Here is a 218,746-nt window from a genome sequence, read left to right as displayed (position 1 = left end):
TGTCTTATGATGGTAACTGCATTAAATAAGTGCACTTACCCTAACGAGAAGAGCGGCATGTAGCATCGCGCTACTAATAATTACAGACACTGAGTGTAGTTCAACTGGAGCTTTATTCTTCACATCCAGTGCCAACCCTGTCCCTACACTAACTGCCCTCATCCTGTCCTAACTCCTCCTCTTCCCCTCAACCCGAATAGCTCCGCCCCCCCAACTACTAGACTGTCAACTATATTACATCTCCCCCTTTCTTAATAAAACAGAACAAACAGTGCTTCAGTCCATCTCTTCAATGAGCCTCTTTGGTGGTTGGATATCACGACGTGGCCACAAGGACATGGCCCCAGTGGAATCACTCAGTAAGGGTCCGTTCTGCTGACCTCGGCCTTCTGTATCACCATGGACGGGTTCTTCAAGTGCGAGAGTGCCAGGCAGGCTCACCAAGGGTCCTTTCATGTCTCGAGGACACTTCTTGAAGTGAGAGACGTTCCTGGTGATCCGACGCTGGTCAGGTTCCGCAGTCAGCATGGTGCCTTTCTGTTGGGTAACTAGCAGTGGCTCATCACGGAATCGGCAATCAGTCTTTCTCTGTTGATCCTGTTTGACGAGGACATAGTCTCCTTCATGCAAGGGTGGAGACCTCGCTCTCCTTTTGGCATCGGCGTATGATTTCATTTTGTCCTTGTTATGTTTGTCAGTCACAGCAATCTCTTGGTGATTGTGAGTTGGCGACACGGCCTGCAAGGCCCCTTCCCACGTTGGGATGCGATTTCTCATTGGTCGCCCTAGCATGAGGGTCGCTGGGCATTGTCCGGTAGTTGAGTGTGGGGTGGTCCTGTAGGCTCTGAGGACTTCATTCAGTGCGGCCTGCAGCTCCTTCTTCTCAGCCGTGGCTTGCTGAAATGTCTTTTTGATCGTAGCCATAAACCTTTCGATGGTGCCATTTGCTTGTGGCCAGAGTGGTGTAACTTTCCTGTGCTTGAAGTCCATGTGTTTTGCAAATGCACTAAATTCGTGTCCATTGAATGGGGGCCCATTGTCCATCTTGACTTCTTTGGGGACACCCCATGTCGCAAAAACTTCATCTAGCACCTTGAGAGTGCAGGAGGCACTCGTGGACGATATTATTTGTGCGATGGGGAATCTTGAATATTCGTCAATAATGGCAACCACATATTTTCCAGACTGCAGCGGTCCGTAGAAGTCCATGGCAATCTCTTGCCACACTCCGCTGGGCAGGGTGGTCATTTGTAGTGGTGCCGGTGGGTTGCTTTTGTTGGTCAACTGGCAGAGGTGGCAATCCTTCAGGATGGACTCTACCATCTGGTCAAGGAAAGGAAACCAGACGCGTTCCCGGAGAGCTCGCTTCGTAGATACTACTCCTCTGTGACCTTCATGGGCCAAGTTGACAACCCCTTGCCGTAGTTGACTAGGGATCACAAGTCGTTGACCTCGTAGAATGACTCCATCGGGGGTGACCGACAATTCCTCGCAGACATGCTGGAATGCTTGTATCTCTTGCCGGACTGTGGGGTCTATGTCTCCTTCTTGAGGGTCATTTCTCTACCGATTGGTTTGAATCCGGCGGAGTACGATCTGCAAGACGGCGTCTTGGGCGGTGGCTTCCCGGATGACAATCATGGGAATGGCAGGTGGCAGTGCTTGATCAGCTACAAAGTGGATATATTCCTCAGCAATCGATGGTTTGGATTCCGATGATGGCTGAGGATGATGGGACATGTAGTCAGCCGGGTTCTCCGCCTTCTCCGGTTTGTGAATAATGGTGAATGTGTACTCTTGCAGTCTGAGACCCCCATCTCTCAATTCTCGGAGGCATCTTGGACCTTGGGTTGCCGTAGATGGTGACCAGCGCCTGATGATCAGTGATCAGGGTAAAGTGCTTGCCATACACAAAAACATGAAAATGTTCACATGCCCATACGACTGCAAGACTTTCCTTTTCCGGCTGCGAATATTTCTTCTCGGGATCAGACAGGCTGCGACTGGCATAGGCAACAATCTGTCTCTGGTCAGAGTCGTTCTCATATTGCGCCAAGATGGCTCCCAAGCCAACGGGGCTGGCGTCTACAGTGATCTCGGTTTTCCGTTGAGGGTTGAAGTATGAGAGGCTGTCAGCCGACCCCACAGCACGCTTAATGTCTTTGAACGCTTGCTCGCACTGAGGGGTCCAGTCGAATGGTTGACCCAGCTTGGTGAGGATCCGAAGGGGGTGACTGATGGTCGCATAGTCACGGATGTAGCGGGCACAGTAGCTGGCCATCCCCAAGAATGATCTCAAATCGGCAACATCCTGCGGGCTCTTGGTATTGTTCAGGGTTGCAATCTTGTCCGGATCAGGCTTCATGCCCTCATCTGAGAAAATATGGCCAAAGAATTTTAGAGTAGCCTGGTGAAATTCACATTTCTCCTTGTTCAGCGTCAGATTTGCATCCAATAGGGCATGACAAACACGATCAAGAGCGATGTCGTGCTCACGAACATCGGCCCCATAAACTAGGATGTCGTCGCTGTAGTTCAAGGTGTTTGGGATGTGTTGAATAAGTTGCCTGATTGCCTCCTGAAAAATTTCTGCGGCGGAGGAGACACCAAAGCTCAGCCTTTTGTACCTAAAAAGGCCAAGGTGGGTTGCAAACGTCGTGATGTAGCGAGATCTGGTGTCTAATTCAAGCTGGTGATAGCCCTTGTTTAAGTCCAGCTTCGAGAAAACCCTTGCGCCATTCAGTGCAGCGATCATGTCGCTTAGATGTGGTCCAGGGTGGCGCTCCCTTTCAATCGCAGTGTTGGGTAGGCGCATGTCAACGCACAGTCTCACCTTGTTGGGAGTCCCTTTCTTAGGCACGATGACTACTGGCGACACCCATGAGGTTGGGCCATCCGTGCGTTCTATGATGTGTGCAGACAGGAGTTCCTGAAGTTCGTCTTACACGGCACTTTGAAGATGGAACGGGACACGTCGTGGGTGCTGAGCAACTGGTTTGATCCGTTCGTTAATGTGCAGGTGGATTTGGCACCCTTTCAATTTGCCCAGGCCCTGAAATAGCTTGGGGAACTTGCTAACACAGTTCTGGTTGTCATTGACTTTAAATAAAATAGCTACCAGACGAAGACGCTCTGCTGTTGTCATTGACTTTAAATAAAATAGCTACCAGACGAAGACGCTCTGCTGTGGGGAGACTGAGCAGGCAGTCGGCCTCAGGTCCTTTGATGACATGGATGACCGCTGGTATTGTAATGTCGTCATGAGTGAGTGTCGTGTGGAATTTACCCAGACAAGGGAGTGGCTTTTTTTACATCCACGTGAAGACACGGACTGGTGCAAAAGTCAATGGGGGCTTCGGGGTCATTTTCTCGTACTCCGTAACAGGAATGTAGTTTAGCGAAGCCCCGCTGTCCATTACAAATTTGGTGTCATGATTACCCACTTTAATGTCCAGGCGTGGATACTTTTGTTGGTCAGGATCTGCAATCATGTTTAGGTATTCAACGTTGTATGCCGATTCCCTGGACGATGAAGATCTCGAGTCCCGAGACGGGGATCTGCGCTCCCATCGGGACCTGCGTGATTCTCGGCTGGAATGTGATGAGCCTGGGGACCGCATGGACTCACCTCGAACAGCTCGTATGTGATGCTTTCTTGTGTCCGAGCGAGATGATCTCGTTGTCTCACTTCGCCTCTCCTTGTGATAGTCTCCACACATTGCTTCAAAGTGGTTCGACCGCCCACATTTCCTGCATTGCTGACCCATGGCAGGACAGGTGTCTGCATGGGGATAGTCATGTCCACATCGGTAACATCGTTTGGTTCCTTCTGGCTTCCGGTCCCTTCGCCCGGGTTCTCTCCTCCTGTATTCGGGGCGTCTTTGGCGCGATGACGGTCTCTGTTTCCATTGCTTCTCTTGCGAGTACTTTCGTCTGCTCCTAGGTTTTTCTTGAACACGGTGCGCCTGCTCATGACTTATACTGTGTCCTGTTTCAATGGTGGCGGCGTGTTCTTCAGCTTGGTCATAGACACGAGTCATTTCTTCGATCTCTTCTAGTTCATGTGGTTTCCTCAGCAGCCGCCTTCTGAGTGTTTCCGAGTGGCAACCGGTTATGATTTGCGGCTTGATGGCAGCATCAGTCGAGAAGGTTTCGAATTCACAATGTCTCGACAGCCTCCGCAGCCGGGTGATGAATGCACTCATAGCTTCCTCTTTTCCTTGACGCGCTTGATGGAATGCATGGCGTTCATAGTCCACATTCCTTTTGTGGAGGAATTTCTTGTTTAACGCCTCACGCACCTTGTCATAGGTTCCAGCATCTGCAGGCGGGAGGTCCTTGATTATTTTGCTTATTTCTCGGCCTGCTAGGTTGTGGAGGGCAATTAACTTTTCTTTGTCCACCGTCACTTTGGACCCCTCAATATAATCTTCGAAGTCTTCTAGCCATTCTTGCCACTTGGGGCCCATGCTCCCTCCCGTGGTCACGGTCAGGGGTTCTGGGGTCCGCAGATGCGATCCTCCCGCGATGATGGGCTTTGCTTCATTCCGCTGTGGTGAAGTATTGGGGGTCACCATTGCGCCGCTGTTTTCCTCTCACTCTTTCCATTGCCTGTGCTTGTTTTCTCACTACACTGCTACTTTATTTGCTCTTGTCAATGTTTGTTTATTTGTTTCTGTCAATGCTTGTTTATTCTTACTCGCCAATGCTTGTTTATTTGTTCCTGCCACTGCTTGTTTATTTGTCTCTGTCAATGCTTGTTTATTCTTACTCGCCAATGCTTGTTTATTGCTCTATGCCTGACTTCAAAATGGCCAATCTATAATGACCAAGGGGTCTGTCTTGAAAGTTGCCTGACTCCAAGATGGCCGCCGTCACTGCATGCACACGAGGCTTTCTCTCTCTCTTCACTCGGTCCCAGTTCACTTAGGACTCACTGGAAGGCGACTTCAGGGGCAGCATACATCAGCATCCACTTCTCTCTTGCCACTGCTACCACCAGGTGAGGTTGGGGTGGGCTCCCGCCTTACTTTGCAGGGTCCCGCGCTTTCTTCGGCGACAGCTTGACGACACTCACGCATTGGGTGTGAGATTTTCCGACGTCGACGGGCACTCGAGCCCCGACTTCACCGCGCTCGGTGGCGCTTGCCAGCGGGCCTTTGGGGGCAGCGTCCCTCACACTTGGGCACCTCTTCTTTGCTCTTGGGCGCTAGGCAGGGTCGGAGTGGGCTCCCGACTTCTGCGCTTCCAGCGCTCACCTGAGGCACACACTTCCAGCGTGAGTCGCGCTTCGGCGCGATCGGCTTCTTTTCCTCGAGCGGTCTCTGGAGGGGCAGGGTCACCTGTTGCTGGCCACTCTGCTCGGGCAGCAGCTCAGCTTCACTCGGTAGCGTTCTCCTCGACGCTACCCGGGACAGGGCGCTCTCGTGGGGGTCTGTGTACAGTGGGCTTGGTCATCCCACCCTCGTCGCCAGTTGTAGCATTGCGCTACTAATAATTACAGACACTGAGTGTAGTTCAACTGGAGCTTTATTCTTCACATCCAGTGCCAACCCTGTCCCTACACTAACTGCCCTCATCCTGTCCTAACTCCTCCTCTTCCCCTCAACCCGACTAGCTCCGCCCCCCCAACTACTAGACTGTCAACTACATTACACGGCATCCCCAACATTTAAATTGCAGTGACGTAATGGGCCTTCTGGGTTGCAGGATCAAATCGGTATACTAACTTTGTTCAAACAGGGCAGTCCTAAATATTACTTTACGTTGCGCTGTCAAGTTCTGTCATGCTAGTTGAGGCTTGCCAAAACTTTAAAATGGGTGCTGTTCTAATTTCAAAAATTTACTATTTTCCTTCTGCAAAGAAGTGAAGTTTTATTGGTTGAATGTCAGCACAATGACACTGACAGTAGCTCCGTGCAGTGCTTCTGCTCACTCTGACCCCATGTATTTTATTGTAGGGCAAGGTATTTTTGTCAATGGTGGGTGGTGAGGCTGGACTAAGAATGGCGCTGACTTTAACCCACTGTATATGCTTTAGAACTCGTGTATCCACATTTTTGAAACTCAAGATGGTTGTAATGGCACCTGCATGTGGAGAGTAGAACAAATGTACATGACAAGGCTTGTTGCTTCCCTGCAGGTACACAAGGTCTGTCAGGGTGGCTTAATTTGTTTCTGAGCATCCGTTTATGCCACTGCAGCTCAAGGCATCGATTTTTCTTTGCACCCTTCCATACTTGCATGCTTTTGACTTTTTTGCTACAATTTACTCTATCTGGATTCCTTGCTAGAGCTGGCTCAAATAAGGTGTTATATCAATAACAATGAAAAAATAATAAAACGTGCCTTGCTTATTATAAATTTGTTGTTGTATGCCCCACATACACACACATCCCAGGTGCAATTATTCATACATACTTCCCTGCTGTTTTACAAATGCCTCAAATGTGTTTGAAGCCACCTGATTCATATTGGGACGTTTGGGTGAGTGAGCCGGTACTTTTATTTTGCAAGATGCTGGAGAAACCACATGTCCTTTCATTGTGCGGGTCATTAGACTGCGAACTCTGGGGCGCTAACCAACTACTGTGCATCTTGAATTTGTTAAAGTTAGACCTCTTGGCATTCAAAATGACAATATTTGTTACTTTAGTTTTTTATACTAATGGCAATAGCGACATGCAAATATAATTACTCCAAAGCAAATAAAAAAAATACATAAGAAACATTGCCATTTTCAACGCCAACATCTCTAACTTTAACAGATGCGAGCCTCGCGCAGTGCAAATGCTTGTTTCTTTTAGTGGTGCCCATACCAGTGTACTTTGTCAGAACACTTAACGTCACACACACACATTACACAAAGACAATGAATCACACAAGTGGAAATCGATTGTATTTCGATACTTTGCATACCATTACTATATATGATTTTAGTGCAATGTTTTTACTTAGCATAAACCATTACTTTGCTAGTTTTAACTGCGCATGCATTTATAAAGCAAATGTTTATAAATGTACTATGGTTTATGCTAATTAAAAACATCACACTAAAATCATGCTTACACTACACTACCTTATACTACTTAAACACCACTACTACCCTAAACCCTAATACACTACCCCTACATGACCTTCACCCTTCCCCCTTCCTGAACCCCACACTCTAACACTACACTTCATGACCCTGACACTACTCTAAATCCTAAAACACTTCCCTACACTACACAAATACCACACCACTACCCTAAACCCTAAAGCACTACCCCCTGCACAACCCTCACCCTTCCCTCAGTCCGCTCCCTGCACTACAACACTACCCTGCACGACACTCCAACACTACCCTAAACCCTAAAACTCTACCCTACACTACTCAAACACCACATTACTACCCTAAATCCTAAAACACTACACCCTGCACAAACCTCCCCAACCCCCAGTCCTGTCCCTTCACCCAAACACTACCCTGCACGACACCCCAACACTACCCTGAACCCTAAAACACTACCCTACACCACACTAACACCACTACACTACCCTAAACCCTAAAACACTACCCCCAGCACGACCCTACCCCTACCCCCAGTCCGGTCCCTACACTGAAACACTACCCTGCATGACCCCGACACTTCCCCAATTGCTAAAACACTACCCTACACTACTCAAACACCACATCACTACTCCCCAACACTACCGTTCACAACTTCGACACTACCCTAAACTCAAATACACTACTCTACACTACTCAAACACAACCCTACAACCTAAAAGACTACCCCTGCACGACCCAAAAAACTACACTTACCTCTCTCTCCTCCGTGGTTCCTCTCTTCTCCGGCTTCCAGTGGCTTCCAGCAACGTCAGATCTTCACGTCGTTGTTTGGAAACGTAAGCGCCTTCTAAACAACGATGTGGATAGCACATGCCACTACAATGCATGCGTTGTAACAACGCTTGCGATGTAAAAACGTGCGTACTAATGATACGCGTTGTAATATCGCAAGCTAATGGTATGCGCACTAGCAGCCATGCACTAAATGTCATTTACCTTGGAAATCAGTCTATAGGAAATGCTACATAACATAATTAGGGTTACAAGGCGTAAAAATCTCGTCATCGATATTCGTAGACCGTAAATTTTAAGGATGTTTAGTCTGTAGAAGCACAAACTCAGGAATTATAATGTACCACAGTGGTTGGAGGTAGCATTACTAATAATAATGTATTTCTACCCAAGCAAACCCTATTCAATGAAACTATGATATTGAATAACTAGGGAAAACATAGCGTTCTAACCTGTAATATGCACTTTGCATACATCTCTTTGATAAGAGTTCATGTGTCACTTTTCTGTATCAGGATTTAATGTATGAACTGCAAGTAACATAAGGATCTCTGTGACCCCACAGAGCGTTCTGAATTGAATACAGTCCTGTCATCTTCATGGGGCACATTCTTTGCAGCAGGCATATTAGCCCTCAGTGCTACTTTATGATGAGTCAAAACTGCCACTCGACAAAACTCTGATCTCTCTCTCTCTAGTAGGAACCTTAATCACAAGAGTCATCTTGCTGGACACACAAGAAACTCTGCTGCAGGTACTTTTAAACCAGGAGGGCTCATGCAGGTTAGAGCGGTGGAGTAGAGTGGGTAGGGATTCGACAGCTGGCGATGAGGGAAAATTAAATAAATAATTCATTTTCCCTTGTCTGGTGAATCCCGACCCTGCCCCACCACCCCACTACTCTGACATGCACGAGCCACTCCTGTCTAAACCCATGAGTTAATTTCTAAACACAGCGTGCCCTGAGCTTAGTGCCTGGTGCAACTGCACCACTTGCACTGCCATAAAGTCAGTCCTGCTCACAATTTTGGGTCTCACAATTGTTTAGCTGTTTCCAGAGTGAGGCCGGGGCCTGATCTCTCTAATGTGGGTAGACTCTAATGTGGGTAGACTGCTACTGGTCTAAGCAATCCACTAGTAAAAATAACACAGAAAGAAGACTTATAGGAACTGGAAGTCCCCGACTTAAAACAGAAGGAACCAAACCGAATTAACAATTCAACAAGTTATTATGATTTCTGACGAACATTTCCATGAGTGAAGATAAGGCTGGGGACAGTGTAATCACTCGTTTGCCAAGTCACATTCTGTGATCAATCATTAGACACTGTGGAATTTTAACAATGTATGGCAAATACGACTGGACAGCTCCGGCAATTGATTTAATGTCAAGGCAAATGTGTATAGCGCAAAATACACTACCAACTGGCCTCTTGGCGCTACAAAATGAAATGCATATTTTGATAAATATGCTGGTGCTAAAGATAAAAGACACGACGAGTAAGTAGGAAAACAACCGCTAACAGAATAAATATGACTTTCGGGGTTCATGGCTGCTCATGAGCCTTTATTTTGTATAAGTGGACAGGAATCTTGTTCCAGAGGTTAGGATCAGAAGTACTGAAGGCGTGACCTCCACAACAGCCGCTCTTGAATTGGGGTGCACGGTGTACCTGGCTGGCCAAACAGTCAGCGTGAGTACCACAGAAGTCTTTAGATTGTAGAAGCAACAGGCAGCTAATGTAGTTATTTCAGAGCCCATGAGACGTGGAGAACTTTCATACATTGAACACCCCTCGAACCGCATAATTCTAAAACCAGCTGGTGTGAAGGGCACGCAGCCTGCGGGTCTCACCTAAAGCGCATGTAGAAAAGTTACTCTAAGTCAGATGGTAGCTGCTCCTACAAGATGTTCTCTTTTACTAGAGCCTCAGAAAGCTAGATCTGGTCTCAATGGAGAAGTGAGGTGAGCAGGGAATGGGTGCAGGCACAAAGGACAGTGCAAGGTACCCCAGGAGACAGATATACTGGCCCAGGTAAGGTATGCAGAGAGCAATGACCTGACACTGATCAGCAAGAAGATGCCACTGGCAAAGAAGCAAGGCGTGAAGGAACCTCTGCATGGATGCAGTTATTTGAGAGTGAACTGCTGAGGCAGTCCAATGACCCAGTGACAAGAGTCACGGACTCTCTGAATAGATGCAGCCACCGAGAACTGATCCAAGGGGATCTGACAACCTGCTACAAGTTAACACAGTTTAATGGTGGCTTTATCTTATCTGCAACAGGATATGAGTGGAAATTCACAGAAATAGGAATACTAATTGCCCTTAAACCGGGCAAAACTTTGTATTGCATTCCAATTGTAATAAACAAGAAAAATTAATCATTATGTCCATGCATTTTCAATATTGAGACTGAAAGAAGTGACAGGGTGACAAGACAGGCAGTGCTGTCAGTTTTTTAAGGTACCAGGAATCCTTTATTTTATTTAGATCCATGAAATGGTTCAAATACATGAAAATGTCATGTATGAATGCTTTCATATCCTAAAACAGCACTAGTTACAATTCAGCATGCTACAATGCCTGATAAGTAAATACATCACTAGAATCATGCGCCAGGGCTTGAATAATATTTATTTATTTAGTCAGTTAGTTATTGGATTTATTGAGTATGACCCTAACCGCATGTGCATTGCAGCAATTTACATTAAACATGTTCGATGCAGCATTACATCAGATAACAGACAAACATATTTTTTAATTCACCTACAACTTATCGATTGGTTGACGTTCTGTGGGAGATGAGTTTTCATCATGTCTTAAAAATCTGTCGTAGAGTGTTTACAAATGTGGCTAGGTAAAAATAAAATGTAAACACAAACGTGTTTAAAGTGAAAGTATGATGGAGTGAATCTAAATGATTTCAGAAACCCAAACATTTATAGAAGTTACACCATGTTGGTGACCTAATGATGACTCTAACCTGAAAGTACAGAAGTGTCATCAATGTTTTGGTTTTAGCAAATACGCCACATGGCCTTCTTCAGGACTTGCAATGTGCCATTGTGGTAGATATTAGTTTGACAATAGAAATGGCCTGGAAAGGCGCACCAGTTTGGACAGTAATCAATCGCTCTTTGATCGCTCAGCCACAACAAAATATAGGCTAAATGCCCTGCTGATCTACAGTCATAGATTATACTGTGAGGCACGTGCCAACATACGTTCAACTTTAATAAGAAAACGAGTATGTCTTTTGACAAGTAATGGGTCCCTCGATGCACTGATGGAACCACACGCGGTCTGTTAGAGGCCACCCATGTAACTCTGATGCCTTTGGGTTTGGTGCTCAAGGATTCCCTTCTAAGCTGGTAAGTCTCCTCAGACTCGCAGTATTGACAAGTGTGCCAGGCGCCTTCAAGCCCACAGTTAAGGTTCCCTATGAATTTAACATGACCTCAGTTGTGGATGGAACACACTTTGCTGGATGGCAGAACAGAAATCTAAATTGACACCAAAAATTGATGGAAGGACCTTTTGTCATCTATCAGGATTCAGCTGTTGCTGCTGTATGACCAGTACCAGAATCGAGATTCCTTAAACCTCTTGCCAACTATGTGAAAAAAATCTTGAAATGCATAGAAGAATCTATCATGGAAATATTTGGGACTCCTTACCGGTTGTAACAGTGGGTCATTCAGTGGCAATACGTAGTGAGCTCTTCAAAGGGTGGTATGGATCCTTAGCAGAGAAATAGGGATGGATATAAGAAGATGACCTTCTCACCAGTAATGGAAGCCTCTGTTGGCCCTGGTCAGGAGAGATCTTTTATTCTAAGTTCCTCACCCCCCCCCCCCCCACCCTGTGCATCGGCAGCTGATTGCACTGACATCTTGTCATGTTCCCTTGACAGCCCCTCCTATTTCTAGACCCTAACGACTTGATCTCTCCTCATAATTGTTAGGTAATTGTTGGACAAAATACAAAGTAACAATTATTATTAAATTGCAGTCTTTGAAGAACTGTTTTGCACATGACAGATGCGCAGTGATTTGCTTAAGATATCTATAGGTTGTGGCATCACTTCTTCTAAACCATATTTTCTACTTTCAAGCTACCCAATACCTTAATTAACCCATGCTGGCTCCACACCATTTCATTGAGATATTTATCATTAATTATCCAATACTATAAATGCATCACTTTCTTCTGAGTAGAACTCTGCATGTTCTTTTCTTAGACTGTGCTATAATAAGACTAGCCACATATCGCAAGATTATGCGGGATTAGTGACTAACAGTAAAGCATATGGATACTTGCAGGTCACTGTGATGTCACTGTGCCAGCTGTGTTCATCTCATGCCTCTCTCTAGCAGTGAGTCAATGCGTATTTTCTGAGTTACCTCTTTACATCTTGCTGCTCTGATGTGCTTTGTCTCCTCATCCACAATATCAGCAAATGACACAATCTAAATGGTTTCTTCGAGTGTCAATCCCATTGTTTCTGCTCTGTATCTATCTGCGTAATTCATACATTATCCCAGTGGCTGCCAATAATTTAGTGCTCTCCAGATGTTGCTGCCATCTTAATTCCTTCTTGCCCTGGGCTATGCAGACATTTCTAGCACTGTTGCAGTCGAATAAAATTCCTTATAATGTGGCCACCAAGGAATACTTTGAGGATATATATTAAAACTAATTTCTGGGTCTCCGTAGGAGGTGTTAATATTCAAGCCATTTAGAGGACATGATCAATCCCGTGCAAATTTCTGTGACAGTTTGCCCAAGTCAAAGACTAACAGCTATCAGCATTTAAGACCTAATTCCGACTACGGTGGTCCTGCAATGGTTCAGTCCATCCACATTGTATCGGGGAGTGGGACCGTCCACCTACAAGACGGAGGTCCTACAGGGGCAATTACGATGCAACCACCACCACGGTAGTTGCAATGCCTACATTTTACATTGCGGTGGGTGCTGCTTTCTGCAGCACCCGCCGCAATGTAAAAACAGGACATTTTACATATCCATGCACTACCTGGCAGGCCCAAGCAGTGCCTGCAACATGGTACAAGGATATGTAGGTGGGCATGATAGGTGCCCCCCAACACCCACAACCAAGGGCCAGGGGGACCCGCTATGGGCCCCCAATATTCCTTTACTCCAGCCGTTTCATGGCGGGTAACCTGCATAAAACAACTGTTGGAAAGTGACATTGTAATCCCTATGGCGGTGCCTGGTAGGCACCAAGGGGATTATTGGGACTATGAGCCCGTTGAATGCATGGCGATCGATCTTTATGATTGCCACATGTCCGCCTGCCATCATAATATGATGAACGGTAAAGTTAGTTACGATGGCGGGGAGACCCCCAATGACAGCCTGTCAGGGGTGGTCTCCCCGGCATTGTACTCAGCCCCTTAGTGTATTGGGACAGGGTGTGGGCGCTTGCCAGTGCCATTGAGACTGCTTGAAGGGCACATTTGGTGCCCTCCTTGCATACTCCAGTTCAGGAGCTGATGGCCCCCACTCTGGCACGAAGCCGGACAAGGACATGGGAGAATCCTCCCCTCTGTCCAGCTCCTCCTGTGGGAGGGGCCCCATAATCATCCCAACCCTTGCCTTGGGGTACTTAAGGACTACCTGTGGGTGGTTCCCTAGATTTGTTGTGGGACAAGATTCAGATCTGAACTCACTTCATCCTCGACCATCTGGGCACTCTGGACTTCACTAGACTTCACTCTGGACACCAAGACTGCAACTGGGAAGATTCCTGCTGCTCCTGGTCTCGTTGCCCTGCCAGGCTTTCTGCAATGTCTGTTCTCCATACAGGCTCCTCACAAGGCCAGTGACTTGAATTGAGTATGCAGTCTTGTTCTCACACTGCACACAACCTCTGTGGGGTTCCTAGAGTCTCACCTTGGGTGGTTCCTTGGGTCTCCGACTCTTCTACGTCTTCTGGTTCCACTCTGACTTGAGTTGTGGTTCTCATCCACTATTTTAGTTATACGGTTTGGTCTCCCCCTGGGGGACCCCTGTTTATTTGCGCTTCACACTTATTCTATTGACAAAGTATTGTGTGTATTGTGCAAATATCTCCAGGTAGGAGATATTGTATTGTTAATGAGTGTTAAACATAAATACATCTTTTTTATAACTACACTGCATGGTTCTTTTTCACCTAACCAATACCTTAAGATTACGTGTCGGTAAAACAAGCTGCTGTACACTCCTTCTGGACTAAGCTTCAAGGATGCTCTTCACAGCTACCACTTAGAGAACTTTCTAAGGTTGTCACCATAAGGGTTGTCTGGATTAGTGAAGGGTGCTACATTTACATAAGTGAGCACCATATACTAAGCCAGCCTCTACAGTGTCCATTCTCACAAACCAAGATATTGCAGACACACTCAAGGCTGTTTCTCTTGTGGGTCATGGTCCCAAAGTAGCCTGTGGCAATAAATACTTTTTTCTCTCTGTTCATCTCATATTCCATTAAGGTCTTTGGTGACACTCCCTCTTAGGATGGTGTAAGCAAATCCCTAGTATACCAGCTTCAGTAGAGAATGAAATTTGGCAGTTTACATTGCTGTTCATAACTATCCCTAACATGGATCAGTAACTTCCAGGTCATAAGACAGAAACACAAATTAAGCTGTGAGTGTAAAACAGAAGATTCCATAAAGCATAATGGGTTAAAGGGCAGGGCCAAGTGTGCCAGAGAAGCCTAACCCAAACACAGTGACAGAGGGAAAGACCAATGGAAAAAAGCAAGGACGAAATTATTTAAAGAATGTAATTATGAACGACATATGACTTTAATAAAAATGGTTAGTAGGAGGGAATGTATGAAAGAATGGACTGAAGGAAAGAAAGATGGAACAACGCAATGCATGGAAATGCAAATAAGGAATGGTAAGAAACTAAAATATTAAAGGTGATGGAAAGAAAGGAAAACAAGTTATGGATAGAAGGAAAAGAAAATCATGAATGAAAAGATGAAAAGAAGAGAGAAGTCTGAAGGATGACAAGAAGGAAGCAAGTAAGTAGGGTAGAAGAAGAGAACAAAAAAGGAAAGAAAGATAAAAAAGAAAGAAGGGCTGAAAAAATATGAAAGATGAAATACATTAAATAAACAGACAGAGGGAAATAAAAGAATGAATTATATTAATGAAGAAAGATTGAAGAGAAAACAATTAAATCTGTAAAAAACTAACGAAGAAAGAACATGGTTGAAAGATGAGATGCGGAGATGGGACTAGGGAAGATGTAGGAAGAAGAGCAAAGCAGGAAAATGTGGAAAAGAAAGCCAGTAGAAAAGACACAATAAGCGCAAAGAAAAACAACAAAGTCAGAAGAAAGGAAGTGAGGCTATTGGAGAATTGAAAAGAAAGAACATTTCAGCATATTAAGGAGTTACAAATGTATGAGTAAAAAAGAAAAAATGTGTGGGTTTTGAGGATGTTGGAATGGTAGATGGAGTCAAGAAATAGAGTACCAAACAAGGAAAATGGAAAAAAGACGAGCACTGGCATGTGAGAGAGGAAGAGAAAGAATAAAAAAATTAAGGAAAATGAAAAAGGATAATTATTATGCAATGAGAAAGGGGGAGAAATTAAAAATGAGGAAGGCAAGTTAAAATAAGGGAGGGGTGTAAAATGATATTATGGTGCATGCTACAAAGCATCTCCTCTTATGCAGAAGCCTCCTCACAAACTAAGATCCTTGTACTTAGTAAAGGTGTCTACCATTTTATTTCCTTAAACATGATGTTCACATTATTGCGGCAGCTACATTTTACTCTCCTTGATATGCAAAAAACAACAGGTGGCTGGCATTCTGTGAGAAACTAGGTTTTTGGTTAACTGAGGGGTGAGCCCGGGTAGAGCAACAGCCATAATCCCTTGAAGGGTGAACTACAAAAAGTCACAAAATTAACCTGTGCTGAATCCTGGGTAGCTTAGCACAAAAAGCAGTCAGGCTTTAATTATGGGAAATGTGTTAATTACTTTTGCAGCACACTAACAGTAATAAAGTGAAAACACAACACAAGCAAATTACCAGACCAATTTAGAATAATAGAGTAAATTTTTTATAAATTATTTAACAGCAAAACAACAAAACTATAATCAGTAGTTTTAAAGTTTCAGGTTCAAAATTGCACCTAAATGATAAAAGCTCCAACCATTGACATCTGGTCAAGCAAGACAAAAGTTAAGGTTGAACGTGATGGAGCATAGTTTGGATACAAAAAGTAGATTGGGCCCTGTCAGCGCTTACCTTTAGACTTAGACATTTTAGAAGTAGAATGACTTAGAAGGTAAAAGTTATATGGGGCAAAGCAGCAGGAGCATTCAATGGGGGAGCATTGTCGTCAGATGACTGTGGAGCAGAGCCGCAGTGCCTCATGGGAACAGTCTAGCCCGAACTGCAAAGCCACGTCTTCCCTGGACCGGAAACAAGCATCCTGGGACCAGGTTCGGGCTAACAGCCCTCATCAGCCAGGCTAGCTTGAATCCAGTGGCAAAGTGAGCAAGGGACCCACGTCTGGGCATACCCTGCCAGCTTAGGGCAAACAAAGCAAATACAAGGAGATGATGGACGGAACGCTGAAACTTTTCAGACACTCACCCCAAGTCACAGATCTGGGTTGACTCCATCATCATTCTTTATCTCACATCGCCCCCCCCCCTCAGTTCAGACACAGCTATATGCAAATCAGTCTTGACCCTGTGCCTCATGGGAACAGTCCAGACCGAACTGCCAGGCCATATCTTCCCTGGACCGGAAACAAGCATCCTGTCAGTTACACCCAGGCATGTGACTGAAGATAGGCTGCAGGCACTGAGGGCAAGAACTGCCAACATTCCAAAAGTGCCATTTTCAGAATTGTAATGAAAAATCTGACTTTACCATCAAACCAGGTTTATCATTACAATTCCATAGGTACCACACATGACATATCTACCGTCTTTCAATTTGGAATTACAGCCTATTAAAGGTAATACAGAGTCCCTGATGTCACCATAAGGGAGAGTAGGCCTCACAGTAGTGAATAACGAATATAGGAGTTTTTCACTGCTAGGGCATGTAAAACTTAAAAGTCCCTGTCCAACCTTTTTTTCCCCTCAAATTTCTTTTTATAAGATTTTTAAAGGAAAGGATCCAGCAACATCAGATACAAATACATACCATCTCTTCCCAATACATTCACAGTTTTCAGGTAGTACAGTTGCTTGATGTACACAAGATAGTGTTGACTTTTTTTAGTCTGAGCTGGCACTTGCTGGCTCCCCACTTTCATATGAAATCAAAACTTTTACCCTTCTCCCCCATCCCCCCTCTCCTACTTTGGCACTGCCTTAAACCTAAGGTAAGTGTTGGATGGATTAGGATTGTATAGTCATTACGTGTGTACTCTTACTGTCAATTAGAGGCAGGAATTTCAAGTCTGGCACTTATAGGCTGATACCAAGGTTCTTCGGGCTGTAGTGCTCATTTCCTAAAACTGGAATAACTGTAGTGATCTGGTGGTTGGTGGACATACTGTTAATGGTAGGCCCCTCAATAGATACTCCACTAGAGGACCCCATGAGTATTCAACATTTTTAAAATTATCTCTAAAGATATCTGCTATTCTTTCCATTGTAAGAGCTCTCCAGAGGATAGCATGCCACTGAGTAAGGTAGGGTGCTTCTTTCTTCTTCCATGTTGTCACTATCACGCATTTGGCCGCCCCCAAGCAAATCCACATAACGACTTTGTCCCACTTTGTCTGGTACTGCAGGGAATCTGATCATAGACCCAGGAGTGAGAATTCTGGATTGTTTGAAATTGAATATCCCAGGATTTCCTTGAGCAGTGCCAGGATTTTCTGCCCAAAAACGACAAATCGTCAGGCATTCCCACCAAATGTGACCCACATCCCCTCCAGCTCCTATCAGAGGTCCATGGGAATATTCATTTCAGTTTTGTAGGGTATAGGTACCAGTCTTAGAGCATCTTGTAATGAGCCTCTCTCATACCTCTGGAGTGATTATTTTTGGCAATATATTTCCAAATGGTTTTCCATTGTCTTTCAGTAATTTCAGTCAACAAAACACATTCCCAAAACTCCATAAAGCGAGGTCTAGCTGTGTGTAGAGTCAACAGCAAAATGCATATAGGAAAGAGATTACTCCCTGCAATGATCCCACTGTCATAACAAACTTTTCAATGGGTGTTAATTCTCAAGTTACTGCTTCACTGATTTCTGGGCTCAATGCCCATTGCTTGAGCTGGAAATAATGATAGTGTTCAGCGGTTGGGAGGTTAAAATTGTGTGAGTAGTGTTTTAAAGTTAGTATGTCGTAATTATGGAAGAGATCTGACCGTGTAAGACATACCCCTTCCCTCCAGGCATCAAAAGGACCTGGCTGCATAGCCGTTGACAATGCAGGATTGAAATGGATCAGGCGGTATGGGGAGGGGAAGGTTGTCAGTTGAGCTGCCTTTTTGTAACCTCATCCCACGCCTTAAGTGTAGTCTGGGTCCTCCTTTGTTTTCCAGAGCATGTCCCAGATCGTTTTCCCCACTATCGCCCTATTCATGTGAAACCAGTAATTATCTTATTCTCTTATTGATCATTTTGCTCTTACTCTAAGCTGCACTGCTTTATAGTATAGGTCAAAGTCTGGGAGGGCCACTTCACCTCCATCCCTAGCCCTTCTAAGAAGTTTGAAGGTAATCTTTGCTTGTCCGTTTTGCCACACATAACGTGTGGTCATTGTGCGTAATGTAGAGAAAAATCATGGTCTGGGGTAATTGGTAGTGCCTGGAATAGATAGAGTAAGTTTAAAATCATTCTGTAGGTGTTTCAGGACGGGTGGAAAATTTGCCCTATATAATCCCCCTATAGTAGCTGTAATCCTCAGCCCCAAATATGTAATGTTGTGTTTAGCCCAGTGAGAAGGAAAATCCCTTAACAGGGACTTCATCTCTCCTTCTGAGAGAGTAAGATTTAAAATAAATGACTTAGAGAGGTTACCCCGGAATCCAGCTGTTTTTTCAATGGGTTGGAGTTCTTCCTACTCAGGGCAAACAGTAAGGGTGATAAGGGACACCCTGTCTTGTGCCCCTATCCAAACTGAAAGTGTCAGAGCTGACTTCGTTGACTACTACTTTGGACTGTGTTTGCATATAAATGGCTTTAATCATATTAACAAACGTCGTGCAGAACCCAGATTGCTTTAACGTCTGGAAGAGAAAAGGCCATGCCACTCTATCAAGTGCCTTTTTGGCATCAATTCCCAGCAAAATTGCCAGGATCAATGAACACTGGCTAATTGGGGTGTATCAGTTCGGGCAACAGGTCTTCCAGTCTGGTCGCCAGTATTTTGGAATACAGCTTGGCATCTAAATTTAAAAGCGCTATTGGCCTATATGCTGCTTTGGTAGGAACGTTATCAGTGCCTCGCTCATAGAGGGTGTGATCATTGAACTTGATGCTATATGATTAAATAGAAAGGACAGATGATGCACCAGTTCTAATGTATATATTTTATAGAAATTAATTGTTGGACCGCCTAGTTCTGGTGACTTGATTGGTTTTAAATGCCCTGATAGCTAATTGTACCCCTTCCTCAGTTATGGGGGCACTTAAAAGTTAATTCTGAGAGGCTGTGAACTGGGGGAGATTGATTGAATTCAGCTATGCCACTTGGGCCAGGGGGGTCTGTTTCATCAGCCTGATATAGAGACTCATAGTACACCCTGAAAATCTGTGCTTTCCCTATCTCTATGTTTTCTAGTTTACCTTGTGTGTCTTGTATGTATTCTCATTCGCTTTTGACTCTAAGTTGTCGCGCCAAATGGGGCCAAAAATATTTCCCTGTTCGTATGAGGTATATGCTACAAACAACAACCACAACCCGCAAACAATCATTAGGGACTTGAGCAAGCAATGATACAATTTTAAAAATCTACCCACAGACAGCAGTTCAAAGACACTATACCATTTTACCAAAGCATTTAAAGACACTTCTGAAAATCTACTCTAAGTGAAAATAGGCAGCAAACACCTAATTCACTTTTGAAAGAATTAAATGAATAGTCCTTGCATGTGTACACGTCACAGAAGTAGCTTATAACTACATCCTCCAACCACAGGCCCCTAATGGACCATTTTGAAGTCACTTGAATTGTTAGACCGCACCATTCTGGCCAGAGATGACAACCTAAATTTCAAATACCACGATGTAACGTATATGGCAGCATCCTGGCTCAACAAGACACAACTATCAATGCAGTTGAAGAAAGGTATAAAGTCTTCCAAGACACATGAGGCCAAAGCCACCCTATCCTCTACCAATTTGATGAAATCCTACAAAAAGAACAACATTTCCAAGAACTTAGGAGGGAGTCTATAGCCTAAATTAAAACTAAAATATTGAAAAAGACCAACAGAATGTATAAAATTTGGCAATGTAAAGAAAAACTCTTTATAAATAACAGAACTACACTAATTAGAAAGCATGGCATAAACAATACTATATACTACCACGCAATCCAACATGCACTAATGTCCAGCAGGAACCATGAAGTACACTAAAATATATTTCTTTACTATGATTATTTTAATTAATTTTATTATTCAGCCTCACCCATATAATTAGCAACAATATCAATACGTCTGATAAATAAATATAATTTCAGCCAAAACTGATAAATAAATACATCAACCCCCAATAACACAACATTATGTAACTTAAAACCAAAAAGGTGTAACTCAGCAAATGGACATGGGAAGGATGAGTCAAATTCCCTTTTTTTTAGTTCACAAAATTCCTTCTGTGTCTGTATCATAAGTTCAGTTTTGGACAGATTCAATTAAAAGAAAATGTTAGACATCTATTGAAACAAAGTTTCAAGTAAAGTGATAGTTGGGTGAATGTGTCAGTGACAACATTAACTATCTGAATTAAACAAACTACAGAAGTTCATCAGTTATAGTTAGCAGAGCTGATTATGGCTTGCGTTCCTACCATGCACTACCTATGACCTCATATATTACTTCCCTCATGACATCATTTATGGCCTCATTGATGACATCTCAAATGACATCATTGATGTAATCACTATAACATTAATATAACACACACTAACCTTAACTCACACCCCCACTTATTTATCCATACAACCACTTACATATCCACTCACCCATACAGCTTCTCCAGAGAGCCATTCTGTCACTTATACAACCACTTAAAAACCCACTCATTCAGCCACTTGGTCACCGATAAAGCTGCTCGCATGTCCACTCACAGACCCATACAACCACTCATGCAGACACTCACCCGTAAAGGCCCTCATATACCCATACACTCACACACTAAATATCCCATCCATAGAGCAACTCACACACCCACTCACCCATTTAGCCTTCCACACAGCCACTCACTCACCCATACAGCCACTCACATAGCCGCTCACTCACCAATACAGCCAATCAGACAGCCATGGACTTTGATACCAGAGAGCAGAAAAGGGATAGACAGGGGCACCAAACTGATTTTATAGGGCAGACGTCAGGGGTTGCGGTAGAACAAAACACCACACAGAGCAAACGGGACGGTAGTGCAGCACAGAGGACCATGGAATGCAATAGGGAGGAGACAGGGCCATGCACATGGACAACAAAGAGCAGAGGGGAATAGAGTCAAGGGCAGCAAGTTGACCATACCAGAAAGACAGGAGGGAGAGATACAACATAACAGACCATAAAGGGAAGGAGGGAGAGCACAACAACAGACCAGACAAGCCAGGAAGGAGGAGATTGTGGTCTCCAAAGGGAAAAGGAAGGGCATGAAGCAGGGGCAAGGGGCAGGACAGGAGTGGCAATATGGCAATATGACCATGGAGGGCTGGAAGGATGGGCACTGGAAGCACAACAAATCAGTGAGGGTAACAGTGACACTATAAACCACACTATAGACAACATAAGGGAAGGTATGAGGGGGTCAGGAGCAGAAAGCTGACCACACAGAGCAGGTGGGAGAGGCAATACAGAAGAGCATTTATTGCAAGCTGAAGAGTTAATGGAAGCACAACAACCATGGTGGGCAAGGAGGAAGAGGCAGGGGCATGCACTAAGGACCATGGAGAACAGAAGGGAGGCATAGGGGCTGGACAAAGGTAAGAAAGAGCTGGGGATGGGCTTCACAACACACCATGTAGGACAGGAAGGAGGAGCAGTTGCAGTACAACAAAGCATGGAGGGCAGAAGGAAGTGGCAGCAAAATATACCATGGAGGACAGGAGGAAGGGGATAGAGGCATGGAACTTTGACAGGCAGGACAGAGGTGGGAGAGATAGTTCACAGCCATCTGACCATGCTGGGACAGTGGCAGAGGCAGTGGCAGATCACCAGAACACTCAGAGTAGATAGGATGAGCAGTGGCAGCTCCATGATACATGGTGGGCAAAGAGGGCGGAGCAGGGGCATGCACACTATAGGAAGCTGGCTTTCTGTTTAGTGTACTAAAAAGAAGTACAATGTGCAGAGAGTCCAGTGAGTCCCAGATTGGTATACAGAGGCAAAAGTAGATAATACTAACTCTCTATTTGTGGTAGGGTTGGAGAGCAGTTAGGTTTTTCAGAGGGTAGGGTTAAGCATTTGCTGTACTCACAGAGGCAATAAACACAGTCAAGAATAAATTGGAGATCAATTTGCAAAAATAATACTTCATTTTATATATATTTTCAAACCAAGAGCTTCCTTCACAGGTAAACACTTATTTTCCTATGAATTATCAAAGTTCGAAAAATTGTTCATTATTCTGTGCAACTACACACATTGAATTCCTTTCTGACCGTTAGGGTAGTAGCAGGCCAAGGTCCAATGTTCCACCAGCAGGTTTTTGGGAGCGTCCTGGATTCAGCTGGAAGCAGGGTGCTGAAGGTGTTGGTAGCTGGTATGCTATGAAGAAGGGAGAGGACAAAAAAACAGATTGCTCCTTAATGAGGGCTCAGATCGCAAGGGCTACTGAAGCATGGGAGTACACCTGGCTTGTCAGTGCGGAAGCCTGGTGGGCTTTGTGCAGAGCAGGTTTGGGGGCCAGGCTCTGATTGTTATGATGTTCGTCATGGTCACGGGTAAGCAGGTGTCAGGGGCAATATAATGACAGCTGGTCCACTCACAAAGTGGGTTTCAGGAGTACAATACCTCTTGAAGGGTGCTTGTTTTCTGGACAGTTGGGAGTCCGGAGTCCATTCTTTCGTCTGTGTTGGTTGTAGGTGGTCTGGTACCCCAAGGATTGGTACGGCACAGCTCTGTTAGATCCTGGTGTCTACATGGTGGGGAAATAGATCTGACCTCCAAGAGTAAGAGTTCCAGTTCCTGGGCAGCTGCAGCATCAGTCAGACCTGCAAGTCTATAAGCTGAATTCTGTTGACTCAATGCCTGCGGTCTGCAGTGGAGTGGCTCCGATACTCCAAGGTAGTTCTTGGTGATATTCAAAGGACTGAAGGTCCTCTTGGGTTCTCAGAGTCCTCACAGTGGCAACATGGGACATCTCACCACGCTGGATGAGTCTTGCAGCAGTAGGCAGGTTTTTATGCAGGCACTCGGTTCTCAGTATTTACCAGCCTATCTTTGTCCATTTTCTTCTTAGGTCCATAAAATCTGAAGTTCAGGGTTGAGGGGTGCCACCTAAATACTGAATTTAGAAGGAGTGGTTGGTAGTAGCCAATGGGCTACTTAACTTTAGGGTGACTACACCCTCATATGACCACTCCGTTTTGCAGCGAGCGTTACCTTGTCCCTGGTTGGCTTATTCTCTCTAAGACAAAATGGAGGAATTTGAAAAGAAGGGTCGACATGACCTGCTAAACCTTAGGGGGGTGCTGGTTGAATGTAGGCCCACATCCTGGCCTGGAGACTGGCCTTCTATCGACCGGTCCGCTCCCTGCGTTCGGAATCCCTCTATAAAGCGGTGGTACCGCGGGTGAGGAAGGCCCGTGTGGGAGGGCGTTCTTTTAGCTGCAGAGCTCCCCAGCTGTGGAATTCGCTCCCTCTTTCGCTTCGTAGCACTGCCAGTCTGCTCCAGTTCAGGAAAAGCCTGAAGACCTGGCTTTTTAATTTGTAGTTTGTTTTTACTGCTTATTCTTTTTATTGCTCTCCTTCTTTGTTTTTTTTTCTTATTTTTGCTGTGTTGTGTTATTTTTACTCTGAGCTGCAGGTGGAAAGCGCCGGGACACTCATATCGAGTAGCCGTGCGCTATATAAAAGGCACATAACATAACATAACATAACATAACATCCTAATCTAATTAATGTTCTCACCTGTCCTCCCACCAAAAGTGGAGCAGGACAGGGAGGCTAGCATCCTCCACTAGCTGGAAATGACTGGGTTACATTTCAAAGGAGGCATCGCCTTTGACTCTTCCCATCTTGGAATGCCATTCAGGCCTGGATGAGGTGTGAAGCATTGCTCCTGGCCTCTGAGAGTGAAGGCTCTCATATCATGTTCCAGGCAAAACATGAGTGCTTACCATGTCAAAAGAGTCACTTTCCTATAAACAGACATACCCAGTCACACACTACCACAGACACTCAAACACCCACTGACAAACCCACTTAGACACTCATATACCCACTCATGGACCTACTCAGACACTCCCACTCCCATACCTGCTAAGACAATCAAACCCACTCACAGACCTACTCAAACACTCTCACACCTACTGACATACCCACTCAGACACTCAAGCATCCGCTGACAGACCCAGTCAGACAGTCTCACAGACCCACTTAGAAACGTAATCAGAGACCCACTCATACACTTACAGATCTACTCAGACAGTCAAATACCCACTTACAAACCCACTCAGGCACTCACACACCCATTCACAGATCCTGTCAGACTCACATACCCAGTGCAGACCCACTCAGACACTCACCCACCGACTAATAGACCCAATCAGATGCTCACAGACCCACTGACAGACGCATTCACACACTGACACACCAACACACAGACCCACTCAGACACTCACACACCCATTCACATATCCAATCTGACACGCATATGCCCACTCAAGGACCAACTCTGACACACATTCACAGACCCACTCAGATATTCTCACACCCACTCACAGACCCACTCAGGTACTCACACAACCAATGATAGACCCTCTCAGATAGGTTCTCTACCTATTTGTATTCTACCTCTGAATCTGTTTTAGACTGAAGAACACATATAAAGGTCGATTAGGATGGCGGACGGAAACGTGTACCGTCCGCCGCGGAAGGTGGCTAGATACTCCGGACCTGTCCGCGGAAAATCCGCAACAGCAATTAGGATAAAACATGCAAAAAACGCCGACCGCGGCGTACGGAGCACACCAATCCCCGTCCGCGGCGGTCGGAGTACACCTGAGTCCGCGGCAGGCGGACGGAACAGTAAAAACACCGACCGCCGCGTACGCACATGACCGCGAATACATCCACCACCCCCGCGATACCTGCGCAATGTCCGTGTCCGCTATTAGGATAACTCCGCAAGTACCCCGGTAGTCACCGCCATCCACGTCCGCAGCGGTACAAATGCACCGAGAATCCGTGCACCACAGCGGAACGACAACACAAACAACATCCCTACTGTCAAACCAATGCCATACATTGGCACGGAAGTTAATCACCAAACACACGAAAAAAAACGCCCACCCACCGCAAACATCCAAACCAATCACAACACACAATGATCCACCGCCAAGCACCACACAATCCACACCTGGCAACACTCCCACCTAGCACCTGACTGCCAATACCCATTCAGACACGGTCTAGACACACACCATAAAAGAACTCCCACCCACTCCACAACTCCTCTGCATCACAGCATAGCTGCTAGCAGGACACACCACTGAACTGAGACCAAAGAGAAATAGCATTCACACAACCCACACCCAAACACACCCACCACACAAACTTCCACCACACCATTCTTACACACCACACACCTGCACCTCCCCATCCACGCAAACCCACACCCCGAGCACCACACACCATGGCACCAAAAAAAAACCCCAAATTCACTGACACCGAGTTGAAGGTTATGGTAGATGAGATCATCCGTGTGGAACCCCACTTATTCGGGGCCCTAGTGCAGCAGACCAGCATAGCCAGGAGAAACAGCATGTGGGACCGGATAGTCACCAGGGTGAATGCCTCCGGGAGCGTCCCGAGGACGAAGCAGGACATCCAGAGGCGGTGGCACGATCTAAAGACCCGAGTCAAAGCCATACGAGCCAAGAACCATCTCCGGGCTAATCACACCGGCGGTGGAACCCCTCCGGAGCCCTTACCCTACACCGAGTGGGAGGACAAGGTGATGACCATCATCCACCCTGAGAGCCTTGATGGACTTCCTGAGGGAGAAGAGGCTGGTAAGTACAAACCAAGCACCACGAGCACTACTACATGGTGTGCCTCACACAACTGTGAAGACACATCTCCCAGACCCCAACCCATGCATGCAGTCCACATACTCACCAACGTCGAAATCACTCCAACAGGCCCCCATGTCCATAGGGATGGCGGTGGTGGTGGGTGTGAGGGGATGGAACTACAACTCCCAACAGGCCCCCATGTCCATAGGGATGGCGGTGGTGGTGGTGGTGGTGGGTGGTGGTGGGTGTGAGGGGACGGAACTACAACTCCCAACAGGCCCCCATGTCCATAGGGATGGCGGTGGTGGTGGGTGTGAGGGGATGGAACTACAACTCCCAACAGGCCCCCATGTCCATAGGGATGGCGGTGGTGGTGGGTGTGAGGGGATGGAACTACAACTCCCAACAGGCCCCCATGTCCATAGGGATGGCGGTGGTGGTGGTGGTGGTGGGTGGTGGTGGGTGTGAGGGGACGGAACTACAACTCCCAACAGGCCCCCATGTCCATAGGGATGGCGGTGGTGGTGGTGGTGGTGGGTGGTGGTGGGTGTGAGGGGACGGAACTACAACTCCCAACAGGCCCCCATGTCCATAGGGATGGCGGTGGTGGTGGGTGTGAGGGGATGGAACTACAACTCCCAACAGGCCCCCATGTCCATAGGGATGGCGGTGGTGGTGGGTGTGAGGGGATGGAACTACAACTCCCAACAGGCCCCCATGTCCATAGGGATGGCGGTGGTGGTGGTGGTGGTGGGTGGTGGTGGGTGTGAGGGGACGGAACTACAACTCCCAACAGGCCCCCATGTCCATAGGGATGGCGGTGGTGGTGGTGGGTGGGGTGAGTACCAGTGCAGACAGAATCGGCAAAAAAAGTGAAAACAACCTGTCAAGTCCACATTACTCATCCTCACATTTTTGTTTTGCAGGTCATCCTAATCTGACAGCTGGAAGCAACACCCGCCCTCCAGACTCGCCAATCACAGACGTCTCAGGGGACGATTGGCCAGCCACCTCCGGGGCAGAGGATGATCCCGGCACAAGCAGCCAGCCAGGGCCATCTGGCTCCCAGGTCACCCCTGCACCAACAACTACGGCCTCTGCCATTGTGACAACACCGGCCACTGTGACCTGCACAGCCACCACCAGCACCACCTCCACCACCACCACTACTACTACCACCACTCCTGCCCCTGCCACCCTGCCCAACCCAACGGCCAACGCCGTGCCAGCGCCATGCCAGCCACGCAGGGAGAGTGTGAGGCAAGGCAGAGATGCAAGGCCAGATCCGGCAGGCAGGAGCATACGCCAAAGAAGACGGGAGGATACCAACACACCCAATCCAGTGCAACAGTCATTGGAGGCACTGGGCAGGGTGGAGGTGAGCTACCAACGTGGTCAGGCACAGGCAGACCGGGCCCACCAGGACTTTGTAGATAACACTGCAATGTTGGGGGCCATTGAGAGGCGGCTTGGCCAACTAGTGGACATCTTCACCAGGACAATCAGGCCACAAACAACGCCACCGCCACCGCCACCTGCGGCGGATGTGGTACCCGATGCCCCAGCGCAACCAGCTGACTCCGTACCGGCACAAAGACGGAGGGGCCGTCCGAGGCAGGAAGTGGGCGACAGCAGTGTGGAAGCAGCTGCCACACGCTCCAAGAGGAACAGAAAATGACTGTACCAGTACCTGCGCATGCCATTCACCCTGGCAACTATCCGGTCCCACCTGCCACAGGCCTGCTGTACTAGGCAGACACCACCCTATGTGGTGTCCGCACGGAATTTTCATCTGCCATAACCTTCTACTCTCACTCCCCCACCCCTTCACTCATTTGTAAATATGCACCTACACCCATGCACAATTTGTAAATAAAAGCCACTTACTCACTCAATCATGTGTTGCCTCCATGTTTATTCACATGAATGCATCAGAAACAGATGTTACTAGGTACAGGTATCCAACTGGTACAGAATCATGGCGCTGCGGGAGTGACCTAGGGAAAATAGAAACCGCAAAGACACGTCAGGAAACATGATCACACTCATCAGAACACACTGCAGTGCAACATATAACAACCCACACGCATCACAACAGTAATGGATGAGACGACACACATCATGGAGACGTGCATTGGCCACAATTTAGCACACACACACACATGCATGCATCACATAGCAGAACACAGAGATGAAGCACACCACTATGCCACAACACCAGCACACATTCACAGGGCATACCCAAGCAGCACAAGAGGAGCACACTCACAATCAAGGGAAGTAGCGATCAATGATCTGGCGCCTCTGGTCCACACCTTCCTCCTCACCACTATCCTCATCAGTTGACATGGCTGGGTCGGGAGGGCGAGGAACTTGCAGTTCATCAGGGTCCAAGAGCAGTTCAATGTTATAGCGCACAGCCAGGTTGTGAAGCATGCAGCACGCTATCACGATCTTGCATACTTTGCCTGGTGAGTAAGGCAGGGCCCCTCCAGTCTTATCCAGGCACCGAAACCTAGACTTCAGCAGGCCAAATGTCCGTTCTACCACTCGACGTGTCCTACCATGGGCATCATTGTATCTCATTTCTCCAGCTGTAGTGGGATTGCGTAAGGGACTGAGCAGCCAAGGCCTGTTTGGGTACGCCGAGTCGCCTGTGTTGGTGGAAGAGAGAGAGAGAGAAACATCACAACCTGCATTGTGGGTCACACCATGCCACACAGATATCACTCCTGTCACCACAGCATACTCACCAACAAGCCACGCTTGTGCCGGACGCAGATTAGCCATCAGTTGGGGGACCATGCTGCTCCGCATGATGTGGGCGTCATGTGCAGAGCCAGGGAATCTTGCACACACATGTGAGATGATGTTGTCGGCCTGGCACACCACCTGCACGTTCAGGGAATGGAAGTGTTTCCGATTCCTATACACCTGCTCACGTGCCCGTGGTGCAATGAGAGCGATATGCGTGCCATCAATGGAACCCACAACGTGTGGTATACGACCCAGGGCATAGAAGTCAGCTTTGACCGCTGCCAAGTCCGCCGCCTGAGGGAAATGTATATAGTCATGCTTGTACAGCATCATGGCTGTCAGTACATCCCGGAGTACCGTGCTGAACATGGCCTGTGACATTCCCCCGGCATCTCCAACTGTGTACTGGAATGTGCCTGTTGCAAAGAAATGGAGTGCCGCCATCACCTTTTGCGTGGGTGTCATGGAACCTGGATAGTTTCTTCGCGGCTGCAGGTGAGGAGACAATAGGGTCACAAGTTCCAACAATCGACGGCGATCCAGCCTGAATTTCCGGATCACCTCCTCGTCCACCATATCCTCCAGCACAGTGTATGGGCGATGGACATTTGGAGCCCTCCTGTGTGGGAGTAGATGGAATGGAAGTCAAATCACATACAACGCATGTGTGTGCACCTCAATCACATGTCAACGCCCTCTACCAACATGTAGTATCCAGTGTATGCTTGTCATATGTGTGACTCCTCTGATTGTCAGGACAACATGGATCGACGTGGCAACAATGTGCATCCACTAGCAACATGATGTTTAGCAACATGTGCAATGCACACTGTCTCACCTCAACATCACTGCCAACCAGACATGTGACATGACCCACATGTGTAGGCCCAACATCACATGCACACATGTAAGTACATGCACACATACTAAATTAAACACCCCCCCACCCCCCCATATCATGATGCACCAATGGCAACACCAGGAATGGTGGGCATACAGACATCACATGCATGGGGACACAATAGGCAACACACATGTACAGTACACAACAGAACCCCCACCATAGTCATCATCTGACACATACCACTCACTGACAACTGATTCACAGGTGCCCATACATACGGGATCTACTGTGTACATGTGAGGTACGACAAAATTGTGTAGGGTACTACCCGATGTGGACATGCACACGTGATGGACACTTGTGGCTCACCGATGCCCATGGTATGGACACACATGGGATGGAGCATGACATGTGTAGCCACGCAATCACGCACACAACCGTGAGCAGGCAGCTGCAGACAATGGTACAAGGTGCATCATCGGCTAAGATGCAAACATTGACCACGCCATGGCGGTGCACTGCATCCGCTGTTTACGTCTGGGCATACGCGGGCCGCCTTCGACATTCACATTTTCTGCACGTGCACAGACCGTCACGCCCACACACCGGCAAGTGCATGTGCAAGGATCCGGGACGGATGGTCGATTTGCAACAATGTTGTATCACTGGCGCCTCCATGGCGGTGCACGTACACAGCGGGGGAGGTGCAGGCCTATACACCCTGTAGATGTACTCAATGGACATGCCAGTTCATGACCCCCCTTACAGTCACCTTGCATCATCCACCGTACACCGGCCGGAGCGGCCGGCCCTTCCACTACCGCCGTGCCAGGCCCTGCCCAGGACCGCCGTGCCGGCCATGGCAACAACCGCCATTGCACGGACCGCCAGGGAACGCCGGTAGTGGAAGGGCCGTGCTATGGCGGTGGTTGCCATGGCCGGCACGGCGGTCCTGGGCAGGGCCTGGCACGGCGGTAGTGGAAGGGCCGTGCAATGGCGGTGGTTGGCATGGCCGGCACGGCGGTCCTGGGCAGGGCCTGGCACGGCGGTAGTGGAAGGGCCGTGCAATGGCGGTGGTTGGCATGGCCGGCACGGCGGTCCTGGGCAGGGCCTGGCACGGCGGTAGTGGAAGGGCCGTGCAATGGCGGTGGTTGGCATGGCCGGCACGGCGGTCCTGGGCAGGGCCTGGCACGGCGGTAGTGGAAGGGCCGGCCGCTCCGGCCGGTGTACGGTGGATGATGCAAGGTGACTGTAAGGGGGGTCATGAACTGGCATGTCCATTGAGTACATCTACAGGGTGTATAGGCCTGCACCTCCCCCGCTGTGTACGTGCACCGCCATGGAGGCGCCAGTGATAGTACATTGTTGCAACTGAAGCATCCGTGCCTGAGGCTTGCACGTGCGGTTGCCGATGTGGGCCCGTGACGGTCCCTGCACATGCAGCCAATGGGAAGAGGGACGCTGGCCGCATACGGCCAATCGCAAGTAGCGGAAGCTGTGCACCGCAACAACAGGGCCAGTCATTGGCCCATTTCACGATCACGCTTCCAGGGCTGACCAATTGCTGGCGACGTATGCCACTGACACGTGCTGAGGGCCCTATATATGTGTCTTGGCCAAAATGAAACTTCCTACCCTGGGGACCATTGCTGCCTGTGACCATCACCTCGACCTGCTGCTGCTGCTGAGCTGACCACCGACTGCTGCTCTAGTGCCATCACCTCGACCTGCTGCTGCTGCTGAGCTGACCACCGACTGCTGCTCTAGTGCCATCACCTCGACCTGCTGCTGCTGCTGAGCTGACCACCGACTGCTGCTCTAGTGCCATCACCTCGACCTGCTGCTGCTGCTGAGCTGACCACCGACTGCTGCTCTAGTGCCATCACCTCGACCTGCTGCTGCTGCTGAGCTGACCACCGACTGCTGCTCTAGTGCCATACTCCGTGATCTTGCCATGTCGAGAGGCAAAGAGATCCGGTCTCGACCCTTCACCGCCGCGGAGCTTGATGTCCTCGTGGACGGTGTACTCCGCAACTATGGACGCCTCTACGGCGCACCGGGACGGGTGGTAAGTGCAGTGTGGGACATGTTGGTGTGCATGAGGGGGCCAAATGATCAGGCCTATTTCTATCTTAGCTGTGTAGTGTGGGCTAGACATATGTTCCTGATTGTGCATGGCTGCTGACAGTAACGTCTTGCCCCTATGTGTGTGACAGGCCACCTGTCCACTGACTTACACCCTTTTGTCTCCCATCATGGTAGGTCAAGCTGCACCTTCGCAAGGACCTGTGGAGGAGCATAGCACGGGAAGTACGGGCATTGGGGGTGTGCAACAGACGACATACACACTGCCACAAACGCTGGGACGACATTTCCAGGCTGAGCAAGAATGTAGCGGAAGTAACACTGGGCCTGATTCCAAGGACGCCCCGTCTGTCCCGACGCTCCATGACCCCTCTCATGCACCGTATCATTGCAGTGACGCATCCTGAACTGGCCGAACGTCTGAGTGCCGATCAACAGCAAACTAGCGGTGAGCATACTGTCTGTGTAGGAAACTTGTGAGTGCTATGCATGTATTGGTGCACAGACACACTATTGAGTTCCGTGTTGCGTATGTATGCCTGTGAAGCCATTTTGGTCCCATTGGGTGGTACTCATTTGACATCCAGGTCCGCCATGTTGACACGCCACTTGCTTAGTAGTTGAGTGTAAAAGCACATCCCCTAGTGGTCCATGGCCCCATGGCAGAAAATGTGAGGATGACTGGTAGGGGTGGGCCATGTGCAGGATGAGGGCTCCTAAACCTTTGTCTGCTATGTGATTTGGCTATCCTGTTCCTTCTGTACGTGAGTGTGCCCATGACTCACACATCTTTTCTGTGCATTTCAGCTTTGACAGAGGACACTCAGCCACAGACGGTGGAGAGTAGCCGAGGAAATGAGTCCGGCTCAGACTTCGCACACACGCAGACTGACACGGAGGAGGCCAGCGCCGGAGAGGGGGACAGGACCGTCCCTGAGGACTCGCATGTGGAGACACCATCGTCCTCCTCGTCGGACACTCGTGGTGAGCCTGCACTGTTGACACAGACTGGGAGTGGGCACTCATCACCTTCTGTCGTAAGACAGCACACAGGGCCCACACTTCCGCCAACTGCACCATGTACTGTTCGTGGCCGGAGGAGTAGGGGGAGCAGAGTGGCGTTCGGTGCAGGCACCGCTGCCCCTGCCACGGTGAGCCAAAATGCACTGTGTGCTGAGGCCGTTGATCTGCTGCGACAGCTGTGTGTGGGGCAGACCAATATGACAAATGCTTTCCAGGACCATGATAGGAAGTTGGGGCAGGTGGTGGCATTCATGGAAGGGATGCATGGCGATCTTGCAGGTCTACACAGGACAGTGCAGTCATTGGCAAGCAGTGTGTCGTCTGCAATAGTACAGTCGAACGAACAGGGTGCTACTTCTGTTTCACCATCTACACCGCTGGATGTCTCAGGGGGTAGTGATTATTCTGAGCAGGACTCAAATACAGGTTATTGCACTAGAAGCAGCGTCAGACAGCACGTCAGGGCACGCAGGGCACAGACCCCATCCCCTAGATCAGCTAACTCTGTTCACGTAGACGACGTCAGATGCACTGGAGTACACACACAGGATCCACAAGTGTTGTTGGGGGACATGCCTTCCGGAGCTACACAGGCATTCAACACGAAAGGTACTCCCAAGGCAAGGGATACTCACATGTCCATGGACTGTTCCTTGGACAAGGCCAGTCAGAAGACAAAAGCACCTACTAAGAGCAGGGAGACTCCCAAGAGCAGGCCCACAGCAGAGGTAAGGGACACTCCCAAGGACAGTGAGAAGACTAAGGCACCTACTAAGAGCAGGGAGACTCCCAAGAGCAGGCCCACAGCAGAGGTAAGGGACACTCCCAAGGACAGTGAGAAGACTAAGGCACCTACTAAGAGCAGGGAGACTCCCAAGAGCAGGCCCACAGCAGAGGTAAGGGACACTCCCAAGGACAGTGAGAAGACTAAGGCACCTACTAAGAGCAGGGAGACTCCCAAGAGCAGGCCCACAGCAGAGGTAAGGGACACTCCCAAGGACAGTGAGAAGACTAAGGCACCTACTAAGAGCAGGGAGACTCCCAAGAGCAGGCCCACAGCAGAGGTAAGGGACACTCCCAAGGACAGTGAGAAGACTAAGGCACCTACTAAGAGCAGGGAGACTCCCAAGAGCAGGCCCACAGCAGTGGATAGGACCACTCCCAAGGGCAGGGACACACACAGAGAGCAGGTGTCTGCTGGAGACAGGTGCACCACAGACGACAAGTCTGCTGGCAGGAACAGGGCGGCGAGCAGGGCACAGGCTACATCCAGAGACAACACTCCACCTAAGGATAAGGCACATCCTACGGACAAGGCATCTCGCATGGACAATGGCGCTATCAAGGACAGGCATACATCACTGAGGCTGATGTTTTCTACTAAACGCCAAACTGATGTCTCCGCGGCGGAGTCCCCCCATACCTCCACTCCCATCCAGGCCAGTCAGAAGCAGAGGAGGGTGTCCCCTGTTGTTGCATCCCCCATTACACATCATTCCGAGTCCAGGCGGCAGGCACAGAGCAAACGGCAGGCAGGCTCCAGCACGTCCCCCGAAACAAGATCCCCGGCAGCAGTTGCTCCACCTATGCTGGGTGGTGATTCTTTGGAGTCCCCACCACTTGGCAGTCCTGTCCTGTCCAGGGTGCACTCACACCTCCCTAAGAAACGCAGACACACACCATTGACACCTGCCAACCCCGATTTGGCTCTAGGTGAGCTATCCCCAGCTCCCAGGCCCACCCTGCCTCCTGGCCCATACAGCCCTGTGGCTCATCATTTCAGTAGTCCCAGTGGCGCTGGTGCAGTTGACTCTCATGTATCAGATGGTGGCACAGTGTCAGTTGTGCCCTCTCCTGTTGCAGATCCTGGCAGGGTATGTGGGTCTATGGCTCACGTGTCAGTTAGGAGATCTGTGTCTGTGTTGCACACTCCTGTTTCTGGTGCTGGCAGTCTGTCTGGGTCAGTGGCTCACGTGTCAGTGACTACATCTGTGGCTGTGTCTCACACTCCTGTTGCTGGTGCTGCCAGTGTGTCTGGGTCCGTGGCCCATGTGTGTGTCACTCGGGCTGTGGCTGTGTCTCACACTCCTGTTGCTGGTGCTGCCAGTGTGTCTGGGTCCGTGGCCCATGTGTGTGTCACTCGGGCTGTGGCTGTGTCTCACACTCCTGTTGCTGGTGCTGCCAGTGTGTCTGGGTCCGTGGCCCATGTGTGTGTCACTCGGGCTGTGGCTGTGTCTCACACTCCTGTTGCTGGTGCTGCCAGTGTGTCCGAGGCAGGTAGTTCACGCAGTCCCCCTGATTCTGTGATGTGAGGTGCTGTACACTTCACTCAAATGTTAGTTCACATGGTGTGTCCATTGAGAACTGTGTGGCACTCTTGTGGTCCCTGTGACGGTTTGGTAGGGACACGTAGTTGTGCTGCCTCTGATGTACCTGCTCTGTACTGCACAATGCCCTGTTGATGCTCTGATACTGCATACTGCCCTCTCGTTACCTGCCTATGATGTACCTGCTCTGTACTCTACTATGCCCTGTTGATGCTCTGATACTGCATACTGCCCCTCTCACGTGCTGCCTCTGATGGGCCTGCTCTGTGCAATGGACTGTTGATGCACTTAGCCCCTCTCACGTGCTGCCTCTGATGGGCCTGTTCTGTGCAATGGACTGTTGATGCACTTAGCCCCTCTCACGTGCTGCCTCTGATGGGCCTGCTCTGTGCAATGGACTGTTGATGCACTTAGCCCCTCTCACGTGCTGCCTCTGATGGGCCTGTTCTGTGCAATGGACTGTTGATGCACTTAGCCCCTCTCACGTGCTGCCTCTGATGGGCCTGCTCTGTGCAATGGACTGTTGATGCACTTAGCCCCTCTCACGTGCTGCCTCTGATGTACCTGCTCTGTACTCTACAATGCCCTGTTGATGCTCTGATACTGCATTCTGCCCTCTCGTTACCTGCCTATGATGTACCTGCTCTGTACTGCACAATGCCCTGTTGATGCTCTGATACTGCATACTGCCCTCTCGTTACCTGCCTATGATGTACCTGCTCTGTACTGCACAATGCCCTGTTGATGCTCTGATACTGCATACTGCCCTCTCGTTACCTGCCTATGATGTACCTGCTCTGTACTGCACAATGCCCTGTTGATGCTCTGATACTGCATACTGCCCTCTCGTTACCTGCCTATGATGTACCTGCTCTGTACTGCACAATGCCCTGTTGATGCTCTGATACTGCATACTGCCCTCTCGTTACCTGCTCTGATGTACCTGCTCTGTACTGCACAATGCCCTGTTGATGCTCTGATACTGCATACTGCCCTCTCGTTGACTGCCAATGATGTAGCTGCTGTGGTGCCCACTTTGCCCATGCTCACGCATACACTGTGATTTAACCCCTATTTTGTACAATAAAGGTAGTCTATCAGGTCTCGTGGTCTGTCGTTGTCATTCCTGCTTGCGTACTACTAATGTGTATTTGTATTTGCTTCTCATCAGTGGTTTCGGTAACATGACACTCCCCCTCCCTACGTCACGTCCCTTACTGGTATTCCCCTGCAGACGGCCAATGGTTTGTGCCTTACCTGCGTCGTCGTCCATGGTGGGCCATGACTAGGACGTGGTGGATCGCGAAGAGCATCGGGAAAGCGTGTAGCGCTGGGTCCATGGTGTTGGTCAGCTTGCGGTGGGTATCTCTGCTATGTCACCTGTCTTCGCAGTGGGGATTCCGCCGTGTTCAGACAGGTTGTTTTTCCGCTGCGGTTTTATGTGTATTTTCCGCCATCTTGATTTGGGGGACGGTCTTCGACGTCAGTACGTACGGCGGGGCATCCGGATGTGTTCCGTCCGCCACGGTCTCGTGTGTAGTTCGGCGGCGGAGCGTGCTATTCCGTCGCGGACGGAAATTTGACACGTTTTCCTATCCTGATATGGCGGACGGAGTATCCGCGGCAGGCGGACACGGAAAAGGCTTTTTCCGCCTACTCCAGGGCCGCGGTGGCTCTTCCGTCCGCCATCCTAATGAGCCCCAAAATCGTGAATTGTATGTTTGCACTTGAATCTGTTTTTTAGTTTAATTCAAAATGGCACTTTGCACTTTAGTAATGCAAGGCTCTGCTTCCCTGAGAGGCCATTTTGTTTTGCCTCACCTGGTAGGCTCTCTAAATATTTGTATTTTACCTCTGAACCTTAGAATCTGTTTTAAACTGAATAACACATAAAATCGTGAATTGTACATTTTGCACTTGAATCTGATTATTTTTTAATTTGGTTCGAAACTGCCCTTTGCACTCCAATAATACGAGGCTCTGCTTCCACGAGAGGCCATTTTGTTGTGTCTCACGCCATCTCTAGTCAGCATTGTAGCTGTCACTCTGTGTCTTGCCTCAGCTCACTATTTAATGGCCCATGCAGCAGGCATGCCAAAGGCGCGTCAAAGGCAACCACGTCTGCGCACGTCTGCGCCTGACTGGGAGCAGGGACCACAACCCCTGGTGGAACAAATGCTATGAGATTGATCTATTTAGATAAACAAATGTCAGAGCTCCGTCAGACGACTTCCTCCAACTGCAAAATTCTTAAATTAGATGAAGCCTTCTCCAACTGCCAGCATTGTAGGTTTTTTCTCATTTGCTCTAGGTAAAGTAATAAGTACAGCAGAAGCGTCCGACATAATTGCAGTGAAACAGGAAAATCTAACTATGCTGAGATACTGGGGAATATCACGCCTAAAGGTACACTCTCAGCTCATCAAGATTTTACATTTTATAATATTAATTGCCGATCACTCCCTAAACACAAAGCTAATATTTTAGATTTCCTGATAAATAATCAACCGGATGCTGTCTTTTTAACAGAGACCTGGAAAAGAAAGCTCAGGTGCGGACTTGGCAGCAGCAATTCCATCTTACTATTCCATCATCAGAAAGGATAGGAAGCTAAAGTTGGGGGGTGGCATTGGAATTATCTATGAAAGCACTCTTGAATGCAAAGCTGATGATTTCTCTGCCACTGATGCAGCTTAACTATTTAAAATCATGCTTACACCAAAGTTCACTTTTCCCGGTATATTGCTTTACCGTCCTCCGGGCCCAGCTGGGCCATGGGCACTGTCCTTCCCTGACCGAGTAACCCCTCATATTTTGAAGGCTGACAACTTTACCATTTTGGGTGATCTGAATTTAAACTTAGATGACCCTAAATGTACTAAAAGTGTGTCATTCATTGTTGATTTGGAAGCAATGTATGTTACTGAGCTTATAAAGCGCCTGGTTACACTTGAATGCAATGAACGTTTGACTTTGTAATTTAGGTCCTACCTATGTAGTAAGCCATCTGCTTGATCCTATTCTTTCTAATTTGTCTAACTTTAGCTGCCCCCCTGCTTTTCCCTTATGCTGGTCTGATCATTTTGCTGTTACTTTATTGTTGAAAGTCTCACCTTGTCCTCCAGCAATATCTATGGGGTCTAAACAAAAAGTTAGAAGTTGGGCAAAACTCAATGTCTTGGCTTTAAACAAACCTCTAACTGACAGTAGACCAGCCGTTGAACAGATTTCAACCACAGATCTTGGTTCTATACAAAACTGGATTTTACAATCAGTTGATACCTGCCTCCCTCTGTCCAACAAATGCTCGAACAATCATTGACCACCAGCCCCTTGGTTCACTGCCAGGCTTAAGATTGAAAAGTCCAGATGTAAAAGCCTAGAAAGACACTGGAGGAAAACCTACCAGATAGATGCCAAAGTGGCATACACAAAAGCCCTAACTGAATACCACATTCACTGTAAAGTAGCCTACGCCAAGTTTTTCTCACATAAAATTTCTCTAGCACAAAATTGGGACAGATCTCTTTTCAAGGTGGTAAAAGAACTGTCCAGTTCCGAAACACAGACCACTCCCCTTGTTCTTACTGGTACTCAATGTGAGGAACTCGCCAACTACTTTGTGGATAAAGTTGAAAAAATACATTCTGCACCGTCTAGTTAAAAACTCACTAAATACTCCCCCTGATACCGAGACCTCCTCAAATGCTACCAAAGAAATGCAAAGAAAGACAAGAAGGAACCCATCTCCTCCATTCAGGATATCAGTATTATCTCCAAGATCTTTATGATAGCTATGTCAGTGCTAAAATTAGAGCAGAAGCCAAATGGCAAATAGACAGTATGTTTTTTTGTGTTTATGGTGTCAATAAGTTTGTTTGAGATGTGCCTCTGTATAGTCTTGTCTAGCCAAGGGAGGTTTGATAAATCTTTGGGGATACAGAGGACATTTGAGATAACATATGATATCTACCAATACATCCTCAGGGACCAACCTCACCAAGATCCCAAGGTATAAATACAAAACCAGGGGTGAAAAAACCTTCACAGTCCTTGCAGCAAGGGCTTGGAACAACCTGCCCGTAAACCTCAGACTGATTGAGACTGAGAGTCTTTTCAGGAAACAACTGAAGACTTGGGTCTATCAGCAACCCGATACCTTTGTGATGGCAGCCATCTAGATCCTCTATCATCCAATCTTACACTCGCTCGCTTAGCGCCAAGATGCTCCCTTCGGAGCGAAAGGCTGCGCTTAATAAATACCCACAAATACAAATACAAATAACTTGCCTTCTATTATTGGAAATCCAAAGGAAGCAGTATGGAATATAGGGGGGATACAGTACAGATGTTACATTCAATTCACAAAGCATGGTTCAGACAGATTAAGTAATATAAAAACCATAAGCAGCCATGATGGTTATCACATCACAAGCCTTAATAACTTCACGGAGATATGTGGAAGAGCGTTCTTGATAATAAATGACACGTTATATACAATTCAGGTCTAATTATATGACAAATATGAGACACTACCCATTTAGAGTCTATATGTATAAGGCTTAGGTTTAGAGAGGTAATATTTTGAATGGTTATGAAAATTAACAGTGTGCTATATTCCCTAATATTTTAGCAGTTGGTTAACATTAGTCATCCTACCAAAATAACAGAAATGCAACAGACCGGGATCGTCCATTATGTTGTCCGTCAGACAAAGTAAGTACATATTTTTTCATATATCTTAAAACATGTCCAAATAAAATTAAGAAATAATATAGAAAACCCATATGGCCTACATCCATTACTATTCTACCACTTGTCACAGCCAGAAAGTTCCATTGCTGAAAGATGTATTTAGCTTTGGAATTGATGAATCACATTCGTCTCAAGAGTTAAAACACATTTTTGGCATTACTTGCTTTTCTGATGCCAATCTCTTTTCACTCAACCTACCCAACAAGATAGATTCATCCAACAAACATCAAATAGATGACTCACACCTCTAACTTTCCTCGTCCTGCAAAACATTGGTCACCTTCTTTAGGCACAATGAGCTCTCCATTCAGAGGGATGCAGCTTTACCATTTCTGTGGTTCACAGTGAGCGAAAGCATGATTTTGTCTTAAGTTTTACTTAAGACAGACTTAAGACAGACTTAAGTTAGGATTTTGTCTTAAATCCGTCTTAAGTTTGTCTTAAGTTTGTCTTAAGTCAAACTTAAGACAAAATCCTAACTTTACTACTACTAAATACCTTCTGTGAATACCAAAAGTAGTACGTTTAGGATTGTGTCTTAAGTTAGTTCTGTGAATCGGCCCCTACACGAGGAGCCATTTTCTCTAGCAATTTTCGTGGAAGTTCCAAATGTGCTTCTCCTCCGATTCATCATACGAAGATTCTTGAAAAAACATAAATTGCTGCTTTTCTTGAGTGATGATCTCCATTGATTATTTCTTACATGTTTCTATCTATGTTACTGAAATTTGGAAAATAAAAAAGATAAGTGCCTGAACCAGCTACATCTTGTTTATTCTGTTTGGCTACTCCATCTCTAGGTAGTAGCCCCGAATATTAACACAGACATACTCAAGAATAAGTACTGCATTTCTTGGTATTAATTACATCCATTCCTACACGTGTTCTTGAGTCCCTTTAAAGCAAAGCCAGTTTTGCCTATTTTTGCCATCCACAAGAACCTATGACATTTTGATTGTAAAGGTATTGTTTATAATGATAATGCCGGAATATATTATGCATCTTTTCTAACATACAGGCATTCATGTTTTTCGGCATGGTTATTAAGGAGATTTGTTGCAGTGGGTCAAAGTAGCCCAGAGTCTTTGTGATATGTTTTTGATGTAAGCCAGACTCGTTCCTGTGAGCCACAATCAGTTATTTTTACTTCACTGTCGAGTTGCAGCATGACATGCCCTCACCCGTGCAAGCCAGTCCCACTCAATGTGCTAATTTGAAAATCTTGAATATATGCGCATCTTCTGCAGCAAAGGAGGATGCATAGGAACACAGAATGGAGGTGCCACCAGGACTGGAGTTTCATGTCTCAGAAGGATGTGCAATGTTGAAAGCAAGAGTAAAGTCAACTAATGCTACATGTCCCCTGCAACCTCAAAGCACTCAAGAAGCCTGTAAATCACAGTGCCCATCTTGAATGCCTAGAGAAAAAGTTATTCATAGTCCATAGCTTTCTAGCTATGCAATTGTAAAACACACTGACTGCAATCTGGATCATTGTTTAGAAGGTAAGACTTCGTATACCTTGTTGTACTGAGAAGTTGAAGCAAGACATCTTTGGAATCAAAGAAGTATTCTGGCAACACATTTGTATGATGGACTAGACTTACATGAGTTATTCCATTAGTAATAGAAGCTTTACTTTTTGCACTTTGTTAGTTTTCGCAAGTAGACTTTAATAAGTTTTACAAACTCTATTTTGCACTTTGTTTATTTCCTCAAGAAGAATTCAGCCATCATCGCATTGTTTCTACAAGAGAAGTTAGAGGTAAAGCTTTATACGGATATAATTGTTGTTAGTTGCAGTATGGTGTTGAGGTATGTATAAGAATATGTGATTGCTGAGTGTGTACATAAAGAACTCATTATTAATTAATTTATTTATAAAGTTTTGTATAGCGCGAACTTGACCCAAGAGGGTATCAGAGCGCTTTAAATTAGGAACGTTGCGATAAAGTTACATCAGAAACAAGAGCATAGTAAGGTACAGTACACAAAACAAAGTTTCAAGAATTCGTAGGAGGGGAGGGGGGAAGGAGTAATAGCGGGGAGACTAGGAACTGTGCCCAATGTCCTGCTGGGTAGGTGACGGTTAACGGGGAACAAGGGCCAATCTTCTCATTAGCTGCCTAGCAGCTCCACCAGTCATCAGCCATGTATGCTTTTCATATTACATTTATTATTAATTACCTTGAATGCAATCAATGCAATGGAATTATATTGAAGGTAGATTTATTTATCAACAATGTGTAAGAATTCAAAGTGGTGTTTTCAGTTTTCACATCACATTTAATTACATTTTAGGACAGAGAAAATATCAAGATACATTTCTGAACAGAGAGGCGAAAATGTAGAGTGTCATCTGATATATCAAAAACACTATAGATGTTAGATGTCAAACTCTTTATCAAAATTATGGCTATGTGAAGATATTCAATATCTCTCTTTCTCTTGTCCCCTTCCCCTTGCTCCAGTTCTACTTGCAATCTGCATATTGTTATTGTAAGGTTGTCACTGGGTTCAGATAAGTGTGGAAGCTCACATTTCTCATGTTAGATCTGGGTTGCACGGTTATGTACCTTGAGACTTTCCTTATCTAGGGGACCGTGTGGCTAAAGCTGTCTCTATTTATGAATTCAGTTTTGTATTGAGAAATTGGGATTTGCTCTCCAAATTGTTTTACGCTGGAAGGGGCATAATTTAGTGTAACATTGACAGAGGACTAAATCGTTTGTGGGAATATTTTCTCTGATTAGAAACATAGGGGTTATTCATTTAAGTCATTTGCAAACAAAACGAAAACACTGAAATAAATAAAACCTGTTTTGCTGACGTATGCTACACTAAGCCTTAACAAACCCTCAACTACATTATAAAAAAATATGGCTGTTGTTTCATAAAAATGTTTGTGTGGTCACATTTGCTCATTGACACCACACACAGCAAAATATGCACTGATTATTTTATAATTATATTTTGATCTTCTGGAGCTCTGAAGGACTTCTTTAGAAACTTTCAAATCTCTTCCTGGTCGCCCACTGAATTACATTCATTCATGAGTCTTTTCATTATTCATGTATCTTGTTTGTTCCGCCACCTCTGATGACATTAGGTCAGAAGGGGCAAATTATTATTCATATTGTGGGATAATGCTAAGATGATACTTTTATATAATGTTTTATAATGCTGAACTGTTATTTGAAACTATAATGACAAATTTGCTCACCTTATGTTAACAATGTGATTTTATTACTTTTCATGGAGAAAATGACTATAAAAGACCCTCAGGTTGGATGTGAGACAGATCTGCTAGGGAAGCTGCTTTATTCTCTGTTGATTTGATTACATTTCAGCTAAGCTATTTTGGGGATTTTGCTAATTTCTGCATATTTTTACACGGCATTGAGCCTTCATTGCAATTGATTTCTATGCCTTAACACTGATTTATTGAATGTGTCAATATTTTTTGTATTTGTATTTTAAAAGAACTATTGATCATGAACTCCTTTATGAGCCAGCCTTTATTATTGACTGTATTTTGAATTGCTCTTATACATTTTATCAATAGGGACATATTTCCTCATTTTTTCTTGAAGACAACACCATCCCTGACAAAGCAATATCTACTATGACTATCACTTAGATTATCTAAGATATAGTGCCCACAATAGCCTCAATTGATTAATAGACTAGTCGATCTGTTTTCTCCTTTTTAAGAACTGACAAAGAATTACAGATTTAGACACTTCTCCTTATTCTGTACATATTTGTATTGTTTCTCAGGGATCAACCCCACCTTCTGCTCTATGACACTCATTCACTGACATTATTTATGGTTGTTAGCTCTATTTTGACACCCTACACAACACTTATTACACTGAAAGAACATGTTAAAAATGCTGCTACAGAAATCGTGCCATGATTTTGGAACTCGTCCGTGGTCTGACATATGTGTTTCTTCTACCACACTGACAGAGCGGATGTCTGCTGTGTTAATCTTTCAAGCAGCTCCAATTTCCACCGGCTTATGATCAGTATGAAAATATGATTGTAATGATGAGTATGAACATGTGACACAAGAAGATAAACAATCGACAGTACAAGTCAGGTCTTGCATCTATGTGGCTGATAAAATGACAAAAACTAGACTGAAATACACTTTTTAAAAAATATTTTAAGACACATTGTGGTTGGCGCATTAACCCCTTCGACGCTCATGACGAGCTGAGCTTGTCATGAGTTACGCCTCTCGTACGCTCATGACGAGCTCAGCTCGTCATGAACCGCAGGTTTTAGAAAAACGCAGCGCACAGCGGGAAAACCGCTAGCGCGCATGCGGTTAATCAACCACAGCACTAAGTGCAACAACATATTTTATCTAGCATTGTGAAGAAAAGAAATATTAAAGCCAGGTACAACACTCCAAAGCGCTGGGCTATGTTGGATGGCAGGCATGGTTTTGCCTGCCTGGATTGCTGTTCACTTACTTCCTGCAGAGACCAAAGGTAAGTTTACATTTCCAGACATACATATGCCTTATAACAGATACCAGCTTTTGTATAGTCAGAGCTCTCAAAATCATAATTCTAATATAAATGTAAAATACTTACTTAAATAGCTCTTGCCCACCCATATCATGTCCTGTGATCTAACTCTAGGGACTTATAAGGTTCTTGAAGCACATTTTTTAATTATTGATTAGCATGCTCGGTAACGCAGCAAATCTAACTAATTGAAGTTAAGGATTCAAACCTGAAAAATTCATCATAAATGAATTGATTAAGTACTCATGTACACACAAATTAATAAAAGTAGATGGTACAAGTGAAATAGAATGTGAGAATCCTAGAATTAATGCAAAGATAATAAATATAATATGCATCCTATTTATTTTGATCAGATAATGTTGATTTTGAAATTAAATACTCTCTTGTGTTCATTTCCGGTCTCAAAAAGATGATGTATATTTTGGGACCAAAAATGCTGTACAGAAGGACTGCACCAGAAGATAGAATTGCAAAGACTTCAACAGCTACCAGGTACTTTCCTTTTGTGCTGAGATAGGCTGGGATAAAAGAGATCCAGACACTTATGAATACCAGCATGCTGAAGGTGATGAACTTGGTTTCATTGAAGGTGTCAGGCAAATTCCGTGCCAAGAAAGCAACAACAAAGCATATGCATGCTAAAAGCCCCATAAAGGTCAATATGCAGTAGAACATTAAAATGGATCCCTCATTGCATTCTGCTATTATCTTCCCCAGGATAACCTTAGTGTTAAGTTCGGGAAAGGAAGGCGAGGTCCACAGCCAGATGGCTCCAATAGCAGACTGTGTCAAAGTACTGACCAGGACAATAGAGAAGGAAGTTCTGTGGCCAATCCATTTCTTTAAGTTGCTATTGGGTTTGGTGGCCTTGAAAGCGATGACCACTGTGGTTGTTTTGGCCAATAGACAGGAAACACAGAGAGAGAATGAAACGCCAAAGATCACCTGGCGAAGCATGCATGTCACCCTCCTAGGCTTCCCAATAAAAAATAGGGAACAAAGAAAGCAGAGCATGAGGCCTACAAGCAAAATATAGCTAAGCTGGATGTTGTTGGCTCTAACCACTGTTGTGTGGCGATACCTTCTGAAGATCCACAAAACTAAGGTGGCACTGAGAAATAAGAAGGCAGAGATCAAAACTAATATAAATCCCAGGGGTTCCTCAAAGGACAGGAATTCAATCTCCTTCGGTATGCAACCATCTCTTTTCAAGTTCGACCACTGGTCATCAGGACACTTCAAACAATCAACGGAATCTGAGGAAGATAAAAATGTGTTTAATCTCTACAAAAAGATGAGCTGAATGCCACTGATGGTTTTGAATTAGTTAAGTAGAAAAATTATACCTGAAAACTATTTTCTACTTATAAAGATAACAAGCAAGCAAATGTATTGCTATTTTTAAAGCGATTTAATGCTAAATTATTTCAGCAGTAAGTCAGAGTTTCGTTCATTAAAGTTAAACTGTTTACTCGGAAACACCATTATACCATAATCTCAAATTGTGTTTATTTAATTGAATTCCAGTTCTGATCCACATCCTTTCTGTAGAATCATAAGCACAGCCAACATCTAGGACCTTAAGAGCATCATGCTGTTATCTCACCTATGGGCCAGGAAAAGGTACAATTTTCTTAATAGTATATTGTTTATTTTATATGCCTTAGATTGTACCCAATCACTGTAGGTGATCAAAAACCATACCATGTACAATAGTTTCAATACCATTTATAAGATTACATGCCCATGCTCACTAAGATATGCAGGCAGGACCTCACATAATGTATACATCAGGATCAGTAAGCGTCACAGCAACATCAGGTGCAAAAAGAGTTCTCCCTGTATGATAAACCATTTTTTTAAAATGTAATCACTCTGATAAGGATTTTCTTGAGTAGCCCTAGAAAAGATAGAACCAAAGTCTAATTGCGAGTCTCCCTAAAGAAGGAACAATGATGTGCGTATTGCCTGCTAACCCTTACGCATTGGTTCATTGATTAAATCCTGGCTACAGGTCATCTCATGAGATATGTGTGTGTGTGCCTCATTACGTGGGGTCCACCAGATGCCAGATGCAAGAGCATTACTCTCTTCTTCCCATATCACTTGTTTTTAGTATTATCAACATCCTCCATTAACTGAAAAGGAAATCTCCTAAGGAAGTTGCTGAGAGTTTTTAATCTGCTCTGGATCCCCTTCCTCATATCCTCTACCAAAGTAATCTCTGCTAATCCAGAGAGCCCACTCACCATTAGAGAGCGCTTTGATACGTGTAGTGAGGCCAATGATTAAGCATGATACCCCAGGGTGATGTGTGAGACTATTCCTTACATGGGTATGATATGACTAGGGGGATGTTTGTGACTAAATAACATGTATTTTGATCCTCCATGAAAGGGTAATTACCATTATTCTGACATCAAGGACTTGATCCCTCATTGAGTCCCATTTGCTATCTGTGTTTTGAATTATAATCAATACCAACATCGAGCACCCACAAAGCTTCATCCTGTTATCACACCTTATGAAAAAGGTACAATATATTTCCTATATTTTATGCCATATATTGTACCCAATCACTGTATTCATTATGCCTTAAATTATGTGGCTGATTTATTCATTCCTCAAGAAAAGAAAATGGATGTATGACATTACAATGCATGCTTTTACCACGCATGCCTTTACAATGCAGTTTTTACAACACATGCTGTTACAACGCATAGCGCTTAGGGGTGCTGGATAGTGAATAGTTTAATTTACTATTCCAACTCCAGTCCCCGTGGATAGTAGGGAAGGTGTTGGATAGTAAATAAATCTATTCCCTATCCTAGAGCGCCCCCCAGCGCTATGCATTGTAATGCCATGCGTTGTAATAGTTGCGTCGTAAAGGCACTGCGTGGTAAAAGTTGCATTGTAAAGGATGTTTCCCAAAGAGAATACTATTTTGATTTAAAAATCCAGTGAAATCGTGGAATTAAGGTAGGGTTAAATTCACAGATAAAAATAAATATACAGCAATAATTTAGCATTGTGTTGCTATGAATGCCTAGGGCTGCAAGGGACAAAAGATGCTCATGTTATCAAAGAGTGTACTTCCTCACCGTAGACTATGCTACATGAACACTAGCACATTAATGGGCATTGTGTATTATTTTTGGGGGAGAAAAGCAATATGCAAAAATAAAAACAAATCAAAAAACTTTTTTCAGTCTAAAAAGAATATACAATGGCATGTTTGATTTCCTTGTTCTTGCATGGCTGACCAAGACCTACGATTGCACATAGATTGCCCTTACATTTCTCTTAAAAAGTGACATTTGTAGTTTTCCCTTTAGACAAATGTATTATTTGACCAAATTGCTTCTGTTGGCCTGGGGCAAGGTATACCATACATATGAATTTGTTGTATGATATTTTCTCTTCACGCTACACTCAGAGCATTAGGTAGTGACTTATAAGGGATCTGAGAGAAATGGAATGGATGAATTTTGTAATGCAAAGGAGTTTTCACCATTAACAGTGTTTTGACCCTACTAACCATCCTCTAAAAAAATGACCCACCCACAGAATTTCCCCACGCTCTTTGCTTGCTGAACTTTCGCTGTTCTGCCTGGATTTGAAATGTACCATTCTCTTCTGGAATTATGTAACTATCCACAGCAGCCTTTACTTGGCTCAACAGTCATTTCAAAGCTTGGTGTCCTGTCAGAGTGGACTTACACACAGCACCTTGCTCATGATTGGGTGACTTTGTTCTCTATTTAAAATTCCTGCTCCTGATTTGATGGCTTTCCCGGCTATTGTTGTCTCCCCCTGCCCAGGACCACTTTGGTCTTACGATGTTCCACCTGGATGATGTATCCTTCCACTGCTGAAGTCAGGCTTTGCATTGTGCTGCATATGAGGGACTATTTCCCCCCCCCTCTCCCTTCTCTCTCTCTCTCTCTCTCTCTCTCTCTCGCCCCTCATCCTCCAATCCTCTTATTCTTATCCCCACTCCCCAACCACCCACCCAATGACTACTCAGGTCCTTTGCAAATAAGGGCTGTCTGCTACTGTATAGGCAGGCAATTATCTGAAAATGGAACTGGCATATTTGAATGCAGTTTGCTTTTATTTTACAAAATATACAAAAACACAACCAAGGATGGCTGCTGCAGATTTGCGTGCGTCAGCGATAATTTTTGAACATATATTATTTTTTAGCATCAACAAAAAGGTTTCTAAAATGGCTGCCCTAAATATGTATGCATTTGTGGTGACTGTGTTTGACCGTATTCCGTTAAAACATTCACATAATTCATTAAATGATGGCTGCCACCGGTGCACACACAAGCCCTGCAAGCACCTTTTCTGTTTAACAGAGTTTTGGAGATCAGCATTTTTGGTCATATGCACACAGAGGGGGTTTCCTTCTCCATTTTTGTGATGCTCCATTCACAGTTCTATGGAGTGGCTCTGGCACGACAACTGAGCAGCCAGAGGCAAGCACGCGGTGCACTCCTCGGTGGTCCAGACCTATAAGTAGAGTGGGGGAGACTCCTTGTTTAACACCACATGCACCTCGGTGAAGTTAAGGGATGTAACCAGGTACTACATCGCTCCCCCTCCTGCAGAATCAGCACCACTGCCTGGGCCATGCAGTCCTCTAATCTCTACCACGGGGTGAAGAATCATAGCCCCTCCAGCCAATGATACAAGCTGGTATGGGAGAAGGTACCAGCTGGTTTGGGAGAATGTGGGTCTGCTTTTATTGCACCCTGATGAATACTTATTTTGCCCTCTGTACCCATCTCCCTCGAGGTATTTTTGAGCAGAAAAAGGAAACAAAGAGTGGGATGATAGATGTTTGTTGAAGCTTACCCAATGTATGGGATTCAGAATTCCACAGGTTAAGCCTGAAGTTCCCATAAGAGAATCATTCAATTGTTAGACCATTATTCCTCTTTCATAATGTGAGAAAATAGGGCAAACGGTTAAAGTGTTCACTCATTAGTTTTCGTGAGTGTGTGTTTGTGTGTGTATCATGTAGGCAAAGGAACAGTAGTTAAGGAACTACTGGTAATGAGCACTGTTCCTGTCGGAAACAAAACTGTTTTCCAGACTATAGTAATACTACTGATTCAATAATAAACAGAACACTTTGTCATTATATAAATGAATTTAGTATTGTATTATACATACATTTCTTTTGCATAACAGAATTCAAAAATCAATCGAATCCCTGTGATTTAATAATACACATTACTAGAATGTATATTGATACAGTAGATTAAATGATGGTACTAATACATTGTGTATTCTAACTGAATACTTTCATTGTACAACATGTGTAAATAAATTAATATCAAAACATCCATCCTTTAGTAGATATATTTTCAAAAATGTTTTTTCCACTTCAGCCATGCCCAATGCATTTCGGGACCCTTAGGTACCCTTCTAGAAACAACAATGGTCCCCAAGAGTATATAAATTCAAAAATTGATAAACAATAGTCCACAGTGGGAACTATATTGGCCACTGTCCAGCCGGACAGGGTAGTTTATTTTTTCAATAAAGCAATTATTGGGGTGTAGAAGGGCACAGTCCTGTACCGTTTCTAGGAACAAACTGGAAGAGTTTTTAGGCAAGAAGGAGCATGATTGGCCACTTGTAATTCAGTAGACATTTAAAGTAGTGCCAATAAAAGTGCTAGACACAGCATCAATTAAACATAATAGTAGGGCTGTGAAAACACTTAAAACAAGTTGACGTTTCAATCCCTTATGCTCAATGTTACGGGACCATCATCAGGACTAACAGTACATACATTTGCTTGCCTGGTATAAACAGTTAAACACACAACCGCCCTGATGGGTCGGGGTTTTTTTCAGGGGTTTTAATAAGTTGGATTATATCCTCGTTTTGATATTTCGCCTGTTGGATACAGGTAGTTCCGCTAAATCCACCTCATTTTCATTAGTGCGGGATTATCTTGCGGTTGAAATCGGCCTGTTTGGTCCGATGGTAACCAAAACGAGTCAGTGAGAGGCTGTGCCTCCGTAGTGTCTGGGGTCCCTGGGTGCTCTGCCGAGTCGCAGTCACTGGGCCCCGTCTGGCCCCAGTGACTGCGACTCGGCAGAGCACCCAGGGACCCCAGACACTACGGAGGCACAGCCTCTCACTGACTCGTTTTTGGTCTTGTGTGTCATCATTGGATAGCACAATCTCAACAGTTGATTTAAGGTTAGATGATGCAGGACTGGTCAAGGTGGAGTTAGATTTTCTTTTAGTGAAGATTAGATAGTAGGCTACAGGCTGCTGGGGAGACACTGATTTGGTTTCCTCCTTAAAAAAGGTTTCTAAGAGAGTATGTATGATTAGAATCTTGTTTGCCCTTAGGTTCCTTAATTAGTTTGTTTCTGGTTTGGGTGCAGTTTCCTTTGTTTGAGAAAGAGGTGTTTTTATTGTTTCAACTTTTGAGTTATTAGAATGTTCACCATTACATTTACCACAAGCTCCTGTTGTTGCTGTCGACTTTGTTTGATCTTTCTTCCTTTTTTTCTCAACTAGGAATTTGAGTATTCGTAGTTGCGTGTCAAGTGTTTGGTCAGAATTTTCCAGTATGTTCCCTAGATGAATGAGAACTGCTTCCAGGATGCTTTGCAATGTGAACAAGGATTTGGATATTGGATTGTGGTCATTATGAAAATCAATACTTTTAAAGAGAGAGAGATCTGGTGATTTTTCGAGGAATCCCTCTTGGTCTGATGATTTTTGTGGAGTACTGCTCTGTATGTTTTGAGTTTCCTTATGCGGTCCCGTGTGATATATTAAGTCTTTGATATTGATATCTGGACAGGTAATGTTATATTCTAGGGATTGTTGTAATTTGAATGATTCCGGTATTATTGATCCAACTGTAGTGGAGGTCGGGATTAACTCATCCGATTCGGTGGAGATACTTTTTTGAGGAGCTTCAGGTGTCCTTTGGTTTTGGGTTTGAGTTTGATGTATTTCATCCTTTCCAACCTCTTTATTCCCTTTTTTTTCTTTAACTGTCTGTTCTTTTTTTGCTTGTTCCTGTTCCTCTATGTTTAATTTTGTAAAATACTTTTTAATCCCGGGAATTACTACAGACTTTCCGGCGCTTACTGTCTTGCCCGTGCTCTTTCTAATTGCTTCCGTTCCCATCCTCTTCATAAAAATGGTTCTTGACCTTAGTTTTTTATAGGCCATTACAGTGTGGTGAATCACTTTGTATTGTTTTAGTTGTAGTTCTAGCCGTGCTATTTGCACCGGCCGTATCTTACTTTGTAGATCTTGGCCACCTGTATGGTTGAAATGCTATTTCTTATTGCCCACTACTTTAGTCCCAACATTGAAATAAAGATTCTTGCAGAATTCCAATTGACACAGCCAAGGAGGTAAGGTTCCAAAGTGCCAGTATCGAGGTGCGCCGCTCATGCAACACCAGGAACTAGCACCCTGTTTCTGCTCCCTGGCTCCGTTACTTGTGGGATTATAATATTTTCATGCACATTAAACATTAATTGCCTGTCTTTCTTTAGTTAGTTGTTATGGTTTAGTACCTCTGTTGTAGTTGTGTCTTATAGCTTCAGCCTCACTTGGGAAGTCGGTCGCGGCTGTTACCGTAGTCTCTCGTGGCTCTGGCCGCACCCAAGGCGCCACTCGCGGCAGATACTCGCGGTTCCAGCCGACGCCTGCCCACCTATCGCAGCAAATGTCTCGCTCCAGCCGCGTCCAGGAGGGGCTCGCGGTTCCGGCCGCACCTGAGAACGCCACTCGCGGCAGCAGCCGTGTTCAGGAGGCGCTAGCAGCTCCCGCCGCACCCAGAACGCCACTCGTTGCAGTTGCCGCGTCCTGCGAGGGCTCACACTGCGTCCAGCAGGCGCTCGCGGTTCCAGCCGCCGCCTGCCCACCTATCGCGGCAAACGTCTTGCTTCAGCCGCGTCCGGGAGTGAGCCGCGGCTCTGGCCGCACCAGAACACCAGGAGGAGGAGCAGGGGCCGTCTCTCTCCCACTCCTTCTCCTCTCCGCACCTTTCCTGCCCTGGCACTCAACATTCAGGCGATCAGGCGCTGCACAGAGAGGCACAGAGAACTGTAACCCGATTGGGGGGGGCAGACCAGTCCGCGTTGCCTCCAGCCTCCAGCCCTTCTGAGGCGCTCGATGCACAGACGGCAGCCTCTCGCAGCTCACTCTCCCCACTCTGTGCTCCTCACAAAACGTGGCAATGGAGTTTGGCCACAGGCTGCTCCAAGCCGCAAGCAGCTACAAACACAGAGAGTGCAGAGAAGGTCCTTGAGGGATCGGACGAGCTACCGCACTGTAGCTTTTTGCCACCCGGCCCCGGGCAGCGCTACACTCCCAGCAGTCAGCGTCTCTTTCTGGCGATTTTAGGCGATTTTAGGCGTTTTTTGGGGTCCGCGATCACCGCACTTCAGCTCCCGAACCTCGCCGTACCTCGTCTCGCCACACTGTTGCTCTCTGCTCTCTGCTGCCGTAGCTCTCTGCTGCTCTCTGGTGGGCTCCCGCACCTTTGCCAGCGCAAAACGCAGAACATGTAGGAAACGAGCTGATGAAAGTTGCATCGATCCGCTGTCTCTGGGGTTCTGCGTCGTATCATATGATACAGTAAATTTTGAACATAACATTCGCATTGATACGTGTCCCAGATCAGATTGAACTGTATACTAACTTGACATATGTAAAAGTTAAGGTGTATGTCACATTGTTCAATGTATATCAGTGACTGATGTTAAGATCATCTTACATAAATCCTATTATGCCTATATAAAAACAGCATGGTTAATGTACATGAGTCAACAAACTAGACAAACAGGATAACATTTCTGGCTAAGGCCTATGCCATAATCATTCTAACCAGACCAATGTTACTAATGTCATCACATTGTCAAATATATTACAGAATGAGACTATAAAAAAATATGTTTGGTACCCCAAAGACTGTGGATGATATATCTTTTATATAGTGACCACTAGGATATAATCCCTGTTAATATACTAAGACACAGGTAACCTAATTGTGTAAATAGAGGGAACAATGAAGCATTGCTACGATAATAATGTGAGTCTTCCTAGTGTGTGAATAATTAAACTTATAATGAAAATACCACCAGGGGTAGAGGACAAAAGAATAAATTTATGCTTATTCATAGAAAACAACTGTAATCTACTCTGTCGTTAAGACCTTTCCGTGTAACTGTGGATAAATATTCTATCCAATAAGTTTCACGTAGAAGCAGTTTCGCGGAATTGTCTTGTCCCTCTTTTTTCTGAACTACTTCAATAATTTGAGCCCTTAGTTGGGCAATGTTGTGTTTATGTTCATCCCAATGATTCGCAATCGGTGTACTTTTGTTGTGGGATCGAATATTGCTTTTATGCTCCGTAAGTCTAATTTTAAACTTACGTTCTGTCTTGCCAATGTAAAGTTTCCCGCACAGGCATGTGAGGCAATAAACTATGTTGGAGCTGTTACAATCTGCTGAGTGTCTGAGAATTTTTTTTTGCCAGAAGTGGGGTGTACTAGGGTATTCCCCGTAATGATATTATTGCAATGAATGCAATTTTGACATTTGAAGGTTCCTTTGTAGATCTATATAGTTGCATTCCTCTTGGGTGTACGAACAATGTCCATCAAGTTCCTTCCCGTTGTGTATGCGAAAATAGGTGTCTCCATGAAGATGTCTTTAAAATCTTTTTCGTTTTGGAGTAACTCCCATATTTTGAAGATGATTTTCTTAATCTGATCTGCTGAGGTGGAGTACTTCAACACAAACGTGAATGCTTTGCTAGGCGCCTTGGTTGCGGATGATAGTAATGATTAACGGTCTTTGATGGTGAGTCTATCAATGCTTTGATCAACAATTTCTTGTGGATAGCCTCTTTGCATAAATTTGCTACGGTGAATGTCAAGTTTCATCATTGGCACATATCCTCTTAATCCGTAGAAAGTGTGAATACGGTAGATTAGTGTTGAGACTTTTGGGATGAAAGCTGGTGTACATGAGGTTTGGTGAAGATATCGGTAACAAGACGATTGTTTATTGGATCGTTCGAGATTGCTACATCCAGATAATGTACAGTGCTCAAGCTGATAGTATATGTGAACTGAATCCTTGGGTTGTGGGTATTCAATAGTTGTATCAGACTCTCTAGTTCTTCTCGTTCTTTGGACCAAATCAAAAAGATGTTGTCAATGTAACGCCCATATAACACAAGACCTTGATTCCATGTGTCATTCGTCAGGATAAATTCTTGTTCATATTTCGACATGAATATGTTCGCATAGGCTGGAGCCCCAGAAAATCCCATGCTTATGCCTGTCATTTGACCAAAAAATTCACCTTCCCATTGAAAATAACTGTTGTGTAAACAAAAATGTAACAGCTTCAGGATAAACACACTTTTTTCTTGTGTAAGGTCCATTTGTAGTAATGTCCATTCAGCTGCTTCCAGGCCCTGATGATGATTTATTGAAGTGTATAGGGCAGTAACATCAATGGTACAAAGTACCCAATCTCGATGAAAATATTGTTGAATTTTTTCTAATTTGTTCAAGAAGTGAGTTGTATCCTTGATGTAAGTACACCATGACTGTATGAATTTCTGAAGAAAAAAATCCAGATATTTACCAATGGGATCAAAGATAGAACTACACCCTGACACGATTGGGCGAAAGGGTGGATCAGTGGGGTGTTTGTGAATTTTGGGTGCCATGTACAGCGTGGGTCTCCTCGGATTCTGTGTTGTCAGAATTTATTTTGGTGATGCAGAAATAATTCCTGCAGTGGCGGCCTCCTGTAAAATAGTCTCAAGTAACTTTTGGAGTTCGAATGTAGGATCATGTTCTAGATGCAAGTACGTGTTGGTGTCATGAACATGTTCATCTACCTTACGATTATAGTACTCAGTGTCCATTATTACAAGTGCCCCACCCTTGTCAGCTGGTTTTAAAGTTAAACTCATGTTCTGAGTAATAGAACGCATGGTGTTGTGGTCATGAATAGTGAAATTTTTCTTTTTAGATGATTTGTAGACAATTTTGGCCAAATCTCTTTTATCTGTTTCTTCAAAAAAGTCTAGAATTTTGTGAGAAACCAGAGGTGAGTATTTACTAGGCGGTTTAAATTTGGATTCTTCCATTGATGTCTCATTATCAAAGTGACTTTCCATAACGTTTCAAAAATAATGACGTAATCTCAATTTACGCATGAATTTATAGAGAGCTACATTCGTTTCCAAAAGTGTAGTATCATTGGTGGGAACAAAAGACATGCCCTTATTGAGAGTCATAGTTTGTTGTTTGGTCAGTTCAATAGATGAAATTTTTATGATATGGGTAGATTCTTGCCGCTGCAAAGCATTCTTCCCGTGTCCTCTCCTTGTGCGCCGCTTATATGTCCTGGTGTTGTTGCTAGTGACTGGGGTGGTGGTTGTCCTGTTCTTGGGACCTGTGACAAAAAAGAGGCCGAGGTCAAACTGGTAGTAATCTGTGCGGTGGGGAGCACAGTTGAAGCAGTTGTAGATATTTTCGCTAAAGGTTGTCGGGAAGCTGATACATCTTGATCAGTGGTGATACTTTCTTCACTGGATGTCATTGTCTTATGAGGAGTGAACCGTCTCTTAGCATAAATGTCTGCCCACGCGTACACCTCGTTTAATTTATAATCTATGGTATCACGACGGTACTTTCTTATCTTGCCTTCTTGGAGTTCCTTATTATACCGATCCAGTTTTTGATTCAAGTCGTCTAGTGTAGTTTTCAAGGTTTCTGGTTCAACAACTGTTTCTAAATCACTCTTGAGATTAAAGATTTCTTCATCAAGGTCCTTGATAGTACGAAACAATTCCCTGATAATGAGAAGGATGAGATCCAACGAACATTTATTCAAGATCGAAAACCACTTGTCCATAAATTTAGGATTCATATGAAACCTGAATAACATAGGTCTTAATGCGATTCTTAACCCTCTAGGTATTCTTTTTGCCCGGTGGTATTGCACCAATGTTGATGCATGGAGACGTTGGTTTAATTGTCTTCTAGTAAGATATTTAAGCTGCTTAAGACGTTGGATGGTGGAACCCCCTTTGGTGTCCACAAGTTTGATTTCATTAATGAGTGCATATATGTCTGTAGCTTCTTCATTTGAAATATATTAGTGATCCATGTTTTTCTTTTCAGGTTTTTTCCCTGAAGAAGGGTACCCAAGGGTCCCGAAATGCATTGGGCATGGCTGAAGTCAAAAAAACATTTTTGAAAATATGTCTACTAAAGGATGGATGTTTTGATATTAATTTATTTACACATGTTGTACAATGAAAGTATTCGGTTAGAATACACAATGTATTAGTACCATCATTTAATCTACTGTATCAATATACATTCTAGTAATGTGTATTATTAAATCACAGGGATTCGATTCATTTTTGAATTCTGATATGCAAAAGAAATGTATGTATAATACAATACTAAATTCATTTATATAATGACAAAGTGTTCTGTTTATTATTGAATCAGTAGTATTACTATAGTCTGGAAAACAGTTTTGTTTCCAACAGGAACAGTGCTCATTACCAGTAGTTCCTTAACTACTGTTCCTTTGCCTTTCACACATTGTGTAGCCAACATAATATTGTAGTGTAGCAACCTTGGTATAAATTGTTTACAGTGTATCTTAATTTTCGAGTGCACCCCTGATTTTTTTCTCTGTGTATCATGTAGGCCACGAGTTTAAGGTCCAGCAGAAACTTTACTCCTTGCAGTGTTGACCAGTGCTTTCTAACTACACACCAGCTGAGTGAGACTTGAGGGAACATTCACAGTGACACAAAGACATACATCGAACTCTATCTTGAAATAGTTATTCCTTTAAACCAATAGGAATGATCACTACACATATCAATGGGAAGATTGCTCACCACACATACAAAATTAAATGCTACCCCACCACTAGGCCTGTGGTAAACTGGACATCCCGGACTCATAAGCATGCAGAAATCTACTTCTCAAATGATGACAACATGGCACAAGATGGCATGGCTGCGTCCGGATTCAGCAGTGGCTGTCATTGCAGCAATTGGAATTCCCCTGGTTTGGGCAGCTTATAAAACAAGTACTTATAATTATAGACTAGACCAGTTGTAGGTTTCTCCTGTATTATGGAATGAATGGCTGAAATGCCACTGGCAAAAAGAGCAAATGATGGGAGGAATGCAGAACAATGCAAGTAATCACCAACAGGCACAAGGATCTCGGTGTAATGCATCGTTTTGTGCTCACCACACCATCCCAGTTTCGACCCAGTAATAATCAAATCAGTCTTGACCCTGATCCTCACGGTAATAGTCCAGCCCGAACTGCCAAGCTAGGTCCTCCATGGACCAGAAACAAGCATCCTGGGTAGAATCCCTCATCAGCCAGGCTACGTTGAATCCAGTGACGCAGTGAGCACAGGACTCACATCTGGACATATCCGTCCCACTTAGGGCAACAAAGGCATACAGCATGCTTGCTATGGCACCAGATTCAACTAGCCTGGCTGATGAGTATTGATACGTCAAAAGCAGTCGCAGTATGACTGTTTCCGGTCCAGGGAGGACCTGATCTAGCAGTTCGGGCTGGACTGTTCCCATGTGTAGCAGGGTCAAGACTGATTTACCTACAGCTCGGTCTAAACTAGGATGGTGCAGCAAGCAAAAATATAATGGATTTAACCCAGATCTGTGAATGTAGTTGAATGTTTGATTTGTTCAGCATTCCGTCCATCATCTGTTCTTTTTTAAATGCTACTGGGGTAGATAAATTGTATTACTGTGTAAAGACAGGTCAGATTACATCCTTGCACAATACTGAAAAGAATTCAGTTGATATTGCATTTTGCTAAAGTTAGCAGTGTGTAATAAATCTGGGCTCGTACCATGAACTGAAAAGATAGGATGATTAAAGTGTTTCTCTTGAGCACAAGGGGGTTGAGGTGTACATTATATTTTTTCATCTGTAGACAAGGAAGTTTTTAATTATTGTAATTGTAATGCATTTATATAGTGCTTTGTATAGGGAATGTGTTGGACTTCAGTGGGTTTAGAGTTACTATTCTCACTCCAGTTTAAGCAACAATAGGAAAATGGTTGCACTTCGGAGAGGGTATATATACTATTCCCACTCCAGTCAAAACAACAGTTTGACAAATTGAACTTTAAAAGAATACAATATAAGAAAATAAAGGTCAAATTATTTATAAGACTATTTTAGTACATACTAAAGCATAATAAATAATAGTACATAGAAAATATGAATACTATATTATCAAAAATCTAAAGAAATATACAATTTAAATTTGTAAAAAACTAATTAATTAAAAAACAAAAATATGCATTTAAATTAACAAGATTAATTTATAAATGTCACAATTAAATAATTAACATAATTAATATTCAATTACATAATTAACAATATAAAATATTTGCCATTAAATTACATTTAATTATAAATTAATAACCTTTCCTCCCTAAAACCCTACAAATAATATAATTATAGCATATATTAAAATGAACAAAATACATTTTAAAACATAATTGACAATTAACATAATTAATAATCAATCAAATGATTAATTAGAATACCTCCAGTACATTTAAAATATTTATAATGTAATTACCATTACCATTGAATTCCCCTACAAACCCAACAACCAACTAGTAAACTTAAAATGAATAATTACATTTAAAAATAAATTACTAAAACACTTAAAATTGCAAATCATATTAAAAAATAATAATAGCAAATATACTAACAATGTTCCCATCTCAAATTAATATATTATCTAAAACACATTAAATTAATTTAAAGATTGTATTTTCTCTAACTTTATTAATGAAAACTATATTAAAAACAACACTATCTTGGTAAACGTTATTTCTTAACAACCGCGGCGATGTTATTTTCCGCCCGCCACTTTTTCACTGGTTGCAGTCTGCACGCTAGCCTGGCAGGCGGAGCTGGACCACTACAATTATTGCGGATCAGGGCCAAACACCGCCAGCGTGATTATGATGCCGGCAGTAACCAGCCTTTCCACTGTGGTGGAACCGCCATGGAAAGGGTAGCGGAGACATGTTACAGGGGCCCATTGCGGGCCCCCAATCTGTTGGGTGTGTGGATGCCCATGGTACCCCCTCCATTTCCCTGTACCAGGTGGCAGGCACTGTTCCACGCAGTCCAGGGAGATGCAGGATATACTCCTTTTAACATCGCAGCGATGCTGCTGGCAGCAGCTACTGCCGCAATGTTAATCGCCCGAACCCGACTACCACGGTCGGATTTCGACTGCGGAGTATCCTAACTGGAGCGGCAGTTATGCTGCGGTCCTTGTGATTGGTGTTTTCCCGCTACCATGGTGATTAGGGAGGTTTTCCGACCGCCATCGTAATCAGCCCCTATATTCTGTATCATAAAATGTTAGTAATAATATTTTTCTTGATGATATTTCTGTATCACGATATTTTAAACTCAAAGTTTTCTCCCAATGCTATGTGCATACGTATTACTAGTTTATGCGTTGGCTGATCATTTTGTTAGCCCTTTATCGTTAACATGGGTATTAGTTACAAATGTATCATTCTGTGCTGTTACACATGAAGGTGACACTTAGGGTAATCCTTTCCATTTTTTTGCATGATGTCTTATGGACCACTTGAGCATAACGCTCGTCAGATGTGTTTCTATACTTAAGATTCATTGTTTTGCCCAAGTTAAGATTAAGAATGGCTTCAAAAATAGAAGTCCTCATTGATCTGTCCTTGTGCTATTCCTGTTTGTTAATATCTGAGCTTACTGATCGTGTGGCCAGGGGAAGAACTTTGAAAGAAACATACAGTAACTCATAGCGAGTCTCTGAAGCTTTTGTATCGGTGGTCATTGAAGGTACCCAAAAAGTAAGCCCATTGATGCATGTCCATGTCAAGATGAGCCACAAAGTATTAAACATAAACCTCCAGCAATCACATTAAGTTCTTAATATCTCTGTGTTGCTGACAACACACAACGTGCTTCCAGGTATACATCTAAAAATGGTTAGTAGTACAAGGCATTCTCTTTTAATGTATGCAACGTTAAACAAAGTCAGAGTTGCCCATATCTCTATTTAAAATGTACAGCCCTGAATGAAATCAGTGGTTCTATTTACATACATCAATATATTGTTAATTACTCCATTATGGATTCAGATTACAGTGGTACAACATCAGTGATGTAATGCCTATTGGATATAATATTCTTATCCGATTTATAACCCATCATCATCACATTTTGGCAGAAGACACCCTAGGGAACAAAACCCCTCGTGGATGATGACTCATTGTTTCTCCCACCTCTACCTCCTGCTCAGTAACTCAACTTCTTCCCAGGGCCAGACTAGGAACCCAAAGCAGCCCTGGCAATGTTGACATACGACCCCCCCTGTTGCTTTGGTTACTGGGGGCCGATATAGTGTAGTGTGTTTATCTAGGTACCTGAATCGATATTTCTATTCTTTGCCCTTGTCCGGTTATAAATCAATAATATCCCTACAACGGCATAGAAACCCTATTCACAATTCAGTCATAGCGCACGCTGTCACATTAAGCAAGCACTATTCCTCCAGCCCCCTAGAAAGCACACCAAGTTCTTAAACAAATCCAAGCCTCCAGCAACCTGGGAAATCCCCGCTGCTTTTTGTTTTGATTTCGTCCGAGAACTCCTATAAAGCACTGTAAGAACGACCAGTTCTTAGTGACATCTTTATTGACGTCTTATGTCCATCCTTACGTCAAACCCAGCACCTCTCAGGTATTAATATACCAACGCTGCCTTAAGCAAACACACGGTGGTGGTGATGAATCTGGAGCAGCTACTACTTGCCCGAGAGCCCAGCTGATGCGAGAGCCCACGGACGCTGCCCCTCCCTCTTGACGCGCTGAGAAAGACGCTGTCTTTTCTCCTGCCGAGAAATCCAGCCTTCGGCGCTTCCAGCTTACCCTTGCGGGTGACTGGGATATCGAGTCCTGAGATAGAGATACCAGCCCTCCTGCCTTCTAATACCCAGGTACTGAACTGACTAAATCCTTACAGAGAATTCTTGAGTCAGATTCTTGGCAAAACAAACTTAACTTAAACTGCTACTTACTTACTCCTTCCCACGTATTAGGCTTAGGTCAGGTACACCGGGGTAGGCGTAGTTAGAAGCACCAGTGGAGTACGATTAGTCAATGTATATATGTATGTATCTATTTTATCCATTTTAAAGTATCATTTGGCTAAGAAACCATATCAATGCTTTTACAGTATTATTTCATAATCCTGCTTTGACTATATGCACTTTACTTAACTATAAGTATTGCAATTGTAGCAATTCATTTCTCTTGTATGAGGAAAGAGACTGCTCAATAAATAACACCTTTTATTGAAAACGCCCGTCTCTCTTTTTCTCTGCAATCTGGTGAAACTAAGTACGCACCTTTTGACTGAGTGAAATAGCTGTCTTTTGTTTTCACACGACTCTAGAGATACACTCTTATTCAGGGAGAGCAAAGTTGTCATGTTTTATGGTTGGCGAAACTAATCCCTTTTTGTCTATCCAGGGAGGTTAAACTCCTCTTTGCTTAGTCGAGAAAGTTTCTAGTGATTTCTGAGCTAGCTGGCAAAAAACTTAAGTCTAATATAGTCAGTAGAGACCTAGATAACCTCAGTCCTACGTCTACACTACTGAAGATATTATTCCAATGCGCAGAGCCTATTGGGACTATAGGAACTACACTACATGGCGCCCAACGTTTTTGTAAGGCAATAAATCTAACGCAAGACGTTAGAGTAACTCAGTCGTGCTTTTTCACACAGACCCTTTTCCCCCGTAAATACTCCAAAGACGTCTGGAGTGGGTCAAAGGTTAAAATCCGCTGGAACTTAGTAGGAAGAGATTCCTATGTATAGTTTTTGGTTTAGTCAACGTTAAAGGATACAGTGTTCCAAAATATTGTGCACCTAATCTTTGTTTCCTTGAAACCTGATCTGCAACAAAAACCCTTCTGTCAGTAAAAATGTCAGACGGTGAAGATGAAAGGGAGGCAGCTAGAATAGCAGCTCAACTCCTAGCGGATGACACAAGTCTCCTGCAGAACGACCCAGATGCTATACTCATCCAGGTCAACATAAGAAAAACTATAACTCTTAAACTTATAGAAAATGGACTAACATCGAGAGGTGGTACAGTCATATTCTTAATTGAGGCACATGAATATCGGCAGACAGAGGTATTCTATTCATGGATAAACTTTCCAGCAGCAAACGCTGTCACACACGACTTCCACTATTACAAAATAGAGGAACCTCCGGATGAATACACTCCTTTCGAGGAGGTTGAAATCCCATTAAAATACCAAGAGCACCTGCTCTGGTTTAAAGGCGCCCTAACACATAATAATCACATCACCAGGCTCAGTCCACTAGGTAGACCAGGAGCAACGTGGCCGGTTCCAGCCAGCTACACACCACATCCTGACATTACTAAAATGTCAAGCGAAGGACTCTTAGTTAAAATAAAAGAATTAACACAGGCATATAGAGACTTAGGGTTATCAGGTGCAGAAATGGACACTTGTTACAATATCTAAACCTTTGGATAGAAATACTATAGCACCCTCAAAAACTCAATGTATTACGGTATTGCGGTATATATCTTCCTTCCGCCCCACATTGTAGTTATGGCATTTATCATTGGGTGCTATAGTTCGTGTTTGGTGCCCGCCTCAACCAGAGGCTCCTCTGGTCTAGTTTGCAGTATCCAGAGATTTTTTAGAGGTACCCCCATAGGGTAAGGGTAAGTGAAAAAGGTGAACAAGTGAGTTAAAAAATATATAGAGCTCCTCCTCGAAATCTTTAATAAATGGTGTGAGTCTATAATAGTAAAACATAAATGGTACTTGTAATAGATCGAGTCACTTGATCTATAAGTATATTGAAGGTTTTGTTTTTATACTCACTCATTTCCTGTCTCCAAGCCAGACGATTCATATCGTCTAGTTTTGGACTACAGACATCTAAACTCATGTTGCAAAACTTTTGCAGTTCAAAAGTCACACAGTGCAGCACTAATGAATAACATCGTGCGCAAAAAATACAAAACAACATTAGACATCTCTAATGGATTCTTTTGTCAAAACATAGCACCTGAAAGCAGGTATTTGACCGCTTTCTCAATAATGGGCTCGCAGAAAAAATTCTGTCGACTCACACAGCGGTTCAAGAACAGCCCAGGATTATTCTCATCAAGAGTAACAGAGTTACTACAAATGTATGATGATGAGGCATTATCTTATGTCGATGACATCTATCTAACAGATGATGACTTGGATACTCACTTGAAAAGAGTGAACACCATAATACTTGGGTTCGCAGCAGAGGGTTACAAATTCAACTTTAAAAAGTCAAGAATTGCCCATCTAACTGTCCTGTTTTTAGGATATGAATTATCAAGTGAAGGCAAAAGCCTGGCAGACTATTTCTTAGAGAAATGTGCTGTAATCCAAGCACCAAGAACGCTGAAAAACTTACAATCAATTCTAGGTTTCCTGAATTTCGGGAGAACTAACATTCTAAATTATGCAGAGAGGGTTAAACCTCTCTATGAACTAATAAAAACAGATTTTAAAACAATCAATTGGACTCAAAAACAGACAGAGATTTTGAGATCATTGCAAACAGACATGTTAGCTAAAACAAAATTGCAAACACCCAATAACACACGCAACCTTGTAATCCAAGTCATCCCAGGAAGATGCGGATTCACGTACCTAACCTCTAATGAGGGAGAAACTGTACCAATAGCATACAAATCACATTTGTACACAGAAGCTGAAAAAACATTCAGTATTGCGGAAAACATTGTACATGCGGTTCAAACAGATGTAGCAAAAGAAAGAGCCCAAGCCCAAGGCAGACGGATTACTGCTGTAACAGCAGAATCAGCCTTTGAAGCATTAACAAGCCCATGTAATTTAACTACTATGGCATTAAATCCAAAATGGATACAATGGGAAAATGCTCTTGCTACAGACAAAGTGAAAAACTATTTTGGCCCGAACATGAAAAGATTAAAAAAATCTAGAATATGAAAATAATATCCTCTGCCAATCGACATTCTGCCTATACAACAGTACGCCTGTGTAATATATACAGACGGATATGCACAACCCTCAGTTTGGGGAAAACAAGCGTATAACGCCACATGCGAGATTCTTAAATGCGTGTGGCGCAGAGGTAAATTGAGACCTCTGGTAACAATATCACACTCTGTAGAAAACAACAAACTGAAGTAATAGCGTTAAAAATGGCGCTAGATAATGCTGATCGCGAATTCCCGACACTAATAGTGTGCGATTCACATTACTGCGCCAAATCATACAATAACGACTTGCAGAAATGGGTTCAAAACGGTTACAAAGACGACAAAGGTGCCACAATAAAGCAAAAATCGCTTGGGGAACAAGTAGTTCTTTTAAAGAAAGAACTACCAAAGACTCACGTGATACATTCACTGAGTCAAGAACGTGATGGCGTTCACGTTACAGGGAATTCATTGGCTGAGACAGCCACAGCGGAAGCAACTAAACCGGCTTCCGTAACTACAAAAAAGAGTTCAGAAAAATACACAGACGGTGAAACGATGCTGGCGGTAAAACGTCATCAAAAGGCGACTGTGCAACGCTACCCGTCAGCTATCCACTCAATTATACATACATAATCGATGCAAACTCCGTTCCTTTTGCTCAAATCCCTGGAGTGGGGGATAGGGTAATTCCAAACACGAACAGGAGAGTATTGTTAATAGCAGACGCACATATCGGTGAGGGTCTAAGACACCTTAAGATTAAGGAATCTCTGAAAGAATTACAATCAATATACTGATGGCCAGGAATGAGCCTGCAACATCACAAATTCGCAATAAACTGCCCAGACTGCAACAGAGATCGCAGTGGCGAACCGGCCGGTGTATTGCCATGGCCCTTCACTTAGATAGGACAATGCCATCTATATGCAAAACCCAGTAGGAATAATGCGTCATATTAACATATAGAGACTAGTTTCACTTAAAATGTAGACCCCGGCTCTCGGCTGACGTCTGAACTGTTATAAAAGATTTGCGAGTCTATAGCGGCATAGACGTAATTGGCATGCTACATTCTGACCAGGGTCCTGCTTTTAGCTCTCGAGCTTATAAGGAGGCCATGACCAGCATGTGCATTGCATTGCGGTAATCTTATCACTTCCTTCCTGAGGGAAATGGGATGGTGGAAAGAAAAAACCGAGACATAAAGCAATCTATAACGGCAAAGGTATTAGGTTCGGGGGTTGGGTGGGTCAAACATTTAACAAGTGCCCAACGTAGTCTTAATAATCTGCCAAGAAATTCTCTAAACGGTTTCAGTCCGTACGAACTATTGTTCGGGACTAGAATGCATATCCAGGACCTCAATAGTCAGACTTCAGTGGTAGAAAGAAAATGCTTTGATATCAAAGATCGTTTGGCTATTTTACAGGACTTAATTGAAACAAGAAAAGACCTGAGCAACATAAAGTTGAAACAGCAGCCAACAGCCACTGAAGAGAAACCACCTGTCCCAGCAAGGCCTGTCTGGATTCCAAAGATTGGGGATCTGGTCAGAGAGAAAATCACGGTGAAGAAGGAATTTGGGCCTTCTTACAGAAAAGCAGTACCTGTCTTGGCAGTCAACGGAACAAGATCAGTTGTACTACCGCCCCTTGCTGGTAAAAAGGAGAACCGAGTTGTATCCATCGACCTGGTTAAACCACAATCATGTGGCCAATAATAAGTAGTAGGCCAAGTGGACTCCCAAGAAAATGCAGAACACCAAAGTTTGCTACAATACAAGAGGTTCAAACTGAGAGACTAATCACATTTGATAAACCTACAGTGAATCAACAAGGACTATGCAACAAAGCCATGGAACTTATGCCTCTTAAAACCCAAATTGCAACAGCTCGTCAAGAAACACCTGTCTACAACGATGTAGCATCAGACTATGCTAATGAAACAAAGAAAATTCCAAAAACAAATGAAAATCCGGAAGCAATTCCAACAATTGACAGAACTGTATCAGGCTACTTCATCAATTTCGATGATTTCTCTGAAGATCCGAGTGAACCAGAAGAACAGCCAACAACAAAGACTTTTAAAGACAAAGCAAAAGAACTCTTTCATCAACTCAAAGAAACCTATCTGATTTTTCCATGGATTGAATTTTGGGTGGTGCTGGGTGTACTTTTCCTCCTGCTTTGGCTCATCATGGTACTGTGCTTGGGACATTTCATTGAGGGAAAATATATTACAATGGACACAGCAAGCCAGAATATCAACCTGGTCCTAAAGCCACACAAGTCTTCACACATCGAGAAAAGAGAACTATCATTAGTAAATTTCACAGCCAATCCAATACCCGGTGGGGTAGCTTGGGACAAAACAGATTACGAAATCTATGGCCCGGTCGAGCTCTTGAAGTATCCACATAAATTTAAGGTTTCATTAAGTGACTTTGTAAAACCGAGCACATTCTCTGATGATTGGGACTTTGAAAGTATTAATGATATAATGTCTGATTTGGTTATGTCAGCAAAATTTACAGAACATGATTATTTACAGGGTTCATCAAATTATGAACAGATGTACTGCTACAACCACTATGCTAACCATTATTTGCATAAATCTGCTCAACCTAGAAATGTTTTTAATTATAATCAATGGGAACATTGTGCAACTCCACCAAAAGGCAGTTCAAAAACATTTTATGATAAATTCCCATACTTCTCAGGGTTAACACAAGTGAAGCAGAAACGTTTTATTTCAAACTGTTAAATAAGACAGGAATGAAAACCATGCTGACAAATACAAAATTAATCTATTCAGAAACATTTTTTGAAAAAATGAATATATTTGGTTTTGATTTTTGGAAAAATAATATTGAAACTAAAACCATCTGGGGTACCAGAGATTGGCAGGTCCAAGGTATAGAATCATTATTCAGAGCCTGCATGATCCCAGAACAAATTATATTTTTGAATGACACAATTCAAGAGACAACCTGTCTTGGCCTAGCCAAAATTAAAGACTTAAACAAACCGTCTATTCCAAAGCCAATACCTGACAGTAATAGCACTACAGATGTTGAGATAGACGTATCCCATATTTTAAACCAAAACAGAACACATCCTGATTGGAAAAAATGGTTGATCTGGCCCACAGACACAAATATCTGTCAAGATAGATTCCTGAACAAAATAAAGGGGTTCAAATTGACCAGGCCAGACCCCCAGAGACAACATCCAGGGATAGTAACAACATACAGTGTAGGAAAACTCTGCCTCGAATGGTTACAGATATCCACACTGGCAGAAATTAAGCAACACTTGACTTTACTTAAAGAAGGTGCTGACTTGCGTGATTTCATAATGGGACCACGCAAACAGCGTCAAAAACGTTTCATAGTGGCCTCTATATATGCAGCATACAACGAAGCTTGGAAAGAAACACAAATTGAAACAGCAGAAAAAATACGGGAAATTGACCTTATTAATTTGGAAAAATCACTTTCTGTTGTGGACAAAGGGTTAATGACTCTGTCCTCCAGAATATATTCACTGGACAGTATTGTATCATCTGCAATCGATATAATAGAGCAGGACTTACTAATGTTACAACATGTTCAGTCCCAATTGCGTTCTATTGTACAGCTTGGCTGGACGTTACAAAATCTGCGTTCAGGCTACGTGCCTTGGCGTTTAATCAACACAACGTCACTGTTCTATATCTTTAACCTTACTGATACACAAATCAGCTTGGCACAAAAAGGAGCAGAATACACAATTCTGAGCATTGAAAAACTTGAGAGATTACCATTGACAATGTCAGAACGACCTGTCATTGAATGGATAATACACGGAATCATAACTATTCCGATAACAACTTTCCAATTTCGATACTGCCAAAAGTATATACAGGCAGGCCAGTATGAAAGGTTGGGTAAAGGATACATTAAGTCATCATGGAAATTACCTTACACACACACGTTATAGTGAAAAAGGACAGAATGTATCTCTTAGTGGTAATAATTGTGAAAAATCACTGAGTGGTATACTTCTGTGTCAGGGTATAAATCTACATGGGGCCTGTGAGGGGACTTCAAATAACCTTTCATGTCACCAGCTTGGCACACCTGCAACTCAAATAGAGCCATTCTTTAGACGGCTTTCGAACGGGAGCTGCATTCTAATTGTGGACCACAGATGTTGTGGCTTGGTGCCAGGAAAAGCTTATCTAGTAAGCGTTTCGTCCATGGTCACTTGTTGTATCCAAGTATTGTATCCGAACGACACTCCAGACAGGGAGGGGAAGATTTGGCCCAGTTTGAAAATCTCTTCTATTCGAATTGATACTTTAAGCAGAATGAAGTCTGTTCTTCTACAGACGCCTGTGCCCTTGACGTCATCAAAAGAAACGTAGGATCTCCAAGTTGCAAGGACAACGGCAGGGATACATAGCCTTTTATCAACAAATTGCCCCGTGCATTTTGCAGAAATGCTAAGCCAAATCCTAAATATGTCAGATACCAGTGGTATCCCAAATGTATTTAAGACAATTTTTTCGGGACTGTTGACACCCTTTAAAGAAGTCCTGGGCATCTTTCCTAATTTTGTCCATTCGGTCTTTGGCGGCCTTCCACTCTAGTTGGGACTCGTAGCAGGCATTTTATTCTTGATTCTGCTGCTGTCACAGACAAGACTCCAGCAACAATGGAAGAAACGATCCTAGCTATACGCTATCGGGACCGCATAACTAAAGTCCTTGGTTTAGCCCGGCTAAGAGATCTGAATATGACCTTGTTTCTTTCATTCAGACCCACTTGGCAGAATTGTATCTTACCTGTGTTAAGATGTATGCTGTGCGGAGAAGAATGCGTGTTGGACATCTGTCTCACACTACAATCAGAAGTACCATTGGATACAGATACTTTGCTAAGTCCCGTAAAGGCTCATGCATCGTGTTGTCCCCAGCGGTTACCTATCCCGATGACGGCATTCGTGGAAACTTCACCACTGCGATTAAAGGGTAGTGAAGTACAAGATGAGAGCAGCATCAACCAGGTACGACCTTCTGTAAGCAATGCTGATCAATACATCGATGAAGGCAATCATGCTCAAGACTGCATGGTAGTGACATTTTCCAACTTGGTCGAACTTTCACCTGAAGCGGTAAACTGCTTTTTTGAAAGTCTGTCTGAAATGATGTTCTCCCCTGAACAGAAATAATAACTTTAAAGCAAATGAGCACACAGCGTTCCCATAACTCTGAATTCGGCCTTTGGCTTTGAAAAACAAAGGCTACTGGAAATATTTGGAACTGTTTTTTCTTCTTCCCCTGAAAAACGAAATAATTTTTTTCCTGATTCACAAATATTTACCTTTTTGGCACTCATCCTCTGCTTAAAGTAGAACTATTCTTAGAGAACAGAGCTTCTATTTTTAGGAACTCTAGAGACAATATATTACCTCAGCCTCTAGTATATTTACAAATAACTGTATTTATATGTGATGAAATGGTCTCGCACTTTTCTTTTCTGTATTAAGAGCCATTTCATGTGTAATTTTCGCAAAATCATTCCGCTGATATATATGTGCATCCTATTTATGAATGATTACTCTGCTTGAAAAACGTACAGTACCTATACTCATTTTTCATGTATTTCGCATACGCCATTTCAAATGCAAAAAATGTATTTTGGGGTGGATCGGTATACACATGCACCATTAGATATGTTTACTATTGCTTAGTTTTAGTAATTCTGGACATGAATTCGTGGAGTGGGTGTAGTGTGTTTATCTAGGTACCTGAATCGATATTTCTATTCTTTGCCCTTGTCCGGTTATAAATCAATAATATCCCTACAACGGCATAGAAACCCTATTCACAATTCAGTCATAGCGCATGCTGTCACATTAAGCAAGCACTATTCCTCCAGCCCCCTAGAAAGCACACCGAGTTCTTAAACAAATCCAAGCCTCCAGCAACCTGGGAAATCCCCGCTGCTTTTTGTTTTGATTTTGTCCGAGAACTCCTGTAAAGCACTGTAAGAACGACCAGTTCTTGGTGACATCTTTATTGACGTCTTATGTCCATCCTTACGTCAAACTCAGCACCTCTCAGGTATAAATATACCAACGCTGCCTTAAGCAAACACACGGTGGTGGTGATGAATCTGGAGCAGCTACTACTTGCCCTAGAGCCCAGCTGATGTGAGAGCCCACGGACGCTGCCCCTCCCTCTTGACGCGCTGAGAAAGACGCTGTCTTTTCTCCTGCCGAGAAATCCAGCCCCCGGCGCTTCCAGCTTACCCTTGCGGGTGACTGGGATATCGAGTCTTGAGATAGAGATACCAGCCCTCCTGCCTTCTAATACCCAGGTACTGAACTGACTAAACATTTACAGAGAATTCTTGAGTCAGATTCTTGGCAAAACAAACTTAACTTAAACTGCTACTTACTTACTCCTTCCCACGTATTAGGCTTAGGTCAGGTACACCGGGGTAGGCGTAGTTAGAAGCACCAGTTAAGTATGATTAGTCAATGTATATATGTATGTATCTATTTTATCCATTTTAAAGTATCATATGGCTAAGAAACCATATCAATGCTTTTACAGTATTATTTCATAATCCTGCTTTTACTATATGCACTTTACTTAACTATAAGTATTGCAATTGTAGCAATTCATTTCTTTTGTATGAGGAAAGAGACTGCTCAATAAATAACACCTTTTATTGAAAACGCCCGTCTCTCTTTTTCTCTGCAATCTGGTAAACTAAGTACGCACCGTTTGACTGAGTGAAATAGCTGTCTTTTGTTTTCACACGACTCTAGAGATACACTCCTATTCAGGGAGAGCAAAGTTGTCATGTTTTATGGTTGTCAGAAACTAATCCCTTCTTGTCTATCCAGGGAGGTTAAACTCCTCCTTGCTTAGTCGAGAAGGTTTCTAGTGAACTCTGAGCTAGCTGGCAAAAAACTTAAGTCTAATATAGTCAGTAGAGACCTAGATAACCTCAGTCCTACGTCTACTCTACTGAAGATATTATTCCAATGCGCAGAGCCTATTGGCACTATAGGAACTACACTACAATAGTAACACTGCTGCAAAACTGGCCCTCAGTACAAAAACAGCCCCCACAGCTACACAAATCAGCCTCCTCCATTCTTGTCTTCTCGGGGAAATGCCTGATGTCGTTACTGCCAGTCCAACCCTGCTCCTGCAATACCATTCTGCCCAATCACTGCTGTTCCTCTGCCTTGTTGCCTTATGACTGACCCTTCCGCTATGGGTGTGACATCTCTCTTCAGTGACCCATGTCTCCTTTCCTTGCCTGCTGAGACTGGTTGTGGGCTCTAGAAATGTAACTGTTTAAGGAGTAACTTTTCATGACCAGTATTAGACTTGTCCTTGACACTTCCCTTAAGCTAATTCTCAGACCAATATACTTTATATGGCAACCTGTCATTGAGTATAATTCGCCATAAATGGTAATAGACCGGTCACTCCAAATTGGTCATCTCAACTGCCACCATTTATGGTGAAATGACAGAAATGATGGCAGACAAGTGAAATCTACCATTAGTAAAGAAGCATTTTTCCATCTAAAATGGGCCAAGGAGCACAGAGAGTCACTCTTCTAATTAAAGTCCAGAGGGTCTAAGGTCCAGATTAGCAAACACTTTGCATTGGGTTTGCATTAAGTTTTTGACGTAGACTGGACACAAAGTGTTATGTTGGTTGTAATACAACACCAATCAAGGGGCCCGATTCACAAAAGTAAACTGAGATGAAAGTCTAACTTTACGCCTTTTGGTATTCAGTCAGTCAGAATACTTTATTTCGATAAATCAATATCATAAAAAGACAATGGTACAGTACTAAACATACATTGAATACATTATTTACACATAGTAAAAGAAGAATATTAAGCCAATTAAAAATGTTCCCAACAATTTCATGAGGTTTTATAAAATCACAATAAATAGGATAAAACCATCAACCAATTTAGATACCCTAACTATCTTTTTTTACAGTGCAAACATCATTCTAATTTATATCCATAATCATTTAGGTACAATTATTCATTCTCCTGTTCCTTATCCTGACAGCGCCCACAAAAAAGCTAGCAACATGAAAGGTGATCCGGGGGGGTCTTTAATAATTGTAAGTACAAGAGAGCTGGCTTGACTTGCAGGAACCCAGCCTCCTTAAGTATTGGAACCAGGAATTTCATTCTTAATTCCGTGAAGTGACCACAGAACATCACAAAGTGCATTGTCTTCTGAGTGGAAAAATTGTCACAAGAACACGGCATTGCATTTTCAGGAGTACTCCAATTAGAAAAGTGACCTAGATTCAGATGGACCAAGTTAAAACTAAAACGAGTTAAAAGAAACCTATGGTAAGGACGGTTCACCATATTAAGGTAAGTTTCAGGTCCTGGTAAACTGGCTACAATGAGATTAGCCCTTACAGTGGGTTTTTTACGCTCTAGTTATTCTATCTCCAGAGTCAACATCTGTACCATGGCTACCTTAATTTGTGTAATGTCCTTAGATGTTATTATCTCTGGAGAGGAGAAAAGCTCCAGTCTCCCTAGTTTAAAAAACTGTTTTTGATGTATGTCAACCACTGAATCTCACTGGAATTTTCTAGTAGGAGACAATCTTTCATGATAATATGGTTCAAGGAGATTTCCTGGTTCAACCAGGTCTTCATCCAGCATATTACGGAGGCCATTCTTATCATGTCAGAAATGAAGCCTACCCCCAGTTCAGAATGGATAGTATATGAGGGAGTGGACTGTGGCACTGAGAGGACAGATCTCAAAAATGTATTTTCGGTCACCTGTAGGCAATCTGGAACACTGTAGCCCCATATTGAGCTACCATAAGTCGCTACAGCGATACATTTCGCCTTATATATCTTCATTAGTGCAACTATAGGTCTTGCCCCCAGTTTTTTTGTGAAACCCTGGAGTGCAGAAGTGGTTCTTGCGAAGGAGATGTTTCTGTTTTTGAGTTGCAGGCCCCAGTACCCCCTCTCATCAAAGGTAATCCCAATATAGGGGAATGTGGGCACTCTGCAAAGTTCTTCATCGCAGCAAAAAAAAGTTTTAAATTGCTTCTTCCTAGAGCACATCCCCATAACCATAATTTGTGACTTCTTTGCATTTATTTTAAGATCCAGGGATCCCATAACATTCCCAAAAACATTTAACAGCCGTTGTAGTCCAACCCCTGTCCGTGAAAGAAGGACAGCGTCATCCGCGTAGAGGAGAACTGGAATACCAAGTTACCCTATACGCGGTATGTCAAGAGTTGCCTCCTTTAATGCAGGTTCTAGGGCATTGATATATACCGTAAAAAGAAGGGGGGGCAGGATGCACCCTTGCCTGACCCCCCTTTCTGAGTTAAAATGGCTAGAGCAGAGCCCCTCAGCAGTAACCCGGACGGAGGCCAATAGTCCCGAGTGTAAATCCGCCAAGAGGTTAACTAAGGCCCAATCAAGTCCCGTGTTAAGTAAAATTTGCCATAACTTTGACCGATTTACAAGGTCAAATGCCGATGAGAGGTCCATGAACCCCAGATACATTGACCCCTCTTTAGCCTTCGTATATTTATCTAGTAGCAATTGCAGATTAAGACATTGGTCTAAAGTGCTCCTTTTCGATCTAAACCCATATTGCAGATTCGACAGAACCCCTGTATCGTCGAGCCAGTCCATTAATTTGTGCAAAATAACCCGTCCTAGGATTTTTACTGAGGAATCTATTAGGGAGATAGGTCTATAACAGGAGGGGTACTGCCTGTCTCCCTTCTTGAAAACTGGGATAATGATGGATTTTTTCCAAGACACCGGTATGTTATTTTGGTTCAGGGCGTTAAAAACACTACACAAGATCTTAGACCAAAATGTTGGCGCACATTTAAAAACATCTGGGGGAACCCTGTCAGGACCTGGAGCCTTATTTTTTACGGTCTGTTCAATCGCTCTTTCTACCTCTATCTCTTCAAAAGTCACATGTGAACCCTCAGATCTAGAAAAGGTATTAATCATCTGTTTCTCAGGATCTGGGGTAGAATATATTTTCCCAAAATGTGAAATCCAGCCCTCGTCTGGGATGTTGGACTCTAGGGGAGAATTATCCTCACCGAGAATAGCGGTTGATTAATGATTTTCCAGAACTGCTCACTATTTTTTAAAGTCTCAAGGGCAAGTAATTGTGACCAGGCCTCTTCTTTCAGCTAATTTTTCCTGTCTTGAATAGCTTTCTTATATGCAGATCTTAAGCTGCCTATTTGAGCTCGATCTTTAGGGGTAGCCTTCAGGGCCTTGAGTAAAACTGTGTGTCAGGGCCAGCTGCTTTACGACCGAGCAGCGCCGCTCATGCGGACCTAGGTACAGAGGTAACTTCCTCGCGCCATCAAGATTATCAGTTGATAGCACAGGTCCCACCCAAGCAGTCTGCGGGGACTGTCAACAGCTACTGAGGGGCGGACTACAATACAGGAACTCCTCCTGTTCCAGTTCCTGACCCCTCAGGTTGTATTCATTTAACTCCGCGGCCCACCTTGGGCTCTTTCTCAAGTTTATGAGCACTTTAGGTCTTGATGAATTGCCGTGATGGCATGAAACATGTCGACCTGATCACTAATGAGGGTTGAGCGGGTCTCCCACACATAGCCTGGTTGAATCCCCATACCCCTCTTATTTTTAACAAGGTAGTTAGCTACAGGAATAAAATGCCCAGAGTAGACTATACTAACTTTTTTTAAATTCACCACACTCCACGCTCACTACTTTATCACTTGGGCCCCTTACACTCACTCAAACATCGGCCAGGAATAAAAGATCTCCACAAAAGTGTAGCACCCTGTGCTACCCGTCAGGCATTGCAGCGCCGGCTTGACGCAGGAGCAGGAAGCCGATGATGACACGAAACAATCGGTTGGTAATATGACAGTAGCCGTAAAACCAATCTGTCGTGTGAGGTTTCCCTAATTCCGATAAGGGACACTTGTCCCTGACTCCCACATACAACCACATCTGGAGAGAGGAAGGTAGATCACTCCTATATATACCAATACTACCCCCTAGGGGAACTTTGTGCATCTGTTTTGAATAGTGTCTAATGGGACGTGCACACTGGACCCCTCTAAATATTGTCCCCCTCCTGTCCCTCCGTGTTGTTTACTAAAACTGTGTGTGCCCTAGAACATCTTTTATTAAACCATCTTTTACTATAATGTCTCGTCTGTCTGGGGCCAGCAAGTAGGCTTTGGTTAATTTGTCTGCAGATGTTATCAAAAGCAGTGACCACATGTGTGTTTTGAGCCTGCTTCTCTAGGCATATAGCCACATCGTCCTCAACCTTGTCCAGTACATCCTGCAAGAAAGTTTCAGGGACTATGTTTGACCATTTTAGCCTACGTCCTTCGTCTTTAGCAACCACATTTAGGCCACTCTTATGAATCACAGTTTTGAGGGTTAATAAATCTGCGGACAGTATCTCTATTGACACCGGGTTATGGTCACTGAAGACCGAGACCTCAGTCTTATACATTAAAACTCTACACAATATAAAAGAAGACATAAAAATATAATCAATAATAGTACCATCAACTGTTCATTTAAATGTGGGGGTCCTAAAGCCACCTTCCCCCAACCTGACTCATAAAGAGTCCATCTCGCCAAAAAAATTTCGAGGGCCTCTCCCCGTTTTGAGTGTTCAAGATGAATGGGTGAAGAATATTGAGGGCCCTCCTCTTCTATATTGGCACACGGTTGGTTACAGGGATGGATGTTAAAGTCCCCTAGAAGTATTATTTCAAAAGTATTCACATCAGTGCTATAGACTGACAAAAATGTCTCCAATAGGTCCAGATTAAGACTGGTGCACTCATTGGTGCATGAATTATGAAAATTAATAAATACAATCTTAGGGGTATCAGAAGGGGATAGTTCAACAATTAGACAGTTTTGACATCCTGAGTTACACATAGTTAATGTACCCTTTAAGTCAAGTTTAAATAAACTTAGTAAGCCACCCTTAGCTCTGCCTGCCACACTACAGGTTGCTGGAATACAAAAATGACTGTACCCATCCAGAGAGAAACTATTTGTCGGATCCCAGGTCTCTTGGAGCGCTATAATATCATAGGTTTTTAATGAATTGATCCAAGTGTCATTCCCTGCTATAGCCTTAATACCAGCAATATTCCATGTCATAATCCTACAAGTAGAGTGTGTGGGCTGTACATTAGTCCTCGGATTATTTCACAGTCAATCATTTTCCTCCAGGGATGACAGAGGGGTATATCGATTGGCCAGTGGGTTGGCTTGATCAAATTGACTATTTGGCCTGGGCAACCTATAATGATATGGGTCCAGTCTATTTGGGGGTTGATTCCCAATTTGGGGAGGAGTAACAAAACCACGCCTAGGTAGAGATGAAAATGGCTTGGGCTGAAGAGTATGTGAGTGTGGAGTATTGCCAAGATGGTTATAAAAGAAACCAAGAGGGCGAGCACATACAGTATTGTCAGCAATAGGTAGGGAAGCCTCTCTAAGCAGAACTGTGGCGACATGCTGCGGATACTTAAAATTTACAATAATACAATCCCCCCTACTATTTTTCCTAGAATTTCCTATCCAGCTATCTCTTCGGGTAGATATTATATAATTTGAGAAAGAAAATGGGAACCCACAATTTCTATTCAACCACGATACTGATTTATTTTTCAGGGAGTCGTGGGTTTCTATCCGAGACTCAGTAAGATGAGAATCCACCCCAGGTACATTAGTTAATACTACTATGTATGGAGCGCAATCTGGGGGGAGATTTACTGAGGGTCTTCTCTTTACCTCACTTCTCCCCTCGTTGTTCCCCCCTGCTGTAGTGGATTGGTTTCTAGGAGTCGTTAGGGGTGGCTGAGTAGCTGGTACAGGGGGTGGTTGAGTAGCTGGTACAGGGGGTGGTTGGGAAGCTGGTATAGTTTGTGTAATCCTGTTCTCCCCGTTGCAGGGAGCAGCTGCATCTTTATTTATGTTATTGCCACCCTTTATGCTCTTATTTGTTTTAGTCATAGCTAAGCGAGAATTCAAAAGGCCTCCCAATCTAGTTACTTCTTTTGTAACCTGATCTTGTTTGGCCGCAAGAGGTTTAATCATAAGTTCCAATTTGGATTCAAGAATACTGGCCAGCAGATCAAATTGGTCAGGGTTCAAGTTAGTCAACTCGGCCTTATTTGAAGTCTCATTTACTCCCCCTGTGCTTATAGGTGGCGTGCCAGCACTTTTAGTTTTCCTGTTCCCCCCGCTTAGCAGGTAACTTCCTGCAAGCCCTTGCTACTCTTCGTACCGGAGAGGGTACCGGAGAAGATGTCGGTTAGGTTGTAGTGAAGTATCCAGAGGATTATCCAGTACTGCCTGGCTCTGCACTGGGGGAGCAGTTATTTCATTTCCAGTAATTAATTGGGAGCCTTGAGTGCAGCTACGATCTAAAGCAAGAGTATCTGGGGGGTCGTACAAGCTAGTAGGTGAAGCCGGAGGGCTTACCCGGTTTAATGAAAAGCGCCTTTCTTTATTAATTTTGCTTACTACTTTGACCAAGTAGTTATCCATTGTACTCGTCACTAGGGGGGTTTTAGCCGATCTAAGTTTAGACATAATTATACAAGATGACGGCTAAGGATATCTGTAAGTTAATACAGAGTACGTAACATACAAAAATGTCCCACAGTTTTGGGGTGTGTGTAGGCAGGAAAAACCAAAGTCCGTGGCCCAGCCCAGCCTTGGTCAGCCCCAAACGGCCACAGATGGCCCGCCCTTTGCCCGGGCTTCGCCCGGCGCGTCCCGCGATGCGTGGGAAAGGTGCTGTCTTTATGCACCTGGTGTGGGCGGGTTCTGCTATGCCCTGGTGCCCTCTGGGCTATGGAGTATCCAAGTTCAGGTAGCCACTCCGCCCCCATCTGCGAGCGTTTCCCGCTGTGATGGAAATCCTCGTTTGTGGGGTGCGTGGTTCACCTCCTGATCGTGGCCCCACTGCTGCTATACAGAGACTCCAGCTCCGTCTCCAAAATCGGTAAATAATGTAATGTACTACTCGTAAATGCCCTTTGTGAATACCAAAAGTTGAACTTTACTGCTTCCAGTATTCACAAAGGGCATTTACGAGCGAAAGTTGTAAGGTTGTAAAGTTATACTTTCATCCTATTTTACCTATGTGAATTGGGCCCAAGATTTGTTGCTGGATTGTACCAAAAGTAGTACAAAGCAATGCAACGTGCTTCCTTGCTTTACTTTACATCAAGGAGGGTTTGCATGGGTCATGCATGGCTATCCCCGTGCATCAACCCATGGATTTTGAAATAAATCCATATCCACAAAGACTTGCAGACATGGATTTGCACCAACATACTACACCTTCCTCAGGCTGGAGTAAATATGAGAAATACAAATATTTTGTCTTGTTCTTTTCCTTTTTCCATGAGTGGTGCATTCTGCAGCACACATACAAGGGGGAAATTGCCTTTTAGCATACTTTTTGTGCAGGAAAAGACCCCCTTCATGCAGTGATGCTGGAACAATTTTCAGAGTGGGGTGCTGCCATCAATGTTACATAATTGAAGTCATAAGGACCTTAAAAACTCTGGATGCCACTCAAAGAATAAGTGTAGCAAAGGAATTCAAACAAGATTGAAAGTAGGGGATAAATGCTCAAAAAGTGTGCTGTTTCTTACAATATTTCAGGCAAGGGAATGCTCGAAGGTGAGAATACAACCACTGTCAATAGTTGTAAACACAGATAGACTAGGTCTACCCTAAAGCACGAACACAATTTCCAACCTGGGCCAAGCTAACATCTATCAATATGCATGTCATTAACAAACTCTCTTCAGCAATGTTGAGTTTCTTTTCTTCTCTTTATTATTGTTCCTTATTCATGATTTCTTCTGAGTAAAGACAGTTCTCATATTTTTTCAACCACAGGGTAACCAATCAAATTCTTGCCACAGTTCTTAATTTAGATTGTAGCAAAGGAACCATGGCCATTCAATAGGAGAGAGTGATAAGGATGTGTATATGCCCAGTGGTGCATCTTGGAATGCATTGTCTCAAATATATTACCAAAGTAAGATGAGGTAGTGCACTGGCATTAACAGCACAGTTTCCATTGAGTTTACCACAAAATGTGCACAGACATGCATTTTTATTGACAAAATGTTATAGGGCCTAAGCAAAAGATTATATTTGCTGCTACAGTGTCTTTATTGTATTAAAATCTTTCTTTACATTTCACTTCTGAATACATACAAAAAATATGTTTTATTTGTGCTTTCTAAACTGTTAATAAATGTTGAAATATTTGTACAGTTCATCTACAGGCAATACAATTTTGTTGTGTGATGGAAAAATATAGACATCCCACAGCCTTTTCTTTCATACACCCCGTATGCCAGCAAGACAGCCCCATAGTTCACTCTATCATATCATCCCACTTTGCAGTCAGAGAAGAACACTAATCACCAATATCCATTTTAAAAGAGTAAGCACCAATTTGTCAGACATACCTGACACTAAACATCTGTCTTTGAAGGCACAGCAAACATCACAAGATATAAACGAAATGTAAAGGTATCTTTTTTGCTCAATCAACTTCTGAGCTCCAGCATTTTTATTTTAGGGAGTTATAGTGCCCCAAACATCCCTTCTTCCAGTGCCTGTGTCTTTAAGTAAGTTTATTAAGAAATAAAGCACTTAAGGGTCGATTCCGAAGTCTTTCCGAAAGCATTCCTACCGAATAGGTTCTGGAATGATTTCCAGATGACTCGGATCGGGGGAGTCCGACTGAGCGATTTTGATGTACCCGGATGCTTCTGGATACGATTTAGCTGGACTACTATTGACTTCAATGCAAGCCTGAGTTCCAAATGAGAACACAGGCTCCCATTGTTCGGGCACCCCATGGTGCCTGCCACACTGTGCATGGTTGGGAAGAGGGGACTCATGGGTACCCCCACGGGCCTGAATTGGAGGGCCCTGGGTGAAGGAGGGCCTACTATGGGCCCCCAAAGATAGATTCCGGCAGCTGATTCATCCAGAAGAAACCGAATTGGAACGGCTGCCCGAAACGGTCATCATACTCGCTCGCCTGGAAACCGAGTCCATAGAGCTGTATGGTTTGGCTCCTAAAGACCCAACCTGTAGGAATGCCTTTCGGAACAGATTCAGACAGCCGTACCGGTTTGCGGGCATTGTAATCATGTGTTGGGAACTGTGTACGATTCGGTCAGTAACCATGGTTCCGGATCAGATTTGGAAACCCAAATCCAATTCAGGGCCATTCCGAAAGACATCAGAATTGACCCCATAGACATTAATAATTTTTGGGATTTTTGCAAAGTGTCAATTAAGTGGTTAGACCCAGTGACAGCAATGTAAAAGTTGTTTGCGTGGTGTTTTTCCTCTTTTTTAGATTCCACAGCCCCTTTCAGGAAAGTTCAATTGTCACCTACCACTTTTTGCCCATCATTAGCTGCAGACATTCTAAGGGTCCACTTTACAATCCTTGTGGCTAATTCTTTGGCCGGGGAGGTTTTGTTAGCACATCTTCAGGGTCAGTCTATCAGCAGAGTAGGTACTTCTTGGGCAAATCTTAAGGGTGCTTCAATTAAAGAAATGTGAATGCTGCAAATGTAGTCTTTCTTGCTCACATTTATGATGTGCAGAAAGCTCAGTGGTAGCTGGCAGGGAAAACGGATGGTGGGGGTAACAAAATATATTTTATAAAAATGTCTTACCTCTTCACGACTGCCTCCATCTCTCCTCCATCGCAGGGGTCTCTGTCTCTCCTCCATCTTCCTTCTTCGCTGACGAATCCCGGAAGCATACAGGCTCCCATGAGTCAATCACAACTATGCAATTCAGTGTTGTGATTGGTCTGAGTGTTGTGGTTCGGTGCTTAGACGAAGTCAGGGAGCCTGGGCAGGCTAAGTGTGCATGACTGTTTAGCCAGACCAAGACGGCCGACCAAGCAGTCATGCACACTTAAGTGCGTAACCCAGCCCCATAGCTTGGAAAAAAATGATAATTACTATATTACTATCATTTTATTTTTATTTTTTCCTGCTCTGAGAGTGAGGTGAGGCTCATCCGCTTTAGCGGAGGAGCTAACCCTGTGAAAGCTACAAGTAGGTGATAGATTTTCATTAGTTCTTGAAACTCAAGTATAAGCACCTGCACATCCTTAGTGATTGTAATTTTAGCATGATGTTATAGTATTTGATATTACACTGTGTGCAGCTGTATATAGGGTCTGATTACGATGTCGGAGAGCATTGCGGGATTGGAACCGACCAACCCCTGGCACGGTCGCAGACTCCCTGGGGCGCTCGTAGACTCACATTTCTCTATGGGAGCTTGTGCTGCCTTTAAAAACCGGTTGCAGCACACACTCCCATAGAGAAATGGGAGTGTGTGTACATTCCTGCACTGATTGCCAGGTACCTTACAGTGCCTGCCACACAATGCAGGGATTTACAGGGGGCACCTTAGGTGCCCCCCAAGCCCTCAACTGGAGGCTGCGGAGACATGGGGGCCTTGCTAGGGGCCCCCAAAGCAGTTTTCTGACAGGCTTTTCATGTCGGAAAGTCCAACATGAAAAACCTGCAGGAAACCAACATCCTAATACCCACTGTTGAAACACCTTCCACAGGGAATTATGTGCGGCCTCTGTCTGTCTGATGGGTTCTTTGAGCCCGACAAAAGCCAGTCGGTTTGACCGGCCGGTTTCAAAACCGACAGTCTTCATTGGAATAAGGCTGTCAGATTTGAAACCCTCTGACCTGCAGTTGGAGGCTTTCCGACCAACATCCAAACCAGCCCCTAAGTGTGTGATGGCATTTGTTCTTCCTAGTTCTGTGAACTGCCTCATAAACGGGCTTGGGTGCATCCTTATCTGGATAGCAGTGGAAGGAGAAAATGGAAAAAGAGGTAATGACCCCATTACTTACAAAAGTCTTCATTACTGTGAATCCTTCTCCTGCTCGTCACAAGTTCCCACCCATCCCACATAGGAGAATGAGGCGACCCTGGTGGTTGTTTCCTTTTCTTATAACTTGTATAGTACAGGCAGATGTTAAGCTGAGCCCTCCGTTTGGACTGTCTTGAAGGAGAGGAGAATGTGTTAATCACCAGAGACATTTTGTTTGAACTTTCAGTATGTTTTTCTTTGTACTTGTAAATGAGAACTACATATGTGTCATGAGGTAAGCCTCACTCATTGTGGACTGTAATGAAGGAGACTCGTATTTGGAGTGATAATGACTACTAGTAAGTAACCGGATCAGCTAGTGCAGTCTCAGTGAGTGCTCCCATGTGTACAGGCAGAATCTTTTCCAGTGGCAGCTCTTTCTCTGGTAGGCATGCCTCACCCATTTCTCATGGGTACAGCACCAGTGTGCTCCTCCAACCGGGCATGCAGAACACAGCTCCACTCCACATGGAAGGGATGAAGCCACCAATGCGGTGTTGTTATTTAGTGTTAGCTAATGATTCCCCTGACTGCTATAGCTCAGAGTGGGGAGTTCCTTATAGAGCCATAGAGAATCTATGAGTGGTGGTTCTGCCTCACAGCAATCAGTGTAGTGAAAACTCAAGGTGTGGCTCCCTACTTATTATAAAACTGTTTTACATAGATCACCAAAGGAGTGGCCGCATGATAATGAGGAAATATGCAGTGTTATGACTGACATGTTAAACTTGCAATAACTGTAATGTTGGTGGGTCAAATATGAAAGTCATTCAAACAACCATTGGCTTGGGAGGATGAGCTTGCTCTTACCTCCATATCTGTATTGTATTCATGGTACAGGTTTTTTGACTCAGCTAATGCAGTTGAATGTTAATTTTATCCTAGTCAAATGAACTATTTATATAACCATTTAGAAACTATTTCCCCACTACTGCTTTAGAATACTGCTTTACAATAGTTAGTGATAGGATAATTAAACTGACCTGTATTGTTGGAGAAAGTCCCGTCAGCACAGGGTGAACACTGGTAGCAGCAGGTAGGGAGTCCAGCAATGGCTGATATCCTCTCTCCTGGAAGGCAGCTTTTACTGCAGTCAGACGTAGGGGCCTGAGAGAAAGAGAAAGAGAGCGAACAACAAATAGAGAGAAATAGAGGGAGAAATAAAGAATGAGGAGACACGTGAGAAAGAGGGGCAATCAAATCTGTTCATCTGACCTGTCTATGTGCTAAAGCATATGCTTCTTCTCCTCGAGTACCTCCACAGAACTAAGCATATCTCCTATTAACTTTAAATGGATTTTGTGTTCAGGTAAACATGTATTATTCTCCCTAAAGTACCCATGGGGCTATCTAGATGCAATTTTATTTCTTCTAAACTAGTGATTTGGCTAAGTTTTGGCAGCTGCAGAGTGCTAGCACAAGGTCCGTTCTACAGGATTACTTCTTATTCTATGACATCCAGAAATATGGGAGGTTGATTGAACAAAATGGAATGCCCATTTTTTTGCATCAGATTACAGACAGGTCTATGCTGTTGGTGCCTTAGCATGCAGAGTCCTTTGTGGTAGCTCAAGAGTGAAATTGCTAGGTTGATTTGCACTTATTATGAAAGGCTTGGACCACAATGCTGGTGCATGAATACTGATGTAGGAGTCTTGCATCACCTGGGACTGCAAGCTTAGACTTTCAAATAGCAGAATTGGTATGGAAGTGAGCAGAAAAGGAAAGTGTAACATGAGGCGATAGGCGCAATTCACCGCTTCTCTAAGTAGAAAATTGTTACAATCCATAAGAAATTCTAGGTAGCCATATGGTAGATTATAAGATGAAGGTTTAGTAAGCTTAGCTATCGGCTATTAGTATGGCAAGTACGTAAGAGAGAGCGCCACCAAGAGCAGGATCCCTGCTGCTCAGCCCACACGCTCCAACTGTCTCTCTGTCAACCAAACCAGGCATTCCATCATTCCACTACATCTTCATACATTCCAACTTTCCACACACATCACATTCATACTTGCTATGCAGAAAGGCACAGGTAAATAAGGGAAAGGATGCAAACAAAAAATGCAGGTCACACATCACATTCCCATAGGGAAAACAATTAAAGATATTACAACATAGTACAATGGAAATACACACCATTAGGAGGCATATTACGTATTGGCGCTGTTTGCAACCAACGCACCTTTGAAAAAGTGTGCCGGGCGCAAATAATACCAATGCGCCCCATTACGGTGAGAGCGCTGCCCTGGGGGCAGCCACAAACCTGCATTGTACTGGGGCAGCCAATTCATGTGAAAAGGCGGAGCAGCCGCTTCATGTTTTTACAGTGCAGGCAGCGACTAGCTGCACTTTCAAAGGAGATTAGAGATTCCCTTGCAAGTGGGTGCAGTCAGTGACTGTACCCACCTGCAAGTGGATGTCTGGGGGCTCCATGTGACCCCCTTTACACCCTGCAGAGGGCTGCTCTCAGGGGGAGCACAGACAGTGCACAACCTTTTAAATGGCATCAAGGGGTTTTCCTCATTTGCATAGGGCACCCCCGATGCAAATGAGGGAACACCCTCTCTTGATAGCGCTGGTGCTTTAAGTGCACCAGTGCTATCGGCATTATAGAAGGGGACACACAAGCATCTGCACCCTCTTCTATAATACCAAAGTGCCCCGGTGGCAAACACCCGTTGTGCCCCCTGGACACCCTATGTAATACGCCCCTTGATATCAGAAGCACAAAAGAAGCATATACAACCTAAAACTAACTAGTTGCAAATTGAAAGGACTCAGGGTAAGAGAATAGCAAAGCAGTTCTAAGATATCAAATACATTAAAATTAAACCATTGTAATGTTATGCACGACTGAGGGAATTAAGGAAACCTCAGAGTTATTCAACAGCACCAACTAGAGCACACAACCCTACAACTCAACCCTAAGGTACACAACCCTATAACGTACACACTCTACTGTACGTCTGACAGGATCTATCATCTCAGGCAAAGCACACTCTACTGTACACCTGTCAGGAACTACCATCTTAGGCAAAGCACACTCTACTGTACACAGGCACACACACTCAGGTGAGCAGATAAATAATAAAAGGCTTGTGCTTCCAAACACACGCTGCCTTTAGTCATTTGAGATGTTTCAAAAAGCAGAGCTCCATAAAAAATGAATTGTCAAAAAGAACTCACGGAACTGGTAGCTTCATGAATAGATTTTACCAGTAGCACGTTGTTGCTTGTACACACACTGGTCAGCAGACCTGACAAACATGTGAAGAACGCAAAGAAATAAATGTAGCCAGTTGGTCTTGCTGATCCACGAACTGATCCTGTAACTCCTTGTGCCTCCACACTTAGTGACATCTGCTTAATCACACATCAGAGAAAGCAGGCAAATTACATCAGTACCTGGATGTAAGGAAGGTCAAACTCCCAGGCAGGCTGTCCATTTGATAAAGGACACAGGTGGGGCTTACCAGGACATTTCTTTCCTTCAAGTTTAAGTGTTCTTTTTACTTCAGGTTTTCTCAGCTGGTTCAAATACTTTGTCTTTCACAACAGTAAGGTTTTTGTCCAAATCATTGCCATTATTACAATACATAAGAAAGTCCAGGTAGCCATGTAGCTTATTATAAGAAGAAGGTTTAATAAGCTTAGTTACAAGTTATTGGGATTGTAAGTAAGTAAGAAATAGCCCCACCAGAAGCAGCATCACTGCTGCTCAGCCCACACACTCTAACTGTCTCTCTGTCACCCTTTCCAGGCACTCCAGCATTCCACACATCACATTCATACTGGCTGAGCAGCAAATAACAGATAACTAAGGGAAAAGATGCAAAGTAACAATGCCTGTCTTTCAAATCTACCTTTCTAGTCAGACTCTGAGCTCATACATGCAGTGTGAGTGACACCACAGATGTTGCAATACAAGGAATTACATTGTCTTGGGATCATGGGACATTTTGAAAACAAACTGCCGGTGTCTCTCAGAAAGCAGGCAAACCGTGGATCCGGTGTGTGATCTCAGATGTTCTATGGTGAAGTATGTTGCAAGGAAGTGGATTTTTTGGGGTCGGCAATCACTCACCTCTATGATTAATATCAATTTGAGAGTGCGAACCCCATAGTCACTAAATTAACCTGTGCTCAGCACCCTGGAAGCTGCTATGGCACACAGCAGGCACGCTTAACTTAGAGAATGTGTAAAGTATTGGCACCAAAACAGTATAATATAATTTCATAAAAAATTCACACCAAAGGGCCCTTGTGTACAACTCTGGCCTGCCACATTACTAAGCATTTGTTGCATGCGTAACCTATTATTTGGTGTATCATTTTCTTTCGTACCAGCTTAATATCTATGATTCGATTTCCAGCGCTCTCATACCCTAGCTGGTCTTGTTTCCTGTATATAAATCTCTTCTAATAAATAAATAAAAAATATCTATATAATGTAATCATACTGTTCCAGAGGCATAATTTCATTAGACAGATGAAATTATTGTTCATATTGCAGAAAGGCTTGTGTTTGTAGGTAGAGTCAAATCTGTATTCTGCATCTGTTGCGGTGAGTAAGGTAGCCCATTGTATCCAACATAGGTACAATGCTTTTGCATCTGGAATGTTTGCTCATGTGTCGGCCTCTATGGTCGGCACTGAGGTTATAATAATAATAATTCTTTTTCCCTGAGCTAATGTTCTCTCCCTCACCACAGCGATCTGTTCCACTGTCAGTATTTTTTTGTGGGTGCAATACGCATTTCAGTATTAGTATATACATACATTTTAAATGCAATCAGTACAGTGTCACCTTCATTGAATGTTATGTAGGTGTACCCTGATGTCCATGGAACTACATGGATCACCAGGTTTGTTGTGTTCACATGTGCATGTAAAAGTTCAGAAGCTAGCATGTCAGCTTGTACTTAACATAATATGTGTGTGTGTTCAGTGGTCCAGTGTGTATTTAGAAAATCTGGAGGTATAGGGTCGTAGAATGGTTAAAACTATTCCCTATAATCTGGAATGCAAATTCTGTCAAAATGTTGGAATCCTAATGTGGATTGAAACCTTTTCAACATTGCTGGAGGCTGTAGAAGCACATACTTCTCTAAGAAGTGCCTTGCTAGGTTCTTGCCCTCACTTGACAAATCGTTTCCCAGAAACAAGTCATTGAGGTGGGTGATTTTGAATTTTAAAGTAGTTAATTTTATATCCCATGTAAGCAAATTCCAGAATGATGCGATGTACTCTAGTCAAGTGTACAGAAGTGTCAGCACCCATAAAGTATATGTCATCAACCTAGGACAATGCCAGAACGTCCAACGTTTCTAGAAGTTCTGTTAGTGTGGTTGAAAACAGTCTGGGGCTATTCATATACCCCTGGGGCAATCATAAGAACTGTTTTTGAGAACCAGGCATGGAAATGCGGTCAAATATCTTGTATTTGTTACGTAATATGTTGTTCATTAGTGCCGCACTGTGTGCGTTTTGTAGTACGAATGAGCGAGTAGCTGGGTTTAGGTTCTGTATCCTAAAACCTGATATTAGTGATCTAGCTTTATAAAAGGAAATAATGTATTATTCCTAGGAGAGGTGCACATTTCTATTACACCTTGGTATTCAAGTTGTTCTAGAATTTCCCTAACTTGTTTTTTTTAACTAATTTTTAATGGGGCATTGTCGTTGAGGTTGAGGTAGTCCTCACTGGCGTTTCATGATAAGTAGAACTGTCCTCCCACCCAACATGGTTGCGGTATAATGCAGGAGCAAGTGCTAACACCCACTCCTTCACTTATTAATGCTTAACTGATTCTGGAACGAGGTCAGAAAAAGCAAGCAACATTACTTTCTCTCTGCTGGGGCAATCCTTTACAAAAACAAGTGGGAATCCTTTTCGACAGGAGAATATTGTAACCGTATGTTAAATCCTGCCAAAAGAGACTATTAATGTTCCTAGGTAAGTCCCCCTCCACTTAAAGTTGATTTTTGTGTAAACGATGTGGGATGCTACCCTACTATCAGTGTCTCCACAAGGATATATTCACTCAGCGCTACTCCCAACAGACAATCCATCAGGTTCTGGTGAACTATCTGGACTTCTGTTATGCTGTCCAGCATGGTCACTGTTCACTCCCCTGTCAGAAGTTGTGTCCTCAATATCTGCAGCATGTCTTACCTTAAGTCCAGCTACCTTCTTCTTTTTGAGTTTAGGTTTTGAGGTTTTAGGTTTATCTACCTGTTTATTGATGTAGTCAGATGAGCGTTGTGAGTCCTTCTTTGGTTTTGAATGCTTCTCCGATTTGCACTCTGACTGTCCTCTCTCCAAACATTTATCTGATGACTCCTGAAAGGAACGAGATAAATGTGCATCCATATCCTAATTGTTGCATGGCCTAATATTATCACCGTTATGCATATTGTAGCATTTGGGGGAAACCCACCCCATGATTTTCTGATTCTCCCTCTTCTACTTTGTGGAAGATTTGGTGCTTGCTTTGCATTACCGTTTTCAGAATTTCTCTTTAGTTGTGGTTTACTAGGTCTGACTCCCAAATTATCAATACCCAGTGTAGCATAGGTTTCTTCGATACTTTTAGGTAATCAGCATGCCTGTTATCATGGAGCTAAATCCCGTAGCTGCTGGCATATAGCCCAAGCTGCTGCCTCCCCTTTTATTTTACTTAATATGATGGCTGATACTGGGGCAACATTGAACAATTCCAGCCCCAACTACCGGGCAGGTGCTGCCCCATTCTCATTTTGAATCTGTTTAAGCACATCCGGCGCCAAACAGCTAATGAAGGGGTATCATGTTTTCTGGTATATACTGCAGCAAAGACTGTACCCCACATAGTGCAGTCATTCACATTGGCAAGCAAATTGTTAATATTCAGTGTTTTTCCTGTGGTCCAATATGGGGAAACACTGCTTCAAGCTGACATGTTTTTTGTGCAATTTAGAATGGAATATCCTCCCGTTTCGTAGTAACCTTACCCATTACTGCATTTAGGGTTTGTGGGCTGATGCTTGGTGTGGTCAATTGTGGTTGTGCAGCTTGAACAGTATGTGCAGGGTTAAGTGTCAAGGTTCACACAACGAACTGTGTGAAACATCTGTATATTAAACCTATGTGCTTGTATAAATGGCACAATTGACTGCTGACAAACTATCAGTATTAGGATGCGGTGTGTAGACAGCTAAGACTCGCCATGTTGCTCCCCCATTAGTGAGGGAGCCGAGTCTAACATCTTCTGTTGTGTGTGGTAGGGTACCATCAAACCAATTTGTGAGATCTTGGTATTTGAAAGGTATCTCTATTTATTCATTTGGTGTGCAGTTGTCTGGAACTTCATCTTGTTTCTATCTGTGAAATAGCCCTGCTCTATTATTTGCTGATGGGAGAGTAACCCATGAATAGAACATCAATGTCCTATATGCTTTGTGAACCTTGACCAAAAAACTAACATCTCCACCGTAAGTGTGAGACCATGTTGTAATACTTTTTGAGTATCCCCATGTCTGCAGTTCTCAGCAATATTAAGTATGTCAGTGTGGTCATCTCCTAACATAATGGATTACAGAGAGAGTAACACAATGGGAACTACTCCTTAGAAGTGTTTACGTTTAAACAACCTGCAGCCAATACATGGGAGTTCCCTACTCAGCTGAGGATGAAAATCCCTCCCATCATGGACTCCTCAGATTAGGAGGTGATGGGTCTCTAGCTATGCACTAGAGATCTACTCAGGTGATCCATCAAATAAGAGCCAAATCTACTATGTTCATAGCACCATGTCGCACCGTTTGCACTTCTCATTAGGAAATGTTCATTCGTTTGACAACATAAATGGGATGCTGCCAGATGATTCCATGCACCACCTTAGGATATGTTGTCCTATCGTCCTGCTAGCTCACAGTGTCACCATAAGTACCCCCAGAACTGGCAAGGTAACAAATGGTGTTGCCAACCTCGGAACATGACAACCTTGACCCCAAAGGCATCATGTTAACAGATCTAGAACCTTTTCACTTGGTCAACTTGTGTTCACTGAGCGACACAAAGGAGGGTCTCAGTATATTTTTGGGCCTTCGCAATTCTTGTGTAAAATATATGCACTGCAATGATCAATAGACAAAAGCAGACGAAAGTGATTAGCAATATAGGGACAGTAAAAAGAATGAATGATTCCACCATTGTGCTAAAGCAGTCTATATATGCTGGCATATAAGTACAGTGTATAGTGTACTTCTCTGACCTAGATGACTAGGGCAGATGCTTTGCCAAGAAACCCATGCTGGATGATGTAAATACCTGAAGGCAAGGTTTGTAGGTCCTGTCTTTGCCACAGGTTAGACATCTCTTCTCACAGAGGACAAACAGGAATCAGCTGTGCTGAAACACCAATGATAGCAATGACCTCAAAATGAGTGCTCCTGTGATTAGAGTACGGAAATGCATGTGTTTTTATAACAACAGCATTCATGTTTCTGTTTCGGGCTTCAGCCGAGCTGACAATGTTTATTTTCTCTGTGATAGCACTGTCACCTTATGAACAGAAGATAAGGAACAACATTTGCACAATGTATGTTCAGCCCTTGTACCTAATGTTCAAGGTGTTGCAATGGTATACTTACGAAGTGGAATTGTTAGCAATGTGGATTGAGAGAAACTAATTCTGCACTGCCACATAGGCAATTGTGTGTCAAAAGTCAGCATGTGGAAAAAGAAGGCAACTTTAGAAAAGTGAACATGCAAAATGACAGTGTTTCTTCACTGGCCTACCGTAGCTATGTGACACCATCTCTTCACAATTGGGAATTTTACGTAAAGATAGACCTTGTGGTAATGAAAAACTAATTTGGGAGTATTTTACTACTGGGGCATGTAAAGACTAAATTCCCTGCCTTTTAAATATATTGCAACCTTCCTTCTGGATTAGCCAGCACCTACCTGAGGGGTGACTTAAATGTATAAATTTATATAAAGAGAATGTTAGGCCTGGCAAGAGGTTTATCTCGCCAGGTCAAAATGGCAGTGTAAACTGCACATGCAGGTTCTGCAAAGGCAGGTCTGAGTCATAGGTAGAGGGCTACTTAGTGGGTGGCAGAATCAGAACAAGAGAGTTCATCCTTAATAGTCTGCTGAAGTTTGAGCTTGAAAATTGAAAATTCTTCTGACAATATGAATGAACACATTTACTTGGATGCTTTCTTAACAGCCAAAGGATGTTGACAGATTGGTGCTCTGATTGATTCTAGAATTACTGACCTACTTATGTATTACTTATTTCAACAAAATAATGATATTGCGTGGAGTTACAAGTAATAGGTGGAACAGCTCTTATTTGCTAAGAAGAAAATATGATGCTCATGGACAATGGTAAGTTGTTGTCTTTGAAATATTGATGTTCCCCCTTTTTGGATATCATGAAAACTTCGTGATGAAGACAGTGTTAACAAAGATTCAATAAGAACATCAAGCTCTCCGTTTTTGTCCTGAGTATTGCAGGAACAATAATGTAGTTCGAAAGGATACTTCTCTTGACTAGGCCTGATTTTGGGTAGGATTTGGGCTAATCAAAGTATGTCTCGTTGAGCGAGAGGTAAGTTATAAACACCATTAATGTTATGTATTCAGTCTATATTGATAACAGAGTCTCATAATGTTGCCTTGTCTGTCTCTTTATCACACATACAAAGTATTAAAAGTGTTAAATGATTTATAAGCATAGTGTTTTGTGCTGGAAGGATACCCTCCCTGTGTCCATAGTTACCTTGCACATCCCACTCTCTTCAGTCTTGAACTTTGCTAATGAGAAAAGAGTAAAAAACTAACAACAAACACATTTGTAAGGTGAGCTCAGGAGAATATCACCAGATTCTGACCTTGGTGTACTTTCCACCCCACTGGATAGCACTGACGTTGATTGTGAATTTGTGACCAGCTGGGGCATTTCCATCATAGGTGCCCACCTTGACAAAGCTGCTGGTGTTGCTGGATGTCATGTGCCAGTACACAAGATCAATGATAGGTGGCATGCCTCCATTGGCATCAAAGAATGCAGTTGAATTCTTCATGCGAACATTCTTCACATAGTGAAACATCTACAGACAAATGAAAACACGTAGTTAGCTAGAGTGTTAGTTGCCTTTATATCTTTTTAAAAATGGTATTTCCACTAGGTGTATGTCATTTAAATTTTACAATATAACAACATGCAAAAAGGGGGAACCATGTTGAGGTAATGCACACTCAACCCACAGTTACCTTGTGTTGCAAACCCAGACATTTTATTTTTGCAATTTGAAAATCAAGGATATGATATTGTTTTTGCTAAATACAGGTTCATTAGTTAAATTCAGAAACTGTGCATGTGAACCATGTACCCTGACTGAAAGGGTTGCATGCTGTATGCAATTAACAAGTGAACAGTGGCAGGTTTGTGCTATTCACATACTACATACCAATGCTCACAAGGGCCTATTCACAAATTACATTTAGTAGTACTACATTTAGTAGTAGTACAATAGTGCTACTCACGAAATACAAAATGCTATTCACTACCATAATCTATGCCTCTGACTCTCCAATATTTTCTGTGTGGAGCTCTGTGAAGGTATGACTATGGTTTAGTAGTATATGTGGGAGGGAGTGGTTGTGGCTGGACAATAGGAAGAGCTTACAACTAGATGGCAGTGGCTTAGTGAGAAGTAAGGTGGTGTTCAGGAAGTGGAAGGGACTCTTTTTTTTGGAGGGACATTCACCCATCCACAAAACATTCCACCCTTTCCTATTCACATGCTGCCTTTCTAAAGTTACTACATCCATGAAGTACTCAAATTAGTCATATACATTCTCCAACTCAGACCTTGAGTACGTCAGCACCACCCATTGTTGCTCACAGGTACTCCTACATCCTCTTTCAGAAAACAATAAGGTTAAGGGCTTACACTAAAACTTCACAGGAAACATTGTTAAAATAAATACATTTATTTGACCTATTAAAAATATGTACATATTGAATTTAATTTTAACCAAATTATATTTAAATAAGACATACAGAGTATCATAGCTTAATTTAAATTAAAGGTAAATGTCACTTAATTTAATGTAAGATAGTGCTATAACCATTTTTTATTGTGTTTTACATTTAAAAGAAACATATAATGTTTATTCACATTTATAAATAATATTACATTATTTACTAATACATTGTTTTACAATTATGTTAACTTTTTTAGTTCTTCCTATACTTTACCCTAGGGAGATATGTGCCGCAACAGCAGACAGCCCTGCCTTTATGTGGTAAGTTTTTAGTAGTAGCTGAATTTAAGCGGTAGAGACATGTAATTTACACTTTGTAGTAAATTTACACTTGTAAACCATGAGTAGTCAAAAGAAGTAAATTTACCACAAAGCCTAGGAGTAAATTTACACAAGTGCTTTTATTCACTTATACAATTACCTTGGTGACCCCTCAAAGTTGCAGGACCTCATTTGATATTGGTGGTATGTATTTTCATAACAATCAATCAAATCAAAGAAATAAATGGAGCTACAAATTGAAATTCTTTCAAGAGTCTTCTGAAGTGTAAGTGGCTGGCCGTTACAGGCCTTGGAGGCTAGATAGGAAAATGAACAATAGCCTCTTGTCACCCTAATGATACCTGTGTGTCCTCAGGAGGTGGCTTCAATGATCTCTCAGATGTAGGGTGAGAATAATTAGGGAGCATATTACTAAGATATTTTTGGGTTATCTTATAAAAGGCCCTATGATCTAAGACCGAAGATTTTAAAGGATTTCATTTTCTAACTGACCGCCACTGCGATCTTTTGAGAGACAGAGCTATGGATTGTCTCTGGGGAATCTTGAGGATCAGTCTGACTTTTGCGTTCTGGACTATTCTAGGTGAATGAATAGATCATTTGGGAGATTAGAGAGAACAAATGTAACCAGTTCTAGAAGTAATCAATATGTGCACAACGGTTTTGAAGGTTTCCATAGGAAGGAAGTCTAGGGTCTTTCTCAATGAACACAGCCAGTATTTAGGGGTGAAAAGACAGTTCATTATTGAATTTTACCGCAAGATTGTTGGCTAAGGATGCTGGTTTGAGGGGGCTTCCAATTCGGTCAGCGACCAAATATTTGACCAATTTATCTGTGGGTTGTCCATGGAGCAGAACTCTGGCTTATCGGAATTGCACTTCGGACATCTCTGCTTCATCCAGTGAGCAACTTGAACTAAACAGAATAAAATAAGTATCATCCATATATGAAATACTATTATATCATAGAGACTAGCAGGGTCATTACTCATTGAAAAGTGTAAGACTCGTTGACGATCCTCGAGGGACACCATAGTTGAGAGTCTTATGTTTATTGTATTTTTCAATTTTCTCAGCAAGATAGTGGAGATGTTATTGCAAAGTTCTGCTGATAGGGAGATTTAGTCTTGCAAGTCGTAAGATTAAGGAATTCATTTGAGTCTGAAGTTTGACAGAGCGTATTTCTGGCTGCACTGATTCTATCAGTAAAGTTAATAGCTTTATGATCACAAATGTAAAGCATTTTATCAACCTCCTTATCCTCCATAGTACAGCCTATTCCTATTTCCTCTATAAAAATATTTTCCAAAATGTTTGCCTCATGAGAGTGTGTAAAAAGCAAGGGGCTGAGGTGAACAGCTTAAAGGAATGACATTTGCAGGTTGACTTACAGCAGAGCCATAAATTATTTTGTTCCTCCTTAGAGCCCCATAAGGAGGGCAAAGATTTCTCCAGAATGCTAGTAAGATCATGTTTACTAAATTTGTTACAATTGCCAAATCTTTCTCATTATTCTTTCCCTTAACATTATGAAAAGGCTCAGTAAGACTGACAGGAATAACTATATGATCTGTCCAGAATAGTGTTGAATGGGCATTCACTGCCTTCCAATCTGAATTTGAGAAAATCAAGTTGGTAATGTGCCCCATGGGAAGGGTTGGGGCTTATAACAGTTGTTGAAAACTTAATACCGCTATGGTGTCCAGTAAGGTGTGAGCTAAGGTGTTTCTTGTGTCAACAACATGTAAATTCAAACAGGGAGAAGTTTTCATACTCCACATAGAGAGGGACTTGCACCTCCCTTATCATGGTAAAAAGAATTTGCTCCATATCCCCTAGGAGCCCCTGACAGGAAGAAGTTAGGAGGCATTTTGACGTTACATCCCATCCCTGCTGCTTCAGCCAATTTGCAGTGTAGAAAAGAGGTGCACTACTATAGGGTTCTGGAAATAATCACCAGCACCCCCCTTTTACTCTCTTCTATCCTGATGCATGATTCAGTATTAGAAGAATCCTAAAATATAGTTCCTGTCATAAATAGAAACATAGGGCCTGATTAAGATGTCGGCCTTCCATCTGACATGGTAGGTTCGAAGTCCAACTACCATATTATGATGACGCTGGTCAGAGTTTAAACTGGTGGGGAAATCCAACAGAGTTCAAGGAGCCCGTTGGCCAGTTGGAAAGTGCTCATAGTCCTTTAAGGACTGAGTTTCCACCATCGGGATGATGATGTTGGTTTCCAACAGCCAAGCCATGCCGGCCTTTATGAAATGGATTCGCTGTCAGAAACTGACTTGGGACCCCCTTACTCCCTGGCCGTCTGCAGTTGAGAAACATCCCTGGACTGCAAACTTCTAATTCTCAATGGGAGCTTGTGCTGTGGGCGGTTTCTGCCATTGCACAAGCTCCCATTGAAATGTGAAAGTGGTCATGGTGCGGTTGCATCCTAATGGGGTTCTTAGAACAGTGTTCCTTTTTTGAAACAGTGTTGATCGGAGGTAACGCCGACAAACATCGTAATTAGGCCCATAAGGTCAAAGGTAAATTTAGTCTTAAACGTGTGTTTACTGTTTACCTTACTTATGTCAGCCATAAATTTATAAAGGGATTCCAAGTACGAGTGAAGTCAGTTATGAGTACAGAGATCTCCACTACCATTGTGGAGTATTCTGCACTGGTGAATCTCCCTCACAGGTGAGACTGTGGGCATTTATGTGCTTCCCAAGACACAGTTAGCCTTGATAGTTTGTGAACGGCAACACTTAAATTTGTGTGTGTTCATACATTTCTGTCATTATCCTTTCCAGCCACAGCTACACAGTGTTTGTGTGTGTGAATATATATGCAATAAGTATGTCAGGATTTTTTTCTGTAGTGTTTTGAATTGTTTATTTGCATTTATGAATGGGGTGGTTGATGAAAGCAATATAAAATAGCACTCAGCACCTTTTTCTTGATGTAGTCCTCTCAGGGTACTGGTTGTTGGATTGGGCAGCAACATAGGAGAATATCTGTTGAGATATATATATGTAAAGCTTACATGTAGCCATATAAGTCTGCTGGGAGATAAAAATATTATTGTACCCAAAGGTGCTATGGCAGATAGTAACTATCATAGACATAAGCTAGTAGCGATTCTGGTATGGTAGACATCCAGACTTCCTTTGTAATGGAGGCCGGTGAACCATAAGCTGTAGCTGGATTTGGGACTGTGAGCTGTGGGCAAGGGAAGGTTAGGAACTTTCTATGTAGGCAACTGGGCTATGGTGAGCAGTTGTGAAGTGCCAGGCATCAGGCCAAATGGTGGCTTAGTATGTACTGCAGCAAAAGAAAGATCTGTTACTGCAAGACCTCTTATTTGACACGATAAGAAGATTTAATGCTAAGTTGCCAGCCAGTCAAGGTGAGAGGGAAGGATTTGTAGCTTTACTGGGAACTGGATTTTGATGATGGACAAGTCTGTGGGAATCTCTCATTCCAGGCGTACTTCAATCATTTTTGCTGAAGGACAAGGCTATGCGTAACAATCAGGGTCTCCAGCAATCCAGCTACCTCTGAGTAGCTCACCTGTGAGCAGCCCAGCTTATCACATTAGGAAGGTTTTGCTTGGTTGAATTATTATACATATAAAAAATAAATTCATTATACAGAAATAATAATATTAGTAGCTGTCAATGCCATTCATTGCACATAAATAGCATGTAGTACAGAAATGGCTGGAGAACCCTGCCAGTAGGCCATTTATTTTTAGCTACACTTAAGCTTGCATATTTTTCTTCATCTTTTGGGAAAACTGTGGATTACTTATTGATGACTTACAGTTACTCGAATAAGAAGCAAAATACCTCAGTGTTTAGCCGTCCTTTAACTCAGTTGAAACATGCCACAGGAATACTGTTGTAATTAAAGACGCTGAGGTGAAAGTTGGCCACAGGAACCAAACTCACTCAATTATACCATGTTATCCATAACTCATGATTTCATTCGGGTCAGACACATACAGTACCTTTTTTGGTAAATAAAACACATGATTTTTTGTGATTCCTTTCTTGGACCAAAGATCTTGTTTTAGTTTTCCAATGGAATGGTAAAATCATTATGCTGATTTGTCTTCCATAAATGAGTCATTCCATGTAAGTGACTGTAGTTTGTTAAAACATCTTCCCACTTACATAGTGCTGAGCTCTGACAAACCAGCACAATTAGATTTCTATTAGTTAAAGTAGTTTCTATGAGAAATACTTAGCTGATCATTGGTACCTTGGAAGAAACAGCAATGACTTCCACAGATGAATGGCATGTGCTACATATGCAACATCATCCAAACATTAAAGTTCCAAAATATATTACTTAATATTTCAAAACCAGAAAGAGTTCTCACTCACCAAGCCATTCTTCACTCATCTGGTTAATGAAAGAATTTGCCCAGGGCAAACAGACATCCCTGGATAGGACCTGAAACCTTATGTTTGGAGTTTAGAAAGAGTAGACCTGGAAAAAAAGATACTGTTCCAGAGGTTCATATCCAAAGCTATAGACACTCACTCAGATGCGTGCAAAGGTCTGAAGAAATCCTTTGGAGCAGCAAGGAAGCTCTCATTGAGTTTAAAAGTGTAATCCAGTGTGTAAGTCCATGAGAGATTGTTGCAATTACTCCCTCATTTCCAATTCCCTCATTTTCAATAAACTTTCTAGGTTTCCAGGGACACATAATGCAGAACTACTGACTGTTATTTTACCATATATATTATACACACACATGCATACAAACACACACACACATGAAACCCAAATATATATTGTTAGCCCTGTCAGCCTTAGGGCGGTCTTCCTCCAAACATTTTGCCTCTCCTCCTCTATCTTGCTGAATTCATTTTTGTTGGCCTTAGGACTCTCTGCGCTTGGCGACTGCTAATCAGTTCTAAAGTGCTTGTGCTCACTACCCTAAAAACATGAATAAATGGGCGTATATCAGAATAAAGGGGGAGGTAGAGGAAAATGACAGAGGGACTCATCCTCCTATCAATATGGTAAACCAACAAAAAGAGCCTGTCCGTCCATCATGGTTAGAAAACAGACATTTTCTTAAGATAACCCTTACCCACCAGGGTTTTCCCTTGGTGGCGTGCTTCATTGGGTCCTTCCAGTGCGCAAGCTGCAACCTATGAGTCACGTGAGAGCACTTGTAGGTGTACTATAGTAGATGATAAAAGATGTAAAGACTAGGAATGGGGGGAGTTTATGAAAAATTAAAAAGACCCATCTAGACTATTGTCACGCCCCAAGAACCAATGATACAGAAAGCAGCCCACATCTGCATTTGCCCACAAACAAGTTTGAGTTTACGCCATTCAATGTATCCAGTGGCAATCATGATATACTCAAAAGGAGTACTATCATTAAGCTGCTTTGTGTGGCTTCTGGTATGGGTCATTACAACTCCTCACAGTTGGAGTTTGTTGAATTCAGAGAAAACCCCACTCAAAGGGGGAGTGGCATTACCATCAATACCTGAAGTACCCCAGAATTGGCCAACTCTGTTTTACTGTGCAAGGATATCTTGTCTTCATGGGGAATCAGACTCAGGCATGTCCTCCCACTTCAATACCCCAATTTAATGCTTTCTAACGTAAGTAGATCTTGTGCATTGATGGACTGAATCTTACGAGGTGCTATCGGCTCCGATTTCTGTAAGTCTCTGCCTGAGTCATTGGCATGTATATGTGTTGAAGCAAGGGCTTCAACACAATTGTGTGCACAAAGCCTTATTTATAGTTTTTCATATTTATCTTTTTGTTTTTCTTGATATAACTATCCCTGCTGGTCCATTCAGAGCACCCAACAGGCACGAGATAGTGGCTAAGGCTGACCTTTACAAATCAAAACTGAACAGTACAACTGAACAGTGGCCAAGGCTGAACTTTATCCACCTGGAATATCGGTGGCTGTTGTACCAGGTAGATGAGGAAGAAGAGACTGGAATATCTGCCTCTCAGGTGGGCCCAGTGCAGCCACAGCCTCAAACTTCCCCGCCATTACATGGCCAGATGTCAAGGGCCCTAACTAGAACTACTGCCACCCCCCACTCTGACACAGACAGAACATTTCTGCAGCCCATCCTGCAGTAACTGGAAACACATGGAGAGAAGTATGGAGAGCCAGATGGACATGATATACTGGAGCCTGGACCAGCCCAAGACCCAAATCAACAATGCCCTCTTTTAACCCTTTAAAAGAATGTGAGTGGGAGGCACTTGTTGTGGGTTTAGAGATTGGGAAGAGATTGGGAAGGGAGTTGGGACTGGGTCATTTTTTGGAAAATAGTTGTGGGATAGGTCAGTTTGTTTGGGGGAAGAGGGTGGGACTGTTGAGGGTGGAAAGGGTGGATTTTTTGTAAAAAAAATAAAGGGGACATTTTTATTTATTCACGATTTATGCCTGAAGTAGTTTATTTCTTTGTTACTTTTACTTTCACTGGTGCTTTTTCACACAGCCTGTGTTTTCTAATATTCTTATGAAAGTGCATACCACCTAGTTATACCTCTGTAACTATCTTGACCATTGAGGGGATGCTGCAATGGCCTATATTTCTTTACTTCCGTCCTTTCTTACTTCCTTCCTTTCTTCCTTCTTTCCTTCCCTAGCCTGTTTGTCTTTTCCCTGCGCCATGTCAGAACAGGGAAGCTGCATCATCAGGCCTTTGATCTAGATAAATATTTTCCTATGCAGTAGCAGTTACTTGCTTACTTACTATCTTAACTAATTCACTTCACTCCCCAGTCCTCTTACTTGAATAAAGATGAAGCAATAACAGGGCAGTCATCACAACTTTACAAGCTCAGTCCCACTCCCAGCCAGGTGAGCTCCGACTGTAGCATTAATCGGAAGGATTATTCATTGCAGTCAACTAAATGGAAATAAAAACACTGAGCTAATAAGGTTATAAATTATATCACATCTTTACAAAATTGAGACCAGACAACTACATGGCACAACAAAGAATAACTGATGAAGCAAAAAATACCAAAAAATAGCAACAGTAATTTTTTCTTAGCAATGGGGAACTAGTATTTAAATAAAACTAACATTACGAAATCTTTGAGTCATGAAAAGTGGACTTAAAGTCTAGAGTAGATAAGGTCTCTGCAACACAAGGCCTGAATGATGATGCTGACGACTGATGTTCTTCTATATTTAAAATAAGGATCACTTTTATGAGTGGGTGGGTAGAAGAGGCCAGTGTGGGCTATTGCTTAGGTGGCAGAAGATTCTGCAGTGAGTTGGTGTCGCTTTTGTCACATGTGCTCCACCAAGTGTGGGATCCATTTACAGAGTAAATTAGGTCACACCTCAGTTCATCACACAGCCTGGGGGAAGAGAGTTAGGGGTTTGATGAATTCATAGGAAAGGGGATTTGAGGAAAGGTGTGACAAAGACAAACACTGCAGAAGGACAATATTCATCCAGGCGATGAGCAGAACATAATCGTCATCACTCTGTTGTGCAAGAAAACAGAAATTAGTATGACATAGTACAGTTAAATGCATTGCAAACAGTCCTTCTGCCCCATAAATCCAAGTTATCAGATATCTAAATGTTCTGTCTTCTGGGTTTGAAAAAGTCAGAATATGGAGAAGTAAACCCACCTAGTTCTAAAAGCATGATTTCTAAATGAAAAATGATACTATATTGCAAAATTGGGTGGTACATCTGCATTCTCCTCAGGAATGTCCATCACTCTTGGGTGCCTTTTTTGGCTGGTCCGGTAGGTATGCAGGAGTGTGAAACTCAGCGTTTGCCTCTTGTTCATGCAGGAGACGAAAAGGCCTGTAGATTGTAATACAGAAACTATATTTTAGAGTCAAGGAGAAGGACAGAAAGAAGGTCAGTTAATGTGAAGACTCAGAGCAAAAAACAAGGGGACACAGAGTTTCACTTTTGCCAACAATACAACACACACACACAGAATTTCACAAATTAACTCACCTCCCTCCATTACGCATAGATGAGTACTAGGCCTCAGAATCATGGTTTCCCTTTGAAGTCGAAGACTTATTTCTTCTAGCTGTTGATGAGGTAGTCCCGCCCAGAGTTCTTCTATCCTCCTCCTGACTCCAAGTAACTCTGTCCCGGTCACGACCCGAGTAAGATAAACATGTAGTCCACTGCTGTTGAAGAACAAGCAGTTTAAATGAAATGCAGTACTTTCTACAGGTTTTTTTTGTGAACTAAAGGGACTGTTCTGGTCTCTTAAAAACCAGAAAAAGAGGAGTGTACCTTGCAAGCAAATCTGGTTAATGGGCCAATTACCTCTGTGAAAATATGATCACCCATCATTCAAGCCCCATACAGTAAATCATCTCAATCAAGTTTCGAATTGCAGTAGAACACACTCCCTCACTGTCTACCACCACATGAATCATCAATCATCCCTCACAATCATTCAGTAATATGTTACTCATTAGTGCACTGGCCACCTGTTCCAATCCTAGCACGTTGGTAGGTACACTATTTCCTCTTTGATGCAAGCAACAGATTTGAATTTTAGAGTCTTGCAAATCAAATGATCGTCTGGGGCAGACCTCATAGGGGATGAAAAAAAGAAGGATCATAAGCGGACCGGACAGGTTCTTTTCGCTACGTAAGTTTGTAACGGTCAACCACCTCCAAGATCATCTCAATCAAGTTCTCACATTACAGTTGAGCACCCTCCCTCTCAGTATGCTACCACATGAATCATCAATCAACACTTACAATCTCTCACTTACCATTGCACTTACCATTGCAAGAGGTGTAGTTACCTCTTCCAATCCAAGCACGGTTAGGTTAGGTAGTAGGTACGCAAATGCATCATTGAAGCAGTCAACACATTGGAATTTGATATTGGCACTCTTGTAAATCAAAAAATGTCTGGGACATTGCTGGAAAGTGATGCAAAAAAGGATAGGCATTGTTTCCAAAGTGATGAAGGAATTGAAGAGGCTTCTTCACTGCACACTGGTCCAAATGCAATCAGGCAATATATGTGACAAAAGAATGGTGGGGTCAGCATAAATCTGACACAAACATAGTGTTCTACTAGCTATTTTCTTTATTTTTTGCAAGGTGATATACTGGTTCTTCGCACTATAACAACTGAGCCAGCTGCACTGAAAACTCACTCAGCAGAACCCCTGGCTGCAGGTCAAGCCAGATATGTTATTACCAGTCTGCTGAGCTCTGGTCATTGGTGCATCTTCCCATACAAATACATCAATGGGTTTCAATCCACATAAACCTCTTTGGCATTATCCAGATACTCCTGGAACATCCCCTGGTCATTGGTGCTGCCACCTGCTCAAGCTCTTTTTCAATTGCCTCTGCACTGGACTTAAACCCTGCCAATTGAAACCAATACAATGCAGAGTTTGGCTTGGGTAGGGTCCTTCAGTTGCTGTTATTGCCGGTGTTCTGGTTGATGGTGTTGTTGGCTGCTGTGAGACAAGACTGACATCTTTGGAAGTTGAAGGCAGCACCCCAGACCTGTGGGTTGGGATTCCAGCCTTTCGTCTTCCAGGTTTCCGGCTTGCTCAATAATCCACTTCTTGTATTCTTGCAACATCCCCTTCAGAAAAAGGAATGAAAGTGAGCAGCATTTTTGTACAGTGGATCATGTAGTGTGGCATAGTTGTACTCTTTGTATGAGATTATGTTGTCTTGCAACCTTGCATTGGAAGTCAATCAAAAGAGTAAGCTCTCAACAAACGCATGTTCTTCTGTGTTTTCGTTCACACCTGCTAACTTCCCATGCAAAAACCTCAAAAGGGAGTAGCATCTGAGTCAGGCATTTGATTAGACCCCATTTCTCTGCATCCATGGTCATAGATTATCCAATTGCATCACATCCTCTTTGAATGACATAGTCATTGATCTGTTTGTATTAAACAAACAGATGCTGCAACATGTAATAGGTCAAGTTCCAACGTGTTGAAACTTCCTGCGTCAGGGCTTTAACTAGTACGCTATGATCAGGCTGAATAATCGCTTCCGGGCTTTAAATAATTGGCTGAAATTAGTGCAGATTCTTCTGCAGGTGGTCAGGATGTTGCTCACAATGTCTTCTTTTTTGAGAAAATCTTGCATCACTAGGTTGATGAAATGGGCCAAACACAGGAAACTGAAATAGTCATAATCTGACACGGCCTTGACTATGTTACTTCCATTGCCCATAACAACAAATCCAATTATGAGACATTTAGGTCACAGCCATTCATACACCTTGCTGTGTGTAATTTCTAGTCTGCAAAAATTGTCATTGTTGCATGCCTCCGAATGGTCCTAAAACCATTTACAGGGCCAAGACCTGTGAATATCTTTTGCTTTACCCCTGCTAAAGAGATACAGTGTACAGTGATGCACATGTAATCAGTTGCCTGACAACTGATCTGCATGTCTGCCATCAGATGGATAGTGAGAACAACTCTTTTCTGCAAGGTTTGTCCAACCAATTGAGCACATCGTAATGCAGTGCTGGAACAGCAACTCTGGCAAAATGAGTCAAACTTGGAAGCCTCCATTTCTGGGATATGGCTGCCACATATTCTAAAAATCCCACTCCTTCCACAAAAGAAAAAGGGAGGAGGTCCACTGCTAATTTTTCCTAGCTTCCCATTGTACAAACGTGCCAATGGGTGGTTGCGGTCATAGGGTCCTTCCTGCCTAAACATGCTTGTAATTGTAGCCTGTATTTTTTTCTTCTTTTCTGCGGCCAATGACACAGGCAACCTTAGAGAAGTAGGTGGTGGTAGACTCAGTGAGCGTCTTGGTGGGGCAGTCACTGTATGCTGTGGTGTATCCATCTGACTCCGAGTCTTGTGCCACTGTGAAGTTGCTGAGGTGGCTGAATCTGCTGGTTCACTGCAAGGTACAGGGTTGCTTTGTATGAGGAGATCACCATCTTCTTCCTCATCATCACCACCCACCATGGTTGAATGAACTTTTAGCTGATGTTCCCTGGTTCTATTCACCTTCACCACCAAAACCACGGTCAGCAATATTTTTAATTGTCTGCTCCACTGGATTGCATGGTGTTTTCTTATATGGGTTGTTTATCCTCCAGTACCAACATTTGCACCAGGCTTCCCTGCATGTTGCAAATGCTGCATACTGCAATGTGCTCCTCCTCTTTACGAACCATAAAAAGTCTCAAACTGGAGAGGAGCACTTTTTTACTGGGCGACTGCTAAAACCTCAAGAAGTACTGGCGGTATGCAGGCATGCATTAATTGCCTCTCTGCAATGCATACTTCTTCTGAGGTAGTGATTAGTGCAGATCTCAGTGGGGGCTCTGCATATATGGGAGCGGGTGATGCTACCTGTGCCACATCCTTTGAAGCAGGTTTAATAGCAATGCCAGACTCCTTTGTATCACCTTCCACAATGACTCTCCCATCATCATCATCCCCCTCCAAAATTCTAAGGCTTTCAGTAACTTTCCTTTTCCTTGTAACTCCTAGCATCTCCTGTATTCTGCCAGGGTCCACTCCATGTCCCTGTCATCATAAGAAGTGGTGCTTTGAGAAGATGGTGGAGTAGTACCCTTCCTTTTCCTTGCTGGAGATCTTGGAGCCAATGATTCTAAAATATGAGGTTCTTCCTCAGCAGGAAGCTTGACCTCCTGTTGTACTTCAATATCAGTAAGATGTATTATTGCTGACTGTGGCTACTGTTCACTTTGCTCCGGTTCCTGAAACTATTGGGTGCAACTTTGGTAAAAGGGACCTATGCAATTCTACGTCACTGCTCATTGGTGTTGCCATGATTGTATTGGCCACCTCACTCACAGACATTGGCATGGACTTAGGTTGTGGTAGTGCTGTGGCTGTGGTAGTGCTGCTCTCAGCTTGCTCTCCAGATGCCAGTGATTCAGGCACATGGCATTGGCAAAAAATGGTTTGGGCTGACATACCACTGGACGGAAGGTGCTTCTTTTCACTGACCACGTTCTTGGAACTATCTTTCTTTGGGGCCATCTTAAAGCTCTCAGATGCAGTAAGTTGCAAAAGTGGAAGAGATTGTAGCACAGACATGTGACGTTACTGCCCAGGCCTTCTGTCTGGCAGTACTGTGGCTGATGTCCTTTCTCTTGTGCACTTGAAAGCAAACAAGCAAAAAAACATTTAGTAAAACATGGCATTTTTGTCTACACCATCATACCATAAAATGTATTTCCCCATCAGGATAACACACCATATACAGAATAATAGACCTCTTGCCTTTAAGTCCATGTATGTTAGAGGAGACACCTTTGGCACTCAGGGAACTGCATGGGTAAATAGAATAGTCATCTTTAAAAAAAATGGAGGTTAGTGTGCGCCTACGGCAGGCAATGTAGTCTAGGGGTCAATGGAATAATCATTACGGAAATGAATGATACAGATCCATCTGAAGTGACCGAGGCAAATGAAAAAATACATGTAATTACAAAAAATGACATTTAAAAAAGGGAAATTAAAAAACTGTACTTTAAAAAATGACAGTAAAAAAATAAAAATAAAAGATAAAATAAAAATGATAGTTAAAAAACCAATAATTACTGATGTTTATATGGGAGGATGCATGTAATATATACGCATTGTTTATCAAAATCATACTCTTAATATTCATATTACAATGCTCCTCAAACATATTCTTAGACTTATATCTCACATCCAAAAATACACTGGGTGGATGCATGAAATGGCTGTCAGGCAGTGCCACATGGTCAAAGAACAACAATGATCAAGGAGGCATGGGCAAAAAGAACACATGCAAGCCTATGGCAAAAGCACACTGGCTTGATGACCAAAATGGCTGCCAGCCAGTGCCACATGGTCAAAGAACAACAGCAAGCAAGGAGTCATGGGGAAGAAAGAACATATGTAGGGCAAAGGATGTATGCACAAAATGGATGCCAGCCTCATGGACAAAGAACTGCAGCAAGCAAGAAGGCATGGGGAACAAAGAGAAAACATACAGGCCTATGGACACAGACTACACAAAATGGCCTCCTGGTCACCTAGCATGGAGAACAAAAACAAATGGTGGCCTGTAGCAAGCACACACACTGGACAGACAATGGAGGCATTGTAGGACTGAAAATACTACCAATAATTCAGCAATGCCAAAAACTAAAACTAACTGAGCTATTAACATTTTACAACAATTCTCATCTCCCAAAATCAAATATTACCCCACATATACACTTCTTTGTAAAAAAAAAAAGTAAAACAAAGTCATCACATTCAATCCAATGCCCTCCCCAGCCTAAATTATGTTTGACAAACAACATATACCACAGAAACAATTTTTTCATGCACCCATTACTAGCACTGACCTGGGTCTACTGGATGGCCCCTTGGCACACTGTACCCATAGTAAATTGAATAAATTATCCTAATTTAACAAACATGAAGAAGATTTACTAAATTGTGCAATAATGTTACTTTACAAAAGAGGAACATTTAAATGTAAAAATATAATTAGGCCCCTGCTGAAAATAGGAAGCCCACACACCACATTAGGTTTGAAAAATCAAAACAGTGGGCAGAAAAATGAACTAGAATGGCAAAACAGAGGTCAGAAAAATTAGCAAAAATTGGCAAAACAGAGCAGACTAGGGCAAAATAGAGGACAGAAAAACAAGCAGAAAAAGCAAAAAGAGCCAAAGAGGATGAGAAAGGGCAGAAAAACAAGCAGAAAATCCAGAGGGTAGAAAATGAGCAAAAAAGACAAAAGAGGCCAGACAATTAACAAAGGCAGAAAAATTAGCAGGAACGGCAAAACAGAGGGCAGACAAATTAGCAGAAAAGTCCAATCAGAGGAAAGAAAAATTAGCAGAAATGCAAAATAGAGCAGCAGAGGGCAAAACAGAGGGCAGTGACTGTAAAACTAAGGGCTGGAAAATGAACAGGAAATCAAAATGGAGGGCAGAAAAATAAGTAGGAGAGGCAAAACAGAGGACAGATAAACAAATCGGAAAGAGAAAGCAGGAGGCAGAAAAATGAGCAGAAAAGGCAAAACAGAGACCAGAAAATAAATAGAAAAGGCTGTGCATGCACATTTCTCGTATGAAATGAGCATGAGCGGGTGTGCGCTCATGCGCAGTTTTATTATCAGTATTTTTAACACTGAAGAAGAGGAGAAGGGAAGCCCGGGTATGCCACGGTTAAAAGGTAAGTCTTATTAATATACTCTTTAGTTATATTAATCATAGGGGGGTGGAGGCGGGTGGCGTGCCAATCCTGCTGAGCTGCTGAGTTTTGCCTACTCTGCTTTCTCTGCGGAACGCGGTGTAGGCAAAACTGCACAATCTGCGGGCGGAGTGGGGTTGTCTGCCCATGGTTACTCAAACACTTATGGAGGCACTTTCAAACCCACTCAGACCCTCTCACACCCACTCACAGATCCACTCAGATACTCAGTGAGGCACTCATGCACCCACTCAGACACTCACGCACCCATTCACAGACCCACTCAAACATTCATGCACCCACTCACACCTAGTAAGACACTCATGTAGCCACTCCCAGACTGACTCAGGCACTTACACACACATTGAGAAACTCATGCACTCACTCACACACACTCACTTTCAAAGGTTATAGTTGGAAAATAAAACAAACAAAATCTCACTAAAAACAAACAAAGATTACAGGGACAATATAGATAGCAAATAAAATTAAACACATAGAAATTCACTGAAAAATACATAGGTTACCGGGACTTTATAGATAGCAAAAAAAAATTAAAACATCTTTGAAATTCATTGAAAAAACCAAAGGTAATAGGGATGTTGTATTTTGGCTCAGATTTCACTCATACAAAACCTGGTACATTTGCAGTTATGGTTACCTGAGCTAACAATAACTTACACATATGCAATTTGGTACATTTTGCAGTTATGGTTACCTGAGCTAACAATAACTTACACAAATGCAATCACATGCCATAAGTGATGTAATATTTGAGGTCATAAGCCTGATGACATCACCGATGACATCTCAAATGGCCCCTGTACGTTATGGAGAGTAAAATTAAAAAAAGTTTCTGCAGGGCTGCAATTCTACAGGACTGGCACAGAAGCCAGCATGATGATCTTACTCCGGGAAGTTTCATGCGAGATTGGGAAAGAATTTTTAGGAAAACAAGTGAGATGGGTGTCAATTAGGGCAGGCCAGGCCCTGTGGCCAACCCCATTTCACACACGGTTGAAGACTATTAACAGTGGAAGTTTGGGTAAACGTGGGGAATGGGCTTAGGGCCTGATGTCAGTGGGGTGCTGGGAGCAGGTGTGAGCTTTGTGGATTTGGATGCCTGCAAGGGGGGTTGCATATTAAGTTATGGTAATAAAATATTACTTTACTATAAAAAAGTCAAAATTCATTGGAAAAAAACAAAGGTGACGTTTTAGTTAGTTATGGTAATATCTTACCTTACAGAAATTAAAATTAAAAACCACAGAAATGTACCAGTTATATTTGCTTTAAATCTAGACCTTATGTTTTAGATTATATTTTAAACTAACTTTTACGTCACTTTCACCTTTGTTTGTTTTTCAGGGAATTTCGGAGGCTTTTTTTATGTAAAGTAGGATATTTTAATGATAACTAACTATAGCGCGGCTTTAACCTTTGGTCTATTTAGTGGAATTCTAGAGTTGTTTTCAATGCAAAATCTTATCTAAATGTCATTCCCGTCCATCCAATGTTTATGGCACAACCCCCCCACCTGGCATGCGGCTCTGCGTCCAACACCCTGTGGGCAGTCGACCCTATTTGGCCATGCACAGTTTAAGGTTGGCTTTAGGGTCTGTCCTGCTGTAATGCCCTGCATCCAACATCCAATGGTCGGTCGGCCTGCCTGTTGTGCACAGCCTTCAGCCATGTGGGGATTGGGGTTGGCCATAGGACCTGGCCTGTGGCCAGTCCCTATGTTCAACACCCCACAGGTGGAGACACAACACTGAGGCAGGTCCTACCTCACATGGCTTTTAGCCAGGCCCCGCCTTCAACACCCATGCAATCGACTGACCCGCACATGAGTATGTGTAGTATGGTTTGGTGAGGGCCTGGCCTATCTGCAAAGACCTCCATACAGGGCAACGTCTGTGCGTGGTAGCATTTGGTGTTTTTTTGGCTGTGTGAAGTATGGTTTGGGGAGGGACTGGCATCTCCAAAAAAGATCTCTCTACGGGGAAAAGCCGGTGCATGGTAGTTTTTTGTCTTGTGGAACTGTAAGGGGGACACACTGAGTACCACAGGAGTTCTGTGAGACTGTGATGACATCTTAATTTTTTTTATTTTGATACTGGAGAGTTTCTCTATGATTCATCGTCAGGTGCTAGGGAGTCAGGGTAGGCCTACTCCACTCCCTTTTTTCCCTTATCATGTACACTTTCAGGTCTCGAGGACTGAGTCCAGGAGCCATGTAAAGGGCGGCTGCAACATTTTCTTAATTGCAGCCAGACCAATCACATCAGTCAATCCAATGTGTACATGTTAGAAACTGGGTCTGTGGTTGGCAGGGGTATGCACCCTGTTCAAACAGGGACAACAATCCCAATCAGGGTAAGTAAGATACACAATAAAATATAGCCTGTAGTCAGGCTATCTAAAGAGGCAATTTGTAAAATATTTCTGCAACACAATGAAAGTTTCACAAAAATACTCCACACAGGTTGAGAAGAATAAAGAATATTTCGATGAGATAATGAAAACAAAAATGTCAAAAATCCAACACATAGAACTGGAATTATGAACTTTAAAAGAATAGATCAAAAATAGTGTTTAAAAGTCAATAGTGACTTGAGGTCACATTAGACTAGTGAAAATCCAAATTTAGGCCGACTACGGTGGAGGGCAGGCTGGCTATAGGGCTCACGTAGGTCCCGCTGACAAAGAGCCTTGGATGGCGCAAGCGTTGATGTTGACGACTCAGTGCTAAGAGCAGGGGAGGCATTGTGTCATCATTGATCTTGTGGATGTAGGTGATGCATCAGTTCCAATCCATGCAGTCAAAGAAGGCTTCATCGGCAACCCTCAAGTTGTCATTGAGCTATGCAAGGATGTCTTCAGTTCGGCATTGCATCTGCATCAAAAGGCACTGCATTGCTTCCGATCAGTGCAAAATTGGCTCTATATTGATTTTGGGAAAACAGCTGCAGACCCTACTTCTAAGGCCCAGGACTGGATTGACACCTCAGGCAGGGTGGTACTAAGAGGTGACAGAGACCAGCAGGAGGTTTGTAGGTAATCTTTGATGGCCCTGAGACTTCATAGACAGGGGACAAGCCAGCAAGTCCTTGGAGTTACTTCAGGTTCAAGTGAGATGGGTCCATTCCTTGTCTTCAGCAGGGCAGGGATCAGTAGGCAGCAGGGCAGTTCAACAAAGCAGCAAGAAGCTCCTTCAGAGCAGCAATCAGCCAAAGTGGCAATAGTTGTAGCAGAACAGTCTTTTCTCCTCGCACAGTTATTCACAGGTCCAGTAGTGTACTGTCTTGGTAGGGTCAGAGTGGGAAAAACTGTGCAAACTCTGCTAGCAGAGCAGAGTTTGACGTCCTAGGCCTTATATATTTAGAGATACACGCTCGCCAATGCCAAGTTGGTGAGCGGGAGCGAAGAAAATTTTACTCCAGACTACCTCCCGGTGAGGGAGGGCACAGAGAAAAATGCACAGAGGGTTTATAAAGAACATGTTTTTATTATTTAGTTTTGAATCCTTATTATGGAACATAGTGAAAATATTAAAAGCATTATTGAGCCAATGTATTCTTCATGAAGCTTAAAAAATTTACAGCACTCATCTATTACTTTCGCATCATCATTCATTAAAAACACAACCACTCCTAGGGCAGCAGAGTACATCTAATGTATGCCGCAGTAGCATTGTCATCAACAACAGAGGGTGATTGATGATCAAAGACACTACAATAAATACATTTCATTTAGAATCAATCTTCATGTGGCTTTTGTTCAAATATCCTCGCGTGTTTTGGCACAACAGCTTCTTCAGAAATTCACATGTTAATAACAATCAGAAGTAGCTGCAAGTGTGTATTACACAAGAAATTAATAAAGCCCTCATTAAGAAAGCAAATGATAAAACAAAGGGTGTATAAAAAGGTGCAAGCAACGGTTTGTAACCAGAGACTGTGGCTCATCACCAAGGAAAGAGTCACTAGATATTGTGAAAAACCATTGACTAAGATAAGTTTCATCGAGCCAAAAAGAGCCATAGATGTGAAAGAAAAGATCCGTAAAGTGCACAAATTGTGCTATTGAGGACCAGATAGAAAACAGGTGTGTAAGATGGAAAGAAAATATAGAAACAAACAAGTCCAATCCAGAATACTGGGATACGATTCACATCAAAGGCTATGAGGGAAGAAAAACACTGGAAGTGAACAGACCATCAACCTACTATTCAGAGCAATTTAGCTAAGGAAATAAATAAGTAAGATGTTCACGACACCTACAAGAGTCCGAGGATGATAGGTCAATTCTTAAAATTGCTCCCAAGGCAAGGATGAAACAGGAAGAATGCATTAAATCCAGCTGTCAGTGGGGAATAAATGCTTCTAATCCAGCTGTAAATGAGGAAGCACTGTGTTATTACATAGTACGGAATTGCCAACAAGCCAACACGATGTGTCACGACTCGTGAGAAACTCACCGAAAGTCACTATTTTTGGAGTAATGGGCAGGTAAAGACACTTTTCAAAGGAAGAAAATAATAGCATGCAAATACTGATTCTGGATGAAATATTTCAGCCTTCAAATATGGATTTTACTCCACATTAACACATGCATCAAATGGGAATTGCATGAACCTTCATTCATACACTATTTATGTTTATATAGAGACAAACAAGTCTAATCCAGAATGCTGGGATCAATCAATCAATCAGTTCATTTGTAGAGCACACTACTTACCAGTGAGGGTCTCAAGGCGGTGGGGGGATGGGGGTGCTGCTACTGCTCAAAGACAGCCAGGTCTTGAGGAGTCTCCTAATGGCCAGCAGGTCCTGGGTCTGACGTAGGCGGATGGGGAGGGTGTTCCAGGTTTTTGCGGCGAGGTGGGAGAACGATATGCCGCCGGCGGTTGCTCGGTGGATGCGGGGGACGGTGGCGAGGGCAAGGTCAGCCGAGCGAAGCTGGCGGTTCGGGGTGTAGAAGGTGAGTCATTCGCTGAGGTACGCTGGTCCGGTGTTGTGGAGTCCTTTGTGAGCGTGGGTGAGGAGATTGAAGGGGATCCTCTTGTTGACGGGGAGCCAGTGCAGGTCTTTCAGGTGGGCTGTGATGTGGCTGTGGCAGAGAATGTAGAGGATAAGGCATGCGAAGCTTTCTGTATGCATTGTAGTTGTTTCTGGAGTTTGGCTGAGGTTCCTGCGTCGAGGGCGTTGCTGTATCCAGTCTGCTGCTGACCAGGGCCTGGGTGACCGTCCTTCTGGTACCAGTGGGGATCTATCTGTAGATCTTATGGTGAATGCGGAGAGTGTTGAAGCAGGAGGAGGAGACGGCGTTTACTTCGTGGGTTATTGACAACGCGGAATCCAGGATGACTCCCAGGTTGCGTGCATGGTCAGTGGGCATCGGTGCAGCTCCTAGTGTGGCCTGCCACCATGAGTCTTCCCAGGTAGAGGGGGTGGATCCGATGATGAGGACCTCGGTCTTGTCCGAGCTCAGTTTCAGGAGGCTGTTCATCATCCATTCGGTGATGGCCTACATTCCTTCGTGGAGGTTGGATTTGGCAGTGGAGGGGGCCTTGGTGAGGGGGAGGATCAGCTGGGTGTCGTCGGCATATGAGATGATGTGGAGGTCGTGCGATCGAATGATGTTGGCGAGTGGTGCCAAGTAGACGTTGAATAGTGTCAGGCTGAGGGACGATCCTTGGGGTATGCCGCAGATGATCTTGGTGTCTTTAGAGCGGAATGGGGGGAGGCGGACACTTTGGGTTCTGGCAGTGAGGAAGGAGGTGGTCCAATCCAGTGCTTTGTCACGGATCCCTACGTTGTGGAGGCGTGCGCGGAGGGTGTGGTGGCAGACGGTGTTGAAGGCGGCCAAAAGGTCCAGGAGGATGAGGACTGTGGTTTCTCCGTTGTCCATCATGGCCCTGATGTCATCGGTGGTGGTGATGAGGGCTGTTTCGGTGCTGTGGTTGCTGCGGAATCCAGATTGGGACGGGTCCAGAATGTTGTTCTTTTTGAGGAAGGAGGTCAGATGCTTGTTGACAATCTTCTCGCTGACTTTCGCCAGGAACAGGAGCAGGGAGATGGGTTTCTTGAGTAGGGCGTTGATCTCGGCATGCTTCCAGCTCTCCGGGAAGGTGGCGGTCTCGAAGGAGCTGTTGATGATCTTGCAGAGATGTGGTGCGATGGCGGAGCTTGCTTTGTTGAAGATGTGGTGCGGGCAGGGGTCAGACGGTGAGCCGGAGTGGATGGTGTTCATGATTTTGATGGTGATATGATTCACATCAAAGGCTACGAGTGAATAAATACACTGGAAGAAAACAGACCATCAACCTACTATTCAGAGCTAATTAGCTAAGGAAATAGATAATTAAGATGTTCACAACACCCACAAGAGTCTGAGGATGATAGGTTGATTCTTAAAATTGCTCCCAAGGCAAGGATGAAGCAGGAAGAATGCATCAAATCTGGCGGTCAGTGGGGAATAAATGCTTCTAATCCAGCTGTAAATGAGGAAGCACTGTGTTAATACATAGTACGGAATTGCCAACAAGCCAATACGATGTGTCACAACTCGTGAGAGACTCACCGAAAGTCGCTAAAATTAGATTCTGCTACAGATCAATTCTTGGGTAAATAGCCACAGTTAGAAAAATGGAAGGCAGATGAATACACATTTGTGGTCGGGAGGCAGAGGCAAGTGTACCAGAAGAACAGAAGGATGTTACGGCATACGTAGGGTCTAGTTGATAATCCAGATGGCACTCGATTAATAGATGTCCCATCATGCTGACAAGGCAAAGAGTGCTAATATAACAGGAGAGAGGCTCACCGAATGTCACGTTGAAGGAAAGTATGGTGCGGGACGCATTGCACCAATTCAATTAAACCATTAAATTGGGGGCTAACAGAGAACAAATGAGACCCAAATTAAACTACTCAGGTGCCTATTTTGTTCAAAGAGAAGAGCAATTAATTATCTCCATTTCTCTTTCGACAGTTTAGCATATAAAGTGCAATTTTATTTATGAACCTATTTTAAAGGTTCCAATTAAGTGTTCTGCAGGGAGTTGTCGTTCTGTCGATATTTTAGATGGGCTTGTTTAGCAGCCATTACAAATTATTGGAAAAAGCAATGCATGCAGGGATGTTTATATGTTTGTATGGTAACAGATAATCTGGCCTGTGAACTTTGCTGCCAATAATCATTCTTAAATCTGCTCCCGGAAAAACTCAGGGGCATATTATCGGGGGGTTTATCTCCGCTTTTTTGGCTTTAAAAGCCAAGAATGCGGAGATAAAATTATCTCCCTATTACCTAGCTGTCGCTAACACCAGTTAGCGACAGCTAGTAGGAGATAGCGACCATCTTGGGCCCCACTTTGCATGTCAGTGATATTTATCACTAATGATATGCAAAGTGGGCGTGCCAAGATGTTAGCGACTGGATACAGTCGCTAACATCGCTATCTCCTATTACCAACTTTTGGAGATATTCACGCTAAGCGCGAATATCTCCAAAAGCTAACACCTGCCCTGAGCAGTTCTTAGCCATGTTATCCAATGGGAGGTGGATAACATGGCTAAGAGCATTAGCTCGGTAATGCATGAATATCTCTGACTTTTCAGCGATATTCATGCATTGCGGCCGTTTTTTATCGCATTTGCGATAAACCTTGGTAATACCAAGGTTTATCTGCGATAAAAATCGCCGCAGCTTAGCGGTAAGATTTTATCTCTAACCAAGCAATAGCGATAATTATCGCTATTGCTTGGTAATATGCCCCTCAGTTCGAGAAGAAAACAGAAAAAAAAATTCTGTTCAGAGGCTTGTTTGGCAGATCAGTTATTGAAATAAAGGCTACTCGGTAGAAGTTAATCTGTTTGCAAACATGATCAATGCAAATCTATATAGAAAAAGGAAGGCTACTTTTTTTAACAATATTTGAAGCAGCTTGTTGACTAGGATGTTTTATTAGGTAAACAGTCCCATCCATACATCTGTGCATGTTAAAAATCGTATCGCATACACTATTCTGCAAAAGGTAAATTACATTTTCACCACCAAGTATGAAGATCATGGCAAGGCAAAGCAGCACGCTAAATGGACAGGTGGCAGGTGTCCCTTGGACCTTAACCTTTGTAATTTTGAATTGGAAGAGATTGAGATTATGGATCCTGCTAGATGGAATTGATACCATCCTGGAATGTACAGAAAATGAATAGCCAGGTAAGCATTTTCCCTTCTCCTTTTGTTAAAATAATGCAAGGCCTTAATTACATGTTGTTTGTTACCTTTAATTGTTCCCTGTCCTGATATTTCTTGTGTGATTGACTGGGTACAGGCTTGTGCCCTGTCTTGTATATTGTGTGTTATTCATGTTATACATTGACTGAAAAGTAAATACCAAGACCTCTGCCCGGCTGGGCATGTCGTTTTCGAATATAGCAACGACTTTGTCTATATTTATTCATTAAGCATTATTATTTGTAAGGGACCTCTGTTGCCTTAATAATAACAAAATATGCAGCATTGTGAATGCATAATTAGGGGCAGATTTACAAGCCCCTTGCGCCTCATTTACGCCGCCGTTGCGTCACTCTTGTGACGCAGCGGCGGCGCAAATCCTGCTCCATGGTGCGTGGGTACTTACAACGTGATGCATCTGGGAGATGCATCACGTTGTAATGCCCTGCGCCGCCGCCACATGTAGGCGTTCCTGTGCAGGGGGGGGGGGCGTTCCGGCGCAGGAACGCCTCCTAAAAGTGGCTGAGTGAAATCTACAAGATTTCACTCAGTCGCTTTTAGGCCCATGCTGCGTCACAACCCTGCGCCTGCCTGAAGCAGGCGTAAGGATTGACGCAGCATTAACAATATAGGGCCCCCAGAGCATTGCAGGAGCTGCGTCGCGCTTGTGACGCAACTCCAGCAATGTGTCACTTTTATGGCACAGATGCGTCACGCATCTCTGCCGTTTTTGCCCCATAGTGCGCCGCATTATAAATGCGGCGCATCCATAATGGCGGAGCTGTGGCGCACAATAACTGGCGCATCCCTGTTGATTTGCAGGGATGCGCCAGTTATTGTAAATATGCCCCTTGGTCTTTAATGGCTACATAATTTACTTAATCCTGCCACAGGATTTGTCCCTCTCTTGCCATCAAATTCCACTGGCTCTGGTTATAATAAAGCACCAAATGTCAGCAGACTGAACAGGCGCTTCCCTTTGCACGAGATGTAAAATGTTGTTCCTCGAACCTGCACCCATTGCTGACATTTTGACAAACATGTATTCTATGATAAAATGCACAAATGACAGAGATATAACCACTTTCTTGAGATGAAAGGACCACAATCCTTGCAAGTGAAGTAAAAAGAAGTTACTAACTCCAGCTTCATCCTGGAGGTAAATACCTCCAAAAATAAGACTAGGAAATTGTTGATAAGTGGGATTAAAATTAACTGCATATCAACTCATGTGGAGTAAAAACAACAGCAGTGGTAACCATGGAATGATCTACAGATTTTTGGAGATAAAGTGTCGGTGGAAGAAATGTTATTACCTCCAATAGCTTTGGAGTAATGGTCAGGTAAAGACACTTTTCAAAGGTAGAAAACAGAATACAAATACTGATTTTGAAGGAAATATTTCAGCCTCCAAAAATTGATTTTACTCCACAATAACACATACATCTAATGGGAATTGCATGAACCTGCATTTATCCACTATTTATGTTTATATAGAGACAAACAAGTCTAATCCAGAAGGCTGGGATATGATTCACATCAAAGGCTACGAGGAAATGAAAACACTGGAGGAAAACAGAGTGTCAAATTTATTTTCAGAGCTATTTAGCTAAGGATATAAATAATTAAGATGTTCACGACACTTAAAATAGTCTGAGGATGATAGGTTGAGTCTTAAAATTGCTCCCTAGGCAAGGATGAAACCGAAAGAATGCATTAAATCCGGCTGTCAGTGGGGAATCTGGTTGTAAATAAGGTAGCACAGTGTTATTACATAGATGTCACAACTCGTGAGAGACTCACTGAAAGTCACTAAAATAGGATTCCGCTAAAGATCAATTTTTGGGTAAATAGCCACAGTTAGAAAATCAGAAGGCAGATGAATACAAATGTGTGGTTGGGAGACAGAGGCAAGAGTGTCCACAGGACACAAGGATATATGGCATACTTAGGGTCCGGCTGTAAATACAGATGGCAAGGGATTAATAGATATCCCGGCATGCTGACAAAGGCAAAGAGTGCTAATATACCAGTAGCAAGGCTCAACAAATGTCATGTTGTAGAAAAGTATGGTGCAGAACGCAGGGCACCAATTCAATTAAAGAAGTAAATCAGGGGCTAACAGAGAATAAATAAGACCCAAAAGTAAACCACTCAGTGAAGATTAACAGAATGCCTTCACGTTTGCATGTCTCGAAAATGGGCTGGACTCACTGATCTCACAGCAAAATAATGTGGCACCCATAACTAGAGGGGTCACCACACGATGTGGCAGTTTGGAGTCTACAATAAAGGAACATTCGGGGTCTGGCCTCATATTTAAGGGGGGACGAAATGCTAGAACATACCGGCCTGTGTGGAATGGAAAGCTAGTAGCGACTGCCAGGGTTGCTATATTAAGAGTGAGGCTCACCCTTTGGTGCTCACACAAGTGTATGCTCATGCTGTATGAGAGGGGCAAGGGTTTAATCTATACTAATATAATAAAGAGAGAGCCCAAACCTTTGAGGCGGGTAATCTCAGGAACCACAGCACCAATCACAACACCCAATACAGCGTTGGAAAGGGCAGTTGCAGCAGAAGGACATAGGTTATTCAGACGCACACCATATACATTTAAAAGGTAAAAGAACTGTGCCAGCAAAATAGTCCCTTGTGGGCGTGTCTGCGTTGTGCTGTCGGCGTGTGCTGGGGTCGTGACAAACGCTGGGGGCGTGTGGTACGTTCCGCCCTTCATGCCATGTCTCATATCGTGTGCTGTGGGCGTGTGCTGTGGGCGTGTGCGGGGCGCGGGATTACGCAAAAAAAAGTGAGCGTTGTGCCCAATATTTCATTGTTTTTTCTTCCCAGGTTCTGTACATTCCAGCTCCGGGTGTCCACCCTGCTCCCTTTAAATACCCCTGCACCCCATAATCATAACCCACCCTTACTCCTTAAAATACCCCAACACCCATAAACACTAACCCATCTTAACCCTATAAATATACCCTGTACCCCAAAACCCAAACCTATCCCTAAACCCTAAAAATACGCCTGTACCCCAAAACCCAAACCTAGCCCTGAACCCTATAAATACCCCTGTACCTCAAAACCCAAACCTACCCCATAACCCTAAAAAATACCCCTGTACCCCAACACCCAAACCTAGCCCTAAACCCTAAAAATACCCCTGTACCCCAAAACCCACACCTAGCCCTGAACCCTTAAAATACCCCTGTACCCCAAAACCCACACCTACCCCTGAACCCTGAAAATACCCCAAAACCCAAACCTAGCCCTGAACCCTAAAAATACCCCTGTACCCCAAACCCCAAACCTAGCCCTGAACCATGAAAATAACCCTGTACCCCAAAACCCAAACCTACCCCTGAACCCTGAAATCCTCCTGTACCCTAAAACCCAAACCTAGCCCTGAACCCTAAAAATACCCCTGTACCCCAAAACCCATACCTATCCCTAAACCCTAAAACTACCCCTGTACCCCATAACCCAAAACTATATCTGAACCCTTAAAATACCCAAACACCCCAAAACATATACCTCAGTACCCCAAAACATATACCCCTATACCCATACTTACCTTATCCATTTTTTTTTAAAAAAAACATGCTTTTACCATTCATGGATTTACAATGAATTTCGTTGTAAATGTATGCGTGGTAAAGCATATAAAATGTAATGCCATGCATTATAATGGCATTGCGGAGTCATGGTACTTTCGTAATGAAAGTATGCGAAGTGATGGTATGCGGAAAGAAAGTTGCGGAATAATGGTTGTTTACCCTCCCCCGGTAAGTACATTGGTGGCACGGCGGCCCACATCTCCAGCAACATACTCATATTTTTTCACCACTGATTTGAAAAATGCACAGGTCTCTCTCATTGATGGCCAGCACCGACATACACTTTTAGACACACCTCCCACCACAAGTTCTAGAATTGCGAACTTTAGAGCTGGGGAGCTACGTTCGAATCTCGGCATCAGCTCAACATCCTGTGATTCCAGGCAAATCACTTTGTCTCCCCGTGCCTACCACAAATGAATGCGTTCTTCTGTAATGTAAATTGTGCTCATGCCATGTTGTCGAGTTTGCGCTATATAATATTGCAAGGAAAAATAAAGTAGGGAAATTCGAGTTCACACACTACTGAACGCTCACTCTTAAGTGCATCAGCAGTGCACTGTGAATCGGAGCATTTCACAGGCCTGTCACAGATAAGAAATGCTATCAAAACGAAATCCTACAACACAATATACTACTGGACGGCAGCAATATATACCCGGACAACGTCGGGACGGGCTGCTAGTGGTATAATATAATGCAAATGTGACACAATGTTCCTATATGTAGATACTATATTCATTTTCTTCATAGATCTCACGGATGTAGATACAACAGTGTCTCCAGAGTGGAGGTACCATATTGGAGGGGAGTATTAGCCAGGCATGTTAGAAGGGAATTTAAATACAAATAAAACTTGTGAACAATAATAGCCCATCTGGAGGGGGGAAAATAATGGAATAACAGCCCAAGAGTAGAGAAATATGAGCCACTCTCCCATTAGAGATATCAGTCGTAACACAGCGTTGACTGAAAGAAATTGCATTATCAAATCGAGAATAGGGCATTTCAGCCTAGTTAATAATTCAAGTAGCATTAACATTAATTGCCTATTATGAAGGAATTTTATTGGTAAGGCAATTCACATTATAGGTTTGTAGGGGTATAGGTGAATGAATGAATGAAAAGGCATTTGTAATGCGCAGCTATGCCCAGTGGGCGTCAAGGCGCCTAAGTCAAATAAGAGGCTGTTAGCAGACAGAAACAGAGCTTACTTGTATGCATTAATAAAAAGCCAAGTTTTCAATGACTTCCTAAAGAGGTCGAGGGAAGGCAGTGACTTGATCTCCAGGGGGAGTGAATTCCACATCTGAGGTGCCAGTATAGAAAAGGCTTTGCTCCCCCACCTAGCCTTCTTGGCTCGAGGGGTTACCAGTTGATTAAGCTCACTGGAGCGTAGGCATCTGCTCGGAACGTATCTAGTAAGTAGGGATCCAAGGGCATCAGTCGAGCCTGCAGTTAGAGCCTTATATGTAAGGCAGAGGAGTTTAAACGTAACCCTTGAGGGAATAGGGAGCCAATGGAGATTCTTCCTCGCCAAGGTCATAGATGCCAACCAGGGCAGGGCGAGAGCAAACCGCGCTGCCGCATTTTGTATGACCTGCAGACGCTGCAAAAGGCCCTTGTTGGCCCCGGCGTACAGTGAATTACAGTAATCGAGCCTTGAGCCAACAAGGGCGATCACCACCTGTTTCCGTGCCTGTGGGGAAAGATAGTGGACGATCCTTTTTAGGGTCCTGATGACGCCCCAACAGGTGGCCAGCGTTCTGTTGACCTGAAGCTCCATAGAGAGCTGGGTGTCAAAGATGACACCAAGGTTCCTGGCAGATTGTGTGGGTGTGGGGCAGCTACCTAAAGAAGGAGGCCACCACTCACCTGACCACATGTCCTGGTCTTTGCCAAAGACCAGGACCTCTGTCTTATCCCCATTCAGCTTTAGGGAGTTGGAAATCATCCACTCTGCAACAAGTTGCATGCAGGCCCTAAAGTTTGATGCGGCTTCATTCACAGAGTGGGTCAGGGATACCATAATCTGCGTGTCGTCGGCATACGACACTACCTCCATCCCCTGAGATCTTACTAGTCTTGCAAGGGGGACCACGTAGATGTTGAACAGGGTCGGACTCAATGCCGACCCCCGTGGCACCCCACATTGCAAAGACTTAACAGGGGAGAGGTATTCACCTAGCATGACACGCTGCTCTCGTTGGTGTAAGAAGGAGCTCAGGAGACTGAGGGCCGGTCCTTCTACCCCTGCCTCCCTTAACCTAGATGTTAAAGTAAGGGGAGACAGGGTGTCGAATGCTGCTGTAAGATCCAGCAGCACCAGAACGGTGGTTTGACCCAAATCCACTTTTCTGCGGATGTTATCCATGACTTTCGTCAAGGCAGACTCCGTGCTATGCAGCTTTCTGAAGCCATGTTGGGACCCGTCCAAGAAATCTGAGGTATCAAGGAAGTTAGAAAGATGTAAGTTCAAATGGGTCTCCAACATCTTAGCGGGGGCCGGCAGCAGAGAGATGGGTCTAAAATTCTTCAGTACTCCGGGGTCCAAGGTGGTCTTTTTCAGCAGCGGCTTTACAATGGCTTTCTTCCAAAGTGACGGAAAAATGCCCTGTTCCAAGGCTCCATTCATTACTTCCAGCATCGGAGGGAGAATGATATCTCTACAGTTCTTTAGTTGTTTCAGAGGAACTGGATCAAGTGGGGAAGACGATTTTGTTTTGTCCAGCAGGCTATTGAGACCCTCCAAAGAAAGAGCAGGGAAGTGGAGGAGAAGGTGGAGAAGTTAATTAATTAAAATTCGAATGACAATTAGCTATTAATTGACAATTATTTTATTGAATAGTAATTATGTACATTGATAATTTTCATTTTGTAAAACACATATGTATGTATTTTTTTATTTTAACTAATAATTTATATATTAAGAGTTTCATATTTTTACATTAATGAGGTTGCTCATACATGTAGTGTGATTGAAATGAAGTACTTTCCCTACTATACAGACTGCAGTAGGAATAGTAAAATTAAGCACTTTGCAATTCAACACGTTCCCTTCTGTTGCACTTATTGGACTGGGAATTGAAAATGTAACCCCTCTGAAGAGGAACCCTATCCCCACTGTTGCACAGATTTGAGTTGAAATTGTAAATTGTAGGCCTTGGGCACCCAATTCTTTTCCTGCTGTCGCACAGACTGGAGCAGCAATAGTAAATTTGACCCCTCTGAAGTTCAACACTATCTCTACTGTTGCCATGTTTGGAGTGGGAATATTACATTTAAACCCACTGATGTCCAACGCTCCCTACTGTTGCCTAACCGAGAGTGGGAATAGTGTATTTAATATTCTTTCCCTCCAATAGTTTTCATCATATTTTTTTTATTGATTTTATTGCATTAATAATTTGTTTTTCCATTTTTGTTATATTATTTGGTTTGATTTTTACATTTATTTTAATATTTATAGATTTTTTTGTAGAATGTTTAGTAAATGTGTTATTTGAGAATTCAACTAATTAATATTGTATTCGTTGGTAAAATGAATTAATGCATTTTTAAATATTGCACTGTTTATATATGCTATGGTTTTATTGTCTGTGAGTGTATTTACTTAATTTACATTTTATTACATTTATATAATGAAATATTTACCATTTCTTTAAAACTCTAGATTAAAAAATCTATATAATTTCCTATATTTTTGACGATATTGGGGTCAACAATATTTAGTACTTACTATTACACGTATATGAGCAGAAATTTTTTTCAAATATTTATTCCAGTGATATTTTTTATCACGTTATTGTGTCAGTGATCTCTAGAATACAATGGTGTTGCGTAGACTGCAGTGGTGTATATTAGAGTGGAGTAGAGTGGAATAGCATGGGGTGGAGTAGAGCAGGGTGGAAAAGAATATATTGAAGTGGTGTATAGTTCAATGGTGTAGAGAATGATGGCGTTGAGTGGATTAGTGTATAGTGGCATAGAATTGAGTGGCATACAGTGGAGTGGGGTATAGTTGAGTGGTGTAGGTAGAGTGGTGTACAGTGGAGTGACATACTGTAAAGTGGTGTAGAGTGGAGTGGGGTAGAGTGAAGTAGGGTAGAGTGGACTGGCGTAGACCCGAATTGCATAGACTGTGGTGGCATAGAGTGAAATTGCTTATAGTGTTGTGGTGTACAATGGAGTGGTGTACAGTGGAGTGACATTGAGTTAAATAGTGTATAGTGGAATAGTGTAGCATCAAGTGGGATGGAGTGAAATGGAGTAGTGGGTAGTGTTGTACAGTGGTGTGGATTGGCATATAGTGGAGTGGCATAGAGTAGAGTGGTGTAAAGTGGAATAGCATTGAGTTGGGTAGAGTGTAGTGAAATAGACTGCAATAGTGTGGAGTAGAGTGCCATAGGGTGGACAGACATAACGTGGTGTGGCTAAGAGATGAATGGCATAGAGTAGAGTGTCATAGAGTGAAGTAGCGAAAAGGTGAATAGTGCAGAGTGGAATGGTGTAGAATGGTGTAGAGTCTATATGTTTATGTGCAGAGGCTCTGTTTCTTTCGAGGAGTGTCCAGTCTTGTAAAATTCCTGTTAAAATGCAGTTTTGTCAATAGTGAAAATTTGTAAACCTACACCAGCATGTAAATTTACTTTTGTGAATCAAGCCTATAGACTATGGCGCCAACATGAATATGAAAATTAAAAACTCTCGGAAGCCCTATATTTTAAGAGAGTACCTTTAAAGATAAGAGGTGAAACAGAAACCACCTAACTGAGAGTTGTCTAGAAGGACTACATCCAAGTCAGTGTGGGAATGGTCATAAGGATAATGGATTGCTTTCAACAAATAAACAATTTTTACAAAACATTGTGACAAAAACTTCCAACAACTCAGGCATTAACATTGCAATAAACACATGGACATCTAATGTCATTTTTAGTTCTTCCATGCAAGAGACCTCCTAACTGATAATTCTCCATATACTTACTATTGTCAATAAACTCAGTGAACGTGACAAATACAATGTGCACCCTAACACTTGAAGCCACAGGGACAAAAGTTGGTAAGTCAAATTTGTGGCTAAAAATGAGGGTAAACAATGTTTAAGCATTAGCATGTACAAACAATGATTTGTCACATCATATAACATATGGAATGGGAAAGAGGTTTCCTGGATTCAACTAAATCCAGAACTTTTTCTTAAACCCAGTATCACAATATCAATTTAATGTCAGTGGGATTCACTCAGAATTTAAAAGTCTGACACTTGTGTTAATTTTATATATTCAGTATAGGAATGCTATAAACAAACAAAATGGTTGGATCTAAAGCAAAATTCGATTCACTTGTATACCAGTGCTCTCACCTGCCATGGTCTGAAGGTCTGAGGATCAGCACATGAATTATTGGCAAATGGACCTTCAAGTGGTTTGCAGGAAATCAAATCATGGAGGGCTTGCGCCAAGATGTAGATGGCAGTGTATGAAGTAGATATAAATTTTGCATCAAGCACCGAAGAATCAACTCCTTGTAAACTTTCTGTCCCAGAGCAGAGTGTCGCCCTATTTGAAGCATTTCCTTCACCTTGCTTCAATTCGCTCACCAAGGTGCAGCTAAAGACCTGCTCCCAGAACCTTGTCAGAAATATGTCCCCTTTGGTCCTAGATGGATGGATTCCATATGTGAAGTCTCTAAAACCAGGAATTTCTTTGTTTGGCACTGCCATCCCCAAGGTGCCATTCAGCATCTCCCATAATTCTCTTGCAGAAAACAAAGGAGCTGCCATCAAGCTTGCAATTGCAATCCAAATTTTACCAGAGAAGCCAAGCATAGACATTTCCTTCAGTACTGGGAGAATATGAACATCATAGGCATAGCATAAAATCACAGTTGCTGTGGATCGAAGCAGTATCCCTATGAAGTGGTCTAAGGAAGCTCGGCTCTGAACTGTTGGCAGGATCTCAAAAAACTCAACACAGATCCTTCTTTTCTCTGCCTCTTGTTTCAGCATCTGGCTGCCTTGAAGACAAATATCATTGTTGGAGATCAAAATCCCAATCCATGTCCATCTAAATGTGAGCAAAAGCTCAACTAAAGCCAAAGGCTGCACGTCAACACTGGCCAATGTTCGAAGGAAAGATGGGAATTGGGTTTTGTCACTTAGGGCAGGGAGTCCTGCTCCATGGCTGATCTGTTTTAGAGAAAATTAATGTGATTTTGAATTCTTCAGAATAAAGTTCTTAGAATGAGATTTAGTCATCAACACAAATCTATTATGAAAAACTCCTATAGGTACTGCTGTCCATGCAGCATAGCAAATTATTGCTACCTTTTTTAACCACTTTATTTAGAATTTAACAAAAACATAGTTTTGATGACAATTCAAAAATACCCATTAATTTACACTATTACACTCTTTCCATATCATAAAGTTAATTTCACTGCACACATAGCTTGGAAAACCAATATTTGATACCCATGTCTAGCGAGGGTATCATGTTCTGAGGAGCTATCTGACCCAGAGTCCACCACATTGTGTCTGGCTTTCTATACCAGTTCAAAAACCTGACCTGGTCTAGGCTCCATTTTTCTGTTGTGTTTCATGAAGATCGATATAAATAAATGTGAGAAAGTTTATCATTTTTTGGGGTGGACGGCAGTTCACCACAAGTAAGTAATGTCACTGTTTATGTTAGGTCCAGTAAAAGTCAACCCTGCCGTTCTTTTCTTGTGGAGGGAGAGCTGGTGTGGCTGTCAGGACTGCCGGTAATCGTGGACCCTCTTTGCTGAGAACAACAACTTCTCGCGGTTTGGGAACTGTGAGGAGGACCGACCCCCAGACTACCCGCGGGACTGCGAGGACCAGCGTGCAGTGCGGCGCTGATCTGCCGCAGCTGGTCCTCTTCCCGCCCCCACCTCCTGGCTGAATAAACCCTGTTGCGGAGCGCGCCTACCTAGTACTGCCGTTCTTTTCTTGTGGAGGGAGTGCTGGTGTGGCTGTCGGGACTGCCCGCAATCGTGGACCTTCTTTGCTGAGAACAACAACTTCTCGCGGCCCCCGCTGCGCGGGCGCCGCTCGCTTTGGGAACTGTGAGGAGGACCGACCCCCAGACTGCCCTCGGGACTGCGTGGACCAGCGTGCAGTGCGGCGCTGATCTGCCGCAGCTGGTCCTCTTCCCGCCCCCAACCTCCTCCTACTTCATCACCACTCTGCACGCGCACGCGGGACGCGCGCGCGCGGGTGCCGGGCTAAGCCCGGGCAAAGGGCGCCGTCTGTGGCCGTCCGGGGCCTGACGAGGCCGGGCTGGGCCACCCCCCCAAGATCATGTACAATATACTATCTCTACCCTCAGGTGAACTGGTCGTTCTGATAACCATTAAGGGCTAATTTGTTTCGCGTATACTATTTTGCATTTCGTCAACTTATCCACCGGAGTACTGTTCCTATAACATGGCCGCACAGTCGGTCAAAGGGGGAAAGTCTGGACTTAAATCCATCAGTGGAAGTCTTATGGGAACACTAGACAATTATATTACTCAGGTTTCAGCCGCCCTGGACCAAGAGATAGTTGATGTTGAAAAAAGATTGTCGACCAAAATATTCTCCAAACGGTCCTCCCTGGGATTAATTCAGCACTGTACCACTCCAGAGAATTGTATAAGTCAACGTTTAAGTGACTTGGGATTGCCAGAGATTAGCATAGAGTTAGATTCACTCAGTAATATCTCCTTGGGGAATAGCTCACAGAACTCACATACAGGTAGTGCTATTCAGGTGGAAACTGTCCCTTGTACGACACCTCCCCCGATAACTCCTGCTTGCCGTACAGCTGATTTGTCATCTTCATGTAATTTACTGACAGGCAAAAGAAAGCGAGGGGGAGGTGGACAGAAAGGTAAAAGAGCAAAAATCCCAAAGTTACTGAATAAAGCGGCCAAATCTCTGGGCATGCTGAACCATACACAGCCTGATACTTCGGCAGAACCTCACCCAATGTTTAAACCTATAGCTGCTGCACATGGAGATGGGGTTCTGTTAGGGCAGGTAGAACACATAATTAGATCCCTAATACTCCCCCTTATAGAGAGATTGAAAATAATCACTGTTAGTTTAGGCAAGCTGGAACAAGTTACTATTAACAATTCTAAAATGTTACACTCTCTAACCGCCAACAAGAAGGTGGGAGCTGACTCTACACAAGTAAGCGAACGGGTAGATAACAATGATTCCCAAATAATAGCTCCATGCAAACCTGCGCCTCAAACAGTAAAAGGGCCTGTGATTAACAGCGACAATAGACCAACTGACCCAAGGGGTAAAGTTTTGGGCATCGAGGCAAGCCAGTGCCTCACAGGGGGTCAGCAGTTGTATCAGGAGGTCGGTGCTCAGCCATCTAAACCGGCCACTGGCCCTATCCATCTTAATAAGCCGGTCCAAGGTATAGGCAACCGATCCACCCTAGATTTACCCCCCCAAAGCACTCCTTTAGTGGTGGTTTTGACCAATGTCCCTCCTCTCCGTCAAGGAGAAAGAGAGGACTATTTTCAACTAAAGAATAAGATTACTCACTGGTTTTCACAAAATACTGAAGGCGGCCATATGGTAGGTCACAATATAATTATGGCCCGCCGAGTTGCATGGTTGGGACGCTCTAGGAAGACTAGAGAGGGCGATTGTATAGTAATAAACTTTAATAGCCCGATACCAGTAGCTAGGATCCTTAGGGAGTTAGAGCGAAGCACAATGTTGAAGGGACAGGGCATTGAAATATTGCCTCTTGTTTTTTTTTACAGACCAGGTAATCAGGGCACATTTAGTCACTGGAATCCTATGAACAGGATGCCCGCCAATAACACTCGCTTTCCAATGGGAACAGGAGGGTGGAACACAATACCTATGAAATCAAATAGAGCTTGGCCCGGAGGAGACCCAGGAGATATCACAGATGTTGAGGTCACAAATAGATTTAACGTTCTTTCGGGCCTCAATGACTGCGACTGACTGGGTAGTAACCGAGCTAGCTGTCACTTGCAGGAATACCCTAACCCCCTTCCTGTTCATCCTTTACGCCTATCTGCTAATGTGGATGCTTCTTTTCAGGCTGGTACTAAGATACCGATTTTAATGTTCGCAGACGATACCCTGATTTTATCAAAGACTCCGAGCGGTCTACAGCGAGCATTACTTATTTTTGACAATTTATGTGGGGAGGATGGCTTAGAAGTCAATGTGGTTAAAACTAAGCTTATGGCTTTTAATCCCCATCGAAGTTTTAGATCCAAGCTGATCATGAATGATCGCCCTCTAGAGATAGTTAAAGCTTTCATGTATTTGGGTTACCATGTAACAAATGATCTTAGATGGTCCCAGCATATAGATATTGCAGTCCTAAGGCATAGACAATTGGCTGGTGCTCTTGGTTCAGAGCATAGAAAATCTAGGACCAAACCAATTAAGCCGGCATTGCAGGTCTACGAGGCCAAGGCCCTCGGCTCTGCACTATATGGTGCCGAGTTGTGGGGCTTTGAGAAGCTCCAGTCATTACAAACATCAGAAAATAAGTTTTTCAGGGCAATCACTGGTCTTCCTAAAAGTACTCCATTGCTCCCACTCAGGTATGATCTCGGCAGGAAGGCTGTAGTAGATCTGGCGAGGCTCCATCCTATCCTATATTGGAGGAGGCTCTGGACCACACCCGAGCTTTACCATTACGTCAAGGGGTTTCTAGCCATAATCAAAGCGGATGTGTTCCATAAAATAGGCTGGCTGAATGTTCTTAGAACCGTGCTGGGTGATCTCGGTCTCCAACTGCTCTGGGATAATTCGACAGGAGCCTCATTCCCAAGTAAAAAAGTCCTAAAGGAAATCTATTGGGAAAATGTGGCTACTCGGAATTAGAAAGATACCAATGCTGGTTCTATGGCTGGAGGTTTCTTAGAAGCTAAACTGTATCCCAGCTTAGAACTCTATTGGGATGCTATAACCACGCCTAGGGACAGGAAGCTCCTTTTTCAAATTAGAGCAGGCGCCCTTCCCCTCAGGTCTCTAACAGGCAGGTGGGGGGGTTCATCTAATAGCAACTGTCCAGCCTGTGGAGCACATAAGGAAACAATTAGTCACTTCTTATTTGCTTGCAAGACCTATGTAGAACCCAGGCGCATTTGGTTAACACCAGTGTGCAAAAACCTAGGTACCACCAGTAGCGCTGTAGCTTTAAGAATTATTTGTACTAGCACTTTATTGCCTCTAGTTATAGCTACAGCCAAATATCTTGGATGAGCATGGACTATCAGACAGAGGGTTTTAGGCAGCTGATTGTCTTTTATTGTATTCAGGGTTTGTCTGTATTTTACCTCACTTGACTATTTTATTTGCAACTTTTACCTGTGAATTAATGTTTTTTAAACGTTCTATACGTTTTTAATTTGATCGACATTTACAACTGAGGTGCTTTCTTAATTATGTTTTTATATTTGTGATTGTATGCGCTTTTATGAGAAAAACTCGAATAAAGCATCTTTGATTTGATTTGATTTAAAAGTCAACCCTCAACCAATGGTAGTTATGGCACAGACTAGACAGGATCACCTTAAGAAAAAATGTTAACCATTTAGAAGTACGAAAATACTTAAAAAGGCAAAAACTCAGCAGAACAAAAATGCCACTCTAAGTTCATAAAATAGAGAACATTTTAATGAACAAAACACCCAAAAAACAAAATCCAATATGGGGACTTTGAGAGATGAATTTTTTAAAGTGTAAAATAAAAACAGCCCGAAAAAGCACAAAGCACCAACCGCAGGCAACTGGTAGTTATAGACCCGGTCAAAGTGAAACATTAAGGCTGAGAGTGATGGATTGCCATTCGGATACAGAAACCAGATTCTGTTGGAAAGTTTGCCTTGTGACTCATACATCTTTATGAGTAAACACGTGTTGTCAAAGAGCCGTCAAGGGGCTGTGGAAGTGCAGGGTCCTGGTGTGATTCTCAATGAAGGCAGGACAGCTCAGAGCAGGCAAAGTATGTGCCCAAGAAGGCCTCGATATCCATTGGATCTTGCTCATCATCAGATCCAGTGAGGTCCTCTGTGTTTGGACTTAGAGACGATTCTCAGCGGGGCAAGGTGGCAATGTTGATGGCTGCAGCTTCAATGGCGACACCAGCCTCTGTTTGTTCTTGAGGCGAAAAGTTGACAAAAAGTATCAAAGTCCCACGTCTTGAAGTTTGTAGACAAGAAGAGTGCACCCCAACACCAGGCAAGGGTCCAGAACCTGAGGGACAGCACTTGAGGGTTGGAACTCCCTCCAACAGAAGCCACCAGCAGGGTCCAGGACAGACCAAGTTTAAGTTGGTCTGCTAAGTGCCTTGGGGAATGTGGGCTTCTTGCAGATTTTATGACCCTGTAGCCAACTGACCCTTACACTCTATTTCTTTGTCCTGGGTGTGAGTGGGAGCAGGGCCAGCCTTAGGGTTTTCCTCACAGATCTCAACAGCAGGTGCAATCCTTTTTCTGTCTTTCACAGGACTAGCATTAGTCTGAGGAAGGTATTCAGGGGTGCCACATTTATACCTGCACTCACCTGTGGGTCGGGGTGACTCCTGGCTCCTTCCTAAGAAATAGGGAAACAGTTCCCAGGGATAACTGTACCAACTTGTGTAACCATTCCGGTGTGCAGTACTGAAAATATTCCCAGAATGCCCCAGGCTCCCTAAATCCAACATAGCAGAACCCTTATTACCCTGTTCAGAGCTCCTATGCACACCCTAAAAGTATGGCCACAGAAATGAGCAACCACTCCTCTTTGGTCATGCAAAACTTATTCTGGGTGCAGCTCTTTTCACATTGGAATTGGAACCTGGCTGCCTAGGAAAAAAGAGAGAAAAAGTGGAGGCAGTCCTTGTTGTGAGCTACATTTGTCAGTCACAAAGTAGGTATATTTTGAAGATACAACAAACTCACTCAGGAGAGAAAGACAGAAAATAACAAAACAAAATAGTACCTACAAAAAAGAGGGGGGTTCATCCACTGTCAGACCCTCCAATAGGATAACTCCAACGTTAAATGCAAGAGGCAAAAGGGGAAGGGAAAGACATGGCTTTTCTTAATACTGCCCTCACACACTTTGCAGGGTCATGCTTCACCATAGGGCCGCATCAAACATCCAGGTGCACCCCAACACACTGGACGGAGCACAATATTTTTTGTGAAGAAGAGTGGTGAGGAAAGTAAGTGAGAAAGGAGAAAAGAAACAATACAGATGAAAAGTATTCCCTCAAGAAGGGTTCAGAAGGTGCAGATATGTGTGGTTAAAACTATCTAAGGGGAAAACCACAATTTACCTTTATTCTTGTGTCCCCTTGATAGGATTAAAAAATCTAAATTGGGGTATTTAGGCGAGATGAACGCCCCTATATCAGCACTGCAGGAACCAACATGTTTCGACCAGTGCTACGTGCCCATCCGGGTCAAAATGGCCTTCATCAGGGTATGGATCCCTTGTCTTCCTGGTCTTCAACCCCACTCGGGTGTTTGCGTCAATTAAAAAATGGAAATGGCCCTTTTTAAATGTGCACATGTTAAGAGCATTTTTGAACCTGTAGTATTAGGCAATGTCATGTTGTTTTATCTGAGTCATTGTTCCTAGAACTCATGTTAGGAGTACTCCGACGAGAGGGTGTGAGAGAGAGTTTGTGTGTGTGTGTGTGTGTATGGGGGGTGTATGTGTGTGTTTGTGTGTGTGTCTGTAATGCATTTGAGGGGCATGGTGTGAAAGTTGATGGTATGGTACATTCTTTGGTGTAGCAAGTTATAGTCTGAGGTGCAAGACATTAGATGCATATTAATGGATGATCACAAAAGGTGGTGGCCGGGATCATGGTGTGACAAGTTGTGGTTCAATCATGCAGACATTCTAACATACTTTCTTTTTGTTCAGGAGTGCCTGAAATGTCTGATGGTCTGATAAGAATAAAATAATAGAATCTCCAACACCATGTGAGAATATTCCTATGGATTTGGGGTCATAAGTTTTTCCCTCCAAAAACGAAGTCGAGCTTTGAGAAACACAGCGGCCTCTTCCAAACTGTCAATGACTTCAGAGGAGCCTGCATAGTAGTGGTTCTGCTGAAAGTATTAAGGTTTCCAGACAGGCAGAGATTTCTAAATATGGGAGTCAGTAGTATGCCAGGGTGGTGGGGGTTCTGACCATGGCCCCCCTGGCGGATGGGGTAGCCACCCACTATAATACTAAGTAGCTCCTTAAGTTTGGATGGTGTCACCAAAATATGAGTATCACTATACTGGGACCCTTCAGACTCACAGAGCTTCATGTCTACCCTCTCACCGTCCACACCTTCTGTGAAAGAAATATAAAGTGAACCAGCAACACTGGGATTAAACAGTGGTGAAGGAGGGTGGGTGGAAATGCTCAGTGCCAGTACAATGAACATGATTTTGACTGGGAGATCAAATCAAGCAAGAAAATATTTTTAATTAATTTATGTAAATAAGTACAGTGATCAAGCCTCGTTATGACCAAAGGGGCAGTTTAGTTTAGGAGTTACTTGATTTATGAAATTGTAGAAAAAACGGGGCAATTTTGTTGTAAACTTTAATGAATAAAAGCAAACATGTTACTGAAAGATGCGAACGAACGGGTATCAATGAAATAGTTTAATAGTCATGAAATAGTCCCATATTTACAAAGCTTTGTTAAGCCATGGAAAGTGACTCAATGCTGCTTTGTAAATATCTTGCAGGGTATTGCGCCACTGGAACTTCTAATCAAGTGACGTTCCGGTGGTGCAATCCCCTTGTACTTATGTCCCCATGTCTCAAAAATATTATGATGTCTAAACTATCCGGGGACAGAATACAGAACGTAAACAGCTGCTTTTTTTTTAGTCCTTTATATTATTTTTTTAAAATATAGTTGTAGAATTTATCATTGCAATTTGCCTTTCATTAGTTTCTGTGGAATAAGTTTTAAGTTGTTATTTCAATGTAAAGGATATGGAAAGGAGGTGCGATTCATTTTTAGTGTAGGTATTTTTCAATTTGGATATATAGTTACATTTTTTTTAAATTATTGATGGACTGTTAGTTTCGTTGGGAAATAGGGTGAGAATTTTGTTTAGTATTTATTTTTTAGTTGCATTAATTTTAAAGAGTATACTTTTGTTTTATGTTTGTCAATTATTTACATATATATATATATTAAATTTAAATATGTTATATTTAAATTTAATATATATTCTAATATTAATTCAATTCTTAATGCTTAAAATTTAGTTGTATGATGCTACTGCGCATACTAAAACCTTGCATGCCATTACAATGTGGGTATTGCTAGGCTAGTATGCTTACAACGACCTACCATTACAACAGATTATTTTACCAGGCATATGCCTTTAAAACGCAAAGGCATGCATGGTAAAAGCATACACCTGGTAAAAGTGTGTAAGGTAAGTAACACTACTCTGCCCTACCCTAAACCCTGAATCACTACCTCTGCATAACCCCCCTGGCCCCCAGCCCTTGCCCCACCCTAAACCATACATTTCTATCCCTGCAAGACCCCAATCCTTTCCCTACCCTAAACCCTAAATCCCTACCCCTGAACGACCCCCTGACCCCAATCCTGTCCCTACCCTGAACTATAGAACACTACCCATGCACAACCCCCACAACCCCGTCCTTTGCCTACCCTAAATCCTAAACCACTACCCCTGCATGACCCCCGACCCCTAGTCCTCTTCCTACCCTAAAACACTACCCTGCACAACCACCCTTCCTCTCCCTAATCTAAAATGCTACCCTGCACTACCCCCAAGCCCCAGTCCTCTCCCTACCCTAAAACACTACCCTGCGCAACTCCCCTGACCCCCAGTCCTCTCCCTATCCTAAATCACTAACCGTGCATGACCCCCCCAGTCCTCTCCCTACCCTAAACCCTAAAACACTACCCCTCAACCCCAATGCTTTCCCTACCTGATCCCCTTTTACCCTAAAATTGTAGCCCCCACCCCAGGCCCAATCCCCATTATCTCTCTCTCCTCGTGTCTCCTGTCTCTCCTTGGGGTTCTTGGTTCCGGTGGTCATCCAAGGTGCGGAGCACGTTGATGTGAGGGAGAAGAAGAGCCTCTGTTTCCTCACAGTGACATTGATCGCCTATATTCTTTTACAACATATGTGTTTTTCTCACACTTACATTTACAAAGGAATTTTGTGTAAAGGCATGCGTGGTAAAAGCACATGTGATGTAAAAAATGTGTAGTAAAGACTATGCGTTGCTACAATGCATGCGTGGGAATGCTTGCATTCTAATGGAATGCGGGGTAACTGCCTCGATGCAATGGCTGTTCCCTTAAAATTTGACATACTTACCTAATTTATGACTTAATTCTGGTCTTCTTTATTTCTGTAGTCAATATATTTGGCTTTACCTACAAAATAGGTAAAGTCAGTTTGTGTGTCCTCGTTCCTGTTGTCACCGATATTTCATGATAGAACTCAATGAATGTCATGAGCCAGCAGAAATAATATCATTTTAAATGAATTTCAATATTTCAATGCTAAAAACCCAACAATATGTATGTGCCAACAAAGCTATCACAATTGATTCCATTAAAGATGCAGGAACTGCTATCATGGGCCAGACTATTTCCAGTTCATATCCAACACACACACACATCTGAGGTCAACTGAAAAATTCAAAAGTATGCCAGGCTATTGTTGGGTTCAATTCAAGTACTCCACATGTGTGAAAATCTGTTATTGGTGGTCCTTAATGGTAAAATAGGCCAGAGTTATGTCTTTTGCTGGGGAGAACGGAGTGAGCCCCACAGCTGTTGTAACTCAGATCACTTGGTACCCTCAAATTACTGATCTTACAAACTACAGGCCTGATTTATAGTTTGGTGCACAGGGTACTCTGTCACATGGTGGAGTACACTTTTTGTCAGTTTGATGGCCTGCTACTCTATTTAGAGTCCACCAGACCATAATATATCTGCCGGAAGTGCCTTATGCCGGTTGAAACCTTACATTGATGACCCGAATGACCTGGGGTTATCCATGTGAATACATCCTATCATCAGCACTATTTAGAGCAGATGGTCTGATGTCCTTTTTTTAAACTTCTTCTGGGCCAACTGGAAAAGCCTGGGGGTTCCAGTAAGAAAAAAGAAAAATAGCACCCAGGTCCTGATAGAAAACACCCTGGGTCAGGGTTATTCTTTGTTTTGTCAAAAAACAAACTTCCTCTTGATGAACAGCTGGATAAAACATAGTGCTGTGGCAGAGGCTAAATATGGATAGCATTAGACTGCCTGGCCAGCTGAGACCATTAGCTTCACTCGTCTGGTGAAAGGTAGGTTTCCCGCCAAAGCCTAAGTCAGTCTGTTAGCCCTTCTAAAGAAGCTACATCCATTACACTACACTGGATATTGGCACAATGATATGTTTACAATAATACTCCTCATGGTGTAAATAAGAACAATTTGGGATGGATAATCTTACTGCAAGAGCCCATTTAGCAATTGCGAATGGCCACTCGCTCTTCATTGTCTGCTGTATTTAGCGCTCCATTTTGCGAAGGTGCATTTTGCTCTGAGAAAAGAGCACTAAATGGTAGCTGTGAGTTGAAAGAAGATCTTACCACAAAAGCACATTTAGCAAGTGCAAGTAGCTCCTTGCACTCTGTATTTGAGTTCTGTTGCATTTAGTGCTAATTTTTAGCTCAAAACGCAACTTTGCTCCCTTTTTGGAAAACCAGACCGCAGAACAATGGAAACATGGAGCAAACATGGGAGTTGATGAACTTGCCCAGCAAATAACTGTTTGTCTCCATACAAATTGATGAGTTAATGCAGAGAAACTTCTCTGTAACATCATATCGATGGAATATCAAGCCAGATAGTTAGTAAAAATACATCACTACATATGGCTCAAAGCCCTGATGAAGTTTCATCTGAGGTTCCGTGACGATTTTACTCGTGTTTGTAACATTGTCGTAAATACATAATTTTGGTATCAGTGAACCGCAAATGATCCATTTAGTATATCCTGGTGTTTTCGCTATGCTACGAGCAAGAGCACTCCAGTTACAAACACATTTCTGTTCTACCCGTGGCATCCATCTTAGAACACGGAAGCCATTTTGTATTCCTTGCCCTCACATAGTCAATGGACACGCAATGACCTCTTTTTCATTAAAGGACACGTAGGCTTTAACCGGCGATTCACCTTGCTAGTGACACGTGCACCTTAGGCCAGCAACGCTGTAGCAGCATGACTCGGCAAGAACTGCCTCCCCAGCCTGAGGCCAGTCCTGCTATACTGGTTCTTGTGTTCGTTGGCCTGATCATGATTAGGCGGCCGAAGCTGGTAACCGTACCCATTTACGACCCACAAACATTTCTTATCCTGTCTTTCTTTTGTCTGCACCTGGCTCTGCTCCTTTCCTTCTGGGCCTTTATTAGGGGGAGGTAACGAAATTTACGATGAGGCGGTCCGGGTCTTGAATGAAGAATTGACATGGGATTATGATGGACTAGTGGGAACCCCTCATTTGTAATGTTTTGACATCAGATACTGTTGACGATCCCTGTGCAACGCGAAATATTTATTGTTTAAGACACGAATGTTTAGAACTGTAGTAACATGTAAAGAATTTGCCTGAAGCCCAATATTTAGTATATAAGGAGCAACCCTCTTTGTACAAATCGAACAGGCTCCTGGATACTGCCCATGTGTAGTTTCTGTGACTTCTGTGTCCCTGCAGTAATAAACCCTTTGGTCTTTGACGCCACCATCGAGAAGCCCGTGTTTCTGTTTGTTTGTGCACCGAGACAGGTGGAACTCCGGGGTCTTCGGGTGTTATCCCTGACACCTCTGGACGGAACCAAAAAGTCCAGAACTCCAATTGGCGCCCAACGTGGGGCGACGTCATTCGGTACCGGTCCAAAAGCCTGAAGAGTTCGAGGAGCTTCGTGTGAAGATTTCAGAGGGAGGCGCCCCACTTCATCGATCCCGGCATATCGCAAAAGTGGCCCCGACGTTCTCTTCCACGAGGGTTCCCGTTCAGACGGCTGCAGTGGTCCGTTGCCTTGACCGTCGCCCTGTCTTGGACCCGAGGTGCAGTCCTCAGTACGGCGAAACGTGACGGGTTTCTCCTTGGTGACGTCTTCAGTGCCTCAGTTAAGTATTCAGTGGTTGCTAGTTGGTTATTTTGTAAGGGTTGCTCCTATTTGGATAATCCTTTTAGTTCTCAGTTCAGTTCAGTTCTGTAAGGTTATCACTGGTTATTCTGGTTACGATAATCATTCTGTTCAGTTCAGGTATCGATACATTTGTCAGTTCTGGTAGGCCTAAGTTCTTGGTTCGAGTGCGCATCTTTTCTGTTTGTGTCTTGTTTGTTTTGTGTTCCGGATTATAAAATGGTAAGTCGGAAAAATTGTATGTTGTCTTGTTTTAGTTGCAACAGTGATTCCCGGTTGGAGGACTCGTGTTTGGTTCCTCCGATTGGAACTCCCCTTTATGATCTTTATTGCAAGTTTGGTGTGGGCCCTATCTCTTATAACGAGATATGGATCCACTACACAGAGAAAGATGGTGTCCTTAGTTGGCCACTACATGGTAGTTTTGAACCTGAAGTTCTCGATAATCTAGAAAGAAGGTTGTTTAAGAAGAAAGCCCGGCCGGCAATGTTTGATTCTTTCCGTTATTGGCGAAAAGAATCTAAACAGAGAGAAATTAAAAAGTTGAAGAAAGAACAGAAAGAGCAAGAGTTGACTTTAGAACAGTCTGCTAGACAGCTGCAACTCAACGAGTCTGAGAAAGCGATGGAGGTGGCCGATAGAGAGCGTAATTTAGCGATAGACAAGTGCTATCCTGCTTTGCCATCGAGTACGGCTAAGATAGTAGAGGACCCTGAAAAGGATCCCCTGTTGTCTTACTTGTTACGATCACCCCCACCGTATGCACAGGGTGCTACGGCTCCACCTATACCGAATGTTCAATTACGGGTTGCTGGACAACCTGGTGTCCCTGTTCCCGCTCCCCTGAATCAAGTTCCTGTACCTCCTGTGGTCAATATTAATGTTCCTTCGACAACCCCTCGTCTAGGGTTGCCGGCTTCTTTACCTATGCCTGTGTCGCTCACACCTGCTACTCCGGGGCAAGCTATTTTTCCTGCTACTCCTGCTGTTCCTGATCTATCTGTTCCAACTGCTACTCTATTCACTGCCTCTGTTAATATTATGACTCCGCTTTCTGTTCGTCGAAGAATCACTGATTCTGTCTCTAATATTCTATCTCCCTTCTATAAAACTCTGATTAAGACTCCTACCTCTGACTCTGTACAGAGACGTAGTCAGCTTCCCAGTACTGAAGAAAGAGGAATATTAGATTCCACTGCTCTTAGATGGGTTTCGAAAGTTGGGAGATATAATGTACAAAATGTATTAGATACATTTATGCAATGGAACGAACCGACACAACGATATGTGTTCGATGAAATGTGTTTCCTTCTACGTGAGGAATTGGAAGAGGATGACCCTGAATCAAATCTAGGAGAATTAATTAATGTTCAGAAAGAGTTTGCTGCAGGTATGATAGTTGGACAAAATATAAAAGAAGCGATGGAACTGATTTTAAGTTATAGGAATGACTCATCCCTTCGTTCACCGAGAGAATTAGAGAAACGTAGTACGAAACGAAATCGTCAATATCCAATGAGAGAGGTTCCACCAATTTGGCGTGAAGCTGTGCAAGCTAATGCAAACCTTGGTATTGCAGCCGCTCCGGCCCAATTCCAGAGAGTCTGGATACATATTCCATGGAAGCGAGCTGAAGTATTAGCAGTGAAACAGGCCTTGCCAGATCCGCGTAAAAATCCTGCAGGGTACTACAAAGAGTTGGCTCAAACAGTTGACGCTTGTGTATTGAATCTTGCTGACATAGATCTGCTATTTGGTAATGTAGTACCGCAACCAATTTGGGCTAAAATTCGTAAAGAGAATCATCCAGTTGCCCTAGGTGGTGACTGGGCAACTATAATTGCAGCGGATGGTCAACAAATAGGTGGTTCCAAACCTGAACCTTTAATTGCTAATTTGCCTGGTAGAATAATCGATTTAATGAAAACCTTGATGCCAGCATTGCGCGTTAACTGGGACAAATTGTCCGCGTGCAAACAAAAGAAAGACGAAAGCGTCTCCGACTTTTTCACAAGATTCGAAGAGACTTTCGTGGATCATAGTGGCCAGGATATGAGCACAGAAGGAGGCCAGAGATTATTTGTTGATAAATTTGTGCACAATCTGTTGCCAGAACTTAGTGGTAAATTAAAGAATTCTGAAAGTGCGTGGGCTGTCTCTACGACTGCGCAAATACTTGCGACTGCTCAGTACTATGAAAATAGGGATAAAGAAGAGAAGGAAAAATCAGATAAAAAGACGAAAGATTTAAAAACTAAAGTACTTTTACAGCAAGCTTATCCGCCTCGCATGAATCAGACGAATATGCAGCAAGGGTCATATCAAAGAACGGATTATAATTTTCAAAGGCCACAATACCAATGGAATCAATGTGCTTATTGCAAAAAGGAAGGTCATTACAAAAGTGAATGTCCAGTTCGAACGCAAAATAATGCTGCGGCAGCTCAGGGAGGTCGTGGTAGTTCTATGCAAAACTCTAGAGGTCGAGGACGAGGTGCTATGCCTCCGCAGACGAGTGATCGCCCCTCTAATTATTTCGATCAGCGAAATGGACAATCTGCCCAACAGAATAGGTCTCCACAGTATCATGTCGAAGACTATTATGAAGCTAGTGAGGAAGTTCAGCAAAGTGAGTACTAGGACAGCCATGGACAAAGAGAGGGAGTAGTATCAGTTCCAGTAGATCAGAGTGGCCCTTATGTCGCAGTAGCAACATCAGGTATAGTCGAACAGTTTCTGTTGGATACTGGTGCAGCAAAAAGTTCTATCATACATGCGAAACTCCCTGGCGCACCTTTGTCTGGCTCAACAAACGTTTCAGTAGGTTTTTCGGGCGCCCCTGTTCACAACCCTGTTTCTGGTCCTTTGTCTATTTCTGTTGGACCACGTCAATTGAAAGCACCCCTGATTTTGACGACAGGTTGTAACGAAAATCTGCTTGGTTTAGACTTGTTAAAACGCCTGTACGCGACATTGTACTGTTCTCCAGCAGGAGTACAGCTTACGTTGGGTAAAAGAATAATCTCGCCGATGTACTTGTCGATGGATGCACTCCCACCAGAGCTGCGTTCCCTCCCTGATACTCTTTGGGCGACTGGTCCTAATGATGTAGGTCTATTGGAAATTCCACCCTATGTAGTAACTTTGAAAGCAAATGTCAAACTTCCACGAATTCCACAATACAGAATCTCTAATGAAGGTGAGCGTGCGCTCCTACTGATAGTACAAGACCTGATCAAGAAAGACGTTATAGAAGAGACTAGAGGTAATGTCTGTAATAGTCCTGTACTGCCTATTTTGAAACGAACTGACCCTACAAAGCCTCCAGTATATAGGTTCGTAATTGATCTCAGAGAGGTTAATAAAATTGTGATCCCACAGTTTCCTGTGGTTCCAGACATTACTGCATTGTTAACGTTGATTCCTGCTACAGCAGCATGGTTTTCGGTTGTCGACTTGAAAAATGCCTTTTTCAGCATTCCGATAGCCGAGGAAAGCAGAGATATCTTCGGTTTCTCTCTAGGAGGACGAAGTTTTAGATTTAAACGCGCTCCACAAGGTTATTGTGAAAGCCCATCCATTTACAGTCAAGCATTAAAAAGCCAGTTAGATTCCTTCGTACTTCCTAGTGGTTCTGCTTTAGTACAGTATGTCGATGATCTTCTAGTGGCTGCCGATGACAAGGAAACTTGCAAAACAGCTACGATTTCTTTATTGCATCACTTGTCAGATTTGAATCACAAGGTGTCACCTTCAAAAATGCAATACTGCTGCCAAGAAGTGACCTACCTAGGTCATCTCTTGTCAAAGGAGGGAAGGAAGTTGACCCCAGAGAGAATAAAAGCAATTACACAGATGAACGTTCCTAGCACGCAGAGAGAAGTACGTGCCTTTTTGGGTATTACCTCATATTGTAGGCAATGGATCCCAAATTTTTCTCTTCTAGCAAAACCATTGGTAGCCTTGACTGGGAAAGGTGTTCCGAGTCCGGTACCATGGTCTGCTGAATGTCAGCAGAGTTTTTCTGAGTTACGAAATGCACTGTGTTCAGCACCTGTATTGGGTACACCCGACTACAGTAAGCCATTCACGCTCTATGTCCACGAGAGAGAAGGTTGTGCATTGAGTGTTTTGACGCAGAAATTTGGTGATAAACAACGCCCTTGTGCGTATTTTTCATCAACATTAGATCCAGTAGCTAGAGCATTGCCTAGTTGCTTGAGAGCTACAGCCGCAGCTGCAGCTTCCATTCGACAATCTGCTGGTTTAGTAATGAACAACATGCTAGTAGTTATGGTTCCTCATGCTGTGGATACACTCATGAACCGAACCAAGACGCAACACCTTACCAGTGCTAGATTATCAGGTTATGAACTGACACTGTTAGCTAGTCATATTCAGATCAAAAGATGCAATGTATTGAATCCAGCAACATTGTTGCCGACTAGCGAAGAGTCGAGTGATTCCGAACCACACGACTGTTGTTTCAAAACTGAGGAAGAAACAAAAGGACGAATCGATCTAAAAGACACTCCGTTGTCAGAACCAGATGGCACGTTGTATGTTGACGGGTCTTGCTTCAAATTGGAGAATGGTGATGTGACTGCTGCTTATGCAGTAACAACTTTGAGTACGATTGTGGAGACTGCAAGAGTGAGTCAGAATTCTGCCCAGGCTGCAGAATTGATCGCGCTAACAAGAGCGTGCGTTTTAGCTAAGGGAAAGAGAGTGAATGTGTTCACAGATAGTCAGTACGCGTTCGGCGTGGCCCATAGTTTTGGCCGTTTGTGGAAAGAAAGAGGTTTCATTACGTCCCATGGGACTAAGATTCAACATGGTCAGCTAGTTAATGACTTGTTGGAATCTCTAACCTTGCCGACTGAAGTTGCGATTGTGAAATGCAGTGCTCATAAAGCAATCACGGATGATGTTGGTCGTGGGAATGCTTTTGCTGATGAGATCGCAAAACAGACAGCTAGAAATATGATGAGTAGAATGTATGTTGCAACGTCTGCAAGATGGATTTCTGAGTCTGGAATGTGTGAGAACACAGTGGAAAGCGTGAAGGAAATTCAGAAAGAGGCGACTGAGGAGGAAAAACTTGCATGGAGAGAGAGCACGGGTAAATTGGACTCGAGTGGGTGTTGGATTGACTTGTCGGAACAACAGCGTTGGATGTTGCCTGATGCGTATGTGCTTGCAGTAGTAACGATGGCACATGGAACAGCGCACATCAGTTCAAAAGGGATTTGTAAGATGTTGGCCCCGGTCTGGAAGAATGACGGGATTAGTAAGTGTGCAGAGAGAGTGGTGAGAAATTGTATGGTATGCTTGATGCATAATCCTGGCAAGGGAATCCCCACACCTGCAGGTCACTTCGCTCCTCCTTCCTGCCCCTTTGAGGTGATCCAGCTAGACTTCATTCACATGGATCGTTGCAATAATCTGAAATACGTCCTAGTGGTAGTTTGTGCTTTCTCCAGATGGATCGAAGCATACCCGCTAAAGGACAATACTGCCTTATCCACTGCCAAAATTCTTCTTAAAGAATACTTCCCCAGATACGGAATGCCACGGATTGTATGGTCAGACAACGGAAGTGAGTTCGTAGGGAAAGTTATGCAGAGTGTGTGTGCCGGCCTAGGGATTAGACAGAAATTTCATAGTGCGAATCATCCCCAGTCCGCGGGTTTAGTCGAGGGTTACAATGGCACCCTTAAACTGAAACTCGCTAAGATACAAGTATCCACGGGTTTGTCCTGGCCAGACGCATTGCCTCTGGCTTTGCTATCAACAAGAGCAACTGTACATTCTAGAGTAGGGCTTAGTCCTTACGAAATAGTTTTTGGCCGTCCTGCAAATGTTTGGGGGGTACCTAGACCGAAAGAATTTAAGCAGCTGGAATACCCAATGTTAATTGATTACCTTTTCGACTTGACTGCTAAATTGAGTCTTATTCACCAACAGGTTTTCGATGCATTACCAAAGCCACCGGAGAGTCCAGGCCATCAGCTGAAACCGGGTGATCAGGTGGTCATCAGAAATTTTGCAAGAACAAAAAATCTTCAGCCCAGATTCATTGGCCCATTCCAAGTCCTGCTAGCAACGAGAACTGCTATTCGTGTGGCCGGAAGGAAAAATTGGATCCATACGACACATGCTAAACGTGTGCCTCTGCCACTTCCTTACGACAACTGGGTAAAGAAAGGAATCGGTGCCTCTGAAACGGAACAAGTCCCCAGGTTCATACCTTTCAACGATGCAGAACTGATCACGGATTCACCAAATTCTGACTCTCCTCCTGAAACTGCTCTTTTGAACCCTGAACATTTGTCATCCACACCCAATGAACATTTGCCATCTGCGAACGTGAACATTGCAACGTCAGCTGAAAATACATTGTTTCCAGATCAGACAGCTCCTGCAAAACTGAGATACAACTTACGTTCTCGCAATATGGACAAATAAAGCAGGAAACTGCCTATTTTCAGATTTGAATTTGCTATACATTGCCTCCAGCCGGGAAGTTTGCTAATACTTTGTATTGTTTCTTTTTGTTTTAAAATTGCCTTGCCGTCTGGGTAGCCGTAGGGTCGTGGCTGTGTGCCTAGTTGAATCTGCGGGGGTCAGACACAAGGTCGATCTTTCTGTTAGTTCTGGGAACTCCCAGGGCTGATAGAGGCATTTTCATCTACGTACACATCATCAGTGGTCGCGAACGGTCGTAGAAGATGGAGCTTCCTGAGTTACAACGAGAAAATGTAATTTATGTTCGCAAAAATAGACTGTACAGAATACTACACAGCAAATGCTTTCTAATGCAATGTGCAGTTACATTTTTAATTGTTTTGATAACGTTGGTGGGTGGAATCGTCTTTGGTGTACATTTGATTTTTATGCCAGTAACTACAGTACCTCCCCTTGATCCTACTACTTCTACGGTTTCTTCTATGCATTCTTTTCACTCATTTCCTGAACACGAACAAGCTCGACGCTCAGAATTTATTAACAATACATTTGTACAGCTTTCGCATCAACACCAACTGATAGTTAATACTACAGACTGCTGGGTGTGTGGCTTGATACCTCACACTATGGATAAAGGCATTCCCTATCTAGTCTTGCCTTTCAGCTATAATGGATCATTTCAGGCCTTTCAGACCATTTTTTCATATGCCCTTGAGACCTATCCTCCGCGTCCACCACGGTCCACTAAATACAACTCAGCCAACAAAGCTTTAGTCCAGGGAATTATTGATATGATTAAAGACGTCAATAATACTCCATCTTATCCTAGAGATGAATTACTGGTGTATTTGAGTTGGAACTCTACAGAGTATCGCCTTAGTTTGGGAGAAAGCAAGCGTAAAAGCTCCACTTCAGTTTGGGTCGTGCCTCACCGAGGTCAGGTCTGTTTGCAAGGAAATGGGAGAAATCCGAGAGCTCAGCTAGGGAGGAGTGAGTGCGTTGAGACTTACGTATTTCCGTCTAACTCCTCCCCTGCCTTTCTGACTGCTAGGGGTACCTACTTCATTTGTCAGGACAGAGCATATACATGGCTGCCTGCTGACTTTTCAGGTTCATGTTATATTGCTCGATTGTTACCCCCGACATACACTGCTTCTTCAGATTATCACAAAACCAGAGTAGCAAGAGGTGTCTTCAGCAAGGAAGATACCGCTGGTCAAGAAGCTGGAGACTTTTTCAAAGGTTTCCTTCCGTTTTGGGGGCCTATGGCCAATAGTAGAAATCTTCGTCAACTAACACGGGTAGTTGAATCTACAATTACAGAAACTGCTGGTGCCCTTAGTAACTTAACAGCTGAGCTCCAGGCGGATCGTCTCATGACGTTGCAGAACCGTATGGTTCTAGACGTAATACTTGCAGATCGAGGTGGGGTATGCAGAATGATCCAATCGAGCTGCTGTGTCTTTATTCCAAATAATGCTCCAACAGTCTATGAAGCAATCTCTAAGCTACATAAGATTTCCGACTCTATACACGTAGATAAGGGAAACTGGTCCTTCATGGAGTGGTTTTGGACTCTGGTATCAGCGTGGGGATGGAAGGTTCTGATGGTCATTGGTGTCATCCTAGTATTTCTGTTCTCGTGCTGTCTTATTATCCAATGTGGTCCCGCTCTGTGTAGCCTCTGTGCTGCAACCTGTTTCAGAAAACCACCTGCATTAGGAGAAAAGGCACGAGACAGGATGATGATACAACAACATGTCACTAACCTAATGAGCATAGAATTAGACTCTGACTCTGATATAGACTGAGTAATTGCCTATGTAAGGGCAAAAGGAGGGTCTGAGGTTCCGTGACGATTTTACTCGTGTTTGTAACATTGTCGTAAATACATAATTTTGGTATCAGTGAACCGCAAATGATCCATTTAGTATATCCTGGTGTTTTCGCTATGCTACGAGCAAGAGCACTCCAGTTACAAACACATTTCTGTTCTACCCGTGGCATCCATCTTAGAACACGGAAGCCATTTTGTATTCCTTGCCCTCACATAGTCAATGGACACGCAATGACCTCTTTTTCATTAAAGGACACGTAGGCTTTAACCGGCGATTCACCTTGCTAGTGACACGTGCACCTTAGGCCAGCAACGCTGTAGCAGCATGACTCGGCAAGAACTGCCTCCCCAGCCTGAGGCCAGTCCTGCTATACTGGTTCTTGTGTTCGTTGGCCTGATCATGATTAGGCGGCCGAAGCTGGTAACCGTACCCATTTACGACCCACAAACATTTCTTATCCTGTCTTTCTTTTGTCTGCACCTGGCTCTGCTCCTTTCCTTCTGGGCCTTTATTAGGGGGAGGTAACGAAATTTACGATGAGGCGGTCCGGGTCTTGAATGAAGAATTGACATGGGATTATGATGGACTAGTGGGAACCCCTCATTTGTAATGTTTTGACATCAGATACTGTTGACGATCCCTGTGCAACGCCAAATATTTATTGTTTAAGACACGAATGTTTAGAACTGTAGTAACATGTAAAGAATTTGCCTGAAGCCCAATATTTAGTATATAAGGAGCAACCCTCTTTGTACAAATCGAACAGGCTCCTGGATACTGCCCATGTGTAGTTTCTGTGACTTCTGTGTCCCTGCAGTAATAAACCCTTTGGTCTTTGACGCCACCATCGAGAAGCCCGTGTTTCTGTTTGTTTGTGCACCGAGACAGGTGGAACTCCGGGGTCTTCGGGTGTTATCCCTGACACCTCTGGACGGAACCAAAAAGTCCAGAACTCCAGGTGTATATGGAACGAAATGCGCTGGCTGGATTTTTACGTTTTCTATTCTGGCAGAAAAAGAATAAAGGAGATACCTTGAAACTTATATTGGAATTGGACTTCTTTCTGGTGCACCTTCAATTTTTTCATAAGTTTAGATCTGCTGGACAGTGGCACCAAACAGCAGCAGTTGTTGGAAGGATTGTGCACAGGACATATAAATGTTAGGACTGGTGATTGAGGTGCAGTATATACAGTCCACCGCTGGTTCCATCAGTTTGAGTTGCATCTTTGCTTCCATTTTAGATGGGCAGAGGCATCTTTGCACTAAGAAATAGTGTTAAATGCAACCAAACATGATTAGAGAGCGCGTAATTCTAGTGAAACTTGCAGAACTCTTAAATAATTATTTATGATTACACTAAATGGAAGTATGCAAGCTACATCCAACCCTAACCTGTATCCCCTCTGCATACACGTTCAAAGCAAACATACAAAGACGTTAGTCTTAAGTCTAGTGAAAGGTTCTTCAAGGGTAAGACAAGATCCAGTCAACTAGAGGAGGGTATTTTATATCTTTACAAATTAGGCTCTCAGGTACACCATCAGGAAGACAGCTCTAATCAGGGCTTCATCCTCATCGTAATTGTACCTATCTACAGGTTCAATTACAAACAGACACACACACATATCATAATTTGATGACATCATCATTCACTCTCAGCATTCCAGAGTGCACGTTAGATATACAGGGAATGGAGAAACACAAGATATTAAAGGTAGTCTACAAATTCATCAGTCTATAAACAAACTTAGGGCATAAACCACAGAGCAAAATATGGTCTGTTTTGGAATAGCAGGCATAGGTGAAATCTATGCCTTTGAAGGCTGTGTTTTTGTTGCAAATCATTTTCTTAAATTGCTTTTGAGGGGTATATGTGTAACAGTTACCACTATTCATTCCTATTAAGAGTGTTATATATCCTGCAAATGACATTTACTTTTATTGTTGCTTCAATTTTCATTTAATCTTTTTTTGCATCATTTTACTAATTTCCCAGTATCCCTGATTTGTACATGTAGCCATCTATGTTAACAGGGGCATCTGTGATTTTGCCTTCTTTGGTGTAAATGCACTCATCACCCAGCTGCCCCTTCAGCAATGTTGCTTATGGAGATGTAATGGGTTTCAAACCCAACATCAAAATCACTACCTATATGCTAGTTGCCTAACAATACATTAAGTAGTTGTACTTCTGTTTGCTTCATGGTGGACTGCACACAGGATATAACTTGAGTGCCAAACAGTGTGTCCGGCAATCCTGGGTGCACTCAATATAACACAATCACTGATGGACCCCAACTATCTATGTACTGGACACTCTGAGGCTCTCAACCTCGAGAAACTAACAGCTTCTAAAATAGTTGGAATGTGAATGTATATCTATTCTCACACTTGTCCCAATAAACATAACTCTTATATGTAGCGATGTTCACTTCGCCAAGTTTGAAACATGTCTTTGATATCTCGCCCACTTACCACCACCTCCAAAATAAGAAACTACATCCAGCATGCAGTGGCGTAACGAAACTTGAGGGGGCCCGCTGCAAACTACATGGAGGGGGCCCCCCTCCCATCCTCCGTGCCAGTCTAGAGCTCTCAGGCCAGCGACCCGCCATACTGCCGGGGATGCAGGGCTATTGTTACACCACTGTAACTAATCCAGCCGTTATAAGTAACACTGGATGGTGGAGTCAATGGTTGGGCTTAGTCTGCCCGCAGACTAGGTGGTGGTCCATTCATTACAGAGTTCCTGCCATCAGTACGCCGGGGAAGTTTGCCCAATTTTAGGTGGGTTTTCCTGATGCAGACTCCTGTCATGATATACAACATTGGGCCCACTCATCGTTCAGTTTTGACAAAAGTGCATCCACTGCTTCTTTTCGTTTCCGTTTTAAAACATTAGACAATGCTACAATGCAGTATTTCAAAACCAGATGTAACTACAAAGAGCACATTTTGATAATACATTTTTATTAGCAGACAATAGCATTCTTAAGAGGCATTGCATAGCCTCATACACACTGTGACCCCAATCCCATCACAGTCTCTCTCTCTCTCTCTCTCTCTCAGTGAGTCAGTCTCTCTCTCTCAGTCAGTCAGTCTCTCTCTCTGTCATTCAGTCTCTCAGTCAGTCAGTCTCTCTCTGTCAGTCAGTCAGTCTGGCAGTCTCTCTCTCTTTCTGTCAGGCCGTCAGTCGGTCAGTCTCTCTCTTTAAGTCAGTCAGTCTCTCTCTCTCAGTCAGTTTCTCATCCAGTCAGTCTCTCAGTCAGTCAGTATTCAGTCTCTCAGTCAGTCAGTCTCTACTCTCTGTCCACTCTCTCTCTCCATTCTCTCTCTCAACTCTGTCAACTCTATCTCCACTGTCTCTCTCTCCACTCTCTCTCCACCGTATCTCCACTGTCTCTCCACTGTCTCTCTCTCCACTTTCTCTCTCTCTATTCTCTCTCCACTCTCTCCCTCTCCCTCTCTCTCTCTCCACTCTCTCTCCACTCTCTCTTCTCTCTCTCCACTGTCTCCCTCCACTGTCTCCCTCCACTCTCTCTCTCCCCTCTCTCTCCCCTCTCTCTCTCTACTCTCTCTCTCCACTCTCTCTCCACTCTCTCTCCACTCCACTCTATCTCCCCTCTCTCTCTCCAATCTCTCTCTCCCCTCTCTCTATCCACTCTCTCTCTCCCCTCTCTCTCTCCACTCTCTCTCTCCACTCTCGCCACTCTATCTCTCAACTCTCTCTCTCCACTCTCTCTCTCCACTCTCTCTCCACTCTCTCTCTCCACTCTCTCTCCACTCTCTCTCCACTCTCTCTCCACTCCACTCTCTCTTCCCTCTCTCTCTCCAATCTCTCTCTCCCCTCTCTCTCTCCCCTCTCTCTCCCACCTCTCTCTCTCCACTCTCTCTCTCCACTCTCTCTCTCCACTCTCGCCACTCTCTCTCTCTCCACTCTCTCTCCACTATCCCTCCACTCTCCCTCCACTCTCTCCACTCTCTCTCCACTCTCTCTCCATTCTTTTTCTCTCCCCTCTCTCTCCAATCTCTCCACTCTCTCTCCACTCTCTCTCTCTCCACTCTCTCTCTCCTCTCTCTCTCTCTCTCTCTCTCTCTACTCTCTCTCCTCTCTCTCTCTCTCTCCAATCTCTCCACTCTCTCTCTCCACTCTCTCTCTACTGTCTCTCTCCACTGTCTCTCTCCACTCTCTCTCGCTCTCCACTCTCTCACTCACTCTCTCACTGTCTCTCCACTATCTCTCCACTCTCTCTCTCCACTGTCTATCTCCACTCTCTCTACTCTCTCTCCCTACTCTCTCTCTCTACTCTCTCTCCACTCTCTCTCTCTCCACTGTCTCTCTCTACTGTCTCTCTCCACTGTCTCTCGCCACTATCTCTCCACTCTCTCTCCACTCTCTCCCTCTCTCTCTACTGTCTCTCTCTACTCTCTCCACACGTGCTCCACTCTCTCCCTCCACTCTCTCTCGACTCTCTCGCCACTCTCTCCCCACTGACTCTCTCCACTCTGTCTCTACTCTCTCTCTCCACTCTCTCTCTCTCTCTCTCCACTCTCTCTCGACCCTCTCTGTCTACTCTCTCTCTCTCTCCACTGTCTCTCCACTCTCTCTCCACTCTATCTCTCCCCACTCTCTCTCTCCACTCTCTCTCTCTCAACTGTCTCTCTCACTCCACTCTCTCTCCACTCTCTCCCACAAAGTAGTGAGCGTTGCCATGGGCGTCCGCAGAAATATTTCTGAGGGGAGCACATCTTTAACTTCATCACCATCCCCCTTGCACCCTTCTCTCCTCTGCCTTGCACCCTTCTCGCCCTCCCCCTTGCACCCTTCTCCCCCTCCTTCTTGCACCCTTCTCCCCTCCGCTTTGCACTCTTTTCTACCTTACACCATTCTCCCCTCTGCCTTGCACCATTCTCCTTTCTGCCTTGCACCCTTCTCCCCTCCGCCTTGCACCCTTCTCCTCTCTGCCTTGCACCCTTCTCGCCTCTGCCTTGTACCCTTTTCCCCTCCCCCTTGCACTCTTCTCCCCTCTGCCTTGCACCCTTCTCCTTTCTACCTTGCACCCTTCTCCTATCTGCCTTGCACCCTTCTCCCATCTGCCTTGCACCTTTCTCCCCTCCCCCGTGCACTCTTCTCCCCTCTGCCTTGCACCCTTCTCCTGTCTACCTTGCACCCTTCTCCCCTCTGCCTTGCATCCTTCTCCCCTCCGCCTTGCACCCTTCTTCCCTCGGCCTTGCACCCTTCTCCTGTCTGCCTTGCACCCTTCTCCCCTCTGCCTTACACCCTTCTCCCCCTCCCCGTTGCACCCTTCTCCCCTCTGCCTTGCACCATTCTCCCCTCCGCCTTGCACCCTTCTCTACCTTGTACCCTTCTCCTCTCTGCCTTGTACCCTTCTCCCCTCTGCCTTGCACCCTTCTCCCCTCTGCCTTTCACCCTTCTCTACCTTGCACCCTTCTTCCCTCCGCCTTGCACCCTTCTCCCCTCCATCTTACACCATTCTCCCCTCTACCTTACACCCTTCTCCCTTCCGCCTTGCACCCTTCTCCCCTCTGCCTTGCACCCTTCTCCTCTCTGCCTTGCACCCTTCTCCCCTCTGCCTTGCACTCTTCTCCCCTCGGCCTTGCACCCTTCTCCCTTCTCCCCTCTACCTTGCACCCTTTTCCCATCTGCCTTGCACCCTTCTCCCCTCCCCCTTGCACTCTTCTCCCCTCTGCCTTGCACCCTGCTCCCCTCTGCCTTGCACCCTTCTTCCCTCTGCCTTGCACCCTTCTCCCCTCTGCCTTGCACCCTTCTCCCCTCTGCCTTGCACCCATCTCCTTTCTGCCTTGCCCCCATCTCCTCTCCACCTTGCACCCTTCTCCCCTCTACCTTGCACCCTTCTCCCCTCTGCCTTGCACCCTTCTCCTCTCTGCATTGCACCCTTCTCCCCTCTGCCTTGCACCCTTCTCCCCTCTGCCTTGCACCCTTCTCCCCTCTGCCTTGCACACTTCTCCCTCTACCTTGCACCCTGCTCCCATCTGCCTTGCACCCTTCTCCCCTCCCCCTTGCCCTTTCCTCCCCTCCGCCTTGCACCCTGCTCCCCTTTGCCTTGCACCCTTCTCCCCTCTGCCTTGCACCCTTCTCCTCTCTACCTTGCACCCTTCTCCCCTCCGCCTTGCACCCTTCTCCTCTCTGCCTTGCACCCATCTCCTCTCCTCCTTGCACCCTTCTCCCCTCTACCTTGCACCCTTCTGCTCTCTGTCTTGCACCCTTCTCCCCTTTGCATTGCACCCTTCTCCCCTTTGCCTTGCACCCTTCTCCCCTCTGCCTTGCACCTTTCTCCCCTCCGCCTTGCACCCATCTCCTCTCCGCCTTGCACCCATCTCTTCTCTGCCTTGCACCATTCTCCTCTCTACCTTGCACCCTTCTCCTCTCTACCTTTCACCCTTCTCCCCTCTGCCTTGCAACCTTCTCGCCCCCCCTTACTCCCCCTGCGGACACCCACATGGTGCTTCTAACAAGACTGCTTACCTGAGGGCACCATGTTGCTGCCTCATCCCTTCTGATATGAGCTTTGCCCTGGAGAATGCTCTCTGTGGTGGCCCCAACTCCCACCCTTGTCAGGGTCCCGAGCAGTGCTCTGTGCTGCCTTCTGCTCTCTCTCTGGGGCCCCCAACCCCATCCTTGTCAGGGTCCGAGGCAGTGCTCTGTGCTGCCTCCTGCTCTCTGGGGGCCCCACCCCCGTCCTTGTCAGGGTCTTGAGCAGTGCTCTGTGCTACCTCCTGTTCTCTCTCTGGGGCCCCTACCCCCGTCCTTGTCAGGGTCTTGAGCAGTGCTCTGTGCAGCCTCCTGCTCTCTGGGACCCCCACCCCCCTGTCCTTGTCAGGGTCCCGAGCAGTGCTCTGTGCTGCCTCCTCTCTCTCTGGCGCCCCCAGCCCCCCCTGTCCTTGCCAGGGTCCTGAGCAGTGCTCTGTGCTGCCTCCTCTCTCTCTGGGGCCCCCAGCATCTGTCCTTGTCAGGGTCCCCAGCAGTGCTCTGTGCTGCCTCCTGCTCTCTCTCTGGACCCCCCTCCTTGTCAGGGTCCCCAGCAGTGCTCTGTGCTGCCTCCTGCTCTCTGGCCCCCCCGTCCTTGTCAGGGACCCGAGCAGTGCTCGGTGCTGCCTCCTCTCTCTCTGGGGCCCCCAGCCCCCGTCCTTGTCAGGGTCCTGAGCAGTGCTCTGAGTTGTCTCCTGCTCTCTGGGGCCCCCACTACCCCGTCCTTGTCAGGGTCCCGAGCAGTGCTCTGTGCTGCCTCCTGCTCTCTGGGGTCCCCACACCCATCCTTGTCCTTGGCTCTTCTCAGAGGAGCAGAGCCCTGTGGGGAATGCTGTTTCTGGGACCCAACCCCCATCCTCTTTCCCGGGCCTGGCACCTCTGACTGAAGAGAAACAATGTAAGTTGATACTTTGTTTCTCTTCAGTCAGAGATGGGGGGTGAGGGACTGAGAGCAGGCTGCAGACAGCCTGCACCTGCTCTGGAGGGAGAGAGGCTTGCTTTAACGCAAGCCTCTCTCACAGCTCTCACCGAAGAGCTGAGGGGGGGGGGGCGGGCCCCCTTCATTTACTGAAGAGAGTGGGGCCCCCCCACACCACAGGGGCTGCGGGGGCGTTTGTTACGCCCCTGCCAGCATGATAGCAACTACTCGTTCTGAAAATGTGCCAGGAAGCCTACACAAATCAAACTGCTTTGTGACCTCATCAGTGGTAATAAATCTGTATATTCATGCTACTACACATTGTAATACAGAACAAAATGTCCTGCCTCGTTTTTATGCCATGGTATGTTAAGTACATGTCCAAGCCACTACTAACACCAGTGTAAAAAATTATTAGCACCTGGTCAAAATTAAGCCCGTGCAAAATGCAAATCATGCCAGCCTAAGTGAATTGTTTTCCGCTTGTTAGGAGAGCTAACTGACATTATACCATTATGCCACTTCACATATTTTTGTGCACCATTCTCAGTAAACATTTATAGTGAAACATCCAATTCATGGTACAAATTTACTGCAAACGCATGTGAATAAAAAAACACAGATGGCTGTTGTTTGCAGGGCTTTGTTTCGATGCGTCCTTGCACCAAAAATTGCTGTGAGGCATATTTTGTGATAAAATATGATGCAAAATGACACATTTGGTTTACGCATAAATTCACATAATTGTATTCATTTTTCTAGGATTTCACTTAATTAAGTGAAACCAGATTTTGCACACCCCTAGTCAAAATCACCTCAGTGCATAAATAAACTCTTTAAGGTCTGACGTCTTAAAGCCTCAGTTCCACAATGTTGCAGGATATGAAGCACCATAAGTGGACACTATTTGTGCTGTTGCAGTAGGTAAAGCCATCAAAGAAGTTAGTTTCTGCAATGGCACAGCCCACAAAGCAACAAAGCATGAGATGTATAGCCACACACAGCCACACCAGACCAATTTTCCAAATGCCATAATATGTAAACCGGTCCTGGGTTGGGGTGTACCAGTTCAGGAAGAACCTGGCCTGGCATTTAGGGTTGGACTGTTCTGATGACGAGCAGGGTCGAGTCTGCTTTTTTAATATGACTGTGTCAAAACTGAGGTGGTGTGGTGGCACAAAAACTATAAATTGGGATGTGGCTCAAGTGATTGCCATTGGCTGAGAGTAATTCAAGCATTCCATTTATCACCTTGTAGTTATTCAAATTGCTGCCCTAAATGCGACAAGTATGGTCCGGAGTGTGTCCCGTGCTCATAGTGCCACTAGAGTCAAGCTATACCTGACTGATGAGCACATAATAAGGGCATAGCGGTCCTGGGTTCCATGCATTCCGGTTAAGGGAGGACCTGGCCTGCCATTTTGGGTTGGGCTCTTTCCATGAAAAGTAGGGTCGAGAATGATTTATATATATCTGGATCCATACTAAGGTATCATGGTGGGCAGAAAATTGATGAATTGTGATGTGCCCCGAGTGATTGCCAGAGGCTGAGATTAATTCAATCATTCCATCCATCACATTGTTGCAGTTGCTGGCTTAAGTGCAAGGGGAATGCCCAGACTTAGATCCCATGGTCAGTATGCCACTGGAATCATGCTACACCTGGCTGATGAACCCATAATAACGGAAACCCAGTCCTGGGTTGCTTGTATTCTGGTTAAGAAAGGACCTGGCCTAGGAGTCCGGGTTGAACTGTTCCCAGGAGGAGAGAGGTTAGGGCTTATTTATTTTTATTTTTTTATAAAGTTTTATATAGCGCAAACTTGATCCCGAAGGATATGCATTGCATATGGCTAGCTCCAACCTGAGGTGGCATAGTGGGTGACCCAAGAGATTGCAAGTGGCTGAGATTCATTCAAGCATTCCATCCATCACTTTGTTGTAAAGCGGATCACTGACATAATATCAATCGCAACATTATCGAGATACTAAAAAATGTTGGCAAAAATATTCATTACAAACGTTTTTTTTTTTTTTGTTTTTTTTTGAAAACCTTTATTGAGACAAAAACAGGAGATACATGCGCAGGCCCACAACCATCCTGGCCGGCCGCAAAGATAGACGAGAAGTAATGGAAAACAGTATATCAATATACAGTCAGGATATTACAAAGGACGCCAGAAGCGACTGTGGGGCGCGCAACTCAGGATAGGAGGTTTAACATTTTTAAATCAAAGAGAAATGAGGGGGCTGCAACAGGGAGGAGTATACACCTTACATTAAGGGACCCAGAAGAAACGCGGCAAGAGGGGTGTACCCCATGTATAAGTGGAGGTGGGCCATACATGCAGCAACTATACAGGAACAATAGGCAGCAATAAACATGATAACAGTGCCAAGCGTAACCACAGGAAGCCCATCCCAGGAACAAGAATCAAAGATCCATTGAAACACAAGAAGATAAAGGTTGCGAGACCCCGATACAGCCACCCCCACGGAGAGGAAAGAACCCTCCCAAAGCCGGAAAAGAGCAATAGGGACCATAGAACAAAACAAACTAAAATAACAAACCCCCCCCTCACCCACCACCCCGCACCCCTGTAATGGCTACGGCCAAACCCACTAACAGCGTGCCTGTCGCCCAGGAACTGCCCCACAGTAGGGAAAGTATATAAAAAGAGTGGAGGAGGAGAGAAACAGACCCGCACTCGGGGGTCACTACTCGGGCCGCCCAACCCTAGACCCCATCGTCAATACAAGATAAACGTAGAACATCCCCGACTATCCATCAACAACCCAGCGGTACGAGCAACAACAGTCTGAACATAGGAGGAGACACCCCCACCCCACCCCCCCCCCCGCCCGGCGTAACAACAAAGTCCAGCCTCACAGTACCGTCCTCCACCTCCAGTCCCAACATTATACGGTATCACGGCGATTGAGAGGAAAAGTTCAACCTTGTCCCTTGCGATCGAGAATGTCGACGTGGTCCAGCAACATAGTAGCCATCATGAATGGGACAAACAAACCGTGTGTCCCCAGGAAATCAAAACGTCGTCCAATAAAGTCCGTCCAATCCAATATCAGGCGTGCAGCAGCGCTAGAAAGGGAGACATCACACTGGAATAGCCCACCCGGCCCGGGCGGTAGCAGCAGCCGCAGAAGAGCGTAGAAAGCGCCTCTAGTCATCAATAATGGAGTATGCAAAGATGGCGTCCGTGGACGAGACCCCACACACTGAGCAAGCACCCAAACATCCGACCGCTGCATCCCCGTCGCGGACAGCATTGGGGGGGTATCGAGAGTGCAGACCACTAGCCCCTCCGGGCACACCTGGGCAGGCAGTCCACTGAAGTCGGGCACAGGATAAGGCTCAGCACCACGCAGTCGCAAAGGTGCGTGGGCAGGCAAGGGCACAACAGAGAGAACCGCATCCAAACTGCGCCCTAGGTCACAGGCCGTGGCACACATAGCTGTACGAAAATCTTCCAGGGCTCTCAGAATGTCCATAAGTCGCACTGGTGCCTCAGGAGGGAGGGATGCAACGGAGCTTCGCACACGGGGCTCAGAAACTCGGAGCAGCCCACAAGGCTGGCCATCCACTGTAACATCACCGAGCTGTGCACCACGCCCGCACACCGCAGAACACCTTCGGTCCAGGGGCACCAAGGGAACACCGCCCAAGTTGTACCAAACAGGCATAAGCGCGGCGATCGGAGCAGCCATGTCAGCAATTGCCCGGGATCGTGAAAAACGAGCTCCAGTGGCTCCGTCTTCAAGATGGCCCCCCCTGCATCACAGAGCGAGACCAAAGGCACACAAAGGCATACCGGAGCACGGGCGGTGAAACATTGTTGCAATCGCCGTCAGTGTATCCCCTTCGGATAGAGGAACCAAGCGGTGAGAGGAAACACACGGAATGTAGCCGCTGCACTCCGTCTGCCGGTCCAGTGTCGACCACAGCGGCCGTTGTTGTATGTGCGATGGCGGCTGCACCCGGAGAACAAAGACCCGTCCACGCCGGGCAGCGTCAGGAGAAGGCGAGGGCGTCCCGCCGTTGTCACCGCATGGAGCAGCGAAAGAAACACACCAGCGGAGTCGGGGTCACCTCCCGCACCCGAAAACAGCACTTAAAATCAGGATCAATGCCAGGACAGGACGCGGGGCGGGAGGGAAGCAAGAAGGTCGGCGGAGCCGAAGGATCAGGCGGCCATCGTGGCTGCAGGCTAGGCTCCTCCTCTTACAAACTTATTTTATTGTATGCTATATCATGGTAAATACAAAAATAATTAAAACTATGATTTTCAGACTAATATATTTATAAAACAAACACAAATATTGTTCTTAACATAAACATATAACAAATTATATATATATATATATATATATGCAATATAAATATTATATATATAAATAAATATATATACAATTTACAATAGCAAATCTTAAATATTTTTATGTATAACATTATTATAATGTAAATTAAATATATTTAAGTAATAGGTAATATTTACATTTATACTTATATAAACATACACAATATATATATATATATATATATTGAAGGCACAGCGCCAAAATGTGTTGTCTGCCCATGTTGTCTGCACAAATGGTGGTTGAATAAACATTTGAAAAAGGAAGAAACTACCTGCTCTGACTCTTCTTCATGAAGCTGCACGGAGGCTTGGAGAACCGGAAAATATGTATATATGGGTGTATGTTTGTATGTACATATAACAGACCAATATTATGAAAAAGTTTAATTTGACAACATATTAAATTCTATTTTTAATTTAGTACTATAAGCATATATACACAGACACATGCACATACACAAATATGTAAAACATAAAAATATTACCCAACTGAATACAAAACAAAAATAAATTCCCAATTTCCAAAAAATAAATAAAGAAAAAGACATTTCCTATAAATATGATAAAACATTATTATATATTTATATATACAAATATTATATAATTGAACAAATAAACAAATTATAATATGAGATATATTTAAACAATAATACAAAAAGTATTAAAGTCTGGTAATAGAACATATACAATTCCCAATGCAGTCTGTGCAACAGTAGGGAAAGTGTTTAACTTCAAACGGGTAAAATGTACTATTCATACATCAGTGTGTGAAACAACAGGGAGTGTGTTGGACTTTAGAAGGATTCCATTTACTATTCCCAATCCAGTCTGTGCAGCAGAAGGAAATGCATTGGACTTCGAGGGTTAAGATTTACTACTCCCACTCCAGTTTCTGCCATAGTAGGAAACGTTTTGCAATTTGGAGGGGTAAAATGTGTTATTCCCCTCCACTGTGTGCTACAGTAGTGAAAGCATTGGACGTCGGAGGGATTCAATTTACTATACTCACTCCAGTCAGTGCAACAGTAAGTGGAAAGTGTTGAACTTCAGAGGGGTAAGATTTACTATTTACTATTCCTACTCCAATCTGTGCAACAGTAAGGAAAGTGTTGGACTTCGAGGGGTAAAATGTTCTATTTTCACTCTGGTCTGTGCATCATTAGAAACAACTTTGGACTGCACAGGGCTTAAAAATAAATTACTATTTCAACTCCATTCCGTGCAATAGTAGCGAAAGCTTTGGACTTCAGAGGGGTAAAATTTGCTATTCCCACTCCCGTGTGTGCAACAGTAGGAAAAGCACAGCTTTGGAGGGTTTAAATGTACTATTCCCACTAACGCCTGTGCAACATTAGGGAAAGCGTTGGACTTCAGGGGGAGGGTAAAATGTACTATTCCCACTCCAATATCTGCCACAGGAGTGAAAGCGTAGGACCTTGGAGAGGTTACATTTCCTATACTCACTCCAGTCTGTGCAACAGTAGGGAAAGTGTTGGACTTCAAAGGGATAAGATGTACTGGTCCCACTCAAGTCTATGCAATAGTAGGGAAAACGATGGAGTTCGGAGAGGTAACATTTACTATTCCCACTTCAGTGTGTGTAACAGTAGGGAAAGTATAGGACTTCAGCGGGAATACATTTACTATACCCACTATTGTCTGTGGAACATTTGGGAAAGCATTGGACATCAGAGGGGTAAAATGTACTATTCCCACTCCAGGCTGTGCAACAGTAGGGAAAATGTTAGAATTTGGAGAGGTAAAATGTACTAGTCCCACTCTAGTCTGTGCAGAAGTAGTGAAAGTGTTGGACTTCAGTAGAAATACATTTTCCATTCCCACTCCGGTCTGTGCAACAGTTGGGAAAATGTTGGACTTCCGAGAAGTTAAATTTACCATCCCCTCTCCAACAACAATAGGTAAAGAATTGGACTTCGGAAACCTTAAATTAACTATTCCCACTCCAATTTGTGCAACAGTGGGGAAAGCAATGGAGTTTGGTGGGAAAACATTTATGTGTCCCTCTCCAGTCTTTGCACCAGCAGGGAAAGTGTTGTACTTCAGAGAGGTAAAATTCATTATTCCCACTCCAGGGTATGCAAAGGTTGGGAAGGTATAGGACTTCTGAGGGATTGAATTTACTATTCCCACCATTGTCTGTGAAACAATAGGGAAAGCATTGGACTTTGGAGGGTAAGAATGGGTAACAAATACTATCCCACTACTGTGTGTGCAACAGTAGGGAAAATATAGGACTTCGGGAAGATTCGATTTACTATTCTCACTATTGTCTGTGCAACAGTAGGTAAAGCATTGGTCTTCGGAGGGGTAACATTTTATTTTCCAACTTCGATCTGAGCAACAGTAGGGAAAGCTTTGGACTCCAGAGGGGTAGAATCTACTATTCCCACTCTACTCTGTGCAGCAGAAGTGAATGTGTAGGACTTCAGAGGAGATACATTTACTGTTTCCAATCCAGGTTGTTCAACAGTAGTGAACGTGCTGGACTTCAGAGGGGTAACATTTACCATTCCCACTCCAGTCTGTCCAACGGTAGGGAAAGCAATGGAGTTTGGAGGCCTAATATTTACTATCCAAACTCAAGTCTATGCAACAGTAGGGAAACCTTTAGACTTTAAGGGGTAAACTTTACTATTCCCACTCCACTCTGTGCTACATTAGGGAAAACGATGGGCTGCACAGGGGTTACATTTACTTTTCCAAACTCCAGTCTAGGCAACATTAAGGAAAGCTTTAGACTTCATAAAAGTTAAATTTACTGTTCCCACTGCAGTATGTGCAACATTGTGGAAAAGGTTAGACTTTAGAGGGTTATTTTTTTTAACAACAGATTTTATTGATTTTACATAGCACCAAATGGGCCAGGCCCAGCAAACAACGTACATTTGAAAGGCACAGTGCATAAACTCTAGGTACTGAAAATTACACACCCATGAAGGCTGCGGAACATCAGACCATAGAAACCCTCCCCAAACGCACACCATACATACTTTGAATATATAACATTGACACATCGAATTAATTTCCGTCCACATCTGTGTAGCATTGGCACGTTAGTCTGGCAAGTCATTCACCACAAGGCTCTTGATACGGTCACGGGTGCCTGGCTGCCCCATTAAAGATAAGTTGATACCTCTGTACTTGGCCCACCTAGCCCAGATCTTTCCATGTGTCTGCGGGCAGCCCCTTACCTAAAACACTGCAATCTCCGCTGACATGCATGTATCTAAGGCCTTTTTCCAAGTGGCTATGTTAGGTGGGGACGTGGCCTTCCACTGCTGCGCTATGTCTCGCTTAGCCAATGTGAGGCCGAAAAACAGAAGGTGTCTTTTATATCTGTTCCCCCTTAATGTCCTCCGTGCTGTGTAATAGCATCAATCTAGGGCCCGCCGGAAGGTCCCATGCCAGCACCCTCCCCATGCAAGACAACACACCTGCCCAGAAGAGCTTTAATGCCCCGCAACTCCACACCGTATGCAGGAATGACCCCTCACCTGTACCAAAATGGAGACAAGTGGGGGACCGGACAGCCCCCATTTTCCAGAGGCAGAGGCACGTGTAATAAATTCTATGGAGATATTTAAATTGAATAAGCCTATAACAGGTAGAGACGGCGGCATATTCGCCAGCGCCTCGGCCCAATCGTCGTCTGTCAGGGCGGGCAAGTCCGCCTCCCACACAACCCGGATCCGATGTATAGTGGTCTTGGAGTGTGTAGTGAGGGTTTGGTAAATTTGCCGGATTTTGTTTGCCCCTAGGTCTCCCATCAGCAACCGACCCTCAAGCAGGTGGACCTCTGGCAGTGACTGAAGATGTCGTATCAGTGGGGTCAATGCGTGTCGGAGCTGCAGATACCGATGAAACAGAGACTTGTGAATGTCAAAATCAGCCTGCAGCCGCTGGAATGATTTAAGTGTGGACCTCTGCATAATGTCTCTGAGAGTGGATATCCCAATGTCATCCCACCTGCAAAACCCCACTAGTGGGACTTTAGGGGGTTATATTTACTATTCCCACTCCAGGCTGTGCAACAGTAGGTCATGCGTTGGACTTCTGAGATATTAAATGTACTATTCCCACTCGAGTCTGTGCAACAGTACGGAAAGTGTTGGAATTCAAGAGGTAACATTTACTGTTCTCACACCAGTCTCTGCAACAGTAGGGAAAGTGTTGGCCTTCGGAGGGTAAGATTTACTATATTCACTCCAGTGTATGCAATTGTAGGGAAAGCGTTGGACTTCAGAGATGTTAAATTAACAAATCCAATTCCACTCTGTGCAACATTAGAGAAAGCATTTGACTGCACAGTGGTTACATTTACTATTCCCACTCCAGTCTGTGCAACAGTACGGAGAGCGTTGGACTTCAGAAAAGGTCAATTTTCTATCCCCACTCTAGTCTGTGCAACAGGAGGGATAGCCATGGAGTTCAAAGGGGTAACACATACTATTCCCACTCTACTCTGTGCAGCAGTAGGAGAAGCGTTGGACTGCAGAGGGTTAAAATTGACTATTCCCACTCCAGTCTGTGCAACACTAGGGAAAGCAATGGAGTTTGAATGGGTAACATATACCATTCCCACTCCAGTGTGTGCAACAGTAGGGGAAACATATGACTTTGGGGAGATGCAATGTACTATTCTCACTATCGTCTGTGCAACAGCAGGTAAAGCATTGGTCTTCAGAGGGGTAAAATGTACTATTCCACCTCCAACATCAAGGGGGAATGGATCACTTCCACCTGGAGAACAACAACGACCGCAACACCACCACCCTGCTGGACAACCTCGCCAACCTCGGACTCAAGCAACTGGCGACCACCCCCACCCACTACGCCGGACACACTCTCGACCCGATCTTCTCTTCCAGCAAGGACATCGCCTTCAGCCATGCCACGGGACTCCAATGGACGGACCACAGCTGCGTCCACTTCAGCTACAGAAGGACCACGTTCCACCATCACCAGCAACAGGCTCCCCGCAGAAGCTGGAACAAGATCACTGCAGACCAGCTCACTACTTCCCTGAGCAAGAACCCTCCCACCAGCACAACAAACCCCAGCCAAGCGGCCACCAACCTCACGAAATGGATCAGTGACTGCGCAGACGACCGCGCCCCTCTGAAGACCCAGCCGAGCAGACCCGGCAGCAAGAAAGCCCCATGGTTTAACGACAAACTCAAGAGCTCCAAGAAGAACTGCAGAGCACTCGAGAAAACCTGGCGCAGAGACCCAACACCGGACAACATGACTGCCCTCAAGCTCGCCACCCGAAAACACCACCAGCTGATCCGCGCCACCAAGAAAACCACATTCAAGGAACGACTGGACAACAACGCACACAACTGCAAGGAACTCTTCAACATCGTGAAAGAGCTCTCCAACCCCAACGCCGGAAACAACGACATCACCCCTTCGCAAGACCTCTGCAACTCCCTCGCCTCCTACTTCCACAACAAGATCGCGGACATACACAACAGCTTCAGCACTCAACCAACGCACGCCACGACCGAACCACCGCCCCCCACCGCCACCCTCCGCGCCTGGACCCCGATCAGCACCGAAGACACCATCCGCACGATGAACTCCATCCACTCTGGATCTCCAACAGACCCCTACCCTCACCACGTCTTCAACAAGGCCGACGCTGTCATCGCACCCCACCTGCGGGACATCATCAACACCTCCTTCGACACCGCCACCTTCCCGGAGAGCTGGAAGCACGCCGAACTCAGCGCTCTACTCAAGAAACCATCAGCAGACCCTACCGACCTCAAGAACTACCGCCCCATCTCGCTGCTCCCGTTTCCAGCCAAAGTCATCGAGAAGACCGTCAACAAGCAACTGGCCGCCTTCCTCGAGACGAATGGCTCCCTCGACCTCTCGCAGTCTGGCTTCCGGGCCAACCACAGCACCGAGACCGCCCTGATCGCAGCTACAGATGACATCCGAGCCCTGCTCGACAACGGAGAAACAGCGGCCCTCATCCTCCTGGACCTCTCCGCGGCCTTCGACACTGTCTGCCACCGCACCCTAGTACAGCGCCTCAGCAACGTCGGAATCCAGGAGAAGGCACTGGAGTGGATTACCTCCTTCCTCGCCGGAAGGACACAGAGAGTCCGCCTCCCCCCGTTCAGATCGGAAGCCACCGAAGTCATCTGCGGCGTCCCTCAAGGCTCCTCGCTCAGCCCAACTCTCTTCAACGTCTACATGAGCCCCCTCGCAGCCATCGCACGCCAGCACAACCTGAACATCATCTCCTACGCAGACGACACCCAGCTGATCCTCTCCCTCACCTTAGAGCCCGCCACCGCCAGAGCCAACCTGCACGAAGGGATGACAGACGTAGCCAAATGGATGTCGAACAGCCGCCTGAAACTGAACTCGGACAAGACGGAAGTCCTCATCCTGGGATCCTCACCCTCCGCCTGGGACGACTCCTGGTGGCCCCCCGCCCTGGGCAGCGCACCCACCCAACTGACCACGCACGCAACCTGGGCTTCATCCTGGACTCCTCCCTCTCCATGACCAGACAAGTCAACGCCGTCTCCTCGTCATGCTTCAACATCCTGCGCATGCTACGTAAGATCTTCCGATGGATCCCCACCGAAACCAGGAAGACGGTCACCCAGGCCCTCGTCACCAGCCGGCTGGACTACGGCAACTCCCTCTATGCCGGCACCACCGCCAAACTCCAGAAGAGACTCCAGCGGATCCAGAACACCTCAGCACGACTCATCCTGGACATCCCCCGCCGCAGCCACATCTCCGGACACCTGAGAGACCTGCACTGGCTCCCGGTCAACAAGAGAATCACCTTCCGGCTCCTCACCCACGCACACAAAGCCCTACACAGCCAAGGACCAGGATACCTCAACAGCCGCCTCAACTTCTACGCTCCCACGCGCCAGCTTCGATCGACCAGCCACGCCCTCGCCGCCGTCCCCCGCATCCGAAGAGCCACCACAGGAGGAAGGGCCTTCTCCTACCTGGCCGCCAAGACTTGGAACTCCCTCCCGACCCACCTCCGCCTGACCCAGGACCTCGCCTTCAGGAAGCAGCTCAAGACCTGGCTGTTCGAGCAGTAGCGGACCCCCCCCCCCAGCGCCTTGAGACCCTCCGGGTGAGTAGCGCGCTATACAAATGTTCTGATTGATTGATTGATTGATCACTTGTACCTGCAACCAGGGTTCACTGTGTTCTATCTGTCAGTATTTAAAAAACCCTCATTCAAGTAGGTAGGTCCTGTAGCGGTTTATTTCGATTCTCTGCCTGTATCAGATGCGTGACAGCATCATCATTGGGTCTCTTTTTGTATGCTTCCACCACCTGGAGGGAACCACTCGTTTTTACAATAGTGATCAGTAATAAGTGATGAGTGAAAGGTGCTCAAGTATAGTGCGTTGTATAAAAAGTGATCCTCATACTACTTAAAAATAAAACATTTATTCTGTTTGGCGTATGGGGAGACTATATAAAAGTAAAGATTCGTGCAGGAAGGAACTGCACTATCGTAGTCCAATTCAAGTAAGGAAAGCATTGCATTTCTACGTGAGTCTGTTCAACAGCTGAGCAAGTGATAGACTTCTGAGATGTTAAATGTACTATTCCCAAACCATGCTGTGCAACAATATGGAAAGCATTGGACTTTGGAGTGGTAACATTGACTATTCCCAAATCAGTATGTGCAACCGTAGGGAAAGATTTGGGTTTCAGAGAAGGTAAATTGACTATTCCCATTCCAGTCCATGCGGCAGTAGGGAAAGCGATGGAGTTCGGAGGGCCAACATTTACTATTGCCACTCCAGTCTACAGAACAGTAGGAAAACCGTTAGATTTCAGAGGGATTACATTTACTATTACCACTATCATCTGTGCAATACAACGTAAAGCATTGGACTTTGGAATGGTAAAATGTACTATTCCTGCTCCAGTCTGTGCAACAGAAGGGAATGCTTTCATCTCTGGAGGGGTACCATTTACTATTCCCACTCCAGTCTCTGCAACAGTAGGGAAAACGTTGGTCTTGGGATAGGAAAACTGTACTATTCCCACTCTAGTTTGTGCGGCAGTGTGGAAAAGGTTTGACTTTATAGGGGCGTTAAATTTACCATTCCCACTCCAGGCTGTGCAACAGTAGGGAAAGCGTTGGGCATCAACGGGGTAAAAATTCCTGTTACCACTCCAGTCTCTGCAACAGTAGGCAATGTACTTCACTTCAAACACATAAAATACATAAAACATTTCCAAATTAATTTATAGCAACTATAAAATGCTTAATATGACCTTTATTAATACAAACACAACTAAACAATCAGTATGATTATAAACAATGTACTAATTAATTATCATTTAAAAAAACATAATATATGTATTAATTGATAAACTTACCACACTATACCACCACAAACCTAGCAGCCCTCACTTAAGATATAACTAAATGAAATAAATGCAACACAATGTACCTTCAATAATTAATTTTTAATAAATAAATACATTCAATTACTTAATTACATTCCCACCTTATATCCCTACAAACCCAACAGCTCGCACCTAATACATGATAATTACACAATTTACATAATTATTAATCAACTAAATAATTATTAATAAACTAATTATTAATTGTTAATTAATTAATACATTATTACCTAACGTCCCACCGTATACCCCTTCAAACCCAGCAGCCCACCCCTAATATATAACATTTACATTTACTAGTCTTCGTAACAGTAGGAAAAACGTTGGATTTCAGAGGGATTACATTTACTATTCCCACTATCATCTGTGCAATACAACGTAAAGCAACAGGAGGGAATGCTGGAGGGGTACCAATTACCATTCCCACTCCAGACTTGCAACAGTAGGGAAAGCATTGGCCTTCGGAAGGGAAAACTGTACTATTCCCACTTTAGTTTGTGTGGCAGTGTGGAAAAGGTTTGACTTTAGGGGCATTAAATTTAATATTCCCACTCCGGGCTGTGCAACAGTAGGGAAAGCGTTGGACATTTATTTATTTATTTATTTATTTTAACACTTATAAAGCGCGCTGATACCAACCGGTGTCCTGGCGCTGAAGTGGTAACTCCCTAAGGTTAAGAATCCACGGCTAGAGGGTGAAAAGCCATGTTTTAAGATGTTTTCTAAACGCTAACAGATTGGTGATTGATTTGAGGGACAAGGGGAGGGAGTTCCAAGCCTTTGCCGCTCCTTGGACAAAACTCCTGCCCCCCCAGCGTGCCTTCCTGATCCGAGCTGTTTTTACCAGTCCCATATTGGCAGACCTCAGCTGTCTCTCAGGTCTGTACCATTGGAATTGATTTTGAAGAGACACTGGGCCCAATCCGTGCAGTGCCTTAAAGACAATGCAGAGGGCTTTAAACTTAATCCTCTTTCGCATTGGGAGCCAGTGCAATTTCTCCAATTCCTTGGTAGCTGAGGCAAATTTAGGCAGACCTCCAATAAGGCGGGCTGCCGCGTTTTGCAGGACTTGCAGCTTGTTCAACACTCCCTGTTGAGCCTCTAGAAAAAGACTATTACAATAGTCGAGGCGCGACAGAACAAGTTCCATCACTACCGTCTTTTTGCTTCCCTCTGGTAAAAAGGGGAGCACTTTCCTGATGGTTTTCAAGAGCCAAAATATGGACGAGGTCAACGCCATAACTTGGGGTTTGAAAGAGAGTTGGTTGTCTATTATGACTCACAGATTTTTTACCTTCTGAGCTGGTGCCGGCAGGTCACCCATATCTGTTGGCCACCATCTTGGACTCCAGAGATTTGAATTGGACCCAAAGACGATCACCTCAGTCTTGGAGGAGTTTAGTTTTAGACAACTTTTTGCCATCCAAGAGCTGACAGCAGACATACATTCCTGAAACCTGGCTGCCACCTCCAGCTCTTTCTCCGGATGCCCCGAGACCACAATCTGGGTATCGTATGCATACGAGGTTAATTCAAACCCGAAGGCTCTAATCACCGGAGCAAGAGAGGACACATAGATATTAAACAAAGTGGGGCTAAGGGAGGATCCCTGAGGGACCCCCCCGGGGAGTTCGAAAGGTCTTTAATCAATGTCCCCCATAGCCACCACTTGTACCCGGTCTTTCAGGAAGGCCTTCAAGATGTTAAGTGCTCGTCCCTGGATCCCGCAGCCCTCCAGCCGTCCACCAGCAAAGCATGGTGAACCGTGTCGAAGGCCGCCGTCAAATCCAAAAGGATCAGCACTGCTTGGCCCCCATCATCGAGCACCTTCCGGATCTCCTCTGTTGATTTAATCAGGGCGGTCTCGGTGCTGTGTCCTTCTCTAAACCCGTGTTGAGCCGGGTCTAAACCCTTAGCATGACGAAGAAAGGAGCAGAGCTGGGAGTTCATGATTTTCTCAACTAGTTTTGCAGGTAGAGGTAGTCTGGCAATGGGTCTATAACTGTTCGGGTCCATAGCGTCCAATAAGGGTTTTTTAAGTAGCGGACTGATGGATGCCCGCTTCCATACTGAGGGGAAGTCACCTTTTTCAAACATTAAATTGAAAATGCCGGTTAGAGATTCTGCAATAGTGACGGCTGCCAACTTTGCAATTGACGTCGGACAGGGATCATGAGGTGAGCCTGACCTGGTTTCCCTCAATAGTTTTAAAACCTCATCTGTTTTTACTGGGTTGAAGGCCTCAAAAGTTTCCTGCCTTGTCCCGGTCGGGAGAGCACCTTGTGGATCCTCTGCCCTACTCAGGGTTACTTGCCTTTGCAATGTTGAGAAAATAGCTTGGACTTTATTTAAAAAGAAGTCAGCGAGTGATTGAACAAATTCGATCTTGGGGGAACAATCACCCATTTCGGGGAGGTTAAACTGACCACCGTGTCAAAAAGTTCCTTGGCTGAGTTCTTAGCCTTCTCAATTTTCTCCGTGTAAAAATCGCTCTTGGCTTTCCTGATGAGTTCTTTATATGACCTGAGGCTGGTTTTTAGTCTCTCTTTGTCTAGTTTGTTGTAGCTCACTCGCCAAATCCTTTCTAGCTTTTTGCAATTTGTTTTGCTTTCTCTAAGCTCTGCTGAGTACCATGGGGCCGATGGTACCGACCTAGTAGGTCGACAGTTTTTAGGTGGAACTAACCAATGACATGCTTTATCAAGCCATTCAGTGTATTCGATGGAAGCTTTGTTGACGTTAGATTCTTGGGGTGGCCTCCATGCTATCAGCAAGACCTCCAGGGCTGTCCCATCAGTGTTTTACCAGGCCCTACACAACCTGGAAGATTGTCCCTCTCTCAGCTTCTTACTAACCAGTGAGCTGAAGATGGTAAATATCACAGCTCCATGGTCGGACCAAGACATAGGTTCAGCCTTGCTAAATATCAGATTGGGATTATTTGAAAAAATCCCATCTAAAGTATGGCCCGCCATGTGCGTTGGCCCAACAACTCGCTGAGTCAGACCCATTGTGGTCATTTATTCCATTAGGGCAATCGTGTCCGTATCGGTGTTACTTTCTAAATGAAAGTTGAAGTCGCCCAAGACAGAGAAATAATTGGTGCAAATGGCTTCCTTCAGCATACTACTGACTGCGTCCAAGAAGGAAGACTTTGTTCCTGGAGGTCTGTACAATAGACACCCTTTAAAGAAATGATGGCTGGAAAGCTCCAACTTGAAACCCAGGGCCTCACACGCCCCAGAGCTAACGGGGAAAAAGGATCCTTGCAGGGATTCGTGATAGATGATGGCCAGTCCCCCTCCCTTCTTGCGAGGTCTGTCCAGGACAAAATTCCGATAATTCTGAGGAGTAGCCTTGACCAAATCTGGGCCGGACGCTGCATCCGTCCATGTCTCAGTGATAAAAGCTATTTGGATATTTCTATCCAAAATAAGCTCCACACACTCAACGCTGTGCTTAACCAGGGATCTGGCGTTCATAAGGAGACAGTTTGTAGCGCGGTCTCCTTCCCTGTCATTAGACATGTGAGGGGTGGTGAAGGCCCTAGTTTTGGCCCCAATGATCTGTGGAAGCGTAACTTTGCAGACAGGACAGCATTGCGTGAGTTCCTGAGGCTTGCTATCTGGTGCCATCGTAATGCAGCTGTGATTATTACCTACCCCCCGCAGCCTTAGTAGCTGTGCTCGATTGTAAGTGACCTTAATAATCAGGTCTAGGGGGGTCCCACCAGGGGTAGTGGCGCTGAGCGCAGCCCCGGCGCGGACGGGCGCAGACGGGCATGCCTTTGGCGCGCCGCCGGCGCGCCCGCTGCGCCCGTCCGCTGCGCGGACGGAATCCCATGATGTTTTTATAGGGGCAGGAGGAGGGTGGGAGGCTGCGACAACTAGTCCGCAGACCTTCCCCTCCCTCCAAGATGGCGGGTCCCTGTGCCTCCTACCGTGACAGCCCCTACATCAATTTAAGATGTAACTAAATGAAATAAATGCAACACAATGTACCTTCAATAATTAATTATTAATAAATAAATACATTCAATTACTTACGCACCTAATATATAACTTAAAAAATATGATAATTACACAATTTACATAATTAATATTCAACTAAATAATTACTAACACATTAATTGTTAATTAATTAATACATTATTTCTTAACGTCCCACTCTATACCCCTTTATACCCAGCAGCCCACCCCTAATAAATAACTTAAACATATAAATATTTCAAATTCACATCTTTCATAATCAAATTATTGATAGATAATTATTTAATGGTTAATTATTTATCACTTAATTAACTTCCCACCCTGTACCCATTCAAAGCAAACAGCCCACACATAATATATGTCTTAAAAAGCTTTACAATTATAATTACTACACAATTAACATAATAACCAATTAAATATTAACAAAAACATAAATAATTAATTGCTAATTATTTATACTTAATTAACTTCCCACCTTACACAACAATAAACTTGCAAACTCGCTACCACCATATAAATTACTATCAGCAATTAAATTAACAATTATGAATCATGTCAATTTACAAAATATATTTAAAATTATTATTATCAATTCTACAAGCAATATTAACACATAAAATTAAAATATGAACTAAAACACATAAAGATTATTAGAACTCAATATGTTGCCCAAATACCACATAAAGCAGCATGATCACTGGCAGTACTCTACTTTCCAAGGACTTTTTCTTACTGGAACAATAGCAGTAATGGCATAGCTGTGTTACATATCGTGTCTGAGTGTGCAGAACTACAGTCAATAGGTATTCACATGCCCCAAGTTTGTAAAGAGACATAGAAGTAGGCCTGGGCATAGTGGGCGTAGTGGGGCTAACCGATGAGCCACGGAGTTGAAAAGAAACTCTGCACACTCCGCATGCGCAGTTTTCACAAAGAAGTCGCGATGGAGGAAGAGGGCAGCCCAGGGCGCCACAGATAAGCTAAGGAGTTATCATTGTCTGTAAATCTTTTTTTTTTAAACTTACACATAGGGGTCGATTCCGATCCGGTAAAATCCCCGTCCGTACGAATCGTATCCGGAGCCGTTTCCGTACGACTCGTACGGACGCCGTACGACCGGACGATTCCGATCCCGATCGTCCGACCAGGACGCGATTCGTACGGAACACGTCGATTCGTACGGAAAAGCGCACGATCACCTACACACCGTACGGCACGTACCCCCCATGATCGCAGGGGTACGCGCCGTACCCCTGCGATCATGCGGGGTACGTGCCGTACACCCAGCGCACATGGGGTACGTGCCGTACACCCACCGTACATGGGGTACGGTGCGTACCCCATGTACGCTGGGTGTACGGCACGTACCCCGCATGATCACAGGGGTACGGCGCGTACCCCTGCGATCATGCGGGGTACGTGCCGTACCCGGGGGGGGGGCGTCCCGTACCTTTTTCGGCGCGAACTCTGCGTTTACGACTGTTTTCAGCTCCCGTAGGAAAAGGGTCGTACGGTGCGTACCCGACACGAATCGTACTTGCTGGGTCGTAAAAACCAGCCGCGAACCGTAGTGATGTCGCGTACAGCGGGTTCCGAGTGAGACTCGTACGGAGATTCGATTCGTACGGAGTCCTGTACGACTCGTACGGAGTTCGGCTCCTGGTACGGATCGTACTTCGTCGTACGTACGGGACGTTTACGGGTACGATTCGTACGGGCAAAAAACGCTCCGTACGACGATTCGGAGCGCATTTTACCGGATCGGAATCGACCCCTTAATTGTTAATAGTGTGGGTGGGAGGCGGGTGGGAGGCAAACTCCGCTCCGCTGCAAGTGTACGGAGGTTTGCCTACTCCGCCTACTTCGCGGAGCACGGAGTAGGCAAAACTCTGCACACTTTGTGGGTTGAGCGGAGTTCTCAACCCATGGTTACGTTAGAAGGCCATGATCTACAAAGTCCATGCATATTAAGCGATAATCACCTTGCAATAACCAAAGTTCATCTTATTAACAGCATCAAACTGTTGGCAGTCACATACCATTTCTCAGCAGTTAGCATGATTCTTATGAAGCAGCAGGTAGGAGGCTATTTTAGTTTATTGGTTGTGGATCTGCTATTCCCTGAGCAATTGCAAATATTGACATTAGACTTGATTCTTTTGCACTTGTAGATACCAAGGTACAAATCCTGTGTAAACATGAGGACATGATATGAATTCAACTGTAACATCCAGTGATATTTAATTACCATTTAGGATTTAGTCAGCAGACCTCAATGTCTGATTGCTTTTGAAATAAAGCAATTCTTTTTTGTAATGCAGCCCGTTTTCCTTAAAGGAAAATGGGATGCATTTAAAAATAAAAATGAAAAGTATAAAATGTTGGCGCCCGAATTCACAAAGGGGGCCGGAAATGCAGTTGCACAACATTTAGTAGTTACCACCAACTATAACTTGGAGGTAATTTTATTTATTTATTTATTTTTATTTATTTAACCGATATTTAACAGGTAACCGATTCGCAAACCTTGGGGACCCCTATCTTGTTTAAGAATGGGTTACCACCAAGTTGAAGTTGGTAGTAACTGCAAATGCGTTGTAAAAATTGTAAAAATTGATACTTGTATAGCGCCCTACTCACACGCAAGGGTCTCAAGGCGCTTGTACGAATACCGCTGTGGAACCCTTCCTGGCTTTCCCTGTGAGGTGTCCACTCCTGGGCACCCACAAGGTGGAGGCCAGGCATCCTTAGCATTGTGGGGGCCGTTGTGGAGATTAAGCAAGCTATTGCCCAGAGTTGCAGAGTGGGACCCATGATTGGAATAGGCACCGAGGCGAGAATTATCAGGTCCGGGGAAATTGAGCCCAAGACCCGCCGAGGCGGGAATTGAACCCTGGTCCCGGGCTAGACCTCTGCATCAGGGTCTGCCGCTCCAACCATTGAGCCACACTTTGCAAATGGGTTACCACCAACTTGAAGGCTACATTCCAGGTCGCAAAATATTCCTACCTACCAGTGTGACTTGCTATGAAGAAGGGATGCCCCTAACACACCCCTTCCTAAAAACAGCTTACAAACCCTATTTTGCAACTTCGTTTTAGGTTACGCACTTACAAAATTGGGTTGGTACGTGCCAAAAAGCATTTTTACAGTCGCAAACAGTTGTGTGGTAAAATGCTTGATACATCCGGTCTAAGGTGTAAAATATTTTTTGTTTGTGAGCGCCCAGCTGCTCCTCAGATAGCACTGCCGCTTACAGTGAACAACATCCCGCTCCTGAATTGCAAGCAGAGTCCATCGTTCTTTGGGCTTTAAAACCATTAAAAGATGGCCACCTAAACGTATGCATGCGCAGGTTGCCATCTTTGAATGAGTTTACTTTCATAAGAAACATAAAAATATTACAAGATTGGTGCCCAATGCTTCCACATGAATGTGCATGCCCTTGCATACATGTATGCTTTTTTTGTAAAATGTAATCCCAAAAAGACGCTTCAGAATTGCCGATGACATACGTACATTCATATGTACATATTGGTGGGCATTTTCAATGGCTCTTGCAATAATGTTTCACACAAAAAAAGATAAAACACTTTATCAAAACCAAAAGAAGTGCAGCAAATGCCTTGCCTATTTTTTATTTGGATGTTTAAACCTTGGGGGATTTTTACAAGGGGATCTCGACTCCAGAACGTTACCTTTAGTGATGTTCTGGTGGCGATATGCCCTTCTCCACAGTTACAATGCCATGTTAAGCCACTTTTTGTGGCTTAACGCCACCTTGTAAATAAGGCTCCTTAGTTGTGTGAAAGGGGCTTGCAATGGGTGTTGCTGTGGGCGTTCTATTGCAACACCTATTGCTTTTGACACTGTCCAAGATTTACAAAGAGGTGTAAATCTGAGGCTGAGCCAAAGACTAACACCATGCAAGAGCATACATTAGAACGGTGAAACGAGGAGAAATATCTTTATTTCCCCTCGTTTTTGCTTTTTCTATGTGTACTGCATTCTGGAGCACACGTAGAAAGAGCAAAATAACATTAGTGATTGTTTATGTACAGGAAGGGACAGATATGGTGCAACATTCATGGGGCAGGATTAAGGAAAATAAGCCATTTGTGATGTTTGTTTTTGTTATGCTGGCCTCCAGATTTTACCAACCATATTGTGTCATTCTCACCTCACTGTCTTACCAATACAACGTATGCACGAAAGGGGCAAAGAATGGCAGAGAAATGCAGGAAAACGAGAAGAGAAGGAAAATGTAGAAAGGACACAATGGCTGGGAGATTAATCGAGATACAGAATGTAGAGTTATAAGGAGAGAGTTGGACAAGTAAACCAGAAAGCAATAAAATAAGAGGAAAAGACTGGCAATAATAATTAGAAAACTGATCCCGGTGGAACATATTGTGTCTAGTGAGCTTAGTACCCCCACCATGCAATGAACTCTGAGTAGCCCAACCACCGCACTCCTAACGTATCATTTTTTCTGCACCATCCATCTTCATTATGTCTAGCAGAATCAAGCTACAAAAGATGTTACACAGTGTGACAGGCTCTGAATTTTGACTTCAGAGCTACCCTTTGCGAAAGATTTACCTTCCAGGCTCAGACCTCACATCCCAGAGCTATCTATTAGGCTCCACAGATTTGACAGTCTGAGACCTTAGACAGGAGAGCTATTCCCTCAGTTTAAACTCCCACCATTGCATGGCTCCTTACACATCACTAGATAAAGGACTGAGTAGCCTAATCATTCTCACAAATTGCAAGAATCATATACCCTCTCACCCCCAATCTTTGGTGCATTGTTAGTCAGGGATCCTCAATAATTTGACCTGGCTTAGGTTCTTAACCTTTTCCATGCTCATGACGGAGCCGCTCCGTCATGAGCCTCGGTTGAGCTGTGCTCATGACGGAGCGGATCCGTCATGGCCCGCTCGGCGCGCCTGCGGGGCGCAAATTTCGCGCCTGCGCTGGACGTTCCATTGAGCAGGTGGGGCCATGACGGAACCGCTCCGTCATGAGCACAGCTCAACCGAGGCTCGTGACGGAGCGGTTCCGTCACGAGCATGCGAGCGCCGCTCGGCCCCCCTCCTCCCTAGCGCTGCGGCGCAATTGCCACCGCAGCGAAGAGGTTAAGGTCATCTCTAATAGGTTCAGTTGTGCAGCAAATCATTGTGGATGGTGTGTTGCCACTAAGGGCATCATCTTGAATTCCTCAGCAAGGTGCAATCATTTTGCATCAGGAATGATGATAATTGCCTGCGGCTTCAAACCACCAACATAGTAGTGCCTGCAACAATGACTCCATGCCCATTGCAGCTGGCTAGCACAAGATATTAGTGTGCTGTGAAAACCAAAGCGTGTGTACATGGGAAAACCTGATTTCCTTACATTGCCACTCAAAACCAAAATATTGAGTATGGTTTTTTTCAGCCCAACCATTGGCACTCACAGGCTGACTGAACATGATCATCGTGGGGGATATCCTAACCATTCCAAGACCAGTGATGGCTGATCAGACTTCTGAAAACTCTCTAATTGCAGGTACTTCTTCAGGGTGACCTACTACCAGGAGGCAGAGATGGATGTATGACGTTACAACGCAGGCTATTACAACGCCTGCCTTTACAATGCGGTTTTTACATCGCAGTCCATTACAACGCATAGCGTTTTGGGGTGCTGGATAGTGAATAGTTTAATTTACTATTCCAACTCCAGTCCCCGTGGACACTAGGGAAGGTTATTGGATAGTAAATTAACCTATTCCCTATCCTAGAGTGCCCCCCAGAGCAATGCGTTATAATAGTTTGCGTTGTAATGACCGTGTTGTAATGGTAGTGCGTTGTAAAAGTGTGGTTGTAACGGTTGTTCACCGGCAGAGATCCTCCTGACTAATGAAGTAATTTCTAAAATGTAAAGGTAATTGATATCTTTAGGCATATTAAGGCCTTGTAACTTGACATGACCCCAAGTTCAAGAGTTGGAAATTCACAGAACACCTGTGGTCCCTCTGAATTAAATAAGTTACCATCAGAGAGCAGTTTCCACACATGCATCAACATAGACAATAGCCATTCTTTAATTGCGATTTTTAATGAATCGCAATTAAAGAATCGCTATTGCCTATGCATTTAGGAATGTTGGAAAAATTGCAATTCCTACACATTCCTTAATTGCGACTCGCAAGTTGCCCAAGTGGAATGTGTGTGTGTAAAATGGGACCTTGAAAAATGCACTTTAGTGCATTTTTCAAAGAAATCACATATTACCATAAACTTTAGATTGATGGTCATTTGCTATTCATATTTGCCAAATCGCAAATATTTTTTGCTTAATGCATTGCATTTAAGGAATCGCAATTTGCGAATCCATGATGCAATCGCAATTTAAGTAATCGCAAATTTTGCGATTCCTTAAATTGCGTTTATTGCTTTTGGGATGATGCATCCCAAATGCAAAAATACTGGTCGCAAAGGGGCAGATTCTGGGAATCAGACCTTTTTTTCTGTTGATGCATGTGGCCCTAAATTACACAGCAGACTTCACTAGAGCAGAGAATTGCATTGTGGAGTGGACCACCCAGTCATTCCAGATTAAATGCAGCAACATGCGCCATGCGACCCCTCACTGTACCCCAGTGTCCAACAGCATGGGCATCTTTGTTACATATTCTGTCTCTCATCACCTATTCTCAGTTGCAATTAGGCACTGCAACAGTTTAAAGTCCAGAACTAACAAAACCAAAGATTCCTAGTGTTAGTGGGAGTTCTTCTGATTGATCCAGCCCACTTGCAATCTTGGGTTTACTGATCTTGTTTTTCATATCTCTCCGATTGCTGTAGACCATTCTACCTGCTTTTGTAACCAACGGTTCATCAGGAAGCTCCCCTATTTCCTTACAAAAGATTGCTGTGTTTATTTAACCATATGAGATTCATATCACCCTCTGAAATACAGAGACCTGTCCTGCATTTTCGATGTGCAAAATATAATTACAGTAAAAACACATTTAAAAAATATATATTTTACGCTATGTTTTTGTGTGTTGCTTATCCTTGTCTCTTCTTACATCCATAAGTCCGGTGGCCGCTTTCTGCATTAGCGTCTTCACTGCCATCTTCGCCATTAGGTAAAGGTACATATGCTAAATAGATGCTGATTAGGAAACCTTGAGTGATCAGTAAAAGACACACAAGTAATGGACAGAATGCAGAACAAATTGAACATCCCCTCTCAGTCAAGAGATCTTGGTTAAATCCATCTTTTGCTCACCATGCCACCCTAGTTAAGACCCAGCCATATGCTAATCAGTTTTTTCCCTGTTCCATATGGGAACAGTCCAGCCCAAACTGCCAAGCCTGATCAACCATGGACCACAAATACGCATCCTGGGACCGGTTTCGAGATATCACCCCATATCAGCCAGGCTAGCTTGAATCCAGTGGCACAGTGAGCCTGGGAACCACGTCTGGGTATTCTTGGCATACGTAGGGTGAGAAAGCAAAAGACACACAAATGATGGATGGAATGCGGAACAAATCAAACATTCACCCCCAGTCAAGAGATCTGAGTTAAATCCATCGATCTTTTGCTCAACATGCCACACCAGTTTGGACCCAGCAATATGTAAATCAGCCTTTTCCCGTCTCCTAATGGGAACAGTCCAGCCTAAAACGGCAAGCCAGACCCTCCTCCCTGGACCAGAAACAAGCATCCCGGGACCAATTTCAGGGCATCACCCCTCATCAGCCAGGCTTTTGTGACGGAAGGTGTTCCTTCCTGCACAAAAACCATCCTGCCAACAACAGAAACACATTTGCACCTGGGTGTAAGGGAGCCTGCATTAGTACTTGGCAGCAAATTGTGACATCAATTTGAAAAGGTAGGAACCCTTGCAGTGCAGTTCAATGCACATTCATTGTAAATAAGCCCTGGGAACTTTCCTGTTCAGGACCACTGGCCTTTCCATGACAGTACCTACAAAGAAAGCATACATCAGAATGCACCCATAAAAGGGAACTATGCACCTGATTACAACTTTGGCACAGCAGGCCGGCTCAACGCCGGCTCCCCTGCTCCAAAGCTGCAGAAGGACCACTAACTGTATTACGAGTTGCACATCTTTAACTCCTAATACGTTCGGCGTTCCTGTGCCGGTTTCCATGGTGATGCCTTGAAAACAGGCACTGCAATGGGAAAAGAAGGTGACGTCCCTGTCATGCTGAAACTACTGAGAATACTGACAGGGGGGCACATGTTGGGTCCCCATGAATGTATCCTCATAGCATGGGGGAAATGGGGCCCAGTAGGGCCCTTTCATTCTTGCACTGTCAGCTTTTTCATTGCGGGGCTCTGCACCAGACCCTGCACCAGACCCTGCTCAGCATAACGCATTGTCGCTCCAACTCCAGGGAATGAATGTTCACTGGTGCTACAGGTGGTCCACCGCTGATGTGACTTTGTAATTCGTGTTTGGCAAAACTGTGCCCCACCACTCCTGTGCCACAGTGAGTCTGCTGGTCGCAAGACCGCCAGACTCGAAATCAGGCCCTATGACTGAAATTAAATGAGACATCAGTCAAAGGTTTCGGCTGCCAAAGGCTAACCTGGCAAAAAGATGGCACTAAATTCAACTCTAACAATAGAAAAAGCATTGCAAGTTTGGCAGACAGGGTATTTTGATACACAAATGGCAGAGTATCCTGCGCCACCAAACTCTAAATAGGACCAATCAGATCTGATTTAGAGTTTTGCGAATGGGATACACTGTCGCAAAAGATATTCAGATATTATGCCCACCCTAATACAAATGCATTATATCCGATTGCACTTGCAAAAAAGTGGAAGGTACATCATGTTTGGGATGGAGTATCCTATTAGCCCCGCTCAAAAGCAGTCTCTTAGTCTCCAGATTTTGAATTTTCAACCAATTTGAAATAACTAGACATCTTAAACCAACAGTATTCTCTTACCATCTGCAGCTCAACTTTTCTCTAGAATGAACTAGCTTTTCTAGAAAATGTTGAGATTTTTCATCTGACAGATCATTTACCACATTAGCTAACACATATTATCTGTTGATACCCTTTTTTGTGCACATAACACCACACTCTACATGAGTGCATCAGACATATCTGTACAATGATAACTGTCCCCTGAAATAGAATTTGATACAGGAAGCTATTTCTAATGCAGCAAAATGGATCTGCTTTCCATATGCTGAAAGCCTGTTCCAATTCAGTAACACCATGCTCAAGTTTGCATGTTCATGCTTGTTTTTACATAACTGGGCCATCTGAAGAGCATCCACAAATATATTCTATTTCACCTGACTAGTTATTCCTTTTTAATTAAATAAAATGTTTGTCCCATACCTGAGGGATCCTGTTGACCCCGAGGACCCTGGCCATTGCCACAGCTGCTGATGAACGACTATCTCCAATAAAGGCAACCATCTTGGGTGTTGAGCAACAGATGTAGTTTGGGGTTGTCTTATTTCTACCCGACAGCAGGTGCAGCGTCACTGCAATGGGCCCAGCGTCTGACCCACAAGAGTCAAAAATCTTGAATCCCAAAGTTGTGTTGGGCAAAAGCTTTTCATTTTGATTGATTTCATTGGTGGCAAAGACCATTGCTTGGATAGCAAGATAGGAGTCTATGGAAGGACTGGGGATACAACAGGAAAGAAAATACATTTAATTGACTTGAGAGTATAGTTAAAATCTGTCAGCTAAAAATGAAGCCCCTACAGTAATTATCTTTAAAAAAGGCAAGTGATAGACAAGGGTAAATGTTTTTAAAATGCGTGTCACCAAGAATTCTTTACACTTTGGATTACAAATTAATTCTAATGTTTAAAAGTGTGTATTTTGTTATGCCAAAACCATTAACAAATATAATGGAACTTTAATATAGGTAGACAAATGGCCATTCCTATAGGTTTCCTTGTGTTTGCTTTGAGATACAATAATGGCAGCACTGGCATCATCCCTTCATAAAATATATTCTTTTGCAGACTACATAAGCAGTAATGTTATTCCTAATGATTAACCCTTGGTACAAAATAACTTGTGTTGAAGTAATGATTAGTGCATTTTGGCTCAACAAAATCAGAAGTAATCCTTGCCCCATTCCTCTTTGATTTCTTGCAACCAAATCTCACGCAGGAGACACAATAACCTCTGCTAGGACTGATTCAGTAACCATAATGTTATCTAGAAGGCAATTTGTAAAATATTAGGTGCAGAGTCTTGTTGAACATTGAAGTGTCCGATACCGCAGCTGTGTAGTCTTGATTTCACCTCATGACTCTCTAATCAAATCACAGGCACACATCTTAATCTTGCAGGGTTGTTTGTTTTCCTGCTTTCCCTTTTTTGCATATTTTTTATTATATATTTTTTTTGCATATTTTAATTCTTCTTTCTTTCCTACTTGTGTGATTGTCTTGCTTTTGTCCTGGAATGAGGAAAAATAAGGGTTGGTCCATAAAATTGATTGTCAGTGGCACCCTCCTGCAATCACCCGCTCAAATTAAGCACTGATATTATCCACGACTGTCCGACAAGACACGGGAGTTACTAAATCTAGCAAATAACATGAATTGGTATTAGCAAAGTGTCAGAGTCTCTAGCAGCCAAGCAGGCAAATAGGTCGGCACACCAGAGCAAAAACAGTCCATGTGGTGATCTTTTCTGGCAGGCCAGCAGTCCTTTGGTGCAGAATTTAGAGACAGCAGTGTCTGGTTCCAAGTCCCATACAGTGTCTAAAACCAAGGGGTACTTATACTGAAAATATTTTTGATGTGGACGCTATTCCTTTTGGATCAGATATTATCACATACTTACACAGCAACGTGGCCATAGGGCTACCTAGAGACTAAATTATTGGTGACCTATATGTAGCAGAAGGGCAGTTCCAGACTTGTCAAGTAACTTTAAATGGCAAATTACTGTGGCAGTAAACTGCTCATGCGGGCTCTACAGTGGCAGAGGCCTGAGACAGGTTTGAAAGGCTACTTTTGTTGGGGGTGCAAGCAGTTTTGCAGGCCCACTAGTAGGATTTAATTTATATGTCCTGAGTATTTGGGATACCACTGTACAAGGGATTTACAGGTAAAATAAATATGCCAAACAGGTGTAAGCCATTCATACATATTTTAAAGGAGACAGCACATGCACTTTAGCAACGCATAGCAGTGGTAGAGTGCCCAGAGTCCTTAAGCCAACAAAAGAAACAGGCCAGAAAGAAAACAGGAGGAGGGCAAAATATTTGGGCATGACCTTGCAAGAAGGACCTTGTCCAACACCTAGAGCCAGTACAGACACCCTTGCGCCATTGTGTAAGGGTAACAGTGTTGCAGGGAATAATTTGTTATGTGCAGGAAGGTGTCCCTTCCTGCACATAATAAATAATTGATACTTCTATGTATGCTGTAGAATGAGGAAATCACCTTTATTTGACAATTGTCTGTGTGCAGGAAGAGACACCTTCCTGCACATAGACAATAATTAAAGCTGTTTTGCTCTTTCTATGTGGGCTGCAGCATGCAAAAAGGAGCAGAAATAAAAGTATTTCTCCTCAGTGCACCTATCTAACACCTGTGTTTGCATTGTGTTAGATTTTGGTGCTGCCTCAGATTTACAGATTCTTGCAAATCTGGGGCAAGGTAAAAAAGTAATGGGTGTTGCAGCGCCAACAACAACACCCATTGCACTCCCTTTTCATACAGTACACTGCGTGAAAGGGTACCATATTTACAAAGCGACGTTAACCGACGCAAAGTGGCTTGAAGCCATTTTGTAAATTTGGTGCAGGACATTGCCCTACCGGAACGTTGGAAAAAGTGATGTTCCTGTGGCGCAATCCCCTTGTACATATGTAGATATACACTACTCCTTAAACAGCCTCTTCCTGACTAGATTAGAGAGGCAATCTGAAGTCCATTTTTTCTAATTAAAGATTCAGGGCCCGATTCACAGAACTAACTTAAGACAAAATCCTAAACTTACTACTTTTGGTATTCACAGAAGTTAGGAGCTTGTCTTAAGTTTGTCTTAAGACAGACTTAAGACAAAATCCTAACTTCTGTGAATACCAAAAGTAGTAAGTTTAGGATTTTGTCTCGAATTAGTTCTGTGAATCGGGCCCTCCGCATGTATGTTTTTTGTCTATTTCATAACAGTAAGGTATCACAGTATTACTCAGGTAATTGTGGGTATGAACTGGTATTCTAAACTTGTATGGTACATCAAGTTTATCATTTTGAACAGTTGTTTCCCAGTGCACTCAAGAACAGAAATAGTAGGTTACATATTAACATTGAATAAAAAGAATGAAATACCTTTGGCAAACTCTGGGAGCTGGGTTGTCCCTGAACTGTAAATTGGAAGGTGGGAAAAAGCTCTCCCCATGAAATGGCGCGATCCCCCCAAAGATTATATCACCTTCCATGGAGTATGCCTCCATGTTGAGTCTGGGAAGCGCACAGCGTGGTACAGGGGTGTCCAGAGCAATTGACTTAGCTGCGCACAAGTGAAGCAGTAGAATCACGTATGTCAGCACCATGTCCGTTTGTCTCTAATTATGCAGTAACACTGGATCTGTAAATGGACACATACAGACAGAGGATGCATATCAGTTCACTTTTATGTATTTGTATAGAGGGTCAAATGCTTTAGTGTTCCTGTTGAGCAACACGTGGCGGTTCCAGCTAAACACCTTTATGCAATTCTAATATGCTTTCTTTAGGATACATGTTTTCCATTAGTAGATCTATTAGTGGGGAAATCTTTTTTTGAGTTTAACAAGCTTTATTGAAGTAAATATGCAGTGTAAACAACAATATTTAATTAAGATTAATTGAGATTTAAATGAAATGAGCAAAGTATAACAATGAAGAGAATCACCTCAAGTGGGGCCCATAAGCATTACTAAGGGAAAAAGCTTTTTTGAAGATTTTCATTTTAAAAGAGAAAGAAAAGAAAAGAAAAGAAGGGGAAAAGGAGAGAAGAAAAAGGAAGAAAGAGGAGAAGGAAAAAGAGAAAAGAGGAGGGGAATAGCCTGAGAAAATAGCTCCTGCAATTGGATAAAAATACAGTAAAAACATCAAAATGCAACAAAAGAGTAGGGTGCATCATAAGGTAGCTAAACTTCAAACAGATCTAGAAAGAAAATCTGTTAACGGCAGCCATATTAGATCCCTTTTGATTAGTAAAGCGGCCGTGGTGGCAAAGGCACGATCAAGTCTATGATGATGGCATAGCAGGTTCCACCAGGAATTATACAATAGTTTGGAAGTGTCTTTCCAGTTGGTGGTGATGACCTGGAAGGAAATTGCCAAAGCAAGGTCTATAAATTTACGAGAATTACAATGAACATCCCAAATAGGTGAAGAGCCACCTAAGAAAATATGTACAATTTCAAAAGGAAAAGAAGTGTTCAAAATTTTGTTCAACTGTGACCAAATTTTCAACCAGAAAGATTTAACAAGGGGACAATAAAAAAACATGTGCATGAAATCAGCGGTATCATGAGAACAAGACCAACATCTTTGAAACTCGAGTAATTTGAATTTGCACAAATCATAAGGTGTAAAAAAAAGTCTGTTATAGAAAAAACAAAATGTCTGTGTAGTACTAGCGGAACGGGAAACAGTATGTATTTTAGACCAAATAGTATCCCATGACTGAAAGGAAAATTCCTGAGCTAGGTCCTGTTCCCAGAGCAATTCAAGTTTAGTTTTAGATCTAGTAGTATTGGAGAAAAAAAGGGTCTTATAAATTACGGCTGCTTTAAGGGGGAGTGAAAAGTTTGGCAAAGATAGGGAAGTTGGGGAAGAGACGGGTAATGAAGATTGTTGTGAAATATAGTCAGTGAGAAGATGTTTGAAAGCGTGATATTGACGGGAGTGTGCATTGGAAATGTGGAAAGTGTCACAAATCTGAGAAAAGTTGAGAGGTGCATTGTCTTTGAGTATTTGAGTATAAGTCATAATGCCTTTATCAATCCATTCCTTCCAAAAAAGTGCTTTGTTAGAAAAGTGGGGAAATCTTGACAAAGGAAAATATCAAAAGTTCTGGGTATCAGTGCAGAACAGGTTCATATGTTGGTTTCCTACCCATCTTTCCAAAAACACTAGATGCTATGTTTAAGCAAATGTATGACATATTGGTCTTGACTCTAATGACCCCAATGTCATTGTGATATTTGGCTTTGAGCTGCATATTGGGACAGAACTGTCCTCTGCCATGAATGTGTAACTGTACTGATATCTGGATCCCTAATGCTGATTTTTGTTATCATTCCCACTCGAGTCAATATAACAGTAGGGAAAGTGTTGGATTGCAGAGGGGTAAAATATACTATTCCCACTCCAATAAGTGTAACAGTAGGGAAGATGTTGGATTATGGAGGAGTAAAATATACTATTCCCACTCCACTCAGCATAACTGTAGGGAAGGTTTTTGATTATTTCTCACAATATACCCCTACAAACCACATAACACACTCATAAACTTTAACAGAAAATTATTTACACAATTAACATAATGTTAATGTTAATATTACTTATAAAACGCAACATTCATCCCAACAGGGATATCATGGCGCTAAGATTGATAGTGTGTACAATGAACTGATGCGTGTCACTCAAAAGATTTAATTTGTTTTAGGGAACAGTAGGGTTTTCAATTTCCTTCTAAAGGTGAAGTAGCAATCAGTAAGCCTTAGATCCATTGGTAGATCATTCCAGCTATTTGCAGCCAGGTGGGAAAAAGCACGTCAACCCATCCTAGATTTCCTTATTCGAGTGGTGGCGGCTCTTGCAGTGAATTGAGAGCGGAGATTCCTGGTTGGCGCGTAAAATTGAATCCTGTTTTTTAGGATATTAGGGCCTGTCTTATGCAGTGCCCTATGGGCCATGTATACCATTTTAAAGGAAGCTCTTTGCCTCATTGGAAGCCAATGCAATGCTCTCAGGCAGGTCTTGGCCGAGAAAAATTTATTTTTGTTACAGACTGCTTTTGCTGCAGCATGCTGCACATGCTGCAGCTTTGTGAACAGGTAGTCAGCCATTCCCACGAACAGTGAGTTTCCATTGTCCAGCCTGCTTAACAGCAGCGACTGAACTAGTATCTTTCTACATTCCACGGGAATCCAAGGAAAGACACGTCTCAACATTTTTAACACAGCGAAACCCTTACCACAAATTGTTATGACATGCTTTTTCATTGACAGAGTCCTGTCAATCTGCACTCCCAGGTTTCTTGCAAACTCAGTTGGATTGGGGGGGGGGTGCCCAGAGTGATAGGCCACCAGGTGTTATCCCATAACTGTTGGGCTCCCCCAAAAAGAAGAATTTCCGACTTGTCGGCGTTTAATTTTAAGCAATGATTGTACATCCAGTTCGCTAGTTCCGTGAGGCAGCTAAGCAGCCTGTTTTTGGTATCTTCTTCACCGTTTAGGGTGACCATTAGCTGCGTATCATCTGCGTATGAGCAGATATTAATTCCCCATTTCCTGGCTATTGTTGCAAGGGATGATATGTATACATTGAATAGTGTTGGACTCAATGACGCCCCCTGCGGTACTCCGTACTTGATCTTCCGAGGGGTGGAGATGAAATTACCTAGGCAAACAGTTTGTGATCTATCTGATAGGAAAGATTCCAACCAGCTCAGTGCTTTTGCCTGCATGCCTTTTGCGGCTAGCATTTTTAGTAGTAGTTTATGGGACACGGTATCAAATGCCGCCGATAAGTCCAACAATATTAGAGCGACTGTGTTACCTTGATCCACCTGTATTCTAATGTCATCTAGTATGGCCAAAAGTGTTGTTTCCGCACTGTTGTTTATCCTAAAACCCGTCTGCGATATGTCCAGCAGATTGTTGGTCTCCAAAAATCTGGACAGCTGCCTATTTACCAGTTTTTCCAAAACTTTTGATGAATAAGGCAGCTGTGAGATGGGCCGGTAATTAGTAGGGTCGTTTATATCCGCACCGGCTTTCTTCAATAGGGGGGTGACAACTGCGTTTTTCCAGGTGGATGGCAATTCGGCACGGTCCAGCGATCGATTTAGTACTTGTGTTACTGCCGAACAGATTACAGGCGTGAGCTGTGAAAAGATATGATGTGGACAAGGGTCCAGCGGGATCCCTATTTCATTTCTAACATAACCTTGTTTACTTCCTCTTCTGAAAAAGGGCCAAAGGTAGGACAGTTGACTGACAGAACGGAGTTTAAGTGGTCCTCGATTTGTTCTTGGTTATTGTTGGTAAAGGAGGTATAGATTTTATCTATTTTCTCACAGAAGAACTTGCTTATTTTATTACATCCCTCTTGTGAGGGAGTCAAGTTTGAAGTAAGGCTGGGAGGACTACTGAGTTCTTTAACTATTTTAAAGAGTTCTTTAGACGAATTTCTGTTTTCCGATATCCGCCGCGAAAAATATTCTTTTTTTGTTTTCCTTATGGCTGCATTATAGGCTTTCAATTCCCTTTTGTAAACTAGTCTATCGTCCGTAGCTTTACTTAGCCTCCATTTATGCTCTTATGTGGTACATTTCCTTTTGAGAGTTTTTAGGTCTGGGCCATACCATTTTTCAGACAGCGTTCATCTCGGTTTATGGTTGGAGCAAAGTGTTGAGCAATGTTCAAGTGCCTTCCCAATGCCTTTATACAAGAAATGTAGTTCCTGCTCACTGGAGGATCCCGGGTCATTCTTGTAGTGAAAATGCTGTTGGAATTTCTCCACGGAGAGATTCTTCCAGCTTCTAGCTTTAGCTGAGGTCTGGGCAGTTGTTCTCAAGTTCTTCATGGGTACATTAATGGTAAACTCAATCATATAATGGTCAGTCCAAATCAGTGGCTTTATATCATTAACAGTGGTATTTATGATATTAGTAAAAATGAGATCCAACATGTGTCCTGCTCTGTGAGTAGATTGCTCAACTTTCTGTGTTAGTTGAACAATGTCCATGTCGTCGGTCAACTGTTTAGTAAGTGGGTTATTACTCAAGTCGTAGTGAATATTAAAATCACCTAACACGAGAAAGTTTTTGTGTTTGAGACAGCCCGGAAGAATTTGAGAAAGGAGCTGAGTACTGAATTCCACCGTACAGCCCGGGGGGTTATAAATGACCGCGCCCCCCCAACACTGCCTGGGTATTTAGGAAAACAGAGAAGCTCAAAACTTCATGTTTATGTTTGCCTATTAATGTGGGTAATTCCTCCGGGATACATGTGAAGGTTTCTTTGAATAATAGGGCCACTCCTCCTCCCCTCTTATTTAATCTATTCAGGTTCAATATTTTGTACCCTAAGGGGAGTGCAGCTGCTATATCCGGAGCACTATGATCATCTAACCAAGTCTCAGTGAGAAAGGCCAGATCCGGTTTGTTTTCATATAGAATGTCCCATATTTCAGTAGCTTAGGAAGAGATCTCGCATTAATGTAAATGCAGGACAATTCAAAATTGAAGGGGCTCTTATACAAGGGGCAGTCTGTAGGGTTACTCTCCCATCTACATTTCCGACAGCCAACGGGGCCCATGGTAGAGTAATCATGAGCAACTTTAGTATTGAGCTTCATGAGGTCATCTCTGGAATATGTTAATCTAGATGTATTTGTCTCAGTGTTAGCAAAGGAGGCAGGGGTTGTGGCCCCTGGCCCCGGCCGGTCGCGGACGGGCGCAGCGGGCCCGCCTTTGGCGCGCTGCCGGCGCGCCCGCTGCGCCCTTTCGATGCGCTTCCTAGGTGGGGGATCCATTTTATATCCTACACAGGCGGGAGGGCCTGAGCACTAGTCTGCCCGCCCTAGTCCTCACCCAAGATGGTGGCCGCTAAAGTACAAGCCCCCAGGCAGCAGCTAATCGATTGCAAGGAGGTAGAAAACCGGGAATCAGGTCAAGAATAGGCAGGTTAGTGCTGCTCTTTGACTATGGACAGTATTAACAGTTTAGCAGATATTTAAAAACGAGGTCTGTGCAAATTGGCAAAAGTGAAAGTATTTAAAAATGACACAGTTTAAAATAAGCACACGCACACAAGTCCCGGCTTTCTGCCTCAGGACCGTCACGGGCACACACTCAAACAGTGCACAGGTGAAAAGCAGTGATTTTTATGTCCTACACGGGCGGGAGGGGCCGAGCACTAGTCTGCCCGCCCTAGTCCTCACCCAAGATGGTTGTCGCTAAAGTACAAGTCCCCAGGCAGCAGCTAATCGATTGCAAGGAGGTAGAAAACCGGGAATCAGGTCAAGAATAGGCTGGTTAGTGCTGCGCTTTGACTATGGACAGTATTAACAGTTTAGCAGATATTTAAAAACGAGGTCTGTGCAAATTGGCAAAAGTGCAAGTATTTAAAAATGACACAGTTTAAAATAAGCACACGCACACAAGTCCCGGCTTTCCGCCTCAGGACCGTCAGGGGCACACACTCAAACAGTGCACAGGTGAAAAGCAGTGATTTTTATGTCCTACACGGGCGGGAGGGGCCGAGCACTAGTCTGCTCGCCCTAGTCTTCACCCAAGATGGTGGCCGCTAAAGTACAAGCCCCCAGGCAGAAGCTAATCGATTGCAAGGAGGTAGAAAACCGGGAATCAGGTCAAGAATAGGCAGGTTAGTGCTGCGCTTTGACTAGGGACAGTATTAACAGTTTAGCAGATATTTAAAAACGAGGTCTGTGCAAATTGGCATAAGTGAAAGTATTTAAAAATGTCACCGTTTAAAATAAGCACACGCACACAAGTCCCGGCTTTCCGCCTCAGGACCGTCACGGGCACACACTCAAACCAATAATCAATTATCAAGGTAATTATTCATATTTATTACAAAATAATTATTAATTAAACCAAATTAATTTACTTCCTACTCCATACCCCTACAAAAGCCACAACCCACATCTAAAATCTGAATTGCACAGTTAACATAATTAATTATCAATTCAACTACTATCATTTATTAACTAAGAACTAAATATAAATTCATTTAAATTAATTAATTTCCCGCCTTTAACGCCTTAATGAAACTTTTGAAAAATGAATTGCACAATTCAAATAATTAATTGACATTTAAATAAATATTCGTATTTAATAACTTATTATTAAATAATAAAAATTAATGTACTCTCCACCATTTACCCCTAAAAACTCCACAACCTGCACCTAATAAAAAATGTAACCACTGATCATATTAATTAATTCATAATAATTAACAACTAATTTTTCATTATTTAAAAAAAATTACTTCCCATCCTTTAACTCATGAAACCCACAACCCACTCCCAAAAACTAATTACACAATTAACATCATTATCACAAGCTAATTAATTCTTTAAAAATACATTACTTTCCACCCTTGACCCCTTAAATCCTCATAACCCTCACAAAAAGTTTACATAAAAAGAATTTATAGCACAATGAGCATAATTAAATATCAATTAAATAAATAATAATATAAGAAAAATAATCATTAATTTATTATAATTAAATTACTTCCCACCCTAAAAAGGCCAGCAAACAGAGTCATACAATGTGAGTTATAAACCACAAATCTGATGGCAACCAACTGGTGGAATTCATTCTTAGGTCAACTTTCTGAAAGTCCCCAAGATGTCTTTAGCAAACACAGACAGTGCGCCGTCTGATATGATGCGACCTAAAAATGACCAGGGACACTATAAAGGAATTGGATAACCACGACAAAGCATAAAAAGATATTACTTGGTGATCACAATGAGAAGTCAAGTCAACTCAGAGGAACGTATTAGGCGCACATATCACCATAGGGTCTCATGGCGCTAGCAAAGACTCAGTGAGGACTGACGATCAGGATGCAGGCATTATAGATGGTCAAATAACCAGGTTTTTACTTCCCTACGGAAAAAGAACATGAATAATTTTCCTTTTGAAGTTCTGGGACTAGCTGTGATGTGCAGCATAATAAGGAATAGATGCTCCACACTGATCGGTTTTGACTTATTGTGGTTTAATTTGAATTCAAAAGCTATACAACTCAACATAAACCACAAACTGGCCTCTTGGTGCTAGAAAATCAAAGCCAGGGCGGAAATACTGCAAAAATACACAAATAGCAGATTTGAGAAATTCTCTGGTGCACAAGATAAAAGACATGAAGAGAAATCGGAAAAGTAATAGATAACACCGTCATTATGACTTGAGCGGTCTATTGTACAAGTAGGCGGGCAGCTTGTTCCAGAATTTATGACACAGAGTACTAAAGGCGCGACTTCCACACCAGCAGCTACTGAATTGGGGAGCAGGAAACAGAGGACAAAAAATGTGAACGAAAAATTCTGAAAGGATTGCATTGGGAATCAGGTTAGCCAATCAGATGGGAGTGAGTAACAGAGAAATCTTTGGACTTTAGAAACAACAGGTAGCCAATTGAGTTATTTAAGAGCCTAGACGTTGTGTAGAATTTGCATAAACTGAACACCCTTCAAGCTACATAATTCTAAAAGCAGCAGGTGTGAAGGGCTGTGGGGCTCACCTAAAGTAGATGAAGGAAAATTACTCTATATTAGTTGGAAGTTGCCTCCTACAAGAGGCTCTGTTTTACTAGGGTTCAGCCTCAGAAAGTTAGATCTGGTCTCAATGAAGAAGTGCAGTGAGCAGGGAATGAGTGCAGTACTCAAATGACAAGACATGGTACCCCAGGAAACAGATATACTGGCCCAGGAAGGTATGCAGAGAGCAATGAAGGACACAGTGATCAGCAAGACTATGCCACTGACAAAGAAGCATGTGGTGACAGAGGCATCAGAACTCAAGCACAAATGAACTGGAGAGGCACCCTAAGGATGCAGAGAAAAGAGTAATTAACTCATGGGATAGGTGCAGTCCCGGAGAACTGCTATAAGTGAATGAGTCAACACAACTTACTGTAATGGTGAGTTCATTCTAATCTGTAACAGGATATGTGTGGGACATTCATAGAAATGTAAACTTAAATTGCACTTGAACCATGCTAAGAGTTTGTATTGAATTCTAATTGCAATAAACAATAAGCTTTAATCACTCTGCCCACTCACTTCCAATATTGAGACTGAAAGAAGTGATATGGTGATTAAAGAAAAAAACAGTGCTTCAAGTTCTAAAATACAGCAATACCTATATTTTATTTATATACATGAAATTGATTCATATCCATGATAATTCAATGTATTCATATTTTCACATCCTAAAACAGCACTAGCTACAATTCAGCATGCCATAATTCTTGATAAGGGAATACATCACTAAAATCATGCATCAGAGCTGTTATGACATATATTCATGTATTTATTTATTTATGGATTTACAGAGTGTGACCCTAACCACAGATGCATTGCAGCAATTTACGTTATACAGGTTTAATACAGTATTACAGCAGATAAAATTCAAGTCAGTTTCAACGCAAACTAATTGCATATGAGGAGATTTTATCGGAGGTGAGTTTTCAACAAGTTTTCACACTTTATCTCAGAGTACGTACAAATGCGACTTGGTTGAAATAAACTATAAACTGTAAACACAAAAGTGCTGAAAGTATAAAGTATGATGGAGTGCACATAAATGATTTCAGAAACCCAAACTTTTATAAAAGTTACATAATTTGGGTGATCTATCGAGGACAGCAGCCTGAAGGTACAGTAGTATCACTAATGTTTTGGTTTTCGCAAATATAGTACATGGCCTTCCTCAGGATTTGTAATCATGATGCAAAGATGCACTCCTTCCCTTATGTCTTCACAAGATTCTCTCAATTTAAACTTGACGATTGCATACGTGAACTGGTGCCCCAGTCCATCCCCATCCGCGGTTATGTGGTTAACAGTTGAAAAAGTGCACATGTTTTTCGTGCACGCCAGTCGCACTGCTCAATGCGCGAATTGTTCCTCGCACTACACTTGTAAATATCTCAAATTTTCTGTAAGTCCACGAAATAAACCAGTTTTACCAATTTTTTCATTTTTCAGTACTTATACCAATTTTAATCCAAAAGATCACCGTCACGTCGAAGACAGCTGAATTCCATGATTTGCCTTTATTTCATAATTTTCAAATGTCGCTGTATGCCCATCCGGGCTTCAACATGGACACATCAAATAAAGCAGTTCATTCAAGTGGCTTCATAAGGTATTTCCCAATACATTTCGAACTGTTAAGTTCTTTGTCAGGGGTAACTTCAAAATTGCGCCCAGCAGACTAAATACTCCATATTATTTCTAACGGCCAATATGCCATTATGGTGGATATTAGTTTGACCCCAGAAATGGTCTGGGAAGGCATACCAGTTTGGGAGGTAAACAATTGACCTTTTGTGGCTCACCCACAACAAAATACAGGGCCCGTTTACTGGTTTGGCAGATGGGATACTCCTTCACAAACATCCTGTCTGCCATATTGTGAGTTCCATTATATCCAATGAAACATAATGGAACTCATAATACGACTGAAGGACATCCGTCAAACTCGTAATCTGCCCCATAGGCCTAATGCCATGCTGCTCTACAATCATACATTTTACTGTGAAGCATGTGCAAACATGCCTTAAAGTTTAATAAGAAAAGAAATATGTCTTTTGACAAGTAATGGGTCATTCGATGTATTGCTGTAACCACAAATGGGTTGCCAAATGCTCCCATATAACGCTGATGTCTTTGGTATCAGTGTTCAAGGATTTCCTTCTAAACGGGTAAGTCTTTTCAAGACTGGCATAATTGACAATTTCATCAGGCACATTCTATTTCTCTGTCATTCTATATCACATCTCCCTCTCCCCGCAAACACTTTAGAAAAACACATTAGCTTCATTTTATTTGAATATCTCAACCAAATGGGATGTTTGACGGAGTTCAATTTGGCTTCAGAAAGGCAGACAATACTGAATCGGCTCTCATAGTGGTAAAAGAGGAAATCAGGGCCATTATGGAGAATGGAGGCAATGTCACTGTGGTCCTATTGGACCTATCCGCAGACACTGTGAACCCATCAGTCCTGTTGCAAAAGTTAGTGGAGATAGGAATTTCTCGGTCAGCTGTCGATATTTTGCATTCTTTTCTGTCAGACAGAAAGCAAACAGTCATGTTAGAAGACTTGGGGGCATATTTACAAGATAATGATACAGCGCAGTGCTGCAAGTCATCTTGCTGCGCTGAGATGCGTCATTAGGAAAGTGCAGGGATGCATCATATTCACAGCAAAGCAACGAATAGCTATTCTATACTCTGAACTGGTGCACAGTAGGCTGCCTGGCACCAATGCAGGAATGATTGTTTTTGTGCAGGAAGAGACCCCCATAATCATTGATGGTGTTTTCAGAATGCAGAACACATAGAAAGAGGAAAAAGCAAGGAGAAATGTTGGTATTTCTCCACATTGCAGCAATTTGATGCCTCTCCTGGGAGGCATTAGAATCTGATGCTTTCCCAGGTTTACAAAACCTTGGAAATCTTTGAATGTGTCAGATTCCATTTGTGTTGCATGGGAACACCCACAGCAACACCCATGGTATGCCCCTTTCAAGCAGAGTAATGTATGAAAGGGGGCCATATTTTCAAGGCCATGAAAAACCATGCAGGGCATCTTTGCGTGGCCTTAAAAATATGGGTCTGCATACTGCGGCACCGGAGCACCAAAAAAAGTGATGCTCAGGTGGCACAAAGTGCTTTTAAATATGCCCCTTTGCTTCCACTCCCTTCCAGGGGTCGTCGCTCTGTCACAACTTAATAAATATTTATTTTCCCACCCCTTGCTAAACTTATTAGATCCTTTGGATTTTCAAAGACCTCCTACGCTGTTGACCCACAAATTGTGGTGTCTATCACGAATAACATTGAGGAGGTTGCTCATCATTTCAATAGTTGTATCTGAACAGTGACAACCACTGTCTCAAGATTAATTTGGATAAAACTGAAGTACTTCTTTTCGGGAGAGATTCATCCTTTAGGAGTGACACCTGGTGACCACAGATACTTGGGTCTCTCCTAATCCCAGTTCCTAAAGTAAGAAATCTTGGAATAACGTGCGATACCAAATGCTTGTCTAGGGAAAAATCATTGAAACTCGCCTCTGTTTTCATTAGTTAACAATTTTGAGGAAAATATTTTCCTTCATTCCAAATGATATACAAAAGAGAGTGGTAATTTCACTGGTCCTTTCAAGACTAGGCCACTGCAATGCCTTGTATTTGGGCATGCAGCAGGGTTCTCTCAAGAAATTGCAGAGCGTTCAGAATGCGGCTGCCAGGCTGCTTAAATACATCCAAAACTGTGACCAAGTGGAATTTAAGGCACTGTACACTGCTCATAAAGCAGAATGCTTTAATAACACATTTTTATGGTGTGTTCCGGGAAGAAGCCTTCATTCAAACACCTCCATAAAAGGCAAAGTACAAAGAACTCTCTCAGCCTTTGGGGTGGTAGAGGTTCAACCTGAAGCTTTGGGACTTGCTCACCTGGCACTTACGAAGCCAGGCAAATCTGATGGTATTTCATAAACAGCTCAAAACATAACTTTTTCTTCTTTCCATATAGATGCAATATATTGCATACCGTTGATCTTTCTGATTAAATTAACTAGCTCCGAAATTCCCTTGAGTATTTGTAATGTTGTGTATATAATAAATATCAAATATTCATGGTCCCTATTACATTAGCATGATCTCAGTTGTGGATGGGTCACACTTTGCTTGATGGCAGGTCAGAAGTCTAAATTTACATATAGTATCCTTTACCATTGACAGAAGAACTTTTATCATCTATACATTTTCAACAGAGTCTGTTGTACAACCAGTGTCACAATTAAGATTACTGAAAGCACTTGCCAAGTATGAGCAGAAATCTTGAAATTCATAGTAGAATCTGTCAAGGGAACGCAGGGGACTCCTTACCGGTTGCAACAGTGGTTCTTTCGGTGGAAATATGTAGGCAGCTCTTCAGTGGGTGGTGTGGACCCTTAACGGAGAGGAAGATGAATGCCTCACCAATAATGGAAGCCTCCCTTTGCACCTGTCAGGAGAGATCTTTTATTCTATGTTCCTCACCCACCCCTTCTGTGCACTGGCAGCTAATTGCAGTGGCATCTTGTCAAGTTCCCTTGACAGCTCCTCCTCATTCCAGACTCTAAAGACTTGCTCTTTCCTGATAATTGTTAGGTAATTGTAGGACAAAATCCAAAGTAACAATTATGATTACATTGCAGTCTTTGAAGATGTGTTTTGCAAATGAGAGATGCACAGTGATTTGTGTAGAATATCAATACGTTGTGCCATCACTTTCTCCAAACCATATTTTCCAGCTACCCAATAGCTTAATCACCCCCATACTGGCTCCACATCATTGCTCCTTATGAGTTGTCATCAATATTCAGTATTCTATTGAGATATTTATCATTGATTCTCCAATAACACAAATGCTGCACTTCCTTCTGAGCAGGACCCCGCAGTACTTTTCTCCGACTGTTCTATAACAACATTAAACGAAACACACAAAAGGTGATGAAGGGTGCTTGCAATAAGTCTAACCACCGGCAATGGCTCGGGTTTAGCACACCAACTCATCATTCTATGGCTCACCATGCAACCTCAGTTTGGATACAGCCATATGCAAATCAGTCTTGACCCTGCTCCTCATATGAACTGTACAGCCCGAACTGCCAAGCGAGGTCCTCCCTGAACGGCACACAAGCAACCCAGGACCCGCTGCACCAAGTTATGAGCTTATCAGCCAGTGTACAGCTATAAGATTAGCCACACATTGCTCCATTATGCAGGATGAATAATGTACCGGTGAAGCAGCGTGATGTCACTATGCCAGATGTGTTCATTTGATGCCTCCCTCCAACAATGACATACATGCCAACATTTCAGGAGAGCAAAGTGGGAGATTTAAAAAAAAAAATCGGGAGAATGGGGCCCGGAATCAGGTTACTGGCATTTATGGGCTTTGGAAATGTGCTGCTGTAGGATCGGACATTTGAAACGCAAATGCACGTTTTTTTCTTACCTTTCAGAAGCATGGAGCATAATGGCAGGAAGAGAGAGGGTGATGCAAGTGTTGGCCACTGGCCTGGCAGGTTGTTGGCAGTGCATGCACCCACCCCCCTGTGAACAGCTCGGCCCCCTACCCCCCCCCCTCCTGCATCGCCACTCTTTGCTGGAAGAATTAACAATTTACACAATACCAAGCCCTGTCAGCTGAAACCCCCAAGGAATCGGGTTTTTGCTTGTAGGAATCGGGAGGCGGGAGACTAGCCTTCAAATCAGTAGTCTCACGCCTGAATCGGGAGGGTTGGCATGTCTGCAATGAGTCAATGCTTATTTCCTAAATCACCTCTTTACATCTTGCTGCTCTGATGTGCATTGTCTCCCCATCCACAAAGTCAGCCAATCCTACAATGTGAATGGAGTGTCAATCACATTGTTTCTGTTCTGTCTCTAGCTCAGAACTTCTTGAGTATTTCCACGCCAGATATATTTTGTGATTATGGAAGGCTAAACAAGACACTCCCTTAATGTATTGTACTTAGAAACATTTTATGAACAGGAGCATCAATATACGAGTTTTCATTGTTACACTTAAAGGAGTATAGCCTCATCAGTCTCAGTTGAAAAAATTAGAAATAAAATAAGTGCTATCTCCATCATCAGGATTGTGAATAAGACACACCACCAGATATTATTCTAAATTGTTCATTCCTTGACTTCCTGAAGAAGGCGGCCAGCCGAAATGCGCATTGAAAAAATATTGACATTGGTTAGGCCAAAAATGTGTAGAGACCATTGCAATATCAGATGTCACCTTTATTAGCCTATAATATGAGCGATGTGTAATTGGATGAATATATAAGGATGTGTGAGTATGATGTAAGAATGAATTGCAGGGACGCGACTGCCTGTTTTTTATTAACTTGGACTCACCTACCTGTCAGAAGGACGCACTTTCTCCCTTGCCCCTACCCCTGCTGCGTGTGTTTGCACAATTACTCTGCCACACTCCCTGTATGGATCAGGAGGTGCCGCGACTGGAGAGGGAGGAGTTTCCTGATCGCTAACAGCTGGGAAGTGGTGCTCCAGCGCCATAAAGGATGCCGATGCCTCCTGCACTGCGGGACGCGCGTGGGGCGTGCCCGGGTGCTGCCCAGGCAAAGACTAGGCCAAGATGGGTCCGTTTTAGCCCGACATAGGCTGTTAAAGGCCAGTCCGGGCCACCCCCCTAAGGTTGATTCGATTTACCTATTTTGTATTTACAGCATTGTACCCTTCATTGTGCCTGCTAATTTGATAACAATGGGCAAAAGGAAGGTGGGCTCAGCATCTATTATCACCCCTGGAGCGGGCGGCCAACAATCTCTGATGACCTATCGGACAGAAGCCGTGGGGGCTATTTCTGTTGGAGAGACCCTTACGCCCGGAAGAATGAGCACGTTAGCTGCATTTATTACCCGGGCTAGTTCACCTGATACATCTTTAATTACAGCTTCTGAGGGGCTAGTTGTTCAAATCGCCCAGGAAACGTCGGAATAAATGTATGTGGGTGACACAGAGTATGATTCTCAACCTCCCTTGAAACGATGCAAAAATCCAGAGATTAATGAAGATTTACATGTTTTTAATCATGTTGAAAATAAAAGTATTAAACCACAAAATAATAAGAAGAAAAATGCTGGTAAACAGTTAAAGGTAGGAGATTATAGTAAGTCCGTTAGTCTAGGCTAGGGAGACCTACAGTAAACATGCTATTAGAGGGACAAACTTCCAAAATTGGTGAAATTACGAGAAAAATTGATTATCTCTATAATTATATGGTTGGTTCTCTGAGGAAATTAATAGAGTAGAAGTTATAGAGGGATGACTAAGAGGAAAAAATAGGGCTACCCCCAGTGAGGCGAATGTAGTACCGGACACTTGTCAACTGTCTAGTTCACTCACTAAAACTCATTTAGATGACCCCCCCCCCTTAGCACAGCTCGAGTAGAAACCATGATGCTAAACTCTATACACATTATGGTAAAAGCCTGCCATACATAGACCTACTTCCTCCCTAAATAAGCTGCAAGTTATTTGCGATACTAATAAGCCTTTGAGGAATAAGAAGGGAGCAAAAAAAAGTGCAGGGGAACATATAACGAGATCCTTGGAAATCACAGAGATCCAACTTGACTTACCACCAGCTTCTACACCATATGTAGTAATACTAGCTAATGTCCCACCTTTACATACAGCAGTGTATGAACCTTGGGAGGCCCTACGGAATAAATCCCTCTCTTGGCTAGGGGGAAAACTGGTTTAACAGATGCATTTTTTACAAAGTTTAAAATGGCCATAAGTGTTGCATGGGTGGGGAATGGTCATAAAACCTTACAGGCTGATTGTATTGTATTGACCCTTAGCGACCCCCGCTTAGTACATGCTGTATTGACAAGGGCAGGAAATGTACATATCAATGACACTGAAATTAATGTTTGACCTTTAGGCTTTTTTTATCAGCCCCCCAGACATAACTCACTATAGAACCCAAACAAGGGGCCCTCTTGTTAATACGTGGAGCTAGTATAATGTTCCATTGCAAAAACGTTTTGAGCTTTTACCTACACTTGAAGACATAGACTGACTGAGCATACAAAATACGATAGGGGATGGCCAAATTAGTCCTGAAAATCTATTAAACCCTAGTGATATGAACCAAGACCAGATTTCTGGGCAAAGGACCATCTCTAGCACGAGAAGATATGAGGACTTGGACACTAATAAATACAATACCAATCATGTATGGGAGGATGAACCTAGATTAACTGGGGTAGATACCCCCATTCCAAATCCAAACTCTAAGATTCCGGGTAGACAGGATGGTAGCGAGTTGGTATGCAAAATATTCTTTTGTAACATTGCAGGGTTGTCTACGAAAGTATCTGAGCCCCAATGGGTACATTTCATAAATGAGTACTCTAAAATGTGCCTACAAGAAACCTGGCTGGTTAATGAAAAACATATTAATGGTTATCAAACGTTTCATACACCGGCAGATACTAGTGGTTATGGGCGCAATAGGGGTGGTCTATGTACCTATGTTTCCAATCTTAAGGGGGTGAATACATTGAAATGTATTACCAACACAGAGTTTTATCAGGTCCTAGTAATGTATATGCCAGGAGGTTTTTGTATTGTGTTGATTAATTTCTATAATAACATTCTGTTAGACCTGTCTGCATCTGGGGATACTCTAACCAACATTGTTTATTTTTTGTCCCCCTTAGCCTCCCAGAGTTTCTGTTTTTATTTTTTATATATGTCCACCAGGATTTTTCAGTGCTGTCAGGGGGCTAGGTGTTCCTTGGTTATGACGCCATTTTTCCCTCATAACCTGTGAGGCCTAGTTATGCCCCTTGAAAATCTAGGGACACCAAGAAACCTAAAATGGTGTCCACCAACTGCCATAACGGACACTACTGGAGAACAGGCCTATAGGCTAACATGAGGAACTTACTAGAAGCATCCAGTGACTTCTGCAGGTCTCAGGCCACCCTATAAAAGGCCAGTGACCAGCAGCCATTTTGTAGTAGTCTCAGGAGTGACCAGTGAGGAGAGAGGCGACTTGTGGAGGAGGATTGCGCACCAGAGGTGACCAGATCGACCTGTGGGCCGGCTGTCGCGTGTTGGGAAGTGCCCCCTTTCAGGCTGACCGAACCCCACTGTCACACCAACCATAAAGTGTGACCAGAGACTTTGTATTTAATTTGAAGAACCGGGTCGTGTTGGGAGAAGACCCTCGTTATTGCAGCCAAGCGAAATCAGCTGTGGTGCATACCTGCTCAAAGCGCCGTCAGCCAAGCCTGTCCCGCGTGCGTTTGCAGGGACCAGCTATCCGTGAGAAGATTGAAAGAAACGTCACTGGAAGTGAGGCGGAGCCCAGCTGATCGCCTGAGAGGCGTGTGTGGAGAGCCCAGCTGATCGCCTACGAGGCGTGTGTGGAGAGCCCAGCTGATCGCCTACGAGGCGTGTGTGGAGAGCCCAGCTGATCGCCTGTGAAGCGGAGAAGGACGCCGTCGCGTCAGAAGAGGTGCGCCGAGCCGGAACCGGTAAGAAGCACCCAGCGCGTCGGAGGAGGCGGGCGCAAGGCGGAGTCAGGAAGGGCCGGCCGCGTCACCAGAGGGGCGCCACGGCGGAGCCCCAGTCAGCGGGAACATCGAAGGAGGCAGAAGCGCCGCATCGGACGCCTCGGACTGGGGTAGGCTTCCCTGTCTCCTCACGCCCACGTCGACTGCTGGAAGACACCACCGACACCGCGTGAAGCAGGCAACGCCAGCTAGCTCGTCTTCAACCCAAAAGTAAGCCGGGAAGTGAGGGAGCGGGAGGCGGCTGTGCCGGCACTCGGTAACCCCGGTGACTGGAAAACAAACGTGGTTACGAAGCGCTGAGGCCTTCCAAATAGACCCTGGGGGAACTTGACTCTTGCCCGTTGATTCCAGACATGAACCGCTAGATTCAAGTACTTGTGCCAGTGGTTGAGGGACTGGGCCAGAGAAATACATTAAAGTTTGGAACTCCCTGTCAGGATCTCTACAAGCCATTAAACCCCTGGAGTTAGATTCACTATCAGAGCGGTGTAGCCACTAAGTAAACAAAGGGGAAGCCTTATTAACTCCTCTTGTCTCCTGTTTAGCTTTTTAGTTGGCTGTGACCTCTGAGAACAGCGCTGTTGGGGGTAAGAGACTGACGTGGTGGAACAGATCTCTGAGAACAGAAGGGTAATGAAATGTACATGCCAGGTCTGTAATGTAAATGTGTAACCTGTATAGTGAATATTCCTTGCTGTGATATCTGCTGGAAGAAATAATTTTGTGGGAGTGATAATTATTTATTACAAGGGAACTGTACCTACGAATTAGACTTCCTAGTGTGTGAAATATACTAAGGTTGGTGTAACATATGTGCGTTGTTGCTAAACTAATTGTAAACCTATTTTGCATAAGAAACAGAGTCATATTATTTTTATAAAAGGTACTGGTATTTTTCCAAAATGGGTGTTGTGTCTTTTATTTTTGTGGTCAATCACTGAGTTACTGTGAGTGGGCCTTGTAAGCACTTAACCAACGCCTTGAGTTTAGCTGTGTCCACTACTGTGCCAGGCTACCCTATGTAGTCTAGGATCCCCTAGGTCTAACATAATTGGTGTTTCAGCGGTGGGATTGCGGATTTGTGCTTACACTCACATAGTAGTAACGCAGTGCTTACCACGGGACTACACCTGGAGTTTTCTCCCTGCGGCCCTCCTAATCTGAATTTTGTTTTTTCTAAATTTACTCCTGGTGGTGGGTGGAGGTGACCCTCAGAGTTTCCTATCCTTGTAACTTACTTCGGGGTGGCTGTCCACACTCTTCACTGTCAAAATGGAATTCGAAATGTCAGAGCTGGAGACCTATACTGTGGCACAGCTCAAGGATTTCTGTCAGGAAAGAGGAGTGTTCGTTAGGCGAGAGGCCAAAAGAGAAGAGCTCCGTACTAGTCTGCGAGCCTGGGTGGAAGCGCACACGGAGGGAACGGTAGAGGAGGAGGAATCGGACAGAGGTACTGTCATTGATAGGACTGCGGAATGTCCCCCGGGGGTGGGTGAGATGTCAATCAGCCCCAAGGCAACCTCAAGGGAGGGCAGCAGTGTGTCATCAAGAGGGTTGTCAGAAACCGAGTTAGCTGACAGGAGAGAGGAAAGACTGTTAAGGTGGGAAATAGCAAAAATGGAGTTGGAAGAAAGGAGGGAGGGGAGGAGGTTGGAACACGAGTTCAAGCTACGAGAGCTCAAATTCCAGGCCCCTAACATCACTCCAAATGGTGGCAGCGAAACCAAGGTGAACATCAGAGAACCCAGACCCTATTTACCGAAAGATGTTATGGCGAGCTATGTACCCAGTGATGATATTGCAAAATGGCTAGCCGCCTACGAGGTCTCACTGAGGGCCCATGGGATCTTGGAAGCCCACTGGGGGGGTGGGTTATATAAATACATGCCCCCTACTGGCAGGGATACCTTGTTGGCCCTAGATCAAAGTGAACAGACCTACTACCCTGCTATGAAGTCGGCGCTGATAAGAAAGTTTGGGCTGACCCCTGAGAAGTATAGGCAAAAGTTCCGGGGCAGCCACAAACTAGGCACGCAGAACTGGGTAGACTTTTTGGATTACGCCAGGAAGGCCTTGGAGGGTTGGGTGAAAGGCAGCGAGGTAGGGGACTATGAAGGTTTATATGACCTCATACTCAAGGAACACCTACTCGAGAAATGTCTTCCCGAGCTACGACAGCATCTGGTGGACAGCAAGCTGACCAGCCCCAGGAAGCTTGCTGAGGAGGCGGACATCTGGGTTAGTACCCGGGTGTCATCTAGGGGGACTGGAGGGGATTCCCAGAAGTCTGGACAGGGCGCCCCCCAGAAGAAAGAGGGCGGGGATAATAGGAGGGAGTTCTCAAAAGGTCCACAAAATACGTCACAAGGAAGGGGCAGAGGATTCATCCCTAAGAGTAACCCCCCTCGCAACCCTAATCCTGGCCCAAGCCAGCAGCCAAGGGTTGTTCATTGTTTTGAGTGTGGTGGTGTGGGACACTATAAAGGAGATGTGAGATGCCCAAAAAGACCACCCCCTCCCACTGGAGGAAAACCCCCGGGAATAACTAGTGTAGTGCTCGGGGAGGAGATGCCTTTGGGTAACGGAGGGGAGCGGGCGGGCGTCACTTTAGTGTCCCTGGGAGATAAGGAGATGGTTCCAAAGACCCAACTGCCCTCTAATACTACTAAGTATGAGCAGTGGGTCACCATCAACGGCCGTAGAGGGGAGGCTCTGAGAGACACAGGAGCCAGTATGACTATGGTAAGGAGTCAGCTGGTGTCTCCAGAGCAGGTCATCCCAGATGTACTCCATCCCGCCGTGATGGCTGACGGCAGATTGGGCCACTACCCTGTGGCCGAGGTTCCCTTTGAGTGGGGAGGGGTTGCAGGTCCACTTCGAGTTGCCGTAAGCCCTGACGTGCCTGTTGACTGCCTGTTAGGGAATGATATGGAGCACAATGCTTGGAGGAGGGTGGAGTACCAGACTCACTCTGAGATGCTGGGACCCCCTGACTGGACTTGTGTCAGCACAAGGGGGAGTTCACTTACGCTGGAGCCTGGAACAATGGCCCAGCGGGCTGCCAGAGAGGAGAAGGACAGGAGGCCGGAGGACCCTGCCTCGACATCTTCACCTCGTGAGACAGACGGGCCACCTGCGGAGGTGGATCTGGAGTCCACAGGGGAGAATGTTGCTTCCCTGAAGAACCTACCCATCCCTACTGAATGGCATGTGGAGGGAGGTCCTTCCCGGGAAGAGTTCTGCAAAGCTCAGAAGGAGTGTCCTACTCTCGAGGGGCTGCGGCAACAGGCCAAAGCCCAGGCAACAGGGAACATTGTAGGGAGCTACCAGATTTACTGGGAGGATGGACTCCTCTACAGTGAGCCCAAGGCACCTGGACATGGTTCATCCAGGGCCTTGGTGGTCCCTCAATGCTTTAGAGCCTTTCTTTTGGAACTGGCTCATGAGATACCATTGGCAGGACACCTAGGACAGGACAAGACCTTTGCCCGGCTTGTCCCCCACTTCTACTGGCCTCGAATGAAAGTGGCGTCTGATACATATTGTCGGACGTGTGTGTCTTGCCAAGCCAGTGGGAAAACAGGGGTGAAGCTAAAAGCTCCCCTGGAACCACTACCTGTCGTTAGCACCCCCTTTGAGAGGGTGGGCATCGACATTGTAGGGCCATTGGATCCACCAACTTCAGCTGGTCACCAGTTCATCCTGGTTTTGGTGGATCATGCCACCCGGTACCCAGAGGCAATACCTCTGAGGACCATCACTGCACCTGCAGTGGCAAGGGCCCTGATGGGGATCTTCACCCGAGTGGGTTTCCCCAAGGAGGTTGTGTCCGACAGGGGGACTAACTTCCTGTCAGCATACATGCGGGCTATGTGGAAGGAGTGCGGCGTTACCTATCGGTTTACCACTCCTTACCACCCACAAACCAATGGTCTTGTGGAAAGGTTTAACAAAACCTTGAAAGGTATGATAAGGAGTCTACCTGAGAGCCTGCGGAGGAAATGGGACGTCCTCCTACCCTGTCTCTTGTTTTCCTACAGGGAAGTGCCACAGAAGGGAGTGGGCTTCAGCCCCTTCGAACTTTTGTACGGGCACCCTGTACGGGGACCTCTCAGCCTGGTGAAAGCTGGATGGGAACAGACTCCCAGGAAGCTTCCCCAGGACGTGGTGAGCTACATGCTGGCCTTCCGGAGCCAAATGGCTAAGTTGTGGAAGCAAGCTTCAGACAACTTGGAGGCCAGCCAAGCAGTTATGAAGGAGTGGTATGACCACAACGCTCACCCGGTGGAACTGGAGCCTGGACAAAAAGTGTGGGTGATGGAACCTGGAGAGCTAAATGCCCTCCAGGACCGTTGGACAGGCCCCTTTGAGGTATTGGAGAAAAAGGGTAAATCCACCTACCTGGTGGATCTTAAGACCCCGAGGCAGCCCCACAGGGTGCTGCATGCCAATCGCCTCAAGCCACATCATGAGAGGCCCGAGGTTGTCTTAATGATGGTGACCGATGGAGCAGAGGAAGAGGAAAGCGAACCTCTCCCTGATCTTCTCTCGTTCCAAGAAAAGGATGGGTCGGTGGAGGGAGTGATTCTCTCGCCATCCCTGACTCCTGAACAGCAGAGTGATTGCCGCCAGATCCTGGAGCAATTTTCTTCTCTGTTCTCCCTTGTCCCGGGTAGGACCCACCTGTGTACCCATGACGTGGACACAGGAGACAGCCCACCTGTGAAGTCTAAGATCTACCGGCTGTCAGACAAGGTGAAGGCCAGCATCAAAAGTGAAGTCGCCGAAATGCTGGAGCTAGGAGTGATTGAACCTTCTAGTAGCCCTTGGTCTAGCCCGGTGGTTTTGGTACCAAAAGCTGCCCCACCAGGCACCACACCCGAGTTGAGATTCTGTGTGGACTACCGAGGCTTAAATTCAGTAACCAAGACTGATGCACATCCTATCCCACGGGCGGATGAGCTTATCGACCGGCTGGGAGATGCCCAATACTTAAGTACCTTTGACCTAACTTCAGGGTACTGGCAGATTTCCCTTACCGAGGGGGCGAAGGAAAGGTCAGCCTTCTCTACACCTCAGGGACACTACCAATTTCGTGTGATGCCCTTTGGGCTCAAGAACGCCCCTGCCACTTTTCAGCGGCTGGTGAACAGGGTCCTTTCTGGTATGGAAGCTTTTTCTGCTGCTTACCTGGACGACATTGCTGTCTTCAGTAGCAGCTGGGAGGACCATTTGCAGCACTTGCAAGCTGTTCTTCATGCCCTGCAACAGGCTAGCTTGACAATCAAGGCCAGCAAGTGTCAGATTGGACAGGGGTCGGTGGTGTACCTAGGCCACTTGGTGGGCAGAGGGTCGGTGCAGCCCCTCCAGGCAAAGATTGAGGCTATCATAGCCTGGGAGCCCCCCAAGACTCAAACTGAGGTCCGAGCCTTCCTGGGCCTCACTGGATACTACCGTCGCTTCGTGAAGGGGTATGGCACCATCGTGGCACCCCTCACTGAACTTACTTCCAAGAAACAACCCCGACGGGTAGTCTGGACGGAGGCTTGCCAGCGAGCCTTCATGACCTTGAAGCAAGCATTGTGTTCCGCTCCAATTCTCAAGGCCCCTGATTTTGCTAGAGAATTCATTGTCCAAACAGATGCGTCAGAACATGGCATTGGGGCAGTGTTATCGCAGCTAAATGATGAGGGCTTGGATCAACCCGTGGTCTTCCTGTCTAGGAGACTACTCCCCCGGGAGAGGAGGTGGAGTACAATTGAGCGAGAAGCCTTTGCGGTGGTTTGGGCTCTGAAGAAGCTGCGGCCATACTTGTTTGGCTCGCACTTCCTGGTTCAGACTGACCACCGCCCCCTTCGTTGGCTGATGCAAATGAAGGGGGAGAATCCCAAGTTGTTAAGGTGGTCCATCTCCCTACAGGGAATGGACTTTAGGGTGGAACACCGGCCTGGATCGGACCATGCCAATGCAGACGGTCTATCCAGGTATTTCCGCCTTAGTGATGAGACCTCCCAAGGGATTGGGTAGCTCTCCCCACTTTCAGCTGGGGGGGACGCGTGTTAGACCTGTCTGCATCTGGGGATACTCTAACCAACATTATTTATTTTTTGTCCCCCTTAGCCTCCCAGAGTTTCTGTTTTTATTTTTTATATATGTCCACCAGGATTTTTCAGTGCTGTCAGGGGGCTAGGTGTTCCTTGGTTATGACGCCATTTTTCCCTCATAACCTGTGAGGCCTAGTTATGCCCCTTGAAAATCTAGGGACACCAAGAAACCTAAAATGGTGTCCACCAACTGCCATAACGGACACTACTGGAGAACAGGCCTATAGGCTAACATGAGGAACTTACTAGAAGCATCCAGTGACTTCTGCAGGTCTCAGGCCACCCTATAAAAGGCCAGTGACCAGCAGCCATTTTGTAGTAGTCTCAGGAGTGACCAGTGAGGAGAGAGGCGACTTGTGGAGGAGGATTACGCACCAGAGGTGACCAGATCGTCCTGTGGGCCGGCTGTCGCGTGTTGGGAAGTGCCCCCTTTCAGGCTGACCGAACCCCACTGTCACACCAACCATAAAGTGTGACCAGAGACTTTGTATTTAGTTTGAAGAACCGGGTCGTGTTGGGAGAAGACCCTCGTTATTGCAGCCAAGCGAAATCAGCTGTGGTGCATACCTGCTCAAAGCGCCGTCAGCCAAGCCTGTCCCGCGTGCGTTTGCAGGGACCAGCTATCCGTGAGGAGATTGAAAGAAACGTCACTGGAAGTGAGGCAGAGCCCAGCTGATCGCCTGAGAGGCGTGTGTGGAGAGCCCAGCTGATCGCCTACGAGGCGTGTGTGGAGAGCCCAGCTGATCGCCTACGAGGCGTGTGTGGAGAGCCCAGCTGATCGCCTGTGAAGCGGAGAAGGACGCCGTCGCGTCAGAAGAGGTGCGCCGAGCCGGAACCGGTAAGAAGCACCCAGCGCGTCGGAGGAGGCGGGCGCAAGGCGGAGTCAGGAAGGGCCGGCCGCATCACCAGAGGGGCGCCACGGCGGAGCCCCAGTCAGCGGGAACATCGAAGGAGGCAGAAGCGCCGCATCGGACGCCTCGGACTGGGGTAGGCTTCCCTGTCTCCTCACGCCCACGTCGACTGCTGGAAGACACCACCGACACCGCGTGAAGCAGGCAACGCCAGCTAGCTCGCCTTCAACCCAAAAGTAAGCCGGGAAGTGAGGGAGCGGGAGGCGGCTGTGCCGGCACTCGGTAACCCCGGTGACTGGAAAACAAACGTGGTTACGAAGCGCTGAGGCCTTCCAAATAGACCCTGGGGGAACTTGACTCTTGCCCGTTGATTCCAGACACGAACCGCTAGATTCAAGTACTTGTGCCAGTGGTTGAGGGACTGGGCCAGAGAAATACATTAACGTTTGGAACTCCCTGTCAGGATCTCTACAAGCCATTAAACCCCTGGAGTTAGATTCACTATCAGAGCGGTGTAGCCACTAAGTAAACAAAGGGGAAGCCTTATTAACTCCTCTTGTCTCCTGTTTAGCTTTTTAGTTGGCTGTGACCTCTGAGAACAGCGCTGTTGGGGGTAAGAGACTGACGTGGTGGAACAGATCTCTGAGAACAGAAGGGTAATGAAATGTACATGCCAGGTCTGTAATGTAAATGTGTAACCTGTATAGTGAATATTCCTTGCTGTGATATCTGCTGGAAGAAGTAATTTTGTGGGAGTGATAATTATTTATTACAAGGGAACTGTACCTATGAATTAGACTTCCTAGAGTGTGAAATATACTAAGGTTGGTGTAACATATGTGCGTTGTTGCTAAACTAATTGTAAACCTATTTTGCATAAGAAACAGAGTCATATTATTTTTATAAAAGGTACTGGTATTTTTCCAAAATGGGTGTTGTGTCTTTTATTTTTGTGGTCAATCACTGAGTTACTGTGAGTGGGCCTTGTAAGCACTTAACCAACGCCTTGAGTTTAGCTGTGTCCACTACTGTGCCAGGCTACCCTATGTAGTCTAGGATCCCCTAGGTCTAACACATTCCCAAAGGGAAAACAACGAGTGTACTGACGACCCTACATAAAGATCTGAACAAATTACAAGACGAGATGCCCTGTGATATATGTATCATATGGGGGGTGATTATAATTGTTTTTTGTGTCAATATAGCCAAAACGGCATTTGTGGCCTAGGAAAAGACAAAGAAGATGTGCCATTTCACTTTACACATACACTGGTGGGGGATATGGTAAATGAGATTGCTTTTCAGTTTGACCTAGGTTATGGTAATGATTTATGCATTCCTTCAGTACATTTTGAGCCTACTTTTAATGGCAGAGGTTGTAACTCTATTATTGATTTTGTTTTAGCCTTGAATAGATATGCCAGAAAGAATTGTGCTTTTAAAATTCATTGTATGGCAATGAGTGACCATTATCCGATTAGCATTGACTTTGATAGCAAAAATGATAAGGTTATACAATATAATCCCAAAATTAGCCTTGCTAGCACAAATGGGTATTCATTAAAGTGGTCAAAAATAGATCCTATGGTTTTTATTAGGCAACTAATAAAAAGGTCCAAAGAAGACTTTGATACTTGTCTTACAGAGAAAGGGATGATGAAGACGTCCTAAATGCCTTTCCTAATATAAGCGGAGAGGTTCAGAAAATACTAACTGTGAAACAGAGATGGAGTATGAAAAAAAACAGGGCTGGTTTGATCGAGAATATAGTAAGGCACACAAGTTTTTGAAGATGGTGCTACAGAAGACAATTAGAAATCGCGAGGAAATACAACAGGCCAGATCTAAATACTGCCACACGTTAAAAGCTTATAGCAGAGGCGTGGCAGGCCCTACACGATCCATGCCTCTCGAAAGACAGTAGTACTTTTTGGAAAGCGGTTAATGCGCCTTTTTTTTAACACAAGAGACACTGATATCATAGATATTGCCATCAGTGAGGATAAATGGGTACAGTATTTCACTGGTCTGTACAACGGTGTGCCTGAGACACATCATGATGCAGATACAGTTACTGCAGCGCTTGACAACCGTGCTCAGCCCTCAGTGTTTCCTACAGATTTTTGCTCTCTGTGAAGGAATTAACTAGTGCCATAAAGGAGAGTGCCACTGGCAAAGCTCCTGGGCCAGATGGCGCCCCGTGGATGTCTACAAAACTAACATTGAGCTGTGGGCTCCACTCTTAATTAATGTTATTTATTTATTTACGTAATTTTTATAGCGCAACAAATACCCTGGGGTGTCTCGGCGCTGTGGAGCTACTGGAATCAGCCATCCTCTTACTGGTTAAACAACCATGTTTTTAAGAGCCTGCGGAAGCTCATCAGGTTCGGGGCAGTTTTGATGGCAAGTGGCAAAAGATTCCAAAGTTTTGGAGTGGCCACAAGAAAACGCCTGTCTCCCCAGGTGGCCGTTCTTGTGCGTGGCACAGGGAGGAGACTGGTGTTGGCCGATCTTAATTGCCTTCTGGGAGTATAGAGCTGAAAAGCTTCGGTCAGGAACCTGGGTCCTATGCCAAGTACTGCCTTATATGCAATACAGAGGGCCTTAAATTTTATGCGGCTCTCAACTCTCAGCCAGTGGAGCTGACGAATGCCAAGAGTGGTGGATTTGCGGCGAGGAATGTTTAGGAGGATCCTGGCAGCCGCATTCTGGATGGATTGCAGCTTAGTTATGACACGCTTCTGGGTGTGAAGAAAGAGAGGGTTCCCATAATCTATTTTAGAGAAGACTAAGGTGGAGACCAGAGTCTTATAATCTTATAATCTTATAATCTTATAATCTTATAGGGAGATAGAAACAACCCAATCTGTTATTGCCGAATCTCCCTTCTAGATTCCCTCCTGAAAGTGGTAGGAAGGGTAATTCTTAATAAGCTACAATTATGAGCTGAAGAGACAGGAAACCCTATCAAAATTACAATATGGGTTTAGAGCAGGTTTCGGTACAATCGAGCAAGGACTGAATCTAAGACTAATTATAAGTAAATTCACCATAGCTAAGGAGGGAAAATTGTTTTTGCCATTTGTAGACCTTAGTTCCGCATTTGATAGTGTAAAGCATGAAAAGCTATGGAGTGTACTTGAAACGATGAGAGTTGATCCACCTTTACTCTTATTTATATAGGAGTTATATAGGGAGGCAGGGGCACTGTTTGGGAAGCAGGGGGAGGGTTCTGCCAAATTTCCAATGAGAAGGTGAGTGAGGCAAGGCTTTGTACTTGCCCCATTTCTCTTCTCATTGTATATTAACAGTCTTGGTCAATATTTGAAAGAGCATCTTCTGGACTACCCAATTATTAATAACACTCCAGTTCCATTTTTACTTTATGCTGATGAAACAGTAACAATGACGCAGACACAAATACGGTGGCAAAGAACGGTTACAAATGTTGTCTATTTTATGCAAGAAAGGGGACTAAATGTGAATATTAGTAAGACATATACAATGAAATGAGGGAAAAAGATAACAAAAAAATGTAATATTCTTATTCAGGACAAAAAAGTTAATGTACGGATAAATTCTCCTATTTGGGGATAATTTTGGATCGTACGGGTCTTGGTGTGCAGCTATACAGGCAAGAAAACAACAGTTATCTAGAGCCATAGGCGCACTGATCTACTTCTCTAGAAACCTAGGCTGCAGACCTATCCCCGAGCTATTAACTATATACAAATCAAAGTGCCTCTCAACAGCTATATATGGGGCAGCCATATGGGGATTTGGGGAAGTACAAAATTTGCTTTTATGCGTTACCTTCTGGCAGTACCAAAATCAACCACTAATTTCATTTGCCATTCTGAACTTGGACTGCCTTTTATTACTGATACGATTAAAATGAATCGATTTTTACTCTGGCATAGGGTCTGGGTATTAGATGAAACTAGTTTTCTTTGTAATGTAATCATGGATTTTTTAAAATTAGATATGGCTATGTCCATACCCTGGATTGGCGTTATTAGGCAAATGGCTAAAAAAATTAGCCATCCTGAATATTATGAAGTACCGGACAGCATGGTACCTATCTCTACAAAGACACTAAAAATAGAGTGTCCGACCTATCTAGAGAATAAGAGATGGAACAAAGAAAGGGAAAAAATAACTGTCAGGGATAATCAATTGATGCTAAGTTGTTCAGGTTTATAGCCCTACATGATTAAGGTTCAGGGAAGCTTTGACCGTATGCTTTTGACTCATTTGTAATGTAATGTAAGGTTCACTTGTAAAGCCCGGCTGTCACCCCAAGGGTATCCTGGCGCTTAAATTCCAGAGCAACTGAAGCAAAAGAAAAGGCAGATCTAATCACTAGGGAACAGGTTTTCAGTTTCTTCCTGAATGCAGACAAGGTGTTCAATTGTCTAAGCTTCAGGGGGAGGGTGTTCCAAAGTCTAGAGGCAGTGAAGCTAAAGGATCTACCACCTGTGCACATTTTCTTAACATGATGAACACAGATAAAGTTTGCAGAGGAAGAGTGCATTTGGGGATATTACACAGAATGATTACTTTTCCCGAAGTCAGTGAATGGTCACGAAATTTACTACCATGTCCTTGTGAAGACATCTCAAATCAATCCACGATACATACCATTTTATTCTCTAAATTTCATACATTACCTAAGACAAGGTTTTTAATGCCAATTTTAAAAGGTTTGGGTTTAACACAGTGCAGAATTGCCTACTTACAATCTCTGGATAATGAAATGATTATGGCGGCTGTATCTTTATTTTAAGTGTTATTAGGTCCAGGAAATCTATGTAAAGATGAAAGCTATGTTACTCTGCCTGAATGCTATGCAATGAAATGTTAGTATAAGGTAACAAAAAAATACCTAAAAAAGGGTTTGTTAGCATGCAGTATAAGTATGCATTGTTTTCTACTTGGAACTAGGTCTTTATATTGCTTTTTATATACTTTCCTACTGTGCTATGTAGATAGAAGAGTGCCAAAGACATGATTTCTCTTTTTATACCAAGCTTATGATGCGACATAAATGAATTTGGATTCTTTTTAATTGTGCGTTTATGATTTTTATGATAAAAATTTAATAAAGCTATTTTTTTATTTGATTTGAATTGCAGTTATCCTATTGGAAACTATAATGATCATGTATTCATGTGGAAATATTATAATATAGATACAGAGATACTTCTATTTTAATATTATTATAATATACAATTTTTTTATATTTCGTATCAACAGGTCTCTCTGCTGTCATAGTGTAGGCTATTTCCTTGTATTTGTAATAGTTGCCATAGACTTTTTTGTAATTTACCTCTAACTGTGGCTGCTACATAATTTATACATTATCTCAGTTGCTGTCCACATTTTCACGGGCTCTAGATGTTGCTTTCTTCTTCGTGTCAGCGTGCATTGGACTATGCAAACTCTTCTAGTAGTGTAGCATTTTAGTTCTGTGCCAAATAAAATTCTTAAAAAGTGACCACCAAGAAAGAATTGTACTGTCCATTTGATGTCATTGGCATCATGCCCCTTTGCCCAAAAGTGTGTGGTGAGCTTTGCAAAGGATAGTGCTCTTGTGTTACTAAATGTGAGTTTTTACCTTTCTAGTTTTCCTGCCCACATATCTAAACCCTCCGAGACATTTGATAAAACAGATCAATCACTCTGAGTTACAATTACGGGTTTATTCATAATTGTGTGTAGTTGAAGTTCTTCATATCCTACACAGTTTCAAAGTGAGTCAGTCAGTCAATCAGCTTTATTTCGATAAAAGAAATATCTTAAAAGCCTAACATAAAACAACAGATAAAAACCATGACATTTAAAATCCATCGGCAAATAAATTAAAATAATGCGCTTTCCAATAAATTAGATAAAAAAGTCTAAATACATGACCACGATTAAACAATGACTTTTAGCCATTTGAATCTGATCGACCAAGCCCAGCCTAGGTATTTGGACATGCCACAAACATACAGGGGTTGGGTGTCAGACATCAAAATTTGCAAAGCGACTATATGATGTCTGGTACCTAGCTCCCTGCATAGAGGTTTTTGCCACCTGAATCTCGGGGATTTGTAGGCCGGGCATTCAAATAAAAAGTGTGCAACAGACTCCACTCTAGAAATACAAAAAATACAAAAGGGAGAAGTTTGCGCCGGAATATTCCAGCGAGCAGACAATTCTCTCAATGGTAGCAAGCCCACCCTGAACTTAAAATACAAAGCCCTATCAAAGGATTTTGAAATCAAGTCCAGGTAGGGTTCACAGAAGGCCACGTCCTTGATCCTGAGGAACTCGATAGTTGTTCTGCTTTGCTTGGGATTGGAACTTAATTTGTTGGCTATCCACTGCCAGTACAAAGTCTTGAGGACAGCTTTGGGGGGAGCACATCTAAATACCCAAGCATCCCCGAGTCCCAGGTCACCAAGCAAAGTTTTGACATCATTGAGCCACCCAATTTTAGACCAGCCAGGCATCCACAATATTTCTAACAACCCTTCCGCATAACTAGCAAGTTCAGGAACCCTCCACAGGCGAGCCCATAGTAGTAGCGGGCGGAGTTGGGCCTGGTCTTTAATCGAACGGCAACCCATATCCAGCAACAGGGGCAACGTTGTGGTGCTCTGAGGGAGGGACATCAAATCCTTCAAAAATGTATTCTCGGATCTGGAGAGATGGTCAATGTTGTTTAATCCCCAGAGTTCTGCCCCGTAAAGTACTGCGCTAACTCCTCTTGCTTTATAGATGTCTAACACTGGGGCAATAGGTTTAAATGAGGACGAGCGCTGCTCTTTAAGAACTACCCCCACAACCCTTTTATGGCCCAGCAACATTTTCTGGAGGTGAGGGCTCCATTGCATGGAATCAGATAGACGAATACCCAAATAATCAAATTCCTTAACCCTTTCCAGGGGCACAAGTTTCAATACTGGTGGTCGATCAAGCTTCCTAGGTGGATTTAATACCAAATACTTAGTTTTATCGGTATTGATTTTGAGCCCCCTACTGGTACAAAAAGACTGGAAATTATCCAAAAGGCTCTGTAAGCACATAGGAGACTTAGAAATGAGGAGGGTATCATCAGCGAATAGGAGGGTTGGTATTTTTTTGCCCGCCAGGGAGGGAGCGTCAGATGTTTGGTTCAAGAGATGCTCCACCACTCCATTCACGTACAATGAGAACAGAGTGGGGGCAAGAACACATCCCTGGCGGACCCCCCTATTCACTGTGATTTTAGCGGTATTTTGGCCCTGAGTACCCCACCTCACCTGGGCAAAATTCCCAGTATGCAATTTCACCAGTAAGGGCAAAATATATGCAGGGATCCCTAAATCAGAGAGTACCCCCCATAAGCGATCCTGAGGCACCAGGTCAAAGGCAGTCTTTAAGTCAATAAAAGCGAGATAAAGACTGCCTTTGGCTTGAACTACCACCTTCCAGTATATGAGCATTAATCTAAAAACCTGCTCAATGGTCCCCGTGCCTGACCTGAAGCCTGCTTGGAAATCCGAAACGATTTTATTCTCAACCTCCCACTGGAGCACTCTCCCGAGAACCACCTTTCCAGCTACCTTCTGGGTAGAATCTATTAAGCTTATAGGGCGATAATTGGCTGGGTCGTCCCGTCAGCCCTTTTTAAAGATCGGGATGACCTCGGCCCCCTTCCAGAATCTGGAATTGCCGCACCATAAAATGTAGCATTAAGTAAGGATGAGATAAGCCTCCCCATTCTTTGGAATTAAGGCGGAGCAGATCCCCCAGTAACCCGTCAGGGCCTGCTGCTTGATTTGGCACTAAGGATTTGATCTTCAATACAATTCCCTAAGGGAAAGAGGCGCACTCTGTTTTATACTTTTTATCAATCGTAGACTCTATTTGTACAAGGGTGCTACACTACTCTAGTGTGCTGGCTACACACTCATTATCAAACTTGTACCAGAACAGGAGTTACCCTGCCCATAGTGTGCACTGTACCTGTTGAACTGCTAGTTCAAAATAATGTCAAACATTTTTTACCCGTTTTTTAATTAAAAACCAAAAGTATTCACTGTATAAACATAACACTTTGCAATATATTTTCTTTAGCCGAAGTAGCTTTTACTCTTTTCAGTTATGCATGCCATTGATATGTTATATCATCACATATTAATAAATATTACATTCATTGTACAGAAATAATCTCATCAACAATAAATTATGTAATAAATTCTAATTAATATTTCTTAAATACATCCATTGTTGATCTTGAACCAAAATTTGACGCTGGCCCAATGCATATCGGAACCCTTGTTCCTTCTTCAGGGGCAGTCTTCTGTAAATGAAATAATCACATTACTCTAATGTATGCACTTAATAATGATTTCATATGTACCTGACTTAACAGGGTCACCATGTGCTGAGAAAACTTATTAACAGCACCAAGTGTACTAAAAACCACACTTCATTTAAATGATATTGATTTTTGCAGGATATTAGTGGTGTGTCCCAGCTGCGTGCTACCTTATGTGCCATAAGCATGTGTCATCTGACAAACAGTGATGTATTAAGTTCACCAAACTTGCAGCAATTATCCGACTTACTTAGATGGCTAGTACGTCTTGCTTTCAACCTCTATGCACCTAGTACCGTATTTGGAGCGTATAACCTGTAAGTTCACGATAATCACCATTACCACTCTGTTACAATACCATGTGGTTAAATGGCCCACTACTTCCTTACTATATAAGCACTCACCGCAAGAAACTGCACTTTTGTAGACTTGCGTGAATGGTGAGTTCCTATTAGAAGACAGGTATCGGAAAGAGGTTTTTCTTAAATAAGGGAACTCTTACTAATGGCTGATATATTTGTTTTACAGCCAACACATGTCTCTAAAAATTGCCTGTGAAATATATAAACGCAAATTGGGGTGAATCAACCTATTAATACTAATTACAGGAGGACGGGGAAATTGGAGGACTTTGAATGGTTAAGGCAAGATTGTGAATCTATACATGGGGGTGTCGAAAGGGAGGTGCAAACAATGCCAGAATTACATACAACAAAATTCAAAACGAATTCGTCAAAAGCATACAACGTCATTTGTTCAACATACATACCACATAAAACACACTAGTGAGGGTTAGTGCAAAAAGGGGACTCAATGGTGAATGAGAGTACTAGAAAATGAATTAGAATAAAATCCCTGAATCTGAGTCATTTCACAAACCAGGGCTTAGAGTAAAACAATAAGTGCTTTTTAATTGTATATAGTCACTTATGGTGATTAGGCCATCTTATATTTTATATATCAAAGTTATTTACAACCACGATTGGCCTTACAGACTGGGAAAACAATTATTTGAAGACACAGATAGGTCAAACAAAAAAGCAAGGTCGACGACAAAGGGAAGCTATGTTGATATTAAAATTCAACACAGCAATAAACGGGCTAAATGAATTATCAGAACTGTACAACTTGTAATACCACCTGCACCTTCCCTTTCCAAATTAGCACTTCTGGGCAGTGTACATTCATCCACACCGATCCGACATCAACTCAATCAAAAATAGTTTTTCCAATCACATCCCCCTTGCAAATGATTCGAACCTGATAAAAACTCGTCTGAAGGCCTTTTTTTGCCAAATTGTATTAAAAAGAAAAAATAACAAATAATACAACAATTACTATCATTTGACACAACGGAAATTATCTTGCTAAAATGCGTTGCGTTTTTCCATGTCCAGTCTAATAGATGTATGTGACACGCTGACCAAAAGATTACATATTCCTTTGAAACTACATTTCCCGACGGACTTAGCGAGAATTGCAATTTCGATTTTAGGCACCAATACTATGACGCACAACAACGGCGCCAGAGACACACGCCGGATGGGGAACCTCGAGTCATGATTACTGACGGTAAGCCTGCCGAAAAACTACTAGGTTCACTAGTGACACCGCACCGGGCGGTAACAAGAAACAAGACACTCTTTAAACTACAGATTTAAGGAATTCCACGTGAACGCACAACGTGTATTAGTTTTTTAGTGCACGCCTAAACTTTGGAATCGAAAGTGGTGACGGCGAACATCACAAACCAATTAAACTATTTCCGCACTCTCCTGGGATGTGAATTTGGACACGTGAATGTTTCTCAGGCTCGATAGTCAAAATACGTTTCTCTTTCCTCAACAGAAAGCATAGAAATAAGATAGAAGAGCAGAACCTTCTCACAACCAACTGAGCTCGGAATTTGCATCGTGTGACAGGATAAACAGTACAATTGTCCCATAAAAGTGAGTAAGATCTAATATACCTACGCTGTGTAGAACAAAAATCATAGACCACTATTTTGACAGAGTTTCACCCGTTCTTATGTCCACAGTTTAATCACAGATAAAGAACTCAAGAAAACCCTACAGGTACTGCAAGAGTGTGCACTGGGCTGAATGTTAAGTTGAGAGTTATTTGGATGCTGAAACTGACTGAATGTCCCTTTTATTTTCCTGTTTTTCAGATAAATCTGTTATGGTCCTGAAGAGAATCCCACGAATTTAAGGGATTCGAAACGTGTCGACCTTGCTTTTTTGTTTGACCTATCTGTGTCTTCAAATAATTGTTTTCCCAGTCTGTTAGGCCAATCGTGGTTGTAAATAACTTTGATATATAAA

The 218,746-nt window shown here is 44.0% G+C and overlaps 1 protein-coding gene across 1 annotated transcript; it reads right to left on the bottom strand.

Annotated features, from left to right (window-relative positions):
* Window positions 1-44,951: 44,951 nt before the first annotated feature.
* LOC144783922 (extracellular calcium-sensing receptor-like) lies at window positions 44,952-168,321 on the bottom strand. The gene is made up of 7 exons (XM_078662657.1): window positions 168,292-168,321; window positions 125,589-126,413; window positions 105,501-105,677; window positions 92,703-92,921; window positions 88,993-89,160; window positions 83,798-83,921; window positions 44,952-45,871 (listed from the first exon to the last, which is right to left on the bottom strand). The coding sequence occupies exons 1-7, from the start codon at window positions 168,319-168,321 to the stop codon at window positions 44,952-44,954; spliced, it is 2,463 nt and encodes an 820-aa protein (XP_078518783.1).
* Between the last annotated feature and the right edge of the window lie 50,425 nt (window positions 168,322-218,746).

Source organism: Lissotriton helveticus, chromosome 10 (genome assembly GCF_964261635.1).
Source record: "Lissotriton helveticus chromosome 10, aLisHel1.1, whole genome shotgun sequence".
NCBI classification, from domain to species: Eukaryota; Metazoa; Chordata; class Amphibia; order Caudata; family Salamandridae; genus Lissotriton; species Lissotriton helveticus.
This window is presented reverse-complemented; position numbering and strand designations above follow the sequence as displayed.

Bases quoted from the DNA above. Each gene is read 5' to 3' on its own strand.
- LOC144783922 (XM_078662657.1), bottom strand. From the start codon at position 168,321: ATGGGTGACCTGCCGGCACCAGCTCAGAAG. The intron at 92,922-105,500 runs GTAGCATCACCC...ATTTGTCTGTAG, and splicing joins CTTCAAAGGATGTGGCACAG to ATGTTTCACTATGTGAAGAA. The intron at 89,161-92,702 runs GTCAGAATCTGG...CGTTCCTTTCAG, and splicing joins GGGGTGGAAAGTACACCAAG to GAGTCATCAGATAAATGTTT.